This window comes from Siphateles boraxobius, unplaced genomic scaffold (assembly GCF_051911475.1).
Source record: "Siphateles boraxobius isolate OS27281-9 unplaced genomic scaffold, OSU_SipBor_1 12, whole genome shotgun sequence".
NCBI lineage: Eukaryota > Metazoa > Chordata > Actinopteri > Cypriniformes > Leuciscidae > Siphateles > Siphateles boraxobius.
The window spans coordinates 20,372,988-20,647,500 of record NW_027508722.1 but is presented as its reverse complement, the minus strand read 5'-3'; the positions used below and the strand labels follow the sequence as shown (position 1 = coordinate 20,647,500).

Below are 274,513 nucleotides of genomic sequence, written 5' to 3'. Positions count from 1 at the left end.
ATAGAAGAAAACACAAATAATCAACATAAATCTCTGCTTTTCTTGGCTTATTTCACAGAAGCCATGGGTGGTGCTTTAATTGTTATTCTAATCTTTCGATAATGCGTTGGTAGGTGTGAGACAGCGCATTTGTTGTTCTTGTGCTGTCCTACATGACTCAGTGCTTCAGATGGATTGTAAACAGACTCTTAATTCACACCCACTATAGACTGGATTTGAAAACTGAAGGCCATGTTTACTAATGTGAAGGAACGGTTTCAATCAGTCTTTAATTCCAAAGACACATCTGAGGTTCAGCTGGGGACAAGCCTGCAATGCATGTCATCGTTGTCAATGTTTGCAGCCATTGGATTGACATTCTGTCCACAAAATGTCCAAATCTTTAATCTCTCTGCAAAACCAGAGGGTAAATTCATCCAGACCTTATTTAGCCCCAATGAAAACCTGCATCTGCATCACTCATCATTGGTCATTCAGTGTCACATAAGGACAGACTGACCACATTGAGCTGATTTACTGACCTTCAGGAGATTACTGGGCAAATCAGATAGTACAAGAGTTTACTAAATGAATTAGCAGGGAACAGTGATGGACTGAAAGTGTATAAATACACACACACACACACACACACTCACATTCATCTGCTAGAAAGAGACACAAGAGATGTGCCAGCTTTAAATCTGTACCTAGTTGTTCTTGTTTGGGGGCTTTAATGGTTGTGCAATGGAATGATCTTTTATTTCCAGCAAAGCTATAGTGCATCACATTCGTCCCGAACTGACCCAAAGATATATAGTGATCGAAAATAAACTTTAGCCTCTGAAAACCTTAGCAATCAAAATCATACTTTACTGTTCCTTACATAAGCTGGGTAGATCAAACAGTCATTCATTTTTTTGGAAAAAAAGTGCAATTTTGAACACGTGCATCCTTCTAAAGAAAGGGAAAATCAGGAGAAGAGAGGGCGCAGTTGGATATTTATTGTGGTCTTTTGTAGGAATCCACAGCAATCTCACAGATCTGAATAATAGACTGTGTAATTATTTCCAGATGGCCACAATGCGTCGCTTAAAGTGAAGAGAAACCTGTTGAAAAACTGTCAGGGAGCAGAAGAAATATGTTCACCATCTTGAACACTAATCAGAGGACATAAGAACCAGAAATCTGTTCCTGTAACTTGAAGCAATACAACTGATATTGAGTGTTTTTAGGCCTACTTATTAAAAACTTTTGAAACGTGCCATAAATCCAATGTTGACAGTAAAACCAAGACTCTGAATCAGTATTCAGATGCAGGATTCCAAGACGCTGACGCACGCTATTGTTTTCTCGCTAGAAGAGTTGCAATACATGTTGATTGGATTACTTTTAACAGAGAAGAAACACACCTAGACAACTATTGTTTAAGATGCTTTTGTCAACACATGAATGAGTGGCCATGATGAATACAAATGATCTTTGGTAAATAACAAGAAAAGAGCTGCACTACTTTTTTTAATCCACATAAATGGAAGTCATTTTGAGAATTGAGATTCAGTGACAACTGTAATTCATTCCATTGAAAATGGTTATATTACAGTACATTTTAAGGTGCTTTACTGGAATCGTAACACAAACTGAGCAGCCATCAATTTATACATATATAATTCTGAAATACACAAATACCGTAATGTTTTCGAAACAAGTCTAATGCTCACCAAGTTTCTATTACTTTGATCCAAAATACAGTAAAAACAGTAATATTGTGAAATATTATTACAATTAACCCATTTAACAATTTAATATATAATGTTTCTATATTAAAATGGAATGTATTCCTGTGATGCATGGCAAAGCTAAATTGTCAGCATTCATTACTCTAGTCTTTTTTTTTTTACTTTTTTTTTCAGGAATTTTTGATGAACAAAAAGTTCAAAAGAACAAGAATTATTTATAATAGAACTCTTTTGTAACATTATAATGTGACCTTTGTCACTTTTGATCAATTGTGAATAATTGTCATTTGAGCAAACTTTTGAATAACTTGAATAACTCAACACATCAGAACAAGCATGCTAACCGCTAGCCAGGCCACAAATAAGATCATTTTCTTACTTTGTGTACTGTAATTCTGTTTGTCCTGAAGCGGTTTTGCTTTCAAGAATTTTGACTTGTAGATCAGTATCACATAATTTGAGGTCACATTTGTCTCTGCCAAATTAAATTGACCTCAGTGTAATGAAATAAGCCATGTCATTCATGCGCTTGATATTTGGTTGTCTGGCCTATTAAACATGTACTGCATGTACCTGTAATGGCACTTTAATGCTATTATGATTCAAGAGGACATATTGATCAAATCAGATATAGATCTCTGGCTGTAGGCTATTAGCTATAGTGGTTTTAAGCTCTGTTCTTAAGCTGAAGTTTAGTCAGTCAGTCCTGATCTTGAGAGGATTCCTTACTGGGACTTTCCTACTATAAATCAAAATTATCCAATTGGATAACATGACTGGAGAATATTTAATGCACCTTGAAGGGATTTAAAAATGCAGTGCTCAATAGGAAAGGCCATTAGAAAATCCACTGCTTATGCCAAGCTGAATTTTGAGGTTGTGTATGTGCTCACATGCTGTGTGTAAAGTAGCAATGTAGCAATACTCCTGAAAGTAACATTTGACAAACATACTTGGTTTGCAGTCATGGGTGTGTGTGACGCAAATAGGAGTTGTATGAATTTTGTTTTCTTTTTTCGATCCGATCAGTTGAACTTTAAACTTGAACTTTGCAAGAACCTTCTTTGATACGGAAACATTGGGTCATCAGTCTTCTTCATAAAGTGTAAAGTAAAAACAAACATTAGAAATCGCATGTTCCCATTCTGTAAGATGATTTTAAATAGACTTTATTAGATTCATATCAGTGAGGTCATATTTAGAAGATACAAATTTAGTTCAGTTCAAGTGGCTAACAATTTATCATTAAATATGTGAACAGCTTAAAACGTTAGGAATATGTACAGTATTGTTCAAACTTGTGGTCAGTATGATTTTTTTTAAAGAAACATATTTTTTATTCAGCAAGGATGTCATTTATAATCTCACAAAAGATTTCTATTTCAAATAAATGCTATTTGCCATCAAAGAATTAAATGACATTTTAAAATAGAAAAGTGTTATTTTAAATTACAGTGATATCAATATTACTGATAAATGAAGCCTGGATGAGCATGAGCAAGACAAATCTTTTAAAAACATAAAAAAATCATACCGAGCCCTAACTTTTGAAAGGTAATAATTTGACAGTACATTGTGATTAAATAGATACTAAAAACATAACATACAATAAAAGATAATAAAGAGGAAGAATGTATGCGCTTGCAAAATTTGATCATACTGCAACTGCATGGCCTTTTTTCCTTAGAAACGAAACAGACGTCATGATTGAGTGAAAGTCTAATTAAGTTATTCTGTGGGAGGGGTGACGTTAATGGGCGGGGTGCTGTTATCATCCAGTCAAAGGACAGTGTAATGCAATTAGTTTTAAAAGTCTTAAGAGCTCAGGTAGACCTCAGCTTTTATTCCGCCCCAGCTGTTCATCTACACATACATGTAAACATAGCTAACACATATGTGTACATTAGTGTATGCAATTCCCACATACAAACACTTGGCAGGAAATCTGCTAAATCTGCAAAATATTTGTCATATTTTGTACCTTTTATGGACTGAAGATTAAGTAATGAGATTAAGAGTTTATTTAATAGTATGCAGTCTTGTGTGTATGTGTACTGGGTGGTTTAAGGACAAGGTATGACCTTAGTTACAAATAATCCATGTCCCTTGGTTCATCATATTATTCAATTAGTTCAAGACATCCGATATCTATAGCAACCCAACCCAGTGACCCAAGCTGAAGGACTCAAATAAAACCAAAGCAACTTCCAAACGAAAACGGCATTTCATGAGAATTGTTAAAAATGAATGGCTCTACAGTGCTCAACGCTAAGGATTTTTTTTCAACTGGTCCGATCAGTAATTCAAATTTTGACCTGCCTGCCAAAATGTTTACTTGCCCCACCAGAAAAAAGTACTCTAATAAATGAATTAATTAATTTAGTTATTGTTTTTATGTTGTTTGACCCATGCATAACCTTAATAAATAAGGTTATGATTCAGATATCACTGGAATTTTATCATTCTTGATTCCAGTTTCGATACCACAGCAAAAAATACGAGCCTAATATAAATTAAAAATATTATTAGGTAAACGGTCAGTAATAAAAAAAGAACAAATCAATCAAATTCTGAGCACAAATAAAAACAATAAAACAAACATACAAATGAAATAAACAGTGCTTTTTCGGGTTTTTGAGGTAAACCAGGTAGAGAACAAAGTAATCAAATGTAAAATAACTGTATGTTCTTCACTGTAAGAAGTAATAGATTTATCCTTATTAAAGTTATACAAGTTATTCAGTCAAGTACAATGAGTGTTATTTTTTCTTTGTCCATTTTCGTTTGATTAAAAAGACAACTTGCAGACAACGTCTCTTTTACGATTTTGATCTTGTTACATGCTCAAAGCGCTGTACATGCTAAGAAACAATTATTTTCCGTAGCCATGGGAGATACCCCTTTTCTAAGAATAAATGAATATTCAAAAGAGTTCGTTGGACAAACTGATTAATTGATTGTAATATTAAGTTAGCTACATCAAGTTAATACCATTAACTGACCCAAATATTCATAATTAATCATAACCAGTTATTATTGATTATAAATATTTCCCCTCTGACCTGACTCGTTACAGACCTAATATGGTCATCAGACCAAATTTCTATGGCCTCGTTTACACTGCAGGTCTTGATGCACAATTCTGATTTGTTGCCTATATTCAATATTTTTGACCGACCATTTACACATTCTTTCAATTGTGACCCATATCCGATTCATGTGTTGCCATTCTGAAATACTGCGCATGCTTAAATGGGGTTCTTGCACAGATGGACAATACGAAATAAGCTTGATGCTAGCTATGCAATATATGCAAAGTTTGCCAAACATCAACATGATTTTGAATAAAAGAATAAAAGGGCCATCATTGCAGCCAGCGCATACGTTTCAGATATTGTGTGCGAGAGAGATCTCAGGACTGGTGGGAACATACAACACGATCTCATGAAAGTCTATAGCCTACCACTAATTTAATTTCTTGCGCCATTTATACGCCAAAAATAGTTTTGGCTTGCATGATACGCACTGTAGGCTAAACCCCTTGGATAGGATTAGTGTGGAGTGTGTGTGTAATGCCATAAAGTGCATATTATTGAAATTCCCATTGCTTATTGAAAGCGCTATATAAATGCCTCATTCATTTATCATATGCACACAAAAACAATTTATAATATGCATGCAAAAACAATTTTTGGCGTAAATGGCACGATAAATAAAATTTGTGCTATAGATACACATTTTCATGAGATCGTGGTGGGCTTTAAAGAGAAGCAGTGGGTCCGAAATTTTAGGATGAGCAAGCCAACCTTTGATATGTTGTGTCAACGTGCGTCCACACTCCTCTCCCACGACACCATCCGTCCCTTTGCAGATGCGTGTCGGGATTGCTCTCGTCATTAAATGCGGAGACGTAGCCTAATAACTCAGAAAATCCGATCTGCCTGTTTACATGACAGTCGCATTGGCACACATCTAATTTATTTCCACATATGAACGAGGCCTGAAACCGATCTCGAAATATCCGAATACATGCGTTTTTTTCCTGTTTACACAGTCATAGAACATATCCGATCTGTGTCACATATAAGCAAAAAATCGGAACTGGGTCACAATTCACTGACAGTGTAAACGAGGCCTATGAGGCTCCGCACCTCCTCACAACTCCAAGTTTGTCCGTGAGCTGCCAAGCTAAAAGTGCAAACTGTCAACAAACATTAATCCTCATCCCATTATGCACAGCACAGCTGATTACGGCAGCTGGTTTAGTCCAAAAATGCGCAGTTCTTAGTTGGTAGTTGGGTCTGTATGAGGTCGGATCACGTTCAGACCACAAACAAACCGCTCCAGAGTTGTTTGAACATTGTTTGAACATTGGCGGGTAAAATGCCAGCATAGTTAATGTGCACCCAAAATTCCAGATGTGGTGGAAAAAATGGCACTAGTATGAGTTATTTTTACATTTATAACATGTGATATTAAAAAATATTTCCAGAATATTGACGCGATTGCAAATGTGATAATGATTTTATACAACAGTTCATTAAACAAAGAGTGAATAATGTGATGTGATATTTTAGATGTAATATTCTTTGTTTTTGCTCTATTTCTCCAATGACAATAGTTCCGAACAAGCCACAGAAAAAGAGTTATGCATATCTGAACAAATCCAAGGTTTTTGTGATTCAGTGACCAGTTGCTTGGTTCCAGAATGAATCTGCCTTTTTGAACGAATCAGTTAAATGCTTCTATGACTCGTACATAAAGACAGTGATTTGGCGCCAGCTATTGGCGGTTTTAATTTCCTAACTAGAAAAAAAAATGTATTAGTTTTTAGCATCAAATTTTTTCTATATTAAAACGATTATATTTAAATTATTAATCTCATAACATTATTTATGGTGTTGTAATTGCATGGTTAGAAATGCCCCTGGAATTCAATTTAAGGGGTCAAATATTGGCTCTTAATGGGAAAGGTAATGTCTGCCGCTGATATTCCATAAAAAATAAAGAAGCATCACATTTGTGAATTTACCCTCAAATGTTTTATCTTCAACATTTTTCATTTAATTGTTATAATAATAATAATAATAATTCTAAATTTTGATAATCATAAATACATGCTATAATAAATTATATGAATATATAAGAAAGGTTATCATTTCTGAGGGAAAAATAAATAAGGCTGAGGCCAATATAAACTCAACTTTTGTTCTGTTTGGTATTGTAACTTGACTTCGACTTGACTTGACCCTTAGCAGGATCCGACTTGACTTGCTTGACTTGGTTGTGTGTACTGCGACTCTGGAACACACCAAACCGACGCCGACCAACTAGTGCTGATAAAAGCCGACTGTGTTGTCGCCTTGCATTGGGGTAAAAAGCTGGATTGAACGCACCAAGAGAACTACTGCCGTCTGTTAGCTAGAATGCGCGTTACGTGCCTGCGTGTAAATGAGACAACTGTCTATTTCTGCAGATATATGCGTCTATATTCGTCATTCAAAAAGGGAAACCGACGCTGCAGATACACATGCCGTAGAAAAAGCAGTTACCGTTTTGAATATCAATCCTGCTAAACACTTTATTTATTCCACTCCGCTCATGTTAATATTTAAATATTTGCAAAGGAACACTAGGTAAGATGCTGTAACATAAGAACAGCCTTTTATCTGTAGCGTTTTAACTACTTTGCTCGCCGTTTTGCTATTATGCTTGTGCACTGACTCGTTCACTAAGCTGAACAGCCAATCAGAGTTCCCTCTTTCACCGACGGCGATTCAACATGTCGAATCGGCCGAAACAAAGCCGACGAGGACCAATTTCAGCCGACGGTGCGGAACACACTGAGAAAACTTAAGCCTGGTTCACACGGCAGGATAATTAGGCCGATTTTAGCGCCGATTTACTTCTTCCGACAATCTTAAGTATGCTCCGATTATGGTAAAATCATCTGATTAGATATTCCTGCCGTGTGTGGTGTGTTAAGAGTGCTCTCGTCTGCTCGGAAGGATGTCGGGACCGCTCCGATCTCAAATCGGGGATATCCAACATGTTGGATTTTTTCGCCCCGATTTCTCCTCGTGTACGGTGTCCCCCGGGGACAAACGAGCACGCAGCCTGTGGACTGTGGCGTGTAGCCAATCAGAAAGCGAGGTGACGAGGCGCAGAGGAAGCACCGGGAAACAAAATCAAAACAGCCGTCCATGCTCGCGTTGTCTCCACTTCTTTGACCATCGCCTTTTCTTTTGATAACGTATTTTTTTCCGGTTAAAAACAAACTACAAACTATCGCCAATGCTTCCTCTTCGTCCGCCATGATTGTTTACTCTGAAGTCACGTTTGATCTCGAGGGATTTTGCGAGATTTTCCGTCTGACCTGGGAATGCTCGGGAGTCAAATCGGTTCGTGTGTGATGTGTTGATTTTGCCGTATGGCTGCGCAAGTTTGGAAAATCGGCCGACAATTTTAAAATCGTCCCGTGTGAACCAGGCTTTAGTCGGCCGACGCACAAAAACTTCCCGACGGCTTGTTGTGTTCCAGGCTTTAGACTTGCTTGAGACTTGATGGTAGAGACTTGAGACTTACTTGTGACTTGAACATGTGTGACTTACTCCCACCTCTGGTATAAAAGTAACAGGACATTTTTTGTGATTATCCCATATTTTATTTCGTATTAATCAATGTTTTTCTATGTTACACACACACACACACACACACACACACACACACACACACACACACACACACACACACACACACACACACACACACACACACAGACTGAGTGAGTGAGATTTCAAAATATGTTCCAAAAATGTTTATATATTATTGTATAATGCGTTTCAGTTATAACAGTAACAGAACATGATTGGAAATTACATTAACATATTTCTCAGAGGACTGATTTTGGACCGTTAATGGTTTTGGTATTAGTCTAGAGAGCATATTTGTGCTTGCATAATGTGCTAATGCTTAAGCTTCATATACTGCACTGCTGTACTTTATTTCCTACATGACAAACAAATACAAACTGAATGATGGGCAGAAATTCAGAGTCTATATATAACATTCATCTGTTGAGAGCTGTATGGATGCCGCCTTAAAAAAGGATTATGCATAAAGAGAGAGGGGATGGCGAAGAGAGAATGGGAGATGAGATGCCTAGAGGGTTAAAAGCGGAAAAGGATGCAAATCAGAGGGTGACGAAAAATCTCAGCAGTTGGCAAGCGAAACATTTTAGTCATGTTTGCCTCGATACACACTAACTGACTAATGAAACACCCTTTGCCATATATAGGCCGACCGTATGACTGACAGCTCACATGCTTGCCACATTTAGCCTGCAATAGAGGGGACAAGAATGGTGATGATGTCGCTCAGAAATATGAAGTGGCCATTGGCGATACGATTGGACAGTTATTAATATCATTAGTGCTGGATTAGCTCTTTGGTTTTTCCCCACTTCAGTCCTTCCCCTGCCAGCACTAAGCATTATACTGCTAATCTCATCTCCCTCCAGTAATGACACTTTTACTGTCTAGTGTTTACGGTCATTTTGGAAAATTACAGAGAAAAACAAAATCATCTGGAGCAGGGTGCGAAGGCAAGGTTAATTCTCTGTGTGAAAAATGGCGTGATTTGGGCTTCCGGGGAAGCGCTTACACAGAGTAATGAGGCTGCTGAAGGCGCTAATGAGTATGTGGGAATCATTCTGCTTTGAGGAGAATCAAGTAATCGTTTTTCTGAGAAGTATTTTAAGTCGCGCGCAGCATGTCGCCTACTTGACTAATCATTATGGGTATGCTAATGTATGCTAATTTATGCTAACATAGTTACACTGGAAGATTATTTCTGATTGGGCCATATGGGTTGAGTGGGCGGACCTTATTCACACATTAAATTCTCATAACAGATTCCCCTCATTTCACTGAGTCAAGACGGAAACCACGGCAAACCTGGTACCACGGAAACCAACAGTTAAGCACTGAGCAATTGGAAGTGGGTGGAGAGGCTTCCTCTGAAAGTTCAGCAAAGATCAGGAGTAAAAAAAGACAGACGTGCACTTTGTTCTGTCCTCTTTGCATCAGATTTTGTGTAGATTTAGACAGACACAAACCTCTTAAACTGCAGATCTACAGAAAAAAAAATGTTAAAACACAAAAAGGGATAATTTGCCTAAATATAAATATTATTATTATTTAAACACACTATCCAAAATCTAAGTCATCATTCACTGATTATTTACTATATAATAAGTAATATAGTAAGATATTAATTTCTTTCTTTCTTCAGTCGAAAAGAAATTAAGTTTTTTGAGTAAAACATTCCAGGATTTGTTTCAATATAGTGGACTTCAACGGGAACCAATGGGTTGAAGGTCCAAAATGCAGTTTAGGAAAAACTGGGATTGATACCACGATCCCAGCCAAGGTATAAGGGTCTTATCTAATGAAATGATCTGTCATTTAAAAAAAACAAAAAAAAACAACAACATTTATATACTTTTTAACCACAAATGCTCGTCTTGCACTTGCTGTGATGCGCCACACATTACGTAATCGGGTTGAAAGGTCATGCGTAACAGGCGGAAGTACAAACCTAGTTTTTACAAAGCAAACGTGAAATGACTAAGTCAAACGCGTTTACAAAAAAAATAAAAAAAATAAAAGGTAAACCAATGATTTCGGACGATTTTGAAGTTGGATTTTGAAGACATGTTTCACCCTACCCTACCCTTCCACCTACGTCAGGTTACCGCCTGACCTTTCCAACGTGATTACGTAATGCGTGAAGTCCTGTATGTGCAAGAAGAGCATTACTGGTTAAAAAGTATATTAATGTTTTTTGTTTTGTTGAAAAGAAAATTACCAATTGTTTCGCTAGATAAGACCCTTATTCCTCGTCTGGGATCGTGGAGAGCCCTTTGAAGCTGAACTGAAATGGGAATTTGGACCAATTTGAGACGTTGGTTACCGTTTAAGTTTACTATATGGAGAAAAATTCTGGAATGGTTTCCTCAAAAACCTTGATTTCTTTTTACGACTGACGAAAGAAAAACATTAACATCTTGGGTGAGTAAATTATAAGGAAATTTAAATTCTGAAGTGAACTAGACTACTCCTTTAACCAGTATGACTGGATCGTTGAATCATTAAACTGAGTTGAACTGGATCAGTTGAATCATTCAGAATTCATATTTGTGTGTTCCATGGAACAAATAGCTCCAAAGTTTTACATATTACATGACTAAACTATTAATTTCTCCAGAGGTACACCATCTGTTTTTGCAAATGCAGTTTGAATAGGCTTTGTAAGAGTAAAGGTAGCCTATATGTATTACGGAAAATTGAATTTTTACAATACATTCATAAGAATTAATTGATTCATTCTGCAAACAATCTGTATACAGAACAACAGTAAATGTCAACAGTCAATGGAAATATAAAAATATTGATGCACCTGGCTCATATAGTCAATAGCTCTGTTAAAACGTGTCTGTGCAATCACTGTGCTTGTTTCACATGGATATTATATCATAACATGCTAGACTCAATCCAGGTGGAGTAATCCCAGACCCCTACAATACCCCTTATACAACAGATACAGTGGGATTCATTCATGGATAAGGAAAAACTATCTACAATATTATTTTTCTGAATGTACAACAGATGAAACAGAGACACCTGGTGGTGACCTTAAAGTTAAACTGCACCCGAATGTATGGGAAGGTCTATGTCACTTAGCGTTTTTGGGGCCTATAATAAAAAAAGATTGCCAAATATTAAGAGCCAGAATTTATTAATTATAAAATTATTGTTTTTGTTGTATAGTTAGGTAGAACACACTGATCCAGCTGTTCTCACTCTTGTCCTGCTGATTAAATTATGTAACAGTATTAAACAACCAGAGCTCAGTATATGATCAGTGAAGACCGTTCTAATCCAATCCAATCTTTTAGATCTTGATGAGGCAAATAAATGTTTCTGTAACACCTGTGGACTACTATATTTCAACGTGCTATATATATGCAGTGAGATGCTCGGTGTACAACCACAATAAAAAATGTAAATTCTGTTTTCATTTACTCGCGCACATAATTGCAAACCTGCATGAAGACATTGGATGCCTTTTACTTTTAGTGTATAGACAAAAAAAAATCCTTCAAGACAGTTTTGTTTTTGTTCACAGATGAAATTCATATAGGTATAGGATGACATGAGCCTATGATGACAGATTTTTAATTTTTGGGGTTAACTATTATTTTGAAAGCCAAAAAGAAGAAACCAGAAACTACTGTGGCTGAGTTAATTATTGGCTAAGTGCCAATGCGATGTTGTCAAGCCATGCTATGATGCATTTTGCCTATCCTCTGTTGCTCTAAACCACAGAAACCCCAATTGATTGAGACTTTCGAGGACTGTCATAGCCTTTTAAAGGGCAATCCTTGTTTCCTAAAATTTGAAGGGTCATTTACAGACTTTTTTTCGCAACTCTGTTGTCCAGCGACAAAGATTCTGGAAGTAATGGCATTGCTGATTACACACTAAATTATGTTTCGGGAGGAACAAGGATCGGGAGGAACACGTTCTAATGATCAAACAATCAAATCATTCCAACCAGCTGTCAGCAATCAGTAATCAACAGGTCCACTCAATCAGCATGAGTACGGCCTACAAATATACGCAGTCGACTCACCCATTCCTTGACAGTTTTTCAGCATACCTCCACCACCCCATCTCCTCACACTTGCCTGGTTATCTTCCTAACCAGAGATAACGGGGGGAGTACTCTGGGTTCAGGCCCAATTTCCGAGCTTGGAGCCCTCCCCCCGGACAGCACACCAAATACGCATAACCATTTACTCTCTGATCATTCGTAAGTGTGGACTCGTGAATGACAAGCCTGCAGGTGAAGACCTTTCAGTTTGCAAGTGGTACAAGACTCGGATGACAAATTACCGCAGCTCATTGAATTGGGCAATCTGGACCAGCAAGATTCATACGACCTGAACATAAAAGTGGTTGATGGTTGCCCTCCATCCCACTAGAGTTATGCCCTGCTCTGGATCACCATTACAGATGCCAATGAACCTAAATTTGAGGAGTCACACTATGATGGTGAACTGCCAAAAAACAGCCCAGTGGGATGTTCTGTTCTATAAAGTTATGTCAGTGACTCTGACATTGGGCCCAACCGAAAGGTGATCTACAACAAGCATTACCAGTAGTCCAAGTCCCTTTAAGCATTAACCACAACACAGGCACGGTTTTTGTCAAAGGCTCTGTTGATCATGTAGAAATCAGCATTCTCAAGTTCTACGTCCAAGCTAAAGACAACAGTCCCCAATCGGAAAGCTCCATAGTCCTTGTATCAGAGTGAAAAATCTGAATGACAACACTCCCTTTATCAGGATCCAGGGCATCGGCCTTGTGAAGCATGAAGATGGCGTCGCTAAAATATCGGAGAACATGCCTGTGGGCACAGCTGTGGCTCTGGTGGATGTATCAGATTGGGATGAGAGATCCCATTCCAGCTGCGTTTAGTTTGTGAAAACAGTAATTACTGCAAGATGAAGTACTTACTCCAGTACACTACTGGACTATGAGGGGATCAAAGACTACAGGATTGGAATTGTAGTAGTGGATTCTGGCAATGCTGTACCGTCAAGCACAAAATACCTAAAGGTGCAAGTGACATACGTGAATGACAACTCCCCGGTTCTGTCTTCCACTTTGTATGCGATAGAATTTGCTGAGGAGAATCAGCCAAGTGACAAGGTTTTGGATGTGGTAGCCACAGATGCAGACAGTGGGCGTAATGCGAAGTTTACATACAATTTCACTGGTGGATCACTCCCTAAAGAGCTTTTTGAAATTAACCCCAACACAGCAGAAGTACATGTCACATGCCAGTTGGACCGTGAACAATTACGGCCATTTCACACCGCAAGCTTGAGCTTCGCGCCAGCGTTACTACATCATCACTGCAACTGCAGATGCATGACAGTATTCACATTGAAAGCGTTTGTACAGTGTAACAACAGCAGCTCCAATGCTTTTGTTTACGTCATCTACCTTGTGCACGTTTACAAGACAGCAAACTGTGCTGAAAAAAAAGGTTGCAAAGTCGGGTTTGATCTGGGTAGTGCTAGAGCCTATATACTTGTCTGTGTATTACATAATCAACTAAAAGAAAGTTTATATATCATATTTACAGGCTTGTTTACTTTAGTTTATTAGAATACACCATACTTTCACACAAACTGAATAGCCTAATCGGAAAAAAAAAAAACATTTTGATTTTCTTTTCTAACTCCAGTTCTTGTTAAAATACACTAGACATGCTTATTCTGTGCATTTTGAGCAGATTTTGTGTGAAATCATTTTTAATTTGTCCATCAAAAGTGTGCTTTCACTTAATTTGAACATGAGCACTGCAGCAAAAATAGACTCGGAGCCAAAACCCTTGCTTCACTGCTGCTGACGCAACGCTCCTGCTTGACACTCACGTGTTGCTCCTGCTCCCGATGTGAATGCCCTTTGTTGTTAACATGCACGGCAAAAAATATGCGCTGCTCACGTGCCGCTCAAGCTTTCGGTGTGAAACGGCCGCCAGATTACAATCAATTTCTAGTCACAGCAGCTGATAAATGTGTGCCAAGCTTGAGAGGAATCTCTGTAGAACCGGACAAAATGTAGAACCCCTCAAAGAGAGAGGCACGCCACCACTCCATACAACTGCACTGGTTCACATCTATATGAATGAGACAACAGGCAATGTCTCCCATGTTGAAGGACTTGTTGAACACGGTCTTAATACGGCACAAGAAATGGCCAGTGCAGGAGATCCTGATTATTCTCAAAACCAGCAAAATAAGATTCTCCTTGCAATCTCGATCAGCTTTATAACCACTGAGGTTTTTCAAATCATTATAGTGGTGATGGCTACCAGGTATTTCGTTCTAAAGGAAAACAAAAGTGGCAACCAAGCAGGCAAGAGGGAGACCAACGACCTCTATGCCCCCAAACAATAGCTTAAGAGCAACAACAACAACAAGGCCTAAAAAGGCTTAAATTTCAACCACATGATTGATAGCCTCAATGATAGTCCTTGGACTTCCCTGCCATTTGACTACCTCCCTAGTACAACTAGGTACTGTTACTAGGTACTACAACTTCAGCTACAAGGCCAACCCTCCAAAATGAAGTCGCAAACAGGTGCAACTTCCAAAGACTGGCATGGTGCCACAGAAACATGGTGTGGACTAAGGATGTGTATTATGGGCTGGAAGTGGAACTGAATAAATGTCAAACCAAAACTGCACTAATCACAAAGCAATCATGAACATTGTGGTATGCTTTAATTGTCAGTATTTTTTTATTTCCTTTTTTTTTTTGGTGCAGTTCTACAATATGATTTATGCACTGAAGAAGCCATACAACTTATTATAATCATATCTCATGCAAATCAAGACAATATTACATTGTCCTATTTGACATTCTATCTCAAAATATAGAGCTACTTTTAATATACCCTTTGAAAAACATTTGTGGAGTACTAAGCTTCGGGTAAGAGAGATTTTTCTTATAGTTGACTGGCAAACCGGAGCTGCATTGTTCACAAAGCATGCACATCACTTAATTAAAATAATTGTGTTTATTTGCTTTTTTTTCTCCTCTCATCTTAACAGTATCACCGATGCTATGAAGGAACCATATCACTTATTTTAATTATATCTCATGTAACTGGAGTTAATGTTACCGTTACATTGTCTTATTTGACATTTTATTTTCATTAGAGGGAATTTTTCAGTTGTACATTGTTTATGCTGCCCTTTAAAGTATAGAGCTACTTTCAATATTTTTTGAAGCTTTTCTAAAGTTTTGCTGTTTTTTTGTTGTTGTTGTTTTTGTATGGAAGAAAAAAAGGTGTGTTGAATAGGTTAAAACACACAGGGAGGCCATTTAAATTCTATGATGTGTTTTGTGTTCTTTTGTTATTTTTTGTCATACAAAGGATTGATTCATTGAAAGCCAACTTGCATTGTTCGTAAATTTAATTTTGGAATTGTTTTTTAAATTGCCCTTGCTATATCACATTTTACCAATAAACATTTGCTTTTTGTTAAAACAAATCTTTTAAGGGGGGGATATCTGATACCACAACTGACTGAGCAAAGATAGTTAGGCCTACCTCAAGGTTGTTAAGGCTACATCTGCTAGGTCATGCGGTAGCTGAGCAATAAAGTCGACATTGTCTTTTCTTCCCTATTGTGATATATCCGCGTGAAACGGCTTCTCGATGTAGATGTAAACGGCTGAAAGATGACTTGATTTTGTCCATCGGGAATTGATTGGATCGTTGTTGTGGTTTGCTATTGCTGTGATCTCATGTGAGTAACACATTTTCCCGCTCCAGCGGCGATCAACGAGGGCACATTAATTTTAATATATATATATGATAAATGCTGATGTGCATGGATGGTATTTAATAAAGAATTTGTAAGCTACTGCAATATTTCATAAAAACGAAAGAAAAAATAATCGTAATTTAACCGACCAGGGAGATGCTAGACTCCCTCTACGAAACTTTGCAGTTATTTATTTGTTTTAACTTTTTTGTTAAGGTTTCCCTACATGCACCAATAATCACTGCAGATGTTCAGTTGTCGTTTATGTCTACGCCATACTGGTCTACTTTGTTACATGGGAAATGTTACTCATTAGCTCCATCATTTGATTTAACGAGGCGTCTTTGTCCTGATCCCACAGCAGATGAAGTCAGCGTCTGCTCGGCGTGGCCGGTAGCAGAAAGCAGCGGGTGTCTCTTGTGGATCAATCGCCGTTATTGTTTCAGCGTGTTCAGGCGGTTTACTCACGCGCCAAGCCACAGAGAGTCATTAACGGCACGTCAGTCATCATACAAGTTTGTGTCTCAACCTATTTTTTTACAGTCTATGGTCTCAACACGTTGCGCTGAATCAAGCGCCACTCTATTAAGATGAGAGAAATCTAATTATTGTAATTCAATTCAGCAACATCTATTGTAACTATTATTAGAGTTAAGGCCCGTCCACACAGGGCCGATAAAGTTGTTTGTTGATACGTTACGCTGTAATAGGCCTAATTTTATATTGTAGTATTTTATAAAATGTATTTTTAGTGCAGTCTAAGTTAATATTAGAGATAAAGCAAATTACTATAAATCAACTAAATAACTAGAAAAAATTTAAAATAAATACAAAAACACTTTTTGATTGATTATATCAATTGATTATTGATATAGCCTACTGTTTCAGTTTTCATTCTGCTTTCAAAAGGCTGTTTGGAATTTATGAGTATTGTTTTGTAAAATAAAAACCAAATTTGCACATAATTTTGTATAAATAAATAAACTGGTATAGTTGGCTAATCTCGCACACAGACAATTATGTAGTTATCTGTGTAAGTTGGCCCAAGAAAGATTGCACAGGATGTAAAAATTGCTTTGGATTGGTTTTGATTTTAGAAAGTGGCATGCCAAGCCCCGCAATGTCGATTGATATGTATAAATATCTTCATGAAGTGATTAGATAAGAGGGTCCCAGCATCAGGTTGGCCACTGATAGTAATCCTTTCATCTTTGGGCTGCTTGCTTCTCACACACCGCGCAGAGATAACCAACACTGTCATAATAGATTCAAAAGAGACGATAGAGTGAACAAAATACAAGAGATTACAAGATTGGAAAAGTATGGCTTGTTTTTGATGACAGCAGTGGGAAACCTGAAACTACATTTTATTTGCAGATGGGGAATCAGAGTGAGGGGGAGATAATGTTTGTGTAAGCTACTCTTATTAGATTTAGTCCTTTGGTTTCATCTGACAGTGATCAAATTCAGAAGGACATTTCAATACCCAAACAGACGAGTTCGTAAACTGTGTTGTGTAAAAAATATGAATCAAAGGCTCTGTGTTTTTTTTAGCATGATTATTATTATTATAAGCTTTGTTATGGTTTGTTCAGTTTACAGTTTCTTTTTTCAAGTTCTTTAAATTCATTCCAGTTGAAGGTAAACATGATTGTAATTGGTTGTTTCCAACACTAATAAATGCTTTTGCTGTTTCCTCCAAAACAATACAGTTTCTTTGACCCGCACTCACTCACACAGAAAATACCTAGACTAAACAATGGAAAACAACTTGCATAAACACACGCATTCACACCGTCCTCTAGCTTTATTACCTTTTGATCTCGCATTCTTTCGTACACACACACACACACACACACACACACACACACACACACACACACACACACACACACACACACACACACACACACACACACTGAAAGGTAATTTAGGCTAGTTTTAAAACAAACATCAAGTTCTAACAATTGCAGTCTAACACGCACACACAAAATTCTCGTGTCCAAGTTTTTGTAAGTGCAACATTTGAAGAGTGATACTTTGCCTGATCCACTCTTCTGAAACATTACATTTTTCCATCTGAAACCCCCCCCCCCCCCGAAAAAACTACTTATCCTCAACCCAACGACTTTGAAAGACAACATGAAACAAATTAAATGTAGATTCAAGTCTGTAAATTATCCAAGCATTCAAATTAGTGTTCAGTTTGTTCTGAAGTTGCTCTAAATCGGTGAAACCACAGCAGCCGTAGTAATGGAATATAAAGCAGACGTAATGTTCCACATAAACTGAAATGATTTTTCAGAGCAATAGCAGAATGATACAATAAACGGCTTTATCAGTTGTTTAAAGACAGCCTGTAGGTGTGTGAGAAGGTGTCCATTATGAATCTAAGTTAGAAAACCTCTACCACACATCAATTCTCCTAAACCACACGCCATTGCTAGTTTAAGCAGTATTTGCATGTCTCTAGAGCGAGAAGCAGCGCTGGTTGCTATTATCATGAGCCATGATATGATGTTGTTACCATCGTGATAAGGTCCTAATCTATGTAAAAAGAGTTAGAACCTTAATTTTGAACCTTGTTGTAAAATGATTGATCCATACACTGCCGTTTATCCCTTGAAAAGCTTGTAAGAATGCAATAACTACCCACCCAGTAGCATTTGTGTGCTTGTATTACTCTTGGCAAAAGTGTCACCAGAAATGTTGCCAGTAATTGCTGTTATTTCTTTTCGTGTGTGTTGTTCTGATTTCCTGCTGGACTCTAGTGCCTTTAGGTGTGTGTATAGCTGAATAACTGTTGCCATAGAAACAGATTATAACCACCAGACCCCTCAATTTCCATTTGGTCTTGCTGATCACCACGGAAAGAAGTCAAGTAGCAAGCAGTGACAACCGGTTCGAACTGGAACAATCCCGCTGAAGATGGTTTGGAGTTCTTCCGGATCCAGCGGGTATCAGTCTGGTGAGCGGAGATCGTCCACAATGTCCACACATAAATAAAATAAATGCATGTGTTTTATGTACAGTGTCTGTGTAGATGTCCATCTCCTGTTCAAGTCCATAAAGTCTATAGGAGATTATTCCAGCATCACTGAGCTAATGCACTCACACACTCACCCATTCACTCACACACTCAGTCGGTCACACTCACTCGCTCTCTCACACACACTCACTCAGTGAGTCAGTCACAAACACTCACTCACTCACTCTTAAAGCACCTTTTATCAAAAGGAAGAAGGAAAGAAAATAACAACAAAAAGCTATTTGGCTTCTGTTTGTCTCATTGTGTTTAATGCGTTTGTGCAGGCGCTCGTGCGAAATCACTTCTTTCTCAATTTTCTGCATCACAGAACAACCATATCGGCCCCTGCTTTCATGTGTGACCATAATACGTTCAAATAAGAATCAGATGTAATTGGATTTTTTAACTCTTTATAAATTGTTGCCTCGTCAATAAAAAAGTAAAAAATGAACTGATTTCGAGTCTTTGAGATTTCTATTATAGACTTGTTTAAACTCATCAAATGAATATTGCTGTTCATCCCTGTCGGCAATTACATGATCATCCAGTGGTTTGTAAGTCTCTCTGGCAACAGAAACACACAGAGAGAAACAAACACTTTTGGAATTGGATTAAATGATGGTTCATATATTTTTCCGGGTTCGAGCGAAGAGTAACCTGAGCTCCTCGACGGTTTCATTTTCAGATCTCATCAAACAGAATCTGAGACGCTTTTAAACTCTTAACCTGCCAATTCACAGATAATGGAGCCATCAAACCCTCAGAGCGAAGGAAAGATCCACTCCGCCCCCAAGCACCGAAGGCGCCACACAAACACATAAACACACACACATACATACAATCTGCACTATTGAAACCGAAATGGCATAGTTCTCATTATGGTGTTCAATTCTGTATTAGTATCGTCTGCACGACATGAAAAGTATGTCGCTGTTTTAAGACATGAAAACAACTGTTGAATTGTGGGCTGGTGCTTGACACTTCGTAACCTGCCGCAGCATCAGGTGTTCCATTTATTTCCTGTTCCATTCCCAGTTTTTATCGGCAAACTTATCGGCCCTGGATCCTTCCCCCCCAAGGCCTCGTTGGTGTGGTGACGGATAGAAGGTGGATGCTAGGAGACAGAGAGGGCGATGAAGAAAAGTGATGCCACGGTTAGGAGAAGGCGATCTCTGGATGGACTGCTACCGCTGATGCTCTTCTCCAATTTAGGGACCTCAGGATTATCATAGTCATCTAGAGAGAGACAGACAGATCAAAATTACCAGCTGGTCTAGACACCATTATTGCGTGACTCACTAAGGTATAGAAAACCAGCTGAGGCCTAAGGGAAGGAGTTAAAAATAAAACGTGTTGACTCAGCCAGGTATGCTCTGAAGATGTCTGTGTTTGTGTGGAGTAGACAAGCTTCATTGTGAACACAACAGAGACTTAAATGTAACTATTATCAGCTACAAGAGGAATGTCCGATGTGCCCAAATAATTTATGGAATTTTGCAACATCATCACCGGAGACGAACATCGAACAGAACCGGTTTGTTGGTGTCTGTGGGTGTCTTCCATCTCAGGGACTCGCTGATGGATAGACAAGTTTATAAACACATGTCTTCACTTACAGGTGAAAAGGAACAGTGTGTGACGCAAATTGGCTGCCAAAAAAAAAAAAAAAAACATCTCCAGACACGCACACATTACGTGAGTGTGTTTTTGACAGAATAATATGATGTTACACCACTCAGACAAAGGATGTGACAGTTTTTCCAGAGACATCGGGGGTGCTAATTTTCCTTTAATCACCTTTTTACGCAGATAGCATTAAATGAACATTTGAATCACAACAGTATTTAACTATGAGACTTAATACTGTTATCATTCTTGTTTAAATCTTTTTATATAGTCTGTATTTTTTGCTTTTTATATTCCTTTTAATAAAGATGTGTGTTAAATAATACCTGTCAGATTAAAAGTGTACAAGTCACTGTGCAAATAAAGTGCATCATAACCACTATGGCAGGGCAATGTCTGATTGACAGGAGTTCTTGGATGCCAGGCAGGAGAGAAGAGCTGTGTGGGATGTTCTGGAACATGTTTACCTGCTGGAATTCAACATACTGTGGCAACATCTACTACTCGGGCCAGATACAATCACATGACCTGGAAGAATAGATGTCTCCAGCTTGTTAGTTTGCTTGAATTTGTACTGTTGTGTCATCCGACTTTGTGAAGTTGTTTTTCGTTTGGAGAATGGATTGCAGAGATATTTGATGAGCTTGTCCTAACAGTGACCTGAACGGGAAGTCGAATCTCACATTACGGAACACAAAGAACTTTGCATCAGATATAAAATTGTAGTAACACTGTACAATAAGGTTCAAATGGTTAACATGAGTTTAAGTTTGCATTCAGGAATAAAAAAAAATAAAAAAAACATTTAACAGCAATTTTACAGCATTCGTTAATCTGGCTTAATGTCAATTAATAAACTGTTGTTCATTGTTAATACACGTTTGTTTTGTAATACATTAGATTTCTTCTCAAAATGTAAAAAATAGACACATTCAGCAAAGACACATTAACTGATGAAAGATACAGTACAGATTTTTTATATTGTTACAAAAAAAATTATCTTTCACATAAATGCAGTTCTTTTGAACTTTATATTCATCAATATAAAGTTTAATTTATCAATATTTCAAAAAATTATCATATTTCCACAAAAATGCTAAGCGGACCAATTGTTTTTAACTGTAATAATGAATAAATAAACATTTAAAAAAATAATAAATGTTTCTTAAGCACCAAATCAGCATATTTATTAGCTTTGCCATTACATGCTTAAATTGCATTTTAAAATTAAAATGTTTTTGAACAGCTATTTTGAATTGTAATAGTTTCACAATATTATAGTTTTTATTGTATTTTTGATCAAATAAAAGCAGCCTTGGTGAGCATAAGAGACTTAAAAAAAACATTTAATAAAAATCTACATAGACACCAACATTTGAAAGGTAGTGTATATATACAAACTAATACTATTTTAGATTAATAAATGCTGTAAAACTATTGTTCATTATTAGTGTCGGATGTCTATTGCATTAACTGAATGAATTAACAAAAATGGTTTGTTTTTATTGTTAGAAAAAGCATATAAAGAGAATGGTATGAGCACAATGCCACACACATCTTCTTGTTCTCTATTATACCCCAAAGGCCAAATAAAAGTTGCCTTTGTGTTTCTTGCATCTGTATTTGTGATTGCCTGGGTGTTTGTGCGAGTCGCTCTGTACTAATATCATGAAATCCTTTCATACCGTAAAACACACTGCCACTAATGGGACTAACTGCTCCAGCAGATTTACAGAACTGACATTAAGAATCCTGCAAATGAGAATTTATGTTTCTAACAACTTCAGAATCCAATTTTATTTGAATAAGTGCTTATGTATTTTTTCCCCTTTATTTTGAAAGCACTTGCAGCATTCAAGAGTTTCATGTGGCAGTTTTGTGAGTAACTTTTGATTTGTTTGTAGAAGTGCACTTTAGAAATGTATAATTTCCACTGTTTTTTTAAGTTGGTCAATACTAATAGGACAGCAGTGAGGGTTCTATTGTCTGTTGGACACAGATGTATGGAGCAGTACTGAAATGTGTGGCTTCCTGAGACCCGGCTGGCCTCTTGCGGTTGTTCTCTTCCCCTCTCTGGCCTGTTTGAAAACTGAACCCCTCATCAGAGCAAGCGAGAGAGAGCCGGTACTCAGATTCCAGTTATTGGAAATCGTTGCGTGGCTCCGACCCAGAGACGACCCAAAACACATCCACATCCATCTGTCTCAAAACACACGCTCAGAAAAAAACACGCACAGATCGATGCCTCTTTATTCCTTAAAAACACTTGAAGTCAAATCAATTTATTTTCTCTCATTTAAATGGTGTGGTCGTCGCTGTCCTTGAGTCAGGTTACCGCAGTGGTGAGGAAGTGCAGGATGTGACTGTACGGCTGGGAACTGGAGGGCTAGTTCTGCCACTGCTAAAACTAGCCTCAGCGCTAATCAAGCTAACTATAGCCAGGCAGCTCACGCTTCGTTTGCCTTTTAGCTTGTGGCTTCATTAGTGTCAGTCATTGCCCATAAGATGTGTGCTAGCAGATATAGGCTACTGTGTTTGTTTGGTATACGCCGTGTGGCAGGAAAAGCAAATTAGAGTTGATCTCATATGCATTTTTATTACAAATTCAAATGACATGAACTGGATTTAGCTTCTTAACTTCACACCCAATTTGATTTATAACAATAAATCCGCTCTTACACGCACACGCATGATTTATGAGCTTGCTGTGTAATTACGAAAGAGGCGTGCAGATGCCACAGATCTGGGTGTAGAAACCTTGGGTGTAAATGCCAACTTAGTCAGTGATTTATATGCATATGTATAAGTGTCAGTGTGGTCCGTCTGGTGTGTGCGTAACTCACCGAGGTCATCGATTTTGATGTTAGGTCTTAGAGTGTAGTCTGGCTCTGTGGGCTGGGGCTCATCATCTGAATCAGATGCTGGGAAGACATGAAAGGAGAATCAGAACACACACCCTCCCTTCTCTCTGAAGGATCCTATACATGCTCTCAAAGGCCTTGGGAATTTATTTGTAAGCTCCTCCAGGTCATACAGCACTGGATGGAGGCTGCTTGCATCAAAGGGATGCGTTATAAATCACGAAACAATAGTCTACTAGTCGACAACTTGTCTTACAACAAACAATTTTCAACAGTCAAGGGATTAACTGGGGTCCCACCAGTGAGCACTAGGGGACCCAAGGAAAATTTGATAGAATTTTTTAGGGCTATCAAAATGATGACAATGTCATTTTTAATTTGTGTTTTTATTTAATTTGTTTTTATATACATTTATTTAATTTGACATGTTTTACACTTTTACATTAAATGATGATTAATTAATATTTTTATTCTTTAGACTGCCATTAATTTTAACATTAATCTGTTAATCTGCTTTGAAACTATATTTTTAAATATTTATTTTAGGTATTTATTGTAAAATGTTTAGTGGGTAGACAAAAAGTGCATTCTGCTTGACAGAAAGAAAAAAAAACAGATAATATTTTAATAAATTGTTTTGCCTTCAGAACAAATGTACTGTGAAAAATTCAATTAATATTATGAAATAATATTTATTATTAATGTTTCAGTTTGGTATTTTGCGTTGCTTTAATTTAGCAAAAACTAAAAACCCTTACGGAAAAGTTGCATGGCCAACTTCTTTAAGTGTCCCATTACAAGCGTTGTGTTTTTTAAGACGGCGCATCAAGTTTAAGTCCAACTTTTAAAAATGCATTGGAAAACTGCATTTCGTTTCGTTCTTTTTTAGCTCAGTGGAATCAAATCTAGGTTTTAGTGTCCTCATGAATTTAGATTTTTAGTTATTTGGCTTATAGCATAAATATGTTAGCCTTAAGGTAATCTATAAGTTAGTATGTTCCAAAACAATGACAAAATTCGCATTTAGAAGATATAAACATTCCAAACTTAATTTTTCATTTCCGCCAATATGGATCAATGATTTTTATGACATCTGCATTTCAGCTTCTCATCAGATTTTCTTATGAACGATCATATGTGCAAGTCGGTGCATACCAGAAAACATATCGGACCCATCTGAATTCTGCACAGAATGCTATATTTTAGGAGGAAACTGCGGCTTTCCCCATCTCAACGGCTCTAGCCGAGCTGTGATATAAACAAAACGCTATTGGCCATTTTAAAAAAGGGAGGAGCTGTTTGACATGTCCCGCCCTGTCCTCCTGTTTCAGTGAAAATTACATCAACACATATCAACATCGAATAATGTGATGTGAGTTTCAAGGCACGTCGTTGGGCCTTTAAATGCCCCCCATCACTGCACATGTTTTTTCTCTAATCTAACACACCTGACTCAACTCATCAGCTCATTAGTAGTTTTCCACATCCTGATAAATACATCAGCCCTGCTTCAGCCGTTTGATCTCAAGGCACTGGAGTTCAGACCTGACTGAGCAAGAATAACAGATTCATCTTGACACAAGAACTCCAAGATAGAGGGCAGAGGTTAAGACAGCACACATTATGCTCTCTCTCTCTCTCTCTCTCTCTCTCTCACACACACATAGATACACTGAGCTGGAATATTATTAATGAACATGAGCACTGACAGAAAGAGAGAGAGGGTGAGGGGTTAAAATAACACTCAGTGCCAGCAAACTGACTTTGAGAGAACATGAATTCTGACAGGACCTGGACATAAGAGAGAAGAAGGGGAGAGAGAGGGAAGAAATAACAGAGATGGAGCAATAGAATGGTTTATAGCAGTGTTTCCCAATCTTTGTTTTTGTCTTATATAATCTTAGTTTTTAACTGCATTCAGCTTGATATTGTTTCAATTGGCCAAGACATTTTAAATAAAAATAAATAATAATTTACAGAGACTCACACATGCCACTCAAGAGAAAAAATTATATGTATGTCGCAGCCACAAATTCGTTCCCTCATTTGACTTAAATCATGGCCACGATCTAAATTAAAACGGGGGGATAAATTAGTACAATGTGGCCATGATTTACTAAAACGAGGGAATATATGAATAAGTGTGGAAAAAAAATCTGTGCTTTCTGTGTAAACAGATTGATTAAATCCTCAGAAAGACAGATAGTAGAGTTTAAGAAAACTGGAATAAGGTGGGTGGACAGGTGGATCAATTGACTGAAAAATAGAATGGATGGATGGATGAAATGATGAGTTGATGGATGGATGTATGATGGAATGATGGATGGATGGATAGAGGTCGATACCTGTTGAGCAGCAGACATACACTCTTAATCTCAGGCAGCTCCGCCCGTGGTGATGAGTGGGTGTGGCTAAAAAAACAAGAAAATGTCAATCATCTGTCAGTCATCAGAAACACTGTAATGATCTGTAAAATTGTCTGCAATATTAAACACATAAAAGCTTAAAATAAATAATACTATCTAGTATCTAAAAAGAAGCTTGTACTATTGTATGTAAATGGTAACTTGTATGACAAAGCAGCCATAAGGTCCTACAGATACAGTGTAAGCATTGTGTATGTAAATGAGGATTATTATGCACTTACTGTATATTACATACAGTAATGTAAATAAACCGATTTATGAACTTTATAGTTATAAATATATTAAAGGCAGGGCAACAAATTTAAATTAATAATCACATAATAATGACAATTTGTGGAGGGGGATGATGTACTTAATTGTTATTAAAATAATTTTAAAAAAGAAAGTTTTTTAAGCAGAATTTTTCTTTCTTTTGATGGACATGTCTGACATTCATATATTATAATACAGTAATGTAAATAGCTGTGTTACAAAACACTATACTCACAGATATAATAATACTCATGCCCAACGTGGAACTCATAGCCGAGTGAGAAGGCGCTGTAGCGCTGAAACTTTTCCGAGAACTTGATCGGTGCATGCGGGGCATGGGGGCGGTTACACTCCCAGCGTTTGAAGCCCAGCTGCTGGTCACACGTACGGTAACCACGATAACTGACCATGTAGAGCACGTACTGCTCAGCGACACCTCTCTGGCTGCTGTTGTAGTGAGGACAGTAGATATCCAGATAGTCATTGACATTCACCTGCACAGTGTAGCCCTCCTTACGAAGTCTGATGACACAGAGAAACACACATTATAGTCTATTAGTGCTCAAAAAATGCTGGACATATTTGCCATCTTTATCCATTTACCCATACATCCGCCAAGCTATGCAAAAAAACAAAACAGAATAGTGCAAATTTACATAAATGACTAAAGGAAAGTGTATATGTGTGGTGCTTTGACCAGTCACCAATCTTTTAACAGGGTTCCAACACATTTTTAACTTCAAAATTCCACTTTTCCAGACTCAAATTTCCAAACCTCTCTGCAAATTTGTCATAATTAACATAAACTGTTCATACATCGTTTATTCAGCATTATATTTGGTATATATGTAAATATATACCAAATTTCACTTTCTGTTTTTTATATTGGTTTTCTTGAAGTGATAACTGATGAGAATAAACCTTTATAACCTGCATTTTTGGGTAATGAAAATTTGTTCCTTGAATTCATTCAGCTGTGTTCGACAATCACTAAATGATCACTAAACGTTTGCCATGAAACCTCTCCGCATGTTTCTATGATAAATAGCCAAGCTGAATGTGAGAACAACTAAATGCCCGCAAATCTGATTTAAAATAGCAAGGGGTCAGGAGAAGCTGATTTCACATTCTTCCTAAATGTAAAGCAAAAAATAAATAAATTATTTTCAGCCCCATGTGACCTCTACTGTAGAGAAAATGATCCAGTGATCTGAGTGGAGCTCATTTACTTTCTTTTTTTAATAGACTATACATTATTTAGATTTACATTATACACATCAGAGCAAAGCAGGTAGCTCTTTTGTAAATCATCACACACACACTCACACTCACACACACACACACACACACACCCCCACACACATCTTTCCTTTTCCTTCAAGGTTAAAGGAGGACAAATAAGTTTTCACACGATGATGGATGCATTTTCTTCGGCTGAGGTTCAGGCAGAATCAGTGCAAGCTTGTATCAGACATTTGCATTTCGGGGAAAGCTCCCTCGGGCCTGAGAGATAGAGTGAAGGTGAGCTTGAAGAAGAGAGAGACGAGAGTGATGGCTGTGTTGGGACCTGTAGTAATATATTGTTATACCGCTCCAGTGCGCAGCTGTATTGACAATGAGTCTTACCATTCCAAGACTGTTTCTGATGAAAGCGCGCGTAACGCAACGAGGGCATACTGTATATAAACAACGAGTGAATGCAGCTCTCGCGGGCCCAGTCTTACTGCAGGTTGGAAAAGTTGCACTGCAAGTGTCAGGATTCAAAACACAAGCGCGGTCCCTTCTTCACTGCACTCGTTTGTCACTGTCACACCAGTTGACGCCGCGAGGATGGAAAGAAACTCAGCGGGCTCTCAATAATGGGAGGTTGGCATAATAACGTCTGACCAGCAGGTGTCAGTATTTAGATGTGCAAATGAATATCAATTTCTTTTCCTCGGTTCTAGGTCACTTCTCATGGGAGATTATTATTCAATTATTAAATAAAGATCAAACATGCTGCATTAACGCCTAGCCCACTTCACACTCGTCTCTGATCCTCACTCACTCACTCACTCACTCCTCTCATTCTATTCATCCGTCTCACTTCTGACTTTTAAATGCAAATGATGATGTGTAAACGCAATGTTTGCTTTTTGTCTGTATCAAGTCACACCCATCTACACACATTCAACACCATGTGCAAAACGGAAAGGAAACCTAAACGAAAAAAGTAAAGATTTCATTTGCAGGAATAAGCTAGCCTCCCATAACACCCCCGCCCCCACCCCCCCCCTCAATAAAATTAGTAACCACCATTTACTTAATTGTCCTACAGCAAAACTGTAACTTGGCCATCAATGTTATGTGACTCTTCTTGCACTGTTTGTACGAGTCCCCAGAGGGAAATCCGGATGCCGTCTCACTTTTGGAACTTTTCACTTTTCACCCAAACTAAGTCAGTGGGGCCCATCAACTGTTTGGTTACCAACATTCTTCAACATATCTTCTTTTGTGTTCAGCAGAAGAAATAAATTCACACAGGTTTGGAACAACATGAAATTTCCATTTTAGGTTGAACGATCCATTTAATGGCCAAATAAAGGTGAGCTACACTTAATTGAATATTTGTTGACCAATAGTAGGGCATGTCAGATGCCATATTAAATTATTTAATTATTAAATATATTATCATAACCATTGTTTTTTCCAAATAAATATTGTAATGAATTTAAAATCAGATTAAATAAATGTTTAACATTTAAAAGACATGTCAACTTGCCCAGTCCTGAATTTTTCAGAAGTATTTATAGTTCAATTAAAATATACCCTTAGGCCTATACCCTCGACTATTGTCATGCAAGTAATGCATGTAATGCAAGTTTTGTTTGTTTGTCTTTCATTACAAACTTATTTGCAGTGCGGGAATGATGACAGTACGTCGGAGGTGGAAGACTAATGGAAGGGAATCTGCAGTTGTTTTTATGTCCACGAGGGGGCGACGAAGAGAAGAAACGTCAACCCCAATCTGGGAGATTTAAAATCATTAAAAACAATAATCCTGGATTATTTAAAATAGGATGGCAAAAATTTTCTTCTCAACTCAGACTAGCAACCCCTCTGTATTAAAGGGCAAATCATTGGAACTACTGAGCTAACATTTGAAAAAAAAACATACATACACACAAGGTTTACGTGATTGTATGTGTGTACAGGCTGTGTGGGTCCTGGAAGATGCTGAGCTAGGCAGCAGGTCAGAGCAAGATCAAGACTCAGTGGATCAATGTCACTATGAGAGAGAGAAAGACAGAGGCCAAAGCTTCAACAAGAGAACAAAAGCCAAGAAAAGCAGTAATACCATCTGAGAAACAACTGCCTATTTAAGCGTTTTAGTTCGCTTCATTAATCAAATGTTACAAGTACACCAAGACATCCCATTATTACAGTCCATTTATTATTTTGGACACATATTAATTAAAATCCCCTTCTTTTCACATGTAGAACTTGAGTAAGATGCACATTTCTCAGTTACATATGTGCAGAATGATTGTGCCTACAGAGCATATCTGTAATGAGAGAGAGAGAGAGAGAGAGAGAGAGAGAGAGAGAGAGAGAGAGAGAGAGAGAGAGAGAGAGAGAGAGATGGCAGAGCTGAATCAGCACCACAGGAGAAACAGCAGCTCTCTTCTCTTCCCTTGTTGTTCTTTTCTGTTCTTCTAATTAACCCCCTCAATCCGTTTAATTAAAGGAGAGCATCTGTCCTGCGAACAGTTGACAAAACACATGTGAGGTGTGTTAATACACAAACACACATGCTGTGCTCTATAAAGGACACCTGCAGATAACTGATAACTGTGGACTAAAAGTAAGTGTTTAGTTAACATCCAGACCTCTGCATCGAGCCAGTTAAGGAATAGGGCCTATCACATTAACAACAGTGCTGGTGTTCCGAATATCATGCGATTCGACCGCAGGCAATCACATCCGTGCTGATATTTAGACCAACAGCGCCATTTTATACAACAGTTAAATAACAAGATCTTCATATTAAGTAGCATTTTAGATGCAATGTCAGTTACCTTGTCTAGTTTTGCTCCGGGAATGAAAAGTTTCAAACAAAAACAAACAATTCACAGGCTGGTGTTCATTTACTTGAGTAAATTATTCAATGACTCACTCTCTTTAGAATCAATATTGCTTAAGTAAATGATTGAATGACTCGCTTGTTACATTCTTGAATAAATATTTTGAACAAATCACTTGAGTAACTGATTCAGTGGCTGCATCCGAAAGATTAGGCAGCTGACTTGTTGCCCTATCAGGCAATGACTTTGCAGGCAGTGTTTGAGCATGAAGATACCTCACGAAACTGATTTCAGACAGGCAGCACAAAGGTTTAATGGTCTACACAACAATGTGAGCTTTTGAGTGAAGTTTTGATTACTACAATACAAGAAATACAATTACTTTCTTGAAAGAAATTACATCGAAAGAGGTAAACATTTGTTAAAAACACATTTAAACAACTGACCACCAAACACAATTTTCAGATGCCTTCTTTATTTTTTAGCTCAACTGTCACAGGATGGAAAGTATAGGATTGTGGGATATCAAAGGCAATGAAGGATACATGCTGCCTTCAAAAATCGATTTCAGGAGACAGGAAGTCAAGCTAACATTGGATTGGGACATGCCTTGATGCCTTCCTACCTTGGAATGCATCACCCGAAGGCAGCATTGTAAAGCTTTCGGACACAGCCAAAGGCTCACTCTCTTGTTACGTTCCTGAACGAATCATTGTTTCTGAATGCATCTTGATTAATTAGGTGTGTTCGACTTAAAGCGGCGCTGCTCAGACCAATATGTGTATGAATACCGCGAGAGCGATTCGAAAGCATATAGTGCTGTCTGCTCTCTAATCGCTCTCGCGGTACTTCGATGACATACACCGATCGGTCTGCGCAGCGCCGCCTCAAATCGAACACACCTAATGATACCGTGCCTCCTGAATGAATCAGGGTTTTTGAACAAATCACTTGAGAAAATGATTCAATGACTCACTTATCAAGACTTCACCATGTGTCGCTAACTACTGGGGTAACAAAGTGACTTGCAGAAAGGTTCACTGAAAAATCTCCACCACTTCAACACAGACTGACAATCATGCATAGATTTTGAGTGCAATTTTACTGGATTTTTAAAAAAGGTTTTAATTATCATTTAAACATTTTTCATTTGCTCTTTATTCCATTTCCTACAACAAAAAAAAAACAGGTGCATGTCTTCTCTGATAGTATTTAGTCCTCCATGTTTCTTTCTGACAAAAGAAGATAGTTCTAAAAGGAGATTCTTTCTATCTCCATTTTTCTATATCTCCATCTAATTATTTGGTCAATCCCTACTCATTTTGTTCCTCTCTCTCTTTTTCCTTTTCACTTGTCCTTTATTTCCTCCTCTACAGCGGTAAATTATTGAAAGGTTATTAAATTCAGAGACATCATAGAGCCACTGCCGCCGGCTCACACACACACACACACACACACACACACACACACACACACACACACACACACACACACACACACACACACACACACACACACACACACACACACACACACACACACACACATGCATGCGGCTGAAAACGTTCCAAATGCCATCCCGATAAAATTAATACATGATTCCATTCTCTGCAGCCAAACAGATGTTTACTATTCACTGGGTTCAGAGCAGGTTTTTAATCAATCAAACTTTCTTGTATTCAGTGTTTCAGCCGGGAGAGAAGAATAGTGTGTGTTTGGTTTTAAATCTGCTAAGGAATTGATATGTGTCTGTGGGGGAGAGTTCAGCCGCTGTAACCTGCTCTCAAGGCCAACCTCATCACCGCTCCCCTCACATCAAGTGAGTGTGTTTGTGTGTGTGTGTCTGCGTGTGTTTAAACGTAAATCACACACACCTCCACTCACTTCCCCTCGTTTCAAAGCCCATTTGCCACAGGCAATTAGAAACCAACCAATCTCTCACTCTCACTTTAACTCCTCTCTGCGGCTCATTCTCTACATCTCACTCCTTTCTGCTGTTCTCCCTTCCTCTTCTCCCATTCTTTATCGATGCAGTCGCTCACTGTCACAGCACTGATGGCGAGTTTTAGCCTTCTGAACTGTACTAATCCAACAGATAAATTCACTCTCACTCACAAAGTGCCACCTTCCAACGTTGGTCGATAGCATGTGAAGTTTTAAGTAAACCCAGGAGAGCCTGTTTATTAAACAGAGGGTGCAGATATGATTTTCAATACGCACAATATTTCATCCCTTTCAATACATCAGTTCAGTGTAGCCATTTTTGATTTTCTTCTCAGTCACCTCTATACAGACACCGGTCACTCACACACACACTCACACACACTCTCACACACACACAGGTCATCACTTTACTGTTTATTACCCCCTTTCTTCTGAACAACAATGAGGATATGGCTCTCTCATTCTCTGCATCTTTCCTTCACTCTTTATTGCAAGTTCAAGTAAGTTTAGAGAACACAGCTCCCCTCTGAGCAATGAAGAGGGAGAATGTATTCGTCTGTTGGGACTTGTTTCTTTGTGTGTGGGCACGTCTCTGTTTATTCTTGTATGTTATTATATTACCTGTGGGCAGTTGATCTCCCATCATGCACCTGGAAAGCAAAGCTTTTAATGTATATGATTGCTCAATTGTCTTGTATCCTTTAACTTTGGGATTAGTTCTAATTCTTGGGATCGCATAGATGTCACATTTGACCGTAGAACTTGAGTAATGCTATGGAAATATAGATATTCATACATGTGAATAGGTTGTAGATCCACAGTCAACTTGCTCTCGAGGGACCACAGACTGGATTTGACTGTTCCAATATGGCACACAGCTTACGTATAGCAGCCCATAAAAATAAACACTAATGAGGTATCTATGTATATATATCTACGCTGTCTATTTAGCACATATATGTTGTTATTGCCTAGCCGCTGTCTGTTCTTTTGTATAAGGCTGTCTTAAATGTGTTGATTTTGATTAAGCTCTGTTGGGCATATCGAGCGCAACAGTAACCGCCCATTTTGTCACTAGCCTTGGTTCCAGAAGTGTTTTCCCATTGATTTTCTCCATAGAAAACTCTTCAATAAAGAGTTCAAGGCGATGAATTAAACCACCCACATGCAGGTGCAATATAACGACCTAAAATTCAAAGATAAAAAGTATTAAAGTATATGAAAGGAAATGAGTGAAACATAGCTAAGGATGGTACAATATAATACTATAGATTTTTTAAATAAATTGATTCTGTGTATAAATGAAATATTTGAATTTTGGCAACATTTGTAAAACAATAAACAAAGAAATTATTACTTTTATTCAGCAAGAATGTATTAAATTGAAATTTAGTTACTGCCTCTGTAGTTACTAGAATGCACTCACTCCATTCCTGACTTTCAATTACTATAGAACCATATTATTGTTATATAATGTCTGGATGGGGTGGCAAGATAAAGAAAGATGTGTCAAATATATTGATCGAATATACTAAACTTCATCAATATCAAATCCTAACACTTTGCATTCATCTTTGTATGTTCCATCCCCAAAGTAATAAATCAATTGTTTCTTCTAGACATCACCAGATAGCAAATGAGAACGTTTTCTAAAGTCTCAGACGTGTCTCCCCATGCGTTTCAGAAGAAGTCTTAATGTTCCAAACTGCTTAAATTTGTCAATATCCTCAGGGGAAAAGTCAGAGATTTCAAATTCATATCAAATTCTTCCAAGACCAAATCACGTGAGCTCTATCTACACTCATTCTATAACTCTATACTCTGTCAATAGTTTGTGTGACTCTTTTGACACTCCAATAAAATTGTAGGAGAATCATCTGAGACTATTTTGATACTTAAAGAGATAGTTGACCTAAAAATGAAAATTCTGTCATCATTTACTCGACCTCAAGTAGTTTCAAACCTGTATGATTTTATTCAGTAGATCACAAAAAAAGAGAAGCTTTTATCATTTTGTGTTCCAAAGAAAAAGAACATCATGGTTTGAAACGACATGAGTAAATGACAGAATTTTGATATTTCGGAGAACTATCCCTTCAAATGAAACATACAGTATTTATGTCTCCTAAGAGCAACCTTTGAATAAATAAATTTTCGCTCCATTCCTTTGTTGGTTTGTTTTTTGCCCTACTCTGGAGCTACTAAATGAATCTCTAAAATAATCTGTTAGACAGAAAGGAAAGAGGAACACAGAGAGAGAGAGAGAGTGAGAGAGAGAGAGAGAGAGAGAGAGAGAGAGAGAGAGAGAGAGAGAGAGAGAGAGAGAGAGACTGTAGCAGTGGTCTAAGCTCGGGGTTCAATTCTAAAAGCATCTGAGTACAGGCCATGTGTCATGAATTAAAAATTGAATTAGCATTGACTGTGTGTGTGCGCGCGCGTGTCTCAGAGAGATGGATGAACGACAGAGATGGATGGACACATTCGGGCGAGTGAAGGGGAGGAATGAAGGGATGAGGAAGAACAGAAATGCAAATGAAGAAATGAACGACAGGAACAGAAGTGAGAAACTGGGACGGAGAGACTAAGAGAAGGTGAAACAGGACGTTGAACTAAAGAGGAGAAAGAGGACGTGTCCATCAGTCTCAAGTCCTGAACATACTCTAGGCCAGTGAGACTCAACTAGTTTCACCTTAGAACCCATATTTGTTCAATACATTTGTTTACTTTTGTGTGATTAAACAATTTAATAAACCTCTTCAAATTAGAATTAATAATTACATATATAATTCATCTTGTCAGCCATTAATTCACAGGGTTTGAGTTGACCACAATTTTTTGCTCTGTTTATTCTCATTGCAAGTGAACAAGTATTCAATTTAGTGTGGATTATATTTTCTTTTCTTGCAAGGGCAAATATTTTTGAAATATAAACATATTAACATATTTTGCAGCCTTGTTATATGCTTTGTTATTTTTTAAAAAGTGAAAAAAAGCATAATATGCTTAATTAAATAACTGGATTTTATATTGTTCATATTCTACCCACTTACTAACCACTTTTAGAGGAAGTTAAATTTATAAACCTGAAAAACACTTTCAATTAAATTTAAATGTATTATTAGTAAAACATATTTTTCCCTCTTCTTTTACAGTGGATTTTTTGCTTTCATTTTAATTTTAAAGTTGTAGTAATTGTATCGAGTGCTCTTGTCATTTTTATTACTTTTTTGTTTTTGTGTACGTCTATAGTACATCAAATTAAACTAAATGAAAATGACAAAATGCCTTGCTAATTATCTGAAATGATATAAGTTTCAGTTTTTTACATTTTATTTTATTTCAAGAAATGAACATTTCAGTTAGCAATAACAACAATGGGCCCCAGATCACAGTTTGCACACTGTGAATAGTCACGTCAGTTCTTTATGCGTTTTGAAGCTAAATTATTTAAGGCCAACTTTCCTAATAAAAAACAATAACAACCAGTTTAACAGCAAAGACATTTGAAGGCAACTCTATCGCCTCCCCAAGGTTTGTTACGGCCAGTAACCAGCCTTATTTGGCATATGTCTGGCCTTGGAGAGGAATAATCATTTAAGGTATTGAGGACAATAAACAAAAGTTTGACCTAAATGAGTATTAATTATAATTAGATGACTGTTATGGTGCTGAGGACAAAAGCAAATTAAAAGGCAGCGTAAATAAAGACACTTCACAGTTCCAGCTAATCTCAAACGCCCTCAAGTCTGCTAAAAACGCTAAACCCGCACACCTTTATCGAGCTAGAGTTTCAAGACATTAAGCTCTGACCCTCACATTAATCCAAACCGAACCCCACTACCTCATCAAATGTGCGCACAGACGCACTCCCGCCGTGTGGCATGTTTACAGCCCTGGATATTGGTAGTTGGGAGGCTCTTATGGAGAATCAATACAGCGGTTAAGAAAAGAGCAGATTGGAGCAGTGTAATGGTCTCAAGTACTCTCTGAAAGCTCTTTCTCCGAACCCGAGCCCACCCACTTACCCACACACACAGATGCAGGGCTGTCGTTAAACTACATTTACACTCGCACTTACACTGTTTACACGGTGGGGTTTCTGTCCATGAGAGGCTTTGAGCGGGGAGAAACGTGTGAGCTGCGTGTTCAGTTCAGTCTATTCCATGATCTCTTTCTGCCAGTGAGAGTCCCGGAGTGCACATAGGACTCCGCTGTAAGTGTGTTTGTGTTTCCATTAACCTCGCTGGCCTCTCTCCTCTCCCACACGTCTAATGTTGCCATCTCCTCTTGTGAAAGACGTGAAAGTGTGTGGTAAAACAAAATGAGGAGGGATTGACAGTGTGTGTCTGTGTATGTCTTACTGATAAATATTTGAACGTGTCTTTTGCCCACAAAACAAAAGCTAATTTTGTCGAACAAGACAGACGAACCACTCTCCTTTGTTTCTCTGACCTCTCTGACCTCTCTTTCCTTGTTTTTCATTCTTTCAGCTGCTGAAAAAAAAAACAGCTGGTGATTTGCTGGTTATATCTGGTATGGTCTCTCCGGGTAAAACCCCTCTAAAACCAGCAAACTGACAAGCTTAAGAGCAATAAACTAGCTTAGGCTGGTTTAAGCTCTTTTTCATTAGGGTTTTCATTATCTTGCTTGCTTTTTCCCTTTTCAATAGTTTTCATTTACTCTGTCACTTTCTGCTCTCACTTCCGCATCTGTCTGTCTCAGTATCTCTATCCTCCATCTGTCTTGGTTTCTCTTTTTAATCTTGGGCACTCGTTTAGACATCTCTCTGCTGTCTGTCGCTCTCTTTCTCAAGACTTAGTCCCCCTCCTTTACTCTCACTAATTCTTTTTGCTTTTTCCACTTAATCTTATGATTACTGTTGCCATATCATGTCAATACGCCACTTCAGATGCTGGTGACATCTGTCAATCATTCTCTGTCTGCTGTACTAGAACGATTTTAATGTGAGACGGGTTTTTTTTCCAGAATGTAATTAAAAACATGGGGGAAAATCCCTTTAATCGCTTCAGAGTGAAATCCTTCTTTTAAATGCTGGTAGCAGTTTATAATTTTATCATTTTCATTATTATAATTTTTTTATTAAAAAATAACAACCAAAGCCAAATGTTGAATTTAAAGTAATAATAATTCCAATTAAAGTTTATTTTATAATATTATTTATAATATTATAAAATTGTTTTTTAATACATTTTAACATTATACAATAATTAATAATAAACTATTATTATTATTTCAGTTTAATTTTGAATCTGTTACCAGCATTAAAAAACAACCAAAGTTGAATTTAAAATAATAATAATGATAATAATAATGATAATAATAATAATAATAATAATAATAATAATAATAATAATAATAATAATAATAATAATTGTATTACTATTATTATCAATTAATACTGGTAGTTATAATATATATATATTTCATTTTATTTTTTAAATTAATATTTTAAATTCAACTCTTGGCTTTGGTTGTTATTGTTTAACAACAACAACAATAATAATCATAATAAATTAAATATAATAATAATAATAACAACAATTGTATTACTAATATTATCAATAAATACTGGAAGTTATAATATATATATTTTTAATTTTATTTTTTTAATTAATATTTTAAATTCAACTCTTGGCTTTGGTTGTTATTGTTTAACAACAACAACAATAATAATCATAATAAATTAAATCTTATTATTATTTCAACTTATTTCTTTTACCAACATTAAAAAACATTCATAGATCAAGTGTTACATTTAAATGATATAAATGCTAAAAAAATTATGTTAGTGGAAATAAGAGGCGACAGAGAGCCGAATGACAATTTTAGAAATGTCATTCATTTCGATTTTCAGATTATTCTTTTTATAAATATAACAATCTGTTGTCTGTTCTGTTATCTAACTTGTTGTGTTAGCAAGTCTAATACTTTTACAATGTTTTCTCTGAAAAAAATTTAAAATGCATATAATTACAATCACACACAAGTCCACTTCATCATTCTAATATCCTCTTCAAGGTTGATGAAGGCCATAATCTAATCCCTATTGGAGGCATGCATAATGTTGAGGCAAAAGATTTTCTTTTATACATGAGAAATTTATTAACAGAGGTTTATTACATCTGTAACTCATAATATGAGTTACGACTCGTGTAGATAATGAGGTCTAAAATAAAGAAAAAGAGCTTATTCATAAAAAAAAATTATACTGAAACTGTACGCATACGCACAAACAGTTCCCTCTATTTATTTTCCCCACTTTCCATTGTCAGCGGACAGCCTTTCTCTTTCTCTGCTACAGGGGATGAAAATTTAATATCACAGAACGAGAGAGAGAGAGAGAGAGAGAGAGACAGAGAGAGAGAGAGAGACAGAGAGAGAGAGAGGGAGGGAGGGAGAGAGGGAGGGAGACTTCTCACAGTCCCTTTACAGTCCATTCCATTCAACAACACAAAAACCCCATCCTCTCCATGTACAACTCGAACAAGTTCACATTCCTTATGGTAACGTGCAAACAAAACCAACTGAGCGTATCTGTAGTAACACAGAGGAGAAAGAACGAGAGAAGGAAATAGATGTGGTAGAGATAAAGAAGTTATTCAGAAAAACACAATGGAGAAAAATAAAGACAAAACAGAGAAAGCAAGGAATACTGAGAGATAATGGGGAACACTGAATAAAAATGGGATGGTTTACCTTATTACAAGTAACAGAGATGTGATAAAATGACTGCAAAAGAGTAAGAAAAACAGTCATTCACTCATGCTGGAGGTGTGGTACGGTCATATGGTCGACTTCACAGACACTTACAGCACACACAAATAAACTCACACAGATGTATTCCTAATATTTGTTTCTGTGTGCCAATGAACATGTAATTTTGTTTTCACCTCTCCTGTATAAATCATGCTTATATTTCCTCCAATGACAATTTTCTTACACAAAGAACACAAAGTTTTGGTACAATATGGTGTATTTTAAGGTATGCATAATGTAGGAATACCATAATGGTTCATGTTTAATTGATCTGTTTATGGTTTTTTTAATCTGTAACATTAGATATTGAATATTTAATTGTGCAAAGCTCATTTCCTCTATTTTTTTTTACATTTTCTGTCTAACCCTCACTTTAAAACACTAATAATTTAACTACACTGTTAAATGCTATTTTTAACATACCAAAAGCAATATAAATATTTTCTACTGTACATTATAATGTACTTGTAGCATTCACTCGTAGCATTTAAAATGACTAATGTTAGTGTTTTTGCTATTTTTATTTATTCAGACATAAATGTATGATTTTTTTGTACTAATATCTTATTTGTCAAACATTGTGAAGACGATAAAATCTAGACAGTAATTGGGATTATCCATTCCTACCAAATAAAAAATAAATAATAATAATTTTAAAAAAAGAGAACAAAAGCCCTATGCATCCATGTATTGATACAGTAATAGCCTCTTTAATAATAGTATGCATTTTTTATATCTTACATTTATTGCATTAAAAAATGTATCTGCTTATCTGACAAAATTGTAATATTTGTGCATCCCTTCTACTTTAATGTAATTACCATGGTGCATAGAGAACATTCAGTACAGAGTACCATAGTATTACCACACTGTGCAAAGTAAAACTGCGGTTGCTATCTTTAGGCACTATATACACAGTAGGCTACTTGATTTGGACCCTTAGAAATGACCTTAGCTGATGTAGCCTAATGTAGTCAGGTGGATTACCCTTTTAAATAATATTTTTGACTTCAATAAAACCAGTTCTTTTAGATGTTACCGCATGAAGCATATTTTTTTAGGTTACCTGATAACATTCTTTAAAGTGCTCTTTGTAAGGATCATGTCATTCGTTTTCCTTTTTTATACAATCTGTCCCTTTCCTGTATCCTTCCTCACTCAACTCTTTCTTCTATATTTCACTATCTTTGCCGTTATTTTTTTCTTCCATTTTGTCCTTTCTTTCTCTCCCTCCCTCTGAGCTGTCACTGGGCCATATGTAAAATATCCATATTTCTCTGTGCATTTCTCATTTAACTCCCTCCTTATCTCCTTGGACTGACCCCTTCATCTCTCCCAGCCTGTCTTTCTCATTTTCTCTCAATCTGTTTCTCTCAAGCTCCCTCGCTCTCTTGGTTGCTTTCTATCTCTCTGTCCCTCCCTCTGTCTGTCACAAAGCCTAATTTGTAGGAAATCCAGCAACACCGATGTGACCAATTTTCAGTCATTTATCGAATTTGAAAAACATTCTTTCCGTTATTTTGACAAATAAAAAAATCTAGTATCTAGTCTACTGCGATGCCCAAACATTCCCACGGTTAAAATAGGAATTAAAGGTGAAGAAGTGGGGTCGCTGCAAAAATTGACCAGGAGAGAAACAAACGATTTTTCCAACTCAGCTCACTTGAAAAACTTGCTTGTGGCAACGTTTCCCCAACATTTCTTCCTTTTCAGTAGGAAAGGAATTGTGAAAAGGAATAAAATGTGACCCTGGATGACAAAACCAGTCATATGGGTCATTTTTTTGAAATTGAGATTTATACATCACATGAAAGCTGAATGAATAAGCGTTCAATTGATGTATTTGTTAGGATAGGACAATATCTGGCCGAGATACAACTATTTGAAAATCTGGAAATTGAGGGTGCAAAAAAATCGAAACATTGAGAAAATCGCCTTTAAAGTTGTCCATTTATGTTCGCGATTGTGCCGCATTCACTCACAAAATAAATGTTTTATACATTTACGGAACGAAATTTACAAAATATCTTCATGGAACATGATCTTTACTTAATATCCTAATGATTTTTGGCATAAAAGAATAATGTATAATTTTGACCCATACAATGTATTGTTGGCTATTCCCACAAATATACCCGTGCTACTTAAGACTGGTTTTGTGATCCAGGGTCACAAATAGTTTTTATCAGTGTTCAAGTTATTGGAGGTATAGGTAAAATGTAGGTAGATGCCTGTTTTTCCAATGAGCCTATGTTTGATTGTCCAGTGAAACAGATCACATATTATATCTGGTGACCAGATCACAAGACCACAGTGTCACAGGTCTTTAAGGAAATAAACAGAAAAAAAAAATCTAGAACAGTGCTTGGAAAGAGCAGAATAGCTCATGATATCATGTCACATTAAAAATATCAAGCATTACGTTTTACTGACACATAAAAATAAAGCACGACAGAACATGTACAACCCAGTCAGTCAAAGTGACAGATAATGATTTTACCAATCCTGCACAACATCACAGGAACTCACACACAAACTCACTAAATCCCCTTCAAACATTCTGTCTCCAAGTATCCCGTTTCTATTTCCATCTCTATTACAGGCTGACAGAACGCTCACTTTACCACAGAGAGGAGCGAGTCTGCGGTAATTAACTCTAATTAGAATAGCTTCCCCATACAATACAGTTCCCTTTCAGAGAAAGAGCAAGTGTGTACATGGGCAGGAAAAGCGGGGCAGCTGTTGATGTGTGTCCGGAGGTCATTTCAAACTTCATCTCCTGAGGTGGAAAACTGCCCTTTGTGTTAAAGTGAGGACGAGTTTGTGGGTGTCTGGAGGACGGATTCTCTCCAAATGTCCAGACTTCCTTTGTCGTAAATAATTCCAGACTGCAATCTATCATAAATAGATTTGATGCAGCAGAGGACGACTCTCACTTATAGTGGGTAAAGGAAAGGAGACATTGAGCTTCAACAAGGTCAGGTTCTCTTCCTATTTCCTTTCTCAGCCATCTTTTATGGCCCATGGGTGAGTCACCTCATTGGCACAATTTGGTTTGGCCTTTAAATGTTATCCCGTAATTCTCTTAAATAGTTAATTCACCCAAAAAATTTAATTATGTTGTCATTTACTCACCCTCATGTCATTTCAAACATGTATGACTCTTTTTTTCTGCAAACCACAAAAGAAGATATTTTGAAGAATGTTGGGAACCAAACAGTTTTGGTTCTTATTGACTTCCATTGTCTTTTTTGCCCATATAAATGGAAGTCAATTGGAACCAAAACTGTTTAGTTGCCAACAGTAAATTGTGACAATTTTTTTTTTTTTTTGGTGGACTACACCTTCACCCAAAAATGACAATTCAGACATCATTTACTCACTCTCATGTCATTCCAAATGACTTTATTTTATCTAAGGAACACAGAGGAACAAAAGACAGTCATCTCTTGTTTTTGGACCCCCATTGACTATTGTTGAATGGGCAAAAACTATTTTCTAAATATCTAAATGTATAATGTTTAAGTTTATGTTCCACAGAGATAATAAAGTCATGCAGGATGGAAAGAGATGAGGCCGAGTAAATGATGACACATTTTTCATTTTTGGGTTGGCTTTAAAGATTGTTATATAGTAACCCAATACAACAAACAAGACTTTAACACCATTACTCAAATTGTTTACTTGTTCACTGCTACAGTAGTGCTTCATTCACGTATTAGCTGAATTGTTCAGGGGTGCAGATCCATCTTCTCAGGATATCTTTCGATCAGAAACAGCATCAGCTTTACTCGCGAATATGAAAAATGAAAATATCCTTGACTGTCTTTTTGTCATTTTGTCGATATTAACTTATGTTTCATTGAATAATTCGTCAGGTATATACACTCTCTCCAAAATTTTCGCTGGTCACTGCACACAACACAATAAGTGGTAAGCACCAACCAATCAGAAGGATTTTGAACTTAAGAAAGATGATTGGTAAAATATATATATGTTTTTGAGGGCCAATAGTAAAACATAACCTCCAAATACATCTGCATAAACCCATAATACATCCGAGCATAAACACATCTCACATGCACTGCCGCCATGTAATGCATGCGTTGATGCCGGATTGTTTAAAAACAAATACCGGAAAGCAAAAATCCAAAATCTGTCATTTTTTGGAACAGGATCTGGTAGGATCTGGTACAAATTATGCACTGCCCTACATTATAGTGAGCACCACTTCATGCACTATACTTAGATATTTACTGTTCGATATTGTATACAAATATTTGTTTGTTGACTTTTGTTTCCTCCTATTTTTAGATTTAATATGCAGTTATCTATAGGTAACTTAAAGGGGCAGCAATAATTTGTATAATATATAATGTTTTAAGAGAATCATCTTAAACGCATAGATGTCCTCTCACCGCAAGCACACGCACACACTATATTCTGTTTTTTCAAATTTTCTGAGTGCGGGGCTCCAATCCATCAGGCACAACAGCTCAGACGAAACATTAGAAGGACCATAATGATGATCTGTGTTCATTGCAATGATTATGACTCCAGGTTTTCATCCATTCCTGAGGGTTCTCACAGTAATGTGCTGGATGAGATCTTCAGCAATGACGAAGCAAAGAATGTCATCGCTGCCTGGTCATCACTGAGAAATTAACAAGAAACAATGAAGCCTGAATCCTGGCACACTGGTTTTTACAGCTGGAGTCATATTCAGACGAAGCCATTCCGGCTCCAGTGTGCCACAGTCACCTTAATTCCCACGTGTAAGAGGGAAACTAAGAGGTCCTCTAGGATCTAAACAAATATTCATAAGGATGAGATATTTAAATGAGAAATTTCTCCTGTGCGTTTATGCTAATTTTGAGCAATGTAATACATGCCCATATATGCAATTCACAAGATGATGCTGGTTTCAGCATGAAAATATCACATTTTTGTAAATAAATCAAATAAAAAAGCTTGATTTAGTAAAACAATTCCATAACTGATTCCTTAAATATAACTATAACGAAAACTGAAATTAAAACTAAAATAGCATTTATACTTTCTGAATACTGAATTCAAACGTTTAAAATGAATAATAATAATAAGTTTTTATAAAAAAATGAAATATTTTTATTGAAATATATATATATATATATATATATATATATATATATATATATATATATATATATATATTTCTAACTATAATAACCTTGATACAGATGAAGAATATTAACTTTATATTGGTGTGTGAGAGAGAATCTATAAAAAAGAGAGGAAGGAAGAGCCTGAGGTCAAAGGTTAGATATGATAGAAATATGAAAAGCTAATTCCATAAATGAATACTCAGCACAGTAGAGCTAGATGGAGGAAAATGAACCAAAAGAAAACAAAAGCGAGACAGATGGAATAATATGGACCATAAGAGAACAAAGGCGTGAAGGAAAAAAATACCGCATTTCACTATATTTATATATCAGAACTGCAACATTTTAAGAGCTTTTTTTTTCTTTACCTCAATCTCCCTCTCTTCTGTCTGCTATATCTGTCACTTCTATTAATCTTTCTTATCTCTCCATTCAATCTATCTATCTATCTATCTATCTATCTATCTATCTATCTATCTATCTATCTATCTATCTATCTATCTATCTATCAATCTATCAATCTATCAATCTATCTATCGCAGTGCCAGGGATTGTGGGTAAATTCATGCCTGCATTAATTCAATTTCATTCTAATCATGAACAGCACTGATGGACAGAGAGGGCGGGAGAGAAATTGAGAAAAGGAGGGAGAGAGGGAGAATAATCACACTTTGAGCATGACATCCAATCTCTTTTTCCATCATTCTCTTTCCTTCCCTCTCTTTCTCTCCCTCTCTCTCTCTTTCCAGGTCTTGGCCTTCCTCTCTTGTTAGAGTTTGTCTGCTGAGAGCTTCAGTAAACAGGCTCAGTCTCATATTCTGTAATGCTTCAGTCCAGGGAGCTGAAAAGAGATTGTCAGTGAAAAAGGTTTCGATTTCACGTCAGACACATAGGTTGAGTTTACGTACATAAGCTCTGTAAATAGGTTTCGATTTCTAATTCTCAACAGATGGGCACAGTCGGACCCCTCCGACCCACAAATCCAGCTTTAAACACTCCGACACGAATTCGTCCTATAATACACACACACACACACAGGGGAAATCATCGCTCTGCATAGTTGTACACCTGAATCATTTGCTCTTTATGAGTGTGTGTTTCACCAGTGAGACTCCACTAACTACTGATGGCCCTGATCCCATCCTGCTCTCCCAGGAGCTTATCCCTCCATCCCATTGTGTGCATGTGTGTGTGTGTGTGTGTGGCTCAGATAGGGAGTCTCACTTAGTGGACCAGAAAAGCAAATTACCCTGAAGTTCACTCTGATGACTTGTTAATTTGATTGGTCAAGCATACGGTGCGAGCGTGCGCGAGTGATTAGTGCATAATACAATTATTCTCGTAAGACTAGCGGTGACGATGTGGAATAGAGTCACTCACCCAGTGCGGCGAACCATGAAAAACCTGTTTAAAAAGCAATTCCTATGTGCGTACACACACTTTAATTGTTTCATTGTTTTATTATGATGGCGAGCGCCGTCTTTAATGGTCAGAGCACTCCAAAATAGTTACCCGCCTGCGGCACTGATGTGAACGATCGAACGGACACGGTTTGATGCCGTCGGGCCGAAAAGAGGAGTGATAGAGTCGTTCCTCTTACGCATTTTCTCTTTTATCTTGAGGGCTAAACTAAGCGAGGCCGTCGTAATCAGCTGTGTCGTATGGAGTGAGAATGGCACTTTATAACACACACTGCACAGTTTACAGATAAACACATTAGAGTCATATTTCACCCTCCAGCACAATGACTGCCAATCAGCACTGCAGAGAGCGGAGTGTGTGTGTGTGTGTGTGTGTGTGTGTGTGTGTGTGTGTGTGTGTGTGTGTGTGTGTGTGTGTGTGTGTGTGTGTGTGTGTGTGAACTAGAAGCAAGGATATGGCTCATTTATTGAACATTAAACCCACTAGGCATGGTAAAAAATAAGGCCCAGAATGCGTCGCGACGGAGCGTGGCATAAGTCGCGAGTGACCGCATTCGAACAAAGAGTGAAAAACAGCCCAAGGTGCTAAAAGTCAGATTTAAATATTTATATTTCTACAGTACATGCCGAAAAGTCTCAGCTATTCTGTGAGCACACAAACACCTCGGTTTCAGGCGCACAGTAAGAACGAGGATAAAGATTGCTATTGACTGTGGCCGGGTCTCATTTGAGCCACACCTCAAGGTAATCTTTCTAAATATTTGATTGTCTAATACAATTTTTCTGGCCCCATTCTTTTTTCCATCGTGCATAGAAATAGTGGTCAAAATTAGTATTGGAAGGCATTGAAACACAGCGTCACTCTCTCGCTCGCTCGTTCTAAAAGAGATGTATAATTTAAATGGAAATATTAGCTGTGTGAACACGCCGTCCGCCCCAGCATCAATGATTCCACTCTACTGAATCAATACTCATCAGATCCCTCACTAAACGGCCAAATATAAACTAAAGAAGTGAATCCAAGTTTAATGGAATCTAGTGCCTTTATCTTAACCTCAAGTACCTTTCCCACTCTCTCTCTCTCTCTCTCTCTCTCTCTCTCTCTCTCTCTCCTCTCTCTCTCAGGCTTTATTCAATCACAGCAATCACCGAGGAAATAGCTAATGTTAACAATGCTAGGTCAAATAAAGCTCTGATATTCCTTCGAAACAAGCTGGGGTGAAAGGAAAATTAACAATTTGAACAAAACGGAGTACAAAAGACGAAAAATTCTCACAGTAAATCGAATTCCTTCCTTGGAACAAAGATTCGGTCACAGTGGGCTATATTTCCCCTCTGTGAAGCTCTCTGTGGGAGTGATTTGTGATTCATTTCAGACTAAATGTTACAATCCAAACCCAGGCTGAGGGAACCCGCCAAATTGACATGCTAATGGGCTAGCCTGCGCGCCTAAAGTAGCAATGCCAGACTCAAACGGACACATACATATGAAAAAAAGTCTGCGTTTCACAAAACAGCATTTCAAACACACACATATCCATATGAATGCATAGTCAGAGGGTTCTTTAAGCCCAGGGGCCGCGTCTGTTCTTTAGACAAATAGGAAAGTATCAAACCCACTGCTTTAGAAATTTAGCATTAAAATACAACAAAATCTCTGGAATAAATTGTTTGAGACTCCAGCATCAACCTTTAACCTTTCACTACACACACACTCCTGTCACACTATTCCTAAAGAAACTCATGAGTTGAGCTTTGAGTGCAGCTCAACCAAATTGCTGTCCATGCAGCTCAATGGACCGTGACTGCTCTTCTTATGGGGCATCAGAGGAGACACAGCATGGCCCCAGAGAGAAAGGGAGAGAAGGAGAAAGAGCAAAACTGAAAGAGAAGGAGAGAAAGGGATGGATGAAAGCAGGAATGTGATGTCCCGAAGTCCCCCAGTGTGAGTGTAAGCTGTTCTATTTCACACTGCGGCTCCTCTGAGCCCAGGATTTACTCGAGCCCTCTACATGCTGTCAACTAGACTCTCAAAGATCCAACACTCATCTCTCCTCTGGCTTCCACTGCCTTCCCTCCTGTCTTCTTGGCTACAGATGATATTTATCTGTTCACCCCAATAATGTGGATTTATTTACATTGTGTATTTTTGTGTGGGTGTTTGCTTCTGCTTATTCACAGGCTGAGATGCAAGTTGTAGAAGTCCTTCGATCAGCTCAGACACCACAACGCAGACTCATCTGAATGTTACACTAAACGATCACTTGAAAACTCACATGCAGTGTTGGCAAAATATGAAACTGTACATATCACGGTCAGCGTAAGACAATATCAGAGTCCTTGCTCCAGTTTACATACACAAACACTATGACATCAGAGCAAAGGGGGTTCCTTGCATGCATTCCTTTTCAATCTTAAACTTTATGCTTTACCAAAAAAAACAAAATCCTTTTCCTATCACGAATATTATAGTTTAAAGTTCTACTATAGGCTCTTCAGATCAGCGCAATGATCTTTAGGTCACATAAAAAAAATGGAGAATGAAAAGTTCTTTGTGGGATATAAAACGATTTTTATATGGTTTTATATTCAGCCTGTCATGTTAATATTTTTGCATGGAGTACAGTCTATGCAGTACATAGTAATATTTAGAACTCTTGTGTTTGATTTTAGTGAATCTTTACTTTTGTACAAACAAATTTTGGTATGACAGAGGTCAATGTAAAATCTGTGCCCTGAAGCAAAAGCAGAGAAACACTGTGCTATGGAATATATGTGTGTGTGTGTGTGTATGCATGTATATATATATATATATATATATATATATTAGGGCTGTCAGTTAAACGCGTTATTAACGGCGTTAACGCAAACCCATTTTAACGGCGTTAATTTTTTTATCGCGCGATTAACGGTCTTTTTGGCCTAGCAAACTTTGTAGTTTTTTTTCACATGCTTTTGCAATAGGACGCGGCATGGACGTTTTGAAAGCGCAAGCGGATCTAGCTAGACCGGAAACAAAACAACAGGCACGCCGCACACACTTGTTTGGGCTTGCGAGCCGGATGCGCGAGCGCGAATCTCTCTGCTCGCGCGTGGAATATAATGTGCCGAGCACGAATCTCTCTGCTCGAGTCGCGCGCTCTCAGATACACGCTGCTCTTGTTAGAATTTTCTCTGGGCTCGCTCAGACAATATGTGCCTGCACTTAAAACGTGTTCAGTGCAATCGCGAATCTCTCCTCTTCCCCAGCTAACAATTTTAGGTTATAAGAACGTTTTCATAACGTTCCCATTAAGTTATAAAAACATTATTTCTGAATGTTATAGGAACGTTCAAAACGTCCAGTTTTGAGTGGATGACGAGCGCGAGACACCGAAATGGATGCCAATAAGATTCTGAATGGAACGTTTACTTTTAAAAAGTTGCCAAATGGTTCCAATGAAGAGACCAAAGTGATCTGTGTGTTTTGTCGTTGTGAACTGAGCTATCATCATCGCAGCACGTCCAGTCTGAAATACCACTTGATGATGGCCAAACACACACACACACACAGCTGATGCGAATTCTCCGCCCCCTCGTCAATATCAGGACCTCGTCAGTATTTCTTTCACCCTTTTATTGATGGACAGTGTTACATTGTGTGAGAGATTATTTGCTCCAAGTAAGAATGTTTTAGTGTGAAATTGAACACAATATATGCCAATGTTGTTTTCAATAAAAAACATTTGCACAAAGCAAGCCGATCCACTTTTCCATGTTGATAAGAGCATTAAAATGAGAAAAAATAATGGGACAAAAAGAAATCAAGAGACATTTAGAATAGATAAAAATGTGCGATTAAATGCGATTAATCGCGAGTTAACTATGACATTAATGCGATTAATCGCGATTAAATATTTTAATCGTTTGACAGCACTAATATATATATATATATATATATATATATATATATATATATATATATCTGTATGTGTATATATATGTATGTGTGTATATATGTATGTGTGTGTATATATATATATATATATATATATATATATATATATACACATAAATACATATACACTCATACTACCATTCAAAAGTTTGGGGTCGGTAAGATTTTTAATGTTTTTAAAAGAAGTCTCTTCTGCTCACCAAGGCTGCATTTTTTTTTTATTAAAAATACAAAACAAACCCAGTAATATTGTGAAATATTAATACAGGGTAAATCAGCTGTTTTCTATGTGAATATATAGTAAAGTGTAATTTATTCCTGTGATCAAAGCTGAATTTTCAGCAACATTACTCCAGTCTTCAGTGTCACATGATCCTTCAGAAATAATTCTAATATGATGATTTGAAGAAACATTTCTCATTATTATCAATGTTGAAAACAGTTATTTACATTTTTATTTCCGGATTCTTTGATGAATAGGAAGTTCAAAAGAACAGCATTTATCTGAAATAGAATAATTTTGTAACATTAAACACTACCGTTCAAAACTTTGGGGTCAGTAAGAATTTTTATTTTAGTTTTTTGGGGGAAATAAAATAAATCAATACTTTTATTCATCAAGGAGGAATTAAACTGATCAAAAATGACATTAAAGACATTTGTAATGTTACAAAAGATTCTATTTCAAATAAATGCTGTTGTTTTTAACTTTCATCAAAGAATCCTAAAAAAAGGGTACACAACTGTTTTCAACATTGATAATAAAGAGAAATGTTTCTTGAGCATCAAATCATCATATTAGAATGATTTCTGAAGGATCATGTGACACTGAAGACTGGAGTAATGATGCTGAAAATTCAAATTTGATCACAGGAAACAATTACACTTTACTGTATATTCACATAGAAAACAGCCGATTTACATTGAAATAATATTTCACAATATTTCTATGTCTGTTTGTGGGGTTACATTGTGGAATAATCTGGGGCCGGAATTAAACCAATGTCAAGGCATACACAATTTCAAACGTCTTTATAAACAAAAGATCTGCTCCCTTTATAATAGTAATGAGGTTTTATTGTATTCATGTTGTGTGGAGTGTTGGACTAGTTGTTATTTACCCTTGTGGTATTCCATCTACCATTGTTGGTATTTGATAACCATTGCTATCTGAGGTAATATTTGTATATTATGAATATGTGTATAGTATGTATATGTAGTTTTGCACTTGTGCAACTATATATATATATTTATTTTTATTTTTTTTTCTTCTTTTATTTTTATCTGAGATTATTGAAGCAGGAAGCAGCTATTTTTTTTGTTGTATAAATTCTTTGACAGACCGGGGTGGGGTTCAATAAGTTTTACTTCTCCCCACTCCATTTCAAGCATAAGTGTATAAGTTATTACTATTATTATTGTATATCTTTTCTGTTGTTGCACTATTTGCTTGAAATAAATAAAATAAAAATATTACTGGGTTTGTTTTGAATTTTTAATCAAATGAATGCAGCCTTTTTCTTTTAAAAACATTAAAAATCTTACCGACCCCAAACTTTTGAACGGCAGCAGTATATATACACTCACCTAAAGGATTATTAGGAACACCATACTAATACTGTGTTTGACCCCCTTTCGCCTTCAGAACTGCCTTAATTCTACGTGGCATTGATTCAACAAGGTGCTGAAAGCATTCTTTAGAAATGTTGGCCCATATTGATAGGATAGGATCTTGCAGTTGATGGAGATTTGTGGGATGCACATCCAGGGCACGAAGCTCCCGTTCCACCACATCCCAAAGATGCTCTATTGGGTTGAGATCTGGTGATTCAAATTTGAAATGATTCGAGCTTTGTGACATGGTGCATTATCCTGCTGGAAGTAGCAATCAGAGGATGGGTACATGGAGGCCATAAAGAGATGGACATGGTCAGAAACAATGCTCAGGTAGGCCGTGGCATTTAAACGATGCCCAATTGGCACTAAGGGGCCTAAAGTGTGCCAATAAAACATCCCCCACACCATTACAATATCACCACCAGCCTGCACAGTGGGAACAAGGCATGATGGATCCATGTTCTCATTCCGTTTATGCCAAATTCTGACTCTACCGTCTGAATGTCTCAACAGAAATCGAGACTCATCAGACCAGGCAACATTTTTCCAGTCTTCAACTGTCCAATTTTGGTGAGCTTTTGCAAATTGTAGCCTCTTTTTCCTATTTGTAGTGGAGATGAGTGGTACCCGGTGGGGTCTTCTGCTGTTGTAGCCCATCCGCCTCAAGGTTGTGCGTGTTGTGGCTTCACAAATGCTTTGCTGCATAACTCGGTTGTAACGAGTGGTTATTTCAGTCAAAGTTGCTCTTCTATCAGCTTGAATCAGTCGGCCCATTCTCCTCTGACCTCTAGCATCAACAAGGCATTTTCGCCCATAGGACTGCCGCATACTGGATGTTTTTCCCTTTTCACACCATTCTTTGTAAACCCTAGAAATGGTTGTGCGTGAAAATCCCAGTAACTGAGCAGATTGTAAAATACTCAGACCGCCCCGTCTGGCACCAACAACCATGCCACGCTCAAAATTGCTTAAATCACCTTTCTTTCCCATTCTGACATTCAGTTTGGAGTTCAGGAGATTGTCTTGATCAGGACCAAACCCCTAAATGCATTGAAGCAACTGCCATGTGATTGGTTGATTAGATAATTGCATTAATGAGAAATTGAACAGGTGTTCCTAATAATCCTTTAGGTGTGTATGTATATATATATATAACTTAAAAAAAAGAAATAATAATATAAATGTGAATATAAATATATATAAATATATATATATATATATATATATATATATATATATATATATATATATATATATATATATATATATTCACATTTATATTATTATTTCTTTTTTTTAAGTTTTATTTTTTGACAGTGTTGGATCTTCAAACTGCTTCCTACCAACGTCACGAATTCAATGTCTGAAAAAGTCATGGAAATAAGTAAAAATATATATTGAAAATTAAACTTGCCTGTAATCTAGAATGATTACCTAAGTCTGCCTGTTTAGGGTCTAAATAAAATCAATACAAAATCTTTTCCCAGTAATGATAAGCCTTTGGTCAGAAAGTGTGGGAACACTGATTAGAGAATCAGGTTTGTTTGAATTCTCAAGAAACCTTTGGCACCTCCAAGATAAACTGGCTGGAGATCAATAGCACTTTTTTTCTTTAGTCATCCACATTGAGAGCACGGATCAAAACCAACACACTACCAAGAGTTAACACCGTGACCGACATAACTAAACACCTCTGATTGTGAGGATAGCATATCCATAGCTCCATATAGCTAATCTGACAACTATCTGAAGAGCAAGATAATCCTGCAGGAGATAGCACAGCGTGCACTTAGTGTAAAGCACTGTAGGGTGACAAGAAGAGGCAGGTAGGCAGTGTGGTATAGCCCTGTATATCACAGTTCTGTGATTAACAGGTGTGGCATGCTACGCTGTACTGCAAATATCTGCTAGCTGAGGCTTCGCTAAGAAAACCGGCGAGGAAGGCAGGTGGGCCAGTAGAGATAACCATTTGGCGGGAAACTGTGCCGGTGTGAACAGTAGTTAATGGTTGATAAACCCTGCCCCCCACACAGCAGGTGAATCCCCCTTACACTGGCATGCTAGCAGGTGGCGAAATCTCATTTGAAATTCCAGCACTACAAGGTTAGAGTGTGAGAAATCCCATTTGAAAATCTCTCTTTGCACGGTTAGTTGGTGATTTCTGCTTCACAAATGAGGGATCTGTCGAACATGGCATTTCAATATGCTCTGAGGGCTTTAAGCCTAGAGTTCTACCCAAAGGGGACATGGCACTGCGTTTGCCTTAGGCTAGCTCTTGTTGGGCTCAGATACTGGATTTATTGTGGAGATATGTGTAGACAAGCCATTACCAATCAATCTTCACACAGCTATTACAGGTTTGAAAATAAAATTGGGACTTTTTTGTTGTTGTTTTTTTTCTGAACAGAGAAATTAGTAATATTAAAATGCATTTCATGTATGATGCAAAACATTAAAACTTAGTTTACCCTACATATATATTTGGTTGTCATTTTCTCTCATTGTTCTAAACCTGTATATGACTTTTTCCTCAGTGGACAAGTATCAGAAAAGAGAATATTTTGAATACCGTGCTTGTCGCTCTTTTCAATGCAGTTGCAACAAAGCTTCAAAATAGACCAGAAAAGATATTTAAATTAGCCACCATAATGTATAATAAGTTTGTCAAAAAAAAAAATTTAAGTAAAAATTAAATCATTATTCACAAAAAATCCTGACAATTGCCCTAGCTCTTCTTGAAGCATTCATAAAATAAGTTTTTTTTTTTATTGAATCACAGCAATAATTGATTGATCTGGTTCACAAAATTGCAAATGATTAATTGAAGAATTAGACTGACTGATTCAACACACTGACTCGTAATGGTTCTTAAACTAAGAGCTTACTGGAAGATTATGAGTAAAAACATTTTTGGTCACATAGGACCATTTAAAATAAATAAATAAATAAATAAATAAATAAATAAATAAATAAATAAATAAATAAATATTTTACTTCCTGTATGAAGTTTGAAAGCTTTAGTGTAACTTCCTACAAAAGAGCAAGCAACACTATTCAAAATATCTAATTTACAAATACCAAACGCATAAATGTAAAATTCATTTTTGAGTGAACTAATCTGTTAATTTAGCTGCATGAAAACAGGTTTGCAAAATCAATCAGTCTGGTAGAATGTTGAATCTAAATGGATGCAATGAGGTTGATTTCAGGAGTCTAGAAGTTGGATCCAATGTTCTTTCAGCAGCCTGGCAGACAGTATGCACTGGGAAATGCTACGAGTCACAGCTTGCAGCTGGTATTCTTTGACCTTGGACTCGCTATAAATAGCAAACAGGTGAAAAATCCCGTGTGAGACTCTTCTGTTATGTGGTTATCCGATGACAGAAAGCACAAAAACCACTTAAGGATCTTCTCCCAGGCTAACAAGCCAGCCTCACATCAGCTAGAGACATGTGGTCCAAGGTCCAAGTCCAAGGCCACTAGCTCCCATCTGTAGTTACTAGGTTCTTGTGTGACACTGCGATGAAACAGGACCTTAATTCATTTGTTAGCAGCATTAAGGTATGTACAGGCTCAAAAGAAGTGTGCTCTGCTATATGTAGTTTTAATTGTCCCAATGGAAGACAGCTGTAATGCTGACTAGAGATATAAATCAAAGAACTGTGCAGTGCTATGTGACCAGCACTTTCTGTGTTGATTTAAGCGATGTTCTTGCTCAGCTCATCCAGTTCTTCTCTGTTCACCCCATTCATCCTGCCTGCAAAAATTTCATCAAGCAGAGACTGTGACAGGCTTCCTCTTTCTTATTGATAATCTAAGACGTGTCTGATGGGTGTAAACAGGAGGAGGAAGGAATCTGCAACAGATGCCCAATAACAAATTAAATTCACTTCTAATTATCAATGACAAAGTTGCCGGTGGGAAACTCACATCCCTGATGGGGCTTCGCTACGCTGTCGATTGATTCCAACTTCAAAACAAGACGCCAATGCCCAGTCAGGCTCTGAGAAAAGTTTATCACTAATTACGAGTGACAAAGCTGGGTTTTGGGCCCACCTCCAACCTCTCATTCAAACATTATGCTGTCTTTGACTGGAGGCTGGTGTATAATTATGTCAAAGTGGCGTGTCAAAACCAGAAAATATAAGCCGATTCCGATACGCTCCATTCAGTTACCCAGTGATGCCAGGGTCTCTGGTAGTGACAGCTCTTGCAGCTTCACACTTCGTTAACTTGTCTAAAAAACACACACGCGCTCTCACATACATACAGCCACCATATAGTAGGCAGCCAAGTGAAACTTGTAATGGTTGAGAGAGGCTTTTATTATGATATGTGTATCTGCAGCTGTGAAATGGACTGGGTAATTAATACTGAAACAATCAGACTGGAGCAAAGATATTCCAGAAGCCACTTTTGCAATTAATACAGTTAATCTTTCAGGTGAGCTATCAAGTGTACAAGTGTGTGATAGAGTCAGTAGTTGTGGCCCAAACAATGTACAGTAGTATGCATATACTACACACCATGTACCCTACCAGCCAGTATATGAATTGTATCCCTTCCTTTCCACTACTTAATTATGGAATTAAACCATGCACTTAATTGTCATAGCTTTTATTAAGTGCATCATCTGTGTATTTGAAGTGCACTTGTTCTTTTTGGAATTTTCATTGTGAACGCACTACTAACACTATTTATACAACAAAACGACATAAGGGACATATCTAGTGACACATGACTACATTACAATAAGTGTTTGGCTGGTTAGCACAGCTTTGTCAGTCCCTTAGCTGGTCGACAGTTAAGCCATTCTGAGCGCAAAAACATATTTCTATTGATTGCCTTTCAAAAGTAGCTGCTAGCAACATAGCATATAAATATTGCAAGCAACATATGCTAACAGCACACATTGCAAGTAGCTAATTCATTATTTTATTGTAGATGTTGTCAAAGTCGCTGATTATTTTTGGAAGGCATGAAATGGCTAAGCTGTGAGCTTCTTAACCCCAAGGTTAAAAAGGGAAATATTTAATTTGACATTTTTAATTCTGTCAATATTGTAAGTGTAATTTAAAATACATTCAAATCAACTTTAATGCTAAATACAGATAAAGTGATTTTCTGCCATTTCTAATCAGGCACAGAATAAAACACCCATAAAAATAAAGTTCTCATCCATTGTCCGAGTAGGTATACTTTTGATAAAGAACAAACTTTGCAAGAGTTAAAAAAAGTATGTTCTATATGGGTCATATGGATTAAATTTGGGCGTACTACATCTGCCATGTTGTCACTGTCACATGCATCACTTCACTACCATTCACAACTGCTGTCCCGTGGCCTCATAGGATAGTACAGTATCCATTTCAATGCGCACTTTAGAATGTTGTCGGAAGTAGTAAATCATCCGAGTACTTTTCACCTACAGTTTTATGAATACTATAAGTTCGGACGTACTACTAATCTCACATACTGTTTTTTGCCTACTAAAATTAGTAGGGAAGTAGGCATATTCAGATGCAGGGATACATTCACTGGGTCATGCACTAGCCAAGCTACTGCCACTGAGATAAATGGGAACGCTAACATAAAACAAAAAGAAATGGTCAATTCAAATGCAGCACTATGAAGGTCCAAACCACTGTTTGACATGGTAATGTATTTAAATCTGCTGACCCCAAAACCGGACAAAGTCAAATCTCTGCGTCATTCACATCCACTTTGTTTCCGACCTACTTCATATGACTGACTGAGCGCGACAGGCACACACAAACAGCATATGGTCCACAATAATGACTGTATATCACTGTGGCAGTGTCACATGAGAGTTCAATCTAATTACAATTGACCCACATTATAATTACAATTGATTGGCAGTCAGGCCTCTCTTTCGCTCTCATCTCGCCCGTCCTGACTCCAGACTACACCCCCCTACCCACCCCCTTCCATTCCTTCTTTTTTCCTGCCTTGTCCACTCTCGTTTCAACTATTCCAGTTTCTTTCAAATAGCCCAGCCCCAGAGTCTGAACACACAACATACAATAATACCTATATGCTACACACCACAAAAACACTCACACAGCTAAAGCTAAAAATGTAGCAGAGAAGAATATTATGTAGATTAAATAGATGAAAACACTGAAATATTATAATCAAGTAATGTTTTAAGAGTTGGCGCACCATGCATATCTTACACGCACATACACACACACACACACGCACACACACACACACACACATACACATACACACGCGCGCACACGCACACACACTTTTCAGTGGTCTGCTGCAGCCCCAGGGGAAGACTACAAGACCCCAGTATGTTCCAGCTGCTGTACATCACATCAAAAATAATGATCCCGGGCTCCAGAAGCCGTGTGTGCAAGCCAGGCTATAAGCACGTGTGTATCTGCATAATTATGTATATGAGCAGTACTGTGAACATGAATGTTCCTGTGTGAGTGTAGGAATACACACTACACACTTGTGCAACAAAATTACACGTATAACCATGATGCGCTTTAGGTCACGTACATGTGATTGAGTGTAAGTATATGTGTGCACATGCATAATGATGTGTGTCAACCGTATTGTGTATGTAAGTGCTTGTTGCTCAGTGTGAATGTGTGAAAAGTCTGTCGTGTCATAGCGCTGCAGAGTGTTGTCAGCTTGCTGTCATTTTGAGCCTCAGATAAGACCCAATCTCATAGCACCAACATGCCATCCCTCTATCCATTTCTCTTTCTACCCATCTCTGTTTTCCCTCCTCTGTCCCATCTTTCCTTTATCTCCCCATCCTCTCTATTTCTCCACTCCCCCTCCTCTAATGAACCCTCTCCTCTCCTCTCTTAATTATATTTAACTCATGACAGCTGTTAGAAATATCTCCTCAGACCTTTGACAACTGCAATACTGAGGAAACTGTATATTCAACTTTTAAATGAGTTTACCTTCACAGAAGTGTCTGTGTGTATGTGTCTACAGCTTTACTGTTTATATGCAAATTTTATTATCAACTTTACCGAACAGGCTGAGATTTATTGCTATTGTGTTGCGTATCTGAGTTCACATACTGCAATGCAATTAGTGGAATTGCATTAGCATGGTTTGAATCATACTTATCTGACCGTTATCAGTTTGTAGCAGTAAATGAAGAGATGTCTTATCGGTCAAAAGTTCAGTATGGTGTACCACAAGGCTCAGTACTAGGATTGTTGCTGTTCACTCTGTACATGCTACCCTTAGGAGATATCATTAGGAAGCATGGCATTAGTTTTCACTGTTATGCTGATGATACTCAGCTCTATATTTCTTCACGCCCTGACGGAACTTGCCAATTCACAAAATTAACAGAATGCATAGCTGATATAAAAAATTCGATGACTAGTAATTTCCTACTACTAAATTCTGAAAAAACTGAGATTCTAATTATTGGACAAAACACTTCCTCACGTAATAATCTAGAATACTGTCTAACACTTGAGGACTGCTCTTTCAAGTCTTCGCAGTCGGTTAGAAACCTGGGTGTGCTCTTTGATACCAATCTTTCATTTGAAAGTCACGTGTCTAGTATCTGTAAAACCGCATTTTTCCATCTTAAAAATATATCTAAATTACGTCCTATGCTCTCAATGACAAATGCAGAACAATTAGTTAATGCGTTCATGACATCAAGGCTAGACTATTGTAATGCTATTAAGGGTGCTTGCCCTGCACGCTTAATAAACAAACTACAGCTGGTCCAAAACGCAGCAGCTAGAGTTCTTAGCAGAACCAGGAAGTATAACCATATTAGCCTGGTTTAGTCAACACTGCATTGGCTCCCTATTAAACACCGTATAAATTTTAAAAACTTTCTGATTACTTACAAAGCACTAAATGGTTTAGCTCCCAGTACTTGAGCGAGCTCTTAACGCATTATAGTCCTTCACGTCTATTGTGGTCTCAAAATTTTGGCCAGTTGTTAATACCTAGAATATAAAAATCGACTGCTGGCGGTAGATCCTTTTCTTATTTAGCACCTAAACTTTGAAACAGTCTTCCTAACACTGTCCGGGAAGCAGACACACTCTGTCAGTTTAAATCTAGATTAAATACACATCTCTTCAACCTGGCATACACATAGAACACTATACATTCCTAATATTCAAATCAGTTAAATGATTATTAGGCTGCACAAATTAGGTCAGCCGGAACCGGGAACAATTTCTATAACACCTGATGTACTCATTACGTCATAAAAAGAATGGCATCCACGCTACTTTTAGTCTTTGTTTATTCCGAGGTTTACTGTAATCAGCTGGATCCGGGCCGTATCCAGATCAGTTGGTGGACCTGCATTTAGACACGACCACAATGCATCCCTGAAGTGTCAGCAGAGCTTGTGTCAACTAGACTCTCCCCTGTGAAGGCCTCATCGACACGACAGCTATCAGCACTAATCCTCAACAAACTCATCTCCATACGCTCGTAATGACTCCGATCTTCAACAAATGAACTGCATAATATAATGTTCCGATCCAATCTGACTTCTGACCTGTAATACTGCCTGAATCATAATCATACACTGTTCGTTTGTTGGCCAGAGAACTAGCCCCCCAACTGAGCCTGGGTTCTCCCAAGGTTTTTTTCTTCATTCTGTCACCTGATGGAGTTTTGGTTCTTTGCCACTGTCGTCTTTTTCGCCTTTCTCGCCATTGGCTTTTGGCATGCTTAGTTGAGGACATTTTTATATTTAACAATATTATTACAACATTATTTTCCTGTTATCTCTGTAAAGCTGCTTTGAAACACTCTGCATTGTAAAAACCGCTATATAAATAAAGGTGACTTGACTTTACTTGAAATACATTCGTGTTAGAGAAACACAGGTGTAATTTACTAGTATTATTAGGGAGATTTGTGCGGTTAATGGAGAATTAATGAAAATGAATACTTGTAATGTTAGTATTTAAAGTTAATTTCCAAGGGGGATTTTTTTTTTCTTTTTACAAAGAATTTCCTAATTCCCACCTGTCAATCCACCAGAATACCAAATGGAGGTCTGTGCACCTAAGTGGAAAGAGATAGAGCAGGTTGTGAGAAAGGCAAGGGCTTCATCATCTCCAGGGCCTAATGGAGTTCCGTACAGAGTGTACAAGAGTGCTTCAGGAGTTCTACGAATTCTGTGGAAATTGATAAAAGTGGCTTGGGAAAAGCAGGTTGTACCTAGAGCATGGCGCAGAGCAGGGGGAGTCTTTATACCCAAAGAAAAAGATGCTACAAGCATCAGTCAGTTTCGCCCTATTTCACTATTAAACGTCGAAGGAAAGATTTTCTTCAGCATTATTGCTCAGAGATTGTCAACCTACCTATTAAAGAATGGCTTCATTGACACTTCAGTTCAAAAAGCGGGCATTCCAGGATTCTCAGGATGCTTAGAACACATCAGTGTTATCTGGCAACGAATTCAATCAGCTAAAAAGGAGAGGAAGGAGCTCCACGTGACATTCCTGGATTTGGCTAATGCATATGGTTCAGTGCCACATGAGCTTCTTTGGGCATCATTTGATTTTTTCAGGGTACCGATGTCGATAACAAATTTAGTGAAAGCCTATTTTGGAGATTTGCAATTTAGTTTCTCAACTCCAGAATTCAGCACTACATGGCAATGCTTAGAGGTTGGAATAATGGCAGGATGCACCATTTCTCCACTGGCTTTTACCATGGCAATGGAAGTAATCATTAGGGCATCAAAATGGGTAGTAGGAGGAGAGCGCTTGGCTTCTGGGAAGCGACTACCACCAATCAGAGCATACATGGATGACATGACAACCATGACTACAACGGTAGCCTGCACTAATCGGTTATTGGGGAAGTTAACAGATAATATTGAATGGGCACGAATGCAATTTAAGCCCTCTAAATCAAGGAGCATCTCCATAATTAAAGGCAAGGTAGTAGATAAAACATTCTTCATTAATGGTGAGGCAATACCAACAGTTTCTCAGAAGCCAGTGAAGAGTCTAGGGAGATGGTTCGATGGGGATCTAAAGGACACAGTTCGAGTGGGAGAAGTTAGACGACAAGCAGTGGAAGGGTTGAAGAGCATAAACAGCTGTGCTCTACCAGGCAAACTGAAACTCTGGTGCTTTCAGTTTGGTCTACTGCCAAGGTTGCTGTGGCCACTGACTGTGTATGAGGTTTCTTTGACAACAGTGGATAAGCTGGAAGCGTTAATAAGTTCATACATCAGGAAATGGTTGGGAGTTCCACGCTGCCTCAGCAGAGTGGGACTTTATAGTAAAGGAGTATTGCAGCTGCCAGTCTCTGCTTTAACCGAGGAGTTTAAGTGTGCCAAGGTCAGACTGGAAATGACTTTAGCAGAGTCACGCGACAAATGTGTAAGGGAGACAGCCCCTGTGGTAAAAACTGGTAGAAAGTGGTCAGCAAAGAAATCTGTAGTAGAGGCAAAGGCTGACCTTCAAATTGGGGATATCGTGGGACAGGTACAGCATGGAAGAGGGGGTTTTGGGCTCAGTTTAGCTCCTCCTAAATGGCACAAGGCAGGCCCAGCCCAAAGGAGGAAGCTGGTAGTCAACGAGGTGCGAAAGCAGGAGGAGAGGATGAGATGTATAAAGGCCATTTCCCAGGCCAAGCAGGGAGAGTGGATGAGATGGGAGAGTGTGGAACAACGCAAAATGGGCTGGCAAGACCTTTGGTCAATGGAAGAGAGTAGGATCAGTTTCCTTATTAGGTCAACATATGATGTTCTCCCATCACCGCAGAACCTAAACCTCTGGGTAGGAGAGGATCCATCGTGTCCTTTGTGTTCATCACCTGCCACATTAAGGCACATTTTGACAGGATGTAAGGTGGCTCTTAGCCAGGGTCGGTTTACTTGGCGCCATGACCAAGTATTGCGATGTTTGGCTTTAGCATTGGAAGGCAAGCGTAGTATGACCAATAAATTGCCGCCTGTTCTAGCAAAACATTACACGCAGAAGACAATATTCCTCCGCCCAGGCGAGCAACTGGAAGCTGCTAGGGACTGGAAGATGCTGGTTGATCTTGATCAACGGCTTATTTTTCCACCTGAGATTGCCACCACTAACCTACGACCAGATATTGTTTTGTGGTCTGGATCAGCACGCATTGTTCAACTGATAGAGTTAACAGTGCCATGGGAGGATGCGGTAGATGAGGCATATGAGAGGAAGAAACTGCGGTATGCTCATCTGGCCACTGAAGCAGAACAGCGAGGATGGAGAGTCCAGGTTTATCCAGTGGAAGTGGGTTGTCGTGGTTTTGTGGCACACTCTACAACCCGGTTCCTCAGAGACGTCGGATTCAGTGGCCAAGAGTTGCGTCGTACAGTAAAGAACTTATCTGAAGCAGCAGAAAGGAGCAGCAACTGGCTGTGGTTGAGACGGAAAGATTCTAGCTGGCTTTGTACAGGCCGCCATGCTACGGTTTCGTAGAATTCTTGAAAACTTGAAAGGTCTGTTGGTTTATTTGTATAGGTTGTATTGTATTTACAGTCATTACGTTCCTGTGTATATTGCGTGAATGACGGGTGGTTGGGCAGATATTGTGTTTTGTGGTAGGTGGTATGCCATTCGGAACCGTTGCCACTGAAACTGCATATTAACGCACCAGTGGGGCTCGACAGCCTTAGTCAAACGGGTTGGCGCGTATGGTTGGGTTGCGGAGAGATTGTGAGATTGTGGTTAGGTCTCAGCAGCAACTGTTGGTTTATTTGTATAGGTTGTATAGTATTTACAGTCATTACGTTCCTGTATATATTGCGTGAATGACGGGTGGTTGGGCAGATATTGTGTTTTGTGGTAGGTGGTATGCCATACGGAACCGTTGCCACTGAAACTGCATATTAACGCACCAGTGGGGCTCGACAGCCTTAGTCAAACGGGTTGGCGCGTATGGTTGGGTTGCGGTGAGATTGTGGTTAGGTCTCAGCAGCAACTGTTGGTTTATTTGTATAGGTTGTATAGTATTCACAGTCATTACGTTCCTGTGTATATTGCGTGGATGACGGGTGGTTGGGCAGATATTGTGTTTTGTGGTAGGTGGTATGCCATACGGAACCGTTGCCACTGAAACTGCATATTAACGTACCAGTGGGGCTCGACAGCCTTAGTCAAACGGGTTGGCGCGTATGGTTGGGTTGCGGAGAGATTGTGAGATTGTGGTTAGGTCTCAGCAGCAAGAGGGAAGTAGAGGTCTGTAAGCTGGGCTGAGTTGAGTGGGGGACGGAGGGGGTGACTCTGGGACACCAGAGTCACTGTCGAGCCCTCTTGAGGTGTCGTGGGCTAGTCGACGAAACACTGAGGACGGAAGGTGCCCACTTGAAGACCCTAGAGATGTTCCCTACTCCGCTCAATCCAGAGGGTTGTTATGGGGGGACCGCACTGTGGTTGCAGCCGTTGTGTGTGCTGACGCGCAATACACTGTATTAACACCAGACAGAAAATTCACGTCACCAGATGGAAAGAATGGATGGAGAAGCATAGGTTACGGTAAAGCTACGTCTTAGTTGGTGATTATCTTGGCGAAAGCCGAGTACAAATCAGCATGAAGTTTTAACATCTACTCTCGTGTAATGGAAATCATTCAGAGTACGAAGTAGCCTACATATGTAACTGGTCATAATGACAAATGTCGTCTTAAATTAAAAACAATAGGTTACTATCGTAACCCCGGTTCTCTGAAACATCGAGTGGAGAGATCCACCTATGGGAAGGGCATCTGTACCTGACCTCTGCAGAAGCATCCAATTGCACCAAGTCTGGCTAGACAGACAGAAGCACGCAGCCAATGCGCTATGGTAAACTCCCGCCCCCTTTCCTAGAGCATATAACGCCTGCAAGCGCTGCTATTCCCCAGTAAGTATATTCACTTCTCGTGCGGCAAGCGGGGCAAAGTTGGTGGATCTCTCCACTCGATGTTTCAGAGAACCGGGGTTACGATAGTAACCTATTGTTCTCTTTCATCATCTCGTGTTCGAGATCCACCTATGGGAGAGACATGGACAGCTCCCGATTGCCCAATACACTCACAGTGAGATTCTAAAAGCCAGAGAAGGACGCCCCAGGGAGGCGGTGCCTAACACGTCCATAAACATGAACCTGCAATACAGGCGCACACACATAACTGCTGTGCACGTGCAGGACATGAAACGTGTATGTGGCAAACACATGATAATAACCCCAGCAACACAGATGTACATATACACACCCAGAAGGCCTGCTTGGTGACAGGAATGTGCATGGCCTGCTGGACCATTCACTCCTATTCTTTACTTCCAACAGGGTTGCAGGGAAGGGCTAAGAAGACCGTACCCCTAGAACCGAATGTGCTACCGAGATACTGGTGACATCCAGCCGGTAGTAACGCACAAAGGTATGAGGAGAAGCCCAACTGGCAGCGGAGCAGATGTCCTGCAGTGAGACTCCCCTAATATCAGGTACTGAGCACTGATAAGATGTGAGACCACGCCCATCACACCACCTTTCGAACACTTGCCACTTACAGCCATATAAGGACCGTGTAGAAACGGCCCTGGCATTCTGTATAGTAGCAATAACACGCGGCGAAAGCCCCAGTGCGGTTAGGTTCGTCCTCTCACGGGCCAGGCCCAGAGAGCTACCCTGTCCGGGTGTGGGTGATAAATCTCCCAAGTTCGCTTGAGACAATAGGTCTGTAAGCTAGAGCGTGAAGTTTCGACAAGCGCACACCGCCCTGAAGGTAGATATAAGCCACTGCCGTGGTATTGTCGCAACGTACGAGCACATGATGTCTGGCAGACGGGGCAGAAAATGATTCAGAGCTTTACAAATGGTCGAAAGCTCTAAATAATTTATGTGCGCTGAATGTAGTCTGCTCGGCCACAGACCGTTCACCGTTATGCCTTCCTGGGTGGCACTCCAGCCTGTCAGGGACGCATCTGTCGTCACAACTTTCCGCATCATAACCGTTCCCAGAGGGATTCCCTGTGCGTAAAAGTCTGCGCTCCTCCAGTGGCGCAGGGCTGCAGAGCAGGCGCGCATCACTGTTACAGAGCGGTAAAGATCGCGTATCGGGCTGAAATGTGGTGACAAAACCCATTTCATGAACGCTCTCATTCTCAGGAGCCCCAGCGGTACAACCTGGATGGATGAAGCCATAAGACCCTGCAGCCTGAGGCATGTGCGATATTGAACTCTCGCCCCCTCTCTGAACTGTGACAGACAGCCCATTAGAGAGCATGGCCGTTCAACTCCAAGCCCAGGAAAATGACATTCTGACTGGGTATAAAATTGCTCTTGCTCACATTCACTCTGAACCCGAGAGATGTGATGTGCACAAATACACGGCAGGTGTCCTGCAACACTTTCTCTTTCGAATCGGCTATAATGAGCCAATCGTCAGAAAGCCCATTAGAGAGAGAGCGAGTTCAACTCCAAGCCCAGGAAAATGACATTCTGACTGGGTATAAAATTGCTCTTGCTCACATTCACTCTGAACCCGAGAGATGTGATGCACAAACACACGGCAGGTGTCCTGCAACACTTTCTCTTTCGAATCGGCTATAATGAGCCAATCGTCTATGTATGTCAGAATCCTCAGACCTGACATTCTCATGGGTGCTAAACCCGCATCTGCACACAGACAGAAGCAGCAAGGACTTAGGGCGAGTCCAAACGGCAGAATTGTGAATTCGTAACATGTGCCTTGGTAGGCGAAACGAAGAAACTTCCTGTGTGGAGGGTAAATGCTTATGTGGAAGAAAGCATCTTTCAGATCGACCGATGTGAACCAGTCGTTCTGTTTTATGGCGCGGGCGAGCAAGCCATGGGTTAGCATTCTGAAATTGTATTTCCTCAAATGTTTGTTCAACACCCGGAGGTCCAAGATTGGACGGGGAGAGCCATCCTTCTTTGGGACCAGGAAATAACGAGAATAAAATCCCTGATTTATCAGATTGGGGGGCACCAACTGAATCGCTCCCTTGTCTAGGAGGGAGGATATTTCCTCTTTCAGAATGTGTGAGGCGTTCTCTTCCGTGTGTGAAGAGAGAACGCCGTTGAAATGCGGGAGTTTCATAGCAAACTGAAGTCTGTAACCCTGCATTATTGTACGCATCACCCACTCGGGAGCCGAGACGCGAGTCGCAGCAGAGCTGTGTAAACCCAGCTGGCTCATTTGTGGTGCAATGGTGCCCCCTTATGGACACACTAGGGGCGGCATGCCTGGGTTAAGAGAATTTTTCTCTCCTTAACGAATTCATATGATTCGTTAGTTTTGATGTGTTTTTTTGTTTTTTGTGTGTTTTGTGTTGGGGAAACACTGGGGCCGAAGCCTTTAATATTTGAGAGAGGGGAAAAGAGTGTGTGCGGTATGGTGACACTGCTTCTGCACTTTTTCTCACAGTAGCCCCCCTGAATGTGGGGGGGGGGGGGGGGGGATGGGACGGAACACGCAACGTCAACTAAACACTTGGGCTGGACAGCCTCGAGAGAGGGGGAACCGACCCACCCACGGGAAACCCTGCGTACTTTGCACAGGGGTTCTTGGGCAAGAAGAGAGTCTGTAGGGCTCGTGGCCCGTGAACGTGGACTCGATGCCCCCATCGGCCGAACATCAGGCAGGCATTTGCGTTTCGAGTCAGTGGACGAGGACGAGGTCGTTCACCGTCAGGATCTCCTTCCATAAGGGCAGAGAAGGTGTTCCCTTTTCTAACTGTTGCCCTAACTCGTCCAAAATCTCCGCCTGGTAAGCGTAGAGCAGGGAGGAGACGTTTAAGGCCCTGACAGCCAAGGCCGAAGATTTATAAGCGGCCTGGTGAACTGAGGCAGAAAAACGATCCATCTTGTTGGGCAAGACCGGTTTAGGGGGAGCGAGCAGCCCGCCCTGTGCGGGGTTAAGGTGCCTGGCGATGGAAGGCTCGATAGCGGGGGGATCGCCCATGCCAAGAGCCGCCATATCCTTCACCTCGAGGCCCGTGAGACTGTGTATTAAGTCGAGCGGGTCGCTCCAGTTGTGCCTCATGTGCTCAGTGCACGCTGGAAGGACGGGGAAGAGTTGCTTCCTCGGGCCGGGAGGGGGTCCCAGAACTTTCCCATCATATATGTCCCTCTCCTGGTCAGTGCCGCTTTGTGGAGCCGGCCACTCAATGTTGAGGCGAGCGGCCGCTCGCTCACACACCTCCAGGAGGATGGACTGAGGCAAGAATGCATGGGCGACGGCCTGTGGGACGCCAGAGGGCGGGATGGCCTCCTCGTCCTCTGAGACCCCAAGAAGGGCGGCGTCATCTTCGTCGCCGGAACCAGCTGATTCATCGACGAGCGTGAGGTTGCCCGCGAAGATGTCCTCTTCGGGGAAAGCAGGATTGGGCTGGTCAGCCCAAATAAGTGAGGTGGTGCCCCGGGAGTCCCCCGGTAGCGCGTCTTCGTCAACGTGTCCCCCATCCGAGTCAGAAAGGCCAAGCTCCGCACACTGGGTAGCGGCAACTTTCAGACGGCATCTTAATAGCTTCTTGGGCAGCATAAGGCAATGACTGCAATTCTCCGGGTTCTCCAAGGCTTCTTGAGCGTGTTTGAGACCCAAGCAGACGACGCAGACGATTGCAGGTCCTTAGCGGCGATGAGAACACCACACACGGCCGGGCAGGCCCGTGATAGGTTGTTCCCCTGAGAAGCAGGATTAGACAGCGGCGAAGAACTCGTAAAAATCCGTGGCGGGCAGCCGTGGAAGGAGGAGTTGGTGAGAACGGCAAGAGCGTGGGCGGCTCCAGATGCAGAACACAGCTGATAGGCTGAAAAACAAAAGTCACGTCTGGCGGAGGCTGATCAGGCGATATATCCTCCTGAAGACACGAAAGTGAGCAGTGTAATTCCAGCCGAACTGTGTACATACATAGATCGCGAGAAGCGAATGTCAACTGGGGAATAGCAGCGCTTGCAGGTGTTATATGCTCTAGGTAAGGGGGCGGGGCCTTACCATAGCGCATTGGCTGCGCGCTTCTGTCTGTCTAGCCAGACTTGGTGCAATTGGATGCTTCTGCAGAGGTCAGGTACTGATGCCCTTCCCATAGATGGATCTCGAACACGAGATGATGAAAGAGAACTACTTTATTAAGCCACTGTAACAAATGATATTACACTGCAATGGATTTCATTGGTTGTTTTATGTAAAGTAAAATGAATGTCAATAGGAAAGTATAATTTGATGTTTAAGTTATGTCACTGAAGGTGTTTTGGACACAAGCATATACAAAATTATTTGAATAAAGTTGTTTATATACAGTACACGTCGCTGCTGAATTTAAAGTTGAACAGGGTTTCAGAATTTTTTTTAGCTTAACATCTGGTGTATCCTAGCCTTTCAAAGACAGAACATTGAAAATCTTTTAATAAAACAGGTTGCTTTGGACAGTTTTTGCAATCAAATTTACTTAAATGAGGGGAAAAGGTTGTTTCTTGGTCAATTTCGACAGTTAAAGGTTTGTTCGCTCCAAGGACGATAACTATAACGGTATAGTTCCAAAATAATCATTCTAAATATGAAAGAATAGCACAGTCCACACCAAAACGTTATTGTTGGAATTACTGTCAGAACTTTTTTTCATCAACTGATGAATGATAAAAACAGTGACAGCCAATCAGAATCCATCCAAGAGCTCAAGCATTTAAAGCAGCAGACTACACGTTTAAAGCAGCAGACGACAAAATATGGTGTGGACTCTAATATTATCGTTAGTTATATAGTTATTGTTCTTGGTGTGAATGGGCCTTGAGAAACGTTCAATTTCTACTAGTACAATTAAAAGTATTGACTAGATATTTGACTTTTAATTGAGTAAAACTGACACACTACCCACACTTTAATCAAAATGTAATTAGTAACAAATCCTTTGAAATTTACATTGTACTTTTACTGTACTGTATGACTTGTAGTCGTACTTTTAATCAAAGCACAAATTCCTCACAATATTATTAAAGTATATAGTAAGTTGTATAGTTATGTATAGTGCAATGAAGTACTACAATAACACTTTACACCTCTGTGTGTTGCTGACAAAAACGTGAAACTCATACGTCAGCACAGAATTAAAATTAATTTAAAACCACGTTTTTGGCAAAATAAATGTAACATTTTTTTTTTACCCGTACTTAAACTTAGAATCAAATTATCAGTATGTTTTACACCCCTGACAAACCACAAAAATCATTTGTGCACTCTCTTGCTACCGTTCATTGCAAAAAAATGAGTCTGTATTACCATGTGTGTGTGCGCACGTGTGAGTAAACCCCGAGTGGAAGAAGAAAAAAGCCCTCACATCACCCCCACCCCCACCACCATCTTCCTCTTTATAAATACCTACCTGTGTTCTATTCAATTCTTCTTTTCTAGACATCTCCTTTCCTTTCTCTGTCTTTCTCCCGGGATGTGACACAGAATTCTGTTAACTGCTGTGAAAATGCATTTATTAACATAAGCCTGCAATGCTAACAACTACTCTTCCCCACACACACTCAGACAGTGGGACCTGCAGTAGGGCATTGATATTCTGTGCAACCACATACAGGCAAGAGAGGATTTTGAAGTAAAGACTTATGCACACACAAACACACACACATACACACACACACACACACACACACAAACACACACGTTTATTTCACAGAATCTGTTGTACATTCTGTATTTTATGGATTACATGAGCGTGGAGGAGATACTGAGTGTTACAGAAATTAAGGGCAGTCAGACAGAATGCTTCAAAAGGTAAATTGATTTAAATGCAAGGAGAGGGATTTTGGAGAAAAAAAATCTAGGCCTGTTAATTTAAGCAATTAATTTTGAGTGATTAATTACCCTAATTTTTACCATTACCATGTTTTTGTGAATCTGCAGTCAGCTACTTCTAGAGGCAAACGTTGATACATTTTAAAAATATTCTTTAATAATCTAACATCTTTTTTGGGGGGCTTTTTTCAGCAAAATATTAGTAGTTGAACATCCAACTATTTGATTTATTAACTGACATATGCACATAATTAGATTAAAACGTCAAACTATTGACAGCCTTAAACAAATTGCAATACACAGACACAATCTTGAATTAGACACAAAAACACATGCACACACAAAAAAACGTACACTCATCAGTGTGACAGAGACCCAATCCTGAAGCACAGTCTGACTTTGGCTGATAAAAAAGGCCATTATACAAGGTCATAATTTAGCTTGTCCATTTAAAATCTTTCCATTAAAATCCATGATGTGCACACACACACACTCAAAAAACACACACACACACAAACCAACTTTCGCTAATTCTCTAATTATGTTCATGATTATGGTGAACAGGGCGCACTCGTGGCCTGGCTAATGATGGCTATAATGGCCAAAAATCCCCATTAAAAGCCCCATTCTACACACACACACACACACACACACACAAGGAGAGAGAGAGAGAGAGAGAGAGAGAGAGAGAGAGAGAGAGAGAGAGAGAGAGAGAGAGAGAGAGAGAGAGACGCAAATGCACGTAAACACACAAACACTTATATAAAAGCTAAGCGATCACAAATCTCCATTAAAAATTATGTTATAGACCTATGCAAAGGGGAATATGGAAAAACTGTGTCATGGGAAGCAGCAGCAGTGATTTTTTTCTTTCATTTTCTTAAATAAGAATTAGAGTTTGCACACTCATTCTTAGCAGTAAGGAGCTATTTCTATACATGAACTGACACAAAAAATACCTATGTTATTGTAGTTTGATTCAAGCATATTAAATAATATTCAAATAAATAACCATTTAATTTTACCTCACAAAAAATATTTTGAGTGTAGCTGAATTCTATTTCTTAGCATTTCTGATATGTCTTTAAATTTCAGAAATATACTACTAGTTATTCCAGATTCAACCAATGACTGTTTTCAAACTGGTTTCCCTAAACCCTCGTTCAATCTACCATTGGTCAGCTAAACACACCCCTAAACTCAGTTGAGTCAGTGTTGCTATGCCAGCCTGATCAGGATTCTCAAACAAACAAAGTTTTGAAAGCCCCACAGAGCCACAGTGTTTACACTTTTTGTGAGAATCAACCAACAAATGGCTTACTTACTTATGTCGTCTCTGCATATTAAACTGCGAGGAAGTATTTTAACATCCAAAAACAAAACAATTACACACTTCACCTAAGGCACTGTTAATGCAGGTCTAAACCTCTGAACACTACCACCCTTTAACCTCATGTGTTGACAAGAAATAAAATGAAAGTGTCATTTAACCACTGCTAAAAACCCTGATCACGTGTCGGTTACACTAAACTAACATGAAGCAGCAGTAACTGTGATTATAACCTGTTTGAAAGCCTCTGCTTTTCAACCTCTTCACGTTTACATTTGCATATGCAATACTTTCTGAATTAGCTTGTCTGTCTAGATTAGTGCAACTCGATCTCCTACTTGTGCACTTGCATGTTCAAATGGATCACATGAGCCAGTTGTCTTTTGCTGATGTGTAAAGAGGGCAGAAAGCCTCCAAACCACCCAATTTTACAGAACACACACAGACAGGGATATATCCTGCTGTCATATGTCTATATATCACCGTGTACACAAGTCCCAGGCAGCATTTCACTATATATGTGTGTGCGTTTAAAGCCTTTGAAGCCTGTCTGTGTGCAAGATAGCTGTTGTTCTGTGTGCCAGAGCTCGAAAGAGCAGAGTAACAGGAGAATCAGAGAGAGATGGACAGAATGAAAGACTTCAAATGCTCTTTTTTTCCCTCTATTCATTAAGATGAGATGACTCTTCCATTGAGCGATTCACCTCCATCAGCCTGCTGGATTTAAATGAACGGGAGTCAGGGCTCTTCATGTTAAAATCACAGACATTTACACTGCTCACTTCCCCTTCTTCAAAGGACACACACACACACACACACACACACACACACACACACACACACACACACAGAGATAAAGAGACCACACACATACACTCAGAGGGACCACACAGACAACCATACAAACTCGTTTATTAGTGTGTATATGCATGTTTATGTCTGTGTGTGTGATCTGAAGCACACTTAATGTCTTTCTCAGCTGAAAAAAAAAGAAGCTGCTTAAACCAGCCTAAAATAATTGTTTGCTGGTTTTGAAGGGGGTTAAGACATCTGCCAGCTACACTTTAAGCGAAATCGAAGAACAAACTGGTGTGACGTAATTTCGAACAAAATCAGGCCAAAATAAAGTTTGTTACTTTAGAGTTTATTTTAGTAGCTTGAAACATCCTACCAAAGCAAACTTTCTGGAAAAGTTTGCTCCGGCTGGTAAACACTTTGGAACTTCTTTGACATGGAAATCTTCTCCGGTTCATTTTCAGTTGTTCAGTCCGTCGAGGTCAGACGCAAGTAAAAACATGAACACACAGGACAGCTGCTTTATTGTAGAAACAGAAATTTTAATTCTAACTGATAGCGACACTGACACTTTTTTTAGTGTTTAATACTGGAAAACTGCTTGTTTAAAACAATATAATTGAATAAAGTAATGTGATTGGACGTTTCTCCCCACTGTCATTTTTGTGGGCAGCATAGGGATGTCCGTCACTTAAATGGTATTTCAAACTTACTTTTACCACTAAGTAAAGAACGAATTTGTTTTTTCTCAAGATGTACTGAAGGAAATTTGCCGGCAAAGGGGAGACATGAGCCCTGTTCTACTCTTTGAGGCATTACAGATTAGAAATGGCCATACATTTAGAAAACCAACTTTCAGATAAGGACTGAATCATGGCCATTTCACAAAAAGAGGGATGACGAGACCACAAGAGATGGTGTTTCTATGTAAATAATTTGGTTATAATAAAACACAGAGGTGTGAGGCGAGAGCCGGTGTTGTTCGGTTCATCATCATGAGTTGTAGTAATGAAAGGTGTGTCAAATCTGGCCTGCTTTTGAAGTGAATAATTGGAGATTCGAAGAGGCTCGAAATACACATCATTTCCATCTGCATTAACATCCTCCCTGAAGTACGAAACAGACCCCCTCCTACCGCTGCACTGTCAAAAATAAAAAGTTGAGAAAACTAAAAATGTCATGGGCACAGGATGAGACAACAGAAAATTAAAATTTGTTAATACCGAACAGCATGCTGTGATCACCAACCCTTAACAAATCAGCAAAATTGTTCAATATTAAAATTCGTAGAATTTTTTTAGTTAGGCTACCTGAACAAACATCCTGGGGTCTATTCTTCGTAGCTCGCTTAATACATCTGAGATTATTTGACATGCTTAATCTTCTAATCGTGGTAACTTGGTTAACTAATTTGGTTCTTCGAACGGATTTGCAGATTTGATTTAGGATTAAGTTGCCTGATTAATAACTGCACATTCTTGTGTTCATTGGAGAGGGCAAATATATCGATACTCGAAACCATGCTCAGCAATTCACCAATGTAATGACATCACATTAAAAAAAGAACATCACACACCTTGCAAAAAAACTTGATGAATTTCTGGACCTTTCTAAAGAAAAAAGCCAAACGACCAAAATGACATACAATTCATAATAAATAAATGAAATATGTATTGAAAATTTTTTTTTTTACATGATTCCCAAGTATTTATCCCTTTCGCACGTATCACACCGTTGTGATCAGTCTTGACTGGTCCCTGGAGCGTACGATCACACCGGTGTGATCAGTCTTGACTGGTCCCTGGAGCGTACGATCACACCGGTGTGATTAGAACGGTCAGTGCATCACGTGATCAACTGCTAAATTCAAATGCGCTTTCGCGCGTTTGCTGGCGCTGAGCCAGAGAAGGACGCACTCAGTGCTGTCATATATCACAACTATTGAGTGTTTTCAAACACATAATGTTTATTTTAGGTTTCAGATATTTAAATACACACAAGTACTAGCAAAACAATGATTTTGAGTTTGTAAATTACACACTGATGTCTATGGAAGCGGCAATAATAATCCTTTACATTATAATAAGACGACACGTTTTATTCATCATCAGATACACATTATGTAAGTAGCTTTACATTTGACCCTATTCTTCTCCCAGTTCACCGGCCACTTACTTTCATGTATTTCGTGAGAAGTTGAGGAATTGACGTGTTGTAAATCCAACAGATCCCATTCTCTCAACTGTGAAACAAACTAACATGGCGCCGCCCATCGCGCATACAGCTCAACTAACGCGATCGTTATAAAGGTGTTTAAAGAACAAAACACATCCACTTGCACATATTTGACAATCGGAATATCATTGTTTCATGCTATAGCTAACACATTTGTGAATATTTTTAATAAAAAAGGGAAAATGACATAAAAGCAGATCATCATTCATTCAGCGCTGTGTTGTGGTTGCGCTGTGTCACGTGACAAGCAATGACGCGTCACCATGGAAACATTAAAGTGACAAGTTCTAAATAACGGTCGCCTTGAAAAACTCACGCTGGGGGGTCAGTTAGAATATTTTAAACTTACGTGTGAAAGGGTTAAATTATTTCACAATTTTCTAAGTAGTATTTATATTAGTAATAATAAAGACTTTATATTTCATTTTACATGTGAAGCAGATTTGTTGTGTGATAGCATTAATAAAAGTTTCTAAAGGGTCAAGAACATTTTTCTAATGGCTCAGCAGACAACATTTTTTTACTAAGTCTGCATCTCCTGCACTGCATCAAGCCTCTCCCATAATTGCTGTTCAAATGAATGCACAGCACAAGCTAACTGTACATCGTGTCGTGTGTAAGACTCTTAGTGAGTAAAACTGTCTGTCTATATTATTATAGACTATAGGCAACATTATAATTATATTTTTTCAAATAAATGTTTTAATTATTATTGTTGTAAAATAAGGTACTCTTGACCTGCTCCTCCATACCAAGCCTGAACCTTACTGAGCTTGTGCACGGCAGTCTAATGCTCTTAAATGGTCACAAATAGGCTTTTTTCATAAATATTCAAATATTCGTTTAAATAGATGTGTAATCTTGCTTGATGAACTAGCATTTAAGTCAAAGTAGCTACCTTTATGTATGATACTATACCTGGAACTAGGGATTCACAAAATATGAATTAGTCATCGGCTGAGAGAAATTTATCATCTATCATTATCAGGCAATATACTGTAGTATATATGTATTGGCCAATACTGAATTAAATAATTGCGCATTCCTGGTATGTTTTTGCTCACTTTAATGCTCACTTAAAGTTAGTCTTTAAAAACAATGTATGTACAAAATAATTTATTAACACTGTTAAATGTAATCTTTAGCAAAAATATATACATTTTTCATACTATACATTATGATGTTGTGATGCAAAAATTCACTTGTAGCATTTTACACCGTCAATTTGCATTTTTACACTTTCATTTTCATTTTAAACAAAATAGTATAGAATTTTAATACTGACCATTTATTAGTTATTGACCATAACCCAACAATAATTATCATTACTCTGTATCTGCCAACATTTTTAAATATATATCATTGCATCCAAAAACATGATGGAACTAACTCCAAAATGCTCATAAGCACAACAATTATTTATTTGATTATTACAGTGTGCCAAGACTGCTGGGATCACTGCTCCCATCATGCTCTTGGAGAGTGTCACACAGTTTGGAGATGGGTAATAAAGAAAGAAATGGTACTCATAAGAATTAAAAAGAGGAGATGAACGAAACAAAGGGAGGCGTAGCCACAGAAGGTGAGGAGAGTATTAAAAACATTAAATGAATAAATAGTGCGATTATGAATAACTATAGAAAAGAAAGAGCCTGGAACATCTTCTTACATGGCATCCCCTGCATTCATTGCAACCCTCACCGTGACGAAGAATAAATAAACAGAAGTGATTGGTGTGATAAGTGGATGTGGTTATGCACAACTGCCTCATTCATCAACCTCAGTTGAACTGGCGTTATTAATTAAGACTGCTGCTCTTCACATAGACACAAACATCATAAAGCACATCAGGCGCACACATCCACAGACCAGCTTCCACTCAATGATAACGCAAAGTTGATGAACGAGAACCAGGTCTTCTCTGTCACTTAGATAGATCTCTCCGTTTACTCATGAATATGCACCGAGCAATTTGCATATGCAAACCTCAGACTGTTATCTGATTTATGAGCTTTGCTGTTCAGTCTTTTCATCCACCTGCCAATCAAATCTCTTGTTTATGCATTGCTAATGACAATACAGGAAATAAGCAAGTTGGCTGCTTATCCTCAAGATTTTAACCTGCGCACAGCGTGAAATCAGCTCACCTCACCTGAACCAACCTGTAAGTGTGACAGCCATTTGCACAACACCTGGACACACCTATGCTCTCTCTTGCGCGCGCACACACACACAGACACACACACACACACAATGCAAGCTATGCAATGACCTGCACATCCAATAATCTGCTATAGAGTTTTTTAGTCTTACATACTACCTTTCAAAAGTTTGGGGCCAGTATGATTTTTTTGTTTTTGAAAGAAATGTATTCTACTTTAGCAAAGATGCAACAAATTTATCAAAAGTGACAGTAAAAGGCATTTATAATTTATTTCTATTTCACATAAATGTTGTTCTTTTGAATATTCTATTCGTCAAAGAATCCTGAGGAAAAACTATATCATGGTTTCAAAAAAAAAATAAACAGGATAACTGACTTGACATTGATAATAATAAGAAATGTTTCTTGAGCAGCAAATCAACATTTTAGAATGATTTCTGAAGGATCGTGTGACACTGAAGACTGGAGTAATGATGCTGAAAATTCAGCTTTGTCATCAAAGGAATAAATTACATTTTAAAATTATATTCAAATAGAAAACTGTTATTTTAAATTTTAATAATATAAACTATACCGTTTTTACTTTTTTTAATCAAATAATAGAATGCTTTCAAACATCTTAACCCCTTGCCAAAAGCGTATTATTATTTTACAATAAATATAACATTTTTAAAACAAAGGAAATAACTACAATTATTTTGTGATTAATTAAATCTTAAGATGAAATCTTCAAGGTGCAGGGTGAGGGCACATGTTCGTAAACTTTCACTTATAGGTGGCATATATTCATAAGGTCAAAGTTTACTATTGCAGCTTTAAAATGTATTATTATTAAGCAGAGAAAACTCATTCTCACGCTTATTAAACTAAAACATGTATTAAACAAAGCGGAAACAATACACCTTTTCTAGTTTTAGTGTCTGGACAGCAATCCAACCTCACTTCACTGCAGGAAGTTGAGTAACAGGACTATTAGAAGCATCTTATTGTGCAATTTCTGAAAGGATTACAGGGATCTGAACCCACTTGAACCCCTAAAGCAAGGAAGCCATACAAAAAAGTTAAATGTACATATTACTTGTATACACTGATGAGCCAAAACATCATGATCACCTGCATAATATGCTGTTGGTCACTGGGTGCTGCCCAAACAGTGCCGATCCGCCAAGGCAAGGACTCTACAAGACCCCTGAAGGTGTCCTGTGGTATCTGGCACCAAGAAGTAGCAGAAGATCCTTCAAGTCCAGTAGGTTGCGAGGTGGAGCCACCGTGGATCGAACTCATTGGTCCAGTACATCCCACAGATGCTTAGTTGGATTGAGACCAGGGAAATTTAGAGCCCATTCCAAGGAAACACCTTGAACTCTTCATGATGTTCCTCAAACCATTCCTGGACAATGAGTTCAGTGTGGCAGGGTGCATTATCCTGCATAGTGCATTGTCCCACAGTGCATCCTGGTGCCATTACTGCCTCAGGCAACAGCACACACTTAAGGCCCTGATATACTTCAAGCGAAATCGAAGATCTAACTGATGTGATGTCATTTCAAACAAAATCAAGCCAAAACGCTTTTGGCTTTCTTTTGGAGTTCGTCTTGGGAGTTTGAAACAGCTTGCCAAAGCAAATTTTCTGGAAAAGTTTGCTTCGGCTGGTAAACCCCTTTGTTCTACCATTGGTCCGTGGCGATTACGTAATAGGTGTGCGTGGAGGCTCCGCCTTCTTTCATGCAGACATCTTTTCCCAGTTCATTTCTCCTCTCGAGTCCGTTGCGATCAGATGTCCGTGAATGAAAACATGAACACACTGGAGGAGCTGCTTTATAGTAGAAAATGAAGTTGTACTTCTGATGAAACGAGACAATGACACTGTTTTTAATGCTTAATACGGTAAAGCAACTTGATTAAGCAATCTATTTTATAAAGTGCTATATAAAAAAACGTGACTTTACAAGAGTGCTGAATTGCAGAATTTTTTGTGCAAACAAATCCACATTGCTATGATCAAATGCTTTTCTTATGCTTTATTAAAAAAATGCTTTTTTCTCAATTTTGATGCGTTTATTTTGTTATCGAGAGGAAAGTGAGGAAAGGAAGGAAAAGAGAGGAAACTGTCACTCTCAGGAGTGTGGGTGTCATCAGATGTTTGATAACAGTATATCGCTGCTCAGGTTTTTCGAACTTTGTTTTACCCCAAAACGAAGAACGAAAAAGGACTTTGCCGTGAGTATATTGGTGCCTATACACTGCCATTCACGTGATGTAAAAGAAAACGGGACTCGTTGGACCAGACGACCTTCTTCCACTGCTCCAAGGTCCAGTTCCAACTCTCGCATGCGCAGGTGCTTTCGACGGTGGACAAGGGTCATCATAGGCACTCTGATTGGTCTGTAGCTACTATCATTTAAATTTTGTTACTTGTGCCACAGTTCACCTTTTGGCTCGGATTATACAGGATATCCTTCGTTGCCCTTGTGCATCGATGAGCCATGGGCGCCCAGCACCCTGTCACCGGTTTGTCCTTCATCGGACCACTGTTGGTAAATTCTCACCACTGCCACCACTCACCACCACTGTCAGATACACTGACTCAGTCGCCTTTCCACAACAATTTGGCCCTTGTCAAAGTCGCTTAGATCTTAATTCCTTCCCATTTCTCCTGAATCCAACACGAAGATTACAAGAACTGATTGTTTGCTTACCATCTAATCTACCCAGACCTTAATATGTGGCCTTGTAAGGAGATGATCAACAATATTTGCTTCTTGTGTGACTAGTTATAATGTTTCGGCTCACCGGTATAAACGTGTATTTAAACAAGATCTTCAAATATTTTAGTACCTAAAAAATGTACACGCTAGTCAGACCATGCATTTTTACCTAGCGGTAAATAGATGTTCAAAAGCAGATATCACGTTCGCCTGAAGTGTATTCCTGAATACATTCATGATTACTTTCTATATAGATTTACATATAAATAAATACATCACAAAAAACATTAAAGGTCTATTAAAGGTGCTTATTTCTAAAGTTTCACACATTTAGAAATAAATATTTTTTTGTGAAGAGCTAGTCATCTGAATGGTGTACACTCACCCACATGAATGTACATCATACTAGTTTTCTACAAAAACTGTTTTAATTATGTGTGGGTCAGTCGCATGTTCACCATGTTGAAATGACGTGACCCGCTGTGTTACTAAGCATCTGAGAGAATCCTCCTCAGCTTATTGGGTGACGCTTCAGTTGATACGCTAGAGTGGTTTGGTGTAGTTTGGTGTTGCGAAGAATGAAAGTTAGACAAGGGTACACAATTATTATCGAGCTTTAGCAGCGGAGACAATGAGAGAATCAGTACCTGAATGGCTGAAGAAGCAGTAAAGGTTTGAAGACAAAAAGACTGACAAAGACAAAAACGAGTGTAAACATCGTCGACCTATATACAACCACCCCCCCATACAGCAAATTCATTGTACAATATTCCCACAATGATGTTACATAATTCCTGACAATAAAGCACTGCAAAAAGTAATAATGCTAAGTTACCTTAGCTATATTCTACCTGGTTTAACCCTTAAAAATGTCATTCAAAAAAGCCTAATGTGCTAAGGTTGATTCAATCATTACTTTTTCAATCATATTTTGGACTTGAATAACAGTTGAGTTAGATGTTAGCAAAAAAAAAAATTTGATAGGTCCCACAGTTTCACCCAACACTGATTTGTAGTTTTAATGCTTTCCAGCAGTCGTATTAGAGACTTTCTGTTCAGTCCAGGCTGGTGTTTTCTACTCGCGTTCTGTAATTGTGCTCTAACAGAGCGGAGATGTTCGCCCCTGGATTCCACACACACACACACTTCACCTCTACTAACATAACACATGTTTTTACAGTGCTTTTTCTCCATTACATACCACAGTGTTCCCTCATGTAACTGTAATCCTTTCGTCAGCAGATGTGTCTTTGCCACGGAAAACCATGCATTTATTTAACTCAGTTTTCTAATTATGCATCTGAGAAAGTTCAGTGTTTTTTTCCCGGGACACGCATCACTGAAGCGAGAGTGTAGGGCCGTTAGGATCACTGCCCACTCCATGCTCAGTAATTGTCAGTGTGTGTGTGTGTGTGTGTGTGTGTGTGTGTGTGTGTGTGTGTGTGTGTGTGTGTGTGTGTGTGTGTGTGTGTGTGTGTGTGTGTGTGTGTGTGTGTGTGTGTGTGTGTGTGTGTGTACGTGAGCTGAAGGTACACTCTCAGCTATAACTCTCTAAGAAGATGAATGAGGAGGCAGTGGACTGGTTGCTTTGTTTTCGTTTTTTACCTCATAGCCGACGGCACCTCGCTTACTGTTTACACCAAACGTGCTCTGTTAGAAAACAAAGACGTTTAGTTGTAGAACACTCACACACACGCTCTGTATCACACCCCCGAGTCAAAACACTATCCAGAGAATACTAGCTTGTTCGGTGTAGTCCACGGCAAGGAGAGACAGAGTGACTGTGCAGCTCTGGCTGTAGACCCAAATTCAGCACACTGACCACAGCTATTAGCGCTATTAGCATGGTGTGCTACATATAGGCTCTGACTATTGAGATAAAAGGCAGACATAACGCGAGTATATAGTTTGACATTCAGCAATACAATGCTTAAATATCACAGCTCTAAATCTCTCTCTCTCTCTCTCTCTCTCTCTCTCTCTCTCTCTCTCTCTCTCTCTCTCTCTCTCTCTCTCTCTCTCTCTCTCTCTCTCTTTCTATGTGCTGTATATCTAGGCCAAGCTGAGGTAACAGGGTGTCATCTGTGTTGCAGAGCAGTAATTGAGAAAGAGGGAAGTCTACACATAATGCTAGCTTACAGGCTAATTTCCCCATACACTTAAAAAAAAAAAAAAAAAAAAAGTACACACTTCCTGGAACACAAAAAATAATGAGGAAAACAGTAGCTAATAGTAAAATGGGTTTAATGTCCACACTTTCTACTGTGCAGTGGGCCGAAAGTATGTAATAGCATTTGCTGTAGAAGTCATATTAAAAATAATCCTTGAAAATAATCCAGTTTAATTTGGTTTTATCACGTAGCATGTCTGCCCCGTGCTGCTACCGATGCTAATGCAGTTAGACAGCTCTCTCTGTATGGTGAAACTGGGTGGAAGAGGCACTTTTCATTTCTCTGCACAGTAAGAACTCTAGTGTAAAGCTAAAAGCACATGGAGGCACAGATATAATGTAGAGCTAAACACCTAAGGCATAAACTGGCCCACGCAATATTGTTGTGTGGAAAACGGCCCTTATTGCGTGTTGTTTTATTAAATATTTTGACTATTGCTTCCAGTTACCAATAGGTAAGTCTGTCCTTGGACATTTACCATGAATTTTCTTGGTTTTCAAAACGATTCAAGATTCAAAACGTTTCTTAAAAAAAGGTCTGTACATTTTATCTCGCTGTGATTAACGTCAAATACAATACGTTCACACCGTATGATTTTGGTCACGGAGGATAATGTTGGGGATCATTAAATATTTCTCATGACACGGGGCAGTACTTTTGACTCAAGGCCTCCATTTTCCAACAAAATTTTCAAGGTATATACAATGTTTTATTAACAAGGTTCGGTAGGCGCACGTTCAAACGATCTATTCAATTAGCACAAGAGAAGGCCTATATATATAAATATATGTATACCTACACAGCCGCCTCACCAATGTTCCTTGACAGTTTTCTGCATCCCTCCTCACTCTCGGCTGGTTACTATTGCAGCCTAGGGATATGGGTGGTGGTGGGGGAGTACTGTGGGTTTGGGCCAAATTCTTAAAGCTCAGAGCTCTCCTCTTGGACAGAACGCCAAATACGTAGTCGTTTATTCTGATTATTTGAGTGTGAACTTGTGATATATATATATATATACATATATACTATTTTTATATATTGATAATATTTTTTTGAATAAGTAATCCTACGGCCCTCTTGGAAGTTTGCTGAGGCCCCCTAGTGGGTCCCAGCACCCTGATTGAAACCCTCTGAATAGTCTTTATCACTATTCAGACTGTAAATGTTTGCATTTGCATGACTCTACTGGGATCAATTGATAACATTCATCAATCAATTAATCCTACGAACACAGACACTACGTAGTCAGTCAAAAGTCCATATTCAAAACAGTGGCAATATAATGATATGGTACTTTGAATAAAATATGAATTATAATATTTGTAAAAGGCCCAAACTGCATGGGGTGAAACTCAAAGAGGGGCAAAATAATATCCAGGGGGTGTCCGTCGATTTTAGGACCATAAAAATCATACAATGTGTGCCCGGCTTAAAACAGGCTCCAGATTTTCATATAATCACTGTAAAATGTGTGAAGGGTGAGTGAGTGATTGAGATTTAGATAGGAATACCTGTAAATAAGAGGCTCTCAGGCAGGTGGGCTGCTGCAGGTCCATGTGTTTAATTTGATTTTGATTTAGGCTAAATCTGTATTCTGCCCCAAGCTACTTATTAGTGTGAACAGTACCTGTAAACTAGGTCAATTCCTGCATCGTTTCATAGGTTTTAAAACTAGTAGTGCCAGATGACAAACTAATACACACACACACCCATTTATATCTGCACCGTTGCTCTAATTTACCGTTCAGTCAGACTGTGACCTAAACACCTCAGTAATTTTAATATAAAGTCAAATAATGAAGTGTGAGACCAAGAGAGACTGAGAGAGAGTGTGTGTGTGACAGTGAGAGATGCTGAGATTGAATGGTGTCACAATGCAGGCATATTGAGGTCATTTTGAAAAAGTGCCGCTAATTACAGCAGATGGAATGAAAAGAAACTGGGGACTATACACTGGGGGGGGGGGCAGACGGAGACTCCCTGAGAGAAACATACAGGAGTGCGATTGAACGGAGAAGTGATGGAAAGAAACACAAAAGGAGGAGAGAGAGGAAGAGGTTCTGTGAGGACAAAGGTGCAAACCTAAGATATTTCTATAATGTACAGCAGATATGTAACTGTACTAGACTCATATTTGGGGCAGAAGTCACTTCTTGTCATGTCAGTACATACATCTAGAGTTTCAAGTGATCGTTTCCATGTTTTCTGGCCGACTTCGACACTCATCGAAGCTTGAGGCATAAAACTGTGAAGCTGCTTTGTGTCAATTGCTTTAGTTAAAAGCAGATGAGACAAAAACCTCAGATGAGTAACAATTTGAACCAATTTGAGGGACTACAAAGCACTACTATAAAACAAACATCTGCCTAACCTACATATAGTTGTTTTCAAGATCAAGTTGTTAATACAATCAATCACTCCTTTTAAAACAAATGCATATTATCAAAATAAACACCTGGATTGATTATGGTCATACAAAGAGATGCACAAACACTCACATTACACACAAACACATCCCAAAAAGCTCCTGTCCTGATCTACTGATACGCCCCATAAGGGAAATCCCAATAAATAGGGATTAGTAAGTACCCCCCCCCCCCCCTAAATAAAATGATTTAGACATTTTTAAGCATTTTTAAAAATATCTGTTCCAAATCTATTTTGTGTAATAAATTTGGACTTATTAGTGGAAAAAAGGACGATAAAAGCTACTTACGATATGTTTGAACTGTTCCAGTGTACCGCGTGCCTGGCTGCAGTCACGAGGTCAAAGTTCGTGCAGGTGAGCGTCAGAATAAAAAGACAGAGCGCGAAGAGTGCCATAATCCCTCGATCACTCGCTTTTCTTCCCAGTCTTGCAATATCTTCTCACCCCACGCGACTCTGCGCAGGAACCATCCCGTTCGGCAAAGAAGGACAAGAGGAAGAGATGCGACCTAAAGCGCAGCTCGCTCAACTACTTAGATACGGGTTTTCGCAATCTATATGTTATATTAAGTGTTTAAAAAGTCAAAATCCATGGCTAAGACCCCCTCCCTCTGTCCCCATGGCGTCAACCCCAATCCAATGGTCCGATAGGAGACCACCACTGTTCGCGCGCTGATGGGTCTCCGCGGACGGAGCAGGGAGATGCAGGCAGCCGGGTGGTGTGAGTTTAAATGCGGGAAAGAGAGAGATATGTCCACTCTGCAGCGCTGGAGAAACTCGTGAGATAACGAGGCTCCGTAATTGTAAAACTATTCTCTTTAGTTGACACTGCTCTTGAGATCGTTTCTGGTTGGATGCGCGTGGAGAATCCTGCGCGCGGGTGCGGGATGTTTCACACTTACAATTGTGTGACGAACAAGTGCTCGAGCGCGTTTTATTCGCTCTCTTTGGCCATATCCTCTGCTCTCTCTCTCTCTCTCTCTCTCTCTCTCTCTCTCTCTCTCTCACACACACACACACACACCAGCGCGCGCGCTGTTTGGTAGGCTGTGCTCGTTCAGTCACCAGCTCCGCCTCCTGCCCAGGACAAAAGCGCGCGTCCGTTGGCTCTAGCTGTGAGCTCTCGACTTTCAGAGATGCTTTCAGCCAGCTTCTCTCGCGACGGAGGAGATAAACTTTATTTTATATATATACTAACTAAACAATTACGACGGGTACCGTTCCTAGAGCAGTTTTAATTACCACCACAATCCTCTTACTGTCTGTCAGAGTGCAGTGCTTTATATCCTATTATCCGCAATCCTACATCCTTCTATCCACACCTGCGCTCTCTCTCTCACTCTCCAGACAGTGTAAGTCTTTTCTAATATGGAATAATTATGGGAAATCCTCTTAGGAGGGTGAATGGATTGATGGATTGGCTCATCTCTATCTCTGTCCTTCACTCATGGGATCTACTCATCCACACACACAGGATGTTGAGCTGATGTTAATGTTCATATAGTAATCAGTCTCGCTTGACTCTATATAGATAGATATAGATGCTATATATATATATATATATATATATATATATATATATATATATATATAAAGCATATCTAAGTAGGCTAAAAATGAATAGACAAATGCACAGATACAGAAATAGTTGTAAAATAAAAAATTTAGAGAAAAAATGCTATGTAATAATTATTAGCCCATGAACACTGATATCATGATGCCTTAAGACACATTGCCTTGGTGATAGTCATGATTTGATTTTTTTATGGGGGTTTTTTTCCCCCAAGAATGAGAAAAAGCGAGAGGAAGGAGAGGGTTGCAGGGCAGGGATAGTTGCAGTTTGCCTCCCGTCTGCTGGGAACGAGTTGGTTAAGCAGAAGTCAAAATGATTTATTGGGAGAAAAGGAGGGAATAGAGGGAGAGAGGACAGTGAGAAAGAGAGGAAGAGATTAGGTGTCATTGGGGAATCCCTCTGTCTTTTCCCTCTTTTTGTTTTTTACTATTTCTCACCTGTCTTTCCTCCCTGCCCATTTGTAAAGCATAGCACCTCCCCCCCACACACACACATTTACCAGCTCCTCCTGTCTTCGCCCTACACCCATTGTGTCAAGCTACATTGACTCTTTCGAAGTCTATTTCTGTCCTTCTTTTGTTCGTTCACTCTCTCGTGATCTACCTCTGTCACCTCTTTGTGTGCCTCACTCTCATCGGCCTGCCGCCTGCCATCCTTCTCTCCGCCAGAGTTTCTATGGCATTGACAAAATATTGCACTCCTCTTTTCAACAATCGTTCCTTCGCCATGTCAGCACACAAGTTTTTGGACTCAAGCAAAAAAAATGTAAATTGGTACGGTAAGTCTAGGGGAAAATATTCCCCCTTCAATATCCCCTTCACACACACACGATTCCATGTATTTTAAGCATGTTGCAAATTAAGTTTTAAATTTGCAATCATAAATAGCTCCTAAATTGTAATATTCAAGCAAGTCAGTTGTGCACTCCCCCTAGAGTGAGAGATTTACATATCCTTTCTATTCCATCCTCTTTTTTTGCATTTCTTTTTTTACGACAATTCAAACCATTTTATATAACCATGACAGGCCATTGTCAGTTTTCATAAAACATCTTTCATTTGCAATACTGCCTCCCAATTCAATTGTGTCTCTCTGTCTCAGGAGCAGATGATGAAAAATGGTAGTGTATCATTTTCAGGCCCCGTGACACCGTGGCCCTTATGACATTTAGCTCGGGGAGTTCCTGCTCGGCTCTATCTGTCACATAGCCAGTTCTCGCTCTCAAATCCAATCTCCACACACTCATAGCCTTCAATCTAATAGAAAATTCAGCTCTTGCCTAACTTTGATTTGCTTTCAGAAATAAACTATCCAACTAAAACACAAACACATCGGGCTATACGGCTGACCTTATGACACGGGAAGTTCTCTGTCTGTGACTGAGAGGTGACGCGGCGTCACCGTCACACTGGAGATATTTGGCCAGAAAATAATAATATCTGTTGTACAACAATGTAGATTTTATTTGCCTGCATTTGCCCACATTCCCAAATCTCATTTAAATTATCCCACCATGGGAATCTAGCACATGTGAAATGGCCATTTAAAAATATTCCACATGAACTACAACTGTGGTCAGTTGCAACAGAGAATAATAAGCTTGGGGGGGGGGAAACTCATTTGCAGTAAATACAATTAGTATAAACGGAGCAATTCCAATAGTGCTCACACCATCGGTGTTCGGTCCCTAAATATGATATTAAAAGCAAGTGTGCAGCACTGTGAATACATTTTTAAAAATCTAATGTTTAATGTTGTTTAAATGTCTATGTGGCAGTTTTAATGTGCTTTAAGACAAACCATGCACGTGCAAATTAATCCGTCAACACTATTGCTGAGTATTTTCTTCTCAAAACTGCAGTGTAGTCTCAAAAACATGGTCTGAAAAGGTCCATTTCCTACCATCACAAACATGTAACCAAAGTGTTTCTAAGGATGCTTATTTTTAGAAGACAGCTGTCTGTCTCTGAGAATGGGAACATGGTTTGTGTAACATTAACAACACATTATTAACTGTTTAATGTAGTCAAGTCAAAGACTAATCTTACCGTTATATGTCCGACGTTGTAGAGACTAGAGAGCAATACCATTCTGATACATTGATTTGTAGATGACCCTGTACAATTCGCTCTTCTTCTTCTTTTGAATCAGTTTCTAGTTCAAGCCTATATGGCTGAATTAAACCAATATTGCCATTGTGCAGTGTTTGCTACGGTTGACCGAATGGATCAAACCTAGCTGGTGTGACTAAGTGGAGGCGAGGACTAAATTTGCATATTAACTTTAATTTAGTCTAATATACTCAATCATTCAACTCTTGTCATGATCAGCTAAAAAGTAAACTTGGTTACTTGGTATCTATGACAGGATACTAGTACACGATTTGGAAGGGGCGTAATGAAACAAAGCACTGTTGTTGCATAATCAGACATTCGTCCACCTACAAAAGTAGTCCAGCTCAAAACCAAAACAAAAAAACACTGTGATGCATATTGAGCTGCAATTTATGTATGAAGGTGCTATATAAATGTCTTATTTAACATATATTTATTTTTAAAAAGTGTGTGTGTGTGTGTGTGTGTGTGTGTGTGTGTGTGTGTGTGTGTGTGTGTGTGCGTGCGTGCGTGCGTGCGTGCGTGCGTGCGTGCGTGTGTGTGTGTGTGTGCGAGAGAGAGAGACCTGTGATGGACTGGCCATCTGTCCAGGGTGTTTCCCCTGCCTGTGGCCTGAGATGCTATAGATAGACTCCAGTATAACGGATGGGTGGATGAATGGATATATAATTTATATTATTTGTGTTATTATTATTATATAATTTAAAGCTTAAATAACAAACCGTCTTCACTGAAGTATTCCTGTAAGTGCTTTAAAAAATGTCAAGCTTCACATTTCTGCTTTTACCTCTCTGGAACACTTGGCTGCTTGCTTCCATTGTAAGTGCATTGCTATAATGAGTTTTCCATTTTTTTTTTTATCCATTTTTAACCACGTTTCAATGAATTTGAATATATTTTTTCCAACAAACTAAAGGAACAAGTCAAGTGGTCAGTTGGTAATCAAAAGCATTCCACACAGGTTCTCTAGTATTTAGCCCACAATATTCCTTTAAGTGCACTTTCACAATTTGTGGGTTTGAAGGACCGATTCTATCTGAGAACATCTCTGTTTCAAAATTAAGAAGCAAAAGTGGCCCTTAACACATATATTCTTTCTTTCTCTCTCTCTCTCTCGCTCTCTCTCTCTCTCTCTCTCTCTCTCTCTCTCTCTCACACACACACACACACACACCAGCGTGTGTTTTTCTGTCTTTCTCTTTCCCTCCTTCGCTCTTGCATTCTGCCTTCCTCTCACTCATCTGTCTGACATGAATTTTCAATCTCACTGTTTACCTTCCACTGCTGTGCCTAAAACAACACTGACATAGATAGAGCGCACATGAGAGAGAGTGAGCGAGAGAGAGACGGGAAGAAGATCAAGAAGAAGGTGGAGAGATATTAGTAACACCAGCAAAGAGACGAAGAAAATAACAATGAAAGAGGTGCAGAAACTGAAATGGATGCATGTGTGTGTTATTCCAAATGATGGCAAAAAAAGAGAAGGCTCACTGGCTAAGAACCCCTTTGTATAAATGAAGTAGACATTGTCCAGTCACGGAAAGAGAGAGAGAGAGGGGGAGAGCAAAAAATGGGACGCAGAACATCAGGGATGAAACGGGAGAGAGAGATTTATAAAATGGAGGGAAAGGAGGTAGACAGAAAGAATGATGTGGAGAGAAAAGGATTTTTTTAAACGACTGGGGAGGAAGAGGAGGTGGCGGAGAGCAAGCTTAGAATAGATACGCTCTCATCCACATGAAATATTGAACGAGGGAGCAAGAAAACAAGAGAGAGGAAAGGAAAATGGAGAGAATGATAGAGATAAATACAATCGTTATTTGTTTAGCGTGCGCTGAGGGAGAGTGCGAGATGGAGGAAGGGAGAGGCCGAGAAGAAGGGAAGGAGAGCACTTTGGAAAAGATGGATGAACGAGAGAGCCCTGCCGGCAGCTGTGGAATGAAGGCAGCGAGGGCAGGCTCTACGAGAATGAAAGAGAGAGAAACATTTGTTTGGATTCTGAAGACTGATATATGTGGATGAATGGTATGGTTTTGTTGAAAATATTACTCTGCAAAAAGTGTTTCATCATCTTTCTTCTCTCCCTAAAGTCCTCCCCCTCCAGTTTCTCTCTCTCTCTCTCTCTCTCTCTCTCTCTCTCTCTCTCTCTCTCTCTCTCTCTCTCTCTCTCTCTCTCTCTCTCTCTCTCTCTCTCCTTCTCTCTTTCACACTCTTCCTGCTTTGATCTCTCTCTTTTCAGTGATCTTTTCCTCTCTCCCCCATCAAATTTGAAATGTTTGGCAGGTTTTGTTCATATTACCGTGCAGATGTGCTTATGTTTTTCAAGCTTCTGCTCAAATTTGGCATGTTACCAACAGTGAGCCAAAGGCTAAAATTTCAGAGACACGTCATTTAAAACATTATTCATTTATAATCTTTGGCTTCCTCTCAGAAATCCCAAGAAAGAATGTTAGGTCTGCCTCTCATGATCATCTGAATGGCTGTTCACTGCTAATCTCATAGCTTCAAATTGTGTGTAAATTCCCTTGACTTCAAAAAGCCAGAAGCTCATATTGATTTTTTACCAAGCTTTTAGAATCTTATTTCCATATGATATGACTAACATTGAAAAAGGCCTTTTTGATTTTACTAAATTTTTAAGGCATGTATTTGCACATTTACTTATAGGCCTATGATATTGATAGAGTTGACTTATATTATATGGAATAACTTTTTAAATGCAATACATATTTGACTTTACATTTACAAAAAGAAGCATATGCACTTTTATCCCTGAAATTGTTTTAATTCAAACTTCTTGGGTACAATAAACATAAACTCCAAAATGTTTGCACAATTACTCCATGTTTTTAGTTTGTTGTACGATTTGCATGATACTTTTCATTCTATTGAATTGTTTAGATTGAATGTATTTAACTTAGCTTATTTTAGTCTGTTGTCAATGCAACGCAATACAAGGAAGATGTTGATTGGCTCTTTGAACTGACGTCAGACATGGATGGAGCGCGCATTTTCATCTGTTCATCTGGACTTTCATCATGCACGTTTGCTGGTGAGTAGTAGTACATTTTGGTCTGAAACAGCGAATACGTCATAACACATAGATAAATGAGATGTATAAGATTTAGTCAGTAAAACTATATGTAAGTTTAGGCTGTGTTGACATGTTAACGTTCCCCATCGTGTTGTATCGATCAGTCGCAACCCACTTAAGTTAGTTCTGATACGACATGCTCTTTGGGGTCGTCACATTTAAAATCTAATGCTTAACCTTTTTTGATCAATAATTCTCATTAAACAAATGAACGAAAATGTTGTCTGTTGTGTAAAACGATATCTTTTTTTGATGGTGTTTTTGCATGGCGGTTTGCCATAAATGTTCAACATGGCTTAAATACAGCGCAACTTTATCATTAACCTTTTAGAATTTTTTTAGAATTTCTTTGTGAGTGAAGTATTAAACAAATAGCTTAAACTGAAATTCGACTGCCCGCAAGAAATACTAGCCCATGTAGTTATGTAGTCTAGCCACAGAAATGCAACCTCGTGCTCATCAGCGTGGTGTTAGCTAGTACATTTCAGTTAATGCGAGTCTAGTGTATCATGACATGCTAAATAAATAAATGGATAGCTAGATAGTATTTTTTTATTTTGGAGATAAATTTTGTAGATAACAGATTAAAAAAGATATAATTTTTATTTGTTAAGTAAAAAGCAATCTAATTTTTTTTGTTACTCTGCAGATTCAAGTTCAAAGCAAGGCTAATCAAGATGATCTGGAATGGACAATTTAGACAACATACCCCTGGCCATAGTGTCTTCTTTTTGGTTTAATCTACGCACTGCACCTAGACTACCCAAAGTGCATGGGCAACACCTTTCTTTTCATTCAGCAAGTTTTGCTAGGTTTAGGAAAGAAGGAGTTGAAGGGCAAGATTCTGGCTGTTACAAATCAGCTTACCATGTAAACAGGTAAATGCATTTTTCTTCTGGTTCTCTTTCAGAATCCTTCGATAAAAAACGTTCCCTTTCATTGAACTATGCCTTAGGGTTGGACAAATGTTCATGTTCCTTAATAATACAGTATAACACCGTGCTTGTTAAATATTTTGAAAAGTTTTAAAATACTGTTTTAAAGATTTAAAATTTGGTAATTGGTACTTAAGATATTTCTTTGTTTTTGTCAGTCTTTGAAAACTGATTTTGATAAGTGAATTCAAATAAATTGTAAATTCAAAAAAATTATTGTTATCCTTTGTCCTTATTTGTAATGCAGGTGTATCTTTATTAAATCATTTACAGTAAATAGCTATATTTAAATTAAAGTTTTGGGTTCTGTCTACTCACAACATTCATCCAGATTGTAGGTTTCATATATGTTGTCTGTGCATAACTGTAAGCCTTTACAGGTTGATTGAACTTAAAACATTTATGGAAACTGTAAGCCCTTACAGGTTGATTGAACTTAAAAAATGTATGGAAACTCGTTGCCCTAAAAAAGTTAATTTTGTATTGTTGAAAAAACAGCATATTTTAAGTTTAATGTACCTAAAGTTTCAATTGCACTGCATTAAAAACTGTTAGTTCAATGAACTAAAAGTTTTCAATTAAATGCATTTGAAATCTTAAGTGATCTTGAACTAATGTTCAGCTGTTCTTTTTAATAGTCAACTTATTTTCATCAGTTATTAAGCTTGGTAAACACTGATCACAGACTGAATGTTCACTAAAAAATCCCTACAGTCCATTTCAAGTTTTCAGTCCATTTCAAGTTTGATTTTGACGTGACATCAAGCGGTGATATATAAACAGCCAATTTACTTTCTTTTTAATTATACTTCCAATTAAACACTATCATTTTGGGACGAAAACAAGAGGAGGGGTTTATTGCACGAACCAATCATATCCAATCATAACTGGCATTGCCTCCTCTCTCGTGACTTTCCCCCATTCATTCTCAATTTTTCCCCCATCAAACCTACAGCATGCTTTTGGGGGTCTGTTCAAACTAGATGGGTTCAAAGGTGGCACTTGTCACTTAGCCTAATGTAACTTTACCTGCAGGAATTGCTGGACAGTGTTACTTTAGATAAACGACTGATTTATAATGTCACATTTTATAATTTTTTTAATGTTTTTATTTTTATAACATGGATTATTTTCTGATTTATTTTTTTGTGGAGGCACTGCCTCCCTTGCCTTATCGAAGGAAACGTCCCTGCAGTTTCCGGTTTGTATTTTATTTTGCGCACATAGTTTCTTCTCCGATTGCGAAAATCCCAGTGATTTCCCGTTCATTTTAGAGGCACCGTGTATCTGCAGATTTACATATGTTTACCATAGAAGAAATAGACTCACATAATTGTGACGTCCAATTAGACACCATAATAAAAAAACACAAAACATCTCAGGTAACAAAACTTAACTGCAACTATAACCTATTGCCAACGGCAACTATGTACAGTCTTCATAAGTCACCATTCTTTGCCTCAGGTGCAAGGGATTATGAATGACCTCAGCGGATTTTTTTATATATATTAACATTAATTAATTGACATTAAATGAAAAATTAAATTAAGTTAAAAACATAACACTGTAAAAAAAGTTGCTGCCTTAAATTTAAGTTCAATAAACTTGGATTTTTGAATCATTTCAACAAACTACATTAAACTGACTTAAAAATTAGTTGAATCTTATAACTTATAAAAAAAGTTGAAAATTGCTTAATGCTGCAGTCCGTAGTTTTTCCTCTTTGTTGCCATCTCTGTTCGAAATCTGCAATTGCAGTTATTCCCGGAATTATCAACTTTACGTAGGTTGTGCCTTCATATCACACCAAACCGTGCAAATTATACTTTGTTCTCAAAATGTTAAAGTTAACAACATCAGTATTGCATGACTACATTTAATACCCTTCAGATATTTATCCTTGTCACTGGTGATTGTCGTTTGAACCTTTCTTGGTCCGCCATCAAATTAATAAATTTGATTATCAAGTGCTGTGAGTAAATGCTATAAATCTCCACCTCCAACATACTCACACGCAATAAAGCCTATAGCCGAGATACCTTCTTTATGTGTACAGATGTGACGTTATGATGCAAAGACATGTTTGAATTTCCCACGGAAATCCACCAGTACCACTGGAATTAAAAACATTATTACAAGCTTACCGTTTTGAATCGAGCTAAGGCAAGCAGATAGTTTTGAACTCTGGCTGGTTATGTACTTGTTCAAAAATGTATTTTGGATATTTTTTAACACAAAAAAGTTAAGGACTGGAGCTTTAACTTATTTTGACGAAAACACTGTAAAAACAAATGTCATAACTTATTGATCATATATTTTGTTTATATCTTAATTACTTTAATACTTTAAAAATTATTGTAAATCAAAAGGCTATACATTTGACAAATAACATAACGAAAAACATAAAATAAATGTTCTCAGCACCTCCAGCGGTTAAGAAAGTGTATTTTTGCGAGCAGTGTTCATAAAGCTATAGAACTGTGCATGTTTCCAGGGGAGAGCAGCTGATCTGGCCTCCTGCTGATGCAGTGCTGATCAGTGATCAGATGATGAGGGTTTCTTACAGAGCACTTCCCTGAGCAGCGCTGACATAAATCAGGCCCAGAGAGCTGCACTGCCCCGTAGGAATATCATCTCCCCTCAGAGCACTTACTGTATGTTTGTGTTTGTATGTGTTTATGAAGGAGAGAGAGAGGGGAGAGAGTCAACCAGGCAACACAATTGCACTTGTTTTATGGAAACAATTTGTTTAGGGAAAAAGAAAACTAATACAATTTCATCTAAAAGGACTTCTTTCATTTTTTAAGTTGGCAATTGTATACAGTGGAAATGAAGAAGCTGTACAATCTTTTTGATAGTCCGTCAAGATAGTAATATACATTTAAAAGGGAAACAAATACAATATAAAAATTTATAATGCTTTGGAATTAGATGTAATACAATTATTGCTTTGATTGATTGTTTTTAATTAGATCAAGTTTTGACCACACTGCAAAAAAATCATATGAGCAATAAGTTATGACAACATTACATAGTAACATTGTGTTTACATTGCTTTAACATCAAAATAAGTTAAGCAATTTTTAACTTGTTTTAGGTTATACCAGATTCAACTATTTTGTCAGTTTAATGTCATGAAAGTTAAAATGAAAAAAAAAATGAAGGCAAAAAAAATAAAAAAATAATAATAATATATATATATACTTTTTTTTTTAGTGCATGTGCAATCGGTCTCTTAGGATATATTGTAAAAAATTTACATGGTCAGGTCAAGCAGAAATGGATCCTTAAAACAACAACTTCACATTTTCACTTTCTTGTCTTTTACTGTGTAAGTCTCTGTAATGTAAGAAACCTGGACAGTTGATCTCATTGTTCTTTAAAGCTCAGTCAGACAGCATAGAGCTCTCTTGTGCACATATGTCTCTGCCAACGAGAAGAACCCCCAGCATGCTTGACTTATTTGTTTGGAATGGGCGGTGTTGGTTTTGCAAATATTTCTTTTGGATTTTCTGCCATGGACTTTTGGGTGTTGTGTCTCTTTGCAGAATTCATATGAACTTGGATGTTATTTGTTGAAAGAAATAGTTTCATCCTTGGATTCCCTAAAACTCAGACTTATAATATAGGGAGCGTCCAGTCCCTGACATAAATTTTTACAGCTTCTTTCATCTTCTTTAAGGTTCCCATTGGCCTTGGTAACAAGCTTTTTCCTTACCAAGTCATCAATTTTGTAAGAGCATCCCGATCTCTGCAATGTCATGGTTTTCCATGTTGTCTCCACATTTACAGTCTTCACAATACTCCTGCATATATATATATATATTCTATTGGTTGGTTGATTAAATGATTGGTAGCATTGCATTTTGTGCAGAATGTTAGTGATATATGCGTTGTAGCTGATTTGTAATGCTTGGTTAAATTCCAAAACTGTTAATCCCTTGAAATACAAAAATCCTCATTTAAAAGATTGTGAAAAATGATTGCAGCATATTTATCATCATCATCATCATCATCATTTCAAATTCCTTTTAAGTGTTCATACTTTTATTTAAAGTGAATAAATAAGTGTCATTCAAAATATAAAACTGTAAATAAAACATTTGAATTATATTTAATTGTATGTTTTTATTACACAAGTAAATCTACATCATACATACAATATTATAAAGACATAAAATAAGATTAACAGCTCCTTAACAGAATTATCTTTGTCCACGAGAGAAAATTATTTATTTTAATTAGTGAGCAGTCAGCCTTGCACACCCTGCTTCATAGAGATCTGATTTAAAAATAAAATATATTTCACCCTCAACAACTATATTTAGGTTGATGAGCCTGATATTTTGTGTGTTTGTGTGTGTGTGTGTGTGTGTAGTTAGGGGTGCTAAAAGTACTACAGTCAGGACTAGTGCTGATAAATTACTGTGAGGAGTCATGCCCTTCACTGCAATAGCATCCTTTCCTTACTTTCTAAAAGCCTGGGTCAGCGATTCACACCATAATGACACATGTGAATCTACCATGTCTGCATATGAGTGTGTGTGTGAGTGTGAGTGTGCGTGTGTGTTAAGAGAAGGGAGAGTGAGCAGCAGAGTATTTCACGTGCCCTTAAGAGACCGGATAGCTTTAGGCACCAGCGAGGTTGTCACGCAACCTTGTGTGTGTGTTAGAGACAGTGTGTAAAAGCATGTAGGCTAAGAGAATACTGTCTACTAACCATATTTTATGACGGTTAGCTGCAATGAAAGTAACCTTGATTAGTAATTTTTACTGCAATTATTAAATAATGCATGGATATGAGTAGAATTTGAACACCGAACAACAAAAACATTTTGTTTGCATATACTATTTCCTTGAAGATCCCTTGAAATCTATCTTATCTGTTCTCTTCTAAATCTCAAACCATCTCATATTATGCAGTTTGTTTTAGATCAGTTGCAATTTTTTAATATACACTACGATTCAAATGTCTGATTGTTTACAGTTTTCTATTTTGATATATTTTAAAAAGTAATTTATTCCTATAATGGCAAATCTGAATTTTAGGTATCATTACACAGTCTTCAGTATCACATGATCCATCAAAAATCATTATAATATGATGATTTGATGCTCAAGAAATAATTCGAATTATTATCAATCTTAAATCAGCTGTCCTACTTATTATTTTTGTTAAAACCATGATCGTTTTTTCCCCATTATTCTTTGATGAATAGAAAATTCAAAAGATCACATTTATTTGAAACAGAAATCATTTGTAACATTATAAAGGTCTTTACTGTCACTTTTGATCAATTTAATGCATCCTTGCTGAAGTATTAATTTAATACAAAAAGTATTTACTTCAGATAAGGTAGAGTATATATTTATGTATATTGTTTTGAAATAGTTTAAAACTTTTTTCTTGTGTTGAAGTTTAGATTTGGCATGTTGAAGGGCTCATCCCTTTAAAAAAGCCAAAAGTCATGAACCATTTGCCACATGCTGTCTATTACATTTTTGGGGGTGGGACATCCTCATGCTAGCATTTGATTGGACAGCGTAAGAAGAGTAACCAATGATTTTGACCTGTAAAAAGATTTATAAATAAATACATTTCAATGTGCATATCTGCTAAATGTGATTATAGATGGCCCCAAAACTACCCCCCCCCCCCCAAAAAAAAACTCTGGAGGTAAAGGTTTTAAAACAAAGCTGAATCCAAAGATGCATGACTATCATTCGCTTCATTCTGTTTTACAGATAAACAATAATTTTCTTAAATGTGTTCCAGGTCTGCATTTCTCACCAGCTGTGTCATTGTGCCATGTCCTGCTTCCACAAGTGATCACATCATTTCCTGTTCATTCAACCTGGAGGCAAAGAGGCTGAGCAATCTGATTGGCTGCTTTATGTAATAACTGTCAGACAGGTTGATTGATTGGCCAATATGAGGTGGTGACTCTGCTCATATTCACCGGACCGCTTCGACTCTCCTGCTCGCTCTTCTTCCCTCTGAAAGGCCGTTGAGTGCTTCCTTTCAGTGTTTATCAGCTAGAGATGTTTATAGTTTTTTCAATTAAAAGAATGCAGTGGATGTGTGATAATGACCCTGATGATAATTGCACACTGCAGTGCAGCTTGAGATTTGTATGGCAGTTTATAGCATCATCTCCCAGCTGTTGTGTTTAGTGTGCTGGTCGCACTGGGCCGTGGCATCAGCGGTGGTGAGAGCCGCATCATATGCACAGCTGTAAAGCTTAAAACATCACCCATCAAAAGAGTTACTCATATTCTCCAAGTAAGGGTGCAAAATAGTTCAAATTAATGTGTGATTCTTACCCGAGACTATTCTCCTATTATTCAAACAATGATCAAGAAATTGATTATGATGCATAGTTTTTCCACTTAAAACAGTGATGTGATTGCACACTTCCTGTAATGCCAATCAGAATGTTTTATAATAATATTTAGACAGTAACTTACCAGAGTTGTGGAACTACAACACTATACCTTGTAAACACAGTTTATCAACTAACTGATAAACATCTGTGCATCCTGACTCCTTAGCAAACCGCCATACTGCGCAATTTCCGTTTAAGAATATTCCAGTTCTTGCCATTTTTGCATGTAACATGCTTCAGATGGTCTTTGAAATGTTCCTGATTGTGGCATTTGAGGCTGAGACAAGAATCAATTTCTAAAGAAAGTGTCGAATTACATTTATAATGTTGCAAAAGATCTAATTCTAATAAATACTGTTTCTGTTCTACTTTCCATACAGTTTTGTTTTCTACTTTTAATTGATCAAAGAATTCTGAAAACGTGTCTCATGGTTTCCTTAAAAATATTTTGCAGAACCTTGACAATAATGTTTACTGAACAGCAAATCATCATAATGCAAGGATTTCTGAAGGATCATGTGACACCGAAGAATGGAGTAACGACTGCTGAAAATTGTAAATAAAGGTAAGAAAATATACTTCACCATAAATCAAGTCTTTTTTGCTACTCAAGTAAATCTCTCAACATGTCTTTTAAGAATGTTTAGAATTTTCTTTTACTATAGATGCAACAAAAAATGCAGATTTTTATATATAATATGTAAATGTACAATATTACAGGGGAAATAAAAAAATTGTACAACAACGCTGCTGCAATAGATGTAGTGTAATTTTACTGTATAAAGGAAATCAGAGTTAACCACCAAACAGCCGGTAAGATTCAGTGATGCGTTTAAGATGAATACTGACACTGTTGTTTTTAGACTGACGTCATACAATGTGTCATGTCAACTGGAATAAGTGAATCAATTAAGCAAGAGAGGGGGAAAAGCCCAGATTTCAGGAAGTGACACAAGCTTAGATCACACAACACCTACCAACCTCATCATTATCACATTGAGACTGCATGCCCACTTAATAAAAAGCAATTGCAGCTTTGTATGAAATAAAATGTGTCATGTATTTATGTTTTTATGTTCATGTATTTAAGAAATACTTTCTTTTTCTGACTGTTTGTTCAATCTGTGGAGGATGGGAAGGAAGGAGACAAACAAACGCTTTTAAATGCAATCAAATATATTTATATATATTTAGCATCTTAATGAGGTTTCTGATTAGATACACTGACTTAATTGAGTAATGAGTTTGACACAGTACAATATATACAATAATAGAGACAATCTGGACCCTCAAATGCCAACTGATCAATCATTAATATTATACAGATCAACATACAAACTAGTATGTGGAACATAATACCCTTATGGAAACAAAATAAAACTTCAAACACAAAGCAAATTAAACATTTTCCGGACCCTAAAAAGAGTGCACAAATTGGCAGCGTGTCTCATTACTGTTAGGACTCTTGCCAAAGACAAATCTGACCAACCATAGTCAGCAATCACAGCTTAATAATGATAAACGCAGGCACAAAAATCCAGGAAAAACAAGGGAATAAATGATCAATGGACTCTAAACGACAGGTAGAATTGAAACAGACAAAACAACTTTTCAAATGCAAAATAAATAAATGTAATTAAACCGCTTTTTCCTAAATCAATTTAAACTAGATGCAAAAGAATGTAAATCAAGGAAAAGGTCACATGATCTTGCAGTGATGTATTATATTAATACTCTTCATGTATCATTTTCCACAATTTACTTTTATTCCTCATTCCCCTGTATAAGCAAATACTTAGGCAATATTGCAGTCCCATAAAATAATACCAATTAAACTTTATTGACACAGAGAGAGAGATATTTCTACAGTAAAAGCAGATCTACTCCAGGTGGGACGAAGTCATTCGGCGTTGTTTTTAAGAGAGCAATGGGAGAGAGCGAGGGATGGAATGAGAGAGAGGAGGGAGGTGAAGATGAATGTAGTTAATTAAGATGAGCAGGCAGTGAAGACAGTGCAGAATTACACAAACACTAATTAGAGTCTTCGTTAGGGGGCACAAAATGAGAGCAGCGCATCCATCATCTCCCCTCTCCTCTCTCTTTCCTCCTTCATTCCAACCTTTCTCTCCTCTGTCTTTCCCTCTGCTCCCTTTATTCTCTTTCTTTTTTTCAATTTTAACACATTGGTGTCTTAGTTTGTACTTCCTGCTTGTGGCTCATAGAGATCATGACAGTACCTCAGTCACACGGGCCCCTTCCCCGTCATCATGCTTATTTTAACCTCTCCTCTCTCTGACCCCTCCCCTCTCCCTTTAATTATAGACATGAAATCCAGCGTCAGCACAATTTTTATTGTTTCCCTCGTTCTCTTTCTGCTCTCATTCGCTCCATTTAACATCTATCCATCCATCCATCCATCCATCTATAGGAAATATACTTATTTACTTCCAGGTTTAAATTCCAATTTAAATTATAGATTTGAATGGCAGAGGGATTTAACCATATATCAATTTAACAAATAAATGAATGCCATGTCAAAAAAGCAATACATGTGCAATTTCTATAGGGTTTGTTGATGTATTTCCCCATGTGAGACAAATGGATATAAACAATCAAAGTAGGCTACAGCCAAAGGGGGACGTTAATGTTAGTCAGTGAGCTAGATCTGAAAATATAGATCTCATTTATGTCTGATGTCAGAAATATGGAAAAAAATGAGAGATATTATAGTTTCATAACCACCAGCATTCCCAGGCTGATCAGCACCAGCTGGGTGACAGAAATTACAAATCAAATCTGACTATTTGAACAGGCTGTGGAAAAATCAGGACTAACGACATAAGAGTGCACTTATAGTTTTATAAGTGCAGGATAACTTTCTGCTGTAAGGAAAAAAAAACATTTCACACGAAATGGGTCAATGGCAAAAGAGCGTCCATGACAAAGAAAACTTACAAAAGGGAAAGTATTTAAAATAATAATAATAAAAATATCTATTTTAAGTTATTAATCCATAAGTATCTTTGTGTTTTTTTTGTTTTTTTTTATTGGTGTGTCTCGCATGACATTTTAAAGCCATGCCATTAATCTAATTAATTATGACACACAGTCAGGTGTGTATGATATTATATCTTTTTTTTTCCTGCATGTTTCTGCATGACTTTCATTTAACAGACACTCTTTTCAATTGTTTAAAATATTTTAACAAAACTAAACTCTCCAGGAAATATCATCAGAATACCAAACTACTGTACTTAATAAGTTTCTGTTTTCAAGAAGTTTATTCTTTTAATTATCTTAAATATTTTAAAAAATCAGTTGTATTTTTGTACCCCCCAAAATATCAAATTGAAGTTTAATTCAGAAATGTAAAACATGTGTAGTCAAGTACAACTGTATAAATGAACTGCATTTCTAAAATACTAAATTAATAGATCTGGAGTCTGGACCCAAAAAAGGGGGGATCATGTCATTGACCCAAATAATGCATTAATTAGGTCTATCAGAAAAATGACTTGGCGAGATGATGCAAAAAATAAATAAATAAATAAATCAAATAAATTCTGACATGTTTGTATGCATTCGCTGGTTCACAAAAAACAGATAACTAAACACGTAACAAATGATTTGCTATTAACTCAGTTGCCATTCTAGATCTGTTTAATCTCCATATTTAATTTTCTTTAATTACAGTATTCGATTTTCCTAATATGTAATTAGAGAAGTGGCAGTTGTTGCCATGGTTTTGGATTTCTGTTCTGCTGGGTCATTAGCTGGTTTAATAGTATTCTTCCTGAAATAGATAAAACTTCTCTCCTCTAAGACATTAGGCTACATTTGCTCAAAGAAATAGTCTCATCTCTCTTACGACACTGCGCTAATGTTATGTCTAGACAATTTCTTTTTCTCTCCGGGCATTTTACCAAGAAATGATGGGAAGGTTGATTAAGTCACACGGCTAGTTTTAGTGTTGATGTGCCTGTGGTGCCATGGACTTGTTAAATGTTTCTTTTCTTTACTCTTTTCTCGAACCACCAGGAGGTTTAGTGATTCACAGGTGAGAACATGCGGTGATATTTCACAAACGCGGTAGTGCTCCCTGTCGGTGAATTGTACGGGCGTTCAGAGTCCCGATACGCACTTACGCAGTCATAAGGTTAAATCATGCTATCAGAGCTGCAGGAGCATCTCAACTCATCATCTCTACTGCGAGTCAAAGAGCTTTAAATCACAAACTATGTGAGAACCAATTTCTCATTTAGTGTACCAAAAAAACAAAAACAAACAAAAAACGTAAAGAGTGTCACAAACACACTGCTAACTTAACTCCGTTTTCACTAGGGTGACAGCGTTTTCCACAACAGGCAATTTTTTTTAAGTGTAGGCCTATAGCCCAACCAAGCAGCACATTGTCGGTTTTAATGTCTGAGCTGAGGAGTTAAATAAAATGCACTCACATGGCCCTTCCTCGTTGTAAAGTAGGCGACAATTAGTAGTGAGTCAGATTGTCGGCCCACCGCGTCCAAAAGCTTAAAAATGCTGCTTTCGGAGGTTACATTCCAAGGTAACTGTACCTTCACACCGCCGCCGGTGAGAGCGGCAAAATTCGCTCTCGCCGCCCTGCCAGCGACGCCGTGGAAAGATTCGTGGACGCTCTGATGCTCTGACGTAGATCGAACGCGTGGTCTTTTTTACAACTCTATTTAAAGGGGCCACAAAGCAAACAAGCATGTCGATCGTTATTTTTGCAGAAAATTGATCGATGGAAAAAACTTAACAATTATGGTGACATGTTTGCTAATGAAATAAACAAATTAAAAGCCATTTGTGTGGTGTGGCTTTTGTGTTCATGGTTAAGTGCTATTATAATTTGCATTCCCGCTGAAAAACAAGCGTTCTAGCGCGAAAATATTGCCTATAAATACTAGTGTTGCGCGCCTCATCAAATTCAAATGATCAACCTCCTCAATTTTGCTTGGGAACTAATGTGGTCGGAACCAAAGTTTACAGGACTGCGTTCTCTGGACTCCTCTCAAACGGAGCACCTCTATATTCCGATTGATTGCCGCCGGTTGCCGCCGAACCGCGTCATTGCTTATTACCATAAAGTTGACCTGACTTCAACTCTCCTCGCCGCTCTCACCGTCCAAGACGCGCCGCGCCGCTCTCGCCGGAGCTCGCCGCCGGCTCTCATTGACAATGAATGACTTCCGGCCACTTTGACGCTCTCTCGCCGGCGGCGGTGTGAACGCACAGCAAGGACGCATCAAGGCACGACTGAATCCAATGTTAGCTTAACTTCCTGTCACATTAGATAGGCCTACTTTCATGGCTCATTTTTTGAAGGCAACGTATGAAAGGTGCGGTTGCTGGTCCGTTTATTTGTAAATGTACACTACATTTCTGATCAACGTTTTACACTTTTAATGTCATTTCAGCGAGAAATTAGCCTACTATTGTATTAATTAAATATTTGCTTATTTATCACCAAAGCTCACTCCATTTTGCTGTAGATCATTAGGCAACTGCCTGTAGGCTTTTGGACACAGCCCAAATGTAGTGCTTGAAAGTTCGATTTATTCAAATGAATCGGTTATCGGACCTGTCTCAGACATAGCTATGTGGAGGTGGAAACTCTGATCCTAGTAGTCAAGGCCTCAGCCGTCACGACCATTGGCACGATCGTTGGCTGAACGTCTGATGCAGTACACAAAACACTACAGGATTTTCAAAGTCGTCATCTGATTAGTTGAATTCTACTGGATGTACGAGCGACACGTGTCACTTCTTTAATGGTCCGCCTGGACAAAGCGTCATGATGCCAAACCTCCTCATGGAAGAAAGCAGTGTGTTTACAACTGTGGAAAAAAATCCCTGCATTCTTCCCTACTATATAGTAGACGAAAAACAGTATGTGACAAAAGTTGTATGTCCGAATTCACAGTAGCCTGCTAATAAAAGAGTAAGCAAAGAGTACCCGAATGACCTTCTACTTCCGGCGAGATTCTGTAGTGTGCATACGATGGACACTTACTATCCCGTGAGAGGATTTGTGAATGGCAGTGAAGCAACATAACTGCCGGTAGGTCACATAATAATGACATATTACATTCTAGTACATACTAGTTTAAGTGGTCGTGAAGTAATTATTCAAAATAAATACCTACTCGAGAGTATGCGATTACGGACACAGCCAATGGGCACATCAGAAATAACCCTTCTGAGTTTTTTTGGCAGTTGGCAAACCAGCTTATAGCCTTTTAAGCCGAAAAACCTTTACAAATCTTTTGTTCCGAATCAATGGTTCAGAGTTGGTATCAATCTGCCAGAGTCACGTGATTTCAGTAAATGAGGCTTCATTACGTCATAACTATTCCGAAACGTTTCTAAACACTTTCAATGGTTCACTGCTAGGGGCGATTATCTCTGTCAACCCATAAATCATGGGGTGTCACTGAGAACCAATGAGCAAGTGTTTGGGTTTTACCTGATCTATGATCAGTTTTATACATTTGTTGAAGTTTTAATTAGACATTAGTATAATTAAAAATTAATAATGGTAGTTAATAGTCTCTTATTGGCCTGTTTAGCTGGACCCTTCATAGAACAAACAAAACAAACCCTAACAATTGATAAAAGAATATAAAGACACTTGATAATGTTATTAGATAATTAGATAATTGCTTCACAAACACCTGAACAAAATGAAACAATTAACCAATCAAAACGCGTCACATAAGACAAAGGAAGCACAATAACCATGACTGAGAAATTACAAAATAAAAGACATGAAACTACAAAAGTGAGCCAAAACCCAAACCAACATGACAGTGCTTTACTGCCACCTACTGGACTGGAGTGTGGATCAGAAGATTTGTAAATTGAATGTGTCTGTCGTCCTACATCATTCCCTCACAGTTATTTTTAACTGCAAAACAGCTTGTTTTGCTTCTACAATACTGCAAACTGGTATTTCTTTATATATTACTTTACTGTATTGTCAATCATAAACACATCGACTGACGCTATAGCGCTATAGGCTGCAGTGTTTAGCATCCTTGTGTGTGCACTCGCCTCTCCCGCTTCAAATCTCTCTCGGTGCGGGTCAGGTAGGACCGGTTACACTTGCATACATGTAGTTAGCAAGTTCTTGTTATCGTAGTGTAACTGTTTTCAAAATAGCAGCTTAGAACAAAAGCCAGAAGATTCCATCTCTGTCTTAGCAGAGAAAACGAAGAGAGATATTCATGTGAAACAAGTAAGAAAGTTGATGGATTTGTTTTTATTCTCTTTGGTTTTCTACACACACGCACACACACACACACACACACACACACACACACACACACACACACACACACACACACACACACACATGCAAACACATTTGTAGACTTAGCATGCTGTGGATGTGTATATATCCTGATGAATGTATTTTTCTTTGAATAAAATAAGAGGTATCAAGAGAGACAGCTACTTAAGCAGAGACTATTTAACCGTTTCACCCAGCTTTGCTCTCTACCTGTCAGGCCTGGCTGACTCTGATTGAGTGTGTGTGTGTTTGTGCTCTACTTTACAGTATCAGAGACACAGCAGTTTAAGTAATAGCCTACAGTAATGCTTTCTGTAAAATATTACGAATAAAAAATAAAAACCTTCAGTGGATCTAGATTTGGACTAAACTGATTTCAGGCTTGGAGGGCATCATCTATGGACCTAATTTAGTTTTGGTTTCATTCTTTAACAGTGTTGCTTCTCTCAACTCTGTCCTCTCGTTCACCAATCCTCTCAGATCTCTCTCTCTCTCTCTCTCTCTCTCTCTCTCTCTCTCTCTCTCTCTCTCTCTCTCTCTCTCTCTCTCTCTCTCTCTCTCTCTCTCTCTCTCTCTCTCTCTCTCTCTCTCTCTCTCTCTCTCTCTCTCTCTCTCTCTGTTGATTTATTGCTTCTTGTTGGAAAGGCTGGAGTTTTAATAACTCAAGTCCTCCACACCAGAACGAGAGAAAAAAACTAAAAAATAAAATATTAAAAAATTCTGTAAGAACAAAATAAACATGCGTAATTAATGTAAACGGTATTGTGCCATTTCAAGCTAAATAAATCCATTATATAAAGGTGTCCCAAATATTAAAAAATTCTTAAATCAAGATGCATTTACTAGACAAGTAAAATGGTATAAGATGTCTTGTTTTCAAAAAAAATAAATAATAATCTTGTTTCCGTTTGAATTAAAGGGTTATCTCACCAAAAAATTAAAACTATCCCATAATTTACTCACCTTCAAGCTATCCTGGGTGTACATGACTTTCTTCTTTCTTCTCAAACAGAGTTAGGTATAGCTCCAAAAAGTGCATCCATACATCATAAAAGAAATCCATACAGATCCAGAGGGTTAATAAAGGCCTTCTGAAGCGAAGCGATGTGTTTTGTAAGAAAAATATCCAAATTTATAACTTTATAAACTATAATCACTGGCTTCCGGTAACGGCCGTACGCAAGCATAGTTCCGGCGGAAAAGTGACCTTTGACCATCAATATGACAAAACAATCAACCTGAATATAACAATATGGCAATCAACCAGACTAAATTACAGAAACCAAAAAAGTTAAGGCAATTATAATCAGTACCTTAAAGTAACAGCAGCATTTTCACTTTGTGAAATTTGATGGGTTAAAGTGTTTTCACGGCACAGTACACCTGCAAAAATGTGGGTGCATGTGATCTTGCATGTTTGTATTTAATAATTCCTCTAAACCCTCAATCGCTGATAAACAGCATTAAGGCCTATGAAAGGAGAACCATCCTCATAAAGGGCTAATGGATAAAAAGAGGAAATAATGAAAGGATAGAGTGGGATAAAAGCTAGAGTGATTTCCAACACTAAAGGAAGACTTTATATAGAGGCCGATTATTCACACTGATCATTAGAGAGAGATATCACTTTCACTCATTTACTGAAAAGAGCGAGAGAGTGGGGGAGAAGAGAAAAGGGTAATCATTAGAATGATATCACTTTTCCTCTGTCTCTAATGAGCAACGGAGAAAGAGAGAGAGAGAGAGAGAGAGAGAGAGAGAGACCAGACAGACAAATAGAAAGAAAAACAGCCTGGGTGAATAGATGGACGAACGAATGCACAGACAGACAGAGTACATACTCAAACTCCTGCCTTTATTTTAATCTGTTTGAGTTGATGGATGTAGGCTATATATTATCTACATCATGACATGTAAACAAATAAGTTGAGTCGTATTCTTATGTATCATCCCATTATACCAATTAACTGCCTTTATGACAGCATAATAATATTCTCTCTGCCCACACACCTCTGTCAACCAAAATGCAAATGGTTTTTACAGACACACACGCAAATACAGACACAATCAAACACACATTTACATATGCGTGAGCAATTAACAAAGCTTGAGGAGACAGACTTAATTACAATACATAAATTGGGATTAACAGAAACACAGCGTATTAGAGTTTTAATTAAACATATTTATTATTTATTTCACAAACACAGGAACAGGAATCAGCAGAGGAGACTGGGGTGAAGGGAACGTAATGAAGGAGGAAGAAATCTGCACCATCATCTCCAGCCTATCCCATCCTCCAACTCTGCATGTGCCTTTGGGGAACAATTAACTTTTACTTCCCATCAGCACGAGCCGCCCATGCTCCCTAAACCCACTTTAATACATACAGCCACACCTACAAAAGATGTCTATCGCAATTTAACCATCCAAAATTATGTCTTCTATAAACGTGTGCCTTTTTCAAATCTCAAAAGACCAAAAATTCTAGTCGTTATGCAGTCTAATATATGTCCACCCTTAAAACCCTGGCCCTGATAAAGCTCTAAACCCCCCGCGGACCACTCATTTTCAGGGAAGACACAGCAAGATGAAAAGAGAGTCTAAATTAATTGCCTGAACACTACACTGGACTATGTGCTGACAATGCTTCCCAGCACTGCATGAACAGGATAGGGCTGAGAAAGACATTGAGTAGTTACTCTGTAGGAATCAGAGACTCCTGGGTAATAAACATTATGCCAGGCCTCCATATATACACAGAGTCTCGATGCTAACAACTGGTTCTCAACTGGTGGGTGGTGGACCTGTTCTGGGAATTAAGGAATGCAGGGAAATCAAAACGCAACTTTATAAATATAACCAAGTATATAATCATATTTGACTGCAAAGTAAATAGGCTTGTCAACATTTGGTAAAATACGCAGCCATAGTTTTTTGTTGGTGTCAAGGCAGTTTATCCAACCAAATCATGGTCATGCTGAATATGGCCCAGCGTATTTACATGCGTTCACACAGGTTCACATACAATGCGTTTTAGCGTTTAACTGGCTATTAGTAAATTGTTTTCTATGTAAACACACACTAGATGTACATTACCGGCTGCCTTGCCTTCTCATTGTCCCGCGCATGTATCCACGTTTTGAAAGGTGCGTTTACGCCATGTTCTAATTACCTTAATTACGAGATTTCAACTTGTAAAAAGTGTCCACGTTGCAGCTTGTAAGATGGGAATTTTTTGAGAGCTCCTACTTGTACCACCTGACTTCTCCATATTAATTTAGGCATTGATAGTTTCAACATAGAAACGCATAATTTCCAGTCCCACAACTTGAACAGCTTGTCGAACATTAAATGCAGGGTTGTTTGCACTTTATTTCTTGCAATTCCGAAGTCATAGCATGAAGCATAAAGTCAGAATTGATATAATGATAGAAATGATATAAAGTCGCAATTGCATGTTATAATGTCAGAATTGTGAGATTCTTAGAAAAAAAAGTCAGCAGAATTGGACATTATTACTTGCAATTGCCAGTTTTATAAAAAAAAGTCAGAATTGTGAGGTAAAAAGTCGCAATTATCTTTTAAAATGTTTTATTCGGAGAAAACAAGCTTCCAAAACATAGTATGCCACTTCCACACCTAAGATACATATTTTACGGTCACCGTTATGCTAAATACACAATTTTAACTTCAACAGTCCGTTTTCATTAATGAGCTAAAAGACCACAATATGTCAAACCTCTAAACCACGGGGAAAAAAATAAAATAAAATAAAACCGTGGCAAGTTTTGCCTTTTCCACAGGAAAACCGCGAACTTGGCAACACTAGTCATGTGTTGTCATCTCGAAATTATGGTAATTACGTCATAGCATGTTTTATGGCGCTGTGTCGTGGGTCGAGGCCTTGCGTTTGTTTACATTCTTCAGTCTAGCGTTTTGTAAATCGCATGTGCAGTATGTGTTCTTATGTTTAAAGGCAGCGGAGCCGAGAAAGCATCGAAGCGTGGTGCAACGGTCAAATGAAAAACAATTAAAAACGAAGCGGAATCTCGAAAAAATTCAAGACAACACAGCAGAAAACAACTCTGGCTCTCGAGACGTGTTTCTAAGAATTTAACTTTACACAGTGTCTTTAAATCAAGGGTGTCATGCGTGAGATGTATACGTTAAAGACTTCTAATTACCACATGTTTTAAAACAATTAAAAGGCTTTCTTTGTGAACTGGGCCGTCAGGCTTCCAAATTGCACTTATACTGTATAGGCTATATCTCGTGACATGCCATGCTTATAATTTTACATATTGTGTTACGGCTTTTGTATGATAAACAACTTTGCTGCTGTGTTGGGTAACCTGTTGTTGTCCAATGTAAAATCCAAGTCCTGTAGCAAAACCAGTTTAGAACCGTTGCTTCAGATGCTGTGGTATACTCGTGTGAATCACAAACATTCTCTCTCAGGTTGTGTACTGTACTCTCAAGCTGCCATGATGGTGCATTTTTATTGTCCAAGCGCTGTCATATTTGAACAGCTTTGCCAGAAGTCAATCCCTGCCTGAAAAGTAAATGCCCAAAGAGAGAGCAAGAGAGAGAGAGAGATGAGATAGAATAGGAGTAGATCACCAAGGCAGCAAAGTGGAACGATGAGAAGGAATTTAACAAGGGGGAAAAAAGGCAAGAAACATCCTCTGAATACACTGGGTACCACTAGGTTGCCAATGTGTGGGAAAGACAAATGTAACCAGGAAACAAACAGAGAAAGAAAGAATTAAGCAAGGACAAGATAAGATGTGCAAGTAACATGATAATGGTTTCGATTCCCAGGGAAAACACACAACTAACATAGATTCCAGGAATACACTGCATCTTTGATTCAAACTTCTTTTTTTTTTATCAAGATTTTAGTTTAAAATGTATTAATACAGTCTAAAACCACAATGGGTTATATGTAACTGTCTATAGACTTAACAATTATGACTTAGGTAAATTATAATTTACATTTAAATAAAGTGTTTTGATTTAGTAAACAGAAAAACATTGCTATGTAAAATATAAAATAAACATTTAAGATTCTGAACTAATATAGGTCCCACAAGCCAGTTTGACGCATCAAATTATGTAAATAATGTTTTTAATGCTACCAATATTGGAAAATAAAACATTTAGCGTTAAATAATTTTCACATTTTTTTTTTAGTAATTTAAAATAGGTTTCAAATCATTTTAGATGAAATATAGCATGTCAGAGCAGTTACTGCTTGAAGATTCATGTCAACTAAATAAATAATTGTAATATTTATACCACAATGGCTCTGTACCGATTTTGAAATTGCACAACATCAGAATAGCATATGAAGAGAAATATGTTTCTTTTACACCTTTATTAAAAAAGACATTCATCATTTATGTCTTACACAGACAGCTGTTCAATTTCATACGCAATCTTATTTTCATATAATTCACGTTCTTGTGTGCAAGTGTGTGTTATGTGTGCAGTCGGGCATAGAGACAGCAGGCAAGAGACTAAGAAAGAAATAAAGAGGACAGGCGGATGAAGGCATCAGTCAGTACATAAGGAGACACACTGAGTTTGAGGGAGCGGCAGAAAATTGAAGGGAAAAAATGGAGCGAGAGAGGGCAGAGGGGGGAGGAAAGAAAAAGGCAAAAAGAACATTTTGTAAACAGGTCTCTATAGAAACCAGTGCATAATTTGCTTGGTGGGAGCGTAAGAGGAAAAGAGAAGCGTTTACCGACTCGGCTTGAGCCCACCACTGTAATTACCCCTCAGAGAGAAAGAGAGAGAGAGAGCTTGAGAAAGAGTAACTGTGTGAAAAACATAAAGGCTACAGCTCAACCTGAATGCCTGCGAGTGACGTGTCTTCCTGCTTGTGTGTGCTTGTGTGTTTTGTTTTGGCAGGGCAGGGCAGGTTTTTTGGCTAGTTTTTTAACTCGTTTGGCGCTTTCCCTTTCATTTACATGAACAAAAGCTCATGCGTTCTCACCTACACACATAAACTGAACCTGAATGGATGCATTGTCTTTAGCTGTTAAGAGCCAACAATATGCACCATGTTAGGCCAAAAATAAAGCCAGCCATAAATGCATCAACCCCGGGTCTCAAATGTTCTTGCTATCACACTTTCTTCATTGAATTTATTATGCAGCGGGGCAGTTTTGAGTGAAAAGCAAAAGGGAACCGTTCTCCCTCTCTCACTCCCTTCGAGTTTGCATGTGGGCAGCCTAATTAATTGAGCAGTGCTTCTGTGAGTCTGTGTGTGTGTTACACGCCGGTTGAGAGGAAAGTTAATTATAGAGGGGAGAGTGGTGTGTACAGCCTGGTTGATTACAGTACGGCGGATTGGGAAAATGTGTGTTTGTGTATGTGTGTGAGACTGTCAGTCTGCGCCTGTACAGATAACAGGATTAACTCTCCCCTGACAGCTGGAGTACAACAGGGACGGAGAGAGAGAAACAAGAGAGAAATGAGGGAGGCAAGGAGGACATAAGTGACACTGATAGGGTTGAGGGATTTATGGAGAGAAAGACCCACTGCTGTCATTTCTAAGAACACTTACTAACCCTATATAAAAAGAGCTGTTCATAAAACTTCAAAAAGGAAGGGAAAAGTTTGCATCAAATTCTTCAACTTTGATGCAAAGTTGAAGAATTTGATCCCATCCTCCAACTCTGCATGTGCCTTTGGGGAACAATTAACTTTTACTTCCCATCAGCACGAGCCGCCCATGCTCCCTAAACCCACTTTAATACATACAGCCACACCTACAAAAGATGTCTATCGCAATTTAACCATCCAAAATTATGTCTTCTATAAACGTGTGCCTTTTTCAAATCTCAAAAGACCAAAAATTCTAGTCGTTATGCAGTCTAATATATGTCCACCCTTAAAACCCTGGCCCTGATAAAGCTCTAAACCCCCCGCGGACCACTCATTTTCAGGGAAGACACAGCAAGATGAAAAGAGAGTCTAAATTAATTGCCTGAACACTACACTGGACTATGTGCTGACAATGCTTCCCAGCACTGCATGAACAGGATAGGGCTGAGAAAGACATTGAGTAGTTACTCTGTAGGAATCAGAGACTCCTGGGTAATAAACATTATGCCAGGCCTCCATATATACACAGAGTCTCGATGCTAACAACTGGTTCTCAACTGGTGGGTGGTGGACCTGTTCTGGGAATTAAGGAATGCAGGGAAATCAAAACGCAACTTTATAAATATAACCAAGTATATAATCATATTTGACTGCAAAGTAAATAGGCTTGTCAACATTTGGTAAAATACGCAGCCATAGTTTTTTGTTGGTGTCAAGGCAGTTTATCCAACCAAATCATGGTCATGCTGAATATGGCCCAGCGTATTTACATGCGTTCACACAGGTTCACATACAATGCGTTTTAGCGTTTAACTGGCTATTAGTAAATTGTTTTCTATGTAAACACACACTAGATGTACATTACCGGCTGCCTTGCCTTCTCATTGTCCCGCGCATGTATCCACGTTTTGAAAGGTGCGTTTACGCCATGTTCTAATTACCTTAATTACGAGATTTCAACTTGTAAAAAGTGTCCACGTTGCAGCTTGTAAGATGGGAATTTTTTGAGAGCTCCTACTTGTACCACCTGACTTCTCCATATTAATTTAGGCATTGATAGTTTCAACATAGAAACGCATAATTTCCAGTCCCACAACTTGAACAGCTTGTCGAACATTAAATGCAGGGTTGTTTGCACTTTATTTCTTGCAATTCCGAAGTCATAGCATGAAGCATAAAGTCAGAATTGATATAATGATAGAAATGATATAAAGTCGCAATTGCATGTTATAATGTCAGAATTGTGAGATTCTTAGAAAAAAAAGTCAGCAGAATTGGACATTATTACTTGCAATTGCCAGTTTTATAAAAAAAAGTCAGAATTGTGAGGTAAAAAGTCGCAATTATCTTTTAAAATGTTTTATTCGGAGAAAACAAGCTTCCAAAACATAGTATGCCACTTCCACACCTAAGATACATATTTTACGGTCACCGTTATGCTAAATACACAATTTTAACTTCAACAGTCCGTTTTCATTAATGAGCTAAAAGACCACAATATGTCAAACCTCTAAACCACGGGGAAAAAAATAAAATAAAATAAAACCGTGGCAAGTTTTGCCTTTTCCACAGGAAAACCGCGAACTTGGCAACACTAGTCATGTGTTGTCATCTCGAAATTATGGTAATTACGTCATAGCATGTTTTATGGCGCTGTGTCGTGGGTCGAGGCCTTGCGTTTGTTTACATTCTTCAGTCTAGCGTTTTGTAAATCGCATGTGCAGTATGTGTTCTTATGTTTAAAGGCAGCGGAGCCGAGAAAGCATCGAAGCGTGGTGCAACGGTCAAATGAAAAACAATTAAAAACGAAGCGGAATCTCGAAAAAATTCAAGACAACACAGCAGAAAACAACTCTGGCTCTCGAGACGTGTTTCTAAGAATTTAACTTTACACAGTGTCTTTAAATCAAGGGTGTCATGCGTGAGATGTATACGTTAAAGACTTCTAATTACCACATGTTTTAAAACAATTAAAAGGCTTTCTTTGTGAACTGGGCCGTCAGGCTTCCAAATTGCACTTATACTGTATAGGCTATATCTCGTGACATGCCATGCTTATAATTTTACATATTGTGTTACGGCTTTTGTATGATAAACAACTTTGCTGCTGTGTTGGGTAACCTGTTGTTGTCCAATGTAAAATCCAAGTCCTGTAGCAAAACCAGTTTAGAACCGTTGCTTCAGATGCTGTGGTATACTCGTGTGAATCACAAACATTCTCTCTCAGGTTGTGTACTGTACTCTCAAGCTGCCATGATGGTGCATTTTTATTGTCCAAGCGCTGTCATATTTGAACAGCTTTGCCAGAAGTCAATCCCTGCCTGAAAAGTAAATGCCCAAAGAGAGAGCAAGAGAGAGAGAGAGATGAGATAGAATAGGAGTAGATCACCAAGGCAGCAAAGTGGAACGATGAGAAGGAATTTAACAAGGGGGAAAAAAGGCAAGAAACATCCTCTGAATACACTGGGTACCACTAGGTTGCCAATGTGTGGGAAAGACAAATGTAACCAGGAAACAAACAGAGAAAGAAAGAATTAAGCAAGGACAAGATAAGATGTGCAAGTAACATGATAATGGTTTCGATTCCCAGGGAAAACACACAACTAACATAGATTCCAGGAATACACTGCATCTTTGATTCAAACTTCTTTTTTTTTTATCAAGATTTTAGTTTAAAATGTATTAATACAGTCTAAAACCACAATGGGTTATATGTAACTGTCTATAGACTTAACAATTATGACTTAGGTAAATTATAATTTACATTTAAATAAAGTGTTTTGATTTAGTAAACAGAAAAACATTGCTATGTAAAATATAAAATAAACATTTAAGATTCTGAACTAATATAGGTCCCACAAGCCAGTTTGACGCATCAAATTATGTAAATAATGTTTTTAATGCTACCAATATTGGAAAATAAAACATTTAGCGTTAAATAATTTTCACATTTTTTTTTTAGTAATTTAAAATAGGTTTCAAATCATTTTAGATGAAATATAGCATGTCAGAGCAGTTACTGCTTGAAGATTCATGTCAACTAAATAAATAATTGTAATATTTATACCACAATGGCTCTGTACCGATTTTGAAATTGCACAACATCAGAATAGCATATGAAGAGAAATATGTTTCTTTTACACCTTTATTAAAAAAGACATTCATCATTTATGTCTTACACAGACAGCTGTTCAATTTCATACGCAATCTTATTTTCATATAATTCACGTTCTTGTGTGCAAGTGTGTGTTATGTGTGCAGTCGGGCATAGAGACAGCAGGCAAGAGACTAAGAAAGAAATAAAGAGGACAGGCGGATGAAGGCATCAGTCAGTACATAAGGAGACACACTGAGTTTGAGGGAGCGGCAGAAAATTGAAGGGAAAAAATGGAGCGAGAGAGGGCAGAGGGGGGAGGAAAGAAAAAGGCAAAAAGAACATTTTGTAAACAGGTCTCTATAGAAACCAGTGCATAATTTGCTTGGTGGGAGCGTAAGAGGAAAAGAGAAGCGTTTACCGACTCGGCTTGAGCCCACCACTGTAATTACCCCTCAGAGAGAAAGAGAGAGAGAGAGCTTGAGAAAGAGTAACTGTGTGAAAAACATAAAGGCTACAGCTCAACCTGAATGCCTGCGAGTGACGTGTCTTCCTGCTTGTGTGTGCTTGTGTGTTTTGTTTTGGCAGGGCAGGGCAGGTTTTTTGGCTAGTTTTTTAACTCGTTTGGCGCTTTCCCTTTCATTTACATGAACAAAAGCTCATGCGTTCTCACCTACACACATAAACTGAACCTGAATGGATGCATTGTCTTTAGCTGTTAAGAGCCAACAATATGCACCATGTTAGGCCAAAAATAAAGCCAGCCATAAATGCATCAACCCCGGGTCTCAAATGTTCTTGCTATCACACTTTCTTCATTGAATTTATTATGCAGCGGGGCAGTTTTGAGTGAAAAGCAAAAGGGAACCGTTCTCCCTCTCTCACTCCCTTCGAGTTTGCATGTGGGCAGCCTAATTAATTGAGCAGTGCTTCTGTGAGTCTGTGTGTGTGTTACACGCCGGTTGAGAGGAAAGTTAATTATAGAGGGGAGAGTGGTGTGTACAGCCTGGTTGATTACAGTACGGCGGATTGGGAAAATGTGTGTTTGTGTATGTGTGTGAGACTGTCAGTCTGCGCCTGTACAGATAACAGGATTAACTCTCCCCTGACAGCTGGAGTACAACAGGGACGGAGAGAGAGAAACAAGAGAGAAATGAGGGAGGCAAGGAGGACATAAGTGACACTGATAGGGTTGAGGGATTTATGGAGAGAAAGACCCACTGCTGTCATTTCTAAGAACACTTACTAACCCTATATAAAAAGAGCTGTTCATAAAACTTCAAAAAGGAAGGGAAAAGTTTGCATCAAATTCTTCAACTTACTTCAAGTAAATGTTTGATTCAAAAAAACAGCCATAATTATAACAATAATCCATCTAAAGAAAGTAACTCTGGGACCTTGTCAAAACTCAACTTGATTTCCATGAAACTTAGACCTAATTATGCTGTTCATTTGTTTTTGGCGAGTAAGATTTTAAGCAGCACAAATGTTTTCAACATTGATAACGATATATTTCTGGAGTACCAAATCACCATATTAGAATCATTTTTGAAGGATCGTGTGACACTGAAGACTGAAGTAATGATACTGGAAATTCACAAGAATAAATTACATTTCAAAATATAGTTAAAAAGAAAACATTGTAATAATATTTCCCAGTATTACTGCTTTGCAGCCTTGCCCCTTGGTGAGCATAAGAGACTTAAAAAATTTTTTTTTTTAATTAAACGTGCTCAAAATGTTATTGCCAGACTACAGAAAGCCTACACAAAAGATTTACATACATCTTCTGTCATTCGTGCATGTGTGTTTTGAAAAAAAGAAAGAAAAGAAGGCCTGACTTACTTGCACAGATGACATCTTTCATATGTATCGTAGGACTTTCTTAGTTGACGCTATTTATATCCGCTCTGAAATGCTGATCACAGGAAACCACGGGTATATCCCAAACCGTCAGATTTAACCAAGCCGAAGAGCATTGCTAAAGCTAAAGGGAAAAACAAATAAATAAAACAATGTTCCTTGCTAAGAAACTTGCTATTTTATGTTTTAAAAGTCAATATGACCCCAGAATAGTGTACTTTCAAAACATATATCTTCTCCAAAGTTCCATCAGAGAACCCTGGTTGAAGACCTAGTTTAAAATTAGACATCACATAAATACAATCACATGAACAGACAAAATCATGAATGACACCTCTTTATACACCACAAACAGACAACACTTGGTGAGCGAAATACAAAGATAACAATTAACGAATCAATAATTTTAACAAAGAAACAAACACATTCTGGCGTTACGATACAACAGCGCAAATAAGACCGCAAGCATACTACTGAAGTATCTGAATGCAGATACTTATCTAAACAAGCTAGACTTTGTGCGTTTATTGTGTTACAAATGTTTCTTTTATGTGTTGCATTTTCAGCATTGCCTCAAGGGGCGCTATAGCAAGGTTATGTGTCTGACTACTTATGGTCAGTTTTGTCTGTCAGATTAACTACTGTGTCATAGCAGAGTTACAGTTTATTAGATTACAGTTTATTAGAGTTTATTAAATAGCTTAAAGTCAGTGGGTCTCATAATTACACTCGAGAACGTCTCACAAAAAATGTCAGCACAATTCACAACATGTGCATACATACATGAATTTGCTCTTAACCTCTGATGTTAATGATTTTAGATTGTTCTAAAAGAGCGGCCTCATGCCCAATGTTAATCATTTGCATAAAACACGCCCAAATCTCTATATGTGAGCGTTCCACACAAACTTTCCTTTGCAGGCTTTTGTCACTATCTCAGCCGGGGCTGTCGCTACAGGGGAGAATAGTGGTGATGATACTCGGGGGGGATTTCAACCGAGAGGGTCCCACAGCAAACCTGCACCGGGGCCCAGATACCATTGCTGCGGCCCTGCTCTCAGCAGCAAACATATGCCACTCTCTGAAGACACACACTCACTTTATACAGACATCTCATTAGCCAGCTGTACATTCACCTATCTACGTTTGAATACAGAGAACTGTATACAGTTTGAGCTATTTTCTTATATGATGAAATGTTTTAGTCAAAATATCTATGTAAAGTTTCATCTTAACACAACTATAAGGCCACCCAGAGTAAATGATTTTTGTGAATGTGTGGTTTTAGTTGTTCCTACATTTTCTTTCATATATTTAGAATACAATTTAGTACATAAATATTTGTGAATCATAATTTGTACATGACAAACTGGACAAACCCAACTGCTGGGTTTATAAATTAATTAAAAAAAACCCAACAGTTGGGTTTGTCCGTATTTGACCAAACAACCCAGCTTTTTTAGAGTGTGTAAATATCAGACATGTTATTTATGGCTTAGCATCAATCCTGTGTTCATCATGCTTGTAGAGGTACCTACACTGTTAAATAGTTAGATAGATGTTTTGGGAATACAAAGCATAATCTAATTAAATATTATTAAACTGTCATTTTTATAAAGGGATTCTGCAGTGCTCTATTTAAGTATAGCACAATTCATATACGTATATGAGTGTTATACTGTATACATAATAAACAGTATGTTTTCTATCAGTGAGTATTATATGTACAGTATAGTTGTTGTACACTCTTATTAAAAGAAAAAGAAAGAGTGATAAATAGCGTGGATCACGGGATGATGGCAAAGGGGCCCCCACACTCTGTCTTTACATAGGGCCCAAGATTTAGTGCTACACCCCTGCCCATTAGTACAGACGTTTGTTACCGGCAAGACCACTGCAAGAGTGTCATTAACTATTGCGTACTTGCATAAACAATGTAAAAAATTCTAGCCTAAAACAAGCACACGGGCTGGGTCTGATAATTTCACAGTGTATGATGGCTGCGCTCTTGTTCAGCTTGATAAAACAGGAGCAGGGTCAGGTGGGGATGGAAGTTTTGGAACAACACCTGATTGCAGGAGCAGGAAACACACTTTAGAGCGGCTCCTGGAGGAGCACAAGGTGACTGTTCCCCGTTTAGCCCCAATTCTTAATTACCACAGCACTGCTGAGACTCCCACACAATAGCCCAGACCTGGCCCACATGGACAACTGGCACCCAGATCTTCATTTATATAAATCAAAGCTCTGCTGTGCTGCAGATATGACCTCCACAAGGGCTCTAAGCTGCACTACACCGCCACAAAGACCTGAATATATCCTGTTAATTCCGAGACAGAAGAAATCTGCGGTCAGGAAGCGACACAGAGTCAGATATGAAGGCCCAGGCGTGAATATCTCTCTCTGGTGTATGTGCTGCCCATTATCACACTGCTTTATTAATTAGATAATAACTGAGGAGACCAATTCGGGCCTCAGTGGGTGAGACCTTTTGTGTAATTATCCCACGTTTCGTGAGAGCGAGGGAACGAGGAACTTCTGCTTTGTTGTCGGGGGACTGTGAATCCTCCAGAGGGACAAATCACACAAGGGAAGACGCCGGCGCACAATCATGTGATATTAATGAGAAGAGGACAGGGGAATTAATAGGTTGTGCCATAGCGAGGGGAAGACTTAGAAGAATTAGCCACCGAATATACCCACCGCCGCACTTCCCAACGTCATTGGTGAATACTCTCCACCTGCCGCACCATTGGTCGTACCTGCCTCGCATTACTCACATCTTTGGCCAGTAATTTAACACGCGCAGATAATAACAAGGGACCACCGACTGTTGCCGCACATGGTGGCCACGGTTATTACTGCCTGAACACGTACTCTCCCGGGATCTATGTCGTCAGCAAGGTGAATTAATTCTGCTTCTCCCTTACCTATCAACACATTCACACATACAAACACAAAACATGTAGACTCCCACAGAGATTAGCTGAACTAGAGCCAAAGTCAGAAGCTGTTGTGTACTTCAAAACAACTTCAAGGATACATCATCATGCACTACTAATGAATGGAATAATGTCAGAATGAAACTTCACTGGCTTGGGATTCTGAAGAAAGCAAAAAAGGAAACAATAAAATGAACAAACACATAAAAAGAAAGTATGCGGAAACAACTCATTGAGCAGGACAAAAGACAGAAGTATTTTTCTAGAAGTCTTATGGCTAATGGTGATAAACATGCTTAATTCAATCCCCATGGTGAAAACAGCCATTTTCATGAATAACCAGTTTGAGGAGGAGAATTAGGGTGTGTAATAACTGTGGAGATTTCTCTGCCAAACAAATGTCCTTTATGTTCAGTGGGTTTTAAATGGATCTGCTTAAGGGTTGTTACTGAGCTAGTTATTCTGGTTAATCAAACATCCCATTATTTGGCGACAATATCTTAACAAAGACAGGATTATTAGAGTGAAAAAGCAGATAATATTTCACACAACCATGCAAATACAACTATTTTCTATTGTAATATATTTTAAACAGTCATGTATTTCTTCTATAATTGCAAAGCTGAATTTTTAGCAGCCATTACTCCAGTCTTGAGTGTCACATGATCCTTCAGAAATCATGGTGCATTCAAGTCATGTCGGAAAGATCGTATTTGCCAGTTGAACGTGCATGAACGCCACCAAAATGTCATAAATATGAGTGGGGAGCTCGGGATCTTTACGAGTTGTTTGCCCAAATACGAGGGTGTTTCAGTGAAACATGGCGGAATACTACTATATTTAAATGTATTTTGCAATGACATTATCATGGTTTTCTATTTGCAACGAAGCTAATTGCCTGCACAAAATATGAAAGCATTGTAATATCAACATAATATGTAACGATTGTAGTATTCTTACATTACAACGATAAAGTTTTACAGTGGCTCCATAAAATAATTAAAAACAAAAAAGCAAAACACATCTGATGCACATTCTTTGTTCTTCATTCCCAAGAAGTAGATTTAAAAACATTGCTGTTTTTTGTGTAGTTAATTAAGAGAAAGTACACCCTCATCCTACGTATGAACATGACTGAACGCACCTGATGTCGAAAGCACAACTTCCTACATCGTAAATCATTCTAATATGCCAATTTGCTACTCAAGAAACATTTCCTGTTATTATCAATGTTGATAACAGTAATGCTGCTTTATATTTCTGTGGAAACTACATTTTTTCATAAATTAATAGAATGCGTAAAAGAAGCATTTATTTGAACTTGAAAACTAATAATGTAAAAGTATTTACTGCCAATTTTGTGGAATGAATCCTTGTGGAATAAAAACATTAATTTCTTAGTATAAATATTTCATATATAATATATTTTATAATCTAAAGGTCCAGAATGGATCACTGCTGCATTCACTTATGGTATAATTTGGAACACAGTAGGCCTATATACAATTAAAATCTATTATGACTTTTTCAGTAGAATACAAAGGTAATTTTAGGCAGAATGACATCTCGTCACCATCATTTTTCAAACGTTTTACTGTAACAACAACAGCATGGGGTAAGATGCCCCCGGGGTAAGATAACCCCACCTTATTTTTCAGTACTTTTAATGAAAAGCTATGATATTTTTAATTTTGTCATTTCAGAAATAATAACATTTGTGAGATTTAGTCAGCCGAAACAATTTTGAGGTTAATTGATCTAATTTTGTGTCTCTGCAAATTAGTGATCATCATTGTATTATGTTGAATGAATTTTGTGTGTCTATTTGTTAATGAGGGATTTGGACACATTCATGTTTTTAGATTTGTGGAATAAAAGTTAGGTTTTATTTTGAAATAAAAAGATAGCCACATGTCTTAGATAGACCCCATGAGGAATGTCGTGTAGTGCCTACCAATTCCTTAAAAAGCGATTTCTTTAAAATAAAATATTTCCCTTTGCTTTGAACTTTGAGCGTTGTAACTTTGCAATGTTGTTTATGCTCAAACAGCAACACTACACAATAACTAAAGTTAAAAAAGTGACATCATAATCACCCACTCCTTTGGGGGGGGGGGGCATCTTCCCCCATGTTACCCCTATTAAATGTTTAATTTTCAAGAAAAATGGCAGCACAAGCCAAAAGTTCACGAGGAAGAAACTCGAAAGACTTTTGTCCCATATGCAGCGAAAGTGGAGCTGTCAGGGCACTGTGTGTGCAGCACACCTTCAAAACCTATGGAATGTTGGTCCCGCCCCTTAGATCATTGATTGGCTCAAAGTTTCAACGCTCACGCACCCGTGTCCTCCGCCCTGCCCAGAAACGCACTCCAGTCACTCCTAATCACTGTCAACTATCAACGGCCGTGATTGAGAGCGTCCCGCGACTACAAACAATTATATCCTCTTTTCATGAGAAGTTTGGAGTTGCTGTCAAACTTGGACCTCATAAACCAACACTGGATTTAGCCTACACTTGAAGAAAAATAAGTTATTTTTATGTCAGCGTAAAGTGGAATGACTACTTAGCAAATCTTCACAAGGAAATACTAAACGTCACGAGGAATCGCAAGGATGTTTCTTTATGACCTTGTCGCACACGTCGACATATGTTTTGTGACTTTATAAACTATAACGTGCAACTTGTTGTTGCATTTAGTAAGCGGAACATGTCTCTCTTGTAAAGCGTTTAGAGTTCCTAACGACTTGGGAATTCTGTTTCTCTTCTAGCCCAGTAAAGTTCTTCTGCTGGGTTTTACTCAACTGAATCTCACCTCAGTTTAAACTCGTTTCATAAGCGGCCCACAAGGGCTTGGACGATTTCAGTCATGAACGTGCCAAGGTGCTCTGGAGTTTGCGCTATGATGAGACTTCTGGCGCTGGTTATACATGTTTTGTCAACGACAGCAAAGAGACACGTTGTATACTGGAACACTACAAACACACGGTAAGTTCACAATTACCTTTAATTCATACTCATCGTGTTGACTGTTTCCAATGAACCTCATTACGCAGGATTGCGGTTGCGTTCCCTGTGCGTAATTCAGCGCGCGATGCTCTTCGAGAGATCAGACCAGTGAATGTGAGGTGACTAAGCCCAAAAACTCTCCCAGATTTGTGTTGCTTCATGTCTGCAGCCTAAAACACACCTGCGCTTATTAAAGGGTTTAAATGTGGTAACGTGTCCTCCCATGCCTAACTGTTTCCACTAGCCAAACTTTGATGTATTAATCCTTAAAGGTACAATCAGAATTTTTTTCTAATTAAAGTTTTATACATAAAGAAAGAAATGAACAGCTTTTTTATGAGTTAATGCAAATTATGTACAATCACATGAGATGAGAAGAGTAAGAAAACATGGGGCGAGTTGGCTACTAAATGGGCGCTGCCATTTTTAAATCACATGACCATCATGGAAGATGATTATGGCTTATAATAATAATGTTTAATGCTGATGCTTTTCAGGCAGTTTACAAAGCCTCAGTAAATGTTGCAGCATTAAAGGCGCAGTAAGCGATTTCTGAGAATCATTGTTGAACACTGTTGATATCAGAGTGTACCTTTACACGACAACAATATGCTTAAAACGGAGAAGTTTTTCATTTGTGTTTTCCGCGTACAGACGACACCATTGTCAAAACGATCCCCATTCAAACAGATCTGCAAAAATGACTAAAAATGTTGTATTCTGCCAGGCCGTTGAAACACTTTAGACTGAAAACGTAATACGCATGTGCATACGTCATCGTCTTCAGAGATTCGCGTTTTTGTTGTTTACACAGAGACCGTTTTCAAAAACGTGCACTTTAAACCAGTTTTTAAAGGTTTGCGTTTTTTCGTGTAAATGAACGGCCAAAACGCATACAATATTTTACGTTTTTAGTTGAAAACGGTGTTGTGTAAACCTTAAATCAACACAAAAAAACACACCCCTCCCTTTATTGCGCTGGACATCTTTTCTAATATTAACGTCTTAAAGCTCTTGCCTGATCATAACCCTTTTTTTTCCATTGATATTCCTCTGACCTTTTCTCTTTTATAATGTCTCTCAGCCATCTCTTTTTCAAGTCTTTCTTCAAATCTCCCTCTCACTCACTCTCTTTCCTCTCCCATCATGAGTTGACACGACCCCAATTGCTGATTGGCTACAAGTTAGTTGTGGTGCTCGGTGTAATCCACTTTCAACAGCGTTTTTCAGAAATCACTTACTGCACCATTAAATGTGGAAACTGTTCCCCAATCCCTACATCTGAGTATGCCTACTTCCCTACTATATGGTTGTCAAAATTACGTCAAATGATTAGTAGTTTCGAATTGACAATATTTATAAATCGTTATGCAAAAAGATTCTGAAGTGCTCATCCATTGGACAATTTCTATCCTAAATGAGGCCATGGAAGAGGGTTGTCATTTATTAATGACAGTGAATGACGATGCAGCTGAGGTTGTAGGTCAAATGGCATGACGGATGTCCAGATTGTATTCATGCTTCATGCATGCATACTGTATAAAACATACTTTTAGTTTTAAAATGGTCAAAGAAGTTTGATCAACGATCAAATGCGGAATACTCTAACAGTGTGCAATTTCCAGTGGTTTTATTAAATAAAACTAATAAATAGTTTTTTTTAATTGAAATAAAGCTGAAATAAAATACAAATATTAGATGAGAAATGTTAAGTTTAATAATGTTGATTAGGAACTAACTGAAATAACATACATTTATTGTATTAAAACTAAATAGAAAAAAATAAAAAAAATTAAAACGCATTAAAAAATTACTAAAACATACTAAAATGGAAAATTTAAAAATAGAGACAAATTCTAAAACGGTAATAAATACTAGAATAGTGTATATATATAATGCTAAATTAACTGGCGATTTCAGACTCTGAAAATTAGATTGAATCTGAGAATGTCCGTTATATGGATGTTTGTAGAATGAGACTGGGGAAAACAAACAAAGAGGATCAAAACAAAATATAAATAAACAGCATTGGTGTGAAGCGGCAGCAGTTAGTAATTATCTTGTGTATCTGTGTTCCAGTTTCAATAATTGGGATCAAGGGTCAGATCTTTTGTATCTCAGCTATATGCTGTAAAATCCAATGCCCTCTGGCTCCTTACAGTCTGGTGAACAATTTCTCTAGGTTTGATCAATTAGTGCTGAACGTAGCACTAATTAAATAAATCAATGTTAATGATGTGTGCTAATCAGCTCTCTTCCTGTAGTGCCACATATCTGTCCTCTGTCTTGCTCTATAATAGTTTAATTGGTGTCATTTGACTGATGGCACGCTCACCTGCCACTCCAGGTGTTATCTCGGTCTGGATTGGCTGTGTGAGTTAAGGACAGTCTGGAGGGACAGCTGTGCTCCGCCCCTCTCGGAACAACTCGGACATGGGAAGCTCTCCATATGGACATGTTTTTCAGCGACAGGCCTCGTGTTGTGACGCGCAAATTGTTAACTTGAATCTGGTTTCTGTGTCATAGCTCATTAATTTCTCATCAGAGAAAAAGTAAAAAAAACATTTTCTATTTTTTTTCAGATTTGCTGTCTGGCATTCAGTTTATTATTCATATGATAGAGAGATTAATTTTCTTTTAGCTTGTGGGCTCACTGACGTACACAAACCGACTCTTGCAGTCAAGGTTGGTGTGTAGTCGTGTTTAGTCTTGTTACGCAGTGATGTGGTTTATTAACACAGATTTAGGTAAAGGCATCTGCAGACTAAACATTTGCAACTCCTTTGCTTCAAGGTTCTCCAGCGCTTCAAACAATGAACACATTGCACAGACATTGATTTGCTGTTTACACCAAATAGTGCAATATAACCAGATTAATGAGGCTCGGTTATGGATACATGAGCGCTGCGAGGTAGTCATGTAATTTTTCATCACATCAATACTAGAAAGAGTGGGAGAAACTAAAGACTTTTGGGTTTGTCTAGCTGTTGGTTTGGTGTGTATGTGTGATAAATATATATATTTTTCCTCCTCCTTAATCTCCACTTCTGCCTTTCAGTTGTAACTGAGCTGTGAACTGCTAAGAAACATGTTGCTTTTCGTTTATCAGTTGACGTTTTAGATGGCCTGCCAGCCAGGTGGATAAAGCTTATAATGTGTGCTTTGCTCTTATCTGTCACGCTCTCTCTGCTCGCTCTTTTATTTCCTCATGTTTTCTTATGATCTTAACCAAAAAGTTTGAAACCTGATGCAACGACTTAACTCACACTTTTTTTGTGCTCCCAAAAGAGATAGAAGACCAAAAAGAGATACAATTTGTACGAATTCGTACGAGTGAGTAAAAGGTGGCAGATTTGTGCTAATTCATACGACACTCGATTGGTCTAAACCCACGTGATGGGTAGGTTTAGGGGTGGGGTCAGGCGTAGGTCATTTGTATTAATTCTTATGAATTGCCGTGAGATCGGGTTGGATATTCTGAAGACTGTTCTGGTCACTCTTTTCCATACAATTGTATTGAATGACTGAAGCGTTCAAACTTCAAAAATGCTTCATAAAGTATTTAAGACTCTTGCACTATTCTAAGTCTTTGTGAGAGATACAGACCAAATATTTATTAATCACAGTTTTGTTGTTCTGTAGGGTATGTATATATATATATATATATATATATATATATATATATTAAAAAAATTATTAGATGTAAAAACTTAAAAATAAGAAATGTTGCCTTGGCCACTAACTGAAACAAAACAAGTTTAAGTTGAACTCAAATGACTGAAGTAGAAATATTAATAAAACTAAAACTAATAATGATTAAAAAAAAAGACAAACTTTTAAATTAAAACTTTTATATATAATATTTAAATTAATATAAATGTGACAATACCATCTAATTCTAAATATTAATAAATGCTGAAATAGTATATAAATATTACTAAAATATTAAATATTACTAAAAACCCTTCTAATGGGCTGTTAATCACTGTGACTCAATCATAGAGTCAGCGAACAGAACACACGGACTGAACAAATCTTTCAGACCTATTTTGCGAACTGGATCAGCTACTGTAATTAAGTTGAAAAGATCCAACTCAAAGGAAAGATTTCTTCATGAATTGCTGTACTGATGAGATTTTTAGAGAATAAGTGTATTTTTTTATTATGTTCGTAACACAAATCTATTGTATGTCTTCAGAAGATTTGGAATATAGTTTGGCCCACTTTTGTGATGCTTCTGCTGCATTTTTGAAACCTGAAATCTTCGTTTTCCATTCAACTGTATGGAAAAGTGTGACCGGTGCATTCTTCAGAATATCTCCAGAGAAGAAAGTCAGGCAGATTTTAGAGTAAATGACGACAGAACCATCAAACATCAGTGATATTAAACCGCTGCATTGTACAAATTCAACTTACCTTTTATATCTGTTTATGTGAGTGTATACAACTTTTGTGAGTCACTTACTCAACAAGTTCGAGCACATTTCTAATACTCTCGAAATACCAAGTGCCACGTTCTCAACACCTCCCTTTTATCTCTCACAGCTATGTGTTTTACTGCAAAAAAGAGTATTTATTTGAATTGCTCATCTTGAAATAAACAATCAATTAATACCCAAGGAACTTTGAATAATTTCAAACGCGTTTGTGCATAATGAAGGATTGTGTGTTTGCATGAGAGTTAATTCATGCGCACATCTACCCCCCATACACTCATCCCAAATACAACATAGTACGTTTTCTCCTTGTTTCAACAGCGAGAGGCGGGATCGGACCTCTCAGGCAGCACGGGGGCGGACGCACCCATGCGCATGCAAATTTAAATTAAAGCTTGAAGATCAACTGTAATTTTGCTCAATCAGGGCTGCCGTGATTGGACCCCTAAGCACGACTCGTGCTTGGCGAGGACTGTTTTTGGATAATCTCCCTACTACTTCTATAAATCATTAGCTACAAGAACCTGTGAACTGTAATCAACAAAACTACTCCGAAATAATCACACTCAGGCTCGCATTCAGAAGGAAGTATGAAAGTGAACTCCCTGCTGCTTTCGCTCGCTGGCTGGTTATTATGTGGTTGACTGTATAGCTGAATCCATCGTAGTGGATTATATAATTATCCATATGAGTGGAACTATATTTACTGCATGTTTGTTTTCGTCTGCCCGTAACCTTCAGCAATCTGCAACGCATTGTCATGAACAGGCATTTCCCGATAATACAGAATGACCTAAGAAATAGTTAGGTTGCATAAATCAAAAGAAAATGTTGCGAAAACAGGAAATATTCCTCAACCTTGTACTCGACATCCTCAACTATGTGCTTATCACATTTTTCCCTGCTGTGTAATTATGAAATATGTTCCGAGAAACATGCCCTCGCACTGCTAGATATAGCCTCAGCTTTTTAATTCGCATGTAACTTTTTTTTTCCATGGCACATTTTTCTCTCTTTGTATTGCAATATTTTACTTGGCTTACTTATGTGACTGAAAACTTAAATTGAAATTGCAAAATTTGTAACTGTGCATCTTTCAGGAGATGTTCCTTTTTCTTCAGTGGTCTCCTATCAGCCTGTACTGTAAAGGCCACCTGGCCCAGTGGGTATGAAGAGATTTTGGAGCTTCATAGAGGGACTTTACACACAGACTCTGTCCTATGGCTTGTTCCCGATTCGCTGAGGTCCAATCGGCTTCTTTGAAGAAGTCCCAGCCGATATAAGTTGATGAACTGAGCATGAAACGGATATAATCTTATAAAACGGGTCTTGAGCTGTGGAATTTGGCAAGACCTGGTAGGGATAACCTTTCAGTCTACCTGGGAGAAAGTCATATTCTGTCATCTGTTTAATATTGTAATTTAGTGATTATATGAGTTTCAGATTTCTCTGTGTGATTGTACAGGACCGGCTTCCTAGCCGTCCCGCTGCCCACAGCAAAGAGAGAGTTTCTATATTTTCTGCCTTGCCTGGATATTTGGCTAATACCCACCGCACCGATGTTATCAGCAAATACCCTCCATTATCTCACACCTCCACATTGGCCAAATGCGCTTCTCTCAGCGTGACCACATCAGTATCACTCACCAGTTCCCTATTCTTTACATGCCTGGTTTTGTGCACGCATGTATGCGCAAGCATGCTCCGTTCCGTTATTAGAGGCCGAGTATGTTGCCGGTCTGTATGCCAGCCAGTGGCCTGAATGTGTTTTTTGGGAGATAAATGAAGTTTTAAGTTCAATGTGTAAATTCAAATTTCTGGTGTCTGAAGAAATGGGTTAATATTTGTTAAAAGATCTTTGGAGCCACGGCAGTATTCTGCCGACTTGCAACCAAATTATGTTCTTGTGCCAAGACAAAACAGCCACTTGCTCCATAAATGAAACATTTAGGAGCTAAATTACTTTTTAGTTGCCAAATTATAGAATTGCTTTTGAAATACTTGGTTGTTCAGAAACTCTTCAGGTCATTGAGTGCTTCTTAATGTATCTTCTAACAATAGTCACTGTTAAGTGCTGTGATGAAGGGACATTGATGACACTATGATGATTTAACTTAACTAAAATGTTTTGTAGTTGTATTTAGTGTACTTTTTCCAATTTGATGCTGTCACTCTTGTGATCCTGATTGTATTTGCCTTATTAAAATCAAAAAAACCTATTTTGTAAAACTTTTTCTTACTTGATGGTTCTAACATGTCCTTACTGTGCTAAAAGATTAATCTTTATGTAAAAAAAAAAAACTTAAATATACATTTATTTATTTTTATAAAATCATGCTTCAGTTTCGAACTTAGTGATGGCTCTGAGGGATTATCTAATTGAGTGAGTCTCATTCAAATCTGTTTGAAAACTAGTTCATAACATAACGACAGTCATTTGTTTGCGAATCACACTGTCCATTGTTGCGTACAGGAAACACTGGAGATGATATGAGTCACAAAGGGTTTTAAATGGTAAAAAAAATATATATATTTTTTGGTTGCATTTGACAAAAGCCCTGACAAAAGCAGTCTCCTTGCTTTTATAGGCCTATGTATAAAATATATTTTATTATGCACAGTAAGCAGCTCAACTGATTCACCTCCCTAATGCTATTGAAGCGTAAAGACACTGCATGTGGTGATTGCAATGCAGGCATATTTTCACTAAGACAGGTTTTTGTAGTCATATTGTTGGGGAGTTGTTCACTCCGGTTAGTGTTTGATGAGGAATGCAGGGGTGGAAATGGCCATGGTTGAGGATTCATAACTGAGAACAGTGTTTTCTTCTTTTTCCACGGAACTTAACCTCAGGGTGCCCTCTTGAAAATACCTCCAACTCAGTACCTGCGCCAACACTTCAGTAGGCAAACTGAATTATTGCGGGATATGTGGGTTTTACTGTGTTTGTGCAATTGTATTAGCCTGGCTGGGAGATATTGCGTTTCTAGCATTGCCTGTTGTGAGGCATCAAATGTGGACCGGAAATCTTATTGTTTTGGCTTTCAATATTACACATGCAGAATTGTTTAAAGGAAAAGCTACTTTCTCTAGACACACACACACACACACACACACACACACACACACACACACACACACACACACACACACACACACACACACACACACACACACACACACACACACACACACACACACACACACACACACACACACACAGATGTGAAGGATGCTCTGTCTCTTTGAGGCTTTGATCTTGTGTGGTGTCCCCTTTTTGCTTCTAATGGACATGTATTATCTGAGAGACAGGGAGAGAAGTGCCCTGGCCTGATATACTGTTTAAGCTAGACCTTATATAGACCCCTGCAGCCTTGTGATGTCTGTCTGCGAAATTCCGACACTTTCTATTCCTCTTTTTCCTCCTCTACCATTCCATGACCATCATTTAAAGTGCCCCTATTATGCTATTTTAAAGTTTCCTAATGTTATTTGGAGTCTCCTACAACAGGTTTACATGCATCAAAGGTCAAAAAACTGTTTCATTTTCTCATAATATACATTTGCACGCATCACCACATTTTCAATGATTCTCAAACAACTCGTCAGATGAATCAATCTCTCTAAATCCCTCCTTTCCGCGAGCTGCTCTGATTGGCCATACAGCTCAGTCTGTTGTTATTGGTTAACCGTGTACAGTGGGCGCGTCGAAAACAAAAACGCCCATTGCCATAACGTCAGCTCTGCGTGTCCTGAGGCTTCCTACACCGTAAACTAAACACAGTAATGAACAATGATTTCGATTTTACCATATCAATGCGAGCGCGAGTCCAATGATAAAACACTGGAAGAACTATTCATTCAACCCGAACCTCCTTCGCAAGGACGACTCGAGCAGGACGTTTCTCAGTGATACACTACTCAGTTTGAGGTAAATTATGAGATGTTGCAACTGTAATTCCTCAGCATCAGCATTAACAAGTGCATGTCCATCAACCGATTATTTTACTTGTACTAATTTATTTTGAGTATTTTTTCGAATATATTGCGGAGAACACGTGGAAACTGTATCAATAACAGTGCATGTATGCAATGTACATTAGCAGAGCAAAAGCCTGAATGACAGATGTAACATAAACGTTGGTAAAAACAAATCTTTCTCCATGCTTAATCTTTCCTCAAAGTTGTGAGAACGATTAATATTAATGGACAAAATTATAGGTAATAGTATTAGTGGCCCACAGCTGATTAGCAGAAGTATTTCAGTAAGACCGTGATAACGTGCGTTAGCAGGAGACCAACACAATACAAAACTAAGTATTTTGAATACCATCTTTCAAGAGTAAGCGGTTTGGGAATCTTGCATTGAACTCTGAGATTTGAGAAGCAGTCGTCAGTAAAATAAAGGGAACACTGCAAAAGTTTAGGATCATACGGCTGTGGTATCGTGGTAAAGATTCATTTCAACCACTGATTCTTCACATGCTCGTCCTTGGGTAGTGAAAAAAAAAAATACTGGCTTTATCTTCACATTGTAGAGCACAGCATCTTCTCGACATGATGCTATCCAGCTGCAGGTTTGAGGTTCAAGTTTCCCTGGTTTTTGCGCATGCAATAAGTGGGCGGCAATATGCTAATGTTTCGTCTTGATGTCAAAACGAAACGGCTTATGACTCGTTTGAAAAACGATTCATTTCATTGACTCAGAGTCGACTCTTACTTTTGAAAGGCAATAACTTTATATACGGTGCACTTTCAGATTTAAAACTTTGCAAGATGTTTTCATTCACTTAGAGCTATGTTACATACTACATGAAAGGTAATTTTCAGAAATCCATAATAGGGGCCCTTTAATCATTTTCCATTTTAATTTTCTTTGTGTTGTTTTAGTTGTATCGGCATGAGCATATTTAAATCATACATCATCGTTCAAAAGTTTAAGGTCAGTAATTTTTTTGAAGTAATACTTTTATTCAGAAAGTATGCATTAAAATGATAAAAAGTAATCGTAAAGACTTTTACATTGTTACAAACAAATGCTGTCCTTTTGAACTTTCTATTTATAATTTCCACAAAAGTATCAAGTCTTTTCGGACTTCATAATAATAAGAAATGTTGCTTGAGCAACAAATCAGCACATTAGAATGATTTCTGAAGGATCATGTGACACTGAAGACCGAAGTAATGGCTGCTGAAAATTCAGCTTTTCCAACACTAAATTATAAATTACATTTTAACATTTCACATTACGGTTTTTAACTGTATTTTGGAATTTTTAATAAATGCATCCTTGGTGAGCATAAGAGACTTCTTTCTGAAACATTAAGTCTTACTGACCCTGAACTTTTGAACAGTAGTGTATTTTGTATATTCTTATTTTGGTGATCTATAATACATACTCTATATTCTGAACGAGAATTAGGCAATAAATGTGAAAATGTATGCATTTATATATCAGGTTTGTTGTGCTTTAAATACAGATTAATTGATAAAACAAACATAGGAATAAGGAATAATGTGTATTATGAGCATTTTCTTCTGTGAGTTTCCATTTTATGATGATAAATTATTTATTGCAGGCAAGAATAGTTATTGTTGTTTTCATTGTGAAAACTAAAGGGCCAATGATTGTTCACAAGAATTTTCCGTAAAGTAGCCTGTTAGCAATAGAAAAAGTTAATCATATACCAACCAATAGTCCAGCCTTTTTAATTAGCCTTCCTAGTTACTCATTACCAGAAAGCAAAACATATCACTATTTTAGTAGCTGTTATTCTGTCACAATATACCTGAGGAGGCCTTTAAATGTAGGTATGAGTGAAGAATAGGACAGTGTAGTGTCCTAACCCAATTGATTCAATCTTTTGTTTGTGAACAAACCTCGTGGAGGTCTATAGCTATCATGTTTGGGTGGGTTTTTTTGGCTTTGTTTTGTGACCTCGCGTGCATATAGTTTATGAAGGGCGATCTGTCTATCGGTGAACGCATTAACATTTGTGGTTGACTAAAGGGTAGCAGTGTGTGTAAAGTGGGCGTGCGTGTTGATTTGTGGTTCAGACTCTTATCTTGCTGTCAAACCACTTCTTTATTCTTATCATATTGTTTGATTTCCTCCACGCTTTATCTTGCAACTTGAAAAGTAGTCATGTGCTTATCTGATTCCTGCATCACCCCCTTGAAGTCAACATGAAATCAAAATTGACCCCGTTTTCTTAATCAATGCATGTTCTTGGTCTTATTGTGAATGATTCATCAGTGCATGTTCTTCCAAACAAAAAAACAAACTTGTCTTCATAATTATGTTCTTCCTCTGAAACTACTTTCCTTACTGATGTCACCGAGACCTTAGATCCAATAAATTCCTGATTGATAAAGTCTCACCTTAATTTCAATCTTGCTGAATACTTTCAGACATTACAAAAGAAAGATGGAAGAACATTTCACGTTAGCTTGAAACATACATGGGTACATTGTTGACTCCTATTTTATTCTACAATTCATCATTCCTCCTCCTTTTTATAGTCCATACACTGGACATCCTGCTAATCCACCCTTCCCTGCATCATTTCGATCTGTCTTCCCTCTCTCTGCTGAGAAGGAAAAAACATTTATGCCCATTCTGAATGAGCAGAAAGAAGGCAAGCACATTATGTAGGGATGTCAGGAAGAGAATCAACAGTTTTCAGCCCCTGCATCGGTTGGGGAGCCCCTCTGGGGAAGAAGGGGTGAGGTGAGAGGAGGAGAGGGAGAGAGGAAGAGATGTCAGCAGGTATTACTATCACTGTCACTGTGCAGTCGTGGAAAGAAACGCACTCATCATGCTGCTTACCCTAAAGGGAGGACATTTCGAGAATGGTGTATATCATGAAATTACCATATTGTGAGTTTGTAAGATTTGTGTGTACATTTCTAATATTTTCTTTCTTTTTCAGTAAATGGGTGTAAATGTGAAAGGGTTTGGTTAGTTGTAGGTAAATTATTGTAGTGGTCTTTAGATCCAGTATATATTTATCCATATATTGTAGATGTCGCCTGTACGTCTCCAATATGTCTTTTAGGGGGTGTTCACACTTGGCGTGTTTGGTGAGATTAAAACGATCCCTGGTGCGATTGCTCTGTTAGTGTGGTTCATTTGAATAGGTGTGAACACTGCCATCCGAACCCTGGTGCTAACCAAAAAGATGGGTCTGGTGTGATCGAATGAAATATGAACGCAACACGGACCAAAGACATGTAAACAAACCAAAAATGGGACATGTCCCAAGATGTGACCCTAAAAGGACAGAATGCTCACGAATACCTGTTTTTCCTCGTCATAGTCGCAATGTTGTCCATCACAGTTCGGTACAGGCATCAGAACCGCGTCTTCTCGCATTAGATCACTTGTGTGTGTGTGTGATGGAAGGATTCCTGTCACTGTTTTGACGACTCCACACATTTTATAAGCTCTTCATGAGATCTCAGCTGGTCGAAATACCACCACATGTAGGCTATACGCACACACAACGAGGTCATTAAACCCAGAACACAGTATTGTTTTGGATGTTCGGTAAGTTCCATCGTGAAATATACTCCATAAAAGCAGACCAATCAGGTTGATATGAACATATCCATATGCCTTTAGGTTCGGTGTAAAAAAATGCCAATCTGAACGCTAAGCGGACCAGGACTACATTATTTTTTATTTCATTTTTTGGCCCGGACCAAACGAACCAAGAGAACTGAACTACAAGTGTGAACACACCCTTAGAGAGCGCTTCATCTGGAAAACATCTGTGTACAAACATCTGATAAACATCTTTAAAAAAAGCAGTTTTACATACATTCTAAATCATAAACATCTTAACAACATTTTCTAAATGTCTGTATAACATCTGACAGGAATGACGTACTATGGTAATGACATTCTAAATTATTAGAGGTAATTAATTTGAACTTTTTACTGTATATAGGTGTGAACTTTGTGTGTTAGAATCTTTGTTATTGTTTAATTATACATGTGTGAGGATGTGTGACTTGTAATATGTTCTTTATATATTGGGGCGTTTGTGTCTATTCTTTCTCTGAGTTTGAGTGGAGTGGGGGTTTTGGAGATACCTGTACAAGTGTCTAGAGTGGCATGCAATGAATGCTGGTTTCTTGCGCATTACTCTAACGCTCGCTGTGGCAACGCCGTGTGTGCCGGGGTTCAGCTTGTGTGCACCTGCTGTTCTGGGTGTGTTCTTCTGATAGAAGTGTTTTGATAACAGTTTCAGTTCCTCAAACCGGCAGCTCACGATTCTCCGGTTATTAAACAGATTTGTCCTCTCTGTGTTGAGGCAGAGCACAATCAAAGCAACCAGTGCTGATGACAACTGGGTCCAATTCATCAAGCAGGTTTGGCGGTTAGTGTCTGGAACACACTAAACAGATTTCCTGCAGAGCCCCCCGTACCGTTTCTCCTATGGTTGGCAGCTTTGTCATCATTATTGTGCATTGAGCCATTCTGAGATTGGAGTTTATTCAAATTTTCTATGAGCAGGTAGTTTTGGAAGAATTAATGTAATCTGCAAATTCTTCAACATTGTTATGATGCTTGTAAGATGGGGCATAGCATTATATTTACAAGTATATTCATCCCACCACACAATTATTAGAAAACTATAAATTCCCATTCATCAATGTGTCACACGATTTGAATCCTTCTTCGCCCCTGCTTATAACTATGAGGTGGCAGCTGTATTGAAGATGCCCCTTCGGATGAGTTTTGTAATGTTATCTGAAAAGACGGCATCAGACTCTCTCATTGTTCTGGCAGTAGCTGCTTGTCTGTAATCCTAAATTAAGTGGATAATTCGCTCTCTGCATGGGGTGTGGGAGAAGCCATGGCTACACAACATGTTCTCCTTGAACCCACCCTCGCCCTGCCTCCCCCACGGCTCGGCTGTTGTTCAGTATTGTGTGGGCTGTTTAAAAGAGTTTTGTACTTGGAGTGCGTCCTCCTGTTTACAGACAGCTAATGGTGGCCTTGGTGCTTCACTTCAGCCAACTAATTCTGGATGAGTTTTAGTTATTTTAATGTAAAGAGATATATACGATGAATAAAAAAGTGCAGTAAACCGTAAGACTACTTGTGCTATAAACTAATTGTTTAAATTAAAATAATATGATAAATGTCACTTTGCAATTTCTATCAGCTTAACAAACTGTTTTTGTAAATAGCTAAAATAACTGGAAGCGATGACACTGAAAACTTTGCTTTTACAATAAAAATAAAGTGGGTTATTTGAAATGAATTTATAATTTTGTTTATTTTAGTTGTAACATTAATATTTGATTCATTATTTTTCATTACACTTTTTATATTTTTATTTATTGTTTGTTTTATTATTTTCATTTTATATTTGAGATTTATGTATAATTGTATTATTATTCATATTTTAATTATGCTTTATATATTTTTTTTTTCTTTAATTTATTACTTTTTTAATTTATTTGTATTTGATTGTAATTTTAATTTATTATTTATTTCATTATCATTTAAATTGTCTATTGTTCTACTTATCTTATACCTTTTATCAGATCTTAAGGTAACACTTTGCTTTTTTTGTTAATTGTTTTCAGTTTCTCCTTTGTGTTACAGAAGAGTAATGTGTGGTTTGGGTTCTTGGGTTTTGTGTGGGGCCTTTTTGAGCCTTTTGTACCATGTGTGCCTAATACAGGCTGTGGATGCTGCTTTTTGTGTGGAGCAAGTTCTGCTCTTTGTGCGGCTGAGGCCTTTGTGACCTGATCATGTTCAGAGGTGCTTGGCTCTCCTCGGGTTCTCCGCCTGGCCACCGCACCACAAAGCTCAAGGCTGCCAAGCACCAGCACTCTTTCATACCCTTTCAGCTCACGAAAAACCAATCCGAATTTGAATTTGAAACGTTTTGACAGAGAAAGATGGAGAGTAGGGGCTGAGGGAGAGATAGAGAAGGTTACCAGGAGAGAATAGGATGAGAGGGAAGAAGGAGCGAGAGAGAGAGAGAGAGAAAAAAGGAGTGTAAAAGAGAAAGGGCAGTTTTGTCCCATGAGATTACAATGCAGTGACCGTGAAAGTGCTTAAATAAACAGTGTGTGAGAGAGGAAGAGCCAGAGGAGGAGAGACGGGCATTGGGAAATGGAGACGAGCTTGAGGGAGGGAGGGAGGGAAGGAAGGAGAGAGACAGAAAATTGTTGACAAGGAAATGAGTCTAGTGAGTGGGGGAGGGAAGTGGAGGGTGAAGGGAGGGACGAAATAACTTTATTAAAAAGCTACAAATTCCACAAATTAGAGAATTAGTGAGAGAGATGAGAGGACCAATGGAGACGGATCCCTCCTCCACTTCAGGAATGATAATAGCTATTCTAGTCGACTATAGTAGTCGTTCGTTTAGCCATTTGTCGACTAATCGCATGTGTATATGAATTTAATTACTTGTATATACTGGGAGTGGAATATATGCCTATTCCACGCTATGCACCTAGTTTTGGTTCATTTATGTGATTCACTGCTCTTCAGGGAGACCGAGACGGTTTATTAAATTTCAACTGATCCATAAGTTGCCACAAGTTACAGTCTTTTAAGTTAAACGTATGACAAGGTACAATATACCATAAATCTACCCACTAACGAAAGAATGCAGGACTCAATTTTTACAGTTTCTAAGGGATATACGAGTGCTGCTTACTTGTGCAAGAGTCTCAGCCATGATGCTAAGCTATTTGCCAGGGCATTGCTATGTGGTTGCTAATGTGTTTTGAGAGGTTGCTAGGGTGCCGATAGGATAATTGCTGAGTTTTTAGTTACTGGCAAGTCAAAAGAGCCCATCAAGTTTCTTGATATTCTGGTCTCTATAGGACTCAATTCCCTCCATCAATGTCAGATTAGGGAATGTTTTAGTGCCTGCAAAACTCCACTAGCATTTATGAAGAAGAGGAAAAAAGAGCTGAAAAATTAAGTTGTTGCTTCACAGGTGGACTGCCAGTGAGAAAATGGACCAGGAAGTGAGAGACAACATGCAGCGTTAAAAAAAAGAGAGAAAGAGAGAGAGACATCTGCGGGAAGGAGAGGCATAAAAGAGGCAAGAGTTCCTAGCCTATCTAATCTCTGACCCACTTTCGCAATGATGGATGCCCGAAGCCAGCTCAGATTTATCGTTATTGCTTATTTGCTTAGCAGGCGCCCTTTTCAGCGCGGAGCGAGGTTGAACACTGGAGCATGTAAACTCCGGTGGCTGCTTGCCCTAACCCACTTACCGGCGACAGCTGGGCCTGCAGACAAGAGAGGGGCTCGTACACCGCAGACCACTACAGCAGACACCTGTCTCTGAATGCACTTTCCATTGTGTGTGCTTTCCTTTCTTGATTCCTTTCCTCATCTTTCCAGACCTTTTAAAGAACCCCCCTCTCCACGTAGGAAAGGCACTGCCGGCTGTGGCAGCTAAAGGAGGAAGTTGTATTTAAAGCGTAGGCAAAAAGTTAGTCAGAACAGTCAGAACCATCATTAGTGTGAGGTTTGGAAGTGGTGATGGAGGAAAGGGTGGGGCGCAGAGGTCCTGGCGGAGCTCCCCGCTCCAGATTGGCTGACTCCCAGACCACTGTACCTCTGGCTTTACATACCCCCTGACACCGAAATGCACAGATTCACATACTGTATGTTCATTTGCCCAATATAAGAAATACTGTATATGTCGCCTTACATTTAGGGCCCTATGGTTTCTGGGACGCAGACAAAGCGTACATCTGGCATAAATGGCACAGAATTTGGCAACATTTATTTGATTACCACCACCATTTCTTAATAATAAATTTGTATTAAATCCTACAACAAAATCCAGAAATATTCATTCAGATAACAGAATTTCATTAGGTACTATTATTGATTACAAATTTTAATAAATTAAGTTGTTCAAATTTAATGAATTATGAGGTCCATTCTAGTTTTGTTTTGGACCCCATTAGTGTCAGCCTCAGATGTCAAGCCCATGGACTTCCCATGGAAACTCCATTCACTGAAGGTCTGATGCATATGGCACACTAAAGTGGAAACACTTTCATTAAGGCAAAAGTCTAAATCTGATTCGCTGACTTCTACAGTCTGCCAGTCAGGAAACAAAAGCAGCGATTGCAAGTTCCGGGATTTCAGCAAAGAGCGCTTCAGATGAGCAATTGAACACTGCATTAAATAATGGCGTGATAAATCGTCGCTCACCTCACATCAAAAAAAAAATGCTACTATTCAGGAAATAGATTTGTATTTTATTTTTTAAAATAATTAAAGACAGCAAGTTGATACTTTATGTATGGTTGGACACTTGCATATGTCATTATATTTGTAACATTTGATCAAAATCAAGCTCAAATGGAGTTGGAATGTTTTTGACCAGAGAATTTCACACATCATTTTCACACAGAATTTCATTACAACTGCCGCATTTGAGGCAGTAAGTGCATCGCATTTAGGGCTGCACAATTAATCGAATTTGTAATTGCGATTACGATTATAGATGCCACGATTACGATATCGTTCAAAGCCGAAGAAAAGAAGAAAAGAAAATCCACTCTGCGTATGTGTGTTATTTAGAGCATAATTATGTTATAAGAGGCAAATTAAGACTACTTCAGAAAATCCAGCACAATATGACATACCAGGCAGTGACGTAAGTGTACGCTGAAATAAAAATACTTTCACCTTTCAAAAACGGACTTTACTGTCCTGTCAGCCGTTATACTGTGCTCGTAGCGCGCACTCTTCAATTGCACGAGCAAATGCGGCGGCGCGCGCTGTGTATCACTTCACTGTATAAAGTTCAAAAGAAACTACGAGCATGCAACGTCGTTACAATGTAAATGAGTATGTCACGAAATAAAAGTAAAATACCAATAAATCACGTGTTAGCTGAGAAGGATTTGCATGCAGGTATGATTTTCATTCTATTCACCAGGAGCTGTTTCATTAACAGTTCTTGTTAGTATTGTGTATTCACCATGGTAACTGTCGTTTCCATAACCCCAAAATGCCACTTTATTTTCACTTTGTGTTATTTCTTATATTTTTAAATGACTGTGGTGGCTCATATCAACATTGTATTAACAAAAACTAGTTTGGGACTGCTATTTAATTGCTTTAGCATAGTCCTAATGTTTATCTATTAGTAGTCTTTGCTATTAGTCATTCTTACACACAAGTACTGCCCCCCTTTTCTTAACATAAATTGTGTGTTAACAATATTTGTGTAAACATGTATTATAATACACCTATATATATTCAATGTAAATTGTAATAATCGTAATTAATAATCGCAATTACAATTTCAAGGGAATAATCTGCAATTATGATTTTTGTCATAATCGTGCAGCTCTAATCGCATTACGTTTTCATCAACTTACAGGTTCTAAAGTTTATTGTAGCTATGTAGGTGCTCAGTTTTTTTCTGTCAGTTGGCCAAAATCTCATGTAATAAAAGTTGAAGCAGGTACAGGAAATGCACTATTTTCTGAGCTTTGCTGAAGTTTTAGATTCCTGAGTGATTTCATTTTATAAGTTTGTCTTGGCCAGTTGCATGAACATAGCATGTTATAACAGTGTTTTAAGAACTAGTAAAAACTAGTAGTTAGTTAGGGGTAATCATTCTTACTTTTCGGTCTCAAATTAGACCAATCTAGGTTTTTATTTACTTAAAATGATGTCCAGTCTTAAAGAAAATCTGATCACTAACTTGTAAGACTAGTCTTAGCAGTTTATGCAACTGACCTGGTGTCTTCTCACATCTATAATTAAAGCTCAGGTGAAGTGCTTTACTCAGAATGGAATATCTGAGGCATATCCAGGTAAACATATAAAGTACCGCAGGTCTGATATTGTTGCGGCATTTGCACACCCCTGAACATGCCGTTGAACTACATAAAGTTGTGAATAGTCACTTCACATGTCAGTCAAACAGCCTCTTCCTGAATAAGTGGGCAGACCTTAGCCAATTGCAGCGACTAAAGAGCAGAGACCCTATGTCCTCAAGCAAAGATCTGGCTACATGAGAATATGACCCCATTTACTTTCCTTGTATAACCAGAATCAGTTCAAAATCTGATCATTTGTTCCACAGAAGAAAGTTAGTCGTGCAGGTTTGAATTGACATGAAGGTGAGTAAATTATGACAGGATTGTCACTTTTAGGTGAACTATCCATATAATTTGTGCACTTTCCCAAATGAGGCTCTGTTGTGCTCTGTTGATGTTTTATTGGTTTATAATGAAAAACATTATTATTATTTTTTTTATTTGTTTATTTTTTTTGCTCTTGGGTTTTCTTTAACAGCCTAAAGTAGGTACTAAGTTTCTTTCATGGTATTAAATTGGTTTTAAAAAAAAAGCCTATAAAGGAGCCTTTAAATGCTTTGGGTTATTCACTGAAAAGCTATTATTTTATTGTAGGTATTAGCTTTATCTCTATTCAGCAAGAAAATCAGCCAGTGTCCACTTCAATAGTAGAGCATCAGCACCAAGGTTCGCACCGAGTCTGAGAAGGCCATTGCTAATCTTCCTCTTTCAGATCCTGACTTATGCACGCACATACCCGTACACACACACACACACACACACACACCAACCATGCTAAAGTCATCCCCTCCTGTTCTTTGTAGTACTGTGGGTCCTGCTGACTCTTGGTGAAAGGGGCGCTGTGCTAACAGGCAGAAAATAGACCCGGCTCTCTGTTTGAGCTCCGGCCTCAAGAGCCCCGAGGCCGCACCGTTGCCCAGTGATAAACGCATTTGAAAACAGAGGGCACACAAAGTCTTCCAGTGCCTGGCTAAATGCTAAACACCCCCCTCATTCATCCACATACACACGGTGAATTCCTTTTTAGACGCCTTCACAAACCTATCTCCAGCAGCTCTGCTGAAGAGCAGCCAACCTCTGTGCCCCAAGCGAGCCTGAGCTTCTCTGAGCACAGAAATGGCTTTTCACACACGTTACACCGCTGCATGGTGATTACAGGAGCATGTAGGTCACTCTTAAGCATCTGCTCGTATTAGCTTGAATGGATGAACGAACAAGCCTAATGAATGAATTAATGAATTGAATTAAGGAACAAAGGGTCTCATTTGCTAACCATACGCGTGTATTTGAGCGTGAAACCTGTGTTAGATCGTTTTCATGAAGAAATTATGATTCAATCAAGCTTGTAAACATTTCTACATTTAAATAATTTCAGAAATGATAAAAAATGTACACAAACTAACTAATTCTTGATGCCCATTCTAAAATGTATATTTTGATATATTTATAAAATCTATATATTGTCCGCACAATTACAAAATAAATGCAAAAGCAATTAAAATATCATATGGAATATATTGTAAATATTTGCTTTTGCAAAACTATATGCAGATTTTTAGTTCTTACTTGGGATGCTATATACAGAATAAAATATTTGGATTTGGTCTCAAAATAATTGTGATTCTTAAGTTAAAACAGTAACATTGACAGATCTAAAAATGTATTGTAAAATCTTTTTTTTTTCTTTGGACTTCCAGCACCCTGCAATTGTTTTTATTATCATGTTTTTTGCAATCTTATTATTATGTTTTTTAGTAAATGTTATTTTTATTGTATATTTATTTTAATTCTTATAAATATAATTATGATTTATTTAGATCACTGATCTTTTAACAGACCGAAGCCCACATTTACAAACACATTCATTTGGAAGCAGAAATATGGCATTTTCAGCATCATTATTTTATTTTTTTACACTATCCAAAAGAAATTCCCATGCGTTTGTTTTTATGAAATGCCACAGACGAACAAATACAGCTTAGCTCAGTCAGTAGTGTTAATCTTAGTCAAGTTCTCCTCCGCATAACGATGGAAATTAATTTTCTGGGGTGTTGTTACAGTTTCCCGTGCCACAAAAGCCTTGTCCTGAAAAATGTTGAAATCAATATCTCGAATTGCTGCACCTGCAGAACAACCTTGTTCTGTCCTCGCAAAGGTAACTATGGGTTGGTGCTGTTCTTTCAACTGAAACTTAAGCGGTCCGTAGCTCCAAATGAACCTTGACTTATCTCACTCACAAACTTTTGAGCATTACAGTGAATAATACATTACTAGCGTGAGGTTGTTTAGTGTGTGCGGAAAGCCAGCACCTCACAGGAAACAAACTAAGCCCCTAACCACATGTGGCCCCACACCTGGTGCCTTTGGAGAGATAGAAAGAGCCACACAAAATGTTGGCACCCAAAAGGAAGCTTATGGTCAGGAGTCCTGTTTGTTTTTGCTTGTGTGCGCGTTTCCTCCGCTACACTTTGGAATAACATCCATTAACAGAGGGTTTGGATCCTGCTTCCCAACACTTTTAGGAAAGAGAGGGAGGGAACGAGACCTAAAAGAGACCAAAATTACCGATTCAAGAGCATCATATAGAGTAACGCACAGGAAATGGTCAAAGAAAGAATGAGATTAAGGAGCAAACAGGGGGTACCAGATGGCCAAAGTGGGAGCCCAAGGTGTTTGTCTGAAGAGCCTTAATAGTCAGGTTAGACACAACATGGCTGAATGAACAAACACGCACACGGTCTGAAATGGTTGAACACATCAGAGCCGCGGGTGAGGAGCTTAGCGCCTGTTGGGCTAGCGCTGAGGCTAACATGGGGTTTGGGGGTGTGCCACATGCTGGAGCTTAGGTGGGTTTATCGCAGGAGGGGGCAAAGGGGAAGGACATATTTGTGGCAGAGAGCCTCTTTTTTTTATAATGAGGCAGTTTAAATGTGTTTTTGGATTTGTGATGGTTATGGAAGCTGTGCGCGGCTGCTTCATCTGGCTGAGAGTCCCTTAAGTCTTCCTGATTTTCTCTGCATAACTACTTTGTATTTAGTGTTTACTAATCCAAAAAGCACCAAATGCACCATGAATAATTTGGTTTAAGTCATGTTTGTTTACCAAGCTTTTACAATTCTTAATTTTCATTGTCAAATTACATTATAGAGAAATATTTATTATTCACTATTCTAGGGATTAGTGGTTACAAATAAGTGTAGTTGTGCCTCCATGAACTTGCCAGTCAGATTGTCTCTTTGTTGATTCTGTTTCTTGTTCCATGTGACAGGCGTGCATCTTCAAATACTTAAAGGGGTCATAATTCCATTTTTGTACAAGTTAATATGAATCTTTAGGGTCTAAATTAAAACTTTGTAATATCCTTTTATTAAAAATTCTCATTAGTATTGTAAGAAAACACTAATTTTATCTGGTCAAAAACAGCTCTGTTTTCAGCACGCCGTTTCAGTGCATATGCCTTTAAATGATAATGAGCTTTGCTCACTCCGCCCCTCTGTTCTTTGGGGCGTTTTGACAACGCACGTGGAGTGTTGTCTTGACAACATTTGAGGGTATATTTTGGAGAAAGAATGGCAACGGGAGTCTCCGAAGACGACACATCTGTGCAACCATATCAGTTTGAACTGGAGTCGGACCCGGAACAAGATGACGGCCCCGAAGAAGTTCGACAATCAAGGCTCGAACACAACGTTTCTGAATGGTTGGTTAACGTAATGTCACTTTGATGTATTTTTGTATGCAAGTTACTGGCAGGGTTTTTTTTTTTTTTTTTTTTTTTTTTTATACTTTATTTTTATAGTTTCATCACATATATACAAAAATTATAATTAGTAAAACAAACAAACACAAACCAACGAGAGAAGAAAAAAAAAAGAACAATCTGGATCACCTAAACTTACAATTCAGTGAATGAGATACATCAACTTCAGACCTCTTCTTGTCGTTGGGATGTAAATACAGTCCATTTTCCCCAATTATTTGTGCATTGATCCTCTTGAACTCTTATCTTATGAGTCAACCATTCCATTACACTTATTTCAGACACTAGTTTCAGCCATTCATCTCGTGTTGGGGGGTCCGGCTTGTACCATCTTTTCGTAATGGCCTTTTTACATGCTGCTAACAAAATTTTAAACAGGTATCGGTCTTCTCTTGACACAATGTTTCTTTTCATATTACCAAAATACAGCACTGAACATGACTTGGGTATATCATAACCCAAGATTTCAACAATAACCAAGTGGACATCCTCCCAAAACTGTGTAATAACAGGACAGAGCCAAAAGACATGTGAATGGTTTACATTTACCGCTCCACACTGTCTCCAACATGGTTGTGGTACTGACAAAAATTTGCTCTTAATTTTAGGTGTAATGAAAAATCGTATTACATTTTTCCAACAGAATTCCCTCCATATACGAGACGATGTGGTAGATTGTTGTGTATTCCATATATGTAACCAGTCTTCTTCAGATATATTCATACCTAGCTCTTTTTCCCACTTCTGCTTGACATATGACGTTGTATTTCCCTTCCTCTCCATCAGTTGCTGGTATAATGTAGATATTATTCTGTATTTCCTTGAGTTGTATATTCCTATTATAGTTCTAATTATACCGTTTTCCCCCAGATTTACTTTTGGTTTTACTTCCTTCATATAAAAATCCCTTAATTGTAAGTATCTGAAATGATCCTGATTGTATAATGTAAAGTTTTGTTTCATCTCTTCAAAACTCATAAAATTCCCGTCCTTCATTACTGTACACAGTGCTGTTATTCCATTCAGTCTCCATTGTTGGAATCTCTGGTCAAGAGTATTCGGGGTGAAGTGCCTGTCATAAGCTATCCATCTAAGTAGAGGGAGATCTACTGGCAGGGTTTTTAATAACACATTAACCATAACGCGTTGTTCATTACAAACGTGGGATTATGAATTATATTGAGAACGTCGTAACATTACAGAGAAAACATGCTGCAATATACCCTGAGTGTAAACATTAGCCGCATTCATCGTGAAGCGTGCAAGCGATTTGCAAAGATTAATATTTAAAGGTTAATAAAACGTTAGACTCACTTCTTCTGGAGGTGCAGCAGGAACACTAATAGTTGGTACCGATTCTGTTTTCAGGACCAGCTTCTTAGCAAACCCAGATTTACACTGACGCTCGTTTAGAAAGCAGTCTGGTGGTGAGAAATGATTAGCTTAAACATAAAAGCATTTACGTAGAGGGTTGGGAATATTCCCTTCAAAAATAAAACTCAGCCACTGCGTCTTCAGCGGTTCGAATTTAGTAAACCAAAATGACTGCTGTGTTCCATGTTACACCCAAGAACAGAACACCACAATCGCTTAGACGCCATTCTGCTCAGTGTTGCCAGATTGGTAATGTCCAAGTATCGCACTAGAAGTTCACCGTGTGTGTGTGTGTGTGTGTGTGTGTACGTGCTTGAGCCTGCGAAATGATTCGGGGTCAGAGAGAGAAGCGATAGGATGTGTGTTTGGACGAACGACTGAAAACTCTGAAATTATCGTACATTATGTGATTTTTTTCATTATTGATCGTACATCGTACAGAGGTCAAAATTATCGTACAAATACGATAATTATCGTACATCTGGCAACACTGATTCTGCTCCAGCGTATCAACAATGGCAGACTACGATGACAGCTCGCTCAGGGCGGGTCTGTGTTGAAACGCTGCTGTTAATCAACAATCGTGGGAGGGGCGTCCGTTTTAGTGATGTAACAAAATCGAACGGCTCACTTTGAGGCAGGGGAAAACATATTAGGAGATTAAAACAAAAACACTGGATGGATTTTTATCATTATATGATGGTTGTGTACAGGCACTGCCAACACACATTTCAGTACAATCAACTTGTAAAAGTGCATTAAATAAATATAATTAAAAAAAGAAATTCTACTTTTATTCAGTAAAATTTATCAAAAGTGGCAGTGAATGCTTTTGTTACAAAAACATTTCAAATAAATTCAGTTGTTTTTTAAGCATTTTCATCAAATAGTCCTGAAAAAATTAATCAGTTTCCACAAAAATATTAAGCAGCACCACCGTTTTCATCATTGATAATAAGACATGTTTCTTGATCAACAAATCAGCATACTAGAATGATTTCTGAAGGAACATATGACACTGAAGGAGTGATGATGATGAAAATTCAACTTTGCCATCACAGGATTACATTTTTTTTAAATAGATAATAAATATATAAAATAGAATATATTAAAATAGAATATAGTTATTTTAAATTGTAATATTTCACAAAAGCTTTTGTGAGCATAAGAGACTTTTCAAAAACATTTAATGTCGATTCCAAGTGGTAGTGTATAATAATATATGTGTGTGTGCATGTGTGCGTTTGATAAATCATAGCATTTAAATTCTTCCGTACATGAGAGCATCTGTGACTCTGCTGGTTTTGAAACTTGTGGTGCAGTCGTGCTTGACTGGTTTTGCTTCAGGACCAACATTTTTATTGGACATCATTTGGGAACCCACCACAACACCAAAATTGTTCATTATAAAAAAAAAAATTTTTAATTGTTTCATGCTTTCGGCAGCCAATAATTCACTGGAGTAATATTGCTGAATATTCAACTTTGCCATCGCAGAATTAAATTACATTTAATTTCAAAATATATAAAAATAGAAAATAGTGATTTTAAAATGTAATATTTCACAATATTACTGTTTTACTCTATTTTTGATCAAATAAATGCAGCTTTGGTGAGCATAAGAGACTTTTCAAAAACATTAAATACCGATTCCAAGTGGTAGTGTTGTGTGTGTGTGTGTGTGTGTGTGTGTGTGTGTGTGTGTGTGTGTGTGTGTGTGTGTGTGTGTGTGTGTGTGTGTGTGTGTGTGTGTGTGTGTGTGTGTGTGTGTGTGTGTGTGTGTGTGTGTGTGTGTGTGTGTGTGTGTGTGTGTGTGTGTGTGTGTGTGTGTGTGTGTGTGTGTGTGTGTCGCGCGCGCGCATGCGTGTCTGTGTGTGCGTGTGACCGTGTGTGATAAATCATAGCATTTAAATTGTTCCGTACATGAGAGCATCTGTAATGTAACTATGCTGGTCTTGAATCTTGTGGTGCAGTGGTGCTCGAATGGTTTTGCTTCAGGACCAGAATTTTTATTGGACATCATTTGGCAGCCCACCACAACACCAAATTTGTTCATTATACAAAATTGAATTTCAATGGTTTCATGCTTTCGGCAGCTTAATAATTCACTGCACAAAACCCATTGCGTTTGTCAAAAAGCATGTACCACATATTCATGTAATCTACATCATATTTCATTTATTACCTAGTTTTGTTTAAGCTTTTGAAGTGTAAGTGCATGTCACGTTATATCCGTGTTGGAAACTCCATAATTTGAGTAGCTCAGCTCCCCCAGTGACACATTGGGCGCATGGCCTTTGGCATCATGAACAAAGCATTTTCTCCTCCTTAAAAGCATATTTATTTGAACCATGAATGAATTTGTCGCTAGTTACATATATCATTTGCATTTAGCAAAACCGCTCATGGCCGTGACCTTTAGAAAATACATGCGAAATAAGAACGTCTGGTGAAAGGTGTGACTGCGTAAACCTGTCAGTGTTGTAATGTTCCAGTTTGTGATTTCTGAGTTCTTCACTGTTGGTTTTGAAGTCCTGTTTCAAACAGGCTCTAACAGGGCTGCATCTGCAGGGTGGCTGTCAAACCCCAGAGACTAACGTGACCTGATGAGAGGGAGAGAAAGAGAGCGAGAGATTGGCAGAGAGAACACGCAAGGTAGAGGGTTAATGGCGTATATGAGGACTGCTTTGATACAGGTCATATGCACATCACATGATGTATTCCTGAGTGGAAAAGGAGATGGCAGCTGAAGAAAAATGGAGTGATGAAAGAGCACCTTCTGAAATGTTAAGAAAAGTGATATTCTTTTCTGAAATAAAATATTTCAGTTTTTGACTGAAATCACCTCATTTGCTCTTCCTCCCGTTACTCTGTGTGATGGAGGGATGAACCATTGACTGAAAGTGCAGTCGAGCGTTGGATCCCCTTTAGGGAATGAGTACGCTCTCTTTTTCTTTTGTTCCCTCTCACTCATTCTCTATCTCACCCCTCTAGCCCCCTCGACTCCCCTTGGATGCCTCGCCTGTTGCCAAGGTCTCTAACATTTTTTTTTACTCTTTCCATTGCTCCACATCCCTCGTTCCCATGCTGGTGTCTCCCTTGGAAGAGTTCGGCTTGGCCGAGCTTGCCAGCCCACCTTGAGTCCTCACCCCTCAACCAAATCCTCCAACATTCCAATAAAACTAACTTTCTCTCTCTCTCTCTCAGTTCCTGTGTCTTCGCTACATATTGTCTTCTTAAAACTTTCCCAGTCCTTGTCTTCATGTATTTTTGCCATTCTCTTATTAAAGCTTCTTAGATAACCCTACTGCTGGTGGCCGCCCCAGGCCAGCTCCATATAAATATGCCCTTTTCTTCATTGGTTGGCTTTAGAGTTCTTACAAAGTTCCTTCACTGCCGAGTCCATCAGGACCTCCAACTCTTCCCTTCACCAGTCATGAAGCTCGAGGAGCCAATCAGCTCACCTACTCCGACCCCTCGCACCTCCCTTTCCCTTCCCAGCATGTTTTTCTGTGGATAGCCTAGCATTGTTGATCAATTTTCGGGTCCATTTAGCAATTATGTTGCGGCGTACAGTAAGACTGAAGCGAGATTGCGTAGCTCATTTGGTATGCGCGCCTTGTCGAGGCTGCTCTGTATTCTTCCGCGGTGGTTGTGAAATTGTTCATGTTTTAATTATTCTCTTTTATAAAGGGATCAAAGGTGCTGCTGGCAGGGTCGGCCTCTATTTTCATTCATGTTCGCGCTCTGGCGTATACTTCCACACAGACTTTTTTTTTTTTTTTTTACTATGAATATGTTCTATTATTAAAACCGTGAAGCGCCTGCTGTAATGGTATAATGACTCCAGTTTGGCTCTAGCGCTGCAGGATTTAATCAGACACAATATATGTTGTAGCTATTATATGGATCTTGTAGGAGAATTTACTGTGTCTGTGTTTAATCACCTAATGATTTAATCATTTAAGATCTCATGCCTCTTTAGTAGTTGTTCATGCACAGCAGGTTTGTGTAAAAAAAGGGGAAAAAATGTTTTTCCTTGTTAAAGGGATGGTTCACCCAGAAATAAATTGTCATCATTTACTCACCCCTTATGTTGTTCCAAACATGCATGACTTCTGTGGAACACAAAATGTGATTTTCTTTGAAGAATGCTGATTTGTTTAATCCAGCGCATGGATGAAAAACACTGAGACATTTTTCAGATTACCTTTTTGTTCCAAAGAAGAAAGAAAGTCATACAGTTTTGGAATAACACTGTGAGAAAATGGCAGAATGTTTGTTTTTGGGTGATTTTCACTTTGATTGAATTTATCACAATTCACTGCATATTAGGAAAGGCCTGATAATTTAAAGACAAAGAAGCATTGTTGCAGATGAAAACATTAAATAAATGAATAAATAGATATGTAACCTTTACTTAAAGGGTAACTAAACACTAAAACAACTTTTTTAATGATCTGTAAGAATGGAGCTTCATAAATGCTGTTCATTGATTCCAGTAAATGTTTTGACATTTGGGTTTAAAGTGTTTTAATTCTACAATATATGGTTTAAAAACGTCTGAGTGCTGCCCTCTTCAGGTTGAACGTTGGCTACTTCAGTTGAATTTTCCTATTGGTGGTTGCGGTGGTTCGTGACGCAGTGGTTGTTGGTGACGTAGGCAGGTTCAATACAAAGAGATGCGTCTCAGGTACACGCCTCCCTCCGCTGGGCTCTGCACACTTTTCCAGCATTTTTCAAATATTACCAGTGGGTGGAGTCAGGCTCTGACCAGGGGTTTAGTTGCCCTTTAACTTATTTAATTTCACATTATTTTAATTTTATTAGTTTTATTAATATTTTAATATTTAATTGTATTTATAAATGATGAATTATTTTATTTGTAAAAGTATTTAATTATTGAGCAATTTTTATTTATTTATTTTTATTCATTGTGCTTTGTGCATGACCCCATCATGGTCTAACTATTTTGTAGTTTGTCAGTCTATCTGAGGTAGATTTGGGCCCGTTTGCACGGGATACATTATTTTTATTCCGCCTTTCCCATATTAACTTGTAATTAATCACACAGAATGAACACATTAAATTGACAACCCTAGAGCATAAATCTGTGAAGTATCTATCATTCTTCAGTAAACTGTGAATTCTTCTTAATTATCATTGCATTAATGCATTCATTGAAGTGTGTCAAGCCCAAGTGACAGTTCTCCGTTCGAGGGACGCATCTGCATTATCATCCTGCTGAATATGACCATGATTACCACATAGTTTACAGATCCCCGCGCTTGTTCTCTTACTCAGGGCATTTTCATTTTTCAGACTACCTGACAGAGCCCGACACTTTAACCTCTCTCTGCTGATTGCTTTGTAACCTCTGTCCCTTATATATCTTTGTTCTCTCTCGCTCCCTCACCTTTTCACTCTCAGTAACCCTCTGTAAAGTAAAATGTAAATGTATGAGTCCATTTGCCAGCTTTTAGGAATGTGTTTAGGGAAGTGGAGGCATTGTACTCTACTTTAGTTGTCAATTCATTAAAGCTTTTACTTATGTACATGTATATGTGGGTGTGTGTTAATTGAGATGTGTTATGCAGCTCGGGGGTGTTGAACACAGCGCAAAATTGATCAGAAGGCCTTGTCTGAGTTACGATTGACTGACTCCTGATCGATTGGGCCTGTCATGGAGATTGATCACCAATACTCAGTCACAGCTATTGATCAGCTCGCCGCTCGAGTCGCTGCATGTGTGGAGGAGGAGAGGGAGCAGTAAACACATTTCCTCCACCTCTTTATTGCACTTTCATCTCCGCCATACTGCAAAAGAGACACATGCTGAGATTGGAACCCTAAGCTACTCATAATAATCGGTGTCTGCGAATTATAGCAGTTTGAATATTATAACTGCGGTATAATGCTGTCTGATACTGTCAAGGTTCAGCTCCAGTACTCGCATTTCCAAAATGCAGTAATTACACGATTTAGTCTTGCTAACCTATTTCTCCAGAAGGTTTAAACATCGAAGGGTTCAATTACGCATGCAGACTGTGGTTTTACAGCAGCTTCATCATAATAACTTGAGTAATTACAGTGCATTACTCCTTGATTTGAAAACTGTCTTTTTGAAATTGGTTTGAATTGATCTAGTCATTTGTCTGGTTACACCAACACAATCTCATGGCAATTTGTAACCATTTACATGTTGGTGAATTGGTGGCTAATTCATATAAATTCGTCGTTTGATCTGCTTACGCCCCAGTGATGGGTATGTTTATGGGGTGGACCTTCATGCTTACTTTTTTCTAACAATCGTACGTTTTTCTATGATTCTCATCATACAAATTCATACAAAATCGCCCCCCTCGTAAAATAGTTATTTTTTCCGGTGAGATCTGGTTGGGTTAAAACTTACTGATAACCTACATAACGGAGATGTTAAGTATTTTTAAAAATTTGTATATATGTCATGCTGAAATTTGAACAGTCATTACTCCAGTCTTCAGTGTCACATGATCCTTAAGAAATCATTTGAATGTGTTGATTTGGTTTGCAAGAAACATTCTTATCAATATTGAAAACTGTTGAAAACAGCTGCTTCATATTTTTGTGAAGAACTGTGATTCTTATTTCCTTCAGGGTTCTTTGATGAATAGAATTTTTAAAGCATTTATTTGGAATGTAAATTTTTTGTAACATTATAAATGTCATTACTGTCTCTTTTTATCAATTTAATGCATCCTTGCTGAATAAAAGTAATTGTTACTGACCACAATAATTCGCCGAAATCAAAGTTTATAATGGGTGTTGACATCTTTGTCAAAATTGAACGAACGGTATAGCCAGCCACATTTTATTAAAAGCCCATATTGCCAGCGGTAAATTCCACCATTAATGATTAAGTAATACCCAATGCCACTCTTTAATGCAATTAGACATGAAAACTGATCCTGATATTAGTTTCTAAATGTATTATCCTGTGAAGAACAAGAGGAAAGGTCAAACAAACTCCATTTGTTCTGGTCCAGTGTTCATTTATTCAACTGTGACACCATAAACGGTCACAACATGATGATGGTCCCTTCAGATAGACCTAATTAATGAAAATTACATTAGCTTGACAAGCTAATTAGCAACTTATAGATGTCTCATCACTGGCCAAGCTTGCAGTATTTGTAAATATGACGTGCTGTCAGATCTTGGATGGAATATGATATAGTTTGTTGAATCACTGTTGATGGTTCGATATGAAAGCTCATGGAAAGATGACCTCAGCCACACCACGTCTAGTATTTTCTGGCTTCTGTAGCGAGTTTACACCACAGGTATTGAGGTAATTTCTTAACTAGGGCATAGACTGTGGGTCGGATACTCAGTTTACTCTCTAACTTTCTCAGTTTCTCCCTCTGCACTCCATCTGCCTCAATCTGTTTGGCTCCCTTGCTCTTTCTGTCTCTGGTCTGGAGTCTTGCATTAGCCTTTTTCCGTCGTCTCTCTGTCCACCCACTTAACTCAGGATAACCCCCCTCCTCATTTTTCTGCCCATGTGTGTTCTCCTCCTCCCTTCTTTCCTTCTCAGACTTCCTCTGCCTCCTTCGCTCTGTCACTTCTTCACAAAAGACTCCCGGTGACAGACCTGGACCGGCCTTGCTTTCACATCCTGTCTACTCTTCTTCTCCTCCGTGGCCTCTTCTCATCCCTCGCTCGGTTCATTCTCTGGCACACACGCACGTTTGCAGTGAAGAAAGACCAATTAAAATCCATCTTGTCTTCTTGCTGTCTCCCGCCAAACTCTCTCTAGGGCCACTAATTAAAATAGAACCCTTTCTTTACCTCCCTCCATGTGTCTGTCTCTCCTCTCTGTAACCCTTCTCTCTCTGAGCCCCTCACCTCACTTCCTGTCTCACTTCATCTCCGCTGCTCCTTTGCTCTGGTTCTCACATGTTTTTCCACAGTCTGTAGTTCATCTGCACTTCTTCAGTACCTGTGAACTTGGCCATAAACTTTGTCTGTTCTTTCTTTCGTTTTTTTTGTTCGTTCTTTCTTTCTTCCGTTCTTTAAGGGCCCTATGTTTTTAGGATTTGTAGCTTGTACTACAAGTCGTGGAATCTCTGCCAAAATGTATAGAATTATGGGTTCTTTCTTTCGTTCTTTTGTTCGTTCTTTCTTTCTTCCGTTCTTTAAGGGCCCTATGTTTTTAGGATTTGTAGCTTGTACTACAAGTCGTGGAATCTCTGCCAAAATGTATAGAATTATGGGGAATAAATGTACACTGACAAAGAATTGGTTTTGATGTTTAAATATTTTTTGTGTGTAAATCATTTCTTTAGTAATAATAAAGGTGAACTTGAGAAATCCCTTCCTTCCTTCCTTCCTTCTGATGGTGTCTTGAACACACTTCCTTTTAAAGTCAACAGTGTGTAAACAACTGGGAAAGTGATATTTTTTTTCTTTTTTCTACCAAGCCCCTAAGGGCCATTCTATGCTAATTCTTCCCCTATTAGTGCAACTTGACTTTTGACTTTGTGTGTGTGGAAGAAGAATGAAGCTCTCACTAATTAGCATGACGCTGTTATTGAGAGCCATGGTCCGTATCTGGTGCTGTGAATGTTTTGACCTGCTGAAATCCTCAGGGTTTCTCTTTCCTTTCAGTGTTACTGTGCAATATCACTCGAGTAACATAAAATGTGCTTACTTTAGCTTGCCTAGCATTAATCTTCATTTTACAATTCACATTTTCGCTGCATCCTTCTATCTGTATCATCAGGTACTAACTAAATTTTTGTCAGTTTTTGTTTCTCAGCAGTGACTGACTGCTAACTCTTAATAATATCCCACGAAGCGGCCAAGAGAGCGCCGATCCAAGCATGATTCAGTGCAGATCTTGCTGACACATCTGTAATCTGTTCTGTGGACTTGGAAGAATGCCATTTTTAGTGATTGTGGCCATGAATTTCTCTCATGATAGAAATACACCCTCTAATATTCCCCCTCTCTCTCTCTCTCTTGCTCTCAGGTTAACAGGAGATGATTACTCTGTCCAGATCAATCTGAGTGATTATCTGGATATACTGTGTCCCCACTATCCTGCTGACCACCAGTCGAGTGGACCTGTGGAGAGTTTGGCTCTGTACCTGGTGGCTGAGGACAAGTTCAAGGGCTGCGTGGAGACTAAAGAGGCCAATAAGAGATGGGAGTGTAACCAGCCGTACGCTCCCTATGGCCCTGTCAGATTCACTGAAAAGATCCAGCGCTACACACCCTTCTCTTTGGGCTTTGAATTCCTGCCCGGACACCATTACTACTATAGCTGTAAGTGAGCTGCTGTGTTGGAGAGCATACACAGAAATGTCAACCAGGGTGACAACATAACAATAGATACATTTACACTAAAAACACCTTAAAATAAGATACAGCCTAGTTTATAGTACCATTCTAAAATTTGGGGCTGGTAAGACTTTTAATGTTTTTGAAAGAAGTCTGTGAAGATCATCAAGGCTATATTTATTTGATCAAAAATACAGTTATAAACCTGTTATATTGTGAAATATTATTACTATTTAAACTGATTTCTATTTTAAAACTTTTTAAGATGTAATTTATTCTTGTGATGGCAAAGCTAAAATTTCAGAAGTCATTACTTCAGTCGTCAGTGTCACTTGCTCCTTCAGAAATCGTTTTAAATGCTGATTTGCTGCTCAAGAAGCATTTCTTATTATCAATGTTGATAACAGCTTAATATTTTAGTGGCAACCTTGATACAGTTTTTAGGGGAGTAGGCCTAATGGATCGTAGTTGATCCATACAGACCAGGCTCCACGGGTTGGAACGCATGTGATTCGTGGATTAAATTCCAAAGTTTAACCATCATATTGTGAAAGTTTGGATGTTAAGTTCTGTCAATTTTAAAATACAAGCCATTTTAAACCATTCAAGCGCAAGAAAACACGAAAGACTCAGCACTCACGCACAATTTTCTGTGTGCACTTTAACAGACACATACATATTATGTCGAAATACCCCTGCTGGTGAGGATCCTCGTAAACACAGTCTGTTATGTCTTAAGGGAACGTAAGCAATTGAGAAAGTAACAGATGCGTATCATTATATTGGAGCCGTGCATTCGGTCTTAGAAAGCATCACGTATTTATAGGCTGCTGTCACTTTGTGTCATCAATGTTAATAAAACAAAAGACAAATAGAAAATCACTTTTGTAGCAAAAGATTAATATATATATATATATATATATATATATATATATATATATATATTATACAGTGAAGAGTATGCAGTGTTTTGTGAGTTTTGTGATTCGTTGCACCCCTAATTTGTTTTAAGAATTCTTTGATGAATAGAAAGTAAGCTAAATACAGTATTTATTTGAAATAGAAATCTTTTGTAACATTATAAATGTACTGTCACTTTTGATCAATTTAATTCATCCTTGCTGAAGCATTAAAAGCATTAATTTCTTAAAAAAAATATATATATACTGAACCCACAATTTTGAATGTTAGTGTATGGAATCTAAAAAATAGATGTACACCTTTAATCTAGTTGCTACCTGGTGAGCACCTGGTGGTTTTTATTTTATAGTTTATTGTATTTTATGCATATTTAAGAAAATAAGTGAAAATGCTCCATTTCTTGCCTTTGGCTCCACCATCATCCTTCTCGCCTCTTCTGTGGCCATAAAATTACATGACAGTTTTCCTGTTTTTAACAGCTTTGGTTTCAGGCCAAAGCTCTTCAATTCCCTCCTTTTATCTCTATCTATCTGTCTATCTGTCTATCTGTCTGTCTATCTATCTATCTATCTATCTATCTATCTATCTCTCTCTCTCTATCTCTCTATCTCTCTCTATCTCTCTCTCTCTCTCTCTCTCTCGCTCTCTCTCGCTCTCTCTCGCTCTCTCTCGCTCTCTCTCTCGGAAGTCACACAAGGCATTTTTAATGAGTATGTTGCAAAAAAAGCCTGAAACTTTAGAATTGAAGTGAAAAATTAATAATATATATGTTTCTTTCGTTTTTGTTTTTTTTTGACCAGTGGTCAATGAAAGGATGTGCCTAACCTTTAGAAAATGTTAACGTTAACCTCAGGAGGTCAAACTAAATATAGGGGCTGTTTTTTCTCCCTATTCATTTTACATGAGATTCGCAAGTGTTGCTACACTGTTACAGTTGTAAGCAGTGTTATGTCTTTTGTTGTAAGCAGTGTTATGTCTTTGTAAGCCAGTAAAAAGGCTGTGCACAAAATCTAGTCTAAATTATCAGGGTTTTGGAAATTAAATGATTAAAGAATAGTTTCCAGTTGATTTTTTAAAAAATAGAATAAATAAACATAAAAATATAGTTTTTATGATATTATCATCAATTAGGTCAAAATTGCGATGTTGGATTATTTTAATTGTTGGATGCAATCCCAACTTGTCAAGACCAAATTCACAATGAGGGTATAAGGGGGATATTTGATGTGTTTTGAACTAGCTGTATTTAATACCAAAGTCATTTTATCTTAGATAATGGAAATAATTTATCCAACAAAATTAATTGTTTGTTTATTTATTTTTTACATCTGTCATTTTTTAAATAATTACTTTGGGAATTTACCATATTCAATACATGTGCCACAATCAGAAATGCTATTCTAAAGAAATAACAGGATACAGCCAATAATGGAAAGAGAGTCAATTTAGGAATACCAAAGGGGCTTTTGTTTTCATATGGTTCCTATATGACTGCAGACATCTTGCGCCAGAACGCCACCACACACCAGCTTACTGGTGGAGAGGAGACGGTGATGAAGCCAATCAGTATATATGGGGTTGATTAGGAGGCCATGATGGAAAGAGGCCAAGGAGCAAATTTGGCCAGGATACTGGGGTTACACCCCTACTCTTTTTCAAAGGGATTTTTAATGACCACAGAGTGTCAATGATCAAGTAAATTAATAAAAGAGGTGTTGGTGGCTTGGAAGACATGAGTAATATGTTTTATCCATATTGCAACACGAACTGAAGGTAAGCAACAGTAAATTACAGCGAGTTCTATAGCTACAGAACGTGTTGATATCCCTCTTTTCATTTTCTTTTTTGCTGCGTTAAAGATTAAATGGTTTAACTTCTGTTTTGCGCACAGGTGCACTGAGTTTAGGGCAATCGCTTCGTAGCTCTGCTTCAACTGTGCAATACCCTCACGAGGGGGGCGACCAAAATTTCAGACGTAGATGGGCCGAGGTCCAGCCACTACACAGACAATCATGGCGTCCTTTATCTTCCAGATGTTGAATGCCTCACTTAAATGACTTCACTGTTGGCCAGCTTACCTCACTTCAGAGTCTCTACTGGCAGTGTGAATGCAACCAGAAAACTGGCCCTTTGGGAAAAAAGTTCTCAGGGGACACTGGTGGCTAGTTCCTATAACTGACTTCCTGTACCCGGTGCAAAAGCCCCTCAAGTAAACTAAGACACGAAAGCGTGGCGTAATGGAGTCTTATAAATTGAAGTACATAGTCAAAAGGGAGAGAGTAGAAGAAGAGGAAGGAGTCTCATTGAAAGAAAGAGTGGGACAACAAAGGCCTAAGAGGGGGTGGGAAAACCAGGAAGAGACAGAAAGGGGGGGAAAGCATCTTTACATAAATTACAGCATTGCTGACCAGGACAATAGAGCATTGTTCAAGCATGAGAGCGTATACACAGCACAGAGCCTTTGTGTCAAACTTCACAAACCCACCCCTACCCTGATACTGTGTGTGTGCGTGTGTTTGTCTATTGTTCACTTCAAAGAAAGCGTAACAATGTGTCTGTCTTTTTAATTGTTTAAGCTCGATCCTGTAGCTCAAAACAAGGGATCAGTGTGTCCGATCTAAATTCAAGTTGTAGTTTGAGTCTGTATGTGTGTGTGCATACAAGAGCATTTGAGGATGAAACCGAAGAGATAACTACTAAAGAGTCATTCTTTTAAAACAAAGTAGACTTTAATACAGGAAGGACCTTTCAACACTGACCCTCTCATTGGCTGGTTTCCTTTTAGATTGATAACATGGCTCAACTTGAGAAGTTTATGCAGCTTGAGCGTGATTGATTGTCATTAAATCAACAGGACATGGGTCAATGACATGATTTTTTTTATTTATTTAAAATGCATACAAATTTTACATAAAATTCATACGTCGGCTTAAAGATTCCGCTTCTATAATGAGCATGTTTTTCTTTCTGTTTTCAAATTTATGTAACTTTTAACAAATAATATTTTATTATTTCTTAAAAAAATATAATGGACCTAAACTAAAGTGTTACAATATTTGTTATATTTCTAATTCTCACTATTAACTAGTTGCTTATTAGCATGCATATTAATAGGATATAGGCTGTTTACTAGTACTTAAAAAGCACATATTAATGCATTATTCTGCATGACCTTATTCTACATCCCTTAATCCTACCCACTACATACACTTAATATTAATAAGCAGTAATTAGGAGTTTATTGAGCCAAAAGTCATAGTTAATATTTGGTTAATTGTGAGAATTGTACCCTAATCTACAGTGATCAAAAATGATTTAGCAGACAACATTTTTTAAACAGTTTTGTTCAAATCAATGGCATATGGTGCAACCAAAGAAAGAAAACAGGAAACCTAATGATTGTTGAGGCATATGTTTAGTACAAATTCGGAAATATCATGTGATATGCCTCTCCGAAAACTTGATATTTATGAATGAATAATATTATTTTTAAGGTCTAAGGAAACTATATTTGTACTTTTTTTTTCTTGACGATTACGCACGTATTAGAATAATTAATGAATACTTTTCTTGAAAATTATATAAAGGATTTTCAAAACCATATGAAACCAACCTAAACACAAAGATTACATTTTCTAAGAACTTGGCACGTGTGTTTTAAACTAGATTTTTTCTTTTCTTTTGTTTATCATGGACACTCCTATATCATTGACCCCATAGCAAATACTAAGACATTTTTCAATTAAACATCCCACTTACATTTCTATGCTGGTAATATAATTTTAGAAGGCATTAAATTCGCTTAAATAAGAAAAAGAGTAGCCCTTTCGCTAATGGTCTCAGACTTTTGCTTCGAAATCCAGAGTTCTGATGCCATGAATACATACCCATAAGGTACTGCACAAATGCATATGGGGTTCAGAAAACCAAAACACACACTACACACTCACACGCATACAGCCCCGCTGGAGTCAGCCGTTCTCATTATTGTCAATGTGAAATTACTGCGCATGCTAAATGGATGTATCTGCTGTTGTAAGACGTTCAGTTAAAAGCCTTTCTACAATATGAAAATGGTGCTGCTGTGGTGTGTGTTACTGAAATGGCTGTTATGGATTTATGGTTATGATTAAATGTGGAGCCAGAGACGCTCTTTAAAACAACAGACCCACTCAAGCCTGAATTTAAGCGTCTACCTCAGACTTGCTGCTCAGATTCTGGGAACAGATTCATAGCTTTATAGCTGTTATAACATGGCCTGATGCTAATGAGGTATGCATGGCATTATACTACACACGCTGTGTTTCAGAGTGTTCATTTGTGTGTATGTGTACACGTTCATGTACATAAATTCTGTCTGTGTGTACAAGTTAGTCTTACCCTTCTTCATTTACATAGCATGCTAAAACACCAGAACATGCTCTAGCAGCAAGAGTCATCATTTTAAAGCTGCAGTGCCTTATCTTTTCTTCCTTTTTGGTAAAAATTGTTTATATTTTTGCCAAATACATTAAGATGATATGCACTCGTGAGATAAAGGCTCACCAGCAGCCTAATAAAAGCTGTTTTTTTTTACATAGATATGGTCGTCTTATGGTGGCTGACATGTTGAAATCAAACATTTTGGTTTGTGCATATTATCATTGCCACATTTGATGCATTAGAAATATGTACCAATTAATTAAGATATGTTATTTTGTTTATATATAAGACAATAATTAAAATACTTTTTATTTTTATTTTTTATTATTGTATATTTAAACAGGGCTGTTCATCACTATGTTGTCAAGTATAATGACTATTATAGTTTTTGTAGAGTTGGTGATATTTAGAGGAAAAGCGATGAAATGCTGCCGCCCTAATTGGAATCCTGAATATTTTTTTGTCAGATTCATTCTGCGGTTTGAAAAAAAATATAATAAAATAATATCTATAGTCAAAATGCAGTAACTACACATTTTCTCAAAATTGTGTTACAACTAAAATTGGGTCTCTTATGATCTGTCAGACAGGTTCAGCTCAACTTGATGAAAAAATTGACATCAAATGACATCAAAATTCAATCATAAAACTTTCAGGCCGTTTTTTTTTTCTTTCAGATTCAGTGTTGGTGCACACTGCATTTTGAACTACTTTTTCAAAAAGCTTCTTTGACTGCAGTCGAACTACTTTAAATGAGTAGCTTGACAAGCTAAAGTTTTGCGATTTGCCGTAAATGAACATCATTATAAAAACGACTTCCTAAAAGGCTTTAAAAACAGACTCCGAGAACCTTTAATTTGCATTCAAGAACAAAGCAAAAGTGTAGCGTGATATAAATTACACACATTATCAACAACATCCAGAATGTTTCTTATTCAGAACAGCATGTTTTTTTCCTTTTTTTTGTTTTTTTCCTTTTTTTTCTTTTTTTCACTGAGATGTTAGCCTGCGTTTGAGCGGTTTGATGCAACAATGTTGTGGAATTTTGCTCAAAACAAATATATCACACTTGGATCACACTTACGAGATGAGCTGAAAGCAAATATGACCTCCAGGTGTGTAAATAATGTTGTAACGGTGTAATCATGTAAGTTTATGAAGTGTGAATGTTTGCAGCAAGCCCATCTGACTGCATCAGAGTGTCCATCATTTGTGGAACGGCTCACATTCGGCCCTGCCGAGCTCAGCATTAACAAGCCCGTTACAGCTCCTGCTTGCGCTAATGGATTAGACATTCCATCGGAGTCAAGCAGTCTTTTTATGGCCCAGGGTTATGTGTGTATTTGTGTTTTGTGCGAGCAGTCTAAAGCATCGATTTGATGGCAACAAATTTAATTTCTCTTTCCCAGTGTCAAAGACATCAGTCTCCTGTTTTACTCTGTCTCTCTTTCCTTCCAGCACTGTCCTCAGACGATGGACCCCCCCTCCCCTGTATGAAACTACGAGTCACTGTGTGCTGTCCACAAAGTAAGTACAGTCCTCTCTTCACCCCCTAGTTGTTTTTTTGTCCACACTTTTTTTTCCTTGGGAAAAAAAAGCATGTCACCCCCCCACACACACCCTCTCACGCAATCAGACATGCCCCACTCTCTGCACGCAACCGCTCTCTCTTTCCCTCCTTCTCCCTGCCAATACCTTCTGCAGATTTGTCTCTTCTGCTAATGCATTCTCTCTTTCCCTGGATCATCATTCCAACCCCCCCCAACCCCCCCCCCCCCCCCCCCGTCAATTTAATTCTTGCTCTCAGCAACAATGTTTTAAGTGAAGAATAAAATAGTAGAATTAATGTTAAATAATGTGTAGTAATTGTCTTGCTGTAAACTGCAGTCGCCTTCTGTTGTTGGGGAAATAATAAATTTATTTGACGATGACAAATTTTTACATATTTTTACGTTTATACATAAAATATATAAAGCAATGAGCAAAAAACATACTATATGTAGTAGTAGTAGTAGTAGTAGTAGTAGTAGTAGTAGTAATAATAATAAACAAAAATAATAAATTTAAATGATAGTAAACATTTATTATAATAAAACGAAACATTTTTGAAATTAGAATATATATATACACAACACAGACCGTTTATAACAAACATAAATTTTATTGTTGCAGTATAGTTTCTCAAGTTTCAAAGCATTTTTTAAAATATTTATTATAATTTAAGTTATTATAAATTAAATTAAAATATGTATGTTAAATGTTTATATATACAGTGTTTGTTTGTGTATATATATATATGTATATATACAAATATAAATTATAAAGGGGTTTTTTAAATAGGAATTTGTATGCATATTTTTGTAGATTGTAAGTATACTGCAACAAAATCTATTTAAAATTTTATTCTAAAATTAATTATAAATTTCATTTGACATTTTATTGAATGGTATATAATATATTAGTGCTGTCAAAATGATTAATCGCACGGTGTGTGTGTGTGTACTGTACATATACTGTACATATCTATATACATATATACTGTATATACTTGTTTGTGTACACAGACTACTAAATTTATATAAATATAATATATATTCATACACTATGTAAACACAAATTTTATGTTAGATGTGACTAGTATGTATGTATGTATGTATGTGTGTGTATATACGTATACATAATAAACACATACATAGTACATACACACATACATGTGTATATATATAAATACATATACATACATACATATTTGTATATATATTTTTGTGTGTGTATATATATGTATATATATATATATATATATATATATATATATAATTTCCTTTTGTTATAACATTATGTGTGTGTGTCCGTGTGTCCGTGTGTCCGTGTGTGTGTGTGTCCATGTGTGTGTGTGTCCGTGTGTGTGTGTGTCCGTGTGTGTCCTGTGCGTGGAGCAAGGCTGGCTCTCAGACCCCTGCAGTTATGTTGACCTTCCGCTCGGCTTGGCTGATGCGGGATCAGCAGGGAATGCCGCCCAGTAAGAGTGGGAATGGCAGTCCAGTCCGTAAGGCGTCCCGACCCAATTCCACCTCCTGCTTCACACACATGCACATACACGCACACGCACTCAGAAGCTGTCTAACCCAATATCCAAGTCCTGCCCTGGCCCCAAACCTGCCTTCTGGCCTCTCACAGTTTCTCAAACTTTTCATGGAACTATTTGTCCAATTCAGCTGTGAAAAATGTTTTATGTTTCTTACAGGCTAGTTTGACTGGAGATCAATGGCACTGTATTTAAATTTCTCAGTTGCTCAGTTAAGTGGGTAACCATTGCATTTGTTCCACAAAAAGTAAATCAAACAGAAACTCTGTTGTGAAATCAAATTCTTGAAGTCTTTAAGGAGATGCTTTGGTAAATTCTGATTGTTGTATAACCTTCAATGAGAAATATCTAGTTTGCAGTTGGGGCAGAAAATACTTGTGCAATTGATTTGAAATATTTGTATGAGAAATATCTGTAGCAGAGAATGATCTGAGGTGCATTTCAGGAGCAAATATTTGATAAGAGATAATGGAGTTTTTTTGTTGTTTTGAGGCGGCAAAATATTTGACTAAGAAATGACTAACATACTTTTATCCATGGAAGGTGCTCTAATGAATGCGTGGAATGACAACTTTTCTTCCTCGTCTTTGCACATTTTCCTCTTCTCATGCTCCCGCTTCAGATGCTCCATCTCTTTTATCCCTCTCTCTTTCCCTTTCTCTCTATCTATTTCCCTCTTTTTCTGTTCTCCGACCGAAACTAATCCAGACTAAACTGTAGCATCCCAGCTTCTCCCTCCCTCCTTTTTTCTTTCTCCTCCTAGTGTGTAGCCTTTCCTGGAGTGGCACTAATCTTCCCCACTCTGTTTCTTTTAGTCTTTTCCTCCCCTCCCTCATTTTTATGATCTGTCGTTACCAGAGCAAAACTAATCAGAGTCTTATCCACTACACATGCACTGAGTTTTGTCTCTCTTCAAATCTGTCCATTTCTGCAATTCTGCTCATCTTCTTTTCCATCTGTCCCTTGCATCATGTTCCTGAATGATTATAGACACATCTATTTATATACAAATATATTCTACAATTCTTAAGCATTTTGTTTATTAACTGTGATTGACTGGCCAATTAACATAGGTATTCATTCTTGTGTCAGTGGAAAATGCTCATTTTCAATTTTTGAGTGTTTTTGAGTATGTTCAATAGGGTTGTGTGGTATATTGTATAATAAAATATAATTTTCTATAATTTAATAGATAATATTTTGAAAAATATATTATAATTGTTTCTATATAAATCGACTTTGGGGTTGCTCTTATTATTATAAGCAGTTTGCTTTATATCCAACAGCATATTTCATACGGTCTTCATATATTCACTTGTATGAAAACCACCTGTTTTAGTGTTATTTTGTTTTTATTTTTTTAACAATGTATAAATTCGGCCATTTTATCTTTTGTTGTCTAAAATAAGTGTTTTAAATTCAGTAATTTTGTGTGTATATACTAATACACAACATGTGTATACACAACTTGTATTGTTTGTCAACCCTTCCTGGCATCAGCTGGAATGTATTTAAGCTTTATTTTGTGTAAGCCTAAAATGAACGGTAACGCTTTACAACAAGGTTAGTTAGTTTACATTAGTTAGCATGAACTAATAATGAACTGCACATATACAGCATTTATTAATCTTTGTTAATGTTAATTTCAATATTCACTAATACTTTATTAAAAATCTTGTTAACATTGGTTAATGCACTGTGAACTAACAATGTATTTTTATTAACTAACGTTAACAAAGATTAACTAAACCATAAGCAATCCATTTGTAACTGTATTTGTTAATGTTAGTTAATACATTAACTAATGAACCTTATTGTAAAGTGTTACCAAATTAACCTTTAAAATTAACAACTGCACTTATTATCCTTATTTGCTTTCAGATATCTCCGCATTCTCCACCACTTTTCACTTTCAGCCCCTCCGTCTTTTCCACATACCTTCTTGCACACCTTTACAACATTTTCCCCTGCACTGTTTTCCTCTGATCATTTGAATGTAAAGACGAATGAAAGGAGAAGTGTTTGACGGGACTTTGCACCAGGGCATGTTTTGCACAGCTGGTGTTTGTTCCTCCTGGTAGTGCCACGAACCGACTTTGGTTCCTTCCTGTGGCAGGTCTTTTATCTGACAGTCCTCGTTCTACAGAGGGTCCTGTCAGACCCAGGAGCGTTAGCCTCAGAACCAGAGCCGTGAAAACGACACTACAGCAGCTAAACCTCAGTCACGCTGCACCAGCAGCAAGCTGTGTTTAAAGTTTCATTAAGTAGAGCTCGTTTCGCTAGGTCATTTGAGCCTTAATGACCGGGCTCATGGGGAAACAGAGCAAGCTAAGAACAGCACAGAGATCAGTAATACCAGAGAGAGTCGTGGCACGACTACAGATGCAGCGTACTGTCTTTTGGAAGGTTGGTTAACTCCGCAAAATAAGCTTGCAATGAACTGTACGTAAATTTAACTGAATGTAGCACTCCTTGTAGACCATGAAGGATTCTTGCTGTTCATAGAGTGTAACAGTGAAATGTTTCCCCCAGAACAGCAGCAGTGCAGTCTCATGCTCGAAGGATCCCCAATAGCTGCCACTGTGTCGCGGTTAAATCCATCCCCTCGCTCGAATATCAATACTCATAAAATATAGCTTATGATGTTTAAACCTGGATTTTGGTAGCAAGACACAGCACTGAAATCATAAAAGTGCAACCAAAACAACAAACTCGCCAATATTCTGTCTTTATGGAGCGGCGTCTGGTGGAAAACAGCTCCTGGATGCCCTCGTCTTTCATCCTATTCACTTTGCTCCGCTCCTTGCTCTTACTCGGGGCAACTTGTCAAAACATTAATTCTGCTGTTGTTTTTTTCCCCCCTCCTCTCCCTCATTCAGCGTCTTACTCAGTCCTTCTGTCCCCCGCTGTGAAAAACCATTTCAGTCAGTTCTACTTTCTCTCTAATTGATCCCTGTCTTTTTCAACTCTTTTTAACTCGCTCGTTCCTGCTGTGAGCACACCATTTCCTTTTCCAGTTTCTGTCCGTTTCTCAATCTTTTTAATTGTTTTTAAAAGCCGAAACTCTGTCCGTTTTGCACTGCCCACCTCAGTGGATACCTCGTTCTCCCCCTTTTATCCACCTCTCTCGCCTTGTTAGATTTGTCATTCACCAGAGCGTTTTCCCAAAGCGCGAAGAGAAAAAAAAACATTAATTCGGTGCCTTTTACACAAGTGTAGTTTTTCCCTGCAGTGACCGTTATATAGAAAATATAAACGAAAAAATACGGTTACATTTTCGGAATGTCAGCCGTATTTTTCCGTTTCGCCAGAACATATAAAATTGAAGAAATGAATGAAGCAGGGAAGCCTTATTTTTCTTCCTTTTCTCCCTCTCGTCTGTTTTCCATTTCTTGCATCCTTTTCCATGGTCGTTCTCTGCATCATGTCATGGCATCCATGTTTTATGCAAGGAAAGCGCAACTGCAGCCATTTTGAGCTTGAAAACAAAAAACTGCCATTTTGTTGAAGGAAACATTTTATTTAATTTCAGTAAGAGAGAAGAATAAATAGTTTAATCTTTTTGGCACTAATTATCTTTTCTTTTTTTATCTTTTTAGTTTAAATGTTAGGTTCCTCTTCTACTTAAAATGACACATACTGGCAAAGATATTTTATGTACAATTATGTACAATTCCTTATGGTAATTATAAAAGATAAGACAATATTCATAATAATATAATTTCTTAATCATCTTAGTTGTATTTAATGCCTGATTACCTTATAAATGAACGCATATTTTGTATTTTTATTTTATACTTATGATATACATGTTTTATTAGATTTCATTAAATAAGTGTGACTTGTTTATGTTGTCATGCATGGTTTAATTGAGATTCCACTTCAATTCAAAATCAATTTGCACTATTTTTTATGCGTTTTTGTAATATATATTTTTTTAAATTGTTAAAACAATTAGTGATGAATCCTAAACCTTATTTGAAAATAATTTTTCATGCTTTCCAGTATTCTAAGATTTGATGTGGAAACATGATTAAGCCAAACAATGTTTAATTAGTGTTTCATTGTATATGCATTGTTTATAAACAATGTTACCATTTTTTACTTTACTTATAATTTACTATGACTTGATTTTATATGTTTCTATTGTTTTGATGTTAATTCCTAGTCCTTTTCTATGAAGGAAGTTTCCCTTTATCCATCTTTTTTCTAATTTCATGACTGTCTTTATCAGAGGAAGATATATTCAAATGAGTATGTGTAAATGTGTAAAGTTAATATAACTTAAACGAATGTGTGTTACATTAATTTGGTTTCATTTTGTTGTACACGCCGTTTGTATGACCAGATTAACTGAAAGAGTACATGGAATAATTGTACTTTTAATCCTTTTTTATTGTTATCATTTGTCCATTTAAAATTAATTAATTAACTAATGGAGACAAAAGGCTGTTTTGAAAACTTAACCTGAAATGTAAACTTGCACAATCAAAGAATCGCATAAATTTAAATCTAAAATGTTGTCATGTTAATTAAAAAAATAATAATAAAGTTGATATTATGTCTACTACCCATTTGTTTGTACACTTGTCTTCTACTTTCTACTTGCTCTATAGTTTTAGCCGACACATTTCTGTTCCTGCTCTCTCTCTCTCTCTCTCTCTCTCTCTCTCTCTCTCTCTCTCTCTCTCTCTCTCTCTCTCTCTCTCTCTCTCTCTCTCTCTCTCTCTCTCTCTCTCTCTCTCCCTCCATCTTTTCTCCATTATGTTTCTCTCTCTCTCTCTCTATTCATCCATCTTTTCTCCACTATGTTTCTCAGCCTGACCCCTACTGAGAGAGTGACACTCCGACACAAACTCCCTCCCTCCTTCCCACTTTCGTCTCTTTCCTTTTGCCGTCTGACCTTCTTTCAGGCTCTCGCCTTCCCTATGCGTTCTCCCTCTGCTTTTCTCACACTTCCTCCTCTCGTCTTTTCTCTTCTCTGTCTTCTCCTGTGTTTCGCTCCATCACTCTATCTTTGTTGCTTTTGTGGCCCTTCTCTGTTCAGTCTTGTATCTCTTGCTCCTTTTACCCCTCTAAATCTTTCCTTTTCACGGTTCTTTCTCGTTCATCCTTCCAGTCCACTTTTTTGTTTCTTGCAGAATCTTTCATCTCCTTCCTCCATCTTTCTGTGTGCGACCTTTAAGAGAATTTGCATTGAGGATGTATTTTAGGTTGCGCAGCCGTTAGTAATTTTTCAGTATGTTTCTGCCTGAGTAATGGTAAATGTGTCTCTATGTTCGGTTTTCTCCTCATTCGTTTTCAAGAACGATGTTCCAAGTTGTAGTTCTTCACACAAAGAAAAAAAAAATAGTAGAAAGCGCTAACATCTCACATGTCTCTCTCCCTCTCTTTTTATCCTCTAGCAACAGCTGGATCATCAAGACAAGAAGGTTAGTGTTTATTACACACCTTACTTCTCAAGTCCCTTGGTTCTTTGTGTAATATTCAATTACACATTAAAAACAAATGTTATATACTTTTTTTGTAATTTATTTGACATTTTTATAATACTTACATTTTATTTAGCCTATATAATTATATGCATTACAGACTCATAGATTTATATACGGAGTAAGATTTATTTTACAAACATGTGTGTGTATGTGTGTGTGTATATATATATATATATATATATATATATATATATATATATATATATATATATATAAATATATATATATATATATATATAAATTCATGTCCGAGTTATACTTATTCATTGTCATTTTCCTGGTTAAATAAAAATTACTTTACATGACATCAAAAAAGACCAAGAAAAAAAATAAAGCAAATACAATTCTATTTTGTATTTATACATTAACTATGTAATTAATGTTCTGGTTATTAAAACCAAGTATAAATCTTAGTGTTTAAGCATTTTTACATTTATTCCAAATCAATAACTGAAGGCAGTAACAATTTTAAAATAATTCCAAATTATGAGGTGAATTAACAGCTTTTTGTGGTCATATAATTTGTCAAATTTAATTGTATTTTTTGTGTATATTATTTTAAATATTTATTTGTTTTTTATAACCATGGACTGAATCAGCACTGTTTTTATAAATCTAAAACTGCATTCTGGAATGGTGAAGTTAGGAGCATAAAAGGGACCAGATGTGGATGCTAAAATATGCAAAAACTATTTAAAAAAATCCAAACATGGGTTGATACAGATTGATTTACAAAATCTTAGATAGGGGATTTGGTGCTGATATACCAAGCATCCGAAATATTTTTACAAACATATGTGTGTTTAATGTTTATGTATGTATGTGTGTATATTTAAATGTATGTGTTTTTGTTTACTTTTTTGATTTATTATAGCCACAGAGAAACCATCACGCAGCAGTGCTGTCCATCCTGTGACAGTTGGACGACTTTCTCTCCTCCTCATCCCCCTCTTCTTGCCTTATTTCCTCTAATATCTCTTCTTAAAGCATAAAACCTAAAAACAAATGCTCTGTTGCAGCATTTATTCCTCCATAACAGTTTGCATTACAGTAAATGCGTGTTCTACATCTGTGGATTACACACACACACACACACACACATACACACACACACACACACACACACACACACACACACACACACACACACACACAGACTCTCTCTCTTTCTTATACTCCTTTGCTCTGTCATTTTTGTCACGCTATTAATCTCCATCCCTCTGTTTCCTTTCTGGCAGTCTCTCCGTCCTCACAGTGGTCCTTTCTGCTGTCCGCTCTGATAAAAGTTCACTCTGGAACAGAGCGACACTAATCTACCTTCAAAGAGCTTATCTTACTGTTCATTTTCTTTTAATCCATCTGTCTTTACGAGTCAGACATTCCTTTACAAGCCTCTGCTCTCCCCCTCTCCTCTGTCCTACTGTACAACAAACTGAGCCAAAGACGAGGAGGAGGATGAAGCTCCCCGGTCCTGCTGTTTGTACTACTGACTGAAAGATCAGGGACAGAGTGACCATTCATATGTGCGATCACTAACAGATCCAATGATCAATAGCTGGGAAAAAAATATTTTTGTACTTTAATAAAAAAAACACAAAAAAAACATTGAAGCCAAAGCCAGACCACAGCATTTAAAAAAATATTTTGCTGTATTGACTTTATGCAACCTGGCAGAACTCTGGAATTGCCTGGAATATCCTGGATTTTTTTGTATCTTGAAATTCTTTTGAATTTATGTTCGTAATCGTGTGCGATTCATTCTCACATCTGTATATGCTGACTAAGTGACACGTGGAAAACACCAGAAACTAAAGAGCTACTTCCTGTTCATCTTTTGTGGGATGTGTATGGTAAATCACCTCCAAGTATGGACTCTTCTGATTTGTCTGCATGTTTCTTAACTCTCTGCAAGTGTGAAAGCAATTGGATGTTTCATTTGGCACTTAATCAATCACTTTCCTTCTTCCTTTCCCCCCTGCTCACATAATTATTTGTGGGTATGTGAATTATGAAAATGAAAGTGTTCATAATGAGGGAATATGCAAACAGTTTTTGTTTTCAGTTAGTCTGAAATAATGCATCGATTATAGGGTTAACTGTATGCTGAGTATTGTTTAATTTTTGTTTAAATATTTGTATCAGTCTTTTAGGGGGGAGAGGGTTTTTTTTAAGATATTTTATTTGCTAGACTTTTCATTTGAACAGTGAATTATTAGTTTTAGCAGGAAGATAAGAAACACTATTCTTTAGATGCTTGTATTCAGGATAAAAAATTGGTATTTAAAGAGATCAAGAAAAATAGCCCAAAATAAGAAAAACAGAAAATGTTTATTTAAATAATTTTTCAAATGCATAATTTTTTGTTTCTTTGTTTTTTTAAATAACTGTTTAAAATTAATATTTTTAGCTTGTAATTCGGTTCTAATAGTGAAGCAATTTTGCCCCCTTTTTAAGTTCCAGAATCTAAATGCATATCCTGTGTGAATGAGAAATATTTTGTTTCTGTTTCTCCCTCTCATTTCTGATGTGTTTTTGTTCATTTTAGATTTTCAGAAGCAAATACGGTTTGCCAAAACAGAACAATCAGTTTACATATTTTTTTTTGTTTGTTTCTTTGTTTTACATGGTATGTAGGTATGTTGTTTCTTTGTAATTTGAATGTTTCACATTTTTGTGAACTGGTCAGCTTCTTCTGTGAAGAACTTTTGTCAGCCATTTTTCTATGGAAAAATGAGCTACAGAAATAAATAATAATGCTTTTCAAACATTACAGTCTCTGTTTTTTAGAGTGTACATTCCAGTTATTTGAAGATGATCTGGAGACAGTTATATGAGAACTAGTTTAGGAAACTCAGCTACTGTTTATTAAAAATATATATATAATAATTGTGTAGCAACATATTTTTTTTTTAGGAATTTAAAATAATTCTCATAATTTTAAGAATGGAATTATTATTTTTATCCTTTGAGGGAGCAGATTCATTTCAGTGATTAACATGTTATATATTTATACCTTAAATTGAAAAATGTATCATTTTAATTATTTTACAACTAAAATATTTTTGACATTCAGTGCATATCAGGTCTGTTCGTCTCCTCTAGATGGCATCTGTTCCTCACTGAGCCACAGAAACTCTGTTTATGAAACTCTGTTTATGAATAGTCACAGAGAAGAGAAGGTGTGTTATGAGTCACCATGAATCATTCTCGCAAGATCCATCGGAACAACAAAAAAAACACTGTCAAGACCAGAGGCAATGTTTTACCCAGTCATGATATGCATAGGTATCTTTAAGTAAAAGGTAAAAAAATTAATAGTGTAACTGATTATCATCATCATCATTGAAGCAAAATGTTAAACTTTAAAAATTAGAAGCATAAATAAAATCTTCAGTGTTATCTCTAAAGGCATACCTTTGGCTTTTTGTCTCTCAGGACCTCATTCCACCCAAACTAACACTACTTTTTGGAGTCCCCACATCTTTATTATTACTAAACCTTTCTTTTATGAATACACGGTAAAAAAAAGAAAAAAGAAAGAAAGAAAGAAAGACAGAAAAAAAAGTTGCTGCCTTAAATTAGGTACAATAAACTTGGATGTTTAAGTAATTTCAACTTAAATTAAACTGACTAAAATTAGTTGAAAATTATTTAAAAAGTTGTAAATTGCTTAACTTATTTTGATGTGTTAAAACATGTCAACTTATTGATCATATCATTTTTTACAGTGTAGTGTTGAACTGTTGTAATAAAAACGTACTACAGTGTGTGCAGTTACAGATCTCCATGCTTATTAATATAATTAATATTAAGATATAATTTAAGGTTAAACAATTGCTTTAAACATCGGTTGTGTGTTTTGTGGTTATGGGTCAATGTCTAAGGTGGACTAAGATGGTAAAAATTTGAAATCTTTTAAAAACAAGTTCTAGAAATGTAATTTTCACATTCATTTCAGTTTCATAATTAAAAAAAAAAGGATCTATGAAACTTTTGATTTACAGTACTGACCCTAATAATATAACCATCAAATAAAATCACTGAAAACACTTTTCAAAAAGATTTGAATGCAGTGCTATGAAAGTGATTTTTATGCTGAATGTCATTAGATCCTGTTCACAATCACATTAGGACAATAAATGCAACTAAATGCAACCAAAATGTTAGTTTATGGACAGATAAGATTCATCCATGTATTTCTTGGCAAACATGTGACAATCTTGTGTTTTTCTTGGTGAGCAATGGTTTTTAGAAGTATCCTGATTTCTGTGGCTCCTTTCCTTGTAAAGTTGTGGTCAGAATTATTGGCACCCAAAATGTTTTTAGAATAAAAATACCTATAAGATCTTTTCTCGCTAATGCATCAAGATTGCAGATCATTAGAATGAAGTGTCAGACCCAGCCTCAGTCAGATCTACAGTAGCTGGCTTCGACCTTCGTCCCCAACACAGTGTTTGTTTTAATATCCAAAATAATCAGTAATCACCACAATAAAACACAATAATCACTGTGGTAACAATTTATAAAAAAGGGAACAAGGCCTCCAGAAAAATTGTATGGGGTGGCCAGAGGGGGCCAGTAAAACCCTGGGAAATGTTTTAGGCGTACCCTATTTGCATATCAGTCTCATGAGCGGCTATACATAAAAGCGCACGACGAATGAGTGAACAAATATAATTAAATAATACATCTGAAGTCTCGCACATTCACAGAATTTACTTCAGTGTTGAAAAATAAGGTGGATTGAATAATCTATTCTCAATGTGAGTTTGTGAGATGATCAGCACATATTCAACAAGTTTCATTCCAAATCAAATGCAATAGACAGTTTCTGCTTCACAACACATCCAGAAAAAAACTTGTGGGGACAACACACCACATAATTTAAGAGTAAAGTCCCGTACCAAGAACGATTAAAGATGACTATAACGATATTAGCGTATGGGCTACGCCAGCACACGATATTAAGCATTAGTTTAGGTAATCTGCCGCTTTAAATGCGTGCGCTCTTAAAGCAGAATATATTCTGATTGGCTTTCAATGTTTGTATCATTCATCAAATGGGGAAAAAAGAATTGTTGTGTTGTGAACTCTGCTATATATAACGATTTTTAGAACTGTTTTTATTATTATCATTATTATTTTGGCATTGGTGTGATCAGGCCTTAGATGAATAATACAAAAATTACAACAATAATGCAAAAGTAGCCTACATAAATTAGAAAATAAGGTTAAAAAAAGTCATGTGAGACAAGCTTTTTTCCTCTTTTAGTAAGCAATAGTTAGTAGGCCTACTAGCCGTATTTAAGAAGACATAGCCTACTGTAGGCTATTTTTTTATTACATTGATATATATATATATATATATATATATATATATATATATAACCTCTCAAAACATATATATATATATATATATATATATATATATATATATATATATATATATGTATATATATATATATATCTTTGTAATATATCAATAATATCCCTTTACCATTTTTTTGCGGCTCATACGGGATGGCATCTGTGGCCTAGTTGATTTCCAGAGTCGGAGAATGGAATTTCAACTCATCCATCAGTTTTAAAAAAAATGAAATAACTGCACATAATGTATAAACTGCACATAAGTACACTGTTGTAATAAAATGTACATAATGTAATAATTTTCTCAAAACTTAAAAAAAATCTTGAGCTCATAATGTAATAAGTTTTACATTATGAGAAATGTATTGCATTATAAACTCACCCAAACAGTCATGTTGTCATTAGCTTTTCTTTCAACATAAAAAATAGTAGTATAGATTTAATATTAGTATTAATCATTTTTTTAATCTAAATCCTGTCTTAAACTAGCCTACTTGTGAAATGCAACAAAAATGTTCATGCAATTATTATGAAAATTATGATTATTGTTATATTTTAATTAAACATGCAGTAAAGCATTGGTATTACTTTACAGTACATTTAAAAAAAAATCTAAATCCAGTCTTAACCTGCCTACTCAATTACAATATTATACTATTACTACTAATATTACTACTACTACTTATATACATAAGGTATATGCATATTAAATGACAACCAGTATTAAATACCAACACTGTATGCATACATTTCTTCACTTTAATATATGTTAAAGCAAAATAAAGCCTGAATGTACAATGTACAATATACAGTACAACACTAGAATCATACAGTGGATATAAAAAGTACACACCCCTCTTAAAACAGTTTGGTTTTGTGATGTAAAAAAGAAAGAAAAATATGTGAAATCAGAACTTTTGCACTTTAATGTGAAATTACAATGTATGCAATGCCACTAATACATGTTTATAGAATATAAAAAAGTTTTTTAGACTTTTAAATGACTAACCCCCTGGTTTCACAGACGGGGCTCAAGCTAGTTCAAGACTAAAATGCATGATTTTTCCATTTTAACTGGAAGCAACTTGCTGACATACATAATCACTGCCATTGTTTTGTCTCAAAATTCACACCAGTAATGTTTTTTTTCTAAGGCACGTTTATAAAAAGCTACTTAAATGCCCTAATTGAACTAATCACTGCTTAAATAAGCCCGTCCGAAACCAGGCCTTAATGTAATAGCTTATTTTACATCTATTATTACATTTTGTGTTCATATTTATTACACTGAAAGATTAATTGAATACATCGATTCACTTATGTGCTGATATTATCTTATTAACTGTGATTACATTATAATTTGCTAAAGTGTGTTCATAATGTAATACATTTCTCATTCAATAACCTATGACATTATGTGAAAAAAGCTTTATTACATTGAAATCGTTATTACATTGAGCTCAAGATTATATTACATTTTGTCAAAAATTATTACATTACAAACATTTTCTTAAATTAATAATATAATGCCTATTACATTATGTGCAGTTATTACATTATGCTTAGTTATTACATTGAGTTACAAGCTACAAGCTTGTTTAATAATTTGAGCCTTTGGCAGTCTGATATAGATATTCAGAAAGACACTGCAAGACCTTGTGTTCTTTTGCATGGTTATATACATTAACTAGAGTGAATTTCTGAGACAAAATGAAAGTAACCCAGGTTTTTTTTAAGCATATAGTAATTTGCATCCTAACCATTAATACCATGTTTCATCTCACTTCATTTCTGTTCTGGAAGATTATATAACATTAAATCGTCAGGCATGTTTCATGCAAAACATTACTCACAGATATACCCTTTTATGAGTTTGAATACTTTCTCCTTTTCCAAACTGGTCCTACTTTTGGTAAAAGAGAAATCCCTGATTGCAATTGAAATTTGTTAATGTTTCGCTTTAGAATGGGATACTGGTTATTATTCATGTAGATAGTAATGCATTTTCTATGATGGCATACATCGACCACAGATTCTTTCAAATCTTTCTTTAGGACACAGGCTAGGTGTTTCAGGGCCATTGTCAGAAGAGTTGGTGTAAGTGGGGAGCCTTCTCTAAGCTCTTTATACTGGCCTGTGCTTGGAAGCAGCTTTTCCACAATCTTGAAATCGCGTGGGGGTGATGGATGGATGGGCTTCAGAGATTTCAAAGCTTGTGTTAAAAAAACCCTTTTGATGTTTTTGGGAATTCTGCGAAAGCTAACAATGATGAAGAGTTTGCAATTCATTTTCGTTGTTTTGCTTTTAAATGAGGGCTGAAGAAATTTTTCCACCCGCCTAAGAAGTATTGTGGCAAGTATCATGTACTCTCCTCTAAAGTGGTACCTTCCGTTTACTTTCACACTGTCAGTGAAGCCCTTTGGAATTCCTTCTCTAATCATTTGGTTAAAAAACTCTCTAAGTTCTAGTGATTTTTGCTCTTTGTTAATCTTCAATGTTTGCACATTTTCTCCAAGTGGGGTTTCATATTCTATAAGCGACATTAACGCTTTCAAAACTTCAGCTTCACAGATTTCACCTGGTCTCCTCTTATAAGGCCTCTTTTTAGTGACCGTACTCTTTAGGCCACTAGAACATGCTGTCAGGTCATTTGAGAGAACCGTTGAAGAGTTATCCGGTTCTGGCAAACACAGACTCAGAACTACAGGTTGGTGATCTGAAATATAATGCCTTTGAACCTTTGAGATTTCACAACTCTCAGCAAGCCACATGTCATTCCGTGACATGAAGACCATGTCTAGTCTTGATGCACCCCTCTTCTTTGTTTTCTTCTGACCCAATGTTTTTTTGATTTGGTGTTTGGATGTTTTCCATGGAAAACGAGTGAATGAATCTCTCTCGTAAGGATTGTTTTGTCCCCAGACGTCCACAAGCATTAAAGATGAGATGAATTCCTCGAGATAAGGTCTAAGGGGCTCTGTATTTCCGGTCGGAAACTCCCGGTCAAGATCTGTGTTTAGAACAGTATTGAAATCTCCTGCAACTATCAAGACACCTTTGGCAGTCTGATATAGATATTCAGAAAGACACTGCAAGACCTTGTGTTCTTTTGCATGGTTATATACATTAACTAGAGTGAAGCATTTACCGTATAATTTGCAGATAAGTACAATGTAGCTGCCTGCAGGGTCCACATCATGTTTTATATAATCAAAAGGCAAATCATTTTTTTATCAATATCGCGACACCTTTACTACGCGGATGATGAACACTGTAAAAAGCTTTCCAACCGCGAATGTCTTCAACATGTCTGACATTATTGATACCTATATGTGTCTCTTGAAGAAATGCAACAGCTGCTTGTAGTTCATTCAGCATCTGACCAATCATTTCTTTTTTCTGTTGGACATCAGCAGTGTCTCTAATTCCACAAGTGTTCCATGTGATAAGTTTCAAAGATCCGGCCATAGTCTAGATGAATAAAATTAAATAAAAAAAGGACAGTTCTTTGTTAAATTTACATATACCAGATTGAAGCATTTCTCATAGTATTTAATCTGAAATATAATTTCCAACCTGCATGTTTGTAACATGTTCAGCATTTTTTCTCATTTTAAATGCATCTCTTGAATAAATTGTTTAATAAGTATATTTTTAATTTTTTTTTTCATGAGTGTTTGATGTGACAAAATTCATCAAAAAAAGTTTTTTCCATGCATTCTCACCAGTCAGCTGCTATATGAATAGAATTTTTTTTTAAACTCACTAAAAGTAAAACTTGATATTAAAAGTTCACAATAAACAGTTAATTTCAGCACTATACTGTCCAATGCGCTGTTTTCCCATTTGAGACGATAAAAATGTAAACTAATCTTTTATAATAATTGAAGCTTCGGAAGTACAGATCATTTTAAACCAGTTTTAACAGTTTGGGTATGGTTTTCAATTTTACCTCAATTATCAAACTAATTCTAGATATTCTATATCATCTCTATTAATGAGACTATAAATAAACAAAATATAAAACAGTATTATCAAACTCACCTTTTTGATGGTTGGAGGTGGTGAGAAACTCAAAATTATTTTTTGAAGGATGATGTTGTTCAATGTCATTTGTTGTCAAGAGTCAGTAATTTTTCATTCTCATTCACCTTTTTATATGAGTATCTGTTGCCACTCCTTGATGAAAGAACATGAGTCATTCTTAAATGTGATCTTGATAAAGGTAAAAGGTGTGACGCTTTGAAATTCTGCATCATGGTTCGAAAGTGTGGACACCTGCTTCTTAATAATATATTCCAGTAATTAAGACACAGAGAGATTGATAGAGAGAATGTGTTGTAAATGATTACAGAATTTTTATTTTTGGGTGAACTTTCCTTTCACAGGGTCTTACAGTTAAATAGTGTTTTTTTTTTCTAGCTTTAGCAGAGTTGAAATCCTTTATTATATCATTAAAATCCATTAAAATCCAGTCACTGTCTTAATAAGCGAGAGTCATTCATTCAACCGATTTGTTCAAACGGCTGTTTGATTCAACGACGAAGCAAACGAGGAGTCATTTAATCATTCGAACCCATTCATTCAAAACGCGGATTGTTCAGTAACGAATCACCACTATCAGTTTTAGAGATTGTTTCTGCTGTGGTTTGGTTTCATTTTGGAATTTTCATCGGCGAAGTGACGATAAACCAAAACCTAACTCTCAATGTTAACTTATTGGTCAACTCATGTATTGTTGCATAACATATCACATTAGCAATTGTGGTGATATTTGGGGAAAACTGCGCTTTTACTTGTGATATATTTATTTTATATTATGTAATAAGACAAAAAATCATTGGGGCAAAAATGCCCATGTAGACCTTGGATATTGAACCTTGATGTTCGTCAAAAAAACAGTAATTCGGCCTGGGATTTTTACACGGGTGAGTGGTGGGAGAAAAAACACTGACATTCTGGATTCAGACTGCAATAAAATCAATGAATATTAAAAATACCTTACGACTCCACGAGAAACAATTACCATACAAATAGTGCTTCACTCATTAACTTACTTCAGCTAGCCTACTTGTTTACCTTCTTCGACGTATAAAACACGCAGATCGCTGACGACGCAGGAGGGTGAAGCTAACTGTGGGCTGCTGTCGCTGCACTCGGGGTCTTCCACGGGCACGGATGAAAGTGAACCAAAGTATTTAGTTAGTTTAGGAATTTTTGCATCCCTTTTCTGTCTTTCAAGTTTGTTTTTCCTTTTTTGTGCATCACTATCACTTTTTTTCATAATTTTTGCACTAGCGACAGCGAGCGATTTATACCCATGTTCTACATGGAAGCATAACAAAAAGAGGCGTTTCCCAACGTCATGGCGCAAATTGTAGCGTTAGTTTGATTGGGCGGTGAATTATATCAGTCAGGCACATTTTCCAATAACTCCTTGTTATTTTATTATACACAAATCAACCACCTATGATTTGACAATCTCATTTCCTCCAGCCAATAACGGGCGCCCTAATCCCGCGGGCACTGGGGCTTCAGCCCCACCTGTTAATCCGGTCCTGGGTGCAGCTGAACAAGGGCGGGGCTGATTGGATTTATCGCATGGATATAAACTGTGTGGAAGGCTTGTTCGTTGAGTTCCCCCTCCTGCTTCATGCTGTTGTAGGTTGTGAGTGAATGGGTTTTGCCTAAAACCACCCGTGTTATAGCCGGTTGGCTGTCGTGTGCGCTGCTTGTGAGCAGCGTCCCCACTGTCAGCGGTAGGCTATAGGCCGGTGTTGTGCCGAATTTCGACTCCCAGCCAAATTATTACCCCCCTCGTTGAAGTCAGTATCTGATTGCCTAATCCTAACCCCACCCCTAATCCTAACCCCTCCCCCACAACTAATCCTAAACCTACCAATACTAGGGGTAATAATTTGGCGGGGGGTCGAAAATAGGCACAGCACCGGCAATTGTGACATCCTGCAACCATTTTACTCAGACTGTTTGAGAGGCCAGAGGCCCCTTTGTTTTACTTTTCACTTTTTTTCTCCTGTTTACTAGCGTGAGGTAAGATTTAAGACTATGTTTTTTTTATGTCTTAATCCAGGAAAGTCGTCTAAAACTAAGTCAGAAAATCCGTTTTTTTGTTGTTTTGGGGCAGATTTAACCCTCTCAATTTGTATGTTTTCTTTGGAGAAACAAATGGAGTCTTACCGAGATCATTAGGATCATTACTCAGATCATTAGGATCACATCGGCTAGAAATACCAAGGGTTCACTCTAAGCATGGCGAGTCTGCTTTTAGCTACTATGCCAGCCGCAGCTGGAACCAGCTTCCAGAAGAGATCAGATGTGCTCCTACAGTAGTCACATTCAAATCCAGACTCAAAACACATCTGTTTAGCTGTGCATTTACTGAATGAGCACTGTGCCACTGTTCGTCCGACTGTTTGCACTGTATTTTATTTTATGTTTTAATTATTCTGATTTCATTTGATTATTTCTGTATTTTATCTTTTATTCTAAACTGTTTTAATTATTCTGATTTCTTTTGATTATTTTAATTTCTTCTATGTAAAGCACTTTGAATTACCATTGTGTATGAAATGTGCTATATAAATAAACTTGCCTTGCCTTGCCTTGCCTTACCCCTACATGTACAAAAATAAACATTGGCTTTTCCTTGATCACTTTGTTGCGTTGTGGAGTGTTTACGGGAGCAGGAGACGATACTCCGGGCGTCGCCTTTTGTGTTGCTCATATGTTAGTGCCTGTGGCACATAACAATAGCCTACATTTAGAGACTATAGGTGATACAAAATCCAGGAAATAATTAAGACTCTTGTTTCTCTCCCACCAACACACAAATGAGCAGGTAAATATGAACCACACCCATGTGATGATGTGACCATGTGAACAAAATGGGGGAGACCGGGTATGGTTGTATTAGGGGGAGATTTGTAACACCAGCATTTCCACCACTTAGGGATAAAATAGGAGTCATGTGATCATTTCAGTATTTACCTACTCCCTCCCTGATACCGCATGGTGGTTGACAAGTCTGGAAACTGAGAGATTCTGAATTTATAGAGAAAAAAAAAATTATTTTGAGGTAAGAAAGTACATTTTTTTGACCAAGACTATATTTTGTCTAGTATCTAAATTATTGCAGATAAAATAGTTTGACTTATTATTAGATTGAAATGTAGTTTCTTAGGTAACATGTGATGCAGTTTCCCCCTGCTCATTTCAAAGTATGCCAATACAGCTAGCTAAACAGTGACTGACAGGGGTAGGGTGGGTTGCAACACTTCTTGAAAAAGTTACAACCATCCCCTATCATACAACTGATTGATTTTAATATTTTTAGAGAATACCGTTTTTGCGTTTTTAAATGTGACGTGACATATAGCTAGCGCCTTGCGGCACGTGTACCGATAGCCTCATTAGCTCTGTTGTGATATTCTTGTAGTGGATTTAATTGGTGCCATTTGAAGTGAACACATGTGGGTAATTTGTATACAACTTTGAGCACTCTAGCTACAAAATTCAGTGAGTTATAGTTACTGAAGCAAAAAGTGTTACAAACATACCTGGTCTCTCCCTATTCTAAATAACTAAACACACACTTTTGCTTCTGCAAGAAGAAAATTTTTGCGCACAAAAAGTACTCTTGTCGTTTGATAAACTTAAGATTGAGCCACTGTAGTCACTTGGGACTATTTTAATGATGTCTTTAATAACTTTTCGGGGCCTGCAAGTTCAATCCCTGAAGAAGCCTATACGTAGACTATGGAGGAGTGATCCAGCTCTCAGATTTCATCAAAAATATCTTAATTTGTGTTCCGAAGATGAACAAAAGTCTTACGGGGTTGGAACAACATGAGGGTAAGTAAATACTGACAGAATTTTCATTTATGGGTGAACTATCCCTTTAATGGTTTTATTTTGGTCCATCTACACATCTACAGTGATATGATTACGATACTATGTTAAAATTGCTGAACACCAAAATATGGAACACATATAATTGTTTCTGACCATGTCAATTTGGCCCACTTTAACCCCTGTGCACCCACGCGACTTTTCTGGACGCGGAGGCGCGCATCGACACAGGCTCCATCTGTGTGTCCTGCTCCCTCGTGGCGATTAAAAAATCATAACAAACGAATTTGAAATTGAGGGGGGACACAAACGGATTTTGAAAAGTAGGATGGATATGTCCCACTTGTCCTCAGTGGATATTACGCCCCTGTACAGAAATACTAAATTACTTTTTCAGGCTTGAATAGATTATTTCAATAGCCTACTATTAGAATGGTTTTAATAACCATCAGCAAAACTCTACAATTTCTAGTCTTTTCAATTAACCTTAATCAGTGTTCAAAAAGGATAACGATTTTAGTGTTTAGGGCCTGATAGACCCCAAACTTTTAAAGAGCGACTGCATAAGGAAATATAATTTTTTTATATGGAAAACTATATATTATTTTTTAAATTTACTTCTCAACTATACATTTATGCTGTGTTTTGTGGAAATTTGGAAGTTTTTCACCTATTTACTGCACAATTACTTAACTAGGCCACAAATTGGCTCATGAAAAAATATTTTTTAAAGAAAAAATCACTTAGATGACAATCTTAAATCTAAATTGTTTTTGGACATTGCTCTATGTGTTAGGGATAGAATACGGACATCTGCAGGTTTGTGGAAAAACCTTAGAAATTATAATTAAAGAAAGAAAGTGCAATGACCACATACGCTCACCTAAATGATTATTAGGAACACCTGTTCAATTTCTCATTAATGCAATTATCTAATCAACCAATCACATGGCAGTTGCTTCAATGTATTTAGGGGTGTGGTCCTGGTCAAGACAATCTCCTGAACTCCAAACTGAATTTCAGAATGGGAAAGAAAGGTGATTTAAGCAATTTTGAGCGTGGCATGGTTGTTGGTGCCAGACGGGGCGGTCTGAGTATTTCACAATCTGCTCAGTTACTGGGATTTTCATGCACAACCATTTCTAGGGTTTACAAAGAATGGTGTGAAAAGGGAAAAACATCCAGTATGCGGCAGTCCTGAGGGCGAAAATTCCTTGTTGATGCTAGAGGTCAGAGGAGAATGGGCAGACTGATTCAAGCTGATAGAAGAGCAACTTTGACTGAAATAACCACTCGTTACAACCGAGTTATGCAGCAAAGCATTTGTGAAGCCACAACACGCACAACCTTGAGGCGGATGGGCTACAACAGCAGAAGACCCCACCGGGTACGCATTGTTTCTGACCATGTCCATCCCTTTATGGCCACCATGTACCCATCCTCTGATGGCTACTTCAAGCAGGATAATGCACCATGTCACAAAGCTTGAATCATTTCAAATTGGTTTCTTGAACATGACAATGAGTTCACTGTACTAAAATGGCCCCCACAGTCACCAGATCTCAACCCAATAGAGCATCTTTGGGATGTGGTGGAACGGAGCTTCGTGCCCTGGATGTGCATCCCACAAATCTCCATCAACTGCAAGATGCTATCCTATCAATATGGGGCAACATTTCTAAAGAATCCTATCAGCACCTTGTTGAATCAATGCGACGTATAATTAAGGCAGTTCTGAAGGCAAAGGGGGTCAAACACAGTATTAGCATGGTGTTCCTAATAATCCTTAGGTGAGTTTATATCCAGTAGAGGTCCATATAGGGACTTATTTCTTTTTCACTTCATTTTTCTCGATGCTTCATCTTCTCCTCATAACTTTATGATATATATTTTGTGAATATATATTTAAACAATCTGAAATACATAAAAAGGTCAATTTTTGCCAAAGTTAGAATTTGTCGTCGTTGTCTGATATATTTTGAATTATCTGCTTTTGCAAATTATTATACATACATTTGCAGAAACATTTCTAGTCACATTTTCCATCTCTTTCTTTCTCTCTCTGTGTGTGTGAGTGAGGGAACATGCTTGTTCCATGTTGCATTTGTGACATTTTGATTTTTTGCCAATTTCTATAAAAATGCTCTCTGTTGCAGTCACATACATGTGTGTGTTTCTGTGTGTATGAGATAGAAAGTTCGTTCCAATTTGTCTTTATGCTCTAGGACCAGACCTTGATTTAAATGTTTTTTTTGTTTTTTTTAGATTTATGCCAGTTTTATTTTATTCGACAATTTCTGTAAAAATGCTCTCTGTTGCAGTCACATACATTTGTGTGATTGTGTATGAGATGGAAAGTTTGTTCCACTTTTTATTTATGCACTAGGACCAGGTTTATATGTAGACATTTTTTTTTTCATTTTACCATTTATTTTCTATGTGGTCATTTTGACCCCAAACACCTTAAATGGTAAAAAAAAAAAAAATGTTACACACCTTTAGAACAACAAAATCAAGCCCAGTTTTTTGTGCATGTTTAGATAGATTATTTAGTAAAAGTCACTGAGTTTCATGCCCCTGGGATGAAGGTAACACTTTTAAAAAATGAAGGTAAAGTCCAGTGGGACCCCAAACACTGATTAAGGGTTAAATGTTTGTTTATATAACAAATTAAGATTTAACTAAGTGGACAGTCCAAAAATAAAATTATTTACACATAGAAAGGTATAGTAAAGGTATTTACACATCTGATCTACCACCAGCAGCAAGACCACCACCATCATCATCTTTATGTGTAACAAGTAGCGCATGGACAGATAAGATGATGGTGGTGGTGGTCGTGCTGCTGCTGGTAATCTGATGTGTAACAGGCCGCGCGTCCGTAAACGAGTCGCTTTATTTAATTGCACAGCATCGATTATCATTGCCAGACCGCTGACTGATTTCCAGGTTGGGGGAGGAGATCAATAGTCTTGGATTAAATCTGGCCTGGAGAATCGTAATTTATTGTAATCACCATTTTAAATGCACAACGTGACTATATCGCACCCGTGAGGCCGGAAACCGCCATTGCATTTCGTGAACTCGGGCTGCGTCGGGCACTGCGTGTCAGTTATAAAGATGTCTTCGCTCTAGTCTAGAGAAAACTGCTTTGAGCTCTCCAGACGTCAACAAGTCAATCGAATTTTTTAGATGTTTGTTTGCATGAACTGAAGCACTACATAATGAAATTATTTTAACTAGTTCATCCTGTTTTCTAACGTAAAAACTCGGAGGAAGTTGCTGCAAGTTATGTGCCAAGCAAATTCCCGCGCAGACGTTTACTCTCTTTTCTTAAAGGTAACAAAACACAAATCATGTCATGATGGTGTCCACTGGTAATACCAGAAATGATAAATAAATAAAAACACACAAAACAAAAAATAAGACACTTTGTTACCGTTTTAATAAATCTTATATACAGCATAGTCACTTTCCTACAGCTATAGTGGACAGATACTCTATACACAAACTACAGGTTTTTCAAGAAGTCTTTATCTGAAAGAATGTAAGATTCTGTTCCTTCTTCAAAATGTCTTCAGTTATACATTGTGTCTTATTAAAATATTAAGATGAGTTTGTTTAGAGAAGTCAGTCATGCCCTGGAGTTGCGTTCTTCCTCCTCATTTTCCAGCTTGTAGGCGGGTTTGTAGCGGGTCACACCTTTCTCATCCACCACTTTAAGAGATGGATTCCTGCATGTGTTATCCATACTGCCTAAAGAAGTGTATCTATGAGGAAGAGAGATAAGGGCATAAGCAAAACCAGGAAGATAATCTCATATGAAGAGTGAAGACTGACTGAATAGAAGCATCTCACCCTTTGTCATACAGAATACAGTAGGGCACATACAGGGTTCTCAGAAACTCCCAGATGTCATGATACGTCCATTCCTACAGAACAAGAAGAGATGGTGGATATGACGCAATCATCTAAATGTAACATAAGTTACACCGATCCGGGGTCATTTGTAATTCTAAGAACATGCTGTACTGCCGTGTCTTTTACATAAGCACCACTGATTAGGAAGATGGAGTTGCTGCGTAATGATCTTGGAGAGCCTCATTCATCATCATTCACCATTTCTTGGCTGTTTCAGCAGCCAGCTTACATGAGAGTGAGTGGAAGACATGACAGTGATTTACTGACTGTGTGGAGTCAGTTTAGAGACGACAGGAAAGGCGGGAAGATGGGTTAAAACCTTTCAGCTTTCTTTTTGTCAGTTTGTCTCTGTGGTTATACATGAGTATTATACATTTTTAAGTGTTTATTATATAATTTATTATATGTCTATACACAACCGTTCAAAAGTTTGTGATCAGTAAGATTTTTAAAGCAATTGAACAAAAAATATTAAGCAGCACAACCATTTTCAACATTAATAGCTCCATGTGACACTGAAGTCTAGAGTAATAGCTGCGGAAAATTTAGCTTTGCCATCACAATATATTTCACAAGAGAAAACATTTATTTTAATAATACTTCACAATGTTACTGTTTTAACTATTTTTGATCAAATAAATGCAGCCTTAATGAGCACAAGTGACTTCTTTCAAAAAACCCAAACTTTTGAATGGTAGTGTGTATATACCCCTCTCCCCTCCTCCTCACCAGCAGTGGGTTGACCCTCATGTAATCAGGCCAGCCTGGGTCTGTGGGACATAGGGGTGTCAGTGTCTGTGAATAAGGGTCAGTCCGTCTTGTTCCCATCAGTACCGCCCGTAAATCCGGCCGCCTTTCCTGGACCTCATTCAGAGCCTGCCGAATACTGCCCTCCACCGAGATCAGCTCCAGGTCATATCTACAAAAGAGAGAGGAAGAGATGTGCCAGGTAATTACACCTATGGAGCTTTGATGTACACTGATGAATTAATGAGGCTGGATCCATGTTCAACTCATCGTGGTTAAGTAACAGACCGCAGCTGGTTTGTCAGCGGCAGCACAGAGACTGTTACAGTTTGCAGGATGACACTTTTCACTTTAATGTCTCTCTCACAAGTTAATTGAACTTGAGACTGATTGGTGCCCCATCCCATTTTATAAATGTGGGTAAACAAGCATGACTGGTGACTCTAACATCAATAACACATATAAGTGCTGCTCAAAGCTTGTTTGGAAAACGTCACAATTCAGAAATTTAGTCAGAACAGAAAAGACTAAATCATATGTTTGCATATGCCGTTTCCTTATGCAGCCAAACAGTTCTGGGAGAGATGCCAAAGGCACCAGTCTGTGATTTACCTACTCAGGAGGAAAGAAAACCGTTCCAGATTTCTGTTATCTCCTTTAAATCATTGCTTTACCAATTTTATTTTAGTTTTGAAAGGTACCTTGTCTTACCTTTTTATTGTATCTTGCAAAAACCTCTCCATTTCTGGAAAAGGAGAGACAATTCGAATGTACAGAGCTTTCAATCTGTCTTTACCATCTGGATAACGCCTGAGAAAGAGAGAGAGTGAAAAAAGGTGAATCATATTATCTGAATTCTACAAACTAAATTACTGACACTTCCATGTGATATAGTAAATGCAACCAAGGCATGAGCACAGCCTGCTGTGTCCTAGTGAGAGTCAAGTAAACACTGGTGAAAGTGCCAGTAAACACTGAAATTAGCTAAGCATGAGCTTTGGATATCTGTGAAACTTAAGCAAGTCCATGCCGTTTCTTTAAAAAAAGACACTTACTTATTATACTTGGATATAAAATCTAACACAGAACATTTATAAATACAAATACATAAAAAGTATTTGGACCCTTAAGCTACACTGAATTCACTGCATGCATACATACAAAATTAGCCTGACAAGCCAGACCCACATCAAGATGTTTGGTCTGGGAACACACCATTGGCATGGCTCAAACCGAGGGTCGGGATAAACGGTTGTCTTTCAAATTCCCTCTGCACGCAATAGGATAGCGCTACAACCAACCAGAGCAACGGACGTAGTCAGAGCGACGGACTTCAGTGCCGTTCTTTGTTCTTTTCTCAAAGAAAAACTCCAAGTCTTTCAGAGTCGCGGCCAAAGCCGATTTGAAAGGCCACTGTTCGCCACAGCCATCTTCTTTGTTTTCAAGTAGCTGGGAATTCATGCGGAACCGTCGCAACTCTGCCGTCATTATGTTAAGCCCACCCACCGACTCTATACACAATGTGATTGGCCTGACTAGAGTTTGGTTTTCCCACCTCGCAAGCCAACGGAGAGTTGCTAGACGACACTGGCTACAAAATAAAATCGCTGCCGCTAGGGTGCATCTAGATTTCTAGGCTAATACAAAATATCAAACAACATGAAATCTGCAAACAATTGATGCTGGGCCTTTGGTCATATCTTCAACTGGTCAAATGTTCTGAGACATTTTTATGCATTTAGGTTTTAAGGTGATTATTAGTGGATGTATGAAGTCAGTTTCCCATCAATTTTCGACAGGTGTCTTAGCAGAATAACTGCAGGTATAGTTCATCACATTAACTATGGATACGGTGATAATTGCCAATGTTTGACAACTACAAAGTTTCCAAATAGAGTGTTGCATGTATGACGTCAATACCCGGAAGGCTGATTCGCCGCTGTTTTTTTCTAGATTTTCCTTTGGTTTTATAATGTTTTTTTTATGAGTAAAATAAAGTCTTTGGTATATATAAGTCTTTTGATATTTTGATGTTTACATTCACAATTGTCTTATCTAGCTTTCAATTTTAAAAAATGAATATATAACTGCTTAAGAATTTGCATTTTCGGTATGGGTGTGTGTTACATTGTAGAATAAAACCTCAAAGTATCAAGTTATGTTTACCACAGGCTTTATTTTACTCATAACGAAACCCCATAAAACTTGAAGGGAACCTTCGACATCAAAGCATGGCTTTGATGTCATACTTGTTATACCCTCAAAAAGTATATTTATTTGTGTATTTATGTAAAAAAAAAATGGGAAGGTATGCTTATCTTAAGGAATAGTTCACCCCAAAATAAAAATGAATTTACTCAGCCTCATGTCATTCCAAATATGAATTTATTTCTTCTGTGGAACACAAAATCATTTATTTTGAAAAATCTTTTGTGCTCAACAGAAAATATGTGTTTCATATAACAGATGAAACAGATTTTTTCGTTTTTGTTTAAAATATCACCTTAAAACAAATGTAATTTGGTTTGATATTTTATTATTTATCAAAGACAGTGAATATATACATTATATTTTTATTAATTAAATTCTAACATTAATTTGTACACTTGTCAGCTGTGTTAATTCAGTCTTAGTCCTTTATCAAATGTACTTTTTAGTTTATCAGTCAAGGTTAGGTCGACTAAATGTCTAGCCCTTTTAGTTTTACTCAGTAAAAACTTTCATCATGCTGCATAATGGTTTAATCGATAATCATGATTGCATAATGGTTAAATTGATAATCATGATTATTTTGCTCACAATTATAATCGTTGTGAGCAAAATGATTTTTGTCATTTACGAAATTTATTTTTACATTTCGTCAGAAATAATGCATTCTTTAACATAAGCACAGATCAAGAGAATGTCCACTTATACGCATGGTTTATTTTCCTTCATCTAGTTTCCTGATTTATTATAGACTATTTATCATTTAAATTAAACACACTCTCTATGTTTTGAAAACAGGCAAAACAAGAAACTTCTCTCAAAAATTAAAACCTTGGAATTACTATTAAGAATTTCACCAATTCCAAATTACATTAATGATTTATTTTTAAAACAACAGCATACAAGACTGTATTGTCACTTAGATATTGCTTAAGTGCACTTATTCAGCATCAACAATCGGAAATAATAGTCAAGATCCATGTTTGGATTTATTACAGTCTTTACCAAGAGGGTTTGATCGTCGATTTAGTCGCAGCAAACAGCTTGTGAAGGAACACAGACTGACTGAAATGACACTTTCATTTAAGCAGAATATCTCAATGAAGATCGCTGAACTCCAGCTTACTTGTTTTTCAGTTTTCACACAATGGCACTTCAGCGGTGTAGAGAGAGCATGTGTGCGTGGCTGCCAGATTGCAAAGATTAAGTAAAACACCTGGCAGAAAATGTATCCTTTTAAGAGAAAAGCTTTGATTGGGGGATTTAAGCCTGGGCTGGCAACCACAAGCATGAAAGCTCGTAGTAGAGGCTTGTGCAGCTGTCTGTAATATTTTAGTCTCAAATAATAATAATTTAATTCAGCCCACAAGCTCCTTTTTGTCAACCCATTGTCTTTAACTTTGCCTCTCTTACCGTTTTAGAGCAGCATAATATAAATGCAGTAGAGCTGTGCAGTCCTTGCCACCGTTGAAGCCAACACAGAGCTCATCAGCAGAGTATTTATCCAGCGCCATCTCAATGGTCCCCAATGCTGCAGCTACTTTCTTCCCCAGCAGTGTCTCTGTCAGATATTTAATATTTAACAAAATTATTCTCAAATGATTGAAATGGAGACATAAACTGGTCAAGATCAACTGATCAGCAACAGCTCCTAAATATGGTTAGAAAGAAGCTCACCACTTTTTGAGAGCGAGTACACCTCTTCAGTTGCAACTGACACTGAGTCAGTGATGAGAGGAACCACAGATCCTTTAGGTAGCTCTTCTATCAGTTGAGTTCGTGCCCGTTCCACCTCCTCCGCACTGTCTGAGTCCAGAACCAGTCGGACACGATGATAATTACTAAGCCAGTCTGGGTAAGAGCCCAGAGAGACACGCTTCCCCCAACCTGCCTGCAGTTTTGTGAGACTCGGGGCGATCTCAGTCTCATCCGCATCCACAAACACCTCACGGGTGTGAAAGGTGATACCAGAACCTGAAAACAGATGGGTAAGTCCATTGAACGACCGTTCCAGCAAAGAGGGGATGCCGGGAAATATGTATACGTTGTGGACACTGACTAGAGGGAATCGATTTCGCTGGCCTGTCTGAGGGTCTATCCCAAAATTGAGTTTGGCAGAGACGGGGACCATGGAAAGTTTCATGGGGGCGCTGTCAGGAGTGACCGTGCCAAAGAATCCCTCCACTAGCTTTGTCAGTTCAGGGTGGGCATGCAGACCTTCGTCAAATGCCATAGCAACACTTTCAAAAGTGACATCGTCATGAGTGGGACCGATGCCACCGGAGGTGATGAGGTGAGTAACGGAGGACGAAAGCTGGGCCACTTCTTTAGCGATGACTTCCTGGACATCAGGTACCACAGTGATGCGCTCTATGGTGACACCAAGCTTCCGAAGACCACGGCACAGGAAGGCACTGTTAGTGTCAACAGTGTGACCCTGCAATGTAAGCATATCAAACAAAAGTTTTTAACATTTTGCTTTTTAAATAATTCTAAAAGAGTTTCATTTCTGCTTAAAACGTGGAAACCTTCCTGCATCTGTCAATGGTCAGAAAACAGGCAAGTAAAATCCATATAGAGCTAATATGGAAGTCATACAAATAACAGTACATACAAGACAAAGGGTTAATTGTGACTATTATGAAAAATGGGAATTTACCTTGAGGATCTCATCTCCTATGATGAGAATAGCTGCTGTGACAGCGCCATCTTTCTGCGTGGAGGATGCATTGCAGTTCTGAGCCATTGGGATGATTTGGGCTCCGATTCGCTGAACCCTCTTAACTGCTCTCCTAATCTTAGGCAATGCCTGCAGCATTTAGCCGAAAATTATGACAGGAGAAAGGCAGTGAAAGAAAAAGGAAGAGACAGAAGGAGATGGTCTGTTGGGAACAAGCACAAAAGTCTGAGCAATAAAACTACTCTTCTGACTCTTCTGCTCTACTGGATCCACAAATTAGAGTGTTTAACTTCAGGAAAACATGAAATCGGGAGATACCTTTAATGAAAATAAATAAATAAACAAACTGATTTTCTTTAAAGTTAGGGTTGCATGATTAATCGAAATAAACCAAAGTCACAACATGTCTTAAATTTAATTTAAATAAATATACTCTGAATGTTTCAGAGTGAAGCACGGCACTGTGTTCACAATCCAGTAATTGACGCTCCACACACAATCTCGTATCTGCAAGTGCTCCGAGTTTCGTTCGCTTTTATACCGTAAATTTGGGAACCTAACATGCACCAACCATCTTCACAAAGTTGTAATAAGAAACGTTACAAACCGGCTGTTGTCAACAAAAGAGAAGCTCTGAGGACTCCCTGTGGTTTTCTATCAAAATAAAAGATTGATGGCTTAAAGTTACAAAAAGAAGAAAAATCAAAAAGTCATGAATATTAGGATTGTAATTTTACAATTGTACTATATAGAATTTTTTTTAAAATATTTTTCTGAAATGCTCAATTTGCCTATTTTACAGTGAAATATTACAATAGTACCCTTACTGTTTTGTTAAATATTTTAATAACTAATAACAATTATTACTATTATTGTTGTTGTCATATTGATATATAAATTAAAAAATCATTGGCCAAATTTCGCAGTCGTACAAACATGCACAGGAAACCTTGGTCTTTAAACAACTGCATTTTTTATTTGCAAATTGTAATTTTATCATAATAAAATTTTGCAAATCGGTAGCAGTCCTACCGTAGATGTCAAGAACAAAATCATTATAGAATTTACACCTCATAAAGTTCTGCTGTAATTCTGCTACAGTAGTGCACTTCCATTATATTTCTACATCAACATCAGTCTAAAGCAGAAACAGCTGTCACTGCCAATGTTACATGTCACTGCTATGCTTTTAGTTAAACTATATCTTGTTCTATTTCTGCCAACTGTCTGTATTGATAAGCATGCCATGCCTATAGAATTACTTAACATGCCTAACGAAGAAAAATAATAAATTGTTAACGATTAAGAGTCTCACGGCTAACTACTGGTCTGATACAGCATCTGGATATTATAGGAATATCTACTTAATCCTATGCAGAGAAACGAAAGTTTATTAGCAAAATGGTTTCCTTCCCTTACCTGTAATGCATGTAACAGGATTCTGACGTTAGTCCGGATTGCGTGGTCACCTAAATGCTATTCAATGAACCACTTGTCTTATTCAAGACTGCGTCAAAATCAATGATAATATTACAGTTAGAAGTTACAGTCTCCTCTGTCACGGTCATGCGAGTAAAGTCCCAAGTGCTCCGCACGTTCGTTCCTTGAAGGCTATGAGCAAGTTAGTCGTAAACATTGATACTAGCTAAGGAAACTAGCTAATAAAACGCGCAAATATAATGCTGAACCGTGATTCTGCTTTTAAAAAGTTGCTTGATTTGTAAATAACGTTACTATCGAACGAGAACTCACCCGCCTAACCACGCGAGTTACATATCAGTAAGCAAACAAAACTTGGTTGCGCTCCTTCTGTCACGTGGTGCTTGTTAGCCAGTTGAAACGAGGCGTTGCATTACTTCCTTAATAAACAGACCATTCAGCGCAAAGAGGGCGGGAACTTCCTCGAGAAGTGAAAGCAGACTATCTGCAGACATTCTTTATAAAATGTAATCGTTGATTTTATGTTGAACATACGACAAAGTGTTCCTTTGAAAAAAGAAGACGAAACTTTGTGAAAATACAACAGTTTTTGTCTGCAGTAAGTCATATGTCCAACTGAAAGCAGCTTTGACACAAAAATGTGTAAGACGGTTACATTTGTTTGCTTTTCTGTCATTTTAATAGTAGGCCTACGATATATGTATAATTTGTAACATTTATATGGGCAGTCTACGCATACCACACACTATAATAAATGCACTGCATTACTGCTGGGAATTTATGATGTAGCACCCATTGCACCAGTTAAATTTAAAGCTCTATACTTACATATTCTTTTAAATATAAACGTAAGCCGACCCCACTTGAGATGCTCCCCCGAGACGCATATTATTATTTTAAATCTTCATTTCCACACCTACCTTCGTTCGTTGTCGTACGAACTGCTTAGGTACAGCTGTTGATTTCAGTCGTCTTTGATTTCCTTTGGCTACACTGAAATCGTTTGGTGAAAAATGTTCGCTGCACACCCTCAACCCACGGACAGACTGAATGGGTGATCCACTATCTCGACGAAGAGCGAGTAGCCACCGATTCAATCTCTTTACATCATTTAGGGGCAATGTGTGAAAAGTCAAACTTTCCTCCTGCATCGATGCCCACTGGCGGAGTCTCAGGGATTTCTCTTGATTGAAGCATCCAGGAAAAGCACACACGCGCACCATTTTGAAAAATCCACCACCACGGGTAACCAATAAAGTTTGCGTGCTCTTTCTTCTGTGTTGTGAAAAGAGCTGTTCAGTTTGTAGTTTTAAAACCCAGGAGAGAAATGTCAGTTTCAAAGCATGGGTTCCCTCTAGCGGTGGGGATTTTAAATCATTTAAAGGTATAGCGGAGGATCTTTCCGAATTTTAGAGAAGACCCGCCCTCTCTAATTTTTTAAAAATGCACATGCGCAACACTCTATTTGCTCCCGAGAGGGAACGCCTATTCATTTAAACGTATTGAGTGACCGATGACTCAAGACATGATATGCAATGGAGAAGCTTGTTGCATTTGTGTAATAAATATATGGTGAACACATTGTAATTATCGAAAATGAACACACAAGGTTTTAGAATATTTCAGCTTGATACCATTTACCATTTGGTCATAAGGCTACTTTAGACACATTGAGATGTTTACCTTGTCTATGTGGTGCATGACTTGTGCCAGGGCTAGCATCGCTAATCATAGCTTACATTAACTTTTACTAGCAGTGATTTTAAATGGATTTCTCCAAATAGCATGACAAACTTTACCTGTCTAGTATCTTCGCGACTGCGGCATCAATGGGAACCCCAACCTGTGCTTTTAGCGCACGCCAGCATGTGAAATATTCACCCAAAATCACTCTGGTCTTGTTTCTATATTCTGCGGCCTTTCTCTTCTTATCCTACACTTCGTATACATTTTTTCTCTTTCAACCCTCAGCCATTTTCGAAGGAATGGCTGATACCGTAACTCATCACACATAATACACCTGAAAGTGCATACGCGCAGAAATCCACTACATAGGGACGAGCACGTACGACGGCCTTACGTAAACATATCACCAGAATGATTGACACTTAGGTGGACCAATAGTATAGGCTACCCACCCGGAAAAAGAAAATCCTCTGCTATACCTTTAAGTAATTCGAATCTTCATAATCAGTTCAACACAAAGATTCATTGTCTGATTTATTCAGTATCGCTTGCTGCATGTTACATCAGTAGGTGGCGACATGACACGAGAGTGTCTCATTTGATGTAGGCTAGTCTTTGAATTATTCATACAAACTATTTAAAATGCATTTAAGAAGCATATGCATTTAAAGTGCATTTTAAGCATGATATGCATTTCATAGCAACTAGCAAAACATCAGTTGTAAAATAATAAATAAATAAAATGTCTCTCTATATTTCTCGTCTAGTCAAGTTATCGCCCAAACCTGGGCTATTACAAATATTGTTGGCTCCCTGACCAATTGCTTGCTCCTCTTGTAGGTCACTTTGGATAAAAGTGTCTGCTAAATTGATATTTAAAAAAAAAATGTATGTTTTAATATTGTAAAAAGATAAAAGGTGGTTCACAAAGTACACATTGTGCTCATTCCTTCAGTGCTCCTTCACAGCCCTCACTCAAATGATGGTATGACTTTCCATAGAGCGAATAATCCTATTGGCCACTTTTATGGGCTACTTTTTGTAAATACACCGATTTATCCTTTTTGAAGCTCGCCCTCTTTAGTCACCATTCATTGTCACTGCATTTTGAGGCATTGATCAATTTTTCCTCTTTTCTTTCGCAGAACATATAAAGTCATATTGGTTGGGAAAGCGGTGTCTGAATAATATAGAACTTTCATTTTTGATTAACAAATCTCATTAATGGACTACTGAAAAAACTCGAGATTGCACATTAAATTGACATGAGATCGAAGACTATTTTCTTTTTAATAAAACAAAGGGGGAGACATTTAAACTGTTGTCACACTCGCTTCGTGTTTAAACGGTGAATAAAACAGTAGCCTAATATAGACTAAGTTAGGCCTTTGTTAAATGTAGCTAGTTGCCTATTTTGTTTTATGTCCTATGTAATTTAATTACAACTAGTTTCCTTGTCAGTAATGAGTTAATGACCATAAGCGCCCGGGAAATTCATTGCATGAGTTCATATCCCTGTTTAAGAACATTTTAATTCTTCTTCAAGTGTGAATCGCCGTCTCTGAATGTAGAAAACAGGTCAAGGGCGCGCGCTGAGAGAACCAGGTGCGGGCGCTCTCGTGGACGACAAACCACATGATACAAGCAGCCATCAGATCGCGGAAGTGCGACTTTTTTTTGGACCGTGGAAAAAGGGGGGTAGACTGGGTGAGGAAAGGAAGGCTGAGCCGAAAAGAAAAGTTTCATGACATTATTCGTGTAAATGAGCCTAGCGAGACCCTTTCCTATCCCGTTATTTGGACTGACTTTGTTCCGCAAATGTGATATTTTCAGGAGTTGATCTGAAAAGTGCTTCGGAGCGCAGGACCGGAATCGAGCGGGCGAGAGGAAGCGAGCGGGTAAGTTCAGGCAAAAGTTGACCACAATCATGACTGTTTTATGCGGGACAGGAATCCATACTGCTCCGTTCTGGAACGAGCTCGAATGCTTGTGTCTAGTGAAATCAAGCAGTTTCACATTGTTACAGCGTCTTAAGTTTTGAGTCAGACTTGACGCTTTACTTTTGTTTTAACTCTCTTTCTATTTATCGCTCGTTCTATATTATTTTTTGAAGATAATTTTGTCTCATTATTACCCAGCGTGCTTACTGTAAGACCACATGAGAGTTTTTCAAGAATCGTTCCTTCGCAATTTCTTTCAAGGCAGAGTAGCCTAACTTTTGCTAAGTTGTATCCTTACTTAATACAAAATGCGATCAATTACTTAATTTAGATTTTTATGCATATTATGTTTTAGAAATACACCGATATTATGTTTTATTGTGGCTTGGATTAGTCTGGTATTTAGTAGCCTATACAATATTAATATTAATAATAGGCTATATGTTTTTTATTTGAACACCTAATCTTAATGCAAAGTTTCGGACTGTAAGTAAAATGCTACACATTTCTCAAGAATAAATGCAAGTTAGGTAAAGGTTCATTTTACTCAAGCTGAACCATGTATTAACCAGCAAATGGCATCAGTAGACCTGATTTAAAAAGAAGAAAAGTTAATATCTAAAATATTGATCAAACCGATAATCTGTCTATCTCTGTTATGTTGTAGGCTATTGTTACAGTGACAGACACTAATATAAATAATCTCTTGTTGTGAAAATCAGTTGTCCTCAACATTATGGCCGTTTATCATGGACTGATCTGACCAGCTGCGAATCCTACACCAGCATGAGCTCTTATCTGCTGCATGAGCAGCTGTCGCAGACATTTGGAGCAACTGAATAATGATTCAGTCCAACACAAAGGACGATCCTATGTTTTCCTATCAGATTCAAATGTCTGACTGTGACATTAGACCGAACACTGTACACGAGATCTAGATTGTGCAGTCATTTCTCAGGAAACTGAGTCAGTGTTTTTTTTCACTGATGGAATAGTATCCGAGATAAGTCTTTTTTTGAAGGCCTCTATTTCATCTTACATCAGTATCGACAGGCCAGTTGGCCTCATTCAGTTGTATTTTGCTTCATGTCCAGTGCATAACTTAAGAGGAGCTCTTTGAGTCTTAATATTACATTTTACAGACTGTTTTGGGCTTCAGTGAGAAAAGCCGTGGGACAGTTAAAGTTCTGATAATTTATTAACTTGTAATTTAAGAATTTAGTAATCAGAAGGTTCATTTCTTCAAAATTAAAACCAGATTATTTTGTTTTCCCCTAGAGCATGATATTTGTTGCAGGATGAATGACGGTTGTGTCATGAGAGCCATTACAGGATTTATGATGAACTGACAGGCTTTTGTAACTCTCTTTTTCTTTTGTCTTCTCATATCTAAGTAATAATTTATCAGGTTGCCTGCAGATGACACTAACTGGTGAAGGAAGTACTAGATAGTTCACAATTTCACCTGAGTAGAAGCAGGACGAACAGGCCGATGGTGAATATTATTAATGCTAAATTGACTCTTTGAGACGGTCTGATATCAACACACACCTGCTCAATCTCAGATGAAAAAAACCTTTGCTCAGAAAAGAGTCATTTTTGTTTCTGAGGCGTATTGATATGTCTCTGAGCCGATCTATCAAAACACAGTAAAATCGTCTGTTGTCCCTCCCTTTTGAGGCCTCCCCCAGACTACTACTACTTTGTAAATTTGTGAACTTCTGTGTATAGTCTTCCAAAAGATGGAGCCAAACACATTAGAAATTTGGTTCTGAAATAAATAATTACATACCGAATGCTGTTTGGCCAGTGAATTGCATTGATGAAGTGAGCGCAGGGCAGCAGGGCACATTATATGGGACATTTTATGTGAGAATGTATTAATGAACAGTTCATTCTGTTTATATTTCATAACTAAGGCCCAATGCCTGTTTGGTTTTTGTGATGTTATTGATGTTTTCCACTGTCTAGCTTCCTCTAATTTATATTAAGTTTAGAAATACGCCACTTTGAGCTACTGTCCCAAACTTCCCATCTATTCTCTGAGGAGCGTGCAACAGGATATCATGTTCCTGTGCTATCACAATGTCCCACTGAGTAGTTTATGTTTTCGATGGCCCAGATGACGCATGTGTTTGCTATAGACAACAGAGAATTATAGTTTGTCTGGTCAAGTTGACTGCTTAAACATGTGCAGTTGTTCCCAGATCTAGTCCTTTACCCTGGGCAGGACGTCAAATGGGTTTTTCCATGGGTTTCAGATTCATCTGTGGCATATCTGAAGGAGTATTCACTCAGTGACTGCTGAAGGCAATGGCTTTGTCCCAACCTGCCCTCCGTCTATTATCATAAGGCTTCAGTGTTGTGATCCTGAAGGTTTCTTTATTAAAATACCTTTGTGCACAATGTGCAGATGGTTGGTGAGAATTTTGGCCGCCCCTAGAAGAACTACACCGGCAACGATGTGTAGGTGGTCAACACTTGAGTCAACAGGATGCTGGTTTGGTTTGCAACAAAGCGAGTAGTTCAGCTGCACAGAGGAACGTGGTCAGGTACTGAAGCCACATGGATGAAAGACATTGATAATTCTCTACATGTGGTGCGTTTAGTTGAAATGTCATGCAGCATGCTTTGTCTTTTAGCTTCTTTATCTTTCTCTCTTTCTCACCACTTGATTGGTTGTCGTAAAAGTGGGGAGGGGACATTTCCTGTTCAATTCTTTACCATGTTCTCTCTATTCCCTTCAACACACACACACACACACACACACACACACCCACACACCCACACACACACACACACACACACACACACACACACACACACACACACACACACACACACACACACACACTAGAGCTGCAGGATTATGACAAAAATCATAATTGCCGATTATTCCCTTGAAATTGTAATTGCGATTATTAATTACGATTATCACAATTTACATTGAATATATATAGGCGTATTATAATACTTGTCTACACAAAAATTGTTAACACACACACAAGTACTGTCCCCCTTTACTTAACATAAACATAAATTGTAAGAATGACTAATAGCAAAGACTACTAATATATAAACATTAGGACTATGCTAAAGCAATTAAATAGCAGTCCCAAACTAGTTTTTGTTAATACAATGTTGATATGAGCCACCACAGTCATTTAAAAATATAAAAAATAACACAAAGTGAAAATAAAGTGGCATTTTGGTGGTTATGGAAACGACAGTTACCATGGTGAATACACAATAGAGATCGCTAAGACATGTGACCAACTGGGCGGCAACGTCATCAGAACGCAAAGAATTATGGGCATGTTTGGCCCGTTTACATGGGCTGGCATAGCAGGCTAGTGTTCTGGCATGAAAAAATAAATAAAAATAGCGTGAAAAACAGAATATAATCCTACAAAATGCAGCGGGCTAAAGAAAACATTGTCGGACCATACCAGAAAACTGTCGTCCGTTCAAAAGTATGCTAAAGTTTTAAGCACCACACTCCTCGCTCTCTCTCATCTATCTGCATGCAATCGCAATTCATGTCAAGATTGCAATGCTGGAGTGTGTGCGTGTGTGTTTGTGCGCCCGCGAGAGAGAGAGGCGCGGGCGCGATCGAACTGTGTGTGTGTGTGAGAGAGAGAGAGAGAGAGAGAGAGAGAGAGAGAGAGAGAGAGAGAGAGAGGCGCGATCGAAAAGTGGAAACATAAAACATACTCCCTCATTTTGTTCATAGAGGTTATCATTCAAACTGCAAAGTGTTTACTTATATTTGTGTAACTCACACTCGCAATAAAACACAACATTGTGCTTTTGTCACACTCTAAACTCTTGTCAAGCTGTAACAACTGTCACCCAACCAAACACAGTTTTAAAAGCAACATCCAACCCCATTTCAAAACAGTCTGTGGGTTACATCTTTTGGACATTAATCATATCGCATTGGTTTTCATTTCTTTTCTTCAGAGCAGTTACATATTCTACATTGATTAAAAAAAATCAGATGTGTTTTTAATGGTAGTATAATTTTATACGAAAATCAATTATTTAGCATTCAGATGAGAATAAAGTTAGGGTTCATTAAAATTAAGGAAAACAAATATATTGATCCGTTCTTAAAGGATAATTCAGGTATTTAGCACTTTGAGTCTATTTTCTAGTTCGTTTTGGATGAACTAAGTTAAAGTAGTGGGTAGAATTTTGACGATGGGTCCTGTCTCGACTTTTTGAATCTTTTAGAATCGCCTCTGACCGCTTCAGAGTGAGTGTCTACGAGCGTACACAAACATGTCCTTAAAACAACCCGTAATGTTCGTTTTCAAAACTGTGCAAGAAGGACTATTGCAGTTTATAACACAGCAGGTATAGACGGCATCTTGAACACTGCGTTCTTCCCTCCATGCATAATACGTCACGATGACGTCACATTAGCAATCTCTATACTAACAAGAACTGTTAATGAAACAGCTCCTGGTGAATAGAATGAAAATCATACCTGCATGTAAATCCTTCTCAGCTAACACGTGATTTATTGGTATTTTACTTTTATTTCGTGACTTACTAATTTACATTGTAACGACGTTGCTCGTAGTTTCTTTTGCACTTTATACAGTGAAGCGATACACAGCGCGCGCCGCCGCATTTGCGCATGCAATTGAACGCGCTACGAGCACAGTATATAGGGACAGGACAGTAAAGTATGTTTTTCTGAGGTGAAAGTCTTTTTAATTCAGCGTACACTTACGACACTGCCTGGTATGTCATATTGTGCTGGGTTTTCTGAAGTAGTCGTGATTCGCCTCTCAACATGATTATGCTCTAAACACACACACAGAGTGGATTTTCTTTTGTAATCAAGGATTTGAACGATTACGTAATTAGGGTTGTAACGGTATTAGGGATGGGCATGATTAATCGACGATCGATTATTGATCATTAAGAATTTCGTCGATCACGTTAATTTGTTATCGATTATCATTAAACTAATGCTGCTGCGTTGCGTAGTGTGAGTGGAAAGTGAACGTGTTCCCCGGGCTGGTTGGTCAAGTTAGCGCGGAGGTACCTGTGCAACGTCAGTCCCCTCAGAGCGGGTGTTTTCAGCGGCTGGACTGAAGCCTTGTTAACACTCGACGCGTCCGCTCGAGCGCGAAGGTGAGCGCGGCAAAAATGACGTCATTGCGGTATTCGGTGTTTCACAGGCGAGCGCGTCGAGTAAAAACGCCTAGTCTGTTTGGGGAGGTGCGCGCGCAGTCTGCGGAGACTCGCGCTGCAGAGCCAGGCGAAGGTGTAAACGAGGCTTGACGGTCAGGTTGCGGTCGCGTCTGACCTCAGATCATGTCATCAACATGCTTATCTTTCTCAACAAAAATCAGTAGACTGGTGTAGAAGTTGTATGTGAGTTACTAGTTATTTTTTATGAGGCTTTGTTAAGTAGCCTAGCCGAATTGATTGTTACAGTAAGTAGGCTAATCTCTCTCACCCTCTTTCTCGACTCCGTTCTTGGATAGTTCTGAGTTACATTTTGACAAAACCTGTCAGATCTAAGTATTATTATGTTTTTGGTTAAGCTATTGTTTAACATGATTTTTTTTATTATTTATTATTTTGGAACAAACGAGGGTCTCTGTTTAAGAACGCCAACTCGCAGCTGCAGGTTCCGTTGCTTCCGAGCACCGCAGCGCATATATCTTCAAGTTTAGCCTAACCGAACGTCCAGTTTTACTGCCACAAGTTGATCATCTTGTAATAAAGATCTAATCGAGGAAAAAACGCTGTATTTGTGTATTTTCATTGCATTTTTAATTTATAAAAAGTATATAATATAAAAATAAATAATGAATTTGAATATAAAAATATTAATGATTAATCGATAGTCGATCGTTAATTCTCCCGACGATCGACTAAGAAAATTTAATCGAATGCCCATCCCTAAACGGTATACCGGTATGGCGGTTTATCGCGATATTGACTTGTACGATTATCATATCGTGAACATTTGCTTATCCACGGTTTTGGAAAAAAAATTAAAGCAGATCTCAAATGCGCATATGCAACTTATTTCCACTTGACTACTCCACCTATACATGTGCACTGGAGAAAATGTCTGAGACTGAGGCTGCGAATTCTTCGAAAAAAAAAATCAAAATCTGCAGTGTGGGAATACTTTGGGTATCCGAAAAACGAACGTGGGTTTTTCCTTGAAGATTGATATCCAGTTGTGTCCAGAAATATGGACGAAGAGTGGCTGCAAAATGAGGAAATATGTCAAATATGTTCTCCCATATTCGCGAAAACCTTCCCTCCCTGCAGATAAAGTTCCATTTATAACTTAAGTCCATATTATTTACGTGTTGCTGAGGGAATTTACAATATAACGCAGATGTCACGTAAAATGCGCGATTTGATAGATGGATGAATAAATCTAAAATATAGCTGTGCAATAAATAAAATCGCTATATGAGTGTGTCTATTAAACAGCGCAAAAAACTGTAAATCTATATTCTGCTTGTATACCTAGTATATACTCAAGTATGTGGGACGCTCATGGTGTTTAAAGCGTCTGCCGTCTCACTCACTATATAAGGACGTGAACACATGAACATATCCAGAGCTGCTCTGAGAGAACTAAATGAGCATTTCATAATTTTGTTGAAAATAATCATTGTCAAATACACTCTGACTGAAACTCATAGGAGTTTAGTACAACCTGTCAAAATAAAAATTATCTTAAATAAAAATTAATAAATTAAGAATTTTATTAATTCAATTGATCAAACATGTTTGTTCAAATGTGAGATCTGCAGCTTTATTTTTTCTTTCTTATTTTTTCAAAAGGTAGATTAAAAAAGTTTTTTTAATAAACCATATGTTCAACCAAAAAACCCTATCAGTTTTCATTAATTTAAGGTTCATTGCAGCTGATAATAATAATCATTGTTTAATACCGTAAACCGTGAAACCGTGATATTTTCTGAGACTATTATCATACCGTGAAAATCTCATACCGTTACAACCCTATACGTAATCGTGGCATCTATAATCGTAATCGCAATTACAAATTCGATTAATTGTGCAGCCCTAACACACACACACACACACACACACACACACACACACACACACACACACACACACACACACACACACACACACACACACACACTAGCTATGTTTCCATCCAAGTTGTAAACTTAATTTATATAACCTATAAATAGCAGATATTACAATGCTATACTATTTTGTCTAAACAAATAAAAAAAATTCTAAAATCAGTTGTTTAAAAATTGTCATTTTAAATGATACAAGTAAATTTAGGATATAATGTTTAGTATATTGTATTGATGTATTGATATGCTATATATTACCAGTAAATTAAACATTTACCAGTGTTCTTAAATTATTATTAGTGTCTTTTTAAAGATTAACTTTAATTGAGCATTAGATGACGGCCAAGGTAATCAAAATAAAAAATGGAAATTAGCCACATAAAAATCCAATATCAATATATCACTTTTTTTTTGGTTGTTAAATAATTTGGTACTGACATATTGAGCATGCCTTGTCTCCTACTTTTCTGACGCACAATCACATCTAGGAATTTATTCAGTAAATGTGTTTTTATTGTAGTTTATGGACGGATTTCGTTCACCTTAAGTAAGCATATTAGATTTTAATTTTTAAAATTTTTTGGATACATTTAGAAATTTCACTAACTGGTTTTAAACTATCTTGTTGTTGTCATCTAGCATTTTCTATTCGATATTCTACATTTTTTATGAAAATATTCCAAATATTCCATTCGTGACCCAAATATGTCACCCACTCATCTACTGACACAATACAGATACAACCACATTCTTTGTTTATAACCGAGTTACCTGTCTCTTTATGATCCACAAGCAGGTAGTAAAATGGACCAAAGTTCCTTTCCAGTGTGTCTATCTCTCTTCATGTCTGGCACATTAGTCAGCCTGTCTCTTCACAGACCACCTTGTCTCTTCACGTTCACACCCTGTCTATCTCTTATTTGACATGTTTTGTCGTGAGGGTAGTGACAATATTGTCAGGTTTTTGCTAAAATTCACAAACTGTGAAATTTCACTCCACAAAGTGAAGATCAACTGAATCTCATCTTACATGGTAGGCCTCTAAATTCCTTGTAGGGATGTCAGTTTACATACATTCACATAAGCGATCATTGTTTAAAGTAATGATCAGTTAATCAAATAATCATTAACCAACCTCCTAACCACTATTAGTCCTCATGTCATGTTACTTAACCAACAGAAAATAGGTGTCGTTTTAAGGCTAGAAGCTTTGTTTTACAGTAAATATAGGGAAATACGACCATCACTTAACAAGGGCCTTTAAATTTGCTGTCATTAGAAGTGCTCCATTTTCATAGCTTGAAAAAATAACTGCTTTATATGAAAATGTGATCTGTAAAATCATTGTGCATAACAGATAGACTTGTCATATATTGTTAAAAGGTCTCAACTTGCAGAATACAACAAGCATATTTGTTTCGGTTACCAAACTATACCAAGAATGTGAATGAAAAATCGGCGCCGACACATGTGTAAACAGTATACACATGATGCCATGTATACTAATTTTGCACCCACATTTTTGCTTGTAACTTCGCGAAACATTAGTTGACCGTAGTAGATTGCATATCTTTTTTTATAGCAGGTGGTCTCGAATTAACCCAAACACAACATAAGACAATGCATAGTGTATTCCAACATCATTTCAAAGTTCAACTAATGGAAACTGGATCTCGGGTATGGTGGGTGGGTATAGTGGCTAGAGACCTATCGGACACTGTTTTACAGCTGGAGTGCGCTTGGATTGGTTTGATCGTTCAGATTGACAGGTTTTGATTTACCATGAGCCTTAGAATAGGAGTGCACAGCTGAAACAGCGCTGGAAGATCATCGCACATCAACCAGGATCTTATTACTTTGTTTAGTCTATGTACTTTTACTGTGGCGTTTACACAAGTAGTTCTTATGTTCAGTAAAATCACTTGTTTGTAGTTTATTTTTTGGACCCTTGGTTAATTATATTTTGAAATGAATGGCTAGCCTACCTAATCCATTGCATAGGTTGAAGACATTAGGTGTGTTCGACTTGAAGTGGCACTGCGCAGACCGATCAGTGTACGGCATCAAAGTACCGCGAGAGCATTTAGCACTTTCTGACACAGACTGGAACATTTTATGAAAGAAAGAAAATAATACCAGCTCAGAATGACATAAGGAAGAATAAATGACGACGATGTTAATTTTAATGATGTCCCTTTAAAATTCACTCTAAAAGTAGTGTGTGAGTTGTGTGTGTGATGGGTGTGTGAGGAGTGTTACAATGACTCGTCCTGACTACTTCCAGTGGTGGGATCTTCTCTGATATCACTGATATCCTGCTCAGTCCTGATGAGCTGTTCGTGCTTTCTTTGAACTTTAACACAACCCCAAACCCCTGCCCAACCACCACCCCCCCCCACCCCCTCCCCAGGATGCGACAGCTTTTTGTCCAAATGGTTTCACTCTTGAATAAACTCACACGTGGCATACCCACTGCGAGAGACACACATGCTGTTTTCTCAAATCCTGCACTTGTGTCGCTGATGCTCAGGCATTTGGTAATGTGAGCTTGCAAATGTTTTCCCTATTGAGATTTTGATAATGATCCAGGGATAATCGTGAATAAAAATTTTGTAGATTTTTGACCTACTTTGTGAAATCAGTTAATGCAAATCATGTATTTTGTTGCTCGTTTTAGCATTTGGTTGGTCTAAGATCAATCCCATTTTGATCTGTTATAGTGCCACAGTATTTGTGTTTGCATTTGTGTTTAAAGTAGCATATTATTAATACATACTTATTCTTTTTAACTGTATAATAAACTGTGTACACAACGCTTTATTGGTCACTCAGGGTTACACACATTTTACTAAAAGGTGAAAAGTTGCAGAAAGAAAGCCTGAGACTTTTGCGTATGCACAAATAAAAAATTTCATATGTGCATGGGAAAACTAAAAATATTCAAAAGTTTGGTTTCAGAAAGATTTTTTTTTTTTGAAAGAAATTAATATTTTTTTCAGGAAGGACACAGCATATTTCTGTTTAATATAAATGCTGTTCTTTTGAGCTTTGGATTAATCAAAGAATCCAAAAAATATTCAGATTTCCATAAAAAAAATGAAGCAGCACAACTGTTTTCAACATGAATAATAATGTTTGTTGATCAGCAAATCAGCATATTAGAATGATTTTTGTAGGATCATGTGACACTGAAGACTAGAGTAATAATACTGAAAATTCAGCTTTGCCATCACAGGAAAAAAATACTTTTTTAAATGTATTAAAGTAGAAAACAGTTGTTTTGAATTTTAATATTTACTGAGTAGTTCTGATATCACATTTTTACGAAAGTCACAACGGCTCGTGAAAAGACACAGCAACTTTATGCAGGCTGTGTGCATTTGTCTGTGGATTAACTGTTTTGAAACTTATATGGTAGTTACATAGCCCTAATCCTCTGTTATCATGAAAAAAGCCAGGAAATTTCTTTTTGACAATATGGGACCTTTAAAGAAAAGTGAAAAAGAACAAGATGTTTTGTGTGATCTAGCAGTTCTTTAAGATTGGCTAAACAGAACAGTGAGTTTTTTTTAGATCTATTTTCTCCTGAAAGAGAGTGGAAGTTGGTGTTTGAGGAAGCGTCAGCACTGTGTATTTAAGCAAGAAAGACTGCGGTAGTACTTGGAAAAGAGAGAAGGCGGCAGAGAGTCCTAAAATAGACAGCTCACACTTCTGTAGTCTAGAAGCCTGAGTGAATGATAATCTAATCCTAAAATTCCCACAATTCATGCCATAATGACTTTAATCTTGTAGACTTATTTATGCCGTCACATAGCTGTGCATTGATAGATGTACAGTATTTATCTTGGTAATCGTGTCAGTGTGTGACAGCGAGAACCATGAGACTATTGTGTTTTCTGGAATTGCTAATAGTTCTAGTATGTAGCCTAGTTAAAGTGAACAGGACACCTGTGTGTGTGTTTGTGTGTGAGAAAGATGGGCTTTTCATATAGTATGCATGTCTGAGAGAATCAAATATATCATACGACCAATATGAAACCACATATAAAAGTTCACTGGGGCTTTTTATGTTGTTTTCCTGTTTCACTTGGAAACCTTCTGTTTTTTTTAGTTGAGAATTTTTCTCCTGTCATGATTTGCATTAGATACCCAGTCTTCCCATGATCCCGCAGAGGTCACACCTGGGTCAGAGGACTCAGGTTAGGTCTGCTGAGTCAGACAGAAAGTGGAATTACTTGCGTCTCCAGGTCTTTACCTAATCTTTTATGACTAAGAAATTGCGGTTTCAGGGACATGTATGGGCTGCTAAGTCTGAAACATTGAGCTTCAGTGTACTTCAGCTGAGTCCTCCGGTCAACCCTGTTATTATGGACTGCAAAGAAAAAACTCAGGCTATGTTGGGCCTCTGTCCACTCCCAGAAAGAGAAATGCAAACATGAACACCTTCCCCTTAAATCAACAGTCCACCTCGGGCTGATGCAGAACTGTGTACCCGTGGGATTGGCAAGACAAGTTGCTTGTCACTGCAAGGTTATTATAGTTTTAAATTTAGAATTTCTGTTTTATTTTTAGGTTTAGTTTGTCCTTTTCAAATAGCTAAGTTTTGGTTAGTTAGTTAGTTAGTAATATGTTTTATATTAGATTTTTTGTGTTTTTCAGTTTATTTTGATTGATGCAATTTAAGTGTAGCATCATTCAATTTGGCTCTTTGGATTTGGCTCTATAGCGATTTGAGGCGATAAAATACAAGTTTCTAGTGGAGGAACCGTTTGGTGATTACTTGAGTTGGGTTCAGCTGCACAAATGAATATGTTGGTTTGCGGCGTGACGGTGTACATGTGCTTACAGGACATGATTTTCTTAGTGCAAATATCACGTCTCCCTCTTCAACTCTCCCCCTTTCAAAAGAAAAGAAAAAGCATAAAAAATACTGCACAAAAAAACTGTCTTCCACTGTTTTTTTGACTCCCTGACTACAATTAAAAAAAAATAAAAGTTAACAAAAAGCATGCAAAAACAATTGACATCAAACTGACATTTTCTGTGAAATCCAACCCAACAGCATAAATTATAATTCATTATTATTACTTTACAGTAATGAATTACCATTGTCAGTAATATACTTTTTAGTTCATTTTTAAACAATAAATCTATCTTCTGCAGCTTTAATGAAAGCAAGTTATGAAATTTGAAACCTGTACAATAACTATTGTTTCAAACAATAAAACTAAAATTAATTTGTTGCAATTTTTATTCTACTTAGATTTTAAGTCAAAAAAATGCATTTGGTTTCAGTTTTTCCAATTAATAGTTGTTTTCAGTTAACGTCACTCATTCAATCGCAGTTTTTGTTTTCATTGTATTTTTGTTAATGATAATTGGTTACTGGAAACTTGTCCCATCACACCTGGTTAGGATGTAAACTAAAAAAAACAAAAAAACATGACCAGTCGCTTTACATATTAGTCAATCTAAGTTGGTGGTTTTTTCCTGGAATAAGTTGCAATATGAACCAAACTAGCCTCTGTGACACTAATCCCGCTCTAATTACAGTAGTGTACAGAATATCATAATAATAAAAAAACGAACTAACTGTTTATCAATCTTCTGTACACTAATTAAAAACTTTAAATTATTGTAGTCAAATGAGTCTGCTGCCTTTCATCCTCTGCCCAAGTCTCACGTCTGTTAGAGTGTGAATGTGGGTTCGAAGTGCACCCCACGCACAATGCTTTATTTTTTATTTTTGTGTGCTCTGCAGAGCAGTATCATTGATAAGCATTGTTACCAAAGTAACGCAAAGTGTTCCAGAGGAGTTGCCATTGGTTACTTACCGCAGGAACAGTTCTATTTTGGGAGTCTGCTTTAAGAATGTTACCTGGTCTGACCAACTCCCAGCAGGCTGGAACATGTGCGCACTGTCACCGATTCAGTCTGCTGTGTATTGGAGACACAAGCATACATGCCCATTACCCGTCCTGCCTGGTCATTCCTTTCATTCCATGGTTTGTCTGAGCACGACCGCAGACTTTCTTTAATGTGCTTTTCTCTTTTTTTGGGAGGTATATTTTAATCTTGAACGCACATGCATGCGTGCACAATCAAACAATATCAGTTGTAGCCAGATGCACTTGGGAATTGGCTCAAATGAATTCGGTTTACTGCCATGTGATGTTTTTCTCCAAAGAAGAGCGACTAATTTAGAAAGTCGTTTGTAATAATCCTTGATTGAATCATACATAAACGCTTACCTAACGCAACACCAGAATGTTTTAATGCCAAATATTTCTTTTGTATGATTTTGCCTCTCAGGCTAATCAAAGGCTTGCTGTGATTGGTGGCTTTGCTGATGTGTCATGTGATTTCGTGTGAACATGCTAATATATACATTTGCATGCACTTTCTAGGAAAAGTGGCACACAAAAGAGTGTTTTCCAATGGATTATGTGGTAAGCGTTCCCAAACACACCTGCACGTACGTATCCTGAGGCATGGAGGCTGGTCATACATTACCGAAAAACCTGACACATTTCAGACACTTCTGAGTTTGTTTTGAAGTCAGTGGGTTAACTTATAAACCTTGCCATATGCTATAACTTAGTCGGAGATCCAACCGACAGGAATATTTGTCATTGAACATTTAGGTGAAATTACATGAATTTGTTTGCCTTGATTAACTAGTTGTTAATTAGTTACAAGCCTTGTGCTGAATAATGCTGCACTTTTGATGGTTAAAATTGGCTTTGGTTATTATGATCTAGGAGTCTGTTCTTTGCAGTTACATGGCAACAAAAGTTAGTTTGAAAGTTTTAGTACAGTGAGCCAGGTCAGAAGAGAACATCTAGTGCCATCTATGAATATCTTTTACTGCATTCCGCACATGCACGCGCACTGTGCTTTATACACAACATTGTTTCTGCAGGGAGTTGAAAATGTAGGTCATTAGATTTACCATAATGCCTGGCTCTGCATTGCTCTGTGTTAGCTCACTTCCTGTCCTTCCGTTCTGTGGGTATCTAGGAGGTAAAATGCCTTCATGTTGTCATTAATGAGAATCATCAGCCTCTATGCCAAGGGATACACTCCCAAAATGCACCAGGTGATGGGATGGGTTTCTGGATCTTCACTTTCCCACACGTGTACTCGCCTATTCCTTTCTTTCTTATTCTTTCTGAGGCATGAATTTGCTTTTTCATATCTAAATGTGTTAGAGATCTTGGGTTCATGGCACCAGAATTGTAAATTAAAGCGGGAGTTTGTTCTTCAAGCTTGGATTTATTGTATTTCTTACCTGCTCTGGGTTCCTTTTGGGTTTCTCTTGGGAGAGATATAAAAAAAAAAAAAAATTATAAGCTTGCATTATGATTAAAAAATCTTCATGTTGAACCTTTTTTTAATTTTTTTAGTGTGGTTCTTGTTTATCTCTCACATTTAAAATGTGCAGCTCTCACAGGGCTCAACAATAAGATTTTTTTTTTTTGCTTGCCTCACCCCAAGTTTTATATATATATATATAAACCTTTTTTGTGTGAGAAAATATTTGGAAACAATGTTTTATTTTAAATCTGTTTATTTATTGCATATAGTTCAAAACATTATTTGTTTTTATTGTTTAGACTCCTGTCATCACATTTTCCCTTAGGAAATTCTGGCCAATATTGACAAGCTGTATTATCATGTTATGGCTCATAATCGATAAATGACTGATATTTATATATTATAATATATTTATTTAGAAATCTGCTAAAGATTATTTTTTTTTGCATTTGTTATTAGTGTTTTTAAAAACTCATTTATTAAAGGAGCGATGGCAAAGGAAAACTAAATTACCTTTAAAGGATTAGTTCACAAAAAAATGAAAGTTACTCGCCCTCATGTCGTTCCAAACCCATAACATTTTCGTTCATCTTCGGAACACAAATAGATAAGAGATTTTTTTATGAAATATTAGAGATTTCTGTTCCTCAAATGACAGCTACGCAGCTACAATTTTGACGCTTCAAAAAGATCATAAAGAGTCAAGACAAGAGATTGTAAAATTAATCCATATGAATTTTCTGAAGAGACACGATCGCTTTATATGGTGAAAAGATTTAATTTATGCTTTTACCGTATTCACATATAAACATTCATCAACTCACACATATGTAATAGTAAAAGAAAGCTCAAGCAAGTTTGCTTAACGTGCGAGAACCAACGAGGTTCATTCTTGTGTTATGCAGCTCGTTTGAGCTTCCATTAAGCAAGTTCATTTGACCTTCTGTTTATGTCTACTGATCAATGTCTATATGTGAATAAAAGCCTAAATTAAATCTGTTCATCAAATAAAGCATTTGATACTCTTAGAAAATTTGGACTGAACGGTTTGATTCATATTGATCTCTTTATGAACTTTTTTAATTGTCAAAGTGGTAATTGCATGGACTGTCAACGGAGGGACAGAAAGCTCTCAGATTTCATTTAAAATGTCTTAATTTGTCTCGCAAGTCTTAAGTGTTTGGAACGACATGAGGTTGAATAACTGATGACTGAGTTTTCTTTTTTTCATTTTTGGGTGAACTAACCCTTTAAAAAATAAGACAAAAAATAAAATAAATACAATATCGACCTATGGCTATAAAGACATAGTTTGTAATATTGGCTCATAAGATATAGTATTGATATATTGTTCATCCCTAACTTTCACCAATAATTGTTGCAATTTAGACAATTCCTAATCTATGTTAGGCATCTAAATAACTTTACCTTGGTGACCTATTTACATCAGCACAAGAACAGTTTCCAAAGCTTAAATCATGCACATCCCCAATAAACATAATATGTATTGGCTTGAGATTGCAAGTGAAAGTTCTTTTACAGAAAGTCTTAAAACACTTCCTTATTATTGAGCCCTGCCATGTTTGTCTGTCTGTTGTCTTAAAATTTAAATGAGTGTAATTGAATCTGTTGTCCTTTTGATGTGATCATGTTTGATTACCCTGTTGTCTGCATTAATTATTTTCTTGTGATTTGTCTAGCTGTTTCTCTTTCCTATATTTGTGTTTTGCATACTCTCTATCTCTTTCTCTCTCTCTCCCTCCCCCTCCGCCTGTCTGCTCTGAGTGTGTGTGCTTGCCAGACATGCCCATGCCCTCGAGCCAAGGACCATGATGCAACCATGTTTAAGCTCGAATATTCCCTCCCTCCAGACGTTTCTGACGGACATTTCAGCACAGAGAAATGACAGGGAAGAAGCAGCAGAAAAAAATGAATCGATGCACCTTTGCAGCATTTGCAAGTCCCCTGTGTCCTTAGAAAGCAAGAATGCGAACAGAGTGCACTCTGGGATTTGTAGTTCGGCTGACTCTTCCCCATAAACCTGAATTCAGGTCACTCGACTGAATGAATAACAAATCAACCCTCTAGTTATTTGCACACATCGATTAGACACTTATTGCATGGTTGATCTGAACGTGTAAACTAGTACACTAAGATAACCTTGAGGATGTACCATTTGACATGCATTTTGTTTTTGCATTGGTCTATTGATGTGGTTGAGGTTGGTTCCCACAAACATGAAAATTCTGTCATCATTTGCTCATCCTCATGTCATTTCAAAATAATTTTCAGTTTTTGTTTTTCACATAATGAAAGCCAACGGGGCCCAATGTTGTTTTGTTTTGGACCCCATTGCCTTTCAGTGAATGGACAAAAACAGTTCTTCAGAATACCTGTCTTTTGTGTTCCACAGTATAAAGATAGTTATACACGTTTGGAAAGACATGAGGGTGAGTAAATAATGAGGGATACATTTTTAGGTGATAAATCCTGTTAAAGTGTCAGGAAGATGGGGAAAAGTGTAATTTTGTGGAAGATTATGGTAAATCAAGAAGTAGCCTACAACTCGCCTGCTCTTAAGTTACCATTGTACGAGCGTTGAGGGCAGACTTTTTCCCTTCATCCGTGAATCTCTCTCTCTCTCTCTCTCTCTCTCTCTCTCTCTCTCTCTCTCTCTCTCTCAGCCCCCATCATAATTGTGCGCATTAGAGAGAGAGGTGCTCGGCTGCTTGTGCATGCATGCACAATCTCATAAATGCATAGATGACTGATGCTGCCAAGGAGAGAGACGGAGGGGGCAGGAGTGCAAACGGAATCAGCGCTAGCATCAGTGAGAGAGAGAGAGAGAGAGAGAGTGAGAGCGATAGACCAGACAGGGAGGAGAGGAGAATAGAGGACAGTCGGCTGCATCGCTCCTCACACACAGACGGAGGTGGAGAGAGGAGAGGATGAGAGACTGTGGGGGAAGGAGAGGACAAAAGAAGACCGCTGTGCCATTCATCACGACGTTCCACAGAAGTGAGGCTGGACGAGACTCACTCTAAACGAGGGAACTGGCGTGACTTTGTGATTTTGAAGAGAACCCAAGAAACGGATAAGAGAAAAGAGCTTGTTTTTGTCTTTCAGGGAGGGGACTGAGCCAGAAAGCGAGTGAGGGAGAAAGAGGAGAAGGAGGAGGATTGTGTGACACTATTTAAATATTAACGTGATTATGATTTGAACATGGAGGTCATTCGGTTTTACCTATAAAATGTGGCACTCTCACTCTCTTTTTTTAATCCAAGGACTTGGGGGTTAAAATATTACTTTTTCATTCTGCAACAACCAAACTGTGAGGACAAAAAACCTCTTTAAAGCTCCTTAAATTCTTTCACTTTGACTTTTTTGGATGGCAGCTCACAAACTCTTATATTTCTAATGTACATAGTGCTGTCTGTTATTGAACCAATGTTTTTGGTGTTACTTAAAAGTTATGCAGACAAAAATCAGGTTTTTATTATGCAAAATATTTAGATGTCTTTATTTGTAGTGTATAAAAAAGGTGCTTTGAATATATAGATAGATATTTTATAGATTTCAGGAGGACTTTTTAGTGTTTTCTAGTTCTGCTGTCTTTAGCCCGGAAGCGTGCACGAGTCTGTCTTAAGTGCGTGTGCACTCTTGATTAAAATTTGATTTCCTCATTGGTATGGTGCCACAACTGCGCTCTGTGCATGTTCGGATGCGTGTCTGGTTCATTCTACGTTCTGGTGTCAACACCAATCACCAGTGAGGTTTTGGTGGTGGCAGCAGCTGGACTGTCCCGTCCTGTGCCAGCGCTGGCTGCAGAACATCGATTCTCGCTGGCTCTGAGCTCTCTTGATTGGACACGGAGAGAGTCGACAGGTTTTGTGTTGGCGAAACTTGTTGGCTTTTGTTTGGGTTCTTTTATGACTCTGTCTCTCACACTTTTTCCTCAGTCTGTTACCATGGCAACAGTTTCATTGGCATGTTAAGTTCTCACGCTTTGTCTTGTGTAACTTCAGTGCAAGTGTGTTGCAGTGTCCCAAGTTACGCTTTAAATCGGACTTTAAGTTCAATCTCGTCAGTGTTAGGAAAGAGTCGAACCTTCGGACCTTATGAGGGTTCAAGGCGCTTTCTCTAAAACTTTTTGTTTATTCAGTCGATCTCTAAATCAGATTTGCCATATCTAATATTGGCTTTTTTCTCTGACCATCAATATCATTGAATTATGATGTTATCATTTGAAAATGTTAATTGAAAATGGTGTAGTTTAACTCAGGTTTTGCCATCTGTGCTGGAGCTTAACTGCACTAATTCAACATCCGATTTACCTTTATGATTATGTGATCAAGCGGCTTATCTCAATGTCTTAAAGACAGGGAAGCTAGTCTGATTGCTACTGTACATATGTGATTGACAATAGTCTCTCTATGTGGCTGGTTTACTTGCCTTTGGTTTTACTTCAGATGAACAGGAACCTCTCAACCTTTAGATACAGTTCAGCCAGTGTTGATTTGGCGACTCGTTCACTCATGTTTACTGGATTCTGAAACAACTCGTCATATAAAAAACAGGGATTGCCATATTCATAACCGACAGGTGCTACACCCAAGCTAGGTTACCATTGTGTATTGTGTGTTAAACTGTTACTGATATTATTTAAATGTTTTTTTATATATATATATATATTGTCAGCTTGATTTCTACTTCTCTGTACAGGTTCTCCTAAACACTGTGCTACTTCTGACCCATGTTGTGTTGACGTCAATAAAGTTCATGACACGATGAGCAACTCTTAAATACAGCTTGGACACTTCTGTGTAAGTGCACAAAAAAAAGAGCAACACTGTTTGGAGACAGTGAGCTCTACAGTGCTAAAGTACTGATTCTGTGCCATGTCGTTGTGATATAGTTTACGAAATTGAAGCACAGGCCCATAACTTTTGTGCTTTGTCAATCGGGTCCGAGCGGTTCTCTTTACAGGTGCTCTATGAGAAATTTCTCTGCAAGAATGGCCCAATAGCACCACTAACGTGATGCTTTGTAGGTGCAGTGCAGTGCAGTGCACATAAATCCCCCGGGTCCCTCTGGTCTTGTTGTACTCCAGCTGAGGTAATAGGGACTGCCTTGTTGTCTTTGACTGCCAGTCACATCTGTTGGAACAACTTGAAAAGTGTTGCATTTGTTCATGCACATCCGAGGCAAGACACAGTTTCCCTTTTCAGCCCTGAGGTTTCTTTGTGGTCACACACTGATGCTAAAAAGACAAAAAATCAAAAACACCCGAACGTACAAAGTAAGCCACGACAATTGAAGTTCAAATTGTTTTGTGGTAGTTTATGCAAAATATATGCAGTGAAAACCATTATAAAATGAGCAAGACTGGATTTGACCAAAGTTGGCTGGATTTGCAACAGACTGGTGTTCTTAGCAACAGTAGAAACTCTTAATGGTCTACAAATGCTAATCATTTGTGAGGTTTAGAGTTACCCTGGTGTGTTAGCTCAGTACTGTAGGAGGTTACAAGACTGTTACGGCTCTATCAGTTGTTTTTAAAGTGCTTTACACTGGGGAAGTGCATTGGTGTGGTTAAATTCTGTGTTTGACTTTGCTAAGTGACATTTAGAGGGTAGGTTTTCACTCAGGAAACAGATCTATAAAGAGCTGCTCCATCCAACACTGTTTTCCTGATCTTGAGGTGTCATTTAGGCTAATGAGCGACTGATTGATTTTCCAGTTAGCATCTAATGAGCATATCTCTGGAGGCGGTACTTAAGATTTGGCCAATCAGGTCTCATTATCATCACCCTGACAGTGCTGGAACGTGCTTATTTTAGGAACATCATAGTTCCCTTGCAGCTGGATTGCCACAATTTAACTTCTTCACAGATCACACCAAACAATCAGTGGTTCTCTAAATGGTGCTCGAACCCACGTTGTCTTCTATACAGCCATATTTATCTTTGACTTAACTGTTTCAGGGCTTTCCAAGTCTAGTTGGTCCTTTTCTAAATCATATTTCTACAAATTGTTGTTTATCAGGGTTAGTTATCTGTGTATAATATACATTTAGTTTATTATTGCGAGATTACAAAGAGGCTCAGGTGTTTTTTTAAGGCAAGAAGGAGTAGCAGGACAGCCTGGAGAACGGGAAAGAAGACGAGGGAGGGGGCGTGGAGGAGAGAGAGATTATCTGGAAGAAGAGAGCGAGTGTGTTGGAGAGGGAGAGAGAGCTGGAGAGGCAGAAGCTGGAGGAGGAGCGGAGGAACGCTGTGGAATACACAGTGTGGAGGCTGAGGGAGGGATTCCAGGAGAGGAAGGATAGAGAGGAGGATAGACTCAAGGAGACGAGTGCAGAGGGCGCAAAAGCAGTGCAGCCTGAGGTGATCTGGAAAAAACGAGAGGAAGAGGAGGAGAGAGATAAGGATAGAGCTCGGCTTGGCGACAGAGGTCCCAAAATCATCTGGAGGAAGAGGGAAAGGGAGTGACGGGAAAAGATGGGTATGTGTCAGCGCTAAGCGCTCTTAGATGTGACAGGAAGTTAGGTGGCAGATTTAGACTTGCGGTATAAGTAAACCTGCATGTACTTAGACTTCATGTAATCTAGGTGCTGTATAGCGCAAATCAGGGGTCTTCAAACTTTTTAGGCCCTCTATTATTGTACGGAATTAAGTGTTTAATTTAAGCCTAGCCTATAATAACGTGTATAGTTTCATATTAATATACCTTGATTATTGAAACCCATAAAAATCATCATTATGAAGATACAGAGAAAATCAACTTGTATAGCATTTTATAGATTTACTTAATACATTTTAATGTTGAAAGAAAAATTAAACATTTAACTGCACTTTAGCTTAATATTGTATGTATATTTAAATTTTTTTCACTAAAATAGGATTGTTTCAAATCACACTGTAGTTAGCGGACATCCTAGGGGTCACAGACCCGCTGTAGAAGATCCCTGGTGTACATCTTTTTAACACCTTAACTTAAGTCTTTAAACCAAACGAAGAGGATTATGTTGATCGGTGCCGGTCTTATCGTCAGTGAGCGAAGCAGTTTGAATCATCATTAAATGATCCACATTCACTGGATCAGTACTTTAGCATTTTCCATCCATCTCTTCCCGCTCTCTTCCTCTCACTCTATCGATCCGTCTGTCTGACGGAAGCCTCCTCTCTCAAAGTCTCAGCTGCAGCTAATATGCTTTTTATGGGAGTCTGTCAGACAAGAGCTTGTAAAGTGGAGCCCTGCACATGCAAAGACAATGAACACACACATAAACACAATTGCATGCATATAAAACACAACATCTTTTGAGATGGATTGTGTCTAAGACACTTTTATAAATATACCAATAACTTCATGACAATCATACTATATTAAGTGATTCATAGTGTCCTAAGAAGCTCTATGCAGACTTGAGATCTGATGCAAAACCTTCTACACGCTGTGTATGACAACAGCAGAAAACTTTACTTTTTTTGCATCATTCGTCTTTTCACATCCTGTTTTTGATACTTTCCGGACTAAACAGTCAGCACACTGTCATCTCTCTGGTGCGATGATGAAGGAATCAGTGGATGCAGAGAAAAAGAGGACTATAAAAGACAAGGGAAGACAAGTTATTGATTGCGATAGAGCAACGTAGAAAGACATTTAAAGACGTTTAGTGGACACTGAGACGGCTGAGACATCATGGAGCTCGTCCCCAAAACCAAATACACGCCCTTCAGGAGCGACTCCTTCAGTTCAACAGACGAGACGGCGTCCAATCCCTCCCTCCCTTCTTCTGCTCCTCTCACTCCTCTCACCCCTCCTGGCATCCCTCCTTCTCTCTCCTCGTCCTCCCTCACCCCCATCCTCCCTCCTTCGTCTCCACGGCAGGCTGAGAACAGCCCCACAACCCTCTGCTCTTTCTTCCCCAAGATGGGAGCCCTACGGCTGGGCGTGTCTTCCACTCTGCTCCCAGGCCTGAAGGCCTCCAGCAGGCCAGCGAGCATGCCAGGCGGTCAGGGAGGTTTGGGAGAGTCTCCGGAAGACACTAGGACCTCCGCCGCCAGCTCTTCTCTTCTTCCTCTTCTTCCTCTCCTTTCTCTAACAGCCCCATCTCCTCCTCCTCGTCCCCCACAGGATATGAACCGGCTGGGCGGGGCCTCGCGGAGGGCCCGTGTTGAAGGGGGCCAGCTCGTCGGAGACGAGTGGACACGGCACGGCTCCTTTGTCAACAAGCCCACCCGAGGTTGGCTGCACTCGGACAATGTGGTCAGCACCAGTGGGGTCTCTTACGCTGTCAGGGTAAGATGCATGTATGGGTCTTGGGTTGGGTTTCCGTTTTTCCCTTTTTCTATTGATGTAATTAGTGATGAATACTGTACTAGAACAAACTCCTAAACTTAAGTATTAATCTTTGCCGTATAATTCTTAACAAACTGTTTGTGCTACTGACACAATGTTTACCTCAAAAGCAACTTAAGGAGAGGTGTAGTGTCGCAAGTGGTTGATTTTGAAATGGACAAAGATATCTTATAGAATTACACTGAACAAGAGACCTGAGTCACATCTGTGGTACTGGATATCATAGGCTACATTCACACTGCAAGTGCTTAATTTTGATTAAAGTTAAGATTTAAGTGTGAACTAGTCACAGCCCTGAACAGACCCACACAAAAGAACAGTCAAAAGATTGCACACAGCTCGTAAGTCATATGTAAGTAATCATGGAAGCAGGCTACCAAAGTCAGTGTTAGAGGGCGATTTCAGACACAGCCCAGAACATCCTAGTATCATGGCGGTGAGATTTGCTTAAGCAAAACAGTGGTTATATTTTCTTTTTATCTCTAATTTATTCTCTAATTACGTTATAATATTACTACTATACTGTTAAAATCAATTCCTCCTCCTCATAATTAAAATAATAATAATAACAACAACAATAATATTCATTTATTAAAACAAATATGAATGTAATGTGGACTGAGATCAATTAATAGAAAATCATTCAAATTTAATTTTATTTGTACTTAAACTTTTTGGTCAAAGAAAGAAGCCTAACTTTGTTCTTTTAATGGTCATACAGAAATGTAAAAATCTTTGAAGAGTTTGGGCAAAACATTAATTTGAAGACAAAGGGGATTGCATTTAAGACTGTAGTTTTTGCGATTTCTTTGTGGAAATATATTTATTATTACATTTTTTGCCTTGATGTCTAAACAGCAATGTTTTTTTTAATAATGCAGCCCTAATTTTGACAAAGGTTGGTTAACAGCTTGGAGTTCTTTTGCGTTTCAATTCTCTCAGTAAAACAGTCTGTTTAATATGCTTAATGTATTGTTTTCTTTAATGTGTGGCATTTTCAGATGAATCCAAGTCTATGGGCAGCAACTACATTGAGAACTTCTTTATTTGATTAGTGCTTCATAATTAAAGCATCAGTTCTCATAAACTGCACACACGCGCATGCACACACACTTAACCACATGCACTACAGATGTGTTGCCAAGCCAATAATCTAGACCCAAGGCAACTGGGCAACACTCCACTGTATTCTATGCTTTGAATTGTGGTTGGAGGTATTGCACAGTAAGTGCATTTAGTGAAGGTTTTGTCGTGTTTGTCTTTGCTTCAGTATATGGGCTGTGTGGAGGTGCTGCAGTCAATGAGAGCACTGGACTTCAACACCAGAACTCAGGTTACCAGGTAACACACACACACACACACACACACACACACACACACACACACACACACACACACACACTGATTCTCGCCTTGCACTTCCTCCCATATTCTCTCAAATATCCAGTGTATGTATATCCACGGCGTCCCACAGGAGTGATTTAGTCGTACATTCTCCTCATTTCCTAATGCACATGTGCACGAACATACACTCTCTTGCACTGGTCCGGATAAAAGCCCCTCCTCTGATGAAATATTAATGTCCCTCTCTCAAAGAGTGTGACAGAAAGAGAACGCAGGAGATGAATGCTAAATAATGACATACACATCCATTTTCTTATTCTCACAACAATTCGGTTTCTTCCGTCCTCACATTTCTTTGAATAATCTGTTTATATGGATACACATATGTGACCCTGGATCACAAAACCAGTCTTAAGTAGCACGGGTATATTTGTGGGAATAGCCAACAATACATTGTATGGGTCAAAATTATCAATTTTTCTTTTATGCCAAAAATCATTAGGATATTAAGTAAAGATCATGTTCCATGAAGATATTTTGTAAATGTCCTACCGTAAATGTATAAAACATTTATTTTTGTAAAAGAATGCAGCACAATCGCGAACATAAATGGACAACTTTAAAGGCGATTTTCTCAATGTTTCAATTTTTTTGCACCCTCAATTTCCAGATTTTCAATAGGGGGGGGGGGGGGTGGTGTATGTAGGGGATATGGGGGGGATTTATGGATATTTAATTTATGGATATTTAATCCATAAATATTCTAATATTTATGGATTAAAACATCCATAAATATTAGAATTGGCATTTTATAGTTTTATCATTATCATTGTTATATTTTTACAATGAAATATTACAGTTGTATTTAGATTGATTTCCCCCAAATTGAGCATCTCTGCAGCATAGAGTGGTGCAGGGATGACATCAAAACCAAGAAGACTAATCCAACACTGGTTCTCTCAAGATTTTATAATGGGGTTTTTCAATTTATGAGTAAAATAAAGACTGGTAAATCTAACTTGTCGATACTTGAACGTTTTGTTCTACAAAGTGAATTACAGACACCCATACTGAAAACGTAACATTTGAAGCATTAATGTTTCTTTTTAAAACGGACGTTTTTAATAAATAACTAAATAAGACGCTGAAGAGTATTTGTTTACGTTTACATTGTAGAACAAAACTTCAAAGTATCATCAAGTTTTAAAGATGACAGCCTTGTGACCTATTCTCCTTATGACAACATTTAAAACTAAAAAAAAACAATCACAGTTTGGTTGTTGCATTTTTTTTTGTCAATTAAACAGCTGCTTCTTTTTTATTTGTTTTTTGACAGATACGTTGATTGATCTAAGGTCATGCTTCAGGCAGTAATTAAATTAGACTTTTATCATTGATTTAAATAATTCTCTGTCATTTTGTTGTGTCTTTATTCATATTTTAATGAATATTTATAACTTCAGTTTCCTTTTCATATATTTCGCTTTTACATTTTTTATTTTTTAAATTTTTATTATTTATTAATTTACTACTAATAGTTTTCATCTTTGTTATAGTTTTTGTTAACAATAGCGGTATTAATAATAAGGGAACAAGAACATTGGTGTATTTGCTTGCATGTCTGGCAGCTTGCATGTGTGAGATGACAGGAAGTGGAATGACTGGGCCATTTGTCTAATGTAATTGTCCCTCAGCCATATGCAATTTGGGAATGCATGAAAAGGAGTGTGATGGAAACTCTCATCTAATAATCTGATTATGTTCTCCTCACTATATGTAGCCAGCGTGTGTGTGTGTGTGTGTGTATGTTTATAACCGTATGTTTTGCATTTCAGGGAGGCAATATCAGTGGTGTGTGAGGCAGTACCAGGTGCCAAAGGAGCTCAGCGAAGGAGAAAGGTATTCAACACTTTATCTTATCTTACTTCCTCAGACACAGACTTTCAGCCTTGCAATATATTCACAGTTTTGTTAGTTACAGTTACAGCTGACAAACCTCATAGTGTTCTACGGCCTAACCAATTTCCAGTAAAAATGCTACTGTTATGTTCCACACACACACACACACACACACACACACACACACACACACACACACACACACACACACACACACACACACACACACACACACACACACACACACACACACACACACACACACAGGTTTGATCAAGTGTTGTCTCTAAGTGTAGTTTTAAACGTCTTAAATATTCTGGATTCAGGCAGATTTACTGCATACTAAGTGTCTGTTACTGCATGCGGAAGTAGTTCATTCTCGTATTTCACATTTCTTTAATTTGTAAAGCCTATATTACAAAAGATTGCATTTTTATCTGCATTTTTAGTTGCATTTATTATATATAGTAAAAAACGTAATATTGTGAAATATTATTACCCTTTAAAATATTTCTATTTTAATGTTTTAAAATGCAATTTATACTTGTGATTGCAAAACTAAAATTTTTATCATTAATTTCTCCATTCTTCAGTGTCACATGATCCCTCTGAAATTATTGTAATATGCTAATTTGGTTCTCAACAAACATTTTTTTATTTTTATTTTTTGCTGCTTAACATTTCGGTGGAAACAGTGATAGATTTTTCAGGATTATTTCATAAACAGAAAGTTCCAAGTAACAGTATTTATTTGAAATAGAAACATAAATGTCTTTGTCACTTTTGATCAATTGAATGCACCATTGCTGAAAAAAAGTATTCATTTCTTTAAAAGAACTGTGTGAGGTGAAACAGGCCTTAGACAGACCAAACTATTTAAAATGTTCTTTGTATCCTATTAAAATTTATTTTCTTAAAATATTTAGTTTTCATCATCTTTGCCATGAAATTTTTAGCTGAACTTTTTTAATCTGGTGTGTGGTGTAAATAATGGAGTCTGTTTCTGTCTCTCTCCAGCCCTCCTCTCGTTGTCTCTCCTCCATCTTAGGGAAGAGTAATCTCCAGTTTGCTGGAATGACAATCAACCTCACCGTGTCGACCAGCAGTCTAAACCTTCTGGCAGCCGACTGCAAACAGGTTAGACATCACACACGCACACGCACACACACACGCACACACACACGCACACACACACGCACACACACACACACACACACACACACACACACACACACACACACACACACACACACACACACACACACACACACACACACACACACACACACACACACACACACACACACACACATTAATATGGTGCTTTCTTTCCTGTATGAAATTCACTGTAACCCTCATGTAATGATAAAAGCGGCCTGTGTCATGCAGACGCTCTTCACAGCAGGACGGGAAGTTTGCCATTTTTGCGATGTTAAAATAATATTATAGAATAAAATTCTCATATCCTGGTTGTGCTAGTGTGTGCAGAGACCGCTATAAGCAAGCCATTCAAGTATGTTGATTTCCTTGAAAAGTATAAACTAGTTTGGCTCTAATCACAAAATGTGAGTGCTAAATAACCTAAGAAAGCAAATAAACTTGTCAATCATCCATTGGGCTAAAATACAGGTTTAAAAAATATATATTTTTCTGTGTGGATTGAAAAGAGAAATCCAAGAATGTGGAATAATTGTTATTTTTCTTTTATTTACTTTTTGCACTTTATCAACACGCAGTGACACTTGTTGCAAGTGGTCACATAAGACACATTTGAGACACGTGTTAAAACAATGATTTGTCTCGCCTAGAGCTGCACAATTCTGGCAAATTGAGAATCACAATTTTTTTGGCTAAAAGTAGAGATGATGATTCTCCCATGATTCTGAGTAGTCAACTAAACAAAAAACTTAATTTACTAGAGGTTCTGACAAAATGTTAATTGCTGCAGACTAAATATATAAAAAAAGTTAAATTAATTTTGAAATAAATCTTTTTAAATTTGATTGATTCAATGACTCATTCATAAAGACTTCACTCGTATCATTACTGGATAAATCAGCATTTTTGAATGAATCTCTTGATTCAATGAAGTTCATCTTTTAAACTGTCGCTTTTCGGCACCTACTGGCGTAACAATGTATTTGAGGCTTCAAATTGCTTTCAAAAGGTGATGGTTTAATAGACACAGGTGAATCGTTGACGTTTAGGGATAAGATCACGGGGGTGTTTGAATCAAGATCGCAATCTTTTAGCGATTAATCGTGCAGCCCTATTCTTGCCTGACCTTCGGGTTATTTTTGAAAAGTAAAACTAAGCGTTAAAACATTTTTGTTGATTGAAATTAAATTTCAGTATTAGATGAAACATGTAGACTAAATGAGATTTTTAAAATGTTGCCTTGGCAACTGACTGAAATAAGTTTAAAGCACTAAAATTACTAACTGGAAATAAAACTGAAATAAAGAATGAATTAAACCTAGTAAATAGTAATATTAAAAAAAGCACATGTCAAAACTACTAAAATTTAAATGGGAAATGAAGAAATACAAATATGAAATTCAAAATATGAATAAAATAATACATAGTTAGAAATATTCTGCATTAGGTCTTCCAAGGGGTTAATCTTCATATATTTGTCGACGTTTAACTAAATAAGTGTGGTACCCGGAGGCCCAATAGATTATGTAAAGTTGGCGTATTCGGCAGGAACAGATATCCTCTTGCTTGTTTACCGCTGCACCACAGGACTTTTTTTTTTCCTCGCTGATAATTCTTCAGTTATACGCCAGTGTGTTTGGCATTAGCGCAGTGAGGTTTATCAGTGTTCGGGCTGCTCAGCAGGGAGCTGACTGGAGCCCAGAATAGGGCCTGGAGTAATTGCCCTGCTAATATGTGTTTATCTTAATGAATCTAAACCATGCAGAATTACTACACACAACTGCTCTGTTCCTCTATGTTGGACCGCAGTCTCACCACAGACCGCATTTCTCCCCTTCTCTCTGTCCATCCTTTGCTTTCATTCGTCCTCTGTCGCTTGCAATGTTTGCTCATTCTTCATCTCATGCCCACTGCACTTTTTTTTGTCACATTGTCCTCTTCTCCATCCCTCTCTCCCTACAGATTATCGCCAACCATCACATGCAGTCCATCTCTTTTGCATCAGGAGGAGATCCAGTGAGTCAGACCCCGTCTCTCGATATCTTTCTACTGTCTTTCTGTCTTTACTAGGGATGTTCATCAGTATTCATTGACCGTCGTTGTTAATTTCATTGATTAAACTCATCAGTTGTTGATTTAATCAACTGCGGCACAAATCCGTTTAGTAGTTTGCCGAGCTGATGGCCATGCAAAGGCAGAGTCCACAACACGCACTTGGATTGCTTTTAAAAATAAAATGTTTCAATAGTCATTGTTTGACCATTTCTCTTTAAATAACGCTGATATGAAATGTTATATAAAAATGTTTAATTTAATTAGAAATAATTCATTTAAAATTAATAATTATTTAAGTTAATTATCGATTTAAATAAAATATTTAATTTATTTTAAATAGTAGTAGTTTTATTATAATTATTATTTCATGGTTAATTTTAATTATTTACATCTTTCTTTAATCATTTAGTCGGTTATCTGATAGATCCCTACATTTCATTTCCTCATTTTCATCTCGCAACGATCTATCAGCTTCAGTCTCATTCTGTCATCCCTCGCTCATTTGTCTTATTCATATGTCTTGCTGTCTGTAGTCATCTGTTCTATTTCTCCCACTGTTTCCTCTTCTGCTTCCTGCTCTTTAGTGAATAGACTGCTCCAACTAAGAGTTCCTTTCTTCTGCTTATCCCTTTATTCTGTGTGTCTATGCTCTAATTTCTCTTAATGTCCTGTCCTCCTGTTCATTCTTTTCTTCTCCTCCATCCACTTTTATTTCATTTCTCCCCAGGACACAGCAGAGTATGTTGCCTACGTCGCCAAAGACCCCGTCAATCAAAGAGGTAAAAACACTTTGACATTGAATTCTGTCATATCCTTAAGTGAAATGTAAATTACTGCTTGCACAATTTATTTGAAGCGATGTTAAATCCTTAATTATTAAGTTTTATGTGGCAGTATTTATAAGGTCTTTAATTAAAGAAATCGCTTATCCAAAAGATTTGGAATGACACATTTAATTTTGGGGTGAACTCTACCTTTAAAGGGGTCATAGAATGCCATTTTCATACAAGTTAATTTGATTCTTTAGGGTCTAAATGAAAAGTTTGTAATATACTTAAATTAAAAATTTTCGTTAGTATTGTAAGAAAACTAATTTTACCTGGTCAAAAACAGTTCTGTTTTCAGCACGCCATTTCAGTGCATATGCCTTTAAATGATAATGAGCTTCGCCCACTCCGCCCCTCTGTCCTGCGGGCGTTCATAACAGCGTTATGACCACACCGCACGTGGAGTGTTTCCTTGACAACAGTTGAGGGTGTAGGGAAAAAATGGCAGCGTGAGTCTCAGAGGAGGACACATCCTTGCAACCGTATCAGTTTGAACTGGAGTCGGAACAAGATGACGGCCCGAAGAAGTTCGACAATTAAGGCTCGAACATGACGTTTCTGAATGGTTGGTTATTATATTGTCACTTTGATCTATCTTTGTGTACTGGCAGGGTAGAGTAACTTAGTGAGATGTACGAACGCTATGTGTTTACTGATGTAAGTTATACGTACTCAGTTTGTAATAACACAGTAACCATAACGCATTGTTCATTATAAACGTGGTATTATGAATTATTGAGAACGTCGTACATAGAAAACATGCCGTATGTACCCTGAGTGTAAACCTTAGCCGCATTCATCGTGAAGCGATTTGCAAAGATTAATATAAAGGTTAATAAAATTTTACACTTACTTTTTCTGGAGGTTCAGCAGGAAGACATGAATAGTTGGTAATGATTCTTTTTTCAGGAGCAGCTTCTTATCAAAATCAGCTTTATAAGTTACTTCCTTTGTTAATAAAGCAGTCTGGTGAGAAAAGATTTGCGAATCGCGCAAACATGAAAGCATTGACGTTGCTCGTGGGGAATATTCCCTTCAAAAACAAAACTCAGCCACTGTGTCTTCAGCGGTTTGAATTTAGGAACATCAAAATTACTGCTGTGTTCGTTATTACACCCAAGAACAGAACACCACAATCGCTTAGACGCCATTCTGCTCCAGCGTATCAACAATGACGGACTATGATGACTGTCAGCTCGCTCAGGGCAGGGATCTGTTGAAACACTGCTGTCAATCAACAATCGTGGGAGGGGCGTCCGATTTAGTGACGTCACAAAATCGAACGGCTCAATTTGAGGCAGGGGAAAACATAAGGAGATTAAAACAAAAACACTGGATAGATTTTTATCATTATATGATGGTTGTGTACAGGCACTGCCAACACACATTTCAGTACAATCAACTTGAAAAAGTACATGTACCATTATATGACCCCTTTAAGGAATGACTACATGATGTCTTGATTTACAATATCTGGTGTTTGATGATCACTTCCTGCCTTGTAGCATGTCATATCCTGGAATGCTCAGAGGGCTTGGCTCAGGAGGTCATCAGCACCATAGGTCAGGCTTTTGAACTGCGCTTTAAACAGTACCTGAAGAACCCCCCCAAACTGGTTACCCCTCATGATCGGTAAGAGTGTGTGTGCGCCTGATCAAACACATAGTGCAAACATTTACATTTATGTAAGTGTATTTACATGAGTGTATGTACATTTATTTAATCATAGTACCGTGCGTGCGTGTGTGCACATGCATTGACAGTGCTAACATGATTATGGAATACAAGCTTTTGCTCTTTTGTTTCTGTCTGTAATTCTGCATGTAAACAAGTCTTAAATACACTTAAGAGCGTGAAAAATATGTTGTTATAGACTTGTTGACTATCTATGCTGAAACTCAATGCCATTGTGTCTATTTGCACTGCTTACCCACATCATACACTGTGAAACATCCTAACAAATTAGTTTTTTGTCCTATGTCCAGTTAAAATTTCAACCAGGCCTATAAGTATTAGGTGCAATATTTAAGCTTAAATGAAAATGATATGTTGCATTAAAGGTGCCATGTGTAAGAATTGAGGTAAAAATATCCAAAAAATGAGCTACACGCATCAAAAGAATGAGAAGAAATAAGGGCGATGATATCATTAAGAAAATGACAAGTTATAGTGCTGCAGAGATATCAACCTGAATTAGCATGCTAAATTACTAGCCACGGCCCGACAGGTCTCATAATACCGGTTTCGGCCATGGGAGGCGGTATGCGGGCAACATAACCACCAGCCAAACTGCAATACACGAATAACTCGCACGGCTTGTGGGCGTACTTGAACCTGATGTGTTTGATAGTTAGCTCTACCCACAGATCCGATCCGGTTTTCACCTGTTATCTACCAGAGCCTATCTCTACCAAGCTGATGATAAAATGTAACATTAGCTAATTATATTATGTTTATTAAATTGCTTTCCTGAGGTAAATCTGACATATTTGTTCTCCAGCTATGTTATTGACCTCTGCACGCTGATTTAAAAAAAATGATTGGTCGATATTATGTATGAGGAATACATTTTGGTAAGTTGTAGCCTACTGTATCTTTCAACAGTGTTCGTGTTTTTTTAATATTAGCTAGTAGATGATCGGTTCACGTGCGCTAGGGATCTGTCGTGTAACATTTACAAGTGCCAAAATGGTATTTATTGTTTGAATTGCATAATAAAATTGACAGAATCTGAGAGCTGAGATTTTTTATACATCATAACTAACCTGCTCTGTCTAGTCTGTCGGTCTCCGTGTCCTCTTTGCTTTGCAATTTTTCTGTGCATGACAAAATTGATGTGTGGCGTGACTGAGAGCGTGTGAAAAGTGTCAATTGTATGTGTCTCACGGTGAATTCGTGAGAGTTGGCAGCTCTGAATGGCGCTAGCTTGGTCAACATCAGCGAATGCTGTATGTCAAATTAATGTAATTCAAACTAACAATAAAAATGTAATATGAACAAAACGAATATGAACATATTCACTGGTAAAGGTGAAGGGGAGTAGCTTGAAGATGTCATATTTAAAAATCACTTGACATCAACCAACGTTTCTCTGGAGTCAAAACGTTCTCTATTAGGAGTTGGCTCGGCTTCGGCTATGGCTCTAGGGTCGTTGTGAAGGTAGGGGCGGAGCATAGAGACTATGCCGTTTCTCGTTTGTTACTCTAGAGTAGACCAACTCACTTTCTGGAGGTAGACTGCCCCCATCTGGTATGGAATGTGGAGTAGGAATTGATTTTTTGGCGGACATGACACAAGGCACCTTTAAAGGGTTAGTTCGCCCATGGCACCATCCCAACGTGGGCACTGTTGACGTTGACAACAGCGCGGATTGATAGAAATGCATAGAAAATAGTACCGATTAAAACTGAGGTATGAATTTTGACCGGCGTGTTTTTTGTGTGGTAAATTAATCCAGCTTTGAAACGCAAATCCCTTTTTCACGTAAAAACGCACAGTTTTGTGGCCCCGGAAAATAACCGGGAGTACTTTATTGAAAAACTTCCAGCGGCCAGAACTCTGACCAGGGAGGTGACAACAGAGTGGATCAGTGTGTATGCACTATAGTGCTGGTAAGGATTGCATACAACTTCATGTCTTAAATGGGCAAACTAACCCTTTAACAACTATCTGAAATAAGTTACTACAATTCAAATTAACTAAAACTGAAACAATTAAATTAATGCTAAATAGAAATATAAAAAAAATACCTAAACTAAACCTAAACTAAAATTGAAATTACCTAAAATTTTAAAAAGCTCAAAACTCAAAACAGCATGCCCATGTAAATATGATAATATAATAAAACGATTCTCTCTCTTAGGATGGCTCCTTTCGATGGGTCAGCCTGGGAGGAAGAGGAAGAGGACTTGGCTCCACCCCCAGAGGTTCCGTATTACAATAACTTCCCGGGTAAACAGCCTCCCCCTGGAGGCCTGGTTGATATGAGAAACCGTCATGGACACAGTACAGGAGCCACGCTGGTGAGACACATTTCTACAAGCATGTGTTAGTCAGTTAGTTTGATTTCATCTTGAGTCTTCTGAACCTGTGCACAAATAAAGTGTTGTTCAGTGACCATTAAATTGCAACAAATGAGTGTCTTTTATGTGTTATGAGTGAATCATTGAGTCATTGAATTGATTTGGTAAATAGAACGTTCTTCGAAACAAATCTAAATTTTGTGTATTTACAAATCTATGAAGACAGTATGCAAGCATTTTCATTACAAATGACGACTGCTACACAAGTTTTGTGAAGGTATACAAACATGCAATTATTAATTATTATTATTATTATTATTTAATTTTAAATAATTGAATATAATCTAATGAATGATATTAGCTGATGCTACAGTAAGTCTTCACAGGCTGAAAAGCCAGCAAAGCCGTCACACATTTCAAACTAAAGCTCATCGTCTTCAAAAGAGAGCGACTTCAGTGAACAAGAACTATGATGTATATAAGTGTATAAATGTGATTTAGTGTATAAAAGGGATTTTCATTAACTTAAATATTTATTCAAAAACACAGATTCATTCTTTAAAGAAACGCGACTAGTGAATAAATGTGTGTCAACACTCTAATGCGATATGTCTCCACAGCCCTATGGACAGCCCAGCCAGAACGATATTCACAAGCAGCCTCTACCTCCTCTACCAGGTCAGGTTTACACACACACACACACACACGCTTCACACTAATAATCCCTGCCCTGTTCCTTTCTTAGTGCCACATAGTTTTTGTCAGTCTTATATTATCACAGTTCCCTACATTTCATTTTCCTCTCAGCTGATACTGTCATTGTGCCGAGAGAGTCAGCGGTTTTTCTGTCACTGTCCATTGCTCTCTGTTGGACGCTGCCCAAACCTATTACACAGCTCCTTTGAGAGGTGGCTTCTGGATCGCCGGCTTTGCTGACAATAGGACTCAAAATGGCACCGCTTAAGCACACTCACCTGAAGGTTAACTCAGTTTAACTTCACTGTTAGCCTCTCTTTCTCTCTCCTTTTCAGTGGGTGTTAAGGAGGGAGGCTTGTTTGATGACCCCTCATACGTCAATGTGGATAAACCCCGCCTCCCAGCAGGGGCGGCAGCAGCAGCCAATGGAAATGCTCACAGAGATGCGTTTGACATGAGTGAGTAACACTTCCTGGATGATATAGTGTAACAAAAAGACATTTAGATGATATTTGATATTTATATATTTACTCTAAAATGGCTTACAAAAAATTATAAAAGAAAATCTTGTTAATTTACTGAAAAAGTATTGAGAACATATTTTTAATATTTAAAAATTTGCTACATTTTTTATGCATCACTATAACAATAAAATACAGCAAAATATATAAAACAAAATGATCTAAGAATTTTTCCACAATGTTTCATTAATTGAACATAAGGAAGAATGTGTTTATTTATTTTGTGTGTGCATCAATATAAGAATATAAGCATAGCAATAAACAGCAGTACATAAAAAAATATTTTAATACATTACAAATTCCACTCAGGCTCTTTTATTTTGAAATGATAAAAAACTTTGACAACAATTTGTCAAAAAATAAATCAGTTGTTAACCCCACATTGCAGTGCCAAACTTGTACAGTGTAAAACAGTGTGATGTTAGAATGTTACAGCTAGATGCTTATCAACCGACAACCATTTGAGACTCGTATTTGCGTGCTTTGGACAGTCACGGAAACACAGCGCATTGCATATAAACAGGAAATTCAGTGTTTGAGAGGAAACATGTAAAATGCTGATAGAAGTAGACAATTTAGGGCTTTTTACACACCGCAAAAGCTGTGCTGACATTGCATCTAAATTAAAAGTGTGAAACTCTACTTTAACTGGGGTTAAAAGCTGTTTTTAGAACGACGATAGCCCGGGGTTAAGAGCAGTGTGAAAAGCCCTTTTGAGTGAATACACTTTCATTCTTACATTATAGTCCAAAATGTCCATTCAATATAAACTCTATAGTACAGTCGACATTAATGCTAAAGCTTTTATGTAAACTGGTCACGTGCTGCGTTCATCCAATCAATGACACCGACACAGCAAAAATGCAAATAAGACTGTTAACCCAGGGTTTAGGAATGTGCAATGTGAAACATCAGCTTATGAATACACAGAATTAATTGTTAACCCCGGGTAAATTAAGCAGGATAACCCAGGGTAAACCTGGGTTTAAAATTCCGTTTACCCTGGGTTTAGAATGACCCAAGGGTAACCTTTTTAGTAGTACAGTTATAGATGCTAGATAAAAAACTAAAAGTAAATTCACCAAAGATTTCGGTCTTTTAGAGCCATTTGATGCGGCTTTAGGGGTGTCGGGAGCAGTGGCGCCCCCTCTGGCAGAGCAGCTGCAGAACGAGCCCTGGTTCCACGGACCTCTAAGCCGCAGACAGGCCGAAAGACTCCTGACCAAGGATGGAGACTTCCTGGTGCGGGAGTCAGGCACCACACCAGGCCAGTATGTCCTCACTGGACAGCAGGGCAGCCAAGCCAAACACCTGCTTCTGGTGGATCCAGAGGGAGTGGTGAGTAAGATGGTGGTCCTTATTAAAACATTTTATAATTCTATATGATTAATATGACTATTTAACTTCTGTATCTTTCCTTTCACAATTTGTAGGTGCGCACCAAAGACCACCGCTTCGAGAGTGTCAGTCACTTGATTAGCTATCACATGGACAACCGCCTGCCAATCATCTCAGCAGGAAGCGAGGTGTGTCTGCAGCAGCCAGTCGATCGCCGAGCTTGAGAAAACAGGCAGATTTTTCTCCACCACCCTTTTTAGAGAAAAAAAACTCCTCCCTTTCCCTCACCCTTTTTTTTTTTTTTTTTTTTTGCCAGACTCTTAGAGAAAGACTTTTTTTCCAAAATGGGAGTGTAAGCTAATCATATCTTCAGAGAAACAGAATTTTGTACCGCATCAACCACCGGCCATGAAATTAAGAAGCGATGCAATCATTCTACAATCATTCTACTTGAAATAAGCGATTACAAAAAAAATCAAATGATAAGGCGTCTGAAAGAAAAGCTGAAGCGTAATGGAAATGACATCACTTCCCCAACACAATATCATGCCTTGAATTAAGACTGGGGGTGCACCTGTAACCATGGCAACAGGCCCAGGCATTTTTAGAGTCGAGAGTTGATGTGAATGTACTAAAACTGCAGAACCTTTGTAGCATTCTCATCTAGTGCATTGGGCGAAATCCAAAGACTCAAGCTTCATATCGGTCGTTCATTTTCAGAGAGCCGTTTTGTTGTGGTCGGTTTGTAAATCCTCACATTGCCGCAGTCTCAAGACTGTTTGATGAATATGCAAAACTTTAAAGAGAATGCAGCGCTCATTCTCTAATCACAGATGTCACCGTCCACATCAAATGAATCGCATCCTTTGTTCCAGTCCTACTGGAATTTCCAGTGTTCCTATCAAGGGATAACACTCCAAATGCATCTTATTCTCACCCTCACAAAACCCTTTACAGAATTCCGAACATGATCCCCTAGGAAAATTGGGAATTTTGGCTTTTTTGGGAACACCCCTGAACATATGTGAAAGCTTTAGCAGCAAGGAAGCTGTGTGGATTTTTCCTTATGCAATTAAGCAGACGATGTGAGGAACTTACGTTATGAGGTATTACGAACTAGTGTGCGGAAAAAGGGAACATTCCCTTTCCACATAACATCACATATATATATCAGCCTGGGAGAAAAGGGACGAGAGAAAAAACAAATGAAGTGCAATCTGTCAACATGGGTGAGTAAGCCGGAATAGGACGGAAGGACTGCGGTTTGATATCAAACAGTTTAAAGCCTAATTATGATGTCATTTTAACCAGGAATTTATATATTTGTTGCAATGATGTAATCTCGTTGATCAGCTGACGACGTTATCACCCAGATGGTTTTATTCTGGGAAATGGAGGTTCTATTTTTCTTTGTCTTTTCCTCTATTCGCATTGACTATCAATTTTCACGTGTATCGGAAGTGTCAGCTGCTTCAGTATGTTCAGAGCCTTGTTACAAGAGAAAGTGGGAGGATATGATGTGTACCGGGAAATATGCATCTTTTTTTATGGTTCACTATAATTACTCTCCATTTGAATGATGCAAATTGCAAGGGGACAGTCCATCCAGGAAGAGGAAGAGCACTCCAAACGAAATCTGAACGTGTCTTTGCAGCCACAAGTGCAGTTTGTTTGCTCTGAAATTGATTGTGCCTTTTTCACCGAACACAGACACAACGATAAAACACAGTCGCCTTTTGTGGTCCTATGGGTAATCATGACACTTTCTTTTTTGAAAAAACACAACTGAAAAAATAATCAACTGCAAAAATGACACAAGTTAAGTGAGGCTTAGTACAGATTTTGGGAAAGCAGTCTTCATTTTCTTCCACACGTTAATTCTGCTATGCTGTTTTTACTGCGCTTAGTTTAGTGCTGAACTGTGGGTTAAATACATTCGGTTAGTATCACGTTATGTCGCTTAATCTTGCGTTTTTGTGAATAAACACCTTGTTCTGTCTCTTATTCGGAGACCAACATTAGATGCCCTGTGAGACATCATGTAAATAAGCTTTGCCTATGCTAATAGCTATGTCTAAAACCAGTAATTTACTGTGTTGATCTGTGTCAAATGTATCCCTTGGGGATTTGCAAAGTCGCAGGATTGTACTGGGTAAAAAAACAAAGGTGTAAGATTTGACTAGCTCTCCTGAAGACAATGCCATCAGATTGTTCATCACACACAAGTATGTAAATGATGAGGATTTGCTTAGTCAGATATACAAAGGCACTTTATCTGGATGCCTTATGAATCTGAAATGGGCAACTTTTATTTTTAGCCTTTTTTAGTGGATGGAAGTTGTGTATTTTGAGTCATTGGTCAACATTCATTCCACATTATAAAATCCAGATGGATTCCAGCTGCAGCTTTATGTGACCTGCCCTCACGCTAAAGTGATTTTTAGCCTGTTCTAATTCAAATTTATGCATTGAATGTTTTTTTTTTAATCATTTGACGTCAGTTTTTATGTGCTGATGGCACCACAGATCTGGTCACTCTGGTAATGGAGTTTAAACAAAGTGTGTTTATGAGTCTGTGTGTGCGTGAATGCGTACATACACTGGGCTGGAATGGTCTGGAATAATCTGGCTATTACAACTCTGACTCGCCACTCAACGGTTTGCTCATTTTCATATTTCACAGCGGCCTTTTGTTGCATGGAAACTGTTATTGTGACTTATGTGTTGTGGTTGGTTGTTTGCTATTTTCGAAGCCAAAGGCTATCTTTTTCTTATTTGCCTGTATAATTGTTGCTTCTTTTTTTAAAACAAAATACATGTTTTTGATTATTTTAATTTGTTTTATGTTGTTGTTCTTTGGGGAAAACATAAATGTTTACACCTGTATCAAACGATAGATTACATATATAAATACATATATATCATTCACCTTTCTGCATTTCATTATTACCTATTGCCTTGTTTAGCACAAAGTCCTTTTAAATGATCAAACGGACATTTATTTGAGCAGGTCTGATCTAGATCGCTTTTATATACTGACAGCTTTAAATAATGTTCATGAATCTATTGCTCAAGGGGTTTACAGGCCCTAAATGTGTCGTATCTCAGATACTTATTGCTGTAATGGCCATGACATTACTCAGTAACACTTTACATTAAGGTTTCATTCATTAAAATTGGTTAACTATGCAAGTTAACATGAACTAACAATGAACAATACTTCTACAGCATTTATTAATCTTAGTCAGTGGTAACTTCTGCATTTACTACACTCTTAATACTAAAGGTTTCAAAAGGAGGTTTTCTAATGCAACTAACATGAACAAGAAAAGAACAAATAGATTTTTACTAACTTTAACAGATTAATAAATGCTTTGAAACATATTTTGCTCAGTGTTAGTTTATGTTGGCTAATGCATGTACGTGTTAAATAAGACCTTATTGTAAAGTGTTACCAATAGTTTACCATTAATTGCCTAAATCAATATAGATCATATCATTACTGAATAAATAACATGAGAACAGACTATCTGTATTTGTGTGTGCACTATGGAGCAATATTTTGACAATCCTTCAGGACCTTTCAGTGAACAGTAGAGGAATTAGAGATGAACAATAGGTAGATGAGAGATGTTGTGAGGCCATTGTGTAATGGTAGGTGAACAGTTGGCTGGCATTTTCCACAGCTGAATAAAACCCATTTAACAGGGGGCACTGTGTCCGTGTATCCCTGTCAGAGCATAGAGCGGGAACGCAGTTCACTTCAGGGTTTCTTCAGGAGAGAGGTTACGGTTGAAGGAAAAAGTGGAGACCCACAACGCCCAGCGGCAAACAAGGACATTGCCCGCTTTCCTCCAGTCCCTCCCTTCAAGTATTGCTCGCGCTCTCCAGTCGGCCGTGGAGCGTTGGAGAGAGATGCACCCACAGCGCCCGCTGCCCCAGGCTATGCCCTCCTCACTGGGCCAAAACCTGAGAGATGCAGCCATGAGGATGGGCCATGGCAAAGGCATACTGGGAGGAAATATGGCGTATGGAGCTATCCAGTCTCTTAAAGAGTGTCTCTACTTCCTGCTCTGCTGCTGGTGCATCAAAGAGATCCTGGACTGAGAAAGAAAGGTAAAACAAAAAATTGTAAGAAAATAAATAATTGTGAGTAGCAACGGAGCATGCAATCTGTGTAATTTCAGTATTTATATAGGCTACTACTAATTATATTTTATAAATATTTTAAAATTGGCTTCCAGTTTTATATTTTCAGTCATTTCAATTTAGTTTGAAGGTTTTGTATATTTTTATTTAGCTTTAATTTCTTTTTGAGTTTTAGTAATTTTAGTAGGTCTACTTCAAATGTAGGCTAACATTTCAGTTAGTTGTCGAGTTGCAACATTTCACATTTTCATCAAATATTTATAATTCGTTTTATTTCAACTACGGAAACAAGGTTTTTAATAGTTTTAACTTTTGTTTTAATACCAAGATGACTACAAAAATGGAAGTAATTTAAATGTCAGGTTTCAAGAACTATATAAGATATTAATGCTAAGCAATATTCAATGCACATTTATATCGTTGATTCAAACATTTATTGAAACAAAGCGAGGGCTCAAACATATTAGGCTTGTTCGACTTGAACCGGCGCTGCACAGACCGATCGGTTGATGACATCAGAGTACCGCGAGAGCGATTAGAGAGCAGACGGCTCCTTATGCTTTTGAATCGCTCTCGCGGTACTTTGATGTCATCAACCGATCGGTCTGCGCAGCGCCGGTTCAAGTCGAACAAGCCTTTAGCCTTGACCTTGTTTAATTGTGTGTACTCTACTGATGCTACCGTTAGGGGGCGCCCCATGCAACCACAAAAATCTACTGAATGTACGTATTATTCTGAATACTAGTAAATACCATGTTACTAAACCAGTATATTAATTGCCAGATCATATCTAAAGCATATTTACAGTGTTATTTATGTATTTTTATTTATGTATTTTTTTTTAGAGTTTTTGAGCCAATGGATGATTCATCACAGTTGTGTTGATGATGCGTTAGCCTGAATCCAGATCTCTTCACACATGCATAAACACACATGCCTAACAAGCATCAGAGGCTGCTGTATTAATGTGCTTTAAAGCAGTATTGTTAAATTGTGCAATAAATAAAAATAATAAACGGATTGTGTATAAACAGATAAAGGTCCTGGTGTGTGTTTTTTAATGGTTTAAATGGTACAAACTGTTATTGTGTAATGAAATACAAAATAAAAAAAACATATGCAAATACAAGTTGAACAAATACAGTATGCCATAAACATGCTCATTAAAATACATACTAAACATTTTACATAAATGGTTACAAAATGTGTTGGTGAAAAGAATACATGGTGAAAAAGTATACAGCATATCATATGCTTTATCAGAATAAATAAAATAAACTGAGGTATTACACTCAAGTTCAATGTAGAGTCACTTACCTGTCTGTACACTGTAAAATAATATTGTTGGTTTAACTTAAAGTAAGTAACCTGGTTGCCTTAAGATTTTGAGTTCATTGGAATTCAAATTTTGAGTTGATACAATGAAGGATATTTGTTTAATAAACATAAACTCAAAATATTATGTTATCTGAACCACATGAATGAGAGTTTCTGAAGAAGATGTAGGTTGCGCTCGCTATAATGCAAAACTCGACAACATGCAAAATGCCTGGGTGTTTTAGGTGGTTGATATGGCATCATTTTTGTACAGTGGTTGCTACTTAAAACTAAAAGTCAAACTAAAGTCAAAAAGTGATATGCACAGTGATAATAGGGTCCCTAAATATGGCTCAGATCTCTTTCAAAAGTTCCAGGCCTAGATTTTTTTATTTTTAATTGTTATTGTATATTTTTTGATAATTATAAAATTGTAGTCTCTTTTTTTATTTATTTTAAAAAAATTGAGACAAACAATATGAATCCAAATAGGCCTAAGCAAACAATAGTAACTACATAAAAATAAACTATATTAAAATTAAAGCATCATAAACATGAATTTTTTTTTTAAAGACATATGTTGTTGGTCTGTTTTTATTATTAGGAAAATACTATATTCATCAGAACAAGTGACTCAACCCACTATTTTGCTCCAAATGGCACTTGATATTGGTTTTGAATCTATTGTAAAACAAAAAAAGTTCCAAAATTATTAGGACACCTCTCTATGATTTTACGTAACCATACGTATACACCAAGTCTAATGTATACGGATGGAGGGTTGTTCGGCTCCTTTTCTCGTTTGTGTTAGCATACGTTCCTCATTTTCATGTCACCTGTGTTTGTCAGTCACAAAAAAAGGTGTGCTTTGAAGGACGGAGGATAAAGTATGCTGTCATTGGTGGAGAATGCAGAATGTGGGCGTGACATAGCTGAAAGGCAAGCGCTGATTGGCGGAAATTTTTACAGACAGAAGCCGTCTCCAAGACAAAACTGCACACTAGAGTTTGCAACTTTGCACAAGACACGAGAAAGTGGTGGAATTTAAATTTGTAAAGACGGAAAGGTGCCTCAGAGTTACCAGGTATGGTTCTGTTTGATACTTTTAGACATGTTTCATATTTAACTAAACTCACATTTGTGAAACCCCGTCAGCTTGTTTTTTTTCTGTATTTCCGGCATGTGCATGTACCGTATGTAAAGTGCGACTCGGACATTTGCTTGAGTGTTTTAAACTGAACACTCCCATTTTGACTGCTTCCTCTGTTTAAAATGTACACAGACGTGTAACATACAAACACACAGAGAACATACGATGGCGTGCAGTATTGTATTAATGACGCATGAAAGTAATAGTTGTGCGGATGTTCTCATATCTAGATGTGTCCTTGTATGGGCATTTTATTTGGAATTAGGTGATGGGAGAGATAAGACTGACAGAGGAACTGATCGAGCTTTTCCTACCAAATCTGGGCTTTAAACTCAGGGATAATCTAACAGTTCAAACATTTACCATGGTACTCATATTTTTCCACAAAATGCCATAGTACACTTATTGCTACTTCTGTAAAATGATAATCAGTAATTGTTATCATTCATAATTACAGAGTATAATTACTTTGTAATTGTAATACATTCATATTTTAAGAAGCCTGAGAAATCTTTTGTCTGTGAACTTAAAATGTGATATTAAATAAATACTATTTATATATAATGTATATAAATATTAAATATCAGTATTTTCAGTTTTGTAACAGAATTCTCGGATAATACCAGTTCAGTTAGGTGCACTTTGTGCTTCTTTCTGTGTTATTTTTAGCTGTTACCATCTATTTCAGACATTCTTCTATATCCTCAACAACTCTCATGGCTACATTGAAAAAAAACTCTCATGGGAGTCACATTATTAGCAGACCCAAATTACTGCGAAAGGAAAAAGATCCTTATTAAAGAGTGAAGTGTGTCACAAAGTGGATCGACTGTGGTTAGGCCTCTTTCATTTTTGAAATTTGCATTGAAGATTCACCATTTTGGCTTAACAGGATCCCATTCTTGCTCAGTCTTTGCCGGATCTTAAAGTTCAGATCTACTGAATATTCATAAGATTTAGCACAAATGGAAAATGTTTGAATAAGTTGCTGTAAATGATTGTTAGACTTTGGCCCACTTGGAAAAGTAGCCCACATCAGTCTTGGTTTTCTCACTGGTATTCTGGTAGTGACAGTAGGTCTATTGCTTTGTTTTGTCGGTGTTGTCAGCAGGAGTATAACTCCACCATTCTCTCCTTGCATTAATGCCTTTAGTGCTGTTTCTCCTGACATCCTTAGTTACACAGTTCTGTGCCAAGATATTTGCCAGCAAGGGAACCGGTGGTGCAACCAATGGGAAAACACAAGGACAATACTAATGAAGTGAAAACTCTTTCACTGCACCTCCAGCTTTTCACTTCCCTACTTTTTTCACTCAGAGGCCTGTAGTGGAGTCACCGTCCTCAATGAACTCGCTCACCACCATCACTATTATATAAACGCTGTCCATTTGGGGTTACGTGACTAATGTGCAAAGACAGCATTCGTGATGTATGCAAAACAGTAGTATAATACATGTTCAAAGTCATTTACATGTCCTTTAAGTAATTTATTGTTTTGGACTCATGCAATGGAACTCAACACATACTACAGTTAACCCTTAAATTTGATGATATTGTCTGTTGATTTGTCACTGAAATAGAGCTGATGACTTTCTGAAGTGTTTAAGAACACTTAGCCTACTGAGTGTTTTGCAGTTGCTGGACGGAGCCGCTGGGGGTCGATGTCTGAAAACAGCAACAGTGCCAGTGGCAACAGCTGGACTCTTCTTACCCCTGGGGTAAAGGTGCGTTTTAATGTCAGAAGCAGGGGCGGAAGTCTCTGAGGTTTGAAAAGTATCATGTTGTTGCATGTCTTGATACAAGGGTCAGTGACGTTATATTGAATCTATCGGTTTATTCAAAAATAAAATGCAAATCATACATGCAGTGACCTTAAAGCTACAATATCTAATTTTTTTTCGCCGCTAGGGGTCGCTAACCTCTTACAATAACAAAGGCACAGGTTGATGACGCAGTGAATAAGCGGAATCATGGAACTTGTTATGCCGATGGATCTAATAATGTTTATGGATGAGTAAAAACATTGATGTTTTTTAACATGGCTGTGGAATGAAGCAGGGTGCGATTACTAATGAGAGACAGATATCAGCGCCACACGTGAGTCCCGCTGATATAAAGGAGTGTTGAAAGATAAAATGTTATACTATGTGTTAGTTAGTTTGTTGGCTATATGAGACTAGCAGGAAGCTAGATCAACTTTAGAATGACATATGAATGATCATATTCTAACATTTCATCATGTTGAGCTATATAACATTTAGTTTTATGTACATTTGCTCCCCTGTCTAATAAAGGACATGCAAGAGCAGTGTCCCGGTCAAGTTGTGACTCATGAAGCTCTGTCAAGTCTGCGTTAAGGCCTCATTATGCTTCTGCGTCAACTCCACGGCGTAGCTACGCCGTCACTCCTACGGCGTCGTGGCCGTTTTATGGTTCTGCGTCAGGTTGAGCTGCATCGTGGTGCATCTGACCAATCACAGCCCTTGTTGTCTGCGTCGCCTCGACGCGTAGTTACAATTTTTTGGAGGTGCACGTCGAGCTACGGCGGAGGGGTTCGCGGCGACGCAGAGGGGTCTGTGGGGGTACGCCGTCGATTCGACGCAGAAGCATAAAACAGGCTTTAGTAGCGGACGTGGAGCTCACGGCATCTCGAAAACGCCACGCCGATATTGATCCTTGTTTTATTTCTCCCTTTGTCCCAAAGTCTGCTTGCCATGGTCCATAATGTTTGAACAAAACAACAACAGCATGAGCGGGCCCGCTAGACGTAATGCAGTTGTCCACATCTGTCGCCATCGCAGTACAAGTGGAAATCAGGGATAACGCAGATATTACGTCATTGATAGGCGACAAGTTAAAAGGGACGGGCACTATTTAAAATTGTGAATTTCTCTGAATTTACAAATTTTTGGAAACATTTAGCATAATGTAAGCACACAATTGTGCAAGGGGTTTTTGGATATTTTGATACAAAATTCTTACAAATTGTACGTTTAAATATACTATGATGATTATGTTTTTCATTTCTAAGTTAATATTAATAGGTATTTATTGTGGTGTGACTCCCCAAAAAGTAAAAAATAAATGATGAATGAATAACTTGTGACAGTAATAATAATAATTATTAATAATAATAATAATAATTATTATTATTATTATTATACCGTTCCATTGAAAATTTGATTTAAAAAACATTTAGAAAATTATTCAGTACATATTCCTATTTGGAAAATACTGTAGGCCTATGTTATTATTACTTGGTTACACCACATGAATTGTTTTTTAGAATCAAAATTTAATAATTTCTTGAAAATTGTATAAAAGTTTTTGAAAATCAAATTAATCCAACATGGGGACGAAAAAAATTCAGACCTTATTTTTAAACTAGAGTTTGCTGATCTTTATCATGGACACTCTTAAAGGAATAGTTCACTTAAAAAATGAAAATTCTGTCATCATTTACTCACCCTCAAGTTGTTTCAAACCTGTATGCATTTCTGTCTTCTGCTTAACGCAAAGAAAGATATTTTGAAGTAGGGCTGCAACTAACGATTATTTTGATAATCGATTAATCGGACGATTATTTTTTCGATTAATCGATTAATCGGATAGAAACTAAATTAGATTTTTTTTTATTATAACTAAATAAAACCGTAAATCAGGGTATTTATGTGTAAAAGTGTACTTTAAAAAGTGCAAAAGCCACACATTGAGTTTTACTAATATCAATATTTGCATTGTTTTTAATGATAATTGCTGATGGCAAGTTGACAAACATGATTATTGTTAAAAAAATGATATCCAACATATTATGTTTTAACACAATTTTTGTTAAAACAAATTTACACAGACATGTTGTTCAGATGTGAATATCTGAACTAAAAACAAACTAAAAACATCTAAAATATATAATTCATTTAATTTTTATTTAAAATTAATTATATATAAGGAATATAAGGATAAAGAATATAATATATATTATATATAATATATAAAAGAATAATATAAGGATAAATTGATTAAATAAATATAGAAAGACTGAAAACAATTGTGTGAATGTAGAGCCGCAGTAGATCGCGTTTGAAAAACAATTAAAACTTAGTAGACAAATGCTATAAAAAGAGAACGGAATGGAGGTAACGTTACCCAGCAAGCTAACAGGCTTGAGTAAAGGACAGGAGAAATTATGCATTAGTGCACAAGCATTCGCTGAAAACCACTGAGTACAGTGACTAAAAAACAATATTTTACTGCTGCTGTTATTAACTGCCTTTGTATTTAATGCTTCACTTTGTAAACACCGTTTTAATTTAACCTATTTCTGCGGTAGCGCTATTTTAATCCATCACTTACGTTGCGAGTGAACTGATTGGACAACCTGATGCTCGAGACAAAATACAGACATCCCGGAAGTCCCGGGAGTCTCCCGCATATTGATTGCGGCCCTATGATTGCGGCTCCCTGATGCCCGCGAATTAGTTCAAACTCCCGCGCATGCGAGACAGAAGAGACTGCTCCAAACCGTGTAGCGCGCGCGCTCGGCAGAGCGCCTGAGGGAGAGAGACCTTGCGTGTGTGTGCGTACCAGTAAACGCCCCCCGTGACGTAAGCAGACCAACTAATCGATAATGACATTCGTTGACAACGATTTTCATAATCGATTATAATCGATTTTATCGATTAGTTGTTGCAGCCCTATTTTGAAGAATGTCGGCAACCAGACAGTTGCTGGGCCCCAGTGACTTTCATAGTAGGAAAAAAATACTATGGAAGTCAATGGGGTCCATCAACTGTTTGGTTGCCGAAGAAATTCATACCGATTTGAAACAACTTGAGGGTGAGTATATGATGGCAGAATTTTCATTTTTAAGTGAACTATTCCTTTAAGTTCACTGACCCAAAACCCCATTACTCGCGTTGTGAGATATTGTGTCAAGACAATACTAAAATTTTAGAGATTAGGTTTGTTTGACAGAGACGCTTTTCATGTACAGGAGTCTGGAGCTGAGAATGTGGGTCCGGTAGCTGAAGGTCATAAGGTCGAGGGGCAGCTTTCAAAAGCACCTGAGCCCTCATCGGAGGCCAACAATGACCTGGAGAAACACTCCTCTGAAGCATCTCCTCACCAGCCAGAGACAGAGACATCATCACAGTTGCAATCTGACCCAGCTCTCACCCCTGGGTCAGAGCAAGCTCAGGAAACTCAGGTGTCCTCTCTTGAATAAATGCTTCAGATTATCTAAAATCCTAATGGCCATAATAAATTTTACTAAATGATTTTTAGGCCATTTCCTCGTGCGCTTTTCCTATTCCTTTAATGTCAAATAGAAACGGAATTTTGTTGATCTACCAAATGTTTGCCAGGTAACGTCTCCAGAGACGAATGTTGGTTGTGCCCAGCTGAATGCAGCACATGTCAATGAAGACCCCAGCTCTGTTAGTGCCACTGTTGAGGACGTCAGCTCCTGGACCCCTGACCATGAGGAACGAGAGGTCCTTACAGGCCACTCGGAGAGCCCAGTTTCTCCTGGCACTGATGTTGATTCATTCTCTGACTCATATACTCACATAGGTCCTACCTCTGGATCAAGTCCACTTCCTGCTTCAGTTTTTCAGGAAAGAGAGTCTCTGAGGAAAACTGAAGGTGAGTTATATAAAACATAAATGGTAGTGCCACATACTTTTTCCTCAGTGTATTTACATTTGATGTCTCTGTTTTGTGTATGTGTACATTTTAAAGTGTTGTTGGTGGTCAAAACGGAGCTTAACTACATTTGGCAGGTCTGATATGGAAAGATGATGGACTTGCATGATGATGGTGGCAGCTTGACAGCTTGATTTCTGTTTAATGTTGTTCTTTATATATACAGCGTGTCAACTCGGATTACATTTCGGATGCATCATTGTCTATGCTTTTTCCCTCTGGTTTAAGTAAATGTTTGCTTGTTCCTGCATCCTGAAAACACTACGGACTTCATTCTGTATTTATTGGACAAATCTTTTTAAATCGTCTAAGATGATGAATCAGTGTTTGTCTTTAGTTTATTAATTTTATGGTCTTTATAAGTCATTTGAATGAAGGTATAAGGCTACAGCAAACTCATTGTAGGACTTTGGCTGTGATGCTTTAAGCAGCTTGTGTAACACAACATACAGTTCAACATACCGTTCAAAAGGTTGTTTTGGAAATATGTTTTTTTTATACTCTCCATGGCTGCATTTAATTGTTTAAAAATACAGTAAAAAATAGTAATATTGTGAAATATTATTACAATTTAATATTATTATTTTCTATTTATTTTCTACTAACAAAAATAACTTTTGATTTTAATAATGTATTAGATGTTTAAAATTAACATTAAATAAAATTAATAAATGCTATAGAAGGATTGTAAATTTTTTGTTTAACTAAAATAGGTAACTAATGAAACCTTATTGTAAAGTGTTACCTCATTCTAATATGATGATTTGCTGCTCAATTACACAGTTGTGCTCGTGGAAATCATGATACTTTTTTTCTTCAGGATCCTTTGATGTAAAGGAAGTTCTAAAGAACACTATTTATTAAAAACAGAAATTTGAAATATTATGTCTTAACTGTCACTTATGATAGATTTAATGGATCCCTGCTGAATAAAAGTATTAATTTCTTTCCAAAAAAATCTTACTGTCCCCCCTTTTAAACGGTATTGTAAATGTATGATAATCTTGTTTGGAAATGCTTCAGTATGGCGTGTTTTAGTCGTCTTGCTAATGTGCAGTGACTGAAGCTGCAGACCAGACTGATGAAGTGACTGTGGGGAGTTCCAAAAATAGAGCCTTAGTCTCAGTACACGAGTAGAGCCTCGATTCACCAGACATCCCTAACCCTACAATCAGAGGACAGTGAATGGTTAATCATACATTCCAGGGCCAAAAAAAAAAGGATGTTCATGTCCTACTTGTGCAAATAACATTAGCTATTTTACACACACATATGAAACATCCATAAAGGCCCCCCTGAACTATTTTAAAAAAACAGAGACATGGCTGCTGTACTAACCAGCTGTAAAAAGATTGCTTTTTTGTTCGTTTTTTTTTTTTGTGTGTTTAGACTCTACACAAAAAAACAGGGCATATGATTATATTCAGTAGATATTAAAAACATAATTTTTTTTTTCTAAAGGAGTGTTGGAAACAAACAGGAAGGAGGGGGATGATTTTCGAAGGAGAAAAATCTCCCACCTGGGCTCTTTGGACAAGACCGAGACAGAGGATGATGAAGAGGGAGAGGAGGAAGACTTTCAGCCCCCTCAAAGAGAAGAGGAAACCGTCTTTTCCTTGAACAAGTGCATCATTGCATCTGTAATTCTTCTAGGACTAGGAACCATCTTTTTCTCGGGTGAGCATGAGGCTTCTGTATTCACGCTTCTTTTTTTTCTTTTTCTTTTTTGGAGGCTTTTGGTCTAAAGATTGCTGTATTCTCTAGATTCATTATAAATGCAGTACCTAGCATGTTCAGATAATCAAATAATAATAAATGTATATTTTTAATAATACTTATTAAGGCCAATTCACACCACATGGACAAATGCCAACATTTAAACGTTTGTTGGGTTTTGTTGGATCATTGGAGGCCATTGAATTGGCCTTTAGAAACTTATTTTATTACCATATTCAGCACTAAAATACTTTAGTATTTTTACTTAAATAAAATGTATCATTGCAAATTATATATTATATGCATAACAATTTGAGGGACTTTAAAAAATCCTAAAACTTTCTGTTTAAATGTGAATGGGAATCCCTTTTTTTAAATGCCATAAATTGGATCATCTAGTAAAGACGATGCTGCAGTTATTAGTTGTCATTCACTAGAGACGTCTACATGAACTACATAGTTAGCAATGTGTTTGTTTGAGATAATGATGGTTATCATTCATAAATGATGATACCACACATTCGTAATGATGGTTATAGTCAAATTCTCCAAAGACTCTTGGACAAACTGATATTGAAAATGGTTTCATAAAAGGGGTCATGTGACCAAAATGTACCTATGCAGTGGCCTAAATCAGATAGTGAATTTGAATATGTTCCTGTGTCTGAGACTGAGGTGTGTTGTTCCACAGGTGTTCTCATGGACCTGGATGATGGTAGGAAGAGAGAGTGTGCGTTCGTGTGTGTGTGTGTGTGTGTGTGTGTGTGTGTGTGGCCATGCGCGTGTGCGTGCCTACATAATTGGGACCAACCAGGATAATACCAATACATTTTTAACTTACGGGGAAATACTTTGGTCCCCATGAGGAAAGCAGCTTATAAATCATACTAAATTTTCTGTAATGGGTAGGCTTAAGGGTATGGTTAGTGTAAGGGGATAGAATATACAGTTTGTACAGTATAAAAACCATTATGTCTATGGGAAGTCCCCATAAAACATGGAAACGTGTGTGTGTCTGTCTGAATTGAGCCAAAATATAATTTAGCTCAAGTAATTTGCTGTTGAATGGTTGCTGCTTTTGTGTTGTAATGAATATGTGCTATATATAAACCACTGGTTCTCAACCTTTTTGACTCCAAGCCTCCCCCATCAGATTAAGGATTTTTTTTTTAAATGGCAAATTTCTACCTGATTAAATATTTTAGAGCTTAGCAAATCTACAAAGCTATATATTCTTATTATTCATTAAAATGCCCATTACAGATTGTATAAATAAACATGACTTTTCAATGTCTAGAAATTTTAGATTATTTTAATGATTTTTTTTGTCTAATTTTCCATCATTTTAAAATATCTTGAAGCACCATGGTGTGCTCCCGCTCCCTTGGTTGAGAACCACTGATACAAGCTCATTATATCTCACTGTATATGACTCAAAATATTGTATAGCCTGAAATATTTTCAACACCACGTAAAATATTTTAATAACTGACTATATATTTTTTTATATCAGAAATTTAATAAAACATTTGAATGCTTCATTACATCTAATAATAAGTGCATTATTTATTGTAATTATATTATTTAACTTAATAATTTAAAATACGAATTGTTTTTGTATTTTGTGTGTACTTAATATTCCTATTTTGAATAATACTTTGTTAAATTGAGAGTTTTTTTTCTTGGCACTAAATTATGTTTCCATTTGAAGTCTCATTTTTTTACAATAACAACTCGCAGTTGTGTTTGAAATTGTTTGTTATGCAACATTTTAATATCCTGACATGTCAGTGGATGCACAACTCTGAACAACAGTGAAAGTTTGAAAGGCCATATCAGATTAGTGACATGAATGATGCATACATTTAGAAAACTAATTGAAAAATGTAAGATTACAGATTCAATTCTGAACATTGCATGCAGTGCTGCAACCGCATTCTTTCTGTGTGATCCTTCTATCCCTATTGTTTGAATGTTACGGCTTCATGTTGCGTCTCCATCTTCACATTGACATGTGTTGTTGTTGTTTTTTTACGATGATGTATTATCAAGTGAGCTTTGGTCATGTTATTTTCCTCTCAGAAGCAGACATGGATGTTAAAGAGCTGAAGGATCCAACAAATCAGGTCAGATCATTTGCTCTTCAGTTTTATCTGTGATATATATATATATGTATTTTTTTTTTAGACCTACAATTTATATCTTAGTCAGTATTCTATAGCCTTTTGAATTGTAGATTTATTTGTGTGTGATAGGAGTGGCTGAACCCTGAAGTCTCCAGAGACACGCCTGTTGATCTTCAGCCTCCAGATATTTTAAGCAAACAGGCAAAGGAAGATCAGCAAATATTGGTACTACAGGCACAACTTCAGGTACAGACGTGCAGATCTGCGCTAAATAAAGTCTGAAAGAAAAAATCCTGAAGTCCATTTTATAATGTTTCTCATTGTTTTTTGAATCAACAACAGTTCTAATTTTGTCTTGCATGAATGTTGTTCACTTTTTATTTGACCCTTACAAGTAAATAAGCTGTTTTTAGTGCACTACCTTTAAATGTATACAGTATATGCAAATTATCTCTTATTCTGTTCCTCAAGGTCTCTGGGAACAAACGCTGACTGTTACATGCAATAATGCTATTTCTGTATTGCATCATTCTCTTTTATAATTCAAAGGAGCAGGGAAACTTTAGATTTCCAATGTAGTTAAAGTGTTTCAGTTGTTCACTATTCACCATTTGCCCTATTTGTAAACTCAGCAACATCAAGGTGAACTGAAAGCAGCGCAGCTCCAGGCAGAGGATGGAGAGAAAGAGCGTGTGAGGAGAGAAGAGCTTGAGAAGGAGTACCAGAGGATAAAAGAAGAACTAGACAGGCTACCTGCTCTTCAGAAGGAGCTGGAGCAAGAGAACGAGAGAATGAAAGAAGAAAATGAGAGAGCAAAGAAAGAGCTGGAGGCCTTGCCATCACTGCAGATAGAACTGGAGCATCTGAGAGCGAAAGTTTCACAGCTCACACAGAGCACAGGTGCGGTAAACACACATGCACACACATCAGCAATGATCCATCACTGAAACGCATGTGCTCTGTCAATTTACAATCCAGTAGCATATGCATCTCTATAACTTGATGCACTGTGGCTGCAGTCACGTCATCCAAGTGGATGCTGCACTCTGGTGGTGGCTGAGGAGAGATCCTCTGATATGATTGTACAGTGCTTTGGGTGTTAAGTAGTACATATGAAAGCGCTATATAAATGCCTCATTCATTCATTCATTTATTCTTATAAATGTAATGCTCATGAAATATTTAATTCAACATATTACTATAAACTCCATCTTAACTCTCTTCCAGAAAGAGCAGAACCTGTGCATCCCGTTGCAGCCTCTCGAGTTCCCTCTGCTGGAGACAAAAGAGATGTACCGCCCATAGACAGACATGACATGAAGTACAGGAAGACTTGGGATAAAACGAGTGAGGAGAAAGAACAAAGCAAGGGACACAAAGAAAGGAAAAAGAAGAAAAGTGGTAACAAGGAAGATGACAAAGAAAGGAGCAAGAGAGGCACTGAGGGAGAACATACTAAGGAACAGAAGGACTGGAAAAAAGATAAAAGCCACCAGGAAGAAGGTACAGCCGGGAAGAGAAAAGAGTGGATGAAGGACAAAAAACGAGGTGAGGGTGAAATGGGGAAAGAAAATGAAGACAGGAAAGAGAAAAAAGAATGGAAGGAAGATAAAAAGGGGAAGAAAGACAAACATGTAGGACAGGATGAGAGGAGGGGGGACAAAAAGGACTGGAAGGATACTGGGAAAAAGAAAGGGAAAGAGGAAAGGGATTGGAAACCCAAAGGGGAACGGAAAGAGGACAAAGATTGGAAAAGCAATAAACAGAGTGGTGGGAATGACCATAAAGATTGGAAAGAGAAAAAGAAAGATGAATGGAAGGGTGAAAAGGAGTGGAGAAAGGAAAAGAGTGAGGGAAAACGCAATGATAAAACAGAGAAAAAACGGAAAGGAGAGCGAGAGTTTCCCAAAGAGGATGTTGGAAAAGATATGAAGGAAAAGCATTGGAGGGAGAAAGAAAGAGAGTCAAAAGATGAAGAGTGGAAAAGAGAGGGAATAAAGGAGGAGAAAAAAACCAAGGCATTCTTCCATCAAAATGAGGGGAAAAAGAGTCCTACTGAAAAGGAGAAACACCGGAAGGAGAAACCAGACGAGACAACCTCCCATCACCACTCCGAGCATGAGAACTACTGGAACAAGCAGAGAGAGCGGATCCAGCACTATAACGGGCAGCGGGACACGTGCAGCGGTGTGGCAGACTGTGCTCGAGTCGAGGGACTCGCTCCTGTCAGCCTGCGGGACTTCCAAACACTTCTCCAATCCTACATGAACAAGCTCCCGGATCCCCAGGACCAGACCTCCAGGGAAGAAGAGCTCCATGAGCTGGTGAAGGAGTTCTTCACGGATGGAGTGTTCGCTCATGATCAGATTCCGTTCAGTGAGTTCGTGGAAGACGTGGGGGACATTTTAGAAGACCTGGCGGAAGGAGAAGAGAGCGACAGCGAGGGAGAGGAGAGCGAGGAAGATGATGACGATGAGATGGAGGAATTTGAAAGGGAGGCGATGGAGAAATTTGCACTTCCAAAGGAATTGAGGAAGAAGAAAGAGAGCGGAAGAGTGAAAGGTTGAAGGTTCCTTAAGGTGATTTGGAGGTTTCAAAAAAAGGTACATCTGGAAACTATCAGGCCTGATTTCCTGCCTAATCGTGTGGAGTGTCATTTCTAAAGAGTATATTCATTTTGATCAGTAAGACTTTGCCTTTTCTTTTAATAGATAAAGCAACGCTGCAAGACCTCAGTGATGCTGGTGTCCTTCTTCACAACATGACGGCTGTTTCTGCTCACTTTTCAGTTTTTTTTACCTTTATTTGAACATGTACATAATATGCCCTTTTGACCATTAAATAAAGACTTGTGAGTCGCCTGCTCAGTCATCTAAAGATCTGGGGCTGGATTCACGAAACTTTCTTAATAAAACTCCTAACTTTTATTTTCTGTTCTAAGAAATGTTACGAATATTGTGTCTTACCAAAAAGAATTCTTAAGAATCTTTTGAAAAAACTGACGAAGAATTGTAATTTTTGAAAAATGTAACACAAAATTGTAAATGTCTTCAAATTATGAATCATTTAATTCTTAAGCTACACAGATGTTTAACAAATTAATTGGACCATTCAAATATTATAATATTAAGCATTATAATACTAGATACAGAATGCATATTACTACAATATTTTACTTTTATAATCTAGCGTTCTTGTTGATGAATTTGTTGGATGTTTGGTTTAGATTAAAACACCTTGGGTTATCAGCGGAGAAAGAGACAGAAACCCCTTTTCGAGATGATGAGGTGCTTGTTACTTAAAAAAAAATAATATATGAATACATTTATCTGTAAGAGTTATTGTATTATTTAGTAATATGTTAGTATACAATCAAAGGCAATTGGTTGATGTTTTATTAAGATATTTCTGAATCCAGCTCCAGGAAAACATGCTGACCGAGGGAACGGTGTCAGGAACTGAATTTTTTGGGACTAATCTACTGTTATGGCACATCAGGTTTATGTTTAAGACCTGGCACATTTCACACAAATATAATATTTGTCATAAGAAAGAATTTAGTTTAATGTTGAGTGTGAGAGTTACAGTCAAAGGTCATTTGTCTATCTTTGTCTAAACTAGCATGTAACTATCCATTTGCATTTTAAGATCATAATTGACTTAAACAGTGTACAGTTATTAAATCGAGTTGAACTGATAGACTATGTTGGAGTTTTATTAATGCTCATAATGTTTGCTATGCTCTGCTTTTTTAAAGTCATTAAATTATTTTGTTTGTCTTTAGGGCTAGGACTCTTGACCCATTGTTTTTGATTTGTTTGAGAGTTTCACTGTTATTTATACATTTTAATGGAGGATACCTTTAGTAAATAACATGCCTGTATTGTCTGTAATTGTTAAATAGTGTTGCTATAGCCAACAAAAAAAAAAGGAAATCCTTAAAGAAAAATGCAGGCCATTATGTAATGCAGGAAGGTGAGTGAAGATTTGTCATTTTAATATGTGTTTTTGATCTGAATCATATTGCAATTGTGTCGAACTGTCAGGCAAAACTGCTTGCACATTTAGTTTTCACAGACCCTGTGCTTTTTTTAACTGTTCAATGCAAAAACTCAAGTACACTTAACTACTTTAAGGCAGCGTGCAGAATTTAAATTGTAACAAAAAGTGCAACACATGATAAATGTAATAATTAATGTATTTTGCCTTTAAGTTTTAATTGCTGAAGATCAGATGGTAAAAGTGGGAATTGTTTTTGCTGTAAAACTGTTTACAGAATAAAGAGTTGCATACGGTTAAGCATGAAGTGTTTCTTTTCAGTGATTGTTATTTGCCATATGATTTGTACATTTTTTGGAAAATGTCTAAATGAGGCCTGCTACAGTAACTGTATCTGCAGCTCACAGCTGGTAAAACTACCTTATCTCCTCATCACATCACTTTATAGTTCCTAAATAGAAAATAGTTTTCTCGGTTCCTCCTTTGCTGCACGATATTTGAATATACAGAGCCTGAATTTCTGCATGAACGTCAAATGAACTGTGAATTTTTTGTTGAATATTTTGTTAATAATTCATACAGAAATCAGTGTCCTTATTGAAAAAATTGAGTGATTTTTTTTTTCATCTGTATTTTACTTTTTTTCTTAAGTTAGTTTGATGGAACAGTTTAAAGAAATGTCCCATTTAAGAATTATTAAGACAAACTGGTGGTTCCATGACAAAAAAAGTAACACGGCAAAGAGGCAGGGCTTCAAATTATTTTTTTAAGAGTGAACAGAGGAAGTGAGGGAAATAATAGTTCATGCAAAGTCTTGACAGTACAGTGTGAGGTTAAACGTGAATGAAAAACCTCTGCAAAGAAGAAGCATAGGAACAGGTTTGCTTAAAGTTGCTCTAAAATGGGTGTGACTGACTTGAATTGCTTGAGCATCTGGTGGAGATTTGCACTAGGTTTAAGTATCTGCAATGTTGTTTTTACTCTTATAACTAAACACTGCATAACCAGCGAGGAGCATCTCCTCAGAGACATGCCCAGGACTCCGTACTGCAACCATCGACCAGGAAGGGGTCCATACACAGACTGCAATATTATAGACCTGCGCACTGATCTGTCGGAGGTAGGCCTTGAGGTTAGATCCCTTTGTATCATCAGCGATATAGCAAGCATTCCTGCCAATTCCTTTTCACACTTACCTTCTTTGGAGGTCCTTCAAATAGTTGGTGAAAGCCTTGAGAATGTTCAATCTGGTGCCTTTTCAGGACTCCCCAATCTGAAGTATCTGAGGCTGCTTATCAGTGATCAAATTTGCAGGTCCATTGCCATGGAAAGTCTTGCATTTGCTGGTTTGACTAATTTGGAGGAGTTGACACTGGAAGGTCTGAATTTAGCCAATGTATCCATCAATATTTTTGATCCATTGGTTAGTGTAATCAAACTAGACATTACCAGAACTTGTTCACTGGACCTCAGTGATATTTTCTGTTATCTTCCGGTTGGAATGTCCCATCTGAAGGACCTGAATGTGATAGACAGCGGGATTTCAACGATTGAGACCAAAGAATGTCCTGGGGGATCAAAGACCTGGCCTGTGACTGTTCTTTCTGGGATTCAAAACCTTTACCTAATAGGGAACAGTATCAAATTCATTCAAGCAAACTCATTAGTTGTGTTCCAGAACCTTTCCAGCCTTTTTCTGGAGTTCGCAGGCCAATCTCTGGATAGTATTCGGGAGTCTGGGATTGGAATGGTCAGTGAGTTGAGTTTGACAGGGACTCCAGTAAAAAAATTCTCAACAAACTTCAAAGATTTGTGTCATCTTGTGTCCAACCTTCATCTTCAGTCCCTCAGTCTCATTTTTATATCAACAGACAGATTGTCGGCAAAGCACTTTAGGGATTGTGGGAGAACATTGACCAAGTTATTCATCAGCAAATTGGAAGTTGACTACCTGGACTTCAGTTTCTGGACAGGAAACACAGGTATGCAAGCACTGCAAATGGTCCGAATGAAGTTGACAGAAGCACCATTCTGTGTTGCTGTGAACGGGACTGTGTCGTCCTTAACCTCGCTAGACCTTACCGGAAATTCAATTACATATATTGCCGGAGACCAGTTTGCTTGTATGCCTCTTCTCGAGCAGCTCTTTCTCAGTAAAAATACCATAAAAACCCTACAGCTGAATGCATTTCGTGGTTTGCATCACCTCAAGATTCTCAAGCTTGACTCGAACAAGATCTCGCAGCTTACTGCAAAAGATTTCAGAACCCTTCAGGCTTTGGAGGTCCTGCTTATCGATAATAACATCATTGAGACTATTGAGGACGGAACATTTCGGGACCAGCAGGAGCTTCGTGAACTGTCATTTGGTAGATTGGAGTATGTTTATGAGTTGCATCTAAATAGGATTTTTTATGGGTTTCCCCCGAAAATACAACGACTAAGTATCGATGCAAATTATGGAACAACTTTTTTCCTGGGAAGTACACCACAGCCCGAGGGAACGTTTCTTCTGGAACTCAGTGGAGACAGGCTGGATTTTGGGGACTGCAATAGTACTGTTTTCACAGCAGTTCGAGAGCTGAAAGTGAATTGCACATTTTTCATATGCAAGAATGACTTCATGGCACCTAATTTCCCAAACCTGGAATCTTTTGAGTTCTTAGTAGAATCTGAAAGAGCAGATGTCAGTTACAGCAAAATCAATTCACTGCACCGTCTCAAGCGTCTCAAGCTCATCGACTTGAACTTCTTGAATTATATAGAAGCTGGAAGTGTCTTCAGGAACCTAACGCAACTCCAAACCCTGGTGTTGGTAAACTGCCATCTCAGCGTCCTGACCGAGTTTATGTTTCAAGACCTGACATCTCTGCAGCTGTTGCGTCTCTACAGCGACAGTCCTCTGGTCTTGATTGATGGTGTGTTTGAAGTTTTGCCAGCGCTAACAACGTTTGTTCTTGACAGAGTGGATTTCCAGTGCAGTTGTGAAAATGGCTGGATTCTTGATTGGGCGGAGAGCACGGAAAAAGTCCAGGTTATCTACTTGCAGAAGCAGAATTGTGTATGGCTCTATAAGAAACTCAACTTCTTGGCGACCATGGAGAAGCTGTGTCAGACTAATTTACAATACACTTGCTATGTAGCCACAGCTGCCAGCGTTTGTCTTCTGCTGTCGGCAGTCGTTGGATATCACTTTGCTCGCTGGCCTTTCACAGTCCTCTTCTTCCGCCTGAGAGGGTGGGTGGAGAGAAGGTTTGGTAGGCAGTGGCTTAGAAGCAGAAGAGTCGAAGTGATAGAGGAGATGCAGTACGATGCCTTTGTGTCTTTCTGTAGCCGAGATGAGGCCTGGGTTCTGGGAGAGATGGCTCCTCGGCTGGAGGAACAAGGGAACCCGAGACTGAGGCTCTGTTTGCACAACAGAGACTTTGAGGTGAGGTTATAAATGAAATGATGTTCTATGTGATCTAGTGAATTTAAATGCTATAAAATAAAAAATAAAAAAACAGAAGTAGTTGTTGAGGCACCTGCTTTTAATAAGAATTATCTTGTGCAAAAAATCTTGTGCAACATCTTGTAGGTGGGTAAAGATATCATGGACAACATCACCGAGAGTATCTACAACAGTCAGTGCACTGTGTGTTTGATCAGCCGCCTGTATCTGCGTAGTGACTGGTGCAGTCTGGAGATGCGAGTGGCCACACACCGACAGCTGGAAGAGCAGAAACACAGACTCATCCTCATCTTCCTCGAACACATCTCTCCTTTTGAGCTATCTGCTTTCCATCGGTAAGTAGGGGAAGATGGATGATGCCCCCTTAAGAACAATGTGTGAAACTGCAACATATTTAGAGATTAGTTTAGGACGTACAGGGTGACAATGGATCAGCCAATATACACTCAAAAGTCGATAAAAAAGAAATTGGTAACACTTTACAAAAAGGTCTCATTTGTATGCATTAGTTAATGCATTAACATGAACTAATGATGAACAATACATTTGTTACAGTATATATTTGTTACCCTCATCCTTCCCTCACACTTTGTAACAAATCCTTATTTTCCCTAATTTCTTTAATGCAATTTTTTGGGAGATTTTTTTATTTATCATTGTATTTACCTTTGAATTATTATTTGTTTACAACTATTTTATCAATAAAATAGTAAATAAAAAATAATTTAATCACATTCTTCACATTCTTTCAACTTTAAACATTCTTTCAACAATTTTGTGCATAACCCTTTTAATTCAGCTCAAAATATCTTACATTTGGTGTCTTTGCCAACCTCTTTTGGAAAAAAATTATATAACATGATATTTCATGACTCTTGCCACTAGATGGCCTTATAGCTTTTCTATGTGTACTGAAGCATTCTTCACATTCCATTCATAAAGGCCCGCGAGGGAAGGATTTGTTACTTTTTGAAATGTCAAAAACTGTGTGTGTGTGTGTGTGTGTGTGTGTGTGTGTGTGTGTGTGTGTGTGTGTGTGTGTGTGTGTGTGTGTGTGTGTGTGTGTGTGTGTGTGTGTGTGTGTGTGTGTGTTTTGATCGTATAATTATTGTAAACTTATCATAGCTGGCATCTTTTTTTTTCTTTTCTTTTTTTTATGCAGTATATATGCTAATCAATGAATTTAACTAATGTATTTATTTGAAAAGAGCTTTTAATAATGTCAAATTTACTAATGTAGTTCAGATTAAAAATTCAATTTAATAATATCATAATAATTCAATAAATGGTTTGAGATGAGTTTTAGTGATATGGTCAAGAGGAAAATAAAAGGAGGGGGGGACATCTTACACCATCTCACTCCGTTGTTTCTTATTTTATGTATTTCTTTAAAATAGACTCATTTTCTCATGTTATAAATTGTATAAGACATTTGTCACTATTTTCCATAGTTTGGCCAGACTGGTGAGATCCCGCACATATCTGGACTGGCCAGAGGATGAAGCTGACAGAGTTCACTTCTGGGATCGTTTAAGGAGGAACATTGCAGAAGAAGACACGGTGAGTCTGAATGATGTCATGACTATAATATAACAAACATACAAACTGAAGCTTCAAAAAAGAATCATGTTACAGGTGTTAAAAAATATATTTGAAATAATATCTTAACTGTTTTACAGGATGCTTCTTGAAACTGTTAAACATCTGGTGCGTTCCTACTTATTGAGTGAACAAAAGGACTGTGATCATGTTATGCTTCAGTGTTAATTCATGAGTATATTGACTTGATATATATATATAGTATATGACGTTGTTAAATTATAATATGAACTATTAATAAAATGAATAAATTGCTCTTATCACAATCTTTTTCATCAATGTCTACACATAAATTTACATTCTACACAGAGTGCAGCTTTCGCAAGTTACAACAGAAGAGATATTCTTGCAAATAACGGTAACACTTTACAATAAGGTTCATTAATTAACATTAGTTAATGTATTAACTAACATTAACTAACTATTAACAATATATTTGTTACAGTATTTAATCTTTGTTAATATTAGTTAATAAAAGTACAGCTGTTTGTTCATTTTAGTTCACAATGCATTAACTAATGTTAACAAATACAACCTTTGATTTTAATAGTGTATTAGTAAATGTTGAAATTAATATTAACTAAGATTAATAAATGCTGAAGAAGTATTGTTCATTCTTAGTTCATGTTGACTAAGGTAGTTAACTAATTTTAACTAATGAACCTTATAAAGTGTTACCCAAATAACTTTATTGTCATTGTCACTTAAAGTTGTTTTCCTCATCTGTGCCATTATGTACCTATCTTGCTATTATAAATATCTAGGAGGAACGACAGAGATGGGCTAGGAAAAACATGTTAGAGTTCATAAACACTCAAGTGCAAAACCACATTGTATATGGTGCTACATGTTAATTCAGCATAGAAAACATATTTTCAGTTCCAATTATGAATGTTCGTTTAAACACTCTTAAAATAAAAGGTTCCAAAGGGGGGTTTTCACAATGATGCCATTTTTCTTAGTTTAAAGAGCATTTTAATAATCTAAAAAAACTTTTTTTCACAATAAACAACCTTTTGTGCAATAGAAAGGTTTAATGGATGTTAAGGGTTCTTCATGGAACCATAGATGCCAATAAATAACCTTTTGTTAAGAGAGTGTGTTCATTTTTACACTAGTCAAAAAATGCTTGAAATTAGTGTTTTAGACAAACATAAATTGTACCTATGAATGAATTTCTTTATAGAACTTCAGTTTCATTTTCAAAGGCTGCACTCAAAAGATGTGCTCTTTTTTTTACTGCAATAGCAAAAAAAAAAAAATTGTTACACAGAGAGTTTTTATGGGGAATTTCCATTGACATAATAGTATTTTAGAACCGCATATTCTATCTCCTAGCACAGAATTGGCATGTTAAATAGCTCAGTTTATATTTTAAGTCTTTACATCAGTGACATTTTATATGAGATTTATAAAACCACATGTGCTTGAAACATCAACAGCTGTCTTTGTTTAATTGCCACTTAACTGATCAGTCTGAGCTCTGTTCAGCAGATAACACAAACACATAACTATTTCAAGCTGATCAGAGCCGGAATGTAGCCGGAATGCACGCCTGCATCAGAATCTGTCAAAACCCCCTAATCTATCAGTCCATCGTTTCATGATGTCACCACCGATTGAAGCTAATCTGCAAACCAGTTCTGAAACCATCAGTCTCTTGAGATGTTCTTTTAACATCTGTGCTTGCACAATACATTTGTTTCTGAAGATACGCCTATGAAGTTGAGCAACCTTCTTTACTACCTTGACAACTGATAGAAAATATTAACTAAACGAATGCCTAATAAAATGTAAATAAAAGATTGCCTTCAAAATATATTTACAGGTTACGTTATATGATTATTTCTACTATTATTTCATTTTTGCAATTCCAATGCGATACAGTTCATATAGAGGTAGGATTAAGATTTGGGTGTGTCCTGCAACATGTGCTACTCGTGGTTTTAACACAGCATTTTCTGCCTGATATAGGGATAGATTTTACATGTTATGCCTTTCAAGATTTATCTTAATCCCAAAATACAACCCATGGTGCTACCCGTGTTTTTAGAATGGTGGTAGTTAGTATATCCTGATATGTGTTTTCTAACTGTAAGAAGTGCTACCCATGTTGTATTAAAGATCTTATACTGGGGAAAAAATATTTTTGATAGGTTAACCTACTATTCTAAGCAGATACAGAAGGTCTGGTGTTCACTGGCATGATATATTTAGTTTATATTTAAAAGTATAATGGGTAAAATATAAAATAATGTTTTATACTATATATATATATATATATATATATATATATATATATATATATATACTTTTGACTTTTGACATTTTGCATTGTAATTAAAGTTTTAATGCAGTGACAGCTAGAAATTATGTTGTATTGTAGTACCATAATTATGGCAAACAATACTACTCAAAGGCAAACAAAACCTACATTAATGTTGCATACACCAAACAGGCTTAGAGAACAGGGTGGAGGAGAATCACTAGACTGTGAGGGTTTTGTCTTGGTAATTGGAAAGCACATGTTCCTGATAATTGTGTTCTGGTATGCTGTGCTTTCTCTCGCACATAGCCGCATTCTTTCTCTCTTCCTCCCTCCCTCACAAACATATAGGCTATGAAAGAAAGAAAGTTACCCGGTAAAGAAGACTTCTTAAATGTATATTTTGATGAATGTGGCAAAGCATGTTGGCTGAAAACTTGGAAAACGGTATCTGACTAAACTTTCAAGGTGTGGCTATGATGATCTCACAATGCTAGTGTCTCACTAAGCCTTTGTGCAACAACCAGATACATGCTCCTACTTGTGATAGGAACACATTCTCTCAGGTCATTTAGACATGGGTCATGCAGTTGGAACAGAACATAAACCAGAAAGCAGAAAATGTGGTAGGTACCAACCATTAAAACCAACCTAACAAAAAATCCGATTGAAGTGGTATTATTCACTTCCTAAACCCTCTTCTCACCTCTCACCTCATTTTCCAGCTAAGTTATGACAATAGTAGACTACGCTTTAAGGGGAGTTATGTCCACACATCACCTCTCTTGAGTAATATATCCTGTTTTCCCCACCCATAAAGTTCTGGGTATACGCCCAGTGATTTGATGGGAAAAAAAGCAACTGGGAAGATTGGAATTCACAGAAGAGGCATTTTATAGGCATTGTACTGGCTTAACTTAGAAGAGGCAAGAATCTGAAGAAGTAAAGTTTTGTTGCAAAACTAGGTAAGCATTCCTATTTTATCGAGGACAAACTCTATTGTTTTATTTGATAATACTAAGTCGGTTTAGAATAAAATGGGATAGCTTTGTGGGTATTATAACACATCTGTTTCTGTGTTTAGAATATTCATCATTTATTTAACTTAATTTGTCTTGATACCTTTGCTAAAAATAGCCTAAAGTGGTTTTCTGGTCGTAGTTTGGTCTCTCAGCCTGGTGTGTTCGCTTGTTTTAGGTAAGTTTGGGGCATTTTTCAGCTTGTAAAACTGGTCTGTTAGCTGGTTGGAAGACACGAATACAGAACTTTGGCATCAAGTGAACAGGATTCCATAAATAAGGTTTCGTGCCCAGTGCAAATGTGTCACTTTCCGTTTAATCCTCCTACTCATGCCTAAATATTTCAGTCCTTACGCGCGATCGTAGGCTCACTTGTCCGGTGTCTTAAATGTAGCCGATCCAATTCCCTATAGATGTAACGCAAGCCCTTCTCCCTTTACACCAAGTAAGAAACCAGAAACCAGCCTTTTATTAATTCAGAGTGTTTTCTCGGAGCGCGCGCGCGCGGCTTCTGCCGCAAATCCTCTGCGTGAGGTGAATAGATTCGCTCATTATTATGCGTCGTTTGCGGGGATAAGCAATGCAGTCGACCTTACGATCGTTTGGTGGAAAGGCTCTCGATCACCTCAACCGGACGAAGCACGACCTCAATGTGTCAGCGGCGACACGGCCACCAGAACGGCGTTAATAATGAATAAGACAGCGATGGGGGGAGCTGTCCGATAGGCCAGAGCTCGAGACAACTTCCTCAACGTTGCATTCAAGTGCTGACAGCCTATTACACGATAAGGAAATTATTTACACCTCACGGATAGAGGGCTTCAACATTTAGGCATACACTGGAAAAACACCACCACTTAATGAAAAAAATAATGAACATTGTCATTTTTTGGACAGTCTACTCCAAAATTACTCTCACGCGTTGCTCCAAATCAATCACTTCACAGTAGGCCTGTAGAAAAATATTATTAATATTACGTAGCCTATTAAGTATAAATTCTCTAATATAACACTTTAGTAATAAAGTAGCTACAATTAGGCCTACCCAAGTATACTTTACATCTATGCATTTTTTAAAGAACATTTATTAGAATATATATATATATATATATATATATATATATATATATATATATATATATATATATATATATATATATATATATTAGGTCTATGATGTGTCCTGTTTCCGCTCAGTTATTTTAGGAATCAGATCATTCCAGTCATGTTAGGGCAATGAGTTAAGTGTGATAGCTATAGCCTAACTATAGACCAGCCTATGCCAGTGCAAGAACAAGAATAGAAATGCCTGCACACGTAGTGTATGTGTTTTGTGAGCTGAGCATGATAAATGTGAACAGTCACTTTAATTTCTCACTTTAAAAACTCACTTTCTAATCCTCCCTCTTTACATTTTCAATTACTGATGCAAGTTTGGCATGTTTTAGTCACCATCAGGAAACAAGGGTAAACCAGTAGCCTGGAGGGACATCTAGAGGAGCAAGAATGGAATGCAGTTCAATAAAGAAAACTGAGAGGAAAGCATAATTGAGACTTCATTTTGCCACTATTGTATTTTTATTTTCCCCAGTGAGCAAACAAATCTCCCCATTTACCTTATTAAGGGTAGATGCCGTATTTATTTATTTATTGAAAAATGAAAACAAACAGTCCGTTCAATTGGTTGTAATGTTGTATAGCCTATCTGGTGTAAATATGTTGAACCTATTGAGCAGACTATACGTCCATTCTTCAAAGTATTATTTCAAATGCACAAAGTGAAATATTGTCAATACTGACTAAAGACTGTTGCTATTCACAGTGTCACCACAGAGCAATTTGGGGAAGCTACTTTGAAAGTGTTGCTTGCCAAGCTACAAGCTAAATAATTTGAAGTAGCTACACTTCAGTCAAGCTACTGCTGATACAACCAACAGTTAAAGGGGCTTATTTTTAAATAAAAAATATGTCTACCAATTATGATATTTATTATGCAATTTATAATGTAATCATAGCCACATTTTTTTCTGGCATAAACACAATGAGTGATTTTAAATGAATGAACCCTCAATTACAATTAACAATATTAAACTTGGGTTACACTTTATTTTAAGGTGATGTAGTTACACTGTACTTATTTAAATAAGTACTGAGTAATATTATCAACTACATGTACTTACTATAGAGTTACGGTTAGGGTTGGGTTTAGCGTTAGTTACTTGTAATTGTGCATAATTTACTGTTATTACTACACGTAGTAACGTGTAACTAGGTCACCTTAAAATAAATTGTCACCTAAAACTTGAACAGGTAAATTTAGAAATAGAAGTAAAATTTGCATGTGAGTCGAATAGTAATTTTTGTAAATCTGTTAATTTACATGAAACTTCTGAACAAATCGATTCACTAATGAATCAGACTTAACTGCATCCATCAGAATCCAGCACTGCAAAAATAAGGGAGGAACGTTTAGGACAAATCGAGTCGCAGTAATGAATCAAACTATATATGAGACAGTTTGTTTATTCCTTCAGCTCAGCATTTAGTTGCACTATACTTTTGCTAAAGTAACTTATTAGTGGAAAAGCTACACAACTGTCACGCTTCTGAATTTAATCAAATTTAATAATAAAATTAGCTGCTCCCCAGATATGGAGCTATTGTGTTGAGAATTTTATGGCACTCACTGAAGTCTGAAGTCTGTTGCAGTGCTTTCCAGGATGCTTTTAGTGCTCTTTTCCTTTTGGCAGCTGGCATGTTTTGCAAGGCTAAATGAGTTTTGTTGACTTCTGAATTTCACAGCATCTCATTACATGACAGTTTGTTTAGGTCCTTTGGGACTAATCACTAGGAGCACCTATCCATCATCCTGCCCGATGCTTCTTTCTTCGTCTGTCCCAGTCTGAGCTTGAGTATCACTCCTAATGAATAGCGTCCCATTTAGAACAATGACAACATATTTAAAGACAAAGACGCTTCTCTCTGCAGCAAACAGCAGATTCTTACAGCCACATGCATGACCTTATTCATACAAAGAATCTGTCTTTCTATGTCTGTAACTACAGTAATGCAATGCCACCTTGGTTGCTCAGAAGAGAAGGGAATAATAACCATTATATTCAGCAAATTTCGCCAGGTCTACCTCCAGTCATTTTCACCCAAGCCCTGCCCAGGCTTCTCTGTCTAATTAGGTTAATAGAGGTCCATCGGTAATTGGGTAGACGGCAGGGCAGTAGTGTAATGTACTAATGTTAGTGGTGTAGTGTAAGTATTCAGGTGTGACGTCTGTCAGATGGAAGATTTACTTGAAAGGGCTGGCCTATAGAATTACCCATACGTCACACCCACATTAAAATCACATTCATTTTGTGTGTGCATGTGAGCGTTGTAGCTCGTCTCAAAGAAAAATGCAGGTCTTGTTCAGTCAGGTTGCAAAAATCTGATTTTTTGCCTACCCATTTAGTTTTGTAGTACAGAAAAAAAAAACTAGGAATGCACGATATAGGTACAATATTAGTTATCAAATATTAGAGTTTTTTTCTATATTTATTTTTTTTGTGCGTTGTTATTTTTACATTTAGATTTCATTTGCTGTCACACTCTCTAAGCTAGTCTGTAAAAACACTAATAATTTAATAAAATTGTAATCTTTAGCAGGTCTCAAAATGAATACCAATTTCATACTGCACATTATAATGGTGTGATGTGTAAATTACTTGTATTTAAAATTATTCCTTTTTAGGCATTTATTTGTATCAGACAAACCTGTACAGAAATTCAATACCATTATCGTCCATAACATAAAAATGCTTTTTTTTTTTGTATTTGGTGTATTTGGTGGGATTGTGGCCTTCATTGGTGTTTTACTGTACTGTACCTTGTGTTTGTTATGCACTAACCAGCTAAATGTCACTGGATGGAAAACCCAAATTAGATCATTAATTATTTGTTAGTGTCAAATATGCGATGGGATCTTATACAGTACAAGAATATGAAATGCAGTTGGATACACTATATTGCTTCACTTTGTGTGTTTGTAAGGAAAGGTTTAAAGGGGTACTCATCCAAGAGGAAAGGCCTGTAAGAGTGTGTATGGGCTTTTGTGTATTTTTGTTGTTGGATGAGATAGAGAGAGTGTAACAGACACGTAGCAGGCAACCCCAATGGTAATGTGAGCCTGTGTATTGAATGTCTGTTAAAGATCACAGGTTCCATTGTCTCTACTGCTCTACACACTCCTCCTCTGCTCCTTTCTCTCGCCTCCCGTCTTCATGCTCTTTAATTATTCTAGCATCATCCCTCTCCTCAGGTCACTCATTTTCCAGTACCTGCCCTTCATTTTTGTTATCCCAGCTGGTTTTTCCTTTGTGTTTTTCGCGTACAGACAACAAAGTTGTCAAAACAATCCCGTTCACACGTATCCACGGAAATGACAAAAATTCTGCATAATGAATGCAAGGCTAGCATTTTTTAAAGAAAAACTTATATGCGTGATGTCGCCGCTTTCAAAATTTTGCATTTTCAGGCCCCCAAAACGTTGTCATGTAAATGAATGGGCAAAATGCATAATTTTTTTTCCATTTTTAGTTGAAAACGTTGTAGAGTAAACGGCCACTCAGTGAAGGGAGATTAATCAATTAACAAATGAGTAACTATGAAAACAACACAACACCATTTTTAACTAAAACCTTTTTAACTGAATTTGTGTAAATGTGGCCTAAATCAGAAACCTCATGTACTTCAAGTAATGGAACCAAAATTAATTCATAAGAGCCTAATTACTACTGGAAGAAATTGCCTTCCAAACTGACCTTAAAATGATATACAGCATCTTGATCAAGTCATGACTAACTTTCAGATTGATATCAAGGTGCCCGCTGGGTAAATGAAACAAGTAAAAGCCATTATTTTTACTAATGATAATGAGAAGAACATCAGATGGCTTTTATGGCAGGCAATTATAAAGTGTAGTGAAAGTTATATATCTATTAATTTTTTACTTATGTAGCCTACATTTTTACTACATTATATTATTTGTGATGAACTGGCCATCCGACCAAAATGTATTCCTACAACCCTGATTAGAACAAGTGGTTTGAAAAATAAAAATATAATATAATATAATATAATATAATATAATATAATATAATATAATATAATATAATATAATATAATATAATATAATATAATATAATAAGTCACTCTACTGTTTTACAGGCTAGGTTTAACAAAGCTAGATCAAAATATCTCCAAGTACCCCTGGAATTATCCCATGAGGTACACATATTGTCAGAGGATGAAAAGTGAATCAGTTTGTGTTCTGTATATTTACGTATGTTGTCCTCACCTTTGTACAGTTACAGATATGGAGGGTGCCATTAAAACAGTTGTTATGCAGTACCTGTCTTCAGCACGGGGAAAGGAGACTCTGGGTGGCAAGAACTTCCAGAAGTTAGTCCAGAGTCAGCTGGGCAATGTCCTGAGTGTAAGGAGCTGAGTTCCTACATTTGACCAGATGTTTTTAACAAATCTCTAATTTTGCTCCATTTAGTTGACACATAACATGTCCATATTAAAGATTCCATGTTAAAAATGTTAATAAAAAAATGTAATCATCTTTTTGCCTTCACAGACAAATCTGTGGATTTCTTGAACGCAATTGCCAATCAGAGGTGTATAAGTTAGAATCCACTCACCGCTCGTGAAAAAAAGTTTTTGTTCAGTGCTGAGTTCTGTGTGCCCTCAAATCATCTCATTGTAACAAACAATGGAACTTTGTGAGATTTTTATTGATTATAAAAGGAGCTCTCTTTGGGGACTTTATAGGTTATATATAATCCATTCAGAATTTGAATAAAAGCCTTGTTTTTCATGCTGCTAAGAGGACCAACAGCCACGTACATGCTGAAAAGCGTCAGGAATGACATCCGCATATAAATGTCAAAACTAGACGTGGACATAACTATATGTCACCCTCACTGATTTCAGAAGCACCCTCAGTGTTTTGATTCTCGAACAGGGCCTGCACGTAAATTCATTACGAATAACAAAATTATTACAAATAACAAAACGATTAAATGTTTAGTTTTAAGTTATTAGACTGAGATATAGCTTACTCTACATTATTTGTACCCTCTCAGAGAGATATTCACCTCAGAAAAGAAAGTATAAATATAAATCAGGCTCATAGGTATTATTCTTTTGTGATCTATAAAAAAAAGGAATACGGCTTTAGAACAACATCAGGTTGACAAATTATTTACTGAATTTAGCTACACGGTCCCATAGACCCCATACAAACTATGAGAGAGAGAGAAAGCTAAATAATTTTTACAAAAGTAAAAGGGCACAGTTGGTGTGTTAGGGCCCATACCTGGAATTTGCTTAAGGCCGCCAAATCACTAAGTCCGCCCCTGCTATGCCTCATTACGCGTGTCCATTCCTGACTGGGCTAAGCTCGTTTGAGTAACGCTTAATAGTTGAGGGATTCACACATTCTATCTGTCTCTTTCAGGACACTGACAGTTCCTCAGCAGTGAAGGATATGATGAAAGGACTGGATGACAACCAGGATGGGAAAGTCAGTTTCCAGGAGTACATGACGCTGGTTGGCTACCTGGCGAACTCAATAAGTGAACAGAAAACCGCAGCCAGTGGTCCAGAAGACGCCCCAAAACACTGATGACAGTTGATTACACTGACACTACAAATTATTTGTAATGCTGGAGTATTACACTAGTAATTGTGGTAAATAAGGGAGAATAGGGCTAGTTGTCACACTTTTTACTTACTAAATTGTAAAAGTCTGTGTGTTTTGGCCAACACACAATGTATTAATAAATTGTGTGAAATTACAATATATGAAATACATAAAAAAACAAATGTTTAACTGTACTTTTGACTCAAAACCACATAGTTGAGCCCTTGTGACTCCCCAGTGTAACAACTAGCCCCGGTCTCTCTCTAATGCACTATACGATCTGCTATTAAACTACAACGATATGAAAGGCTTTTACATTTTAAACATATTACATTGAAATTATAATACTGTTTACATGTATTCACATTTTATGAAATTATGAAACAATAACCTTTGGCCAATACAAATGCTAAAAAAAAATTGTACAAGTTCCTGCTTTTTTCCCCCTTGTTTTTGCCTAAATTCCATGTAACAGGTTTTCATTTCAAGACTCATAAAGGATTAAAAGGTAGGGTACGTAATGTTTTTCATAAACACTTTTTGTTAGCAATAAAAAAAAAAGATAAATAATCAAATAAATAAATATTAAAAATGTACATATATCTTCTGAGGAAGTCTCAGGACCAAAAAATATTCGTCCAATCATTGCATTTGTTCCAAATGCAATAACAGGATGCCATAACTGTCTGTAAATGTATGTATTTGCATACCTCCACACACTCTGCCCACGTAGACATCACACCTCATCAAAACAACGAGCTTATGCTGCGTTCTTTAAGGGATTCAAAATTAATCTGCAGCAATCAGGTGGTACAAGTCAGAGCTATTTAAGTTGTTTATGTTCATTATTATTGTAATGTTATGTGCTTTGAGACATGAGGACATTTAAAGCCATCTCTCGTGATGCTTCGCAGACTCTGCTCTGGCTGTATGCATTCATGTATTTTTGGAGGAGACGTGGCTTTGGAGACACTCCGAAGAGAGGGTGGGATCTTATGCTTTCAAAGCTAACCTGCTATTGCTAGCCTTTCCGAAATTGCCTACCCTACCTTTAATTGTGTTTTTACGCAATTATTAGTGCTTTTTATGCTTGCTAGATAAACAAAACAAGGCATAAGAATTTAAGCCATACTGCATTTATAGATTTACTCGTCAGCTTTGTCTATTTGGAAGAAACATGGGGTAAAATAGAACATGTTACACTACTGGATTAATGTTTTGTATAATCTTTCAATAAAAATATGGAAATAATAACAAAATAGTAATTTAAGTCATTTACAGACATGTAATAGCTAAACATCATGCTTTATGTTCAACCTATGCCCTAGCATGAATACATGTTTTAATGTGTTAGTTTTCTTTAAATTTGCCCATTCGTGCGTGTATGCTCTTATATGCGGAATTGTGTATGTGTGAATTGTGTTTTATGAAGACACAAATGTATATAATGACATGGGTATTACAATGTAAACATGGTTCCTGTGTTCTCGTAAACCAAAAACATACTAAACAGTGTTTAGATTTCTGTGATGAAAGGTATACAGTACAAAAACCATTACTCCTATGGAAGGTCCCTGTAAACACCATGTAAAAGTGTGTGTGTGTGTGTGTGTGTGTGTATGTGTGTTTTCAGTTGGCTGCCATATGTGTATGGACACTGTTTGCTTAATGATGAATTAACACCTTTGCAACAGTATCAGGTGTGGCAGGACCACATGTAGTCAGATGCTCTCTCAACACACACACACACACACACACACACACACACACACACACACACACACACACACACACGCGCGCACACACACACACACACACACACACGCGCGCGCACACACACACACACACACACACACACACACACACACACACACACACACACACACACACACACACACACACACACACACACACACACACACACACACACACACACACACACACACACACACACCTGCGAGTAAATCAGCACCTCTAAGGACCCTTTGGGCAGTAACCACATTTGTGCCATGTATCCTTGGTTGGCCTGTAACATAATCAGTCCTCAGGCACCTGACCCCATTTCATCTTATGGCATATGCCATTATGTTAATACATTTTATTATTTTATAATAAAAAAATAAGGGGGGGGGGGGTACTTCTATAATCTTATATATAATTGCTTTTACATTCATTCTATTTATAGACTTACATACTAACATGTACATTGCTTTTACATTCATTCTAATTATAGACTTACATACTAACATACACATGTGTATTTTATGTATTTTATTTTAGTGCCAAATTTGACATAATAAAACATATAAATGATTATATATTTAGAATGTATAAACCATATTTTACAGCATAACTGCAAATACTGTAGTATTTCTAGAGCTGACTGTTGTGTGGGACAGCGATGTTTGTGTCTAAGTCATCAATTACAGGAGATAAATGATTTAGTTTGGGGTGCCGAACTATCACGTCTCTAAAAGTTTAATGTGACAAGCACCAGAACATATAACTAACCTTTAGGATCAAACATATCTATTTACCCAAAAGCTCGTCTTTTAGAAAAGTCCAGGTCTTCAGGGCATGTTTACACACATGAATTTCATGTTGTTCCATTAGATAAGAAGGAAAGTAAATCAACATAACAAAACAGAGTATCTGGCTTGTTTTCAATTGCTCACGTTACCATCTAAAGCAGAAAACCTTCGCTCTTTCAATTACGTCACTGAGTGGCAACATCACATTTACTCTTTTATGCAACTCTGTTTTTGTATTTTTCCCTTAACATTGTGCATGTGTAAACAGAAAAAACAAAAGGTTGGAAATAGGTGAAATAAATGAAGGATGGATGGAAGGAGGGAGGGAGGAGTGTAAGGTATAATGGGAGGAGGACCAAGTAGGTATATAAGATGCTGGTCATCGCCTCCTGTCTTCACCAGCATTCATCTCTCCTTAAGGAACAGAAGAGCAGCAATCATCTAACAGCAAGGTAAGGGAAAGCAAAGGATGGATAGAAGAACAGATTATAATTGTGAATTTTAGTGCTTTATCCTAGATAGCTTTTGAGCTGTCTGATGCTCCTTTTGAGTTTTTGGACCAGACTGGTAAATAAAGACCTTGGCGTCTTTTGCACAAAGAAAACCGTGTGCTAAATAAAAGTTTGGCATAAAAATCAGCTATGTTTTAAATTTCTTTTCTGAGGCTTCAATCTTCAAATTTTGCATGGTTTGTGACTTATCTCTGTAGAAGTATCTGAGGAGCGTTTTCTTCTCCTCTCAAGTTATTTTTTTCCAACCCAACCCAATATATTTATCAGTTCATCCATCAGGACAGGGCACAGCTCAAACCCAGGGCAGTGTTATATGTGTGTGTGGGCACTGAGATTGGCTCGGATTAAACTTGGCCGAGTAACTTCCTCCCCAGGTTCGGAGTGTGTTCTCCAGTTTAGGATTTCACTCTTATCTGGCGAGTCACATTTCCCTTCTGTAGTTAAGTTAAGCCCCTTGTAGGATGATCTGGAAGGGGAAGTCATTGCATTTTATGCCGAGAATATATTACTGCTTCTTTTGCAATGTTTTTACTGTTGCGGTCGAAGGAAATAAGCCTGCCTCATGCTTTTAAATTTTTAACACGACCCAAAAATACTCCCCCTAAAGAAAACCTTTTGTGCATCGTTAAGTGCATTTCATAAGTCTAAATACAGTCACTTGCTACAGTGACCTATAAATGTTTTTCTCCAGAATGTCCGCTCTAAACTCAGAGAATGCCTCCACTCTGGAGAACGCCATGCAGCTGATGATCCAGACGTTCCACAAGTACTCTGGGAATGAGGGCGACAAATATACTCTCAGTAGGCAGGAACTCAAAGAGATGCTAACGCAGGAGCTGGGAAACTACCTTGGGGTGAGGAGAACGAGTTTTGTTTTCGTTGCGAAAGTCAAATGTTTCTAATAATCTTTATCTGCATCTCTCTTGCTCCACAGAATGCACAGGATAAGGACGCGGTAGATAAAGTTATGGGAGACCTGGATTCAAACAATGACGGTGAGGTGGACTTCACAGAGTTCGTCATCCTCGTGGGCGCCCTCACCGTCGCCTGCAATGACTTCTTCCTCGAGTATCACGATAAGGATGAAAAGAAGAGTGACAAGAAAGAGTAGAGCTGAATTCCTCTGAACAAAAGCCAACACATGACCAGTGAATGATGATGAGGGGGAAATGGGGGGAGAAAGGGAATATTTGTGTGTATGAATCTTGCTTACTGAAAAAAGTTCCACATCATCTCTTCATCCACCTTCAGTGCAACCCTGGGTTCACAAAATGCTCCATCACGAGGCGCAACATGTTTCCAACCCCTATTTGAAATAAAAGCATAAGGAATGAGATTGAGAGATGGTCTTTGTTGAATATGTGAATATGTGTTTCTTCCTTTATTTTGTTTTTTTAACAATTGGAGTTGTTCATTTTAAAATAATCTCTCCATATTACAATAAACTGCAGATTTAAAAGAAATAAATGAGGTTGGTTTGCTTTTTCAGTTGTGAATGTAGCGGTAATGCTATACCACTGGATTGGACATGTTAATCTTTAAAAGGTTTTTATTTCGTTTCACTAGTTCACACTTAAATACAATCAGAGGGAGTAAGTTTAATGCGTATTTGGCGTGCTGTCTGGGGGGAGGGCCTCGAGCTCGGAATTCGGCCCTAACCCAGAGTACTCCCCCGTATGTAAATGTTTAGGACAAGAAGTGTGGAGAAGAGGTGGTGGAGGGACTGTCAATGAATTGAGGTGAGACTGCGGAGTATATATAGCCTACCTCTTATCGTTGATTTCTAAGGGCATTAATAATCATGTACTAATACCTGAATTAATAGCTACTTCAACATTAACTCATGATTAGTGAATATATTAACTAATCATGAACCAATGAAGAGCAACCGTTAACTACAACAAGAGTCATAATGATTCATGCATGAATAACAGCAGCCTTAAACATGTTAGTACATGTTTGATAATGCATTAATTAATGTTTAGGGGTAAACTAAATCAATTAGTCTCCGTAAGAATAAATAATAATAAGTAATCTAAATTTGAATTAAACATATAATTTAATACTGCCATAATTTAAACTGTAATATCATAAACTAACTTCACAACTTTTACTTGATATACAGTAGCGAAACATTTTCTTTTAGTTGTTCTCTTTCATATAGCTCTTTTCTTCTTGCTGTGTAAATTTGTTTAAATTCTTTATTCAATAAGTGAATAATGTCATGACTTTACTTGGAGGGGGGGGGGGGGGGAGCACATTATTACTAACTCATCATTAATTACTTATGAAATAACATAAATTCATGACTTGTTGATGTATCATTATATAATTTCTTGTCTTGGCT

General features: G+C 37.6%; 10 protein-coding genes across 21 annotated transcripts; 7 read left to right on the top strand and 3 right to left on the bottom strand.

Moving 5' to 3' along the window:
• Window positions 1-17,727: 17,727 nt before the first annotated feature.
• Window positions 17,728-85,170, bottom strand: efna3b (ephrin-A3b). The gene is made up of 5 exons (XM_077211220.1): window positions 84,128-85,170; window positions 26,554-26,840; window positions 25,986-26,051; window positions 23,623-23,700; window positions 17,728-20,389 (listed from the first exon to the last, which is right to left on the bottom strand). The coding sequence occupies exons 1-5, from the start codon at window positions 84,232-84,234 to the stop codon at window positions 20,268-20,270; spliced, it is 660 nt and encodes a 219-aa protein (XP_077067335.1). The 5' UTR covers window positions 84,235-85,170; the 3' UTR covers window positions 17,728-20,267.
• A 36,950-nt stretch (window positions 85,171-122,120) lies between these two features.
• On the top strand, window positions 122,121-172,193 carry efna4 (ephrin A4). The gene is made up of 5 exons (XM_077211233.1): window positions 122,121-122,752; window positions 155,193-155,488; window positions 162,305-162,373; window positions 169,337-169,363; window positions 170,301-172,193. The coding sequence occupies exons 1-5, from the start codon at window positions 122,634-122,636 to the stop codon at window positions 170,396-170,398; spliced, it is 609 nt and encodes a 202-aa protein (XP_077067348.1). The 5' UTR covers window positions 122,121-122,633; the 3' UTR covers window positions 170,399-172,193.
• Window positions 172,194-175,534: 3,341 nt separating this feature from the next.
• On the bottom strand, window positions 175,535-178,921 carry LOC143713984 (uncharacterized). Of its 2 annotated transcripts, XR_013195372.1 has the most exons (3): window positions 178,838-178,921; window positions 176,482-178,264; window positions 175,535-176,405 (listed from the first exon to the last, which is right to left on the bottom strand). XR_013195372.1 is itself a non-coding variant. In XM_077204906.1 (2 exons), the coding sequence occupies exon 1, from the start codon at window positions 177,727-177,729 to the stop codon at window positions 176,659-176,661; it is 1,071 nt and encodes a 356-aa protein (XP_077061021.1). In that variant the 5' UTR covers window positions 177,730-178,006; the 3' UTR covers window positions 176,210-176,405; window positions 176,482-176,658. The 2 variants fall into 2 exon arrangements, 1 of the variants encoding a protein (XP_077061021.1); XM_077204906.1 differs by lacking the exon at window positions 178,838-178,921 and having other exon boundaries at window positions 176,210-176,405; window positions 176,482-178,006.
• Window positions 178,922-186,085: 7,164 nt separating this feature from the next.
• Window positions 186,086-195,076, bottom strand: flad1 (flavin adenine dinucleotide synthetase 1). Of its 4 annotated transcripts, none has more exons than XM_077211010.1 (8): window positions 194,579-195,076; window positions 192,198-192,347; window positions 191,216-191,975; window positions 190,952-191,099; window positions 188,042-188,140; window positions 187,313-187,502; window positions 186,521-186,594; window positions 186,086-186,432 (listed from the first exon to the last, which is right to left on the bottom strand). In XM_077211010.1, the coding sequence occupies exons 1-8, from the start codon at window positions 194,879-194,881 to the stop codon at window positions 186,297-186,299; spliced, it is 1,860 nt and encodes a 619-aa protein (XP_077067125.1). In that variant the 5' UTR covers window positions 194,882-195,076; the 3' UTR covers window positions 186,086-186,296. The 4 variants fall into 4 exon arrangements, with proteins under 4 accessions (XP_077067125.1, XP_077067143.1, XP_077067134.1 ...); XM_077211028.1 differs by having other exon boundaries at window positions 192,198-192,420; window positions 194,579-194,947; XM_077211019.1 differs by lacking the exon at window positions 194,579-195,076 and adding an exon at window positions 193,638-194,032 and having other exon boundaries at window positions 192,198-192,420.
• A 1,851-nt stretch (window positions 195,077-196,927) lies between these two features.
• Window positions 196,928-236,856, top strand: shc1 (SHC (Src homology 2 domain containing) transforming protein 1). 6 transcript variants are annotated; one of them, XM_077211094.1, is made up of 15 exons: window positions 196,928-197,051; window positions 197,178-197,242; window positions 210,795-210,836; window positions 219,844-220,008; window positions 221,339-221,409; window positions 223,248-223,311; window positions 224,329-224,448; window positions 226,432-226,485; window positions 227,252-227,303; window positions 228,857-228,983; window positions 231,214-231,373; window positions 231,994-232,051; window positions 232,405-232,527; window positions 233,693-233,928; window positions 234,024-236,856. In XM_077211094.1, the coding sequence occupies exons 3-15, from the start codon at window positions 210,825-210,827 to the stop codon at window positions 234,150-234,152; spliced, it is 1,371 nt and encodes a 456-aa protein (XP_077067209.1). In that variant the 5' UTR covers window positions 196,928-197,051; window positions 197,178-197,242; window positions 210,795-210,824; the 3' UTR covers window positions 234,153-236,856. The 6 variants fall into 6 exon arrangements, with proteins under 6 accessions (XP_077067209.1, XP_077067183.1, XP_077067200.1 ...); XM_077211068.1 differs by lacking the exon at window positions 210,795-210,836 and having other exon boundaries at window positions 196,972-197,051; XM_077211085.1 differs by lacking the exon at window positions 210,795-210,836 and having other exon boundaries at window positions 196,975-197,051; window positions 233,714-233,928.
• An 857-nt stretch (window positions 236,857-237,713) lies between these two features.
• Window positions 237,714-239,116, top strand: lenep (lens epithelial protein). Its single transcript, XM_077211308.1, has 2 exons — window positions 237,714-238,044; window positions 238,923-239,116. Exon 1 carries the CDS (start codon window positions 237,844-237,846, stop codon window positions 238,033-238,035), a length of 192 nt encoding a protein of 63 aa, XP_077067423.1. The 5' UTR covers window positions 237,714-237,843; the 3' UTR covers window positions 238,036-238,044; window positions 238,923-239,116.
• A 1,226-nt stretch (window positions 239,117-240,342) lies between these two features.
• On the top strand, window positions 240,343-254,388 carry pbxip1b (pre-B-cell leukemia homeobox interacting protein 1b). Of its 2 annotated transcripts, XM_077210989.1 has the most exons (11): window positions 240,343-240,478; window positions 242,180-242,268; window positions 245,538-245,750; window positions 245,908-246,187; window positions 247,709-247,924; window positions 248,655-248,678; window positions 250,046-250,089; window positions 250,219-250,335; window positions 250,722-250,989; window positions 251,317-252,692; window positions 252,801-254,388. In XM_077210989.1, exons 2-10 carry the CDS (start codon window positions 242,206-242,208, stop codon window positions 252,654-252,656), a joined length of 2,565 nt encoding a protein of 854 aa, XP_077067104.1. In that variant the 5' UTR covers window positions 240,343-240,478; window positions 242,180-242,205; the 3' UTR covers window positions 252,657-252,692; window positions 252,801-254,388. The 2 variants fall into 2 exon arrangements, with proteins under 2 accessions (XP_077067104.1, XP_077067114.1); XM_077210999.1 differs by lacking the exon at window positions 248,655-248,678 and having other exon boundaries at window positions 240,351-240,478.
• Window positions 254,389-254,914: 526 nt separating this feature from the next.
• Window positions 254,915-259,398, top strand: LOC143720969 (uncharacterized). Of its 2 annotated transcripts, XM_077210973.1 has the most exons (4): window positions 254,915-257,518; window positions 257,666-257,874; window positions 258,991-259,099; window positions 259,219-259,398. In XM_077210973.1, exons 1-4 carry the CDS (start codon window positions 254,990-254,992, stop codon window positions 259,228-259,230), a joined length of 2,859 nt encoding a protein of 952 aa, XP_077067088.1. In that variant the 5' UTR covers window positions 254,915-254,989; the 3' UTR covers window positions 259,231-259,398. The 2 variants fall into 2 exon arrangements, 1 of the variants encoding a protein (XP_077067088.1); XR_013196662.1 differs by lacking the exon at window positions 259,219-259,398 and having other exon boundaries at window positions 257,755-257,874; window positions 258,991-259,007.
• A 2,729-nt stretch (window positions 259,399-262,127) lies between these two features.
• LOC143721111 (protein S100-A13) lies at window positions 262,128-270,382 on the top strand. Its single transcript, XM_077211296.1, has 3 exons — window positions 262,128-262,369; window positions 267,781-267,908; window positions 268,938-270,382. Exons 2-3 carry the CDS (start codon window positions 267,789-267,791, stop codon window positions 269,103-269,105), a joined length of 288 nt encoding a protein of 95 aa, XP_077067411.1. The 5' UTR covers window positions 262,128-262,369; window positions 267,781-267,788; the 3' UTR covers window positions 269,106-270,382.
• A 1,571-nt stretch (window positions 270,383-271,953) lies between these two features.
• Window positions 271,954-273,633, top strand: s100t (S100 calcium binding protein T). Its single transcript, XM_077204900.1, has 3 exons — window positions 271,954-272,106; window positions 272,858-273,020; window positions 273,101-273,633. The coding sequence occupies exons 1-3, from the start codon at window positions 272,027-272,029 to the stop codon at window positions 273,275-273,277; spliced, it is 420 nt and encodes a 139-aa protein (XP_077061015.1). The 5' UTR covers window positions 271,954-272,026; the 3' UTR covers window positions 273,278-273,633.
• Window positions 273,634-274,513: the final 880 nt, after the last annotated feature.

Coding starts and splice junctions, on each gene's coding strand:
- pbxip1b (XM_077210989.1), top strand. CDS start 242,206: ATGTCTGAAAACAGCAACAGTGCCAGTGGCAACAGCTGGACTCTTCTT. Junction 242,269..245,537: donor TTCTTACCCCTGGGGTAAAG/GTGCGTTTTAAT, acceptor TTTCATGTACAG/GAGTCTGGAGCTGAGAATGT. Junction 248,679..250,045: donor TCTCATGGACCTGGATGATG/GTAGGAAGAGAG, acceptor TTTTCCTCTCAG/AAGCAGACATGGATGTTAAA.
- LOC143720969 (XM_077210973.1), top strand. CDS start 254,990: ATGGGTGTGACTGACTTGAATTGCTTGAGCATCTGGTGGAGATTTGCA. Junction 257,519..257,665: donor TGCACAACAGAGACTTTGAG/GTGAGGTTATAA, acceptor AACATCTTGTAG/GTGGGTAAAGATATCATGGA. Junction 257,875..258,990: donor GAGCTATCTGCTTTCCATCG/GTAAGTAGGGGA, acceptor TATTTTCCATAG/TTTGGCCAGACTGGTGAGAT.
- shc1 (XM_077211051.1), top strand. CDS start 219,409: ATGGAGCTCGTCCCCAAAACCAAATACACGCCCTTCAGGAGCGACTCC. Junction 221,410..223,247: donor ACCAGAACTCAGGTTACCAG/GTAACACACACA, acceptor TTTGCATTTCAG/GGAGGCAATATCAGTGGTGT. Junction 233,929..234,023: donor TGGTGGATCCAGAGGGAGTG/GTGAGTAAGATG, acceptor CACAATTTGTAG/GTGCGCACCAAAGACCACCG.
- s100t (XM_077204900.1), top strand. CDS start 272,027: ATGCTGGTCATCGCCTCCTGTCTTCACCAGCATTCATCTCTCCTTAAG. Junction 272,107..272,857: donor AGCAATCATCTAACAGCAAG/GTAAGGGAAAGC, acceptor GTTTTTCTCCAG/AATGTCCGCTCTAAACTCAG. Junction 273,021..273,100: donor AGCTGGGAAACTACCTTGGG/GTGAGGAGAACG, acceptor CTTGCTCCACAG/AATGCACAGGATAAGGACGC.
- efna3b (XM_077211220.1), bottom strand. CDS start 84,234: ATGGCACTCTTCGCGCTCTGTCTTTTTATTCTGACGCTCACCTGCACG. Junction 26,841..84,127: donor TGGAACAGTTCAAACATATC/GTAAGTAGCTTT, acceptor CTGTGTCATCAG/ACTTCGTAAGGAGGGCTACA. Junction 20,390..23,622: donor CATCAAAATCGATGACCTCG/GTGAGTTACGCA, acceptor GTCTCTCTCTAG/ATGACTATGATAATCCTGAG.
- LOC143713984 (XM_077204906.1), bottom strand. CDS start 177,729: ATGCTTGTGGACGTCTGGGGACAAAACAATCCTTACGAGAGAGATTCA.
- flad1 (XM_077211010.1), bottom strand. CDS start 194,881: ATGGTGCGCGTGTGTGCTTTTCCTGGATGCTTCAATCAAGAGAAATCC. Junction 191,100..191,215: donor GTACTCGCTCTCAAAAAGTG/GTGAGCTTCTTT, acceptor AATATCTGACAG/AGACACTGCTGGGGAAGAAA. Junction 187,503..188,041: donor TTGCAAGATACAATAAAAAG/GTAAGACAAGGT, acceptor TCTCTTTTGTAG/ATATGACCTGGAGCTGATCT.
- lenep (XM_077211308.1), top strand. CDS start 237,844: ATGCACCCACAGCGCCCGCTGCCCCAGGCTATGCCCTCCTCACTGGGC.
- efna4 (XM_077211233.1), top strand. CDS start 122,634: ATGAACGTGCCAAGGTGCTCTGGAGTTTGCGCTATGATGAGACTTCTG. Junction 122,753..155,192: donor TGGAACACTACAAACACACG/GTAAGTTCACAA, acceptor TCTTGCTCTCAG/GTTAACAGGAGATGATTACT. Junction 169,364..170,300: donor TGGATCATCAAGACAAGAAG/GTTAGTGTTTAT, acceptor GATTTATTATAG/CCACAGAGAAACCATCACGC.
- LOC143721111 (XM_077211296.1), top strand. CDS start 267,789: ATGGAGGGTGCCATTAAAACAGTTGTTATGCAGTACCTGTCTTCAGCA. Junction 267,909..268,937: donor AGCTGGGCAATGTCCTGAGT/GTAAGGAGCTGA, acceptor TGTCTCTTTCAG/GACACTGACAGTTCCTCAGC.